Source organism: Lithobates pipiens, unplaced genomic scaffold, assembly GCF_037356315.1.
Source record: "Lithobates pipiens isolate NorthernLeopardFrog02 unplaced genomic scaffold, aLitPip1_a1.2 Scaffold_111, whole genome shotgun sequence".
Taxonomy (NCBI): Eukaryota; Metazoa; Chordata; class Amphibia; order Anura; family Ranidae; genus Lithobates; species Lithobates pipiens.
This window is the reverse complement of record NW_027507698.1, coordinates 235,953-524,310: the sequence shown is the minus strand read 5'-3', so window position 1 is coordinate 524,310 and position 288,358 is coordinate 235,953. Positions and strand designations below refer to the sequence as shown.

At 46.9% G+C, this 288,358-nt stretch overlaps 1 protein-coding gene across 1 annotated transcript; it reads left to right on the top strand.

Moving 5' to 3' along the window:
• The first annotated feature begins 54,295 nt into the window (after positions 1–54,295).
• On the top strand, positions 54,296–169,367 carry LOC143961338 (uncharacterized). The gene is made up of 6 exons (XM_077470603.1): positions 54,296–54,738; positions 124,329–124,402; positions 146,787–147,125; positions 161,365–161,616; positions 166,321–166,548; positions 169,075–169,367. The coding sequence occupies exons 2-6, from the start codon at positions 124,336–124,338 to the stop codon at positions 169,365–169,367; spliced, it is 1,179 nt and encodes a 392-aa protein (XP_077326729.1). The 5' UTR covers positions 54,296–54,738; positions 124,329–124,335.
• The last annotated feature ends 118,991 nt before the right edge of the window (positions 169,368–288,358 follow it).

Sequence of the window (288,358 nt, the reverse complement as noted above, 5' to 3'; positions counted from 1 at the left end):
ACTGACACCCCCAGATCAGTTCGCATATCGCAGTGCGATCTGCAAACTCGGATCGCATGGTGTGAACACCCATGCGATCCGATTCTGCTGCGGGCCAAAAAAAGGGTCCCGTGCGAATTTGCGGTGGGTGCGGCGGGTGTGGCGGGTGCGGCGAATGGCTGAACTCGAATCGCACAGAGATCGGATGTGATTTGCACTGCAGTGCGGTGCGAATCACATTCGTTCTCATAAACCGCTGCAATGTGAACCCAGCCTTAGTGACACTGGCGACGGGGGGTGATCACGGGGTTAAACCTTTATTGGGGGGGTTAGGGGGGTACATTAGAACTAAAGGGGGCTAACTCTAACTGCCCTAACAGTTATTACAGTCACAAATGACACCAATGCAAAAAAAAAAAAAAAAAAAAAAAAAATGACATTGGTGTCACTGTGACTGGGGGGCAGGGGTAATTGGGGGGGTGATCGGGGGGTAAAGGGGGGGTGTGAGTGTGCCTGGCATGTTCTACTGTGTGTGTAGAGTGTTGGTGCAACTCACCGATCCGCTCTCCTCCGTGTCGGAACGAAAAATACCGACACGGAGGAGAGAATACATCACTTCCTCTCCTGTGTTTACATTACAGGAGAGGAAGTGATGTCACGGGGGATTCCTATTCGTCGGGAGCGATCGCGAGGGGGTGGCCATGAATGAATGGCCGTCCCCTCGTCCGGGATCGCTCCCGCACGAATACCGACCGCCGCAGGCACCGGGCGGGGGCCCGATCGGGCCCCCGACCCGCGGGAGGCAAGGGACGTACATGTACGCCAATATGCCTGCCCGTGCCATGCTATCGACGTACATCGTCGTGCGGCGGTCGGCAACTGGTTAAATAACGTGCAGCATGAAGCCACCTATAGAGCCAAAAGTAAATAGATATAAGTAGAATCATGTAGTCTCATACTCACGGATTCTATGGCCAGGGGGGTTTTTGTTTCTATGTGAGACATTAATTGGAACAAACAATGGCTATCTGGATGTTTCCAGTCCACCTTCATGTGTGTGACAAGCTGAATTAGCATGTATATGACTTGCACCCAGGGTTGCCTTGTCCCATTCCCAGGAAATAAGCCCAAAAGGAAAACTGGAAGCTGTAGTCCAACCACAAATTACCTGTAAAGCAGATACGGTAATTCGTATTGTACCAAAATGCATAGATTTACCTCCTTGCATAAACTTAGCTAAAGGGAGTACTTACAAACGGCAAAGCAGTCCTCTATGTGCAGCGTATGGATGGCACGGAAATTTCCAGCAGCTGACCTGATTAAATATGGAGTGGTGATCCTCTAATTGGTTGATGTTTCACTTGCTAAATAGGGAGTGTGTGTGCAATTCTGATGAACCATCCCCCTGTGTGTATAGTGAAGCGATTGTCAGGTTTCACACTCTTACCTAGCTCAGCCAATCAGGGAGGATGTGGGCGTAGAGCCTCACGTGGCTGTAAACCTCCCCAACGAGCAATGTGTATGAGAAAAGTGCGTTGTTGCGGCGCGCACTCTCGGCATAAGCTGGAACGCAAGAGGTATTTCCGGAAACAACAACATCACTAACAAGGCGCCAGTGGGAGTTACCCACACACCCAGCGGAAGTGACGGCGTGTATAAGAAAAGTGCATCATTACGACGCATGCTCCCAGCATAGGCTGAAACGCACGTAGTCTTTCCGGAACTGACATCCCTCCCAGAGCGCCGGTGGAAATTGCCTGCGCACCCAACAGAAGTGGCGTCATATGATGTGTTGTTCTACCTGAGGATGGAACACGGCGGCGGCCAGTATTGGAACGCAGGCCATCAACGGAAGCCACACTAAGATGGTACAGAGGGAAAGACACAGAGTAATTTCCCAAACAAAAACCAAAAAAAAAACACAAGTGTAAATGTCAAAAACACCAAAGAAAGATGTGTACCCAATCAAAATTGGTGTGTGTTCCTGTTAAACATGTGTAAACATGGGGCTAATGCCCGTCACTGGACATTGGATAACATGCTAAATCGCACAAATAGTAAAATGACATACCATAAGTCCAAAGGGGGGGGAACTGAAGGGGAGGAAGGAGAAAGGGGGGAGGGTAGAAAGGGGGGAATGGTAAAAAAATAACAAAAATAAATAAATAAATAAATCATCAACATTTCCCTCAATCACATCAGTTGTCATTTACAGCCCCTAAATGGTCACACACATTAATCAAAAATGTTTTCTATTATTTATTATTTTCACCCTTCCTCAAAACATTTTTTGATTGCCCTATTGAATTACATGCCCTCCAGACCATCCCATGTCCCCAAAGTAAACCCCTCCAAAAATGGTTTTGAAACTAACACATTCATTGAGGCCCGGTGGGCTAGTGGCACAAAGATCCACTATCCATCTAGTTTCTCTCTATAACAGAGTTTTATCCCAGTCACCCCCTCTGGGGTTGGGATGAACCCGGTCTAGTACTGTAAACTTGATCTTTGGGAGGCTGCCACAGTGTGCGTCACGTGCATGGCGACCCAGTGTTAAGTCTGGGTTGCACGTGCGCACACTGAGTGCATGTCTGCCCATTCTTTTGCACAGCGCTTGTTTTGTCTTACCCTTCCAAAAGTGTATGATTATAATATATAGAAGGGGCTCTCTAACCCTTATTCTGCTCACCTTAAAAAATGTATGTATGCGGATATAGAAATATACATACAAATTGAATATCAGGTCACCCTAATTCACCCAATGGATATATGTGCAAAAAAAATATTTTTGTATCAAATCCAAATGTATATATATATATATATCCTTTCCTTTGAAATATTAGTGAGAAACACAGTACATTAACCACTTTCAGACCGGACCATTTTGCTGGTAAATGACCAGAGGTCTTTTTACACTTTGGCACTGCGCTGCTTTAACTGGTAATTGCGCGGTCATGCAATGTTGTACCCAAACAAAATTTGCGTCCTTTTCTTCCCACAAATAGAGCTTTCTTTTGATGGTATTTGATTGCCTCTGCGATTTTTATTTTTTGCGATATAAACGTAAAAAGACCGCAAATTTTGAAAAAAAATGATATTTTCTACTTTTTGTTATTAGAAAAATCCAATAAACTCAATTTTAGTCATACATTTAGGACAAAATGTATTCAGCCACATGTCTTTGGTAAAAAAAAAGTCAATAATTGTATATTTATTGGTTTGCGCAAAAGTTGTCACATCTACAAACTAAGGTACGTTTTCTGGAATTTACGCAGCTTTTAGTTTACGACTGCCTATCTCATTTCTTGAGGTGCTAAAATGACAGGGCAGTACAAAACCCCCCCAAATGACCCCATTTTGGAAAGTAGACCCCCTAAGGAAATTGATAAGAGGCATGTTGAGCCCATTGAATATTTTATTTTTTTGCCTCAAGCGATTGAATAATGACAAAAAAAAAATTTTTTTTTTTTTTTTACACAAAGTTGTCACTAAATGATATATTGCTCACACATGCTATGGGCGTATGTGAAATGACACCCCAAAATAAATTCTGCTGCTTCTCCTGAGTACGGGGATACCACATATGTGGGACTTTTTGGGAGCCTAGCCGCGTACAGGGCCCCGAAAACCAAGCACCGCCTTCAGGCTTTCTAAGGGCGTAAATTTTTGATTTCACGCCTCACTACCTATTACAGTTTTGAAGGCCATAAAATGCCAAGATGGCACAAAACCCCCACAAATGACCCCATTTTAGAAAGTAGACACCCCAAGCTATTTGCTGAGAGGCATGTTGAGTCCATGGAATATTTTATATTTTGCCACAAGTTGCGGGAAAATTACAAACTTTTTTTTTTTTTTTTTTTTTTTCACAAAGTTGTCACTAAATGATATATTGCTCATGCATGCCATGGGCATATGTGAAATGACACCCCAAAATAAATTCTGCTGTTTCTCCTGAGTACGGGGATACCACATATGTGGGACTTTTTGGGAGCCTAGCCGCGTACGGGGCCCCGAAAACCAAGCACCGCCTTCAGGCTTTCTAAGGGCGTAATTTTTTGAGTTCACTTCTCACTACCTATTACAGTTTTGAAGGCCATAAAATGCCAAGATGGCACAAAACCCCCACAAATGACCCCATTTTAGAAAGTAGACACCCCAAGCTATTTGCTGAGAGGCATGTTGAGTCCATGGAATATTTTATATTTTGCCACAAGTTGCGGGAAAATTACAAACTTTTTTTTTTTTCACAAAGTTGTCACTAAATGATATATTGCTCACGCATGCCATGGGCATATGTGAAATGACACCCCAAAATAAATTCTGCTGCTTCTCCTGAGTACGGGGATACCACATATGTGGGACTTTTTGGGAGCCTAGCCGCGTACGGGGCCCCAAAAACCAAGCACCGCCTTCAGGCTTTCTAAGGGCGTTACAGTTTTGAAGGCCATAAAATGCCAAGATGGCACAAACCCCCCCCCCCAAATGACCCCATTTTAGAAAGTAGACACCCCTAAATTTAGGGGTACACTAGTGAGACTAGGTAATAAATGGCGGGTGCCCTGAAACTATAAAAAAATAACTAACCAACCAGCGTCACCTGTAACAGTTATATGGTGATCACTGGTGAAAGGGTTAACTAGGGGGCAATCAGGGGGCTTTATGCGGTAGTATATGGGGGTCCCTGGCGCTATAAAAAGCTGCGGCGAACCTAAATACCTACCTGCCTAACTAGCGTCACCTGTGACACTAATACAGCGATCAGAAAAACGATCGCTTATTAGGCTGGGTTCACACTGGAGCGATGCGGGAACGCCACGAATGCGCGGCGGGTTCCCGCATCGCATGCCTCCCGGCGGCAGTTCACACTGCCCTATGCGAACTGCTGGGAGTGTCAGTGAAATGTTAATGACACCCCCAGATCAGTTCGCATATCGCAGTGCGATCTGCAAACTTGGATCGCATGGTGTGAACACCCATGCGATCCGATTCTGCTGCGGACCAAAAAAAGGGTCCCGTGCGAGTTTGCGGCGGGTGCGGCGGGTGCGACACGAATTCAGCCATACTATCTGTATAGCTGAACTCGAATCGCACAGAGATCGGATGTGATTTGCACTGCAGTGCGGTGCGAATCACATCCGTTCTCATAAACCGCTGCAATGTGAACCCAGCCTTAGTGACACTGGCGACGGGGGGTGATCACGGGGTTAAACCTTTATTGGGGGGGTTAGGGGGGTACCTTAGAACTAAAGGGGGCTAACCCTAACTGCCCTAACAGTTATTAGTCACAAATGACACCTGCCGGGTGATCAGGGGGTTAAACCTTTATTAGGTAATAAATGGCGGGTGCCCTGAAACTATAAAAAAATAACTAACCAACCAGCGTCACCTGTAACAGTTATATGGTGATCACTGGTGAAAGGGTTAACTAGGGGGCAATCAGGGGGCTTTATGCGGTAGTATATGGGGGTCCCTAGCGCTATAAAAAGCTGCGGCGAACCTAAATACCTACCTGCCTAACTAGCGTCACCTGTGACACTAATACGGCGATCAGAAAAATGATCGCTTATTAGGCTGGGTTCACACTGGAGCGATGCGGAAACGCCGCGAATCCGCGGCGGGTTCCCGCATCGCATGCCTCCCGGCGGCAGTTCACACTGCCCTATGCGAACTGCTGGGAGTGTCAGTGAAATGTTACTGACACCCCCAGATCAGTTCGCATATCGCAGTGCGATCTGCAAACTCGGATCGCATGGTGTGAACACCCATGCGATCCGATTCTGCTGCGGGCCAAAAAAAGGGTCCCGTGCGAATTTGCGGCGGGTGCGGCGGGTGTGGCGGGTGCGGCGGGTGCGGCGAATGGCTGAACTCGAATCGCACAGAGATCGGATGTGATTTGCACTGCAGTGCGGTGCGAATCACATTCGTTCTCATAAACCGCTGCAATGTGAACCCAGCCTTAGTGACACTGGCGACGGGGGGTGATCACGGGGTTAAACCTTTATTGGGGGGGTTAGGGGGGTACATTAGAACTAAAGGGGGCTAACCCTAACTGCCCTAACAGTTATTACAGTCACAAATGACACCAATGCAAAAAAAAAAAAAAAAAAAAAAAAAATGACATTGGTGTCACTGTGACTGGGGGGCAGGGGTAATTGGGGGGGTGATCGGGGGGTAAAGGGGGGGTGTGAGTGTGCCTGGCATGTTCTACTGTGTGTGGGATGTGTTGGTGCAACTCACTGATCCGCTCTCCTCCGTGTCGGAACGAAAAATACCGACACGGAGGAGAGAATACATCACTTCCTCTCCTGTGTTTACATTACAGGAGAGGAAGTGATGTCACCGGGGATTTCCATTCGTCGGGAGCGATCGCGAGGGGGTGGCCATGAATGAATGGCCGTCCCCTCGTCCGGGATCGCTCCCGAACGAAAACCGACCGCCGCAGGCACCGGGCGGGGGCCCGATCGGGCCCCCGACCCGCGGGAGGCAAATCACGTACATCTACGTGCTTATGCCTGCCCGTGCCATTCTGCCGACGTACATCGGCGTGAGGCGGTCGGCAAGTGGTTAAACACACAATGCAAATGTGTACACCACAACTTAATATGTGTTTTAAAATAAACTAAGAAAAACAAAAAAGCAAGTCCTCAATAGAAGTGTCCAAAAAAAGAACGACTAGTAGTGATATATAGAGGATCAGCAAATCCTTCTCCTGTGTGCTTGACCAGTGTAGTTCAGAGGTACCCAACTTGCCTCTTACTGCTATACCACTTGTACTCCACCATCCCCATTTCTTACCCTTCCAAAATGATGAGACCACACCTTCATTTTGGAGTATAAATGGCCATAGCAGCCTATTTATTATTCACACCATATAAATAACTCCAATATCAAATATATACCAAAACATCACCTCCGTAACAACTTGTTCAACTCCAGTCTGTTGGTCTTTGACGGCACCCCGGAACTCCAACACATATTCCACCAATACACTGCGGGACCTTTTTCCACAATATAGGCCTCCAGCGGATAATCAGCTCGGAGACAACCCCCTTCCCGCAGTGCAACCATTACAGTATTCCAGCTAACCTTTCGCTGGAATACACCGGAGGGGCACATACTACCGATGAGCCCCCCACCCCTTTCCATCACATATGTTTACTGCCACCGTCAAAGACCAACAAAACACCGCCAATCCACAGCTGCCATGACGACCATCTGCCATGCTCCTGAAAGAAAGAAAACACATAAACCAACAAACACAGACAACATATAGGGAGGGCAGGTGGGAAAAACTGCCTCCTCATTTCGTTCTCCACAACTTTCTGTTTCCCAGCCCAGCCCCGCCTCCTCCTTATATATTACCACTCCCCCTTGGACTTTTCTCACTGTCCCCTCCCCTCTAATCTCTTCATATTAACCCATGCATTGTCTCCCCTAAACACATGGTCATGCCCGGCCCTGCACTACTTTTTCTTTTCTGTCTTTTCAGTTCCGGGCCTCACTTTCTTATCAGTGTCCCCAAACGATGAAAATCCTTCACCACACCACCAGTGACCCCCTTTAGATGGAGCACTCACCAACTATAACGCCTGGCACTCTCGCACCAGGCTCAACAGGCGTTTTAAATCACTCAATTAAGGATCACAGATGTCCGGCACACAGCATTCAGAAAATATTATTTCCTCTTTTCAGATTCCAGTAAGGTTATCTCCCAAAGTTCCTCAAAGAGAAAAACAGAGGCTTCCCATAGTGTAATACTACGAAATATCTTTAATAGCACACTTTAAAAGCCACTCAGTAATGCACTCACATGTATAAAACTTGGAACAAGCACTTCAAAGTCACTGCAATCCTTCACAACAGCAAAACTTCACTCTAAGGCATTGGTGGTCACAGTGGATACTGGTCACAGTTAGCAGTGTCAATGATATCTCTCACCCCTCCTTCTGCTGTATGGTACCCTACAGCCAGGTTCCCAATGACACTCTCTCTCCAGTCCTGTTCCCCTGAGGAACTTTGGGAGATAACCTTACTGGAATCTGAAAAGAGGAAATAATATTTTCTGAATGCTGTGTGCCGGACATCCGTGATCCTTAATTGAGTGATTTAAAACGCCTGTTGAGCCTGGTGCGAGAGTGCCAGGCATTATAGTTGGTGAGTGCTCCATCTAAAGGGGGTCACTGTTGGTGTGGTGAAGGATTTTCATCGTTTGGGGACACTGATAAGAAAGCACACAGGAGAAGGATTTGCTGATCCTCTATATATCACTACTAGTCGTTCTTTTTTTTGGACACTTCTATTGAGGACTTGCTTTTTTGTTTTTCTTAGTTTATTTTAAAACACATATTAAGTTGTGGTGTACACATTTGCATTGTGTGTTTAATGTACTGTGTTTCTCACTAATATTTCAAAGGAAAGGATATATATACCGTATTTGCTGGCGTATAAGACGACTGGGCGCATAAGACGACCCCCTATTTTTCAAGTGAAAACATAGGTTTTGGGCAATACTTGCGGTATAAGACTACCCCCCTTCTGAGGCAACACCATTTAAAAAAAACATTAGAACCATTAAAAAACACAAAACAAGAATGCCAACTACTCATCCGCCATGCTGTGATATGTCATATAGTAAATCAAACAATAATAACACAAACAGAGATCTATTGAATGCCACAACTCTGGAAAGTAGAATTTTTCACTAACCAAACCTATACCACTTTTGGGTTACATTCTATGGGAATTGTCCACCAAAATGCATTTAATAACCCCCCTGTCATATGTCCCAGATTTACCTGTCCCTCTTGGGTGCCTGGGACCTCAAAGGCCAACAGCAGGATGTATAGTAGTAGGAGATCAGTGAATGGATTTACCCAGGGAAGTATGGTGAGCGGTGTATTCTTTTAATGAATACAACGCCTGCTTGGATTGGCAGAGGCTGTAGCATCATCAGCCCTTGCCTCTCTCTCTCTAAGCCAATCCGAGCAGGCTACTCTATGTAGCCTGCTCGGATTGGCAGAGGTTGTTACTCCAATCCAAGCAGGCTCTGTATTCATTAATAGAATACATCGCTCGCCAGGATTGAATGAATGAATGAATGAAATACTTGTATAGCGCACAATGCGAACTGAATCGCCTCTAGGCGCTGTGGCGAGCTTTGATCATCTGCTAAAAGAGGAAGGTCTTGAGTTTTTTGCTAAAAGCCAGGCTCAACGGCGTATACAGTTTGTAGCTGAAGCCACATACAGTATTAGCAGACATTTGGGGGCTGACATCCATCGGGCTGCATTGTATACCTGTATACCCAGCTTATAAGACGACCCCCGATTTTTGGGCATTTTTTTTAAGTGTAAAAGGTAGTCTTATACGCCAGCAAATACAGTATATATACATTTGGATTTAATACAAAAATATTTTTTTTGCACATATATCCATTGGGTGAATTAGGGTGACCTGATATTCAATTTGTATGTATATTTCTATATCCGCATACATACATTTTTTAAGGTGAGCAGAATAAGGGTTAGAGAACCCCTTATATATATTATAATCATACACTTTTGGAAGGGTATACAGGGGGATTTGTTATACCTACTTAGCGCCACAAGGTAATAGTGATTTGACAAAGTGAAGTCGTCAGGTTATATTTACTTTTTGATTTACTCAGTGACATATATACAAGTGGCAGCTGGGGGAGGTTGGGGGCTGGCGCAGTGTTGACACACGTAGGTGGCGGTATTTAAGGTGTGTATTGATTGTGGCAGGTTGTTTTGTCTTGCCCACATAGAAGGATCCACAATTACAAGTTAAGAGGTAAACTACCCCATAAGTCCGACAGTTTGCAAAATGTGAAGGTTTGAGGATCTTTCCATTGGGCAGCACCACTTTCTGCTCTGTATTTATGAACTGACACTGGGGGCAGCCCCCACATTTAAAAGTACCGTGTCTCTTACATGGGTCATCCCTAAATTCCCCCGTGTATTCACTTTTCACTAGACGATCCCTCAAGGATTTCGAACGCCTGTAAGTGATTGAAGGGTTTTTAGGAATAAATTGTCTGATCATTGGGTCAATAGATAAAATGTGCCAATGTCTCTTCATGATTTTTTGTATAGAAGTGTGTTGTGAAGTATACGTCATAACCAACCTGGTCGGTTCCAATTTGCTCTTAGTCTCCTTCCTACTTTTGCTGAGATTACCTCTTAATAACTTATGTCTCTCTTGTATACAGACTCTGTTGAATGCTTTCTTCAAGCATGTGTGGGAATATCCACGCTGTAACAAGCGTTCCTGTCATTTTTTTTAGACTCAAGCCTGAATGTGGATTCCTCCGTACAGTTTCTCCTAATGCGCAAATATTGGGAGTATGGGATTGATTTAATGAGGGGGGCTGGATGTGAGCTAGTCACATAGAGAATCGTATTGCCCGCGGTCTCTTTTCTATATAAGGAGCTGGTCAGTTGGCCACAAGAGTCCTTGGAAACAATCACATACAAGAAATTTACCCTAGAACTATTGTATGCTACAGTGAATTTCAAGTTGAAGGCATTGTCCTCCATGGGTTTCATGCAGCGAATCAAAGCATCCTGGGTACCGTTCCAGGCAAAAACAATGTCATCGATGTAGCGGTACCAAAAAAGTATCTGATCACAGGGCACATTGTCAAGTGACAAAAAAGAATTCTCCCATTCCCCCAGATATAGGTTGGCGTATGAGGGGGTACAACATGTCCCCATGGCCACCCCCTGTATCTGGAGGAAATAGGATCCATTAAAAGAGAATGTATTATTTGACAGAATAAATTCCAATCCCTTTAAAATAAATTGATGTAGTGGTTTGTCATCTCTATGGGATTGTGACAGAAAATGTTTTACAGCCTCTAGACCTTTTTCATGAGGGATAGAGCAATAGAGTGCCTCCACATCAATCGTGACCAAGAGGGCATCGTCAGGGATGTGGAGGCCTTCCAATTGTTGTAACAAGTGGGTAGTGTCCCTTATGTAGGAAGGTAAGTTGGTCACTAATGGGCGTAATTGCTCATCAATGTATCTGCTTAGGTTTTCCGAGATGCAACCCCTGCCAGACACTATAGGTCTTCCGGGAGGGTCCTTCAGGTCCTTGTGGACCTTCGGTAAACTGTAAAAAGTGGGAATTTTAGCGTGTTTAGTACGCAAAAATTCCCACGTATTCTGTGTAAGGATATTATCAAGATATGCTTGATCAATTAACCGGAAGAACTCATTATCCGATTTCTCGATTTGAATCTTCGTAGTTCGTCTGTACCATTCCTTGTTAGATAAAATCTTGTTACACGTGGCAGAATATTGCTCATTCTTCATAACTATAATATTGCCCCCTTTATCAGATGGTTTAATGGTGAGCTGATGTTGTTTCTGTAATGTAGTTAAAGCTAATCTTTCCGAGTCTGAGAGGTTGTCCACAGGTGTTCTATTTGACAACTTACGAATGTCCTTAGTTACCATCGTAACAAAAGCATTCAAGTTCATGTTTTTGGCCAAAGAAGGGAATTTGTTTGACTTTTTCTTTAAGCATGTTTTGTCTTGAATACCCACCGCAGTGTGGGTAATATTTGACATTAGTAAGCTATCAAGATCTATGGTGTCAATTAAGTCCCGTTGTTCCTGTTCCTCCAAAAGGGATACCAAGTCATTTACGGCTTGTTTCTCCTTCTCTTGGGATGTCATATCTAGTTTTGGTTTAGTATATAGATATTTTAAAATTAGTTTTCTTGCAAAAAGTTGTATGTCTTTTATAGCTTCGAAAGTGTCAATATTGGAGGAAGGGCAAAAGGTAAGGCCCTTACTGAGAAGGGACATTTCATCTGTTGACGGTTCGTAATTAGATAAATTAATGACATTGAGAGTCGTCTCTAAGTTTGGAACACCTGTTTTTTGTCATAGTGTCTCTATGTTATCACCTTTGTCATTTGTGTGTGAAAGCTCCGGTATTGGGGCGTCCTTGTGGGGGGGTCCGCTTCGTGTGTTCCCCGATCTTAGTGTGCGATCTGTCCCCCCTGATAGAGATGAAGATTGTGTGCTACTTAGAGTTTCTGCTATTTGTTTCTTATTTGCCGAGACCGATTCAGGTGAGTGCCATTTTTGTTTCTTAGTTGTTTTTTTCGAAGTTTGGGAACATGTAGATGACATGGAATTCAGGGATGAGTTGGAACCCAAATCTCTTTCTTTATTTTTGTATAAGTTTTTTTGCCGTTTGGGGATTTGTTTATTCCCCTTCTGATATTGGCGACCCTGCGGATTACGAGGGAGCCAGCGATATGCTTTTCCCTCATTGAAGGCTACCTTGTCCCTCCAGAATTTTCTTTCCCTTGCTGAGATAGCATCTTTCACCAAGAGGTCTATGTTAGTTTTGATATGTTCCTCCTGTTCCTTATAGGAAGATGCCTCCTTGAAGGAATCTAGTTGGTTATAGATCACCTCAATTTCCTTTTCCAATGTGCCTATTCGCCTCTGATATTCCTCTATGAGCAGGCGCATCATGACCTTAGTACATTGCTGTAAATTGTTTTCCCATTTCTTTTTGAAGGTGTTATCTAGGTTATCTAATGCTGGAAAAATCTGGATCCTCAAACCTAGGGGATTAATGTCATCCTGTATATAATGTTCAAAATTGTCCACCTGCCAATAGAGGGATACTTTGTTCTCTACTACAGTTTTAAGTTGAGAAAAGAGCAAATTCATTTCTGATTCTTTCGCTTCTTTTTGACCATGTTCTCTATATTGGCCCATAAGGGCCTCAAATTCTCTACCTTTAAACATGTTAGAGGGAAAGAAGAGAAAAAAAAAAACACCCACACACTTATTCCAGCCTAGTTTTCTAGCTTCATGATTACATCCAACGAGTAACACTAATCAAAATATATATGTACATCAGAATTAGTATATTCAAAAATGGAAATTGGTCCTAATAAAGCCCAATTCCTTGGCCCATTACCAGTTCCATATGCGGGGGTTGGGTATCTACTACCCTATATATATATAAATGAGAAAAGAACTGAAAATGGGTCAAATAACGGTGAAGTGGTCCAATCCCTATATACTTATCAAAAAAAAGGCTTCCCCCTGAATGGGTGGGATTTTAAATGACCATCAACTCCGGACACAAATGGACACAATAATATACAATTTTTATTCATAAATTACACAATGTACATAATATTACCAGGAAGTACAAATGGGCTAAACAATGTCCTCCTGGTGTATTAGCTTATGCTGAGAGTGCGCGCCGCAACAACGCACTTTTCTCATACACATTGCTCGTTGGGGAGGTTTACAGCCACGTGAGGCTCTACGCCCACATCCTCCCTGATTGGCTGAGCTAGGTAAGAGTGTGAAACCTGACAATCGCTTCACTATACACACAGGGGGATGGTTCATTAGAATTGCACACACCTTCCCTATTTAGCAAGTGAAACACCAACCAATTAGAGGATCACCACTCCATATTTAACCACTTCCCGACCAGCGCACGACGATATATGTCAACAGAATGGCACGGGCAGGCATATTGGCGTACAGGTATGTCCAATATTCGATGCCGCCCTGCCATCGGGAGTGTGCTGCCGGCGGCACGCTCCCGCGCTGGTCGGGACCCCCGTGAGTCCGGTCGCGGGACCCGCGGACTCGATCGCCGCGGGCATCCCCGCGATCGTCTCACGGAGCAGCCGAATAGAGGAAATGCCGTGTAAACAACATTTCTCTATTCTGCCTAGCAACTAGTGACGCTGATTTCTGCTCCATGTGATTGGAGCAGAGATCAGTGTTCACTAAATGAAAGCCCAACCCCCCCACAGTTAGTAACACACCCCTAGGAACACTTAACCCCTACACTGCCCCCTAGTGGTTAACCCTTTCACTGCCAGTGTCATTTACACAGGAATCACTGCATTTATATAGCAGTGATTGCTGTATAAATGACAGTGGTCCCAAAAATGTGTCAAAAATGTCCGATGTGTCTGCCATAATGTCGCAGTCACAATAAAAATCGCTGATCGCCGCCATTACTAGTAAAAAAAATAATAAAAAATAATAAAAAATAATAAAAAATTATTAATAAAAATGATATAAAACTATCCCTATTTTGTAAACGCTATAACTTTTGCGCAAACCAATCAATAATCGCTTATTGCAATTTTTTTTTTACCAAAAATATGTAGAAGAATACGTATCGGCCTAAACTGAGGGAAAAAAATGTTTTTTTATATATTTTTGGGGGATATTTATTATAACAAAAAAGTTAAAAATAATGCGTTTTTTTCAAAATTGTCGCTCTATTTTTGTTTATAGCACAAAAAATAAAAACCGCAGGGGTGATCAAATACCACCAAAAGAAATCTCTATTTGTGGGAAAAAAAGGACGTCAATTTTGTTTGGGAGCCACGTCGCACGACCGCGCAATTGTCAGTTAAAGCGACGCAGTGCCGAATCGAAAAAAGTGGTCTGGTCTTTGACCAGCAAAATGGTCCGGGGCTGAAAGTGGTTAAACAGGTCAGCTGCTGGAAATTTCAGTGCCATCCATACGCTGCACATAGAGGACTGCTTTGCCGTTTGTAAGTACTCCCTTTAGCTAAGTTTATGCAAGGAGGTAAATCTATGCATTTTGGTACAATACGAATTACCGTATCTGCTTTATAGGTAATTTGTGGTTGGACTACAGCTTCCAGTTTTCCTTTTGGGCTTATTTCCTGGGAATGGGACAAGGCAACCCTGGGTGCAAGTCATATACATGCTAATTCAGCTTGACACACACATGAAGGTGGACTGGAAACATCCAGATAGCCATTGTTTGTTCCAATTAATGTCTCACATAGAAACAAAAACCCCCCTGGCCATAGAATCCGTGAGTATGAGACTACATGATTCTACTTATATCTATTTACTTTTGGCTCTATAGGCTGCTTCATGCTGCACGTTATATAAATCAGGGCTTTCTATTCAAATGGCACTTGGGGGTTTCTCTTTGTTTCCACTTTTCTCTCTGGTTGTGAACTACATCCAAGGTTTGTATGGCAATTCTCCATATAGTGCAAAAAAATCTTTGCGCACATCTCTTTTCTATGAAATAGTTGCCTGCACATTCTTGGTCTCGCATGGTATATTCCTTTCTCTATAGGCATACATGTTTTCATTGGAAATTAATTTTAACAACTATTTGGCTGTACACATACTCTTCTGTGTTCACCATTTTAGGTCTAACTGACCTGGAAGTAATCTGCAGGACGTCCTGTACTTGGTTGACATCTCAATAGTATTTGAAGTACTCTTCAGACATACTTATATTCTTCTAAATGGCCGGCATTTTCATCCTCGAACTTACACCTCACTAGGTAACGATTGGCAGACATTTTATCTGTTTAGCTAATTTTGGTGTGTGTGTGCGCGTGTGCGCGTGTGCGCGTGTGCGCGTGTGCGCGTGTGCGCGTGTGCGCGTGTGTGCGTGCGTGTGTGTGTGCGTGCGTGCGTGCGTGTGCATGTGTGCGTGTGTGCATGTGCGTGTGTGTGTGTGTGTGTATGTGTGTGTGTGTGTGTGTGTGTATGTGTGTGTGTGTATGTGTGTGTATGTGTGTGTGTGTGTGTGTGTGTATGTGTGTGTGTGTGTGTGTGTGTGTATGTGTGTGTGTGTATGTGTGTGTATGTGTGTGTGTGTATATGTGTGTGTGTGTAGGGGAGGATATGGGAGTTGGGAATCCCCCTCTTCTTCCTTTTGTTTTTTTGCTTTTTATTTATTGAATTTTTTTTTTCCCCAGCCTGGTAAAAATATCTTATATGCTTTTAATTGAATTGTTTTATATTATAGATTGCTATATCATCAAGTTTGTTCACCCCTGATGAAGGTTCTGAATTATCAGCAACTGGAAACGCGTCGGGTGTGGGTGATATAGGACAAGCATTATTTTAATCATATTTTGTTCTGTATATATGTTTGTTTATTAATACACCAGGAGGACATTGTTTAGCTCATTTGTACTTCCTGGTAATATTATGTACATTGTGTAATTTATGAATAAAAATTGTATATTATTGTGTCCATTTGTGTCCGGAGTTGATGGTCATTTAAAATCCCACCCAATCAGGGGGAAGCCTTTTTTTTTATAAGTATATAGGGATTGGACCACTTCACCGTTATTTGACCCATTTTCAGTTCTTTTCTCAGCTATCCCATAGGAATGCATGTATGTCCGTATTTCATCCGCAAACGCATGGGGGAAATACGGACATACGGTCCGCACGTGTGAAAGAGAAGAATGAACATACAAGCATTGAGGTACAACCCAAAGGTCTGAAAAGATCTGGTCATGTTGAATAGAACCCAGTAATGAATTATATGAGGTTCAGTGGAGAGGAGTGAAGAGCAGAGGTGGGGGGAGGGGAGAAATCAGTACATAGAGAAGATCTGAAGCTGTATAGAGGAGGTCGCGGTGGTCTGGTGTATGATATCAGGGGGTGAATCATCCTGACATGTATAATGTATCCATGTAATATGATGTGTTGTTACTTCATTCCGAGAGGTGCGAGCTCTGCTTGTTTTCTGGGTTCTCTTATGTTTGGCGCTGTCCGCATTCATCTGACATCATTTATGTCATTCAATGGATTGGCTTTATTTTCTGGGGGAATATTTATCCCTGTAATGAGAAAAATGTGGTTATTTGTTTGTATGTAATGTTTAATACTAAAAATAAAAATATTTGATAAAAAAAAAATAAAAACAGTAAAATGGCCGCCTTCTTATGAGTTTTTGGTACTACACACCTCCACCTCTAAGGGTAATACAAGGCTGCCATCCTGTGGTGAGCTAGGGGTACTAAACACCTCCATCCATAAGAATAGTGCAAGGCTGCCATCCTGTGGTGAGCTAGTGGTACTACACACCCCCACCTCTAAGGGTGATACAAGGCTGCCATCTTGTGGTGAGCTAGGGGTACTAAACACCTCCATCGATAAGAATAGTGCAAGGCTGCCATCCTGTGGTGAGCTAGTGGTACTACACACCCCCACCTCTAAGGGTGATACAAGGCTGCCATCTTGTGGTGAGGTAGGGGTGCTACACACCTCCATCTCTAAGAACGATACAAGGCTGCCATCCTGTGGTGAGCTAGTGGCACTACACACCTCCATCTCTAAGAATAGTGCAAGGCTGCCATCCTGTGGTGAGCTAGGGGTGCTACACACCTCCACCTCTAAGGGTGATACAAGGCTGCCATCTTGTGGTGAGCTAGGGGTGCTACACACCTCCATCGAAAAGAATAGTGCAAAGCTGCCATCTTGTGGTGAGCTAGTGGTACTACAGACCTCCATCTCTAAGGTACTACACACCTCCATCACAAGGCTGCCATCCTGTGGTGAGCTAGGGGTGCTACACACCTCCATCTCTAAGAATAGTGCAAGGCTGCCATCCTATGGTGAGCTAGTGGTACTACACACCTCCATCTCTAAGAATAGTGCAAGGCTGCCATCCTATGGTGAGCTAGTGGTACTACACACCTCCATCGATAAGAATAGTGCAAGGCTGCCATCCTGTGGTGAGCTAGCGGTACTACACACCTCCATCGATAAGAATAGTGCAAGGCTGCCATCCTGTGGTGAGCTAGTGGTACTACACACCTCCACCTCTAAAGGAGATACAAGGCTGCCATCTTGTGGTGAGCTAGGGGTGCTACATACCTCCACCGATAAGAATAGTGCAAGGCTGCCATCCTATGGTGAGCTAGTGGTACTACACACCTCCATCGATAAGAATAGTTCAAGGCTGCCCTCCTGTGGTGACCTAGTGGTACTACACACCTCTACCTTTAAGGGTGATACAAGGCTGCCATCTTGTGGTGAGCTAGGGGTGCTACATACCTCCATCGATAAGAATAGTGCAAGGCTGCCATCCTGTGGTGTGCAGTAGTGGGATGTGTACATCGTACAGAGGAGTGGCTTCACAGGCAGGGTCTGCCCCCCCATGATCTGCCCCCTCCCCCATGGTCTGCCCCCCTCCCCCATAGTCTGCCCCCACTCCCCCCATGGTCTGCCCCCACTCCCCCCAGGAATTTCCCCCTCCCCCATGGTCTGCTCCCCTCCCCCCAGGGTCTGCCCCCTTCCCCATGGTCTACCCCCACTCCCCCCAGGATCTGTCCCCTCCCCCATGGTCTGCCCTCCCTCCCCCATGGTCTGCCCTCCCTCCCCCATGGTCTGCCCCCACTCCCCCCAGGGTCTGCCCCCTCCCCATGATCTGCCCCCTCCCCCATGGTCTGCCCCCCTTCCCCCAGGATCTGCCCCCCTCCCCCATAGTCTACCCCCACTCCCCCCAGGAATTCTCCCCTCCCCATGGTCTGCCCCCTTCCCCCCAGGGTCTGCACTCACTCCCCCCAGGGTCTGCCCCCACTCCCCCCAGGATCTGCCCCCTCCCCCATGGTCTACCCCCACTCCCCCCAGGGTCTGCCCCCTCCCCATGGTCTACCCCCACTCCCCCCAGGATCTGTCCCCTCCCCCATGGTCTGCCCCCACTCCCCCCCAGGGTCTGCCCCCTCCCCATGGTCTGCCCCCACTTCCCCCAGGATCTGTCCCCTCCCCCATGGTCTGCCCCCACTCCCCCCCAGGGTCTGCCCCCTCCCCATGGTCTACCCCCACTCCCCCCAGGATCTGTCCCCTCCCCCATGGTCTGCCCCCACTCCCCCCAGGATCTGTCCCCTCTCCCATGGTCTGCCCCCACTTCCCCCAGGATCTGCCCCCCTCCCCCCAGGGTCTGCCCCTTCCCCCCAGGGTCTGCCTCCCCTCAGACATGTTACTTAAAGGAATTGTGCATTTTAATCTTAATGCCCTAATTAAAAATGTCTGTCCCCCGCCAAATTGAATTTCTTAACTTTTTTTAGGTTTGGTTTTTGTCCCCAGCTCAATGCCCCCCTCCCCCCATGCCATTTGAGTGACAATCCCCATACATATTAGCCTAGAAAATGTTCAGAAAATTTTACCCCCATCCATGGAGTTCAGCAGGATTAACATAGGGGCTATTGGAGCTGCAGCTCCAGGCCCCTTTCTCAAGATAGGCCCATTTGCCCAAAAACATAAAAAAAAAAGAGATCGACTTCAAGGATTGTAGCTCGGCGACCAGGAATCACAGAGACCCCAAATTTGGGAGGTAAGTAGCTAAATACCCATTCCAACACTGGTTACAATATGGGGCTGCTATCATATATGGTTCCGGAGATACGGGGCTCCTTGCACAGCCTGTCAGAAGCTGCATACAGAGCGGCAGTATAAATACAGCTGGAACACTCTGCAGCAGACGGAGAGGATGACATCACAGTGCTGATAATAATTATTTGTATATTACTTATGATAATTAACCCCTCGCCACCCAGGCCCATTCTGAGACTTCTCTCCTACATGTAAAAATCATCATTTTTTTTATGCTAGAAAATGACTCAGAACCCTCAAGCATTATATATTGTTTTAGCAGAGACCCTGTGGAATAAAATGGTGGTCTTTGCAACTTTTTATGTTACATGATATTTGCGCAGCAATTTTTCAAACTTTTTTGGGAAAGAAACTGTTTCATTCATTAAAAAAACACTAAAGTTAGGATGATTTTTTGTTGTGTACTAAGCGATGCTTTACTTTTTTTTACAGGTTACATAGAGTTACAGAGGAGATCTAGTGCTAGTGCTAGTGCTAGAATTAGTGCTCTCGCTCTAACGATCATAGTGTATGTAACCTGTGTGTATCTGGCTCTGATACTAACCAGTGCCTACCCAGGGACTGACTAGTATCTCTCCCCAGCCTGTTCCCACACACCCTCTCACCCACTGACCTGTGAATGGGGCGATCACTCCCGCAGTGTTATTGTGTTCTGACAGTGAATATAATGATTAGTGCTGCTAACTATAGCTGGCAGCACTGATTGTTTTGGGGAAAACCTGACAGGCTGGTTGTACTCAAGTCGGTTAATAGGTTGACTTGTGTAAAACCAGCTAGCCTATACATAGATCGACTATGGCTGGTCTCTGCTTAATTGGTGGAATTCAATCCATGTCTGGCCCGCTTAACCACTACGCAGTCACTAAACATCCTTCCACAAACCTTTACATTTTTCCTTCCCAGATTACTTCATCCTCCTCTCCTCTACATAGTGCCCACTGTCATACTCTCCAAACTTCTCTCCTATACATAGTGCCCACTGTCATACTCTCCACACTTCTCTCCTATACATAGTGCCCACTGTCATACTCTCCACACTCCTCTCCTATACATAGTGCCCACTGTCATACTCTCCACACTTCTCTCCTATACATAGTGCCCACTGTCATACTCTCCACACTTCTCTCCTATACATAGTGCCCACTGTCATACTCTCCACACTCCTCTCCTATACATAGTGCCCACTGTCATACTCTCCACACTTCTCTCCTATACATAGTGCCCACTGTCATACCCTCCACACTCCTCTCCTATACATAGTGCCCACTGTCATACTCTCCACACTTCTCTCCTATACATAGTGCCCACTGTCATACCCTCCACACTTCTGTCCTATACATAGTGCCCACTGTCATACCTCCAACACTCCTCTCCTATACATAGTGCCCACTGTCATACTCTCCACACTTCTCTCCTATACATAGTGCCCACTGTCATACCCTCCACACTTCTCTCCTATACATAGTGCCCACTGTCATACCCTCCACACTCCTCTCCTGTACATAGTGCCTGCTTTCATACACTTCTCTCCTGTACATAGTGCCCACTGTCGTACCCTCCACACTCCTCTCCTATACATAGTGCCCACCATCATACCCTCCACACTTCTCTCCTCTACATACTACTCACTGTCATACCCTCCACACTCCTCTCCTATACATAGTGCCCACTGTCATACCTCCAACACTTCTCTCCTATACATAGTGCCCACTGTCATACTCTCCAAACTCCTCTCCTATACATAGTGCCCACTGTCATACCCTCCACACTCCTCTCCTGTACATACTACTCACTGTCATACCTCCAACATATTACTCACTGTCATACCCTCCACACTCCTCTCCTATACATAGTGCCCAATGTCATATCCTCTACACTCCTCTGCTGTGCATACCGCCCACTGTCATACCCCTCACACTCCTCTCCTGTACATACTACTCACTGTCATACCCTCCACACTCCTCTCCTATACATAGTGCCCAATGTCATACCCTCTACACTCCTCTGCTGTGCATACCGCCCACTGTCATACCCCTCACACTCCTCTCCTGTACATAGTGCCTTCTGCCATACCCTCCACACTCCTCTCCTGTACTTAGTGCCCACTGTTAGACCCTCCACCATCCTCTCCCTCACCTGCACATACTTCCCACTTTTATACCATCCACACTCCTCCCCTATGCCTCTTACCCACAAAAACTGTTCTTTAAAATTATTATGCTGAATATCCTCAATGTTACCAGCTCTAGAATGGGCACTTTTGTCAGTTCAACTAAAGGAAATCTCACAGTCCTCATATTTGTTCTTCCCCATTATTAGTACTTATTTCATTTTGTGATGACTATTGTGATATATAGAGGAACACGGGGGATGTCAGCTACTCTAAATATAGCACTTGTAGAAAAAAGTGTCCCGGAAATTATTTTTAAAATGTTGACAACTCTGCACTTAGGCACTGCCCAAGGGCCACAGAGTAAGTAGGGGCCCCATGAGAGGATCCTGTGATATTAAAGCGGTAGTAAACTTTTCTAAAATTACAACTTTTTACAGGCCCTGGGGTAGGTTATGCCATAATGTAAAATGTAAATTAAGCTTTGGCGCTAAAACCTTTTTGTGCACTGTGAATACTAAAATCATATATGAGTGTGAGATGATCTATTATCTCTGCTGGTGCTCTGGAGAATTTAAAACAAATTACGGTGGAAACCTCCTAAAAACCACTATATACGTGATGTTAAAATGCGTGAAAAAAGAAAAAAGGATGTATGTCTGTTGATTTACACCTCAAAAATGCACATATGTATTGGAAAAGTGGTGAATCAATCTCATAAAAACAATTAAAAATATTACTGTGCTCAATAAAAAAACCATACATAAACCAATATCTGAAAAATCATATGCAATATGTTCAAAGTGACAATCAAAAAGCGTTTTGTGAAAGTACCCAGAAAAAATAAATAATAATAGTAACAAAAAATCTTATAATGTCCAACAGAAATTTTTTTCAAAGTCGCATCAACTGGTTGCTGGAAAAACGCATGGAACTTTCATCAAATGAGGGAGGTAGAGTAAAGTGACTAGTGCAGAAGGGTTAAATGCATTCCTCTCCGGTGCGCCACTCTGTGTTAGGAAAAAGGTATATATATGTGCTCACCAGACAAAAAACCCTCAATGGGTTAATCGAGCAGCCACAGTATGAGCCACTGTGCAGCTTTCTTTGGGCTCTGCTTCTGCTATGCTGGGGAGATGCTTTACACTTTTCCTTCCACAGGTAGTCCGTTTAGCAATTATGCATGAAGGGAAACAGAAGTACAAACATAGTGCAATACTGTTGTTTGAACGTTTTTTGTTTATTAAGAAGTCAGGTTACTCACAATATCCAAAGAGAAAAAATCGCTTTAAAATTAGCCGCGCCGGCGTTGCTGCTTGTATACCAGTGTAAGGTGCACGTTCTAGGCCACGCCCTACGCGTTTCGTCAGAGCGACGTCATCTGGAGCGGCCATATTGGTGCACCCTCACGTTTATGTAGGGTGCAGTGCTCTTCTGCGCTTGCGCGAGTGTATTAGCGCCATCTTTACTGTGGGAATGCCCTATACGAGCCGCTATGTATCTATTACATACTGTGTGCTCTCTTGTGACAGCACAAACGTGGAAAAACTATTTCATTACTGTGGACACGGGATATGTTATGTTCTGCAGTGTGTTCACTTATGTCAATCCAAATGAAAACGTTTCTTTTTGCATATTATTGCGGACTCAGGGCATGACAAATTATTAAGCTATAGGGCACCGCAACCTACATATCACATTCCGGTATATTATAAGAAAATTATTAACAACTATACATGATTATAATTAATAAAATGTATATAAAGAAATTATCGTAAAAAGATTTTTTTATATAAAATAGAAAAAATAGAAAAAATAGAAGACATTTATTTATGTGTGCATAAAAACTATATTAATAAAAACAATGATTTTTTTCCTAACCAACTATGACTCTTGCCAACCTATCAGAATGCAGGGTTTTTATCTGTGTTTTTGAAATGTGGATCATGGTTGCAGTTGCTGGAAAACAAATTGCGTCAAACTGTATAATCACTTCCCTAGTAAATGAATATACTCCAGGGGGAAGAAAAATATAAAATAAAATAAAATAGAGGAAAAGAAGGAAGGGGAAAATGGGTAAATGGAACAAACGGGAATATGAGTGTATGTGTACATATGTATGCTTTTATGTCTGCACTTCCCTGTAATACAAATCAGGAGGGCAATTGCAGGTGAGATAAAAGGAGTATGTTGTGAGGAAGTCTGTTCATAAAATCATTTTTAAATCATTTTTAAAATCATTTTTAAAATCATTTTCTAAACATTATTTAAAACTATTTTCTAAAAACGACAATCAGGGTGGGAACATGTAGTAAAAAGAAGAAACTGACCGTAAGAATAAATGGGAAACGAAGGCCAATATGTGTGTATATATACTGTTCTCATTTGGGAACATATATGTATAACTTCAGATAGTGTGTATGGGCACTCTTGTGGGGGCCAGAGCTTTTTAAGTGGGTCTTTATATTATAATGCCACAGCTTATTGGGGGAACTTCCTTAGATACTGGTCGAATGTTATACTATGCTCTTTTAAGGTGTAGATGGTCCTGCCTTGAGTAGGTGATGTATATTTTAGAGTTGGGACTAGGCAAGTTTTAAAAATTAGTCAGAAAACAATTTAAATCCAACTCTACATTCATTCCCTGTGGTTGAAGGGTGTCCAAATTGTATATCCATTTGGTTTCGTTTATGGATATTTTGATGGTTTTGTCCTCACCTCTCCAGTGGGCCCTTATTTTATCAATACCGTAAAACACCATTTGTCCTGGGTCCCGATTGTGGTAATCCCTAAAATGTCTGGAAACACTGTGATTAGGGTACCCTTTTTTAATGTTTCTAATGTGTTCTCCAATTCTGGTTTGGAGTTCCCTTGTGGTTCGCCCCACATATTGTCTGGAACAGGGACACTCTATAATGTAGGTGACATGCGTGCTTTTGCATGTAATGAGCTCATTTATTCTAAATTCTTTTTTGTTTGAAGATGACTGGAAGGTAGTTCTCTTCTTTTCAGCTTTTTTGCTGTTTTTACAAGGGAGGCATTTGCCACACCTGAAAAAACCTTTTAGATTACCTGCTACTTTAATTTGTTTTGGGGGATCAATGGTATTTTTAACAAGTTTATTTCTCAGTGTAGGTGCCCTTCTGTAAATAAACAGTGTTTTTTTTGGTAGGACATCTTTAAGTGTGTGATCAGCTTTCAGGATGGGCCAGTGTTTTTTAATGATGGATTCAACATCCTTATGTTGTCTATTGTATCCTGTGAGGAAAGCAATTGGTAAATTGTTAATCTTATCTCGTTTTTTGTCTTCCAATAATTTGTTTCGTTCCATTTGTTTTATTTCGTTTTTCAGTTTGCGTAGGCCCTTTTCATCATACCCCTTATTTTTAAATCGTTCTATGATTATTTCCGCCTGTTGTTCATAATCAATATTTCTGCTGCAGTTTCTATATAGTCGCATCAGTTGGCCCTTTGGTATGTTCCCCAACCATTTGGCATGATGGCAGCTGTTTGTGGGGATGTAGCCATTGCGGTCGGTGGGTTTGAAAAAAGTGCGTGTGCCCAGCCTGTTTCCTTCTTTATATATTTGTAGGTCTAAATAGTCCACACTGCTGTTGTTATAATTACCGGTGAATTTTATATTGTAGATATTATTGTTGATCTCACTGAAAAATTCTTGTAATTGTTCTATTGTACCACCCCATACTATCACAATATCATCTATATACCGTCGGTACAGTTTGAGGTTCTCCCTATGAACGCCATAGATTTGCTCTTCCTCCCATCTACTAAGAAATAAATTCGCTACACTTGGGGCGTATTTAGCCCCCATGGCTACACCTTTGATCTGATTATAGTATGTTCCCTTGTACCAAAAATAATTGTGGTGCATTGCCATTTTTAGGCCTTCCATTAAGTATTTTATTTGCTCTTGTTTTAGGTCAGACATCTGTTGTAATGCCCACTCGACACTACTGAGCCCATCATCCTGTTTTATGTTGGTATATAACGATTCCACATCAATGGTGACCAATAAGTCTTTCTCTTCAATAGTCAGGTTTCTCAATTCTCCTATCAGTTGTTTGCTGTCACGTAAATAAGATTTTCCTTTGATTACCAACGGTTGTAGGAAACCATCAATATAGGCCCCTAATCTGGAGAACAAGGAATCGATCCCACTCACAATTGGTCGCCCTGGTGGGTTGTTTTGGTTTTTATGTATTTTGGGAACATAATATATGATTGGAGTTTTGGGTGCCTTCTGTACCAGATATTTAGATTCCTTTTTGTTTAAGATACTGAGGGTTTTCCCCTTTGCTACATATTTCTTTAGATTTTTTTCATACTCGACTTTAGGATTTTTCTTCAGTTTCTTGTAGGTGTTGGGGATGTTTAGTAACTTCTCCATTTCCTTCTCATAGTCTTGCTTATTTAAAATTACCAGACCCCCCCCTTTGTCCGCTGGTCTAATGACTATACCTTTCTGCTTCTCTATCCGCTTAATGGTTTCCCATATATTTTTTCCTTTAGTTCTTTTTACTTCCAAATTCTTCAGATCGTTCTCCACCATCTTCTTAAAGACTTTTATATTCTCATCCTGCGTTACCTTAGGGTTAAATGTGGAGTTGTTCCTTAATTGTGAGTGTTTATATAGAGTGTTGTCATTATCCCTTATGTTTGGCTTTGTTGGGCCAAAAAACTTTTTAATATTGAGTTTTCTCACAAATTTTTGAAGATCAATGTAGGTTTCGAATTTGTCCAGGCCTCTATCAGGGGCAAATTTCAACCCCATATCCAAAACTCTAAGTTCTTCCTCTGTAAATACGACCTGGCTGAGATTGTAAATACCATCTCCTATTGTTCTCTTCTTCTTTTTCTGGAGGCCTCCTCTCTTCCCCCTTGTGCGTTTTCTGTTTGCCAGTCCGATGGTCTGTACGGTTCTGCCCTCCTCTGTTGCCAGGGGCGTTCGTATCCTCCATGATTTCTCCATGGGTTGTCTTGTCTGGTCCATCTCGGATTCCAACCTCCATTTCTGTAATGGCCTCTTTGTTGGTTTCTTTCCGGGTATCGGAAGGGTCTTCCCTCTCTCCGTGGGTCGTGATATGTATCCGGTATTCTGGGTGGTCTTCGTTCCTGCCCCCTGTGAAAAAAATTCCTGTTATATCCCCTATTTCCATAGGGGGTATGTTGGGGGTATTCCCTCAGGGGCGAGTATCTATTGGAATGTCTTGGGATGTTTGGCGTGTAGGGAGTGCGGTTGTCCCAATATCTATTCTGAGTTTGTTCCATAGGATTTCTACCTTCTGACCTTCTATGAGCTGGTGTGGCAGGGGTATCCAGTCTGATGGTGTTACTTTGTGTCTGTATGCCCCTTTCCCAATGTTGCTCTTCTTCTTGTGTTTCATTTTCTCCTGATTCTTCCATCAGGGAAGTTTCATTTTCTACATCACTATAGTTGTTATCTGTCTGCCATTTGTAAACCTGTTGGTTCTTATAATCCAATACGTCCCTTTTAAACTTCTTTTGTTTTTTCTGTTGCACTTCTTTGTCGTACTTCTTTATGGTTTCCTGTAGTTCCTTTTCCTTGTTTATGTATTCTTCTGTTTCTTTAAATGGTGTTAATTGATCCCTAAGTTGTGTGATCTCCATTTCTATATTTCTTAATTTATGCTGTCGCCTCACAACTATTTTTTGTAACAATTCAATCTCACTTTGATTAAAGAACCTATACCATTCGTCCATCAGTTGTTTATCATTAACTGCATCATTTGGAGAAACATCCCAACGTAATCTTCTGGGAGTTATTTTCTCAGTTATGTACATCTCTAGTATGGCCACATCCCACCATACTCTCAATTGTTTTTCTAAGCAGTGTTTCAGGTGTTTGAATAAACTTTCTAAGTCCTGTCTGATAACCACATGTTCTTGATTGAACACCTCCATTAGGTTGACTTTTCTGCTGTTAACATATTTAAAGATGTCCATTGCTGCAACTTAGAGTGGAAACAATATGTTTCACAAAAAATAGCAAAAAATAGATAAGATTGCGCTATGGACAAATTCCACCCGTTCGCCACACAGGCAAGGGAAAAAAAAATATATATATAATGAAATAAAGATAAATTGAAAGAAAAATGAACTCAAGGGGTTAAAGCTGCCTGTGCTTGAAACCTGTCCCTAAAAATAGGAATAGGCTAGAAATCTAAAATATAAATTAAGCTTTGGCGCTAAAACCTTTTTGTGCACTGTGAATACTAAAATCATATATGAGTGTGAGATGATCTATTATCTCTGCTGGTGCTCTGGAGAATTTAAAACAAATTACGGTGGAAACCTCCTAAAAACCACTATATACGTGATGTTAAAATGCGTGAAAAAAGAAAAGAGGATGTATGTCTGTTGATTTACACCTCAAAAATGCACATATGTATTGGAAAAGTGGTGAATCAATCTCATAAAAACAATTAAAAATATTACTGTGCTCAATAAAAAAACCATACATAAACCAATATCTGAAAAATCATATGCAATATGTTCAAAGTGACAATCAAAAAGCGTTTTGTGAAAGTACCCAGAAAAAATAAATAATAATAGTAACAAAAAATCTTATAATGTCCAACAGAAATTTTTTTCAAAGTCGCATCAACTGGTTGCTGGAAAAACGCATGGAACTTTCATCAAATGAGGGAGGTAGAGTAAAGTGACTAGTGCAGAAGGGTTAAATGCATTCCTCTCCGGTGCGCCACTCTGTGTTAGGAAAAAGGTATATATATGTGCTCACCAGACAAAAAACCCTCAATGGGTTAATCGAGCAGCCACAGTATGAGCCACTGTGCAGCTTTCTTTGGGCTCTGCTTCTGCTATGCTGGGGAGATGCTTTACACTTTTCCTTCCACAGGTAGTCCGTTTAGCAATTATGCATGAAGGGAAACAGAAGTACAAACATAGTGCAATACTGTTGTTTGAACGTTTTTTGTTTATTAAGAAGTCAGGTTACTCACAATATCCAAAGAGACAAAATCGCTTTAAAATTAGCCGCGCCGGCGTTGCTGCTTGTATACCAGTGTAAGGTGCACGTTCTAGGCCACGCCCTACGCGTTTCGTCAGAGCGACGTCATCTGGAGCGGCCATATTGGTGCACCCTCACGTTTATGTAGGGTGCAGTGCTCTTCTGCGCTTGCGCGAGTGTATTAGCGCCATCTTTACTGTGGGAATGCCCTATACGAGCCGCTATGTATCTATTACATACTGTGTGCTCTCTTGTGACAGCACAAACGTGGAAAAACTATTTCATTACTGTGGACACGGGATATGTTATGTTCTGCAGTGTGTTCACTTATGTCAATCCAAATGAAAACGTTTCTTTTTGCATATTATTGCGGACTCAGGGCATGACAAATTATTAAGCTATAGGGCACCGCAACCTACATATCACATTCCGGTATATTATAAGAAAATTATTAACAACTATACATGATTATAATTAATAAAATGTATATAAAGAAATTATCGTAAAAAGATTTTTTTATATAAAATAGAAAAAATAGAAAAAATAGAAGACATTTATTTATGTGTGCATAAAAACTATATTAATAAAAACAATGATTTTTTTTCCAACCAACTATGACTCTTGCCAACCTATCAGAATGCAGGGTTTTTATCTGTGTTTTTGAAATGTGGATCATGGTTGCAGTTGCTGGAAAACAAATTGCGTCAAACTGTATAATCACTTCCCTAGTAAATGAATATACTCCAGGGGGAAGAAAAATATAAAATAAAATAAAATAGAGGAAAAGAAGGAAGGGGAAAATGGGTAAATGGAACAAACGGGAATATGAGTGTATGTGTACATATGTATGCTTTTATGTCTGCACTTCCCTGTAATACAAATCAGGAGGGCAATTGCAGGTGAGATAAAAGGAGTATGTTGTGAGGAAGTCTGTTCATAAAATCATTTTTAAATCATTTTTAAAATCATTTTTAAAATCATTTTCTAAACATTATTTAAAACTATTTTCTAAAAACGACAATCAGGGTGGGAACATGTAGTAAAAAGAAGAAACTGACCGTAAGAATAAATGGGAAACGAAGGCCAATATGTGTGTATATATACTGTTCTCATTTGGGAACATATATGTATAACTTCAGATAGTGTGTATGGGCACTCTTGTGGGGGCCAGAGCTTTTTAAGTGGGTCTTTATATTATAATGCCACAGCTTATTGGGGGAACTTCCTTAGATACTGGTCGAATGTTATACTATGCTCTTTTAAGGTGTAGATGGTCCTGCCTTGAGTAGGTGATGTATATTTTAGAGTTGGGACTAGGCAAGTTTTAAAAATTAGTCAGAAAACAATTTAAATCCAACTCTACATTCATTCCCTGTGGTTGAAGGGTGTCCAAATTGTATATCCATTTGGTTTCGTTTATGGATATTTTGATGGTTTTGTCCTCACCTCTCCAGTGGGCCCTTATTTTATCAATACCGTAAAACACCATTTGTCCTGGGTCCCGATTGTGGTAATCCCTAAAATGTCTGGAAACACTGTGATTAGGGTACCCTTTTTTAATGTTTCTAATGTGTTCTCCAATTCTGGTTTGGAGTTCCCTTGTGGTTCGCCCCACATATTGTCTGGAACAGGGACACTCTATAATGTAGGTGACATGCGTGCTTTTGCATGTAATGAGCTCATTTATTCTAAATTCTTTTTTGTTTGAAGATGCCATAATGTACAAGTGTGCCCAGCATATTAGCACATTGGGGTACACTTACCTGTCAGACTGAGCCCTCCAGTGCTGTGCTGTGATCAGTCCGGCGGGGCCCGGGCACTTCCACCTTCACCCGGACTTCCTTCTGGGTTCTGTGCTTTCCGTCACTTGCCTTGGCCAGGCTGCCCTGATGTCATTCCCACACATGCTCATGTGCGTCCTCTCTCTCCCATCCCCCCCCTTTCTCTCTCATCCTCCCTCCCTTACTCCTCACACCTCTTTCATCCCCTTTCTCTGTCTCTGTCTCTCTCTCTCTCTCATCCCCCTCTCTCTCTTTAATTGAATTTGTTATAACAAAAAATAGTTGCATTTTTATTTATTTATTGTTTATAAAAGGCCCCCCAAAATCCTCAGCACCAGGCCCATGATGTTCTTAATCTGGCCCTGATGGCACCCCAGTGTTCTGGGGGATTCGGCCCATCTCTGTCTCCAGTCTGGTCCTTAATAGACCTGTATGGATCCTTCCCGGGATTTAATATTAATTGGGACAAATCAGTAACGATCCCTCTGGATCCTGTGTATGTGGAGCTTCCCCCCATCAGATGGCGCTGGTGGTCACATCAATCGAATATCTGGGAGTGGTAATTACACCGAACATCACAGAATATACAGATAGGAATATTGGTAATATTGGTAATATTGGTAATATTGGTCTTATTGGTAAATTTAGAGAATTGAGTGGAACCCGGAAGTCAATTCCCGCTGTGGGTGGCGGGGGAGGGAATTTGGTGAAGAGGATGTGGATGAATCCGTTGGAAAAGCAGCTGACAGTATACTGCTGACCACCAGAGAAACATGAATAAAAAGGTGAAGCACCTAAAATAAATGATAAACAGTAAAGTCCATTAATAATAAAACGGAGAAGACGATGGAATCCGAGATCTTCATCCAGATCCGGATAAAGTAGACAGAAGAGCCACACCCAGCGCCCAAAACGACCGACCCTCCCCCGCCCGTGTGTCGGGAACACACAATACTAATATTAGAGTAATCAGGGCTTTTCTTCTCAAATAATAGGTGCCGGGACTCAACTGCGACCCCCCAAAACCCCTCCCCCCACAGACACCCTCCAAATCACATCAAATAGTGGGCGTGGTCAGTCAAATTTCACGAACAGTAGGAGGGTCTTAAAGGGGCGTTGTATATCGGGATTGCATTACACGCGGAGCGCAGAGCTGTCACTTGGAATCACAGGAACCCGACCTTTGTGTTTACAAGGTGGTGGGCAGAGACCTTCAGGATAACCTTTACTCTATTCTACTAACAATAGAGAATACGGGAAAAACAATATATAGTTTTTCTTGTTGGCAAAGAGACATGGAGGATGTGGATGAGAAGGACCGGACACGGACCCTGGAGACACTTCCCAGGACACCCCTCTTGCCATCCCAAAGGTTATCTCAGCTCTTTATCATACATAGGGATCATTATACCCCACAAATCTCCATGATTGGGGAAAACATACAACACCGTTATGCCCGCGATGATCCCTATTTAATGGAACTCCTGTCCACAGGCTCCGGTGATGTCCAAAGCTTCATCCTTCCTGGGAAAAATATTTATAACTTGGATTAGGGTTTAAGTGCTTTGCTTTCCCAGACTTGTTCATTTCTCAACTTAATTGGGGTAGGCGGAACACTTTGGTGGGGGTTGGTCAGCCACACCTCTTGATCAGTAACCTCTGCGGACCGCCTGCTGACCTTTGACCTTTGGAGGAGGTCCCTAACCTTGTTCTTCAAGAGAAACGCTAACCCCAACTCCAACCCTCACCCCAGACCTAACCACATCCCCAACCCTAACCCCAGCTCTAACCCTAACCCCAACCCCAACCCTCACCCCAACCCCAGCCCTAACCCCAGCTCTAACACTAACCCCAACCCCAACCCTAACCCCAGACCTAACCCCATCCCCAACCCCGAGCCCAACTCCAAGCCTAACCATAACCCCAACCCCAGCCCTAATCCAAACCCTAACCCCAACTCCAACCCCAACCCTAAACCTAACCCTAACCCCAACTCCAACCACAACCCTAAACCTAACCCCAACTCCAACCCCAACCATAACCCCAACCCTAACCATAACCCCAACCCTAACCCTAACCCCAACCCTATCCCCATCCCCAACCCTAACCCCAACCCTAAACCTAACAACAACCCTAACCCTAACACTAACCCTAACCCCAACCCTAACCCCAACACTAACCCCAGCCTTAACCCCAGCCCTAACCGTAACCCCAACCCCAACCCTAACCCCAGCCCTAACCCTAACCCCAACCCCAACGCAGCCCTAACCCTAACCCCAACCCTAACACAGCCCTAACTCCAGCTCTAACCCTAACCCCAAACCTAACACTAACCCCAACCCCAACCCTAACCCCAACCCCAGCCCTAATCCAAGCCCTAACCCTAACACCAACCCTAACACTAACCCTAACCCCAACTCCGACCCCAACCCTAACACTAACCCCACTCCAACCCTAAACCTAACCCCAACCCTAACCATAACCTTATCCCTAACCGTAACCTCAACCCTAACCCCAGCCCTAACCGTAACCCCAACCCCAGACCTAACCCTAACCCCAACCCTAACCATAACCCCAGCCCTAACCCTAACCCCAACCCTAACCCCAGCCCTAACTGTAACCCCAACCCCAGACCTAACCCCATCCCCAACCCTAACCCTAACTCTAATCCCAACCCTAACCATAACCCCAACCCCAACCCTAACCCCAGCCCTAACTGTAACCCCAACCCCAACTCCAACCCTAACCCCAACCCTAACACTAACCCCAACCCTAACCATAACCTCAACCCCAACACCAACCCCAACTCTAACCCCAACCCTAACCGTAACCCCAAACCCAAACCTAACCCCAACCCTAACACCATTCCCAGCTCTAACCCGAGCCCTAACCCCAACCCTAACCACAGCCCTAACTCCAGCTCTAACCCTAACCCCAGCCCTAACAGTAACCCCAACCCTAACCCAAACCTCATCCCTAACCCCAGCCCTAACACTAACCCCAACTCCAACCCCAACCCTAACTCCAGCCCTAACCGTAACCCCAACCCCAAACCTAACACCCACTTAACCACTACACAGCCCCTAAACATCCTTCCACAAACCTTTACATTTTTCCTTCCCAGATTACTTCATCCTTCTCTCCTATACATAGTGCTCACTGTCACACTCTCCACACTTCTCTCCTATACATAGTGCCCACTGTCATACCCTCCACACTCCTCTCCTATACATAGTGCCCACTGTCATACCTCCGACACTTCTCTCCTATACATAACGCCCGCTGTCATATCCTACACACTCCTCTCCTGTACATAGTGCCTGCTTTTTATACACTTCTCTCCTGTACATAGTGCCCACTGTCGTACCCTCCACACTCCTCTCCTATACATAGTGCCCACTGTCATACCTCTGACACTTCTCTCCTATACATAACGCCCGCTATCATATCCTACACACTCCTCTCCTGCACATAGTGCCTGCTTTCATACACTTCTCTCCTGTACATAGTGCCCACTGTCGTACCCTCCACACTCCTCTCCTGTACATAGTGACCACCATCATACCCTCCACACTTCTCTCCTGTACATACTACTCACTGTCATACCCTCCACACTCTTCTCCTATACATAGTGCCCACTGTCATACCTCCAACACTTCTCTCCTGTACATACTACTCACTGCCATACCCTCCACACTCCTCTCCTATACATAGTGCCTTCTGCCATACCCTCCACACTCCTCTCCTGTACATAGTGCCCACTGTTAGACCCTCCACATTCCTCTCCCTCACCTGCACATACTTCCCACTTTTATACCATCCATACTCCTCTCCTATGCCTCTTACCCACAAAAACTGTTCTTTAAAATTATTATGCTGAATATCCTCAATGTTACCAGCTCTAGAATGGGCACTTTTGTCAGTTCAACTAAAGGAAATCTCACAGTCCTCATATTTCTTCTTCCCCATTATTAGTACTTATTTCATTTTGTGATGACTATTGTGATATATAGAGGAACACGGGGGATGTCAGCTACTCTAAATATAGCACTTGTAGAAAAAAGTGTCCCGGAAATTATTTTTAAAATGTTGACAACTCTGCACTTAGGCACTGCCCAAGGGCGACAGGGTCAGTACGGGCCCCGTGAGAGGCTCCTGTGATATTAAAGCAGTAGTAAACTTTTCTAAAATTACAACTTGTTAGAGGCCCTGGGGGAGATTATGCCATAATGTACAAGTATGCCCAGCATATTAGCACATTAGGGTACACTTACCTGTCAGACTGAGCCCTCCAGTGCTGTGCTGTGATCAGTCCGGCGGGGCCCGGGCACTTCCATCTTCACCCGGACTTCCTTCTGGGTTCTGTGCCTTCCGTCACTTGTCTCTGTCTCCAGTCTGGTCCTTAATAGACCTGTATGGATCCTTCCCGGGATTTAATATTAATTGGGACAAATCAGTAATGATCCCTCTGGATCCTGTGTGTGTGGAGCTTCCACCCCATCAGATGGCGCTGGTGGTCACATCAATTGAATATCTGGGAGTGGTAATTACACCGAACATCACAGAATATACAGATAGGAATATTGGTAATATTGGTAATATTGGTAATATTGGTCTTATTGGTAAATTTAGAGAATTGAGTGGAGCCCGGAAGTCAATTCCCGCTGTGGGTGGCGGGGGAGGGAATTTGGTGAAGAGGATGTGGATGAATCCGTTGGAAAAGCAGCTGACAGTATACTGCTGACCACCAGAGAAACATGAATAAAAAGGTGAAGCACCTAAAATAAATGATAAACAGTAAAGTCCATCAATAATAAAACGGAGAAGACGATGGAATCCGAGATCTTCATCCAGATCCGGATAAAGTAGACAGAAGAGCCACACCCAGCGCCCAAAACGACCGACCCTCCCCCGCCCGTGTGTCGGGAACACACAATACTAATATTAGAGTAATCAGGGCTTTTCTTCTCAAATAATAGGTGCCGGGACTCAACTGAGACCCCCCAAAACCCCTCCCCCCCACAGACACCCTCCAAATCACATCAAATAGTGGGCGTGGTCAGTCAAATTTCACGAACAGTAGGAGGGTCTTAAAGGGGCGTTGTATATCGGGATTGCATTACACGCGGAGCGCAGAGCTGTCACTTGGAATCACAGGAACCCGACCTTTGTGTTTACAAGGTGGTGGGCAGAGACCTTCAGGATAACCTTTACTCTATTCTACTAACAATAGAGAATACGGGAAAAACAATATATAGTTTTTCTTGTTGGCAAAGAGACATGGAGGATGTGGATGAGAAGGACCGGACACGGACCCTGGAGACACTTCCCAGGACACCCCTCTCGCCCTCCCAAAGGTTATCTCAGCTCTTTATCATACATAGGGATCATTATACCCCACAAATCTCCATGATTGGGGAAAACATACAACACCGTTATGCCCGCGATGATCCCTATTTAACCACTTCCCGACCAGCGCACGACGATGTACGTCGACAGAATGGCACGGGCAGGCATATTGGCGTACATGTACAACACCGTTATGCCCGCGATGATCCCAATTTAATGGAACTCCTGTCCATAGGCTCCGGTGATGTCCAAAGCTTCATCCTTCCTGGGAAAAAATATTTATAACTTGGATTAGGGTTTAAGTGCTTTGCTTTCCCCGACTTGTTCATTTCTCAACTTAGTTGGGGTAGGCGGAACACTTTGGTGGGGGTTGGTCAGCCACACCTCTTGATCAATAACCTCTAGGGACCGCCTGCTGACCTTTGACCTGTGGAGGAGGTCCCTAACCTTGTTCTTCAAGGGAAACGCTAACCCCAACTCCAACCCTCACCCCAGACCTAACCACATCCCCAACCCTAACCCCAGCTCTAACCTTAACCCTAACCCCAACCCTCACCCCAACCCCAGCCCTAACCCCAGCTCTAACACTAACCTCAACCCCAACTCTAACCTCAACCCTAACCCGAGACCTAACCCCATCCCCAACCCCAAGCCCAACTCCAACCCTAACCATAACCCCAACCCCAGCCCTAATCCAAACCCTAATCCTAACCCCAACTCCAACCCCAACCCTAAACCTAACCCTAACCCTAACCCCAACCCCAACCCTAAACCTAACCCCAACTCCAACCCCAACCATAACCCCAACCCTAACCATAACCCCAACCCTAACCCTAACCCCAACCCTAACCCCATCCCCAACCCTAACCCCAACCCCAACCCTAAACCTAACAACAGCCCTAACCCTAACACTAACCATAACCCCAACCCCAGCTCTAACCCCAACCCTAACCCCAGCCCTAACCGTAACCCCAACCCCAACCCTAACACCATCCCCAGCCCTAACCCCAGCCCTAACCCCAACCCTAACATAGCCCTAACCCTAACCTTAACCCTAAAACAGCCCTAACTCCAGCTCTAACCCTAACCCCAACCCTAACCCTAACCCCAACCCCAGCCCTAATCCAAGCCCTAACCCTAACACCAACCCTAACCCCAACTCCGACCCCAACCCTAACACTAACCCCAACTCCAACCCCAACCCTAACCCCAACCCCAACCCTAACCATAATCCCAGCCCTAACCGTAACCCCAACCCTAACCCCAGCCCTAACCGTAACTCCAACCTCAGACCTAACCCCATCCCCAACCCTAACCCTAACTCTAATCCCAACCCTAACCGTAACCCCAACCCCAACCCTAACCCCAGCCCTAACTGTAACCCCAACCCCAATTCCAACCCCAACCTCAAACCTAACAACAACCCTAACCCCAACCCTAACACTAACCCCAACCCTAACCATAACCCCAACCCCAACACTAACCCCAACCCTAACCCCAGCCCTAACCGTAATCCCAACCCCAAACCTAACCCCAACCCTAACACAGCCCTAACTCCAGCTCTAACCCTAATCCCAACCCTAACAGTAACTCCAACCCTAACCCTAACCCCATCCTCATCCCTAACCCCAGCCATAACACTAACCCCAACTCCAACCCCAACCCTAAATCCAGCCCTAACCGTAACCCCAACCCCAAACCTAACACCATCCCCAGCCTTAACCCCAACCCTAACCCCAACCCCAACCCCAACCCCTAACACCAGCCCTAACCCCAGCCCCAACCCCTAACAACAACCCTAACCCCAGCACCAACCCCAACCCCAACCCTAACCCCAACTCTAACCCTAATTAGTGGAGCATAATTTGTTATGCTCCACCGGGATAAGAGGGACACCCAAACCCCAACCCCAACCCTAACTCCAACCCTAACTAGTGGAGCATAATTTGTTATGCTCCACTGAGATAAGAGGGACGCCCAAACTTGCACTATTGGGAATAATCGCTGATGGAGCGTTACCAGTAGAGATGCACACTATGTGGATAAGATCCTTATATTTAGCGTGTAAAGTTATTTTACAGAAATGGTCATCTGTTGATCCTCCAACCCATAAACAATGGGGTGAGAAAATGAACTATATACTTAAGGCCCCTTTCACAAGGGATGGATCCGTAATGATCCGCCCCGTGATGATCCGCTTGCTCAGTGGGGATCGCTCCGCTTGTCCTCGCTGAGCCGGCGGATGACACACTGTGCAGGGACCGCCCTGTCAGATCTCCGCTCTCCTCTATGGGGGATCCATAGAGGAGACCGTCTGTCCGTGTTCATCCGATCCGCTCTGCAGACGGATAGGAGAATAGGATTTTCCTCCGTCTGCAGAATAGGACCATAGCGGAGACGGACGATATCGGGTGTCTGCGGATGTTCATCCACTAACGCCCGCTATCCCATAGGAATGCATGTATGTCCGTATTTCATCCGCAAACACATGTGGGAAATACGGACATACGGTCCGCACGTGTGAAAGAGAAGAATGAACATACAAGCATTGAGGTACAACCCAAAGGTTTGAAAAGATCTGGTCATGTTGAATAGAACCCAGTAATGAATTATATGAGGTTCAGTGGAGAGGAGTGAAGAGAGAGGAGATAGGAGTGAAGAGCAGAGGTGGGGGGAGGGGAGAAATCAGTACATAAAAGAGAGAAGATCTGAAGCTGTATAGAGGAGGTCGCGGTGGTCTGGTGTATGATATCAGGGGGTGAATCATCCTGACATGTATAATGTATCCATGTAATATGATGTGTTGTTACTTCATTCCGAGAGGTGCGAGCTCTGCTTGTTTTCTGGGTTCTCTTATGTTTGGCGCTGTCCGCATTCATCTGACATCATTTATGTCATTGAATGGATTGGCTTTTTTTTCTGGGGGATTATTTATCCCTGTAATGAGATAAATGTGGTTATTTGTTTGTATGTAATGTTTAATACTAAAAACAAAAATATTTGATTAAAAAAAATAAAAACAGTAAAACGGCCGCCTTCTTATGAGTTTTTGGTACTACACACCTCCACCTCTAAGAACGATACAAGGCTGCCATCCTGTGGTGAGCTAGTGCTACTACACACCTCCATCTCTAAGAATAGTGCAAGGCTGCCATCCTGTGGTGAGCTAGGGGTACTACACACCTCCACCTCTAAGAACGATACAAGGCTGCCATCCTGTGGTGAGCTAGTGGTACTACACACCTCCATCTCTAAGGATGATACAAGGCTGCCATCCTGTGGTGAGCTAGTGGTACTACACTCCTCCATCTCTAAGAATAGTGCAAGGCTGCCATCCTGTGGTGAGCTAGGGGTACTACACACCTCCACCTCTAAGGGTGATACAAGGCTGCCATCTTGTGGTGAGCTAGGGGTGCTACACACCTCCATCTTTAAGAATAGTGCAAGGCTGCCATCCTGTGGTGAGCTAGTGGCACTACACACCTCCACCTTTAAGGGTGATACAAGGCTGCCATCTTGTGGTGAGCTAGGAGTGCTACATACCTCCATCGATAAGAATAGTGCAAGGCTGCCATCCTGTGGTGAGCTAGTGGTACTACACACCTCCATCTCTAAGAACGATACAAGGCTGCCATCCTGTGGTGAGCTAGTGGTACTACACACCTCCACCTCTAAGAATAGTGCAAGGCTGCCATCCTGTGGTGAGCTAGTGGTACTACACACCTCCACCTCTAAGAACGATACAAGGCTGCCATCCTGTGGTGAGCTAGTGGTACTACACACCTCCACCTCTAAGAATAGTGCAAGGCTACCATCCTGTGGTGAGCTAGGGGTACTACACACCTCCACCTCTAAGAACGATACAAGGCTGCCATCCTGTGGTGAGCTAGTGGTACTACACACCTCCACCTCTAAGGGTGATACAAGGCTGCCATCTTGTGGTGAGCTAGGGGTGCTACACACCTCCATCTCTAAGAATAGTGCAAGGCTGCCATCCTGTGGTGAGCTAGTGGTACTACACACCTCCACCTTTAAAGGTGATACAAGGCTGCCATCTTGTGGTGAGCTAGGGGTGCTACATACCTCCATCGATAAGAATAGTGCAAGGCTGTCATCCTGTGGTGAGCTAGTGGTACTACACACCTCCATCTCTAAGGGTGATACAAGGCTGCCATCCTGTGGTGAGCTAGGGGTGCTACACACCTCCATCTCTAAGAATAGTGCAAGGCTGCAATCCTATGGTGAGCTAGTGGTACTACACACCTCCATCGATAAGAATAGTGCAAGGCTGCCATCCTGTGGTGAGCTAGGGGTACTACACACCTCCACCTCTAAGGGTGATACAAGGCTGCCATCTTGTGGTGAGCTAGGGGTGCTACATACCTCCATCGATAAGAATATTGCAAGGCTGCCATCCTGTGGTGAGCTAGTGGTACTACACACCTCCATCTCTAAGAATAGTGCAAGGCTGCCATCCTGTGGTGAGCTAGGGGTACTACACACCTCCACCTCTAAGGGTGATACAAAGCTGCCATCTTGTGGTGAGTTAGGGGTGCTACACACCTCCATCTCTAAGAACAGTGCAAGGTTGCCATCCTGTGGTGAGCTAGTGGTACTACACACCTCCAACTTTAAGGTGATACAAGGCTGCCATCTTGTGGTGAGCTAGGGGTGCTACACACCTCCATCTCTAAGAACGATACAAGGCTGCCATCCTGTGGTGAGCTAGTGCTACTACACACCTCCATCTCTAAGAATAGTGCAAGGCTGCCATCCTGTGGTGAGCTAGGGGTACTACACACCTCCACCTCTAAGAACGATACAAGGCTGCCATCCTGTGGTGAGCTAGTGGTACTACACACCTCCATCTCTAAGGATGATACAAGGCTGCCATCCTGTGGTGAGCTAGTGGTACTACACTCCTCCATCTCTAAGAATAGTGCAAGGCTGCCATCCTGTGGTGAGCTAGGGGTACTACACACCTCCACCTCTAAGGGTGATACAAGGCTGCCATCTTGTGGTGAGCTAGGGGTGCTACACACCTCCATCTTTAAGAATAGTGCAAGGCTGCCATCCTGTGGTGAGCTAGTGGCACTACACACCTCCACCTTTAAGGGTGATACAAGGCTGCCATCTTGTGGTGAGCTAGGGGTGCTACATACCTCCATCGATAAGAATAGTGCAAGGCTGCCATCCTGTGGTGAGCTAGTGGTACTACACACCTCCATCTCTAAGAACGATACAAGGCTGCCATCCTGTGGTGAGCTAGTGGTACTACACACCTCCACCTCTAAGAATAGTGCAAGGCTGCCATCCTGTGGTGAGCTAGTGGTACTACACACCTCCACCTCTAAGAACGATACAAGGCTGCCATCCTGTGGTGAGCTAGTGGTACTACACACCTCCACCTCTAAGAATAGTGCAAGGCTACCATCCTGTGGTGAGCTAGGGGTACTACACACCTCCACCTCTAAGAACGATACAAGGCTGCCATCCTGTGGTGAGCTAGTGGTACTACACACCTCCACCTCTAAGGGTGATACAAGGCTGCCATCTTGTGGTGAGCTAGGGGTGCTACACACCTCCATCTCTAAGAATAGTGCAAGGCTGCCATCCTGTGGTGAGCTAGTGGTACTACACACCTCCACCTTTAAAGGTGATACAAGGCTGCCATCTTGTGGTGAGCTAGGGGTGCTACATACCTCCATCGATAAGAATAGTGCAAGGCTGTCATCCTGTGGTGAGCTAGTGGTACTACACACCTCCATCTCTAAGGGTGATACAAGGCTGCCATCCTGTGGTGAGCTAGGGGTGCTACACACCTCCATCTCTAAGAATAGTGCAAGGCTGCAATCCTATGGTGAGCTAGTGGTACTACACACCTCCATCGATAAGAATAGTGCAAGGCTGCCATCCTGTGGTGAGCTAGGGGTACTACACACCTCCACCTCTAAGGGTGATACAAGGCTGCCATCTTGTGGTGAGCTAGGGGTGCTACATACCTCCATCGATAAGAATATTGCAAGGCTGCCATCCTGTGGTGAGCTAGTGGTACTACACACCTCCATCTCTAAGAATAGTGCAAGGCTGCCATCCTGTGGTGAGCTAGGGGTACTACACACCTCCACCTCTAAGGGTGATACAAAGCTGCCATCTTGTGGTGAGTTAGGGGTGCTACACACCTCCATCTCTAAGAACAGTGCAAGGTTGCCATCCTGTGGTGAGCTAGTGGTACTACACACCTCCAACTTTAAGGTGATACAAGGCTGCCATCTTGTGGTGAGCTAGGGGTGCTACACACCTCCATCTCTAAGAATAGTGCAAGGCTGCCATTCTATGGTGAGCTAGTGGTACTACACACCTCCATTGATAAGAATAGTGCAAGGCTGCCATCCTGTGGTGAGCTAGCGGTACTACACACCTCCATCGATAAGAAAAGTGCAGGACTGCCATCCTGTGGTGAGCTAGTGGTACTACACACCTCCATCTCTAAGTGTGATACAAGGCTGCCATCCTGTGGTGAGCTAGGGGTGCTACACACCTCCATCTCTAAGAATAGTGCAAGGCTGCCATCCTGTGGTGAGCTAGGGGTACTACACACCTCCACCTCTAAGGGTGATACAAGGCTGCCATCTTGTGGTGAGCTAGGGGTGCTACACACCTCCATCTCTAAGAATAGTGCAAGGCTGCCATCCTGTGGTAAGCTACTGGTACTACACACCTCCATCTCTAAGGGTGATACAAGGCTGCCATCCTGTCGTGAGCTAGGGGTGCTACACTCCTCCATCTCTAAGAATAGTGCAAGGCTGCCATCCTATGGTGAGCTAGTGGTACTACACACCTCCATCTCTAAGAATAGTGCAAGGCTACCATCCTGTGGTGAGCTAGTGGTACTACACACCTCCATCGATAAGAATAGTGCAAGGCTGCCATCCTGTGGTGAGCTAGTGGTACTACACACCTCCACCTTTAAGGGTGATACAAGGCTGCCATCTTGTGGTGAGCTAGGGGTGCTACATACCTCCATCGATAAGAATAGTGCATGGCTGCCATCCTGTGGTGTGCAGTAGTGGGATGTGTACATCGTACAGAGGAGTGGCTTCACAGGCAGGGTCTGTCTCCCCATGATCTGCCCCCCTCCCCCAGGATCTGCCGCCCTCCCCCATGGTCTGCCCCCCTTCCCCCAGGATCTGCCCCCCTCCCCCATAGTCTGCCCCCACTCCCCCCATGGTCTGCCCCCACTCCCCCCAGGAATTTCCCCCTCCCCATGGTCTGCTCCCCTCCCCCCAGGGTCTGCCCTCACTCCCCCCAGGGTCTGCCCCCACTCCCCCCAGGATCTGCCCCCTCCCCCATGGTCTGCCCCCACTTCCCCCAGGGTCTGCCCCCTTCCCCATGGTCTACCCCCACTCCCCCCAGGATCTGTCCCCTCCCCCATGGTCTGTCCCCACTCCCCCCCGGGTCTGCCCCCTCCCCATGGTCTACCCCCACTCCCCCCAGGATCTGCCCCCCTTCCCCCAGGATCTGCCCCCCTCCCCCATAGTCTACCCCCACTCCCCCCATGGTCTGCCCCCACTCCCCCCAGGAATTTTCCCCTCCCCATGGTCTGCCCCCTTCCCCCCAGGGTCTGCACTCACTACCCCCAGGTTCTGCCCCCACTCCCCCCAGGATCTGCCCCCTCCCCCATGGTCTGCCCCCACTTCCCCCAGGGTCTGCCCCCTTCCCGATGGTCTACCCCCACTCCCCCCAGGATCTGTCCCCTCCCCCATGGTCTGCCCCCACTCCCCCCCAGGGTCTGCCCCCTTCCTATGGTCTACCCCCACTCCCTCCAGGATCTGTGCCCTCTCCCATGGTCTGCCCCCACTCCCCCCAAGGTCTTCCCCCTCCCCATGGTCTGCCCCCACTTCCCCCAGGATCTGCCCCCCTCCCCCATGGTCTGCCCCCCTCCCTCCAGAGTCTGCCCCTTCCCCCCAGTGTCTGCCTCCCCCCAGACATGTTACTTAAAGGAATTGTGCATTTTAATCTTAATGCCCTAATAAAAATGTCTGTCCCCCGCCAAATAGAATTTCTTAACTTTTTTTAGGTTTGGTTTTTGTCCCCAGCTCAATGCCCCCCTCCCCCCATGCAATTTGAGTGACAATCCTCATACATATTAGCCTAGAAAATGTTCAGAAAATTTGACCCCCATCCATGGAGTTCAGCAGGGCCAGATTAACATAGGGGCTATTGGAGCTGCAGCTCTAGGCCCCTTTCTCAAGATAGGCCCATTTGCCCAAAAAAAGAAAAAAAAAAGAAAAAAAAGATCGACTTCGAGGATTGTAGCTCGGCGACCAGGAGTCACAGAGACACCACATTTGGGGGGTAGGTAGCTAAATACCCACTCCAGCACTGGTTACAATATGGGGCTGCTATCATCTATGGTTCCGGAGATACGGGGCTCCTTGCACAGCCTGTCAGAAGCTACATACAGAGCGGCAGTATAAATACAGCTGGAACACTCTGCAGCAGACGGAGAGGATGACATCACAGTGCTGATAATAATTATTTGTATATTACTTATGATAATTAACCCCTCGCCACCCAGCCCCATTCTGAGACTTCTCTCCTACATGTAAAAATCATCATTTTTTTTATGCTAGAAAATGACTCAGAACCCTCAAGCATTATATATTGTTTTAGCAGAGACCCTGTGGAATAAAATGGTGGTCTTTGCAACTTTTTATGTTACATGATATTTGCGCAGCAATTTTTCAAACTTTTTTTTTGGAAAGAAACTGTTTCATTCATAAAAAAAACACTAAAGTTAGCACAATTTTTTGTTGTGTACTAAGTGATGCTTTACATTTTTTTACAGGTTACATGTTTAGAGTTACAGAGGAGGTCTAGTGCTAGAATTATTGCTCTCGCTCTAACGATCATAGTGTATGTAACCTGTGTGTATCTGGCTCTGATACTAACCAGTGCCTACCCAGGGACTGACTAGTATCTCTCCCCAGCCTGTCCCCACACACCCTCTCACCCGCTGACCTGTGAATGGGGCGATCACTCCCGCAGTGTTATTGTGTTCTGCCAGTCAATACAATGATCAGTGCTGCTAACTATAGCTGGCAGCACTGATTGTTTTGGGGAAAACCTGACAGGCTGGTTGTACTCAAGTCGGTTAATAGGTTGAGTTGTGTAAAACCAGCTAGCCCATACATAGATCGACTATGGCTGGTCTCTGCTTAATTGGTGTAATTTCAATCCCGCTTAACCACTACGCAGTCACTAAACATCCTTCCACAAACCTTTACATTTTTCCTTCCCAGATTACTTCATCCTCCTCTCCTATACATAGTGCCCACTGTCATACCCTCCACACTCCTCTCCTATACATAGTGCCCACTGTCATACCCTCCACACTTCTCTCCTATACATAGTGCCCACTGTCATACTCTCCACACTCCTCTCCTATACATAGTGCCCACTGTCATACTCTCCACACTCCTCTCCTATACATAGTGCCCACTGTCATACTCTCCACACTTCTCTCCTATACATAACGCCCGCTGTCATATCCTACACACTCCTCTCCTGTACATAGTGCCTGCTATCATACACTTCTCTCCTGTACATAGTGCCCACTGTCGTACCCTCTACACTCCTCTCCTATACATAGTGCCCACTGTCATACCTCCGACACTTCTCTCCTATACATAACGCCCGCTGTCATATCCTATACACTCCTCTCCTGTACATAGTGCCTGCTTTCATATACTTCTCTCCTGTACATAGTGCCCACTGTCGTACCCTCCACACTCCTCTCCTATACATAGTGCCCACCATCATACCCTCCACACTTCTCTCCTGTGCATACTACTCACTGTCATACCCTCCACACTCCTCTCTTATACATAGTGCCCACTGTCATACTCTCCACACTTCTCTCCTATACATAGTCCCCACTGTCATAACCTCCACACTCCTCTCCTGTACATACTACTCACTGTCATACCCTCCACACTCTTCTCCTATACATAGTGCCCATTGTCATACCTCCAACACTTCTCTCCTATACATAGTGCCCACTGTCATACCCTCCACACTCCTCTCCTGTACATACTACTCACTGTCATACTCTCCAAACTCCTCTCCTATACATAGTGCCCACTGTCATACCTCCAACACTTCTCTCCTATACATAGTGCCCATTGTCATACCTCCAACACTTCTCTCCTATACATAGTGCCCACTGTCATACCCTCCACACTCCTCTTCTGTACATACTACTCACTGTCATACCCTCCACACTCCTCTCCTATACATAGTGCCCAATGTCATACCCTCCACACTCCTCTCCTATACATAGTGCCCACTGTCATACCCTCTACACTCCTCTGCTGTGCATAACACCCACTGTCATACCCCTCACACTCCTCTCCTGTACATAGTGCCCACTGTTAGACCGTCCACATTCCTCTCCCTCACCTGCACATACTTCCCACTTTTATACCATCCATACTCCTCTCCTATGCCTCTTACCCACAAAAACTGTTCTTTAAAATTATTGTGCTGAATATCCTCAATGTTACCAGCTCTAGAATGGGCACTTTTGTCAGTTCAACTAAAGGAAATCTCACAGTCCTCATATTTGTTCTTCCCCATTATTAGTACTTATTTCATTTTGTGATGACTATTGTGATATATAGAGGAACACGGGGGATGTCAGCTACTCTAAATATAACACTTGTAGAAAAAAGTGTCCCTGAAATTATTTTTAAAATGTTGACAACTCTGCACTTAGGCACTGCCCAAGGGCCACAGAGTAAGTAGGGGCCCCATGAGAGGCTCCTGTGATATTAAAGCGCTAGTAAACTTTTCTAAAATTACAACTTTTTAGAGGCCCTGGGGTAGGTTATGCCATAATGTACAAGTGTGTCCAGCATATTAGCACATTGGGGTACACTTACCTGTCAGACTGAGCCCTCCAGTGCTGTGCTGTGATCAGTCCGGTGGGCCCGGGCACTTCCATCTTCACCCGGACTTCCTTCTGGGTTCTGTGCCTTCCGTCACTTGCCTTGGCCAGGCTGCCCTGATGTCATTCCCACACATCCTCATGTGCGTCCTCTCTCTCCCACCCCCCCTTTCTCTCTCATCCTCCCTCCCTTACCCCTCACACCTCTTTCATCCCCTTTCTCTGTCTCTCTCTCTCTCTCATCCTCCCCCTCTCTCTCTTTAATTGAATTTGTTATAACAAAAAATAGTTGTATTTTATTTATTTATTGTTTATAAAAGGCCCCCCCCAAAATCCTCAGCACCAGGCCCATGATGTTCTTAATCTGGCCCTGATGGCACTCCAGTGTTCTGGGGGATACGGCCCATCTCTGTCTCCAGTCTGGTCCTTAACAGACCTGTATGGATCCTTCCCGGGATTTAATATTAATTGGGACAAATCAGTAATGATCCCTCTGGATCCTGTGTGTGTGGAGCTTCCCCCCCATCAGATGGCGCTGGTGGTCACATCAATCAAATATCTGGGAGTGGTAATTACACCGAACATCACAGAATATACAGATAGGAATATTGGTAATATTGGTAATATTGGTCTTATTGGTAAATTTAGAGAATTGAGTGGAATCCGGAAGTCAATTCCCGCTGTGGGTGGCGGGGGAGGGAATTTGGTGAAGAGGATGTGGATGAATCCGTTGGAAAAGCAGCTGACAGTATACTGCTGACCACCAGAGAAACGTGAATAAAAAGGTGAAGCACCTAAAATAAATGATAAACAGTAAAGTCCATCAATAATAAAACGGAGAAGACGATGGAATCCGAGATCTTCATCCAGATGCGGATAAAGTAGACAGAAGAGCCACACCCAGCGCCCAAAACGACCGCCCCTCCCCCGCCCGTGTGTCGGGAACACACAATACTAATATTAGAGTAATCAGGGCTTTTCTTCTCAAATAATAGGTGCCGGGACTCAACTGCGACCCCCCAAAACCCCTCCCCCCCCACAGACACCCTCCAAATCACATCAAATAGTGGGTGTGGTCAGTCAAATTTCACGAACAGTAGGAGGGTCTTAAAGGGGCGTTGTATATCGGGATTGCATTACACGCGGAGCGCAGAGCTGTCTCTTGGAATCACAGGAACCCGACCTTTGTGTTTACAAGGTGGTGGGCAGAGACCTTCAGGATAACCTTTACTCCATTCTACTAACAATAGAGAATACGGGGAAAACAATATATAGTTTTTCTTGTTGGCAAAGAGACATGGAGGATGTGGATGAGAAGGACCGGACACAGACCCTGGAGACACTTCCCAGGACACCCCTCTCACCCTCCCAAAGGTTATCTCAGCTCTTTATCATACATAGGGCTCATTATACCCCACAAATCTCCATGATTGGGGAAAAAATATAACACCGTTATGCCCGCGATGATCCCAATTTAATGGAACTCGTGTCCACAGGCTCCGGTGATGTCCAAAGCTTCATCCTTCCTGGGAAAAAATATTTATAATTTGGATTAGGGTTTAAGTGCTTTGCTTTCCCCGCCTTGTTCATTTCTCAACTTAGTTGGGGTAGGCGGAACACTTTGGTGGGGGTTGGTCAGCCACACCTCTTGATCATTAACCTCTGGGGACCACCTGCTGACCTTTGACCTTTGGAGGAGGTCCCTAACCTTGTTCTTCAAGGGTAACGCTAACCCCAACTCCAACCCTCACCCCAGACCTAACCACATCCCCAACCCTCACCCCAGCTCTAACCCTAACCCCAACCCCAGCCCTCACCCCAACCCCAGCCCTAACCTTAGCTCTAACACTAACCCCAACCCCAACCCCAACCCCAACCCTCACCCCAACCCCAGACCTAACCCCAGCTCTAACACTAACCCCAACCCCAGCCCTAACCCTAACCCCAAACCCAACCCTCACCCCAACCCCAGCTCTAACAAAAACCCTAACCCCAACTCCAACCCCAACCCTAACCCCAGACCTAACCCCATCCCCAACCCCGAGCCCAACTCCAACCATAACCATAACCCCAGCCCTAATCCAAACCCTAACCCTAACCCCAACTCCAACCCCAACCCTAAACCTAACCCTAACCCCAACTCCAACCCCAACCCTAAACCAAACCCCAACTCCAACCCCAACCCTAACCCTAACCCCAACCCTAACCCCATCCCTAACCCTAACACTAACCCTAACCATAACCCCAACCCCAGCCCTAACCCCAGCCCTAACCCCAGCCCTAACCGTAACCCCAACCCCAACCCTAACCCCAGCCCTAACCCTAACCCCAACCCTAACACAGCCCTAACCCTAACCCAACCCTAACACAGCCCTACCCCTAACCCCAACCCTAACACAGCCCTAACTCCAGCTCTAACCCTAACCCCAACCCTAACACTAACCCCAACCCCAACCCTAACCCCAACCCCAGCCCTAATCCAAGCCCTAACCCTAACACCAACCCTAACACCAACCCTAACCCCGACCCCAACCCTAACACTAACTCCAACCCCAACCCTAAACCTAACCCCAACCCTAACCATAACCTCAACCCTAACCCCAGCCCTAACCGTAACCCCAACCCCAGACCTAACCCCAACCCTAACCATAACCCCAGCCCTAACCCTAACCCCAACCCTAACCCCAGCCCTAACCGCAACCCCAACCCCAGACTAAACCCCATCCCCAACCCTAACCCTAACTCTAATCCCAACCCTAACCGTAAACCCCAACCCCAACCCTAACCCCAGCCCTAACTGTAACCCCAACCCCAACTCCAACCCCAACCCCAAACCTAACAACAACCCTAACCCCAACCCTAACCCTAACACTAACCCCAACCCTAACCTTAACCTCAACTCCAACACTAACCCCAACTCTAACCCCAACCCTAACCGTAACCCCAAACCCAAACCTAACCCCAACCCTAACACCATCCCCAGCTCTAACCCGAGCCCTAACCCCAACCCTAACCACAGCCCTAACTCCAGCTCTAACCCTAACCCCAGCCCTAACAGTAACCCCAACCCTAACCCCAACCTCATCCCTAACCCCAGCCCTAACACTAACCCCAACTCCAACCCCAACCCTAACTCCAGCCCTAACCGTAACCCCAACTAAAGGAAATCTCACAGTCCTCATATTTGTGGGGATGAAAGAGGTGTGAGGAGTAAGGGAGGGAGGATGAGAGAGAAAGGGGGGGATGGGAGAGAGAGGACCCACATGGGCATGTGTGGGAATGGCATCAGGGCAGCCTGGCCAAGGCAAGTGACGGAAGGCACAGAACCCAAAAGGAAGTCCGGGTGAAGATGGAAGTGCCCGGGCCCCGCCGGACTGATCACAGCACAGCACAGCACTGGAGGGCTCAGTCTGACAGGTAAGTGTACCCTAATGTGCTAATATGCTGGGCATAGTTGTACATTATGGCATAACCTACCCCAGGGTCTCTAAAAAGTTGTAATTTTAGAAAAGTTTACTACAGCTTTAATATCACAGGAGCCTCTCATGGGGCCCCTACCTACTCTGTGGCCCTTGGGCAGTGCCTAAGTGAATAGTTGTCAACATTTCAAAAATAATTTCAGGGACACTTTTTTCTACAAGTGCTATATTTAGAGTAGCTGACATCCCCCGTGTTCCTCTATATATCACAATAGTCATTACAAAATGAAATAAGTACTAATAATGGGGAAGAACAAATATGAGAACTGTGAGATTTCCTTTAGTTGAACTGACAAAAGTGCCCATTCTAGAGCTGGTAACATTGAGGATATTCAGCATAATAATTTTAAAGAACAGTTTTTGTGGGTAAGAGGCATAGGAGAGGAGTATGGATGGTATAAAAGTAGAAAGTATGTGCAGGTGAGGGAGAGGAATGTGGAGGGTCTAACAGTGGGGCAATATGTATAGGAGGGGAGTGTGGAGGGTATGCCAGAAGGCACTATGTACAGGAGAGGAGTGTGAGGGGTATGACAGTGGGCGGTATGCACAGCAGAGGAGTGTAGAGGGTATGACATTGGGCACTATGTATAGGAGAGGAGTGTGGAGGGTATGACAATGAGTAGTATGTACAGGAGAGCAGTGTTGGAGGTATGACAGTGGGCACTATGTATAGGAGAGGAGTTTGGAGAGTATGACAGTGAGTAGTATGTACAGGAGAGGAGTGTGGAGGGTATGACAGTGGGCACTATGTATAGGAGAGAAGTGTTGGAGGTATGACAGTGGGCACTATGTATAGGAGAGGAGTGTGGAGGGTACGACAGTGGGCACTATGTACAGGAGAGAAGTGTATGAAAGCAGGCACTATGTACAGGAGAGGAGTGTGTAGGATATGACAGCGGGCGTTATGTATAGGAGAGAAGTGTTGGAGGTATGACAGTGGGCACTATGTATAGGAGAGGAGTGTGGAGGGTATGACAGTGGGCACTATGTATAGGAGAGAAGTGTGGAGGGTATGACAGTGGGCACTATGTATAGGAGAGAAGTGTGGAGAGTATGACAGTGGGCACTATGTATAGGAGAGGAGGATGAAGTAATCTGGGAAGGAAAAATGTAAAGGTTTGTGGAAGGATGTTTAGGGACTGCGTAGTGGTTAAGCGGGCCAGACATGGATTAAAATGACACCAATGAAGCAGAGACCAGCCATAGTCGATCTACGTATGGGCTAGCTGGTTTTACACAAGTCAACCTATTAACCGACTTGAGTACAACCAGCCTGTCAGGTTTTCCCCAAAACAATCAGTGCTGCCAGCTATAGTTAGCAGCACTAATCATTGTATTGACTGGCAGAACACAATAACACTGTGGGAGTGATCGCCCCATTCACAGGTCAGTGGGTGAGAGGGTGTGTGGGGACAGGCTGGGGAGAGATACTAGTCAGTCCCTGGGTAGGCACTGGTTAGTATCAGAGCCAGATACACACAGGTTACATACACTATGATCGTTAGAGCGAGAGCAATAATTCTAGCACTAGATCTCCTCTGTAACTCTAAACATGTAACCTGTAAAAAAATGTAAAGCATCGCTTAGTACACAACAAAAAATTGTGCTAACTTTAGTGTTTTTTTAATGAATGAAACAGTTTCTTTCCAAAAAAAAAGTTTGAAAAATTGCTGCGCAAATATCGTGTAACATAAAAAGTTGCAAAGGCCACAATTTTATTCCACAGGGTCTCTGCTAAAACCATATATAATGCTTGAGGGTTCTGAGTCATTTTCTAGCATAAAAAATGATGATTTCTCCATGTAGGAGAGAAGTCTCAGAATGGGCCTGGGTGGCGAGGGGTTAATTATCATAAGTAATATACAAATAATTATTATCAGCACTGTGATGTCATCCTCTCCGTCTGCTGCAGAGTGTTCCGGCTGTATTTATACTGCCACTCTGTATGCAGCTTCTGACAGGCTGTGCAAGGAGCCCCGTATCTCCGGAACCATAGATGATAGCAGCCCCATATTTTAACCAGTGTTGGACTGGGTATTTAGCTACCTACCTCCCAAATTTGGGGTCTCTGTGACTCCTGGTCACCGAGCTACAATCCTCGAAGTCGATCTTTTTTTTTTTTTCTTTTTTATGTTTTTGGGCAAATGGGCCTATCATGAGAAAGGGGCCTGGAGCTGCAGCTCCAATAGCCCCTATGTTAATCCGGCCCTGCATAGATCGACTATGGCTGGTCTCTGCTCAATTAGTGTAATTTTAATCCATGTCTGGCCCGCTTAACCACTACACAGCCCCTAAACATCCTTCCACAAACCTTTACATTTTTCCTTCCCAGATTACTTCATCCTCCTCTCCTATACATAGTGCCCACTGTCATACTCTCCACACTTCTCTCCTATACATAGTGCCCACTGTCATACCCTCCACACTCCTCTCCTATACATAGTGCCCACTGTCATACCTCCAACACTTCTCTCCTATACATAACGCCCGCTGTCATATCCTACACACTCCTCTCCTGTACATAGTGCCTGCTTTCATACACTTCTTTCCTGTACATAGTGCCCACTGTCGTACCCTCCACACTCCTCTCCTATACATAGTGCCCACCGTCATACCCTCCACACTTCTCTCCTGTACATACTACTCACTGTCATAACCTCCACACTCCTCTCCTATACATAGTGCCCACTGTCATACCTCCAACACTTCTCTCCTATACATAGTCCCCACTGTCATACCCTCCACACTCCTCTCCTGTACATACTACTAACTGTCATACCTTCCACACTCTTCTCCTATACATAGTGCCCACTGTCATACCTCCAACACTCCTCTCCTATACATAGTGCCCACTGTCATACCCTCCACACTCCTGTCCTGTACATACTACTCACTGTCATACTCTCCAAACTCCTCTCCTATACATAGTGCCCACTGTCATACCTCCAACACTGCTCCCTGTACATACTACTCACTGTCATACCCTCCACACTCCTCTCCTATACATAGTGCCCAATGTCATACCCTCTACACTCCTCTGCTCTGCATACCGCCCACTGTCATACCCATCACACTCCTCTCCTGTACATAGTGCCTTCTGCCATACCCTCCACACTCCTCTCCTATACATAGTGCCCAATGTCATACCCTCCACACTCCTCTCCTGTACATAGTGCCCACTGTTAGACCCTCCACATTCCTCTCCCTCACCTCACATACTTCCCACTTTTATACCATCCATACTCCTCTCCTATGCCTCTTACCCACAAAAACTGTTCTTTAAAATTATTATACTGAATATCCTCAATGTTACCAGCTCTAGAATGGGCACTTTTGTCAGTTCAACTAAAGGAAATCTCACAGTCCTCATATTTGTTCTTCCCCATTATTAGTACTTATTTCATTTTGTGATGACTATTGTGATATATAGAGGAACACGGGGGATGTCAGCTACTCTAAATATAGCACTTGTAGAAAAAAGTGTCCCGGAAATTATTTTTAAAATGTTGACAACTCTGCACTTAGGCACTGCCCAAGGGCCACAGAGTAAGTAGGGGCCCCATGAGAGGCTCCTGTGATATTAAAGCGCTAGTAAACTTTTCTAAAATTACAACTTGTTAGAGGCCCTGGGGTAGGTTATGCCATAATGTACAAGTATTCCCAGCATATTAGCACATTGGGGTACACTTACCTGTCAGACTGAGCCCTCCAGTGCTGTGCTGTGATCAGTCCGGCGGGGCCCGGGCACTTCCATCTTCACCCGGACTTCCTTCTGGGTTCTGTGCCTTCCGTCACTTGCCTTGGCCAGGCTGCCCTGATGTCATTCCCACACATGCCCATGTGCGTCCTCTCTCTCCCACCCCCCCTTTCTCTCTCATCCTCCCTCCCTTACCCCTCACACCTCTTTCATCCCCTTTCTCTGTCTCTCTCTCTCTCTCTCATCCTCCCTCTCTCTCTCTCTAATTGAATTTGTTATAACAAAAAATAGTTGCATTTTTATTTATTTATTGTTTATAAAAGGCCCCCCAAAATCCTCAGCACCAGGCCCATGAAGTTTCTGCAAAGTGGCTGCTGGAGATCAACAGCACCACAAGAAAAGATTTTAAAAAAGTGGAAACCAAACATTTTATTATACAAATGAGAATTGTTTATGATACACGGAGCACCCAGCACTTTGGGTTGGCGTTTACTTTAAGAAATATAAGAAAAAACACAAATTCTGTGGTCATTATACAGGCAGTTGAGCTGCTTATGAAGAGGACCTGTCATTATATTGTGTGGAGTGTGAATCGGAGGCGCTGCTCGGCGCTGTTCCTGTGAATTCCTCCCAATCTGCGGTCATTTTCACTCACCGCCCCATCCTCCATCAGAGACTTCCTCATCTCAACTTCTCCTTCTGGTTTCCTATAAGAGATACATTTCACCAAATGTGAGTTTATTTCATATTCCGAGCAGAAAGAGAAAGTGTCAGTCCTGGGAAAAAGTAACAACTTCCACCAAGATGAGGAAGGAGCATAACATTTTCTGAATAGAGGTGACGACTCGGCCAGAGGAGCACCTGAGATCCTGAGCAGAGGGGCCACTGGAAGAACCAAGAAGAGGGGCCACTGAGATCCTGAGCAGAGGGGCCACTGAGATCCTGAGCAGAGGGGCCACTGAGATCTTGATCAGAGGAGCCACTGACACTCTGAGTATTGGGACCACTGGAAAAACCAAGCAGATGGGTCATTGACATCCTGAGTAGAGGGGCCACTGATATCCTGAGCAGAGGGGCCACTGATACTACAAGCAAAGGGGCCGCTGACAAACCAAGCAGAGGAGCCATTGACAATACAAGCAAGACACAAAATCACCAATATTGTAAGTTGACAGATGCCTGTATTTATATATGTGTACATGTGTGTGTGTGTATGGTATATATACTATATATTAGGGTTGCACTGATACTAGTATCGGTATTGGTGAAGAGCATTTCCACAATTATTGGTACTCGTTCAAATGGCCCCGATACTTTCAGGCTCGGCTCTTTGATCTGCCGGCGGGTCTCCCCGGTGTTGAAGGAGTCCGGTAATTGCAGCTGTCAAGAAAAAAACAACAACAACAACATTGCTCAGCCCTGAAACACTGAAATAAAAAGAAACATTGTTTCTTTTTGTATATTTCTGTTTTTTCATCTGCAGATCAAAGGGATGAACAAATGTTCCTCTGCTTAACCCCTTAATCAGCCTTCATTTACTCCCCACTCTCCTCCATGGAATTATTATTTCCCTGCTTTTTCTTTTCTTTTGTTCACATTTATTTTATAAACGATAAACAATTCATTTTTTTTGTTTGCTTTGTTAGTGAAGATTTTTACACATATATATTAACATGTATTTACACATCTCACATGGAAAAAGAGCTAAATTCAAACAAAAGATATATTTATTTCTTTCATTTGTAAATAACTTTTCAATGCTTTGTACCATTGCTGAGAGCTGAAGTGAAAATAAAACATTTGCGGTAGGGATCGCTCATCCGTATCGGCGAGTACTAAAAAAAAAGTATCGGTACTTGTACTAATTATGGTATCGGCGCATCCCTACTATATATAGTGTCCGTATATCTCTATATCTATCTATCTACATCTATATCTATACACATCTATCTATCTATCTATCTCTCTCTCTATATCTATATCTATATCTATCTCTCTCTCTATATCTATCTCTCTCTATATCTATATCTATATCTATATCTATATCTATATCTATCTCTCTCTCTATATCTATCTCTCTCTATATCTATATCTATATCTATATCTATATCTATATCTATCTCTATCTCTATATCTATCTCTATCTCTATCTCTATATCTATCTCTATCTCTATCTCTATATCTATCTATCTCTATATCTATCTATCTATCTATCTATCTATCTATCTATCTATCTATCTATCTATCTATCTATCTATCTATCTATCTATCTATCTATCTCTCTATCTATCTATCTATCTATCTATCTATAGACACACAGTAGGTGTCCGTGTATTTCTATACTGTATATGTAGTGATGAGTGAACTGCCTTGGATTTGACGTGTCCTCCACAATGGGACAAGGTGCCATGGAAGGGGGTCTTCCTTGTAAGTCGCACTCCCAATGGTATGGGCATGTGGCCTGGTATGGTTTTCCATGGTAGAGACGCACCCTCATCACCCTCCACTTTCCTACATGCTTGGATAAGCGCCTGATATGGATTTTGAGGGGGTCCCATGCAAAAGAAGCAAAAAAAAAATTGGGGTCTCTCTCAAATTCCATACCAGGTCCTTATCCAGGCACACTGCTTGGCTGGCTAGGAAAGGATGGGGCGGCAAACATGTGGCCCCCTTCTTCCTGAACCATACCAAGCCAGAGGCCCTCAACACTGAGGGGGTGTCGTACAAGAAGTTGCCCGGTAAGGCACCTTGTCTCCATGTTGATTCAGCACACACCTGACCCAAGGGGTGAGGGGTTTGCAGGGAGACCTATTGCAATGTCTAAGCTCCTTTTAGAACATGGGGCCACCAGATATACACCTCCCCCCCCTACATGATTGAGAACTGGGTCACCAAAATAGTAAATAAAAACACACAGACCTTAGAATAAAGTATATACCGAGATATACATTCAATGTCAATACCGTCGTCCAGCAATGTAAACAATCAATCACCATAAGCAATGCCCACCAACGGTGACCCAAAGCAAGGAAGACCTGCCGCTCCTGACTATCTTCACTCCTGGGTGATGTCATTGACCAAGTATGGCCATGACCGGACCACCATCCAATATTACAAACAGAACCATGCGGGCAGGGAGGTCAGGAACCTTCCTCCAGGGGTATTAGAGGTACTGCCACTGAACGGTGGACTTCTGGCTGAGGCATGTCCACCAAAACAAGGTCCAGGAAGGAGAAACGGCCAAATCTGGGCATTTGGGTTCCCATTTTTTTTGCCAAATGGCACCCAGGCTCAGGTTGTGTTCAACTCATACTGGACCTGAAGCTGAAGCTCATAACTACAGTATATATAAATATATAGAGATGGTCCATAACCGTCACTAATGTGAGAAACACTGAATGAGAGAAAACATTTCACACCATCCCGAGGATAGGCAACCAGTGTGCACCCTCACCCCTCAAATCACCCCAATTCCTTCACCCCTCAGATCTCGCCAATTCCTGCACCTTCACCCCCAGATCACTCCAATTCCTTCATCCCTCAGATCATCCCGATTCCTGCACCTTCAACCCTCAGATCACCCCAATTCCTGCACCTTCACCCCTCAGGTCACCCCAATTCCTGCACCTTCACCCCTCAGGTCACCCCAATTCCTGCACCTTCACCCCTTGGGTCACCCCAATTCTTTCACCCCCTCAGATCAACCCAATTCCTTCACCCCTCAGATCACCCCAATTTCTACACCTTCACCCCTCAGGTCACCCCAATTCCTACACCTTCACCCCTCAGATCACCCCAATTCCTGCACCTTCACCCCTCAGGTCACCCCTATTCCTGCACCTTCACCCGTAATGTCACCCCAATTCCTGCACCTTCACCCTCAGGTCACCCCAATTCCTGCACATTCACCCCTAATGTCACCCCAATTCCTGCACCTTCACCCCTCAGATCTCAGCGATTTCTGCACCTTCCCCCCTCAGATCTCCCCGATTTCTGCACCTTCACCCCAATTCCTGCACCTTCACTTCTCAGATCTCCCCAATTCCTGCACCTTCACCTCTCAGATCACCCCAATTCCTGCACCTTCACCCGTCAGATCACCACAATTCCTGCACCTTCACCCCTCAGATCTCCCCAATTCCTGCACCTTCACCCCCAGATCACCTCAATTCCTGCACCTTCACCCCTCAGATCACCCCAATTCCTGCACCTTCACCCCTCAGATCTCAGCAATTTCTGCACCTTCCCCCCTCAGATCTCACAGATTTCTGCACCTTCACCCCTCAGTTCACCCCAAATCCTGCACCTTCACCCCTCAAATCACCACAATTCCTGCACCTTCACCCCTCAGATCTCCCCAATTCCTGCACCTTCACCCCTCAGTTCACCCCAATTCCTGCACCTTCACCCCTCAGATCACCCCAATTCCTGTACCCTCACCCCTCAGATCTCCCCAATTCCTTCACCCCTCAGATCACCCCAAATCCTGCACCTTCACCCCTCAGATCACCACAATTCCTGCACCTTCACCCCTCAGATCTCCCCAATTCCTGCACCTTCACCTCTTAGATTTCCCCAATTCCTGCACCTTCACCATTTAGGTCACCCCAATTCCTGCACCTTCACCCCTCAAATCACCCCAATTCCTTCACCCCTCAGATCTCGCCAATTCCTGCACCTTCACCCCCAGATCACTCCAATTCCTTCATCCCTCAGATCATCCCGATTCCTGCACCTTCAACCCTCAGATTACCTCAATTCCTGCACCTTCACCCCTCGGGTCACCCCAATTCCTACACCCCTCAGATCTCCCCAATTCCTTCACCCCTCAGATCATCCCAATTCCTGTACCCTCACCCCTCATATCTCCCCAATTCCTTCACCCCTCAGATCACCCCAATTCCTGTACCCTCACCCCTCATATCTCCCCAATTCCTTCAGCCCTCAGGTCACCCCAATTCCTGCACCTTCACCCCTCAGGTCACCCCAATTCATTCACCCCCTCAGATCAACCCAATTCCTTCACCCCTCAGATCACCCCAATTCCTGCACCTTCACCCCTCATATCTCCCCAATTCCTATACCTTCACCCCTCAGATCACCCCACTTCCTGCAACTTCACCCCTCAGGTCACCCCAATTCCTGCACCTTCACCCCTAAGATCACCCCAATTCCTTCATCCCTCAGATCTCCCCAATTCCTGCACCTTCACCCCTCAGATCTCCACAATTCCTGCACCTTCACCCCTCAGATCACCCCAATTCCTGCACCTTCACCCCTCAGATCTCCACAATTCCTGCACCTTCACCCCTCAGATCACCCCAATTCCTGCACCTTCACCCCTCAGATCTCCCCAATTCCTTCACCTTCACCCCCCAGATCTCCCCAATTCCTGCAACTTCACCCCTCAGATCTCCACAATTCCTGCAACTTCACCCCTCAGATCACCCCGATTCCTGCACCTGCACCCCTCAGAATACCCTGATTCCTGCACTTCACCCCTCAGATCTCCCCAATTCCTGCACCTTCACCCCTCAGATCACACCAATTCCTGCACCTTCACCCCTCAGATCACCCCCAATTCCTGCACCTTCACCCCTCATATCACCCCAATTCCTGCACCTGCACCCCTCAGAATACCCTGATTCCTGCACCTTCACCCCTCAGATCTCCCCAATTCCTGCACCTTCACCCCTCAGATCACACCAATTCCTGCACCTTCACCCCTCAGATCACCCCCAATTCCTGCACCTTCACCCCTCATATCACCCCAATTCCTGCACCTTCACCCCTCAGATCTCTCCGATTTCTGCACCTTCACCCCTCAGATCACACCAATTCCTGCACCTTCACCCCTCAGATCACCCCAATTTCTGCACCTTCACCCCTCAGATTTCCCCAATTCCTGCACCTTCACCCCTCAGATCACCCCAATTCCTGTACCCTCACCCCTCAGATCACCCCAATTCCTGCACCTTCACCCCTCAGGTCACCCCAATTCCTGCACCTTCACCCCCAGATCACTCCAATTCCTTCATCCCTCAGATCATCCCGATTCCTGCACCTTCAACCCTCAGATCACCCCAATTCCTGCAACTTCACCCCTCGGGTCACCCCAATTCCTACACCCTCAGATCTCCCCAATTCCTTCACCCCTCAGATCAACCCAATTCCTGTACCCTCAAACCTCAGATCTCCCCAATTCCTTCACCCCTCAGATCACCCAAAATCCTGCACCTTCACCCCTCAGGTCACCCCAATTCCTGCACCTTCACCCCTCAGGTCACCCCAATTCCTGCACCTTCACCCCTCGGGTCACCCCAATTCTTTCATCCCCTCAGATCAACCCAATTCATTCACCCCTCAGATCACCCCAATTTCTACACCTTCACCCCTCAGATCTCAGCGATTTCTGCACCTTCCCCCCTCAGATCTCACAGATTTCTGCACCTTCACCCCTCAGATCACTCCAATTCCTATACCCCTCAGATCACCCCAATTCCTTCACCCCTCAGATCACCCCAATTCCTGCACCATCACCCCTCAGATCTCTCCGATTTCTGCACCTTCACCCCTCAGATCACACCAATTCCTGCACCTTCACCCCTCAGATCTCCCCAATTCCTGCACCATCACCCCTCAGATCACCCCAATTCCTGCACCTTCACCCCTCAGGTCACCCCAATTCCTGCACCTTCACCCCCAGATCACTCCAATTCCTTCATCCCTCAGATCATCCCGATTCCTGCACCTTCAACCCTCAGATCACCCCAATTCCTGCAACTTCACCCCTCGGGTCACCCCAATTCCTACACCCTCAGATCTCCCCAATTCCTTCACCCCTCAGATCAACCCAATTCCTGTACCCTCAAACCTCAGATCTCCCCAATTCCTTCACCCCTCAGATCACCCAAAATCCTGCACCTTCACCCCTCAGGTCACCCCAATTCCTGCACCTTCACCCCTCAGGTCACCCCAATTCCTGCACCTTCACCCCTCGGGTCACCCCAATTCTTTCATCCCCTCAGATCAACCCAATTCATTCACCCCTCAGATCACCCCAATTTCTACACCTTCACCCCTCAGATCTCAGCGATTTCTGCACCTTCCCCCCTCAGATCTCACAGATTTCTGCACCTTCACCCCTCAGATCACTCCAATTCCTATACCCCTCAGATCACCCCAATTCCTTCACCCCTCAGATCACCCCAATTCCTGCACCATCACCCCTCAGATCTCTCTGATTTCTGCACCTTCACCCCTCAGATCACACCAATTCCTGCACCTTCACCCCTCAGATCTCCCCAATTCCTGCACCATCACCCCTCAGATCTCTCCAATTTCTGCACCTTCACCCCTCAGTTCACCCCAATTCCTGTACCCTCACCCCTCAGATCACCCCAATTCCTGCACCTTCACCCCTCAGGTCACCCCAATTCCTGCACCTTCACCCCTCAAATCACCCCAATTCCTTCACCCCTCAGATCTCGCCAATTCCTGCACCTTCACCCCCAGATCACCCCGATTCCTGCACCTTCAACCCTCAGATCACCCCAATTCCTGCACCTTCACCCCTCGGGACACCCCAATTCCTACACCCCTCAGATCTCCCCAATTCCTTCACCCCTCAGATCACCCCAATTCCTGTACCCTCACCCCTCAGATCTCCCCAATTCCTTCACCCCTCAGATCACCCCAATTCCTGTACCCTCACCCCTCAGATCTCCCCAATTCCTTCACCCCTCAGATCACCCCAAATCCTGCACCTTCACCCCTCAGGTCACCCCAATTCCTGCACCTTCGCCCCTCATGTCACCCCAATTCCTGCACCTTCACCCCTCAGGTCACCCTAATTCTTTCACCCCCTCAGATCAACCCATTTCCTTCACCCCTCAGATCACCCCAATTCTTACACCTTCACCCCTCAGGTCACCCCAATTCCTACACCTTCACCCCTCAGGTCACCCCAATTCTTTCACCCCCTCAGATCAACCCAATTCTTTCACCCCTCAGATCACCCCAATTCCTGCACCTTCACCCCTCAGATCACACCAATTCCTGCACCTTCACCCCTCAGATCTCCCCAATTCCTGCACCTTCACCCCTCAGATCTCCCCAATTCCTGCACCTTCACCCCTCAGATTACCCCAATTGCTTCACCTTCACACCTCAGATCACCCCAATTCCTGCACCTTCACCACTCAGATCACCCCGATTCCTGCACCTTCACCCCTCAGATCTCCTTGATTCCTGCACTTTCTCCCCTCAGATCACCCCGATTCCTGCACCTTCACCCCTCAGATCTCCCCAATTCCTGCACCTTCACCCCTCACATCACCCCAATTCCTGCACCTTCACCCCCAGAACACCCCAATTCCTTCATCCGTCAGATCACCCCAATTCCTGCACCTTCACACCTCAGATCACCACAAATACTGAACCTTCACCCCTCAGATCACCCCAATTCCTGCACCTTCACCCCTCAGATCACCCCAATTCCTGCACCTTCACCCCCAGATCACCCCAATTCCTGCACCTTCACCCCTCATATCTCCCCAATTCCTGCACCTTCACCCCTCAGATCACCCCAATTCCTACACCTTCACCCCTCAGGTCACCCCAATTCCTATACCTTCACCCCTCAGATCACCCCAATTCCTGCACCTTCACCCCTCAAATCACCCCAATTCCTTCACCCCTCAGATCTTGCCAATTCCTGCACCTTCACCCCCAGATCACTCCAATTCCTTCATCCCTCAGATCATCCCGATTCCTGCACCTTCAACCCTCAGATCACCCCAATTCCTGCACCTTCACCCCTCGGGTCACCCCAATTCCTACACCCCTCAGATCTCCCCAATTCCTTCACCCCTCAGATCACCCCAATTCCTGTACCCTCACCCCTCAGATCTCCCCAATTCCTTCACCCCTCAGATCACCCCAATTCCTGTACCCTCACCCCTCAGATCTCCCCAATTCCTTCACCCCTCAGATCACCCCAATTCCTGTACCCTCACCCCTCAGATCTCCCCAATTCCTGCACCTTCACTTCTCAGATCTCCCCAATTCCTGCACCTTCACCTCTCAGATCATCCCAATTCCTGCACATTCACCCATCAGATCACCACAATTCCTGCACCTTCACCCCTCAGATCTCCCCAATTCCTGCACCTTCACCCCTCAGATCACCCCAAATCCTGCACCTTCACCCCTCAGATCTCAGCGATTTCTGCACCTTCCCCCCTCAGATCTCCCCAATTCCTGCACCTTCACCTCTCAGATCACCCCAATTCCTGCACCTTCCCCCCTCAGATCTCCCCAATTCCTGCACCTTCACTTCTCAGATCACCCCAATTCCTGCACATTCACCCATCAGATCACCACAATTCCTGCACCTTCACCCCTCAGATCTCCCCAATTCCTGCACCTTCACTTCTCAGATCTCCCCAATTCCTGCACCTTCACCCCTCAGATCACCACAATTCCTGCACCTTCACCCCTCAGATCTCCCCAATTCCTGCACCTTCACCCCTCAGATCACCCCAATTCCTGCACCTTCACCCCTCAGATCTCAGCGATTTCTGCACCTTCCCCCCTCAGATCTCCCCGATTTCTGCACCTTCACCCCAATTCCTGCACCTTCACCCCTCAGATCACCCCAATTCCTGCACCTTCACCCCTCAGATCACCCTAATTCCTGCACCTTCACCCCTCAGATCTCAGCGATTTCTGCACCTTCCCCCCTCAGATCTCCCAGATTTCTGCACCTTCACCCCTCAGATCACCCCAATTCCTGCACCTTCACCCCTCAGATCACCCCAATTCCTTCATCTTCACACCCCAGATCTCCCCAATTCCTGCACCCTCACCCCTCAGTTCAACCCGATTCCTGCACTTTTTCCCCTCAGATGACCCCGATTCCTGCACCTTCACCCCTCAGATCTCCCCAATTCCTGCACCTTCACCCCTCACATCACCCCAATTCCTGCACCTTCACCCCCAGAACACCCCAATTCCTTCATCCGTCAGATCACCCCAATTCCTGCACCTTCACACCTCAGATCACCCCAAATCCTGAACCTTCACCCCTCAGATCTCTCCGATTTCTGCACCTTCACCCCTCAGGTCACCCCAATTCCTGCACCTTCACCCCTCAAATCACCCCAATTCCTTCACCCCTCAGATCTCGCCAATTCCTGCACCTTCACCCCCAGATCACTCCAATTCCTTCATCCCTCAGATCATCCCGATTCCTGCACCTTCAACCCTCAGATTACCTCAATTCCTGCACCTTCACGCCTCGGGTCACCCCAATTCCTACACCCCTCAGATCTCCCCAATTCCTTCACCCCTCAGATCACCCCAATTCCTGTACCCTCACCCCTCAGATCTCCCCAATTCCTTCACCCCTCAGATCACCCCAAATCCTGCACCTTCACCCCTCAGATCACCACAATTCCTGCACCTTCACCCCTCAGATCTCCCCAATTCCTGCACCTTCACCTCTTAGATCTCCCCAATTCCTGCACCTTCACCCCTCAGGTCACCCCAATTCCTGCACCTTCACCCCTCAAATCACCCCAATTCCTTCACCCCTCAGATCTCGCCAATTCCTGCACCTTCACCCCCAGATCACTCCAATTCCTTCATCCCTCAGATCATCCCGATTCCTGCACCTTCAACCCTCAGATCACCCCAATTCCTGCACCTTCACCCCTCAGGTCACCCCAATTCCTGCACCTTCACCCCTCAGGTCACCCCAATTCCTGCACCTTCACCCCTTGGGTCACCCCAATTCTTTCACCCCCTCAGATCAACCCAATTCCTTCACCCCTCAGATCACCCCAATTTCTACACCTTCACCCCTCAGGTCACCCCAATTCCTACACCTTCACCCCTCAGATCACCCCAATTCCTGCACCTTCACCCCTCAGGTCACCCCTATTCCTGCACCTTCACCCGTAATGTCACCCCAATTCCTGCACCTTCACCCTCAGGTCACCCCAATTCCTGCACATTCACCCCTAATGTCACCCCAATTCCTGCACCTTCACCCCTCAGATCTCAGCGATTTCTGCACCTTCCCCCCTCAGATCTCCCCGATTTCTGCACCTTCACCCCAATTCCTGCACCTTCACTTCTCAGATCTCCCCAATTCCTGCACCTTCACCTCTCAGATCACCCCAATTCCTGCACCTTCACCCGTCAGATCACCACAATTCCTGCACCTTCACCCCTCAGATCTCCCCAATTCCTGAACCTTCACCCCTCAGATCTCCCCAATTCCTGCACCTTCACCCCCAGATCACCTCAATTCCTGCACCTTCACCCCTCAGATCACCCCAATTCCTGCACCTTCACCCCTCAGATCTCAGCAATTTCTGCACCTTCCCCCCTCAGATCTCACAGATTTCTGCACCTTCACCCCTCAGTTCACCCCAAATCCTGCACCTTCACCCCTCAAATCACCACAATTCCTGCACCTTCACCCCTCAGATCTCCCCAATTCCTGCACCTTCACCCCTCAGTTCACCCCAATTCCTGCACCTTCACCCCTCAGATCACCCCAATTCCTGTACCCTCACCCCTCAGATCTCCCCAATTCCTTCACCCCTCAGATCACCCCAAATCCTGCACCTTCACCCCTCAGATCACCACAATTCCTGCACCTTCACCCCTCAGATCTCCCCAATTCCTGCACCTTCACCTCTTAGATTTCCCCAATTCCTGCACCTTCACCATTTAGGTCACCCCAATTCCTGCACCTTCACCCCTCAAATCACCCCAATTCCTTCACCCCTCAGATCTCGCCAATTCCTGCACCTTCACCCCCAGATCACTCCAATTCCTTCATCCCTCAGATCATCCCGATTCCTGCACCTTCAACCCTCAGATTACCTCAATTCCTGCACCTTCACCCCTCGGGTCACCCCAATTCCTACACCCCTCAGATCTCCCCAATTCCTTCACCCCTCAGATCATCCCAATTCCTGTACCCTCACCCCTCATATCTCCCCAATTCCTTCACCCCTCAGATCACCCCAATTCCTGTACCCTCACCCCTCATATCTCCCCAATTCCTTCACCCCTCAGGTCACCCCAATTCCTGCACCTTCACCCCTCAGGTCACCCCAATTCATTCACCCCCTCAGATCAACCCAATTCCTTCACCCCTCAGATCACCCCAATTCCTGCACCTTCACCCCTCATATCTCCCCAATTCCTATACCTTCACCCCTCAGATCACCCCACTTCCTGCAACTTCACCCCTCAGGTCACCCCAATTCCTGCACCTTCACCCCTAAGATCACCCCAATTCCTTCATCCCTCAGATCTCCCCAATTCCTGCACCTTCACCCCTCAGATCTCCACAATTCCTGCACCTTCACCCCTCAGATCACCCCAATTCCTGCACCTTCACCCCTCAGATCTCCACAATTCCTGCACCTTCACCCCTCAGATCACCCCAATTCCTGCACCTTCACCCCTCAGATCTCCCCAATTCCTTCACCTTCACCCCCCAGATCTCCCCAATTCCTGCAACTTCACCCCTCAGATCTCCACAATTCCTGCAACTTCACCCCTCAGATCACCCCGATTCCTGCACCTGCACCCCTCAGAATACCCTGATTCCTGCACCTTCACCCCTCAGATCTCCCCAATTCCTGCACCTTCACCCCTCAGATCACACCAATTCCTGCACCTTCACCCCTCAGATCACCCCCAATTCCTGCACCTTCACCCCTCATATCACCCCAATTCCTGCACCTGCACCCCTCAGAATACCCTGATTCCTGCACCTTCACCCCTCAGATCTCCCCAATTCCTGCACCTTCACCCCTCAGATCACACCAATTCCTGCACCTTCACCCCTCAGATCACCCCCAATTCCTGCACCTTCACCCCTCATATCACCCCAATTCCTGCACCTTCACCCCTCAGATCTCTCCGATTTCTGCACCTTCACCCCTCAGATCACACCAATTCCTGCACCTTCACCCCTCAGATCTCCCCAATTCCTGCACCATCACCCCTCAGATCTCTCCGATTTCTGCACCTTCACCCCTCATATCACCCCAATTCCTGCACCTTCACCCCTCAGATCTCTCCGATTTCTGCACCTTCACCCCTCAGATCACACCAATTCCTGCACCTTCACCCCTCAGGTCACCCCAATTCCTGCACCTTCACCCGTAATGTCACCCCAATTCCTGCACCTTCACCCTCAGGTCACCCCAATTCCTGCACCTTCACCCCTCAGATCTCCCCGATTCCTGTACCTTCACCCCTCAGATCTCAGCGATTTCTGCACCTTCACCCCTCACAACACCCCAATTCCTGCACCTTCACCCCTCAGATCACCCCAATTCCTGCACCTTCACCCCTCAGATCTCCCCGATTCCTGCACCTTCACCACTCGGATCTCAGCGATTTCTGCACCTTCCCCCCCTCAGATCTCCCCGATTTCTGCACCTTCACCCCTCAGATCTCCTCAATTCCTGCACCTTCACCACTCAGATCACCCCAATTCCTGCACCTTCACCCCCCAGATCACCCCAATTCCTGCACCTTCATCCCTCAGATCACCCCAATTCCTTCATCCCTCAGATCTCCCCAATTCCTGCAACTTCACCCCTCAGATCTCCACAATTCCTGCACCTTCACCCCTCAGATCACCCCAATTCCTGCACCTTCACCCCTCAGATCTCCCCAAATCCCTGCACCTCCACCCCTCAGATCTCCCCAATTCCTTCATCTTCACACCTCAGATCTCCCCAATTCCTGGACCTTCACCCCTCAGATCTCCCCAATTCCTGCACCTTCACCCCTCAGATTACCCCAATTGCTTCACATTCACCCCTCAGATCACCCCGATTCCTGCACCTTCACCCCTCAGATCACCCCAATTCCTGCACCTTCACCCCTCAGATCTCCCCAATTCCTGCACCTTCACCCCTCAGATCACCCCAATTCCGGCACCTTCACCCCTCAGATCTCCCTAATTCCTGCACCTTCACCCCTCAGATCACACCAATTCCTGCACCTTCACCCCTCAGATCACACCAATTCCTGCACCTTCACCCCTCAGATCTCCCCAATTCCTGCACCATCACCCCTCAGATCTCTCCGATTTCTGCACCTTCACCCCTCAGATCACACCAATTCCTGCACCTTCACCCCTCAGATCACCCCAATTTCTGCACCTTCACCCCTCAGATCCCCCCAATTCCTGCACCTTCACCCCTCAGATCACCCCAATTCCTGTACCCTCACCCCTCAGATCACCCCAATTCCTGCACCTTCACCCCTCAGATCACCCCAATTCCTGTACCCTCACCCCTCAGATCACCCCAATTCCTGCACCTTCACCGCTCAGGTCACCGCAATTCCTGCACCTTCACCCCTCAAATCACCCCAATTCCTTCACCCCTCAGATCTCGCCAATTCCTGCACCTTCACCCCCAGATCACTCCAATTCCTTCATCCCTCAGATCATCCTGATTCCTGCACCTTCAACCCTCAGATCACCCCAATTCCTGCAACTTCACCCCAATTCCTACACCCTCAGATCTCCCCAATTCCTTCACCCCTCAGATCAACCCAATTCCTGTACCCTCACCCCTCAGATCTCCCCAATTCCTTCACCCCTCAGATCACCCAAAATCCTGCACCTTCACCCCTCAGGTCACCCCAATTCCTGCACCTTCACCCCTCGGGTCACCCCAATTCCTGCACCTTCACCCCTCGGGTCACCCCAATTCCTGCACCTTCACCCCTCAGATCTCCCCAATTCCTGCACCTTCACCCCTCAGATCTCCCCAATTCCTGCACCTTCACCCTCCAGATCACCCCAATTCCTGCACCTTCACCCCTCAGATCACATAATACCTGCACCTTCACCCCTCAGATCTCCCCAATTGCTTCACCTTCACCCCTCAGATCTCCCCAATTCCTGAACCTTCACCCTTCAGATCACCCCGATTCCTGCACCTTCACCCCTCAGATCACCCTGATTCCTGCACCTTCACCCCTCAGATCTCCCCAATTCCTTCACCTTCACCCCTCAGATCTCCCCAATTCCTGCACCTCCACCCCTCAGATCTCCCCAATTCCTGCACCTTCACCCTCCAGATCACCCCAATTCCTGCACCTTCACCCCTCAGATCACATAATACCTGCACCTTCACCCCTCAGATCTCCCCAATTACTTCACCTTCACCCCTCAGATCTCCCCAATTCCTGCACCTCCACCCCTCAGATCTCCCCAATTCCTGCACCTTCACCCCCCAGATCACCCAATACCTGCACCTTCACCCCTCAGATCACCCCAATTCCTGCACCTCCACCCCTCAGATCTCCCCAATTCCTGCACCTTCACCCCTCAGATCTCCCCAATTCCTGCACCTTCACCCCCCAGATCACCCCAATTCCTGCACCTTCACCACCCAGATCACCCCAATTCCTGCACCTTCACCCCTCAGATCACCCTAATTCCTGCACCTTCACCCCTCAGATCTCCCCAATTCCTTCACCCCTCAGATCACCCAAAATTCTGCACCTTCACCCCTCAGGTCACCCCAATTCCTGCACCTTCACCCCTCGGGTCACCCCAATTCCTGCACCTTCACCCCTCAGGTCACCCCAATCCCTGCACCTTCACCCCTCAGATCACCCCAATTCCTGCACCTTCACCCCTCAGGTCACCCCAATTCCTGCACCTTCACCCGTAATGTCACCCCAATTCCTGCACCTTCACCCTCAGGTCACCCCAATTCCTGCACCTTCACCCCTCAGATCTCCCCGATTCCTGTACCTTCACCCCTCAGATCTCAGCGATTTCTGCACCTTCCCCCCCTCAGATCTCCCCGATTTCTGCACCTTCACCCCTCACAACACCCCAATTCCTGCACCTTCACCCCTCAGATCACCCCAATTCCTGCACCTTCACCCCTCAGATCTCAGCGATTTCTGCACCTTCACCCCTCAGATCACTCCAATTCCTATACCCCTCAGATCACCCCAATTCCTTCACCCCTCAGATCACCCTAAATCCTGCACCATCACCCCTCAGGTCATCCCAATTCCTGCACCTTCACCCTTTAATGTCACCCCAATTCCTGCACCATCACCCCTCAGATCTCCCTAATTCCTGCACCTTCACCCCTCAGATCACACCAATTCCTGGACCATCACCCCTCAGATCTCTCCGATTTCTGCACCTTCACCCCTCAGATCACACCAATTCCTGCACCTTCACCCCTCAGATCACCCCAATTCCTGCACCTTCACCCCTCAGATCTCCCCAATTCCTGCACCTTCACCCCTCAGATCTCCCCAATTCCTGCACCTTCACCCTCCAGATCACCCCAATTCCTGCACCTTCACCCCTCAGATCACATAATACCTGCACCTTCACCCCTCAGATCTCCCCAATTACTTCACCTTCACCCCTCAGATCTCCCCAATTCCTGAACCTTCACCCCTCAGATCACCCCGATTCCTGCACCTTCACCCCTCAGATCACCCTGATTCCTGCACCTTCACCCCTCAGATCTCCCCAATTCCTTCACCTTCACCCCTCAGATCTCCCCAATTCCTGCACCTTCACCCCTCAGATCTCCCCAATTCCTGCACCTTCACCCTCCAGATCACTCCAATTCCTGCACCTTCACCCCTCAGATCACATAATACCTGCACCTTCACTCCTCAGATCTCCCCAATTACTTCACCTTCACCCCTCAGATCACCCCAATTCCTGCACCTCCACCCCTCAGATCTCCCCAATTCCTGCACCATCACCCATCAGATCTCCCTAATTCCTGCACCTTCACCCCTCAGATCACACCAATTCCTGCACCATCACCCCTCAGATCTCTCCGATTTCTGCACCTTCACCCCTCAGATCACACCAATTCCTGCACCTTCACCCCTCAGATCACCCCAATTCCTGCACCTTCACCCCTCAGGTCACCCCAATTCCTGCACCTTCACCCGTAATGTCACCCCAATTCCTGCACCTTCACCCTCAGGTCACCCCAATTCCTGCACCTTCACCCCTCAGATCTCCCCGATTCCTGTACCTTCACCCCTCAGATCTCAGCGATTTCTGCACCTTCACCCCTCACAACACCCCAATTCCTGCACCTTCACCCCTCAGATCACCCCAATTCCTGCACCTTCACCCCTCAGATCTCCCCGATTCCTGCACCTTCACCACTCGGATCTCAGCGATTTCTGCACCTTCCCCCCCTCAGATCTCCCCGATTTCTGCACCTTCACCCCTCAGATCTCCTCAATTCCTGCACCTTCACCACTCAGATCACCCCAATTCCTGCACCTTCACCCCCCAGATCACCCCAATTCCTGCACCTTCACCCCTCAGATCACCCCAATTCCTTCATCCCTCAGATCTCCCCAATTCCTGCAACTTCACCCCTCAGATCTCCACAATTCCTGCACCTTCACCCCTCAGATCACCCCAATTCCTGCACCTTCACCCCTCAGATCTCCCCAAATCCCTGCACCTCCACCCCTCAGATCTCCCCAATTCCTTCATCTTCACACCTCAGATCTCCCCAATTCCTGGACCTTCACCCCTCAGATCTCCCCAATTCCTGCACCTTCACCCCTCAGATTACCCCAATTGCTTCACATTCACCCCTCAGATCACCCCGATTCCTGCACCTTCACCCCTCAGATCACCCCAATTCCTGCACCTTCACCCCTCAGATCTCCCCAATTCCTGCACCTTCACCCCTCAGATCACCCCAATTCCGGCACCTTCACCCCTCAGATCACACCAATTCCTGCACCTTCACCCCTCAGATCACACCAATTCCTGCACCTTCACCCCTCAGATCTCCCCAATTCCTGCACCATCACCCCTCAGATCTCTCCGATTTCTGCACCTTCACCCCTCAGATCACACCAATTCCTGCACCTTCACCCCTCAGATCACCCCAATTTCTGCACCTTCACCCCTCAGATCTCCCCAATTCCTGCACCTTCACCCCTCAGATCACCCCAATTCCTGTACCCTCACCCCTCAGATCACCCCAATTCCTGCACCTTCACCGCTCAGGTCACCGCAATTCCTGCACCTTCACCCCTCAAATCACCCCAATTCCTTCACCCCTCAGATCTCGCCAATTCCTGCACCTTCACCCCCAGATCACTCCAATTCCTTCATCCCTCAGATCATCCTGATTCCTGCACCTTCAACCCTCAGATCAACCCAATTCCTGCAACTTCACCCCAATTCCTACACCCTCAGATCTCCCCAATTCCTTCACCCCTCAGATCAACCCAATTCCTGTACCCTCACCCCTCAGATCTCCCCAATTCCTTCACCCCTCAGATCACCCAAAATCCTGCACCTTCACCCCTCAGGTCACCCCAATTCCTGCACCTTCACCCCTCGGGTCACCCCAATTCCTGCACCTTCACCCCTCGGGTCACCCCAATTCCTGCACCTTCACCCCTCAGATCTCCCCAATTCCTGCACCTTCACCCCTCAGATCTCCCCAATTCCTGCACCTTCACCCTCCAGATCACCCCAATTCCTGCACCTTCACCCCTCAGATCACATAATACCTGCACCTTCACCCCTCAGATCTCCCCAATTGCTTCACCTTCACCCCTCAGATCTCCCCAATTCCTGAACCTTCACCCCTCAGATCACCCCGATTCCTGCACCTTCACCCCTCAGATCACCCTGATTCCTGCACCTTCACCCCTCAGATCTCCCCAATTCCTTCACCTTCACCCCTCAGATCTCCCCAATTCCTGCACCTCCACCCCTCAGATCTCCCCAATTCCTGCACCTTCACCCTCCAGATCACCCCAATTCCTGCACCTTCACCCCTCAGATCACATAATACCTGCACCTTCACCCCTCAGATCTCCCCAATTACTTCACCTTCACCCCTCAGATCTCCCCAATTCCTGCACCTCCACCCCTCAGATCTCCCCAATTCCTGCACCTTCACCCCCCAGATCACCCAATACCTGCACCTTCACCCCTCAGATCACCCCAATTCCTGCACCTACACCCCTCAGATCTCCCCAATTCCTGCACCTTCACCCCTCAGATCTCCCCAATTCCTGCACCTTCACCCCCCAGATCACCCCAATTCCTGCACCTTCACCACCCAGATCACCCCAATTCCTGCACCTTCACCACCCAGATCACCCCAATTCCTGCACCTTCACCCCTCAGATCACCCTAATTCCTGCACCTTCACCCCTCAGATCTCCCCAATTCCTTCACCCCTCAGATCACCCAAAATTCTGCACCTTCACCCCTCAGGTCACCCCAATTCCTGCACCTTCACCCATCGGGTCACCCCAATTCCTGCACCTTCACCCCTCAGGTCACCCCAATCCCTGCACCTTCACCCCTCGGGTCACCCCAATTCTTTCACCCCCTCAGATCAACCCAATTCATTCACCCCTCAGATCACCCCAATTTCTACACCTTCACCCCTCAGGTCACCCCAATTCCTACACCTTCACCCCTCAGATCACCCCAATTCCTGCACCTTCACCCCTCAGGTCACCCCAATTCCTGCACCTTCACCCGTAATGTCACCCCAATTCCTGCACCTTCACCCTCAGGTCACCCCAATTCCTGCACCTTCACCCCTCAGATCTCCCCGATTCCTGTACCTTCACCCCTCAGATCTCAGCGATTTCTGCACCTTCCCCCCCTCAGATCTCCCCGATTTCTGCACCTTCACCCCTCACAACACCCCAATTCCTGCACCTTCACCCCTCAGATCACCCCAATTCCTGCACCTTCACCCCTCAGATCTCAGCGATTTCTGCACCTTCACCCCTCAGATCACTCCAATTCCTATACCCCTCAGATCACCCCAATTCCTTCACCCCTCAGATCACCCTAAATCCTGCACCATCACCCCTCAGGTCACCCCAATTCCTGCACCTTCACCCTTTAATGTCACCCCAATTCCTGCACCATCACCCCTCAGATCTCCCTAATTCCTGCACCTTCACCCCTCAGATCACACCAATTCCTGGACCATCACCCCTCAGATCTCTCCGATTTCTGCACCTTCACCCCTCAGATCACACCAATTCCTGCACCTTCACCCCTCAGATCACCCCAATTCCTGCACCTTCACCCCTCAGATCTCCCCAATTCCTGCACCTTCACCCCTCAGATCTCCCCAATTCCTGCACCTTCACCCTCCAGATCACCCCAATTCCTGCACCTTCACCCCTCAGATCACATAATACCTGCACCTTCACCCCTCAGATCTCCCCAATTACTTCACCTTCACCCCTCAGATCTCCCCAATTCCTGAACCTTCACCCCTCAGATCACCCCGATTCCTGCACCTTCACCCCTCAGATCACCCTGATTCCTGCACCTTCACCCCTCAGATCTCCCCAATTCCTTCACCTTCACCCCTCAGATCTCCCCAATTCCTGCACCTTCACCCCTCAGATCTCCCCAATTCCTGCACCTTCACCCTCCAGATCACTCCAATTCCTGCACCTTCACCCCTCAGATCACATAATACCTGCACCTTCACCCCTCAGATCTCCCCAATTACTTCACCTTCACCCCTCAGATCACCCCAATTCCTGCACCTCCACCCCTCAGATCTCCCCAATTCCTGCACCATCACCCATCAGATCTCCCTAATTCCTGCACCTTCACCCCTCAGATCACACCAATTCCTGCACCATCACCCCTCAGATCTCTCCGATTTCTGCACCTTCACCCCTCAGATCACACCAATTCCTGCACCTTCACCCCTCAGATCACCCCAATTCCTGCACCTTCACCCCTCAGGTCACCCCAATTCCTGCACCTTCACCCGTAATGTCACCCCAATTCCTGCACCTTCACCCTCAGGTCACCCCAATTCCTGCACCTTCACCCCTCAGATCTCCCCGATTCCTGTACCTTCACCCCTCAGATCTCAGCGATTTCTGAACCTTCACCCCTCACAACACCCCAATTCCTGCACCTTCACCCCTCAGATCACCCCAATTCCTGCACCTTCACCCCTCAGATCTCCCCGATTCCTGCACCTTCACCACTCGGATCTCAGCGATTTCTGCACCTTCCCCCCCTCAGATCTCCCCGATTTCTGCACCTTCACCCCTCAGATCTCCTCAATTCCTGCACCTTCACCACTCAGATCACCCCAATTCCTGCACCTTCACCCCCCAGATCACCCCAATTCCTGCACCTTCACCCCTCAGATCACCCCAATTCCTTCATCCCTCAGATCTCCCCAATTCCTGCAACTTCACCCCTCAGATCTCCACAATTCCTGCACCTTCACCCCTCAGATCACCCCAATTCCTGCACCTTCACCCCTCAGATCTCCCCAAATCCCTGCACCTCCACCCCTCAGATCTCCCCAATTCCTTCATCTTCACACCTCAGATCTCCCCAATTCCTGGACCTTCACCCCTCAGATCTCCCCAATTCCTGCACCTTCACCCCTCAGATTACCCCAATTGCTTCACATTCACCCCTCAGATCACCCCGATTCCTGCACCTTCACCCCTCAGATCACCCCAATTCCTGCACCTTCACCCCTCAGATCTCCCCAATTCCTGCACCTTCACCCCTCAGATCACCCCAATTCCGGCACCTTCACCCCTCAGATCTCCCTAATTCCTGCACCTTCACCCCTCAGATCACACCAATTCCTGCACCTTCACCCCTCAGATCACACCAATTCCTGCACCTTCACCCCTCAGATCTCCCCAATTCCTGCACCATCACCCCTCAGATCTCTCCGATTTCTGCACCTTCACCCCTCAGATCACACCAATTCCTGCACCTTCACCCCTCAGATCACCCCAATTTCTGCACCTTCACCCCTCAGATCTCCCCAATTCCTGCACCTTCACCCCTCAGATCACCCCAATTCCTGTACCCTCACCCCTCAGATCACCCCAATTCCTGCACCTTCACCGCTCAGGTCACCGCAATTCCTGCACCTTCACCCCTCAAATCACCCCAATTCCTTCACCCCTCAGATCTCGCCAATTCCTGCACCTTCACCCCCAGATCACTCCAATTCCTTCATCCCTCAGATCATCCTGATTCCTGCACCTTCAACCCTCAGATCACCCCAATTCCTGCAACTTCACCCCAATTCCTACACCCTCAGATCTCCCCAATTCCTTCACCCCTCAGATCAACCCAATTCCTGTACCCTCACCCCTCAGATCTCCCCAATTCCTTCACCCCTCAGATCACCCAAAATCCTGCACCTTCACCCCTCAGGTCACCCCAATTCCTGCACCTTCACCCCTCGGGTCACCCCAATTCCTGCACCTTCACCCCTAGGGTCACCCCAATTCCTGCACCTTCACCCCTCAGATCTCCCCAATTCCTGCACCTCCACCCCTCAGATCTCCCCAATTCCTGCACCTTCACCCCTCAGATCTCCCCAATTCCTGCACCTTCACCCCCCAGATCACCCCAATTCCTGCACCTTCACCACCCAGATCACCCCAATTCCTGCACCTTCACCCCTCAGATCACCCTAATTCCTGCACCTTCACCCCTCAGATCTCCCCAATTCCTTCACCCCTCAGATCACCCAAAATTCTGCACCTTCACCCCTCAGGTCACCCCAATTCCTGCACCTTCACCCATCGGGTCACCCCAATTCCTGCACCTTCACCCCTCAGGTCACCCCAATCCCTGCACCTTCACCCCTCGGGTCACCCCAATTCTTTCACCCCCTCAGATCAACCCAATTCATTCACCCCTCAGATCACCCCAATTTCTACACCTTCACCCCTCAGGTCACCCCAATTCCTACACCTTCACCCCTCAGATCACCCCAATTCCTGCACCTTCACCCCTCAGGTCACCCCAATTCCTGCACCTTCACCCGTAATGTCACCCCAATTCCTGCACCTTCACCCTCAGGTCACCCCAATTCCTGCACCTTCACCCCTCAGATCTCCCCGATTCCTGTACCTTCACCCCTCAGATCTCAGCGATTTCTGCACCTTCCCCCCCTCAGATCTCCCCGATTTCTGCACCTTCACCCCTCACAACACCCCAATTCCTGCACCTTCACCCCTCAGATCACCCCAATTCCTGCACCTTCACCCCTCAGATCTCAGCGATTTCTGCACCTTCACCCCTCAGATCACTCCAATTCCTATACCCCTCAGATCACCCCAATTCCTTCACCCCTCAGATCACCCTAAATCCTGCACCATCACCCCTCAGGTCACCCCAATTCCTGCACCTTCACCCTTTAATGTCACCCCAATTCCTGCACCATCACCCCTCAGATCTCCCTAATTCCTGCACCTTCACCCCTCAGATCACACCAATTCCTGGACCATCACCCCTCAGATCTCTCCGATTTCTGCACCTTCACCCCTCAGATCACACCAATTCCTGCACCTTCACCCCTCAGATCACCCCAATTCCTGCACCTTCACCCCTCAGATCTCCCCAATTCCTGCACCTTCACCCCTCAGATCTCCCCAATTCCTGCACCTTCACCCTCCAGATCACCCCAATTCCTGCACCTTCACCCCTCAGATCACATAATACCTGCACCTTCACCCCTCAGATCTCCCCAATTACTTCACCTTCACCCCTCAGATCTCCCCAATTCCTGAACCTTCACCCCTCAGATCACCCCGATTCCTGCACCTTCACCCCTCAGATCACCCTGATTCCTGCACCTTCACCCCTCAGATCTCCCCAATTCCTTCACCTTCACCCCTCAGATCTCCCCAATTCCTGCACCTTCACCCCTCAGATCTCCCCAATTCCTGCACCTTCACCCTCCAGATCACTCCAATTCCTGCACCTTCACCCCTCAGATCACATAATACCTGCACCTTCACCCCTCAGATCTCCCCAATTACTTCACCTTCACCCCTCAGATCACCCCAATTCCTGCACCTCCACCCCTCAGATCTCCCCAATTCCTGCACCATCACCCATCAGATCTCCCTAATTCCTGCACCTTCACCCCTCAGATCACACCAATTCCTGCACCATCACCCCTCAGATCTCTCCGATTTCTGCACCTTCACCCCTCAGATCACACCAATTCCTGCACCTTCACCCCTCAGATCACCCCAATTCCTGCACCTTCACCCCTCAGGTCACCCCAATTCCTGCACCTTCACCCGTAATGTCACCCCAATTCCTGCACCTTCACCCTCAGGTCACCCCAATTCCTGCACCTTCACCCCTCAGATCTCCCCGATTCCTGTACCTTCACCCCTCAGATCTCAGCGATTTCTGCACCTTCACCCCTCACAACACCCCAATTCCTGCACCTTCACCCCTCAGATCACCCCAATTCCTGCACCTTCACCCCTCAGATCTCCCCGATTCCTGCACCTTCACCACTCGGATCTCAGCGATTTCTGCACCTTCCCCCCCTCAGATCTCCCCGATTTCTGCACCTTCACCCCTCAGATCTCCTCAATTCCTGCACCTTCACCACTCAGATCACCCCAATTCCTGCACCTTCACCCCCCAGATCACCCCAATTCCTGCACCTTCACCCCCAGATCACTCCAATTCCTTCATCCCTCAGATCATCCTGATTCCTGCACCTTCAACCCTCAGATCACCCCAATTCCTGCAACTTCACCCCAATTCCTACACCCTCAGATCTCCCCAATTCCTTCACCCCTCAGATCAACCCAATTCCTGTACCCTCACCCCTCAGATCTCCCCAATTCCTTCACCCCTCAGATCACCCAAAATCCTGCACCTTCACCCCTCAGGTCACCCCAATTCCTGCACCTTCACCCCTCGGGTCACCCCAATTCCTGCACCTTCACCCCTAGGGTCACCCCAATTCCTGCACCTTCCCCCCTCAGATCTCCCCAATTCCTGCACCTTCACCCCTCAGATCTCCCCAATTCCTGCACCTTCACCCTCCAGATCACCCCAATTCCTGCACCTTCACCCCTCAGATCACATAATACCTGCACCTTCACCCCTCAGATCTCCCCAATTGCTTCACCTTCACCCCTCAGATCTCCCCAATTCCTGAACCTTCACCCCTCAGATCACCCCGATTCCTGCACCTTCACCCCTCAGATCACCCTGATTCCTGCACCTTCACCCCTCAGATCTCCCCAATTCCTTCACCTTCACCCCTCAGATCTCCCCAATTCCTGCACCTTCACCCCTCAGATCTCCCCAATTCCTGCACCTTCACCCTCCAGATCACCCCAATTCCTGCACCTTCACCCCTCAGATCACATAATACCTGCACCTTCACCCCTCAGATCTCCCCAATTACTTCACCTTCACCCCTCAGATCTCCCCAATTCCTGCACCTCCACCCCTCAGATCTCCCCAATTCCTGCACCTTCACCCCCCAGATCACCCAATACCTGCACCTTCACCCCTCAGATCACCCCAATTCCTGCACCTCCACCCCTCAGATCTCCCCAATTCCTGCACCTTCACCCCTCAGATCTCCCCAATTCCTGCACCTTCACCCCTCAGATCTCCCCAATTCCTTCAACTTCACCCCTCAGATCTCCCCAATTCCTGCACCTTCACCCCTCAGATCTCCCCAATTCCTGCACTTCCACCCCTCAGATCACCCCGATTCCTGCACCTTCACCTCTCAGATCTCCCAGATTCCTACACCTTCACCCCTCATATCTCCCCGATTCCTGCACCTTCACCCCTCAGATCACCCCAATTCCTGCACCTTCACTCCTCAGATCACCCCAATTCCTTCACCTTCACCCCTCAGTTCACCCCGATTCCTGCACCTTCACCCCTCAGATCTCCCCGATTCCTGCACCTCCACCCCTCAGATCTCCCCAATTCCTTCAACTTCACCCCTCAGATCTCCCCAATTCCTGCACCTTCACCCCTCAGATCACCCCAATTCCTGCACCTTTACCCCTCAGATCACCCCAATTCCTGCACCTTCACTCCTCAGATCACCCCAATTCCTGCACCTTCACCCCTCAGTTCACCCCGATTCCTGCACCTTCACCCCTCAGATCTCCCCGATTCCTGCACCTCCACCCCTCAGATCTCCCCAATTCCTTCAACTTCACCCCTCAGATCTCCCCAATTCCTGCACCTTCACCCCTCAGATCACCCCAATTCCTGCACCTTTACCCCTCAGATCACCCCAATTCCTGCACCTTCACCCCTCAGATCTCTCCAATTCCTGCACCTTCACCCCTCAGATCACCCCAATTCCTTCACCCCTCAGATCACCCCAATTCCTGCACCTTCACCTCATCAGATCTCCCCAATTCCTGCACCTTCACCCCACAGATCACCCCAATTCCTGCACCTTCACCCCTCAGATCTCCCCAATTCCTGCACCTTCACCCCTCAGATCACCCCAATTCCTTCACCTTCACACCTCAGATCACCCCAATTCCTGCACCTTCACCCCTCAGATCTCCCCAATTCCTGCACCTTCACCCCTCAGATCACCTCCATTCCTGCACCTTCACCCCTCAGATCACCCCAATACCTGCACTTTCACCCCTCAGATCTCCCCAATTCCTGCACCTTCACCCCTCAGATCACCCCAATTCCTTCACACCTCAGATCACCCCAATTCCTGCACCTTCACCCCTCAGATCTCCCCGATTCCTACACCTTCACCCCTCAGATCACCCCGATTCCTGCACCTTCACCCTTCAGATCTCCCCAATTCCTGCACCTTCACCCCTCAGATCACCCCATTTCCTGCACTTTCATCCCTCAGATCACCCTGATTCCTGCACCTTCACCCCTCAGATCACCCCAATTCCTTCACCTTCACCCCTCAGATCACCCCAATACCTGCACCTTCATCCCTCAGATCACCCCAATTCCTGCACCTTCACCCCTCAGATCCCCCCAATTCCTGCACCTTCACCCCTCAGATCACCCAAATTCCTGCACCTTAACCCCCCCAGATCACCCCAATTCCTGCACCTTCACCCCTTAGATCTCCCCTATTCCTGCGCCTTCACCCCATAGATCTCCCCAATTTCTGCAACTTTATACCTCAGATCTGCAGGAAAAAAATAGTGTGTGCAGAATGTGAACTATTGGGTGGTACTACGGGTACATACATAACATACACATACACATGTGTGGATTTATTCTCGGTTGTTCATTGGTGGTAGGCTATTGTAGTAGCAGGAAATATATTCAGCTACATTAAAAAAAATATATACCGTATTTCCCGGTGTATAAGGCGACCCATAATTTTAAATTTTTTTAAAGAGTTTTTGTCTTTACTTACCGTATAAAACGACCCCCCCCCTTCCGAGGCTTCCGATGCGTCATATTTCTTCCTTCTTGCTGGAGCCAATCACAGCGAGTGATGTATTCTATTAAATGATTAATGACGTCGTCTGGGGTTGTCATCCACCCCAGACAACGTCACTGTATGATGAAATGTGCGTCGGGTGGTCCAGATGTGCTGGCGCAATTGCGTTGACCTTCTGAATGGGCTTTTCGCATGCCGGCCGGCATTTCATGCTTTTTTTTACTGCTATGTTTGTGAGTATATTTTGTTTATTTAAATAAAAATATCCTGCCTGGTTTACACTATGGGAGGCTTTCTTTGTGTTTTCCGAAGTTACTAAACCATTGCCTACTTATGTGGAATTCTCCATGGTCCATTCGAAAGTGTTTCCGCAATAGGAGTCAGGATTGGTGCAGTTCGGGTGACAAATTCAATGAGCATTTTACATACCGCCTTCTGGTAAGCGCGCATTCCCACTGATGACGCACGGGTTTCTGGCTTGGTGAAGGCGGATCGCATGGCTGACTGGCACCCTCTAAAAGAGATATCTCCTCCATTATAAAGACTTTTTGTTTGGACTTTTTCTCATTGGTTGTGGTTCACCTTCTTTATGAATATATTTTTTTTTAGAAATTTGTCACTGGGTTTTTATCTTATTTAATTATAATTAATAATCACTATATTTATTTATAATTATTTATTGATTATGATTATTTTAAATTAGTTTACTTATAGTCAATAATTAATGAATTAATTTTTTTATAATTATTTATTCACTTTTCGAATATAATCAACTGTTATTATTCACTATATTAATTTAATTATATTATATTTTTGAGCATTTATCACTTAATTTTGATTGTATATGAATTGTTCTAACTGATTTCACTTAATCTATTGGAATTATCTGATTAATTTTCATTTCCTTGCACAATCAGTGATAGCCTCAGTGGGGGGGGGGGGGGGGGGGGTAGGTAGTGCAGCCAATCAAAGCGAGTGATGTATTCTATTAATGAATACAAAGCCTGCTTGGATTGGCAGAGGCTATAACATCATCAGCCCCCGCCTCTCTGTAGCCTGCTCAGATTGGCAGAGGTTGTTACTCCAATCCCAGTAGGCTCTGTATTCATTTGAATACATCGCTCAACGGGATTGGCTCAGCGGTATATACTGTGTGTAGTCGAAGCTACATCCAGCAGACATGTGCGGGGCTGACCCTGCTTTTTGCCCAGTTTTTTTGAAGGGCAAAAAGTCGTCTTATACACCGGAAAAAATACGACATTTTTTAATTTTTGGAGTCAGTTTTCCTTTGATAATAAAAAAATCCGGATGTATCCATTACCATTTACCACCGGATGAAAGCCCAATTTTTCCTGAAAAAAAAAAATGTGGTATAATCTACCCGGAGGCACAAAGTAGTTGTGATGATTTGTATAGTTTTACCAACATATATCAAAGTCGCAAAATTGTGCTTAGGCATTAACATCTGTTTTACCCTTAGGCAACTCCTATCCTCATGTTGATTAGTGCTTCCAAAATGAATAATAACTACTACAGTGGGGAACAGACACAAAAGATACGCTCCGCACGAAGGATGATCCAAACATTCCCCGGTTCGGTTTGCACCAGAACCTGTGAACAGACCTAAACTTCGTGTGAACTTTAGAACCCTATTAAAGTCTATGGGACTCGAACGTTCACAATCTAAAGTGCTAATTTTAAAGGGTAATATGCAGGTTACTGTCCTAAAAAGTGTTTGGGGACCCGGGTCCTGCCCCAGGGGACATGGATCAATGCAAAAAAAAGTTTTAAAAACTGCAGTTTTTTTCAGGAGCAGTGATTTTAATAATGATTAAAGTGAAACAATAAAAGTGTAATATTCCTTTAAATTTCGTACCTGGGGGGTGTCTATAGTATGCCTGTGAAGCAGCACATGTGTACCATGCTTAGAACTGTCCCTGCACAAAGTGTCACTTCTGCAGGAAAAAAAGTCATTTAAAATCACTCGTGGCTATAATGAATTGTCGGCTCCCCGTAATACAGAGAAGTCATTGATAAAAAAAAAAAAGAGAAAAAAGTGTGGGGTTCCCCCAAATTCAATTACCAGGCCCTTCAGGTTTGGTATGGATTTTAAGGGGATCTCCATGCCAAATTTTTTAAAAAAATGGCTTGTAGTTCCCCCTAAAAATCCATACCAGACCCTTTATCCGAGCATGCAACCTGGCAGGCCACAGGAAAGGAGGGGGGGACGAGAGAGTGCCCCCCCTCCTGAACCGTACCAGGCCACATGCCCTCAACATTGGGAGGATGCTTTGGGGGTCTGTGACCCTTCAAATCACCATGTCCCCATGTTGATGTGGACAAGAGCCTCATGCCCACAGCCCTGGCCGGTGGTTGTGGGGGTCCGCGGGTGGGGGCTTATCAGAATCTGGAAGCCCCCTTTAACAAGGGGACCCCAGATCCTGCTCCCCTTATTTGAAATGGTAAGGGGCTACAAAAGTACCCCTACCATTTCACAAATAAAGTGTAAAATAATGTTAAAAAAGACAAACACACTTTTGAAAAATTCCTTTATTAAAAATTTAAAAAATAAAAAAAAATTCCAGCGGTGGTAATCCATTCTTGCTATCCAGCGACGGATGATCATCTCTCTGAGGTCCAGCAATGGCTGATCTGATCAAACGACGGGTGATCTCTCCCTCCAGCGCAGTCCATCCATCCTCTGTCTCCACTGGCGGAGACACTGTTGGATCCTGGCAGCCTGACATTTCTTATATGAGGAGGGCGGGGCCACCCATCACCTGACCCCACCCCCCGTGACGCAAGAGGGAAAGCCTGGCTTCCCCAATGACGTGTGGGTGACCCCGCCAACTCTGATGTAACGGAAACCTGCATCATTGCCAGGCTTCCCACTTGCGTCACAGGGGGGCGGGGTCAGGTGACGGGTTGCCCCGCCCTCCTCATATAAGAAATGTCAGTCTGCCGGGATCCCGCAGTGTCTCCCCCGGTGGAGACAGAGGAAGGATTGATGGATTTGCTGTGCTGGACTGGAAATCACGCATCGCTGGATCAGATCAGCCATTGCTGGACCCCGGAGAGATGATCATCCGTCGCTGGATAGCAAGAGTGGATTATCACCGCTGGAATCTTTTTTTTATTTTAAAAATTTTTAATAAAGGAATTTTTCGACAGTGTGTTTGTCTTTTTTAACAATTTTTTACACTTTCTTTGTGAAATGGTAGGGGCACTTTTGTACCCCCTTACCATTTCAAACAGGGGGGGCCGGGATCTGGGGGTCCCCTTGTTAAAGGGGGCTTCCAGATTCTGATAAGCCCCCCGCCAGCAGACCCCCACAACCACCTGCCAGGATTGTGGGGATGAGGCCCTTGTCCTCATCAACATGGGGACATGGTGCTTTGAGGGGTCACAGACCCCCAAAGCATCCTCACAATGTTGTGGGCATGTGGCCTGATACGGTTCAGGAGGGGGGAGGGGCGCTCTCTCGTCCCCCCCTCTTTTCCTGCAGCCTGCCAGGTTGTGTGCTCGGATAAAGGGTCTGGTATGGATATTTGGGGGGAGCCCCACGTAATTTTTTTTTTTTAATTTGAAGGGCCTGGTGATTGAATTTGGGGGAACCCCACACTTTTTTTTTATCAATAACTTTCAATGACTGTTCTCTGTATTATGGGGAGCCGACAATTCATTATAGCCACGAGTGATTTTAAATTACTTTTTTTCCTGCAGAAATGACACTTTGTGCAGGGACAGTTTTAAGCACAGGAAACATGCGCCCCTTCACAGGCATACTATAGACACCCCCAGGTACAAAATTTAAAGGAATATTACACTTTTATTGTTTCACTTTAATCATTATTAAAATCACTGCTCCCGAAAAAACTGCAATTTTTAAAACTTTTTTTTGCATTGATCCATGTCCCCTGGAGCAAATCCCCAACCAAATCCCCCAACCGCAACCAAATCCCAGACCAAATCCCCCAACCACAACTAAATCCCCAACCAAATCCCAAACCAAATCCCAAACCACAACCAAATCCCCCCAACCACAACCAAATCCCCCAACCAAATCCCCCACCAAATCCCAAACCAAATCCCCCAACCACAACCAAATGCCAGACCAAATCCCCCAACCAAATCCACAACCAAGTCCCCCAACCAAAACCAAATCCCAGACCAAATCCCCCAACCAAATCCCAGAGGGAGAGAGCCCGACATCACCTTAGGGGGTGATAAAATATAAGAAAACATTCAGGGAAAGGTTTTCTAGTTTCTTACTCTACTTTGTCCGCTACATTGTAGACAGCAGGGGGTGTAAAAATAAAATGTTTAGTAATGACTCTCCTATAAAACGGATTTCCTCTGTTACTCTCTGTGGATTCTGCACTCTGAACTTACAAACTACTTCTCATTACACTTTTTACTGTGGCCTTTGCAGTAGCATTTATCACTGGACTTTAGAAAACACGTCCATACAGACACAATACATACTTGTCAGTAGGGATGAGCTGAACACCCCCCCCCCCCCCCTGGTTTGGGTCTCACCAGAGCCTTGGAACTAACTGAAAATTCATACGAACTTTAGAACCCTATTGAAGTCTATGGGACTCAAACGTTCAAAATCAAAAGTGCTAATTTTAAAGGCTAATATGCAAGTTATGCAAACAGACAACACCAGCAATAAAGGGTAGATAAAGGTGTATACTGCGCTGGAGGCACACAACACCCAATTTATCTCCTACAGATGCCTGTATTATAGAACACCAGCAATAAAGGGTAGATACAGGTGTATACTGTGCTGGAGGCACACAACACCCACTAACTCCTGCAGATGCCTTTATTATAGAACACCAGCAATAAAGGGTAGATACTGGTGTATACTGTGCTGGAGGCACACAACACCCACTAACTCCTGCAGATGCCTGAGAAAAGAACACACTGTCCCTGCCTATCTTGCTCTTTCACTGCACGCCGGAGCACACTACACAAGGCCACTGCGCTGGCGTCCTTATATAGTGTGGGGCGTGTACTAAACCCCCTGAGCTATAATTGGCCACAGGCATCCTGCCTGTGGCCAATCATGGCTCTCCTCGCTGCCGGCGCTGTGATTGGCCAAGCAAGTGGGGTCACAGTGCATGCTTGGCCAATCATGAGCCAGCAATGCACTGCGATGGCGTAGTGCATTGTGGGCCGTTCGTGCCACACGAATTTGGTGCGAACGGCCCACAAAGTTCTAAATTCGCTGAACAGACGAACGGCCGATGTTCCAGTCAAACACCGAGCTCATCCCTACTCGTAAGATCCTGACTTGGGCATCTGGATGTATCTTTTTGTTATCTCTGGAAGGGATGTTCAGATTTTGGTAACAGGCAGTGGCATAGCGTGGTTTGTCAGTGCCCCCGGGGCAAGACAAATAATTTGCGCCCCCCTCCAACCTGTGGACTTACCTATTTTCAGCTAGCTCCAGTCTGGTCACATGATGCCCTGTGTGAGCCAGTGGCAGCTGCAGGGGAGAGGAGAGTGTGCTTGACAATGACTGGGAAAGCCTGGAGTGGTGACATCACCTATAGGTTTCCGATGCCCCATCTGTTGATGGTGCTCCCTCCGCTCCCCTGCATACACCACTGGCTCACACTGGGGATCACATGATTGACAGCCTGATAATTGGTGTTTACATCTTCTCTACACAGGCTAGCCATCACAGGAGGGGGATTTATAATATTTCACTTAATGGGAGCTACATATGTCATATTCACACTATAATACTTGTTGCAGCACCGTGCCCACTTGGGATCAATACCCAGTAAGGTTTTATATTTAACCTTTTTGAAAATTTTCTATATATATATATATATATATATATATATATATATATATATATATATATATATATATATATATGTGTATAAAAATTCAAAAAGGTTAAATATAAAATCCTACTGGGTATTGATCCCAAGTGGGATCGGTGCTGCAACAAGTATTATAGTGTGAATATGACATATGTAGCTCCCATTAAGTGAAATATTATAAATGAACCCTACTGGGTAGTGAGTCCCAATGAGCGGTGCTGCAAGAACACACAATTGTGCAAATACATAAATAAATACACAAACTAATTTCATATAACAATCAATAAAAAGCATCCAGAAAACATGGCGTTGGGATGGGAGAGGCGTTGGGATCGGAGAGGCGTTGGGATCGGGGAGGCGTTGGGATCGGGGAGGCGTTGGGATCGGGGAGACGTTGGGATCGGAGAGACGTTGGGATCGGAGAGACGTTGGGATCGGAGAGACGTTGGGATCGGAGAGGCATTGGGATCGGAGAGGCGTTGGGATCAGAGAGACGCTGGGATCAGAGAGACGCTGGGATCGGAGAGGCGTTGGGATCGGAGAGGAATTGGGATCAGAGAGACGCTGGGGTCGGAGAGGCGTTGGGATCGGAGAGGCGTTGGGATCAGAGAGACGCTGGGATCGGAGAGGCGTTGGGATCGGAGAGGCGTTGGGATCGGAGAGGCATTGGGATCAGTGAGACGCTGGGGTCGGAGAGACGTTGGAGCTGAGGGAAAGGACAGGGGGCTGAGAGACTGGTAGCCCTACCTTCCATGTGTGTCTCTTTTGATCCTTCCAGTGGCGCGCTGGTAGCGTGCACCTCCTCGCCCGCCTGTTCTCTGGGTCCCCGGTCAGCCTGTTCTCCAGGCCTCATGTTAGTGCAGAGAGGAAGTTGGAGCAATCCATGCTCTGGAGGCACGGGAGATGCTGTGCCCGCCGCTTCTCACATCTTGGGGGGGGCGGGGTCAGGGGGGGCGAGGTCAAGGAGGATGCGGCCCCGGTGGAGCTATTCTCCTGACTGCCGGGCGCTCAGGGCCCCCTGCTGCTCGCCCGAACCCAAAGAACGGCCGCTGTAGCAGGACAACGTGGACTCATCGTAAGTTTAACAAGGGGGCTTTTTATACCGGTCCACATTTGTGACTGCTCCCCTCTAAATTTTGCACCCGGGGCGGTGGCCCCCCTGCACCCCCCCACACTACGCCACTGGTAACAGGTAAAACAGGAAGTGGCATGTTATAAAGACAACGGTGGAGAACCTGGCTCTACCCCACGCTCATTTACTAAGGCGGCCATAACTGCTTGTGACTGATGTCACGCTCCATGTGTCCAGCTGGAGGGAAAAGAGTGGCGGGCATAAATGATCACCTTTTTCCAAAGTCTTGTTTCATAAGAAGTTGCCCCCCTGTGGACCACTTGTTCTTCTCCTTCTGGGGTCTTTAACCACCCCAATACCGGGGGGGGGGGGGGTGCTTACATCCCCTTTCCTGCCCAGGCCAATTCTCAGCTTTCAGAGCTTTCACACTTTGAATGACAATTGCGCGGTCATGTGACACTGTTACCATGTGACATTGTTATCATTTTCTTCCCACAAATAGAGATTTCTTGTGGCGGTGTTTAATCGCTGCTGGGATTTTTCATTTTTTCCTAAAAAAAAAATAAAAAAATAAAAGACAAAAAATTTTTTTCTTAGTTTCCGTCAGTAAATTTTGTAAATAAGTAATGTTTCTCCTTCACTGTTGGGCGCTGATGAGGTGGCACTGATGAGGCGGCACTGATGGGCTCTGATAGGCTGCACTGATGAGGTGGCACTTATGGGGACTGAGTATGTGGCACAAATATGCAGCACTTATGGGCACTGATAGGTGGCACTGATATGTGGCACTGATGAGCACTGATAGGCACCACTGATGGGTGGCACTGGTGGGCACTGGGCACAGATAGGTGGCATTAATGGGCACATATAGGCGGCACTGTTTGGCACTGATAGGTGGCACGGATAGGCGGCACTGATTATTATTATTATACATGATTTATGATGTGCCTACAGTTTACGCAGTGCTTTACAATGTATAGGGGGGACAACACAATTACAGTACAATACAAAAAGGTACAGGAGGGCCCGGCCCGTAGAGCTTACATTCTAAAGGGAGGGGGTGGTAGAAAAGGAAATAGCTGCAGAGAATGATTTGATGGGGGTGGCTTGGGTAGGCAGCACTGATGGGTGGCATTGGTGGGCAGCACTGACTGGCATCACTATTGGCCACTGATTGCTGGCACTTGTGGGCGCAGATTGGTGGCAATTGTGGGCACTGGTTGCCAGAAGTCGTGGGCACTCAATTGTAATCAGTGCCCTGATTACATGCCTAGATGTCCTCTGTGAGGAGATGCTGCCGATTGGCTCTCCTCTCCTCCCTCTCTGCCAATGTGAGGCGAGGAGAGCCGGTTACCGACCTCTCCGTGTTTACATGTGACCGACTGCGATTGGACAGAACCGATCACATGGTTAAAGAGGCGCGGGCGCGGCTCTTTACACAGATCGGCGGCACGCCGCATCCTAGCAACATGGCTGGGCTTCCCGGGGGCGGGGTGGGCGAGTGGCGGCCGTTCATATGATGTCCACCCAGAACGAGAGCCGCCCGCTCTGCCGTCATATGATGGCAAGTTGTATATAGAAAAGATCCCATGAGCCGCCTCTGATTATAAATTGCCTAAATGGCACCGCGACACGGCTGCAAGCCCTAAACACGCCTTATAAAAACATGCAGATAAAAGCAGAAATAAATATATATACGCTGCCCCTTCAAATATCCGCCTCACATTATATATATATATATATATGTGTGTGAGAACCAAAGTGCAAATATGTGTGTGAATCACACCGGGATACGCCCAGGAACCAGCGACTGTGAGAAGTGACAACAGAGCAACAAATAGTTATGAATAATTAAAAATTAACAATCTAAATGAAAAGAAAGAATCGCACGAAGGGTAGCGCCCATCCCTATGGCGATTGGTTGTAGCAAAATTATTGCTCATAAAATCATATAGTGGACTAAATTTACGGAGATCAGGACCGTCTTTAACCACTTTCAGCCCCGGACCATTTTGCTGGCCAAAGACCAGACCACTTTTTTGCGATTCGGCACTGCGTCGCTTTAACTGACAATTGTGCGGTCGTGCGACGTGGCTCCCGAACAAAATTGACGTCCTTTTTTTCCCCCACAAATAGAGCTTTCTTTTGGTGGTATTTGATCACCTCTGCGGTTTCTATTTTTTGCGCTATAAACAAAAATAGAGCGACGATTTTGAAAAAAAAACACATTATTTTTTACTTTTTGTTATAATAAATATCCCCAAAAATATATAAAAAACATTTTTTCCCTCAGTTTAGGCCGATACGTATTCTTCTACATATTTTTGGTAAAAAAAAAAATTGCAATAAGCGATTATTGATTGGTTTGCGCAAAAGTTATAGCGTTTACAAAATAGGGGATAGTTTTATGGCATTTTCATTAATTTTTTTTTATTAGTAATGGCGGTGATCAGCGATTTTTATTGTGACTGCGACATTATGGTGGACACATCGGACATTTTCGACACATTTTTGGGACCATTGTCATTTATACAGCAATCACTGCTATATAAATGCACTGATTCCTGTGTAAATGACACTGGCAGTGAAGGGGTTAACCAGTGGGTGGCAGTGTAGGGGTTAAGTGTGTCCTAGCGGTGTGTTACTAACTGTGGGGGGCTGGGCTTTCATTTAGTGAACACTGATCTCTGCTCCAATCACATGGAGCAGAGATCAGCGTCACTAGTTGCTAGGCAGAACGGGGAGATGCTGTTTACAACGGCATCTCCCAGTTCAGCCGCCCCGTGAGATGATCGCGGGTATGCCTGCGGCAATCGAGTCCACGGGACCCGCGACCGAACTCACGGGGGTCCCGGCCGGCACGCAAGCGTGCCGCCGGCAGGGCGCGCTCGCGATAGCAGGGCGGCATTTAAGATTGCACATACCTGTATGCCAATATGTCTGCCCGTGCCATTCTGCCAACGTACATTGCCGTGCGCTGCTCGGGAAGTGGTTAAAGCGGGGCAAAAAGGGCAGCTACCCTGGGCCCTATCATTGCTGTGGGGCCCAAAGCAGCTGCCTCATACTTGTCTGGTTTAAATTCACTTGTCTCTTGAAGTTTTAGTGGCGTGATGTGTTCCAATATCTCAGTGTGAAGCATTGCTAGTAATGCTGCCTAGCTCTGCCCTATTGCCTATCGCCTGCAGACCCGGTGTGTACATGTAAGTAACTGCCATTGATATGTATATAGCGACAGCATCCATATGTAAGTAGAGGTGGAATTTATATGTATATCTTCTCATTACATTGGGGCTTGGTGTAAAATCCTTTTATTCCCACTAGTGGCCAGTGTGAATGTCCCCCTTACATTAGTGGTCAGTGTAAATCCCTCCTCCCATTGGTGGTCAGTGTAAATCCCTCCTTACATTGGTGGTCAGTGTAAATCCCTATATTATTGGTGGTCAGTGTAAATCCCTCCTTTCATTGGTGGTCAGTGTAAATCCGTCCTCCCATTGGTGGTCAGTGTAAATCCCTCCTCCCATTGGTGGTCAGTGTAAATCCCTCCTCCCATTGGTGGTCAGTGTAAATCCCTCCTTACATTAGTGGTCAGTGTAAATCCCTCCTTACATTGGTGGTCAGTGTAAATCCCTCCTCTCATTGGTGGTCAGTGTAAATCCCTCCTTACATTAGTGGTCAGTGTAAATCCCTCCTTACATTGGTGGTCAGTGTAAATCCCTATATTATTGGTGGTCAGTGTTGAAAATCCTCTTTATATTGGTAGTCGGTAAAAAAATCTGTATTGCCATTGATCACACCCTCCCCTCCCCCCCAGCACTGCCACTGATCCCAGGGGTTCTAGGATCCCTAGGAGTTTTCTGTCTATTGATGGGTCCCCTCACCGGGTTCGGGGCTGTAATGCGGCATCCTTAGTCGCCTGGTCTGCTTCCATGTGTGAGTTGTTATGTTAGTACGGATACCACAGCAAGAAGCTGGAAGGATGAAGACAGCCAATCAAATTACCTTGGCGTGCTCGATTGGTTTACCCGCCGAAGTAAAAACAAACGTCTGGCCCTTCAAATGGAACCAAAAGCTCTCTATATCTCTACTATCTATAGAAATATATACCATATTTATCGGCGTATAACACGCACTTTTTCGTGGGTGCGTGTTATACGCCGATCCCCCACCGAGTGTGAGCTTCTCGCCGGCCTTCAGCCGTTCTCTGCAGCTTTCGGCTATTTTCGGTGGTTTTCGGACGCTCTCAGCGAATGGCTGAGTGCGGCCCAAAAGCCGCTGAAAATACCAGAAAGCCACAGAGAGCGGCCAAGAGCTACCGAGCACCACCAAGATACACAGGACATCCGCTCTGTGGTGCCACTTTTAAACAGCAAGCCTGCAATGACACTGACAAGCCTGCAACGACACTGACAAGCCTGCAATGACACTGACAAGCCTGCAACAACACTGACAAGCCTGCAACGACACTGACAAGGCTGCAACGACACTGACAAGCCTGCAACAACACTGACAAGGCTGCAACGATACTGACAAGCCTGCAATGACACTGAGAAGAACGATACTGACAAGCCTGCAATGACACTGAGAAGAACGACACTGACAAGGCTGCAACGACACTGACAAGGCTGCAACGATACTGACCAGGCTGCACAACACTGGCAAGGCTGCAACAACACTGACAAGGCTGCAACAACACTGACAAGGCTGCAACGACACTGATAAGCCTGCAATGACACTGAGAAGAATGACACTGACAAGGCTGCAACGACACTGACAAGGCTGCAGCAATACTGACCAGGCTGCACAACACTGACAAGGCTGCAACGACACTGACAAGGCTGCAACAACACTGACAAGGCTGCAACGACACTGACAAGCCTGCAATGACACTGAGAAGAACGACACTGACAAGGCTGCAACGACACTGACAAGGCCGCAACGACACTGACAAGGCCGCAACGACACTGACAAGGCCGCAACGACAATGACAAGCCTGCAATGACACTGAGAAGAACGACACTGACAAGGCTGCAATGACACTGACAAGGCCGCAACGACACTGACAAGCCTGCAATGACACTGACAAGGCTGCAACGATACTGAGCAGGCTGCACAACACTGACAAGGCTGCAACGACACTGACCAGGCTGCACAACACTGAGAAGCCTGCAACGCCACTGACAAGGCTGCAACGCCACTGACAAGGCTGCAACGACACTGACAAGGCTGCAATGACACTGACAAGGCTGCAACAACACTGACAAGCCTGCAACGACACTGACAAGCCTGCAACAACACTGACAAGCCTGCAACGAAACTGACAAGCCTGCAACGAAACTGACAAGCCTGCAATGACACTGAGAAGAATGACACTGACAAGGCTGCAACGACACTGACAAGGCTGCAACGATACTGACAAGGCTGCAATGACACGGAGAAGAACGACACTGACAAGGCTGCAACGACACTGACAAGCCTGCAATTACACTGAGAAGAACGACACTGACAAGGCTGCAAAGACACTGACAAGCCTGCAACGACACTGACAAGGCTGCAATGATACTGACATGCCTGCAATGACACTGAGAAGAACGATACTGACAAGCCTGCAATGACACTGAGAAGAACGACACTGAGAAGAATGACACTGACAAGGCTGCAACGACACTGAAAAGGCTGCAACGATACTGACAAGGCTGCACAACACTGACAAGGCTACAACGACACTGACAAGGCTGCAACAACACTGACAAGGCTGCAACAACACTGACAAGGCTGCAACGACAATGACAAGCCTGCAATGACACTGAGAAGAACGACACTGACAAGGCTGCAACGACACTGACAAGGCTGCAACAATACTGACCAGGCTGCACAACACTGACAAGGCTGCAACGACACTGACAAGGCTGCAACAACACTGACAAGGCTGCAACGACACTGAGAAGAACGACACTGACAAGGCTGCAACGACACTGACAAGGCCGCAACGACAATGACAAGCCTGCAATGACAGTGAGAAGAACGACACTGACAAGGCTGCAACGACACTGACAAGGCCGCAACGACACTGACAAGCCTGCAATGACACTGACAAGGCTGCAACGATACTGAGCAGGCTGCACAACACTGACAAGGCTGCAACGACGCTGACCAGGCTGCACAACACTGAGAAGCCTGCAATGCCACTGACAAGGCTGCAACGCCACTGACAAGGCTGAAACGACACTGACAAGGCTGAAACGACACTGACAAGGCTGCAATGACACTGAGAAGCCTGCAATGCCACTGACAAGGCTGCAACGACACTGACAAGGCTGCAACGACACTGACAAGCCTGCAACAACACTGACAAGCCTGCAACAAAACTGACAAGCCTGCAATGACACTGAGAAGAATGACACTGACAAGGCTGCAATGACACTGACCAGGCTGCACAACACTGAGAAGCCTGCAACGCCACTGACAAGGCTGCAACGCCACTGACAATCCTGCAACAACACTGACAAGCCTGCAACGAAACTGACAAGCCTGCAACGAAACTGACAAGCCTGCAATGACACTGAGAAGAATGACACTGACAAGGCTGCAACGACACTGACAAGGCTGCAACGATACTGACAAGGCTGCAATGACACTGAGAAGAACGACACTGACAAGGCTGCAACGATACTGACAAGCCTGCAATTACACTGAGAAGAACGACACTGACAAGGCTGCAACGACACTGACAAGCCTGCAACGACACTGACAAGGCTTCAACGATACTGACAAGCCTGCAATGACACTGAGAAGAACAATACTGACAAGCCTGCAATGACACTGAGAAGAACAACACTGACAAGGCTGCAACGACACTGACAAGGCTGCAACGATACTGACAAGGCTGCACAACACTGACAAGGCTACAACGACACTGACAAGGCTGCAACAACACTGACAAGGCTGCAACAACACTGACAAGGCTGCAACGACAATGACAAGCCTGCAATGACACTGAGAAGAACGACACTGACAAGGCTGCAACGACACTGACAAGGCTGCAACAATACTGACCAGGCTGCACAACACTGACAAGGCTGCAACAACACTGACAAGGCTACAACAACACTGACAAGGCTGCAACAACACTGACAAGGCTGCAACGACACTGAGAAGAACGACACTGACAAGGCTGCAACGACACTGACAAGGCCGCAACGACAATGACAAGCCTGCAATGACAGTGAGAAGAACGACACTGACAAGGCTGCAACGACACTGACAAGGCCGCAACGACACTGACAAGCCTGCAATGACACTGACAAGGCTGCAACGATACTGAGCAGGCTGCACAACACTGACAAGGCTGCAACGACGCTGACCAGGCTGCACAACACTGAGAAGCCTGCAATGCCACTGACAAGGCTGCAACGCCACTGACAAGCCTGCAACAACACTGACAAGCCTGCAATGAAACTGACAAGCCTGCAACGAAACTGACAAGCCTGCAACGAAACTGACAAGCCTGCAATGACACTGAGAAGAATGACACTGACAAGGCTGCAACGACACTGACAAGGCTGCAACGATACTGACAAGGCTGCAATGACACTGAGAAGAACGACACTGACAAGGCTGCAACGATACTGACAAGCCTTCAATTACACTGAGAAGAACGACACTGACAAGGCTGCAACGACACTGACAAGCCTGCAACGACACTGACAAGGCTGCAACGATACTGACAAGCCTGCAATGACACTGAGAAGAACAATACTGACAAGCCTGCAATGACACTGAGAAGAATGACACTGACAAGGCTGCAACGACACTGACAAGGCTGCAACGATACTGAAAAGGCTGCACAACACTGACAAGGCTACAACGACACTGACAAGGCTGCAACAACACTGACAAGGCTGCAACAACACTGACAAGGCTGCAACGACAGTGACAAGCCTGCAATGACACTGAGAAGAACGACACTGACAAGGCTGCAACGACACTGACAAGGCTGCAACAATACTGACCAGGCTGCACAACACTGACAAGGCTGCAACGACACTGACAAGGCTGCAACAACACTGACAAGGCTGCAACAACACTGACAAGGCTGCAACGACACTGAGAAGAACGACACTGACAAGGCTGCAACGACACTGACAAGGCCGCAACGACAATGACAAGCCTGCAATGACAGTGAGAAGAACGACACTGACAAGGCTGCAACGACACTGACAAGGCCGCAACGACACTGACAAGCCTGCAATGACACTGACAAGGCTGCAACGATACTGAGCAGGCTGCACAACACTGACAAGGCTGCAACGACGCTGACCAGGCTGCACAACACTGAGAAGCCTGCAATGCCACTGACAAGGCTGCAACGCCACTGACAAGGCTGCAACGCCACTGACAAGGCTGAAACGACACTGACAAGGCTAAAACGACACTGACAAGGCTGCAACGACACTGACAAGGCTGCAACGACACTGACAAGGCTGCAACGACACTGACAAGCCTGCAACAACACTGACAAGCCTGCAACGAAACTGACAAGCCTGCAATGACACTGAGAAGAATGACACTGACAAGGCTGCAACGACACTGACAAAGCTGCAACGATACTGACAAGCCTGCAATGACACTGAGAAGAATGACACTGACAAGGCTGCAACGACACTGACAAGGCTGCAACGATACTGAAAAGGCTGCACAACACTGACAAGGCTACAACGACACTGACAAGGCTGCAACAACACTGACAAGGCTGCAACAACACTGACAAGGCTGCAACGACAATGACAAGCCTGCAATGACACTGAGAAGAACGACACTGACAAGGCTGCAACGACACTGACAAGGCTGCAACAATACTGACCAGGCTGCACAACACTGACAAGGCTGCAACGACACTGACAAGGCTGCAACAACACTGACAAGGCTGCAACGACACTGAGAAGAACGACACTGACAAGGCTGCAACGACACTGACAAGGCCGCAACGACAATGACAAGCCTGCAATGACAGTGAGAAGAACGACACTGACAAGGCTGCAACGACACTGACAAGGCCGCAACGACACTGACAAGCCTGCAATGACACTGACAAGGCTGCAACGATACTGAGCAGGCTGCACAACACTGACAAGGCTGCAACGACGCTGACCAGGCTGCACAACACTGAGAAGCCTGCAATGCCACTGACAAGGCTGCAACGCCACTGACAAGGCTGAAACGACACTGACAAGGCTGAAACGACACTGACAAGCCTGCAACAACACTGACAAGCCTGCAACGAAACTGACAAGCCTGCAATGACACTGAGAAGAATGACACTGACAAGGCTGCAACGACACTGACAAGGCTGCAACGATACTGACAAGCCTGCAATGACACTGAGAAGAACGACACTGACAAGGCTGCAACAACACTGACAAGGCTGCAACGATACTGACCAGGCTGCACAACACTGACAAGGCTGCAACGACACTGACAAGGCTGCAACGACACTGACAAGCCTGCAATGACACTGAGAAGAACGACACTGACAAGGCTGCAACGGCACTGACAAGGCTGCAATGATACTGACAAGGCTGCAATGACACTGAGAAGAACGACACCGACAAGGCTGCAATGACACTGACAAGGCTGCAACGATACTGACCAGGCTGCACAGCACTGACAAGGCTGCAATGACACTGACAAGGCTGCAACGATACTGACAAGGCTGCAACGACACTGACAAGCCTGCAATGACACTGAGAAGAACGACACTGACAAGGCTGCAACAACACTGACAAGGCTGCAACGACACTGAGAAGAACAACACTGACAAGGCTGCAACGACACTGACAAGGCCGCAACGACAATGACAAGCCTGCAATGACAGTGAGAAGAACGACACTGACCAGGCTGCAACGACACTGACAAGGCCGCAACGACACTGACAAGCCTGCAATGACCCTGACAAGGCTGCAACGATACTGAGCAGGCTGCACAACACTGACAAGGCTGCAACGACGCTGACCAGGCTGCACAACACTGAGAAGCCTGCAATGCCACTGACAAGTCTGCAACGCCACTGACAAGGCTGAAACGACACTGACAAGGCTGAAACGACACTGACAAGGCTGCAACGACACTGACAAGGCTGCAACGACACTGACAAGCCTGCAACAACACTGACAAGCCTGCAACGAAACTGACAAGCCTGCAATGACACTGAGAAGAATGACACTGACAAGGCTGCAACGACACTGACAAGGCTGCAACGATACTGACAAGCCTGCAATGACACTGAGAAGAACGACACTGACAAGGCTGCAACAACACTGACAAGGCTGCAACGACACTGAGAAGAACGACACTGACAAGGCTGCAACAACACTGACAAGGCCGCAACGACAATGACAAGCCTGCAATGACAGTGAGAAGAACGACACTGACAAGGCTGCAACGACACTGACAAGGCCGCAACGACACTGACAAGCCTGCAATGACACTGACAAGGCTGCAACGATACTGAGCAGGCTGCACAACACTGACAAGGCTGCAACGACGCTGACCAGGCTGCACAACACTGAGAAGCCTGCAATGCCACTGACAAGGCTGCAACGCCACTGACAAGGCTGAAACGACACTGACAAGGCTGAAACGACACTGACAAGGCTGCAACGACACTGACAAGCCTGCAACAAAACTGACAAGCCTGCAATGACACTGAGAAGAATGACACTGACAAGGCTGCAACGACACTGACAAGGCTGCAATGATACTGACAAGCCTGCAATGACACTGAGAAGAACGACACTGACAAGGCTGCAACGATACTGACCAGGCTGCACAACACTGACAAGGCTGCAACGATACTGACCAGGCTGCACAACACTGACAAGGCTGCAACGACACTGACAAGGCTGCAACGACACTGACAAGCCTGCAATGACACTGAGAAGAACGACACTGACAAGGCTGCAACGGCACTGACAAGGCTGCAATGATACTGACAAGGCTGCAATGACACTGAGAAGAACGACACCGACAAGGCTGCAATGACACTGACAAGGCTGCAACGATACTGACCAGGCTGCACAGCACTGACAAGGCTGCAATGACACTGACAAGGCTGCAACGATACTGACAAGGCTGCAACGACACTGAGAATAACGACACCGACAAGGCTGCAACGACACTGACAAGGCTGCAACGATACTGACCAGGCTGCACAACACTGACAAGGCTGCAATGACACTGACAAGGCTGCAACGACACTGACAAGGCTGCAACGACACTGACAAGCCTGCAATGACACTGAGAAGAACGACACTGACAAGGCTGCAACGACACTGACAAGGCCGCAACGACACTGACAAGGCCGCAACGACACTAACAAGGCCGCAACGACACTGACAAGCCTGCAATGACACTGACCAGGCTGCAATGATGGGCATTTAAATGTAAGTTTTCTTCTTATGCCGCGTACACACAATCGGAATTCCGGCCAGAGTTTTTCATCGGAAAATGCGACCGTGTGTACGCTCCATCGGAATTTAGCTGTCCGAATTTCCGCCAGCCAAAATTTGAGAGCATGTTCCGATCGTGTGTATGCAATTCCGACACGCCAAAACTCACGCATGTTCAGATTAATCTACGAGACGGAAGCTATTGGCTACTGGATATTGAACTTCCTTTTTCTAGTCTCGTCGTACGTGTTGTACGTCACCGCGTTCTAAACAATCGGAATTTGGTGTGACCGTGTGTAGGCAAGACAGCTTGAGCCGAATTCCGTTGGGAAAACCATCAGAGCTTCTTCCAACAAGAATTCCGATGGTGTGTACGCGGCATTAAACTTCCCTCCTAAACTTGGGGTTTTCCTTAAAATTCCCTCCTAAACTTGGGGTGCGTGTTATACATCGGCGCTTGTTATAATATATATAATATTATATTATAAATACGGTACTCTTCTTAGCTCACAGGCTTTCCTAAAACATGGAGCTCTGCTCCTGGAGCTGGGAAATGATCCAATGACTCTGAATACAGAGAATCCTTCTGGATGATAAACTGCATCCTCAGAATAAAACCGGGAATAACCCTACAAAACATGAAATATCCATGCCAACCGACCTTATTTTGTACAGTAAACATTTATGGGGAACTGCTTTTGTGAAATGCTTTTGCAAAATCCAGATACACCACGTCTACAGCCTTCCTTTATCTAGATACACCACGTCTACGTTCCTTCCTTTATTTACAGTGCCTTGTGAAAGTATTCGGCCCCCTTGAACTTTTCAACCTTTTGCCACATTTCAGGCTTCAAACATAAAGATATAAAATTTTAATTTTTTGTGAAGAATCACCAACAAGTGGGACACAATTGTGAAGTGGAACGAAATCTATCGGATATTTTAAACTTTTTTTAGCAAATAAAAAACTGAAAAGTGGGGCGTGCAAAATTATTCGGCCCCTTTACTTTCAGTGCAGCAAACTCACTCCAGAAGTTCAGCGAGGATCTCTGAATGATCCAATGTTGTCCTAAATGACTGATGGTGATAAATAGAATCCACCTGTGTGTAATCAAGTCTCTGTATAAATGCACCTGCTCTGTGATAGTCTTAGGGTTCTGTTGAAAGCGCAGAGAGCATCATGAAGACCAAGGAACACACCAGGCAGGTCCATAATACTCTTGTGGAGAAGGTTAAAGCCGCATTTGGATACAAAAAGATTTCCCAAGCTTTAAACATCCCAAGGAGCACTGTGCAAGCGGTCATTTTGAAATGGAAGGAGTATCAGACCACTGCAAATCTACCAAGACCTGGCTGCCCCTCTAAACTTTCAGCTCAGACAAGCAGAAGACTGATCAGAGATGCAGCCAAGAGGCCCATGATCACTCTGGATGAACTGCAGAGAACTACAGCTGAGGTGGGAGAGTCTGTCCATAGGACAACAATCAGTCGTACACTGCACAAATCTGCCCTTTATGGAAGAGTGGCAAGAAGAAAGCCATTTCTCAAAGATATCCATAAAAAGTCTCGTCTAAAGTTTGCCACAAGCCACCTGGGAGACACACCAAACATGTGGAAGAAGGTGCTCTGCTCACATGAAACCAAAATCCAACTTTTTGCCCACAATGCAAAACCATATGCAACACAGCTCATCACCCTCAACACACCATCCCCACTGTCACACATGGTGGTGGCAGCATCATGGTTTGGGCCTGCTTTTCTTCAGCAGGGACAGGGAAGATGGTTAAAATTGAGGGGAAGATGGATGCAGCCAAATACAGGACCATTCTGGATGAAAACCTGTTGGAGTCTGCAAAAGACCTGAAACCGGGACGGAGATTTACCGTATATACTCGAGTATAAGCCGAGATTTTCAGCCTCTTTTTTGAGGCTGAAAGTGCCCCCCTCGGCTTATACTCGAGTCATCGCCGTCTGACTGCTCGATCAGCGTATCGAGCAGACAGACGGCGGACATACTACAATTCGAAAGCCGCGCCTCCGCCTCCGCCTCCGCCTCCGCCTGTGATAGGCGGAACACTCAATTTCCCAGCAGTCAGTGTTCCGCCTATCACGGACATCCGCTCATCCTCGTACTACGGACGAGGATGAGAGGATGTCCGTGATAGGCGGAACACAGGCTGCTGGGAAATTGAGTGTTCCGCCTATCACAGGCGGAGGCGGAGGCGCCGGTTTTGAATTGTAGAATGGCCGCCGAGAAGAGTGGCGATCCTGGAGCGGCGATCCATCGGCACGGCACGGGACGGAGGAGGCACGGGACGACGGAGGCTCGGGACGACGGCTCGGGACGGAGGAGGCTCGGGACGACGGCGGCTCGGGACGGAGGCTCGGGACACAGGTAGGCTGGACACACACACAAGGCTGCACGGACACACACACAGGGATGGATGGATGGACACACACACACACACACAGGGATGGATGGATGGATACACACACAGGGATGGATGGACGGACACACACACAGGGATGGATGGATGGATGGACACACACACAGGGATGGATGGACGGACACACACACAGGGATGGACGGACACACAGGGATGGACAGCCATGTCTCACCCTCGGCTTATACACGAGTCAATAAGTTTTCCAGTTTTTTGGGGGTAAATTGGGGGCCTCGGCTTATATTCGGGTCGGCCTATACTCGAGTATATACGGTATCTTCCAACAAGACAATGATCCCAAACATACAGCAAAATCTACAAAGGAATGGTTCACAAATAAACGTATCCAGGTGTTAGAATGGCCAAGTCAAAGTCCAGACCTGAATCCAATCGAGAATCTGTGGAAAGAGCTGAAAACTGCTGTTCACAAACGCTCTCCATCCAACCTCACTGAGCTCCAGCTGCTTTGCAAGGAAGAATGGGCAAGAATTTCAGTCTCTCGATGTGCAAAACTGATAGAGACATACCCCAAGCGACTTGCATTCTATCTTAGCCATCCTGATTGCATCCTTACATTTCTTGTTCCATTCTTTCTAAAGTTGGAATGCTGATGATGATCCCCCAGCCTTGTATTTTTTGAAGGCCTTCTTCTTTGCTTTTATATACATTTTTACATTGGAGTTAAGCCATCCAGGACTTTGCATTGGCTAAAGCCCTTATTTAATATGCTCTTAAGCAAACCCATCTCTTTTCCGTATTCTTTGTTCTTAAGATTTTATCCCATTTAGTATTGTGACAAACCCCTGTCCTCAACAGGACTATGTTCGCCAAAAATGCTTCCTTTGTCCAGAACAGCACTAACCGAGACCCTTTAGCCCACTCAGTCACCAGCCGTAACTCAGTGTAGGGCAAACAACAACATCAAAACTCCTTTATTCCAGCACATTGCCACAGATGTACAACTCAGAGACACTCCCCCACCCTTGGATTCAGGGTGGAGTAAACTATCCAATCACAATAGACACACAGGTCAGGTGTATTCAAATTTCTCATCAGTAAACAGTCTTATCAACAGGGAGAGCTGTTGGAGGAATCCCCCCTCCTCCACATCCATCCCATAATATCCCAGGCAGACAGATACAATAGAACATTGGAATACAACCCCACCCCAAACAATCACAACACAACAGTCCACAACAGCATGAGACACCACACAATATATACACATATACCACATTCCAGTGTGGCTGTACAGTGTGTCTAAATAGAACAGATCATAGTGGGGTTATCAGTCACCCTGTACCCCTAATGGACGCAGGGTGATTTACACATAAGAGGGGCCAGGGGAGCTGGATATGGAGTCTCCAGAGCTCTCCAAGGTAAACTGAATTCCACAAACCTCCCCCCACCCAAAGTGACTCCTGTCACAAGTATCTTCTAGGAAGGTTCGTAGTTTAGGGAAGTTGGCTCTTTTGAAATTCAGTGTCTTTGTATTCCCCTCATGTTTCCTATTCGTGTGATTTATACTGAAGCCAATTGACCTGTGATCGCTGTTTCCTAAATTGGCCCGTATTTCCACGTCAGTGATCAGGTCTGTATTGTTGGTAATCATTAGGTCATTAAGGGGGCAAATCCTTCCGGGGCTGAAGTGGTTAAAGGTATTTTTCATTTTTATTGTTTCACGTTAAGCATCCTTAAAATCACTTCGCCTGAAAAAAACAATCTGTTTTAAAAATGTTTGTATTGATACATGTCCCCTGGGGCAGTACCCGGACCCCCATACCCTTTTCATAGCCAATAACTTGCAGGGATGAACCAAACACCCCCCGTTCGGTTCACACCAGAACATGCGAATAGACAAAAATTTCTTCAAACACACGAACAGCGTTAAAGTCTACGGGACACGGACGTGAAAAATCGAGAAAGGGCTAATTTTAAAGGCTTATATGCAAGTTATTGTCATAAAAGGAGTTTGGGGACCCGGGCAGGGGCGTAACTAGAAATCACAGGGCCCCATAGCAAAATGTTGTATGGGCCCCCCCCACCAAAAAAAAAAAAAAATGAACTAATGCCATTGAACAACAGACTACCACACCCATGTGGCACAGTACCCAGGCAACAGCTTATATTAATTTTGAACAACAAAGTATGCACTATACTGTATGCAGCCCCTGAAGGGAACACATTGCAGACCTCCAGGCCTTCTAACCAATTTCTGTTCTGTTATACAAAATGAAATAGTTCAACTCACCATAATGCAAAATCAGTGGGATCCCTGAGCGTGTCACTTGCCATCATCGCCTGCCACCAGATGCAGATTGTAACTTGTCACAGGTTGCGGAATGTCACCTACCACATGTTGCAGATTGTCCACTTGCCACATCCCAGATTGTCACTTGCCAAGTCACCTGCCACACATTATGGATTGTCACTTGCCACGTCCTGGATTGTCACTTGCCACGTCACTTGCTAAACATTATGGATTGTCACTTGCCACGTCCTGGATTGTCACTTGCCACATCACTTGCCACACATTATGGATTGTCACTTGCCACGTCCTGGATTGTCACTTGCCACATCACTTGCCACACATTATGGATTGTCACTTGCCACGTCCTGGATTGTCACTTGCCACACATTAAGGATTGTCACTTGTCACATCACCTGCTACATGTTGCGGATTGTCCACTTGCCACATCGCCTGCCATCAGATGCAGATTGTCACTTGTCACACGTTGCAGAATGTCACCTGCCACATGTTGTGGATTGTCCACTTGCCACATCCCGGATTGTCACTTGCCACGTTACCTGCCACACATTACGGATTGTCACTTGCCACGTCCTAGATTGTCACTTGCCACGTCCCGGGTTGTCACTTGCCACGTCACCTGCCACACATTACGGATTGTCACTTGCCACATCACCTGCCACACATTACGGAATGTCACTTGCCACGTCACGGATTTTCACTTGCTACGTCCCCTGCCACATGTTACGGATTGTCACTTGCCACATCCAGGTTTTCACTTGCCACGTCACCTGCCACACATTACGGATTGTCACTTGCCACGTCATTACAGATTGTCACTTGCCACATCCTAGATTGTCACTTGCCATACATTATGGATTGTCACTTGCACGTCCCGTGTTGTCACGTGCCACGTCACCTGCCACACATTACGGATTTACACTTGTCACGTCACGGATTTTCACTTGCCACGTCACCTGCCACATGTTATGGATTGTCACTTGCCACATCCAGGTTGTCACTTGCCATGTCACCTGCCACACGTTATGGATTGTCACTTGCCACGTCCCGGGTTGTCACTTGCCACGTCACCTGCCACACATTACGGATTGTCACTTGCCACATCCAGGTTGTCACTTGCCATGTCACCTGCCACACGTTATGGATTGTCACTTGCCACGTCCCGGGTTGTCACTTGCCAAGTCGCCTGCCACACATTATGGATTGTCATTTTCCACGTCATGGATTTTCACTTGCCACGTCACCTGCCACACGTTACGGATTGTCACTTGCCACGTCGCCTGCCACACATTATGGATTGTCACTTGCTCTGCCACTTTCCTGCTGTGTCACAGAGTCAGGCAGCAGATTATCAGTCAGGCAGCAGAGAGATAATGTCATCTCTCTGCTTCCTGGCTGCCTGCACAGTGAGGGGGGAACTGCACTGCAGGGATGCAGGGCGGCCAGAGATGATGTCATCTCTATGCTCCCCGCCTGTCAGCTCCCTGATTGGCCAGCCCACTCTCTCACCAGCGAACTGGCCACTCTCATCCGCCTCCCACTATCACCCGCGGATCCTCTGACCGCCCGCTCTCACTCACTGAGCCGCCTGTGGACCACCCGCGGAGCCGCGGACCGCCCGCGGAGCCACCCGCGGACCACCCGCGGAGCCGCGGACTACCCGCGGACCGCCCACTCTCGCCCGCGGACCACCCGCGGAGCCGCGGACTACCCGTGGAGCCGCGGACTACCCGCGGACCTCCCGTGGAGCCGCCGGCTATCTCCCGCGGAGCCGCGGCACCTGTCCTCACCGGGCCCCACTTGACTGCGGGCCCCATAGCGCCCGCATGTGTTGCTATGGCGGTAGTTCCGCCACTGGACCCGGGTCCTGCCCCAGGGGACATGTATCAATGCAAAAAAAGTTTTTTTGCATTGATACTGATGGGCCTGGTATGGAATTTGGGGGATCCAGTGACAGTTCAATGACTTCTTTTATCTGTATTGCTGGGACCAACAATTCATTATAGCCGCGAGTACTTTTAACCGCTTGAGATCCGTGCTATAGCCGAATGACGGCTACAGCACGGACCTGCTTTGCCGGGACTACGTCTATTGACGTCGTCCCGTGCACGAGCGGCCTGTGTGCCCCCTGGGGGCGCGCGCGGCGCGCTCTGTGATCAGCGAGTCTATGAGACTCGCCTGATCACGGATCGGAGCAAGGGGTCGAACCCGACCCCTTACCACATGATCAGCTGTCAGCCAATGACAGCTGATCATGTGACACAACAGATCCGGTAATCGGCTATTTTTCCTACTCGCGCTAACAGCGGCCCGATCAAGGCCAGCTTATCCGCGTTCACCTGCCCCCTGCCAGTGCCACCCAAATAATAAAAAAGTGCCCCCCATCAGTGCCACCCATCAGTGCCCACAGTGTCACCCATCAGTACCCACAGTTCCACCTATCAGTGCCCACAGTGCCACCTATCAGTGCCCACAATCTGCCTCAACAACAGTGCTGCACCCCAGTGCCACATATCCGTGCCCATCAGTGTCATCTACCAGTGGCCATCAGTGCCCATCAGTGCCGCCCATCAGTGCCCAGCAGTACCACCTATCAGAGCCACCTATGAGTGTCACCTATCAGTGCCCATCAGTCCCATCTATCAGTGGTACCTATCAGTGCCCCTTTGTGCAAACCATCCGTGCCACCCGTGCCACCCATCAGTGCCATCTTATCTGTGCCCATATTTGCCCATCAGTGCCGCCTTATCTGTGCCCATCAGTACTGCCTTATCTGTGCCTATCGGTGCCACCTTATCTGTGCCTATTAGTGCCGTCTTAACTGCCTATCAGTGCCCACCAGTGCAGCCTATCAGTGCCCACCAGTGCAGCCCATCAGTGCCCACCAGTGCAGCCTATCAGTGCCCACCAGTGCCGCCTCATCAGCGCATTTCAATGAAGGAGAAAAATGACCTGTTTGCAAAATTTTATAACAAACTATTAAACATGATTTTTTTTTTTGCATTTTTTTTTGTTTAGCAAAAAATAAAACACCCAACTGTAATTAAATACCACCAAAAGAAAGCTCTATTTGTGGGAAAAAAATGATAAAAATTTCATTTGGGTACAGTGTTCTATGGCTGCGCAATTGTCATTCAAAGTGCATCAGCGCTGAAAGCTGAAAATTGGTCTGGGCAGGAGGGGGGTTTAAATGCCCAGTAAGCAAGTGGTTAAATGACTTTTTTTCCATTAGAAATGTCATTGCTGTCAGACTGTTCTAAACACGAGAAACATGCGCTACTTTACAGGCGTACTATAGACACCCCCAGGTACAAAATTTAAAGGAATATTTCACTTTTATTGTTTCACTTTAAGCATCATTAAAATCACTGCTCCCGAAAAAACGTCAGTTTTTATAACTTTTTTTTTTGCATTGATACATGTCCCCTGGGGCAGGACCCGGGTCCCCAAACCCTTTTTATGACAATACCATGCATATAAGCCTTTAAAATGATCACTTTTGATTTCTTCCATAGACTTTTAAAGGCTGTTCCGCGGCTTTCGAATTTTCTGCGAACACCCCAAATTGTTTGCGATTCGGCTTGAACATCAGGCTCATCCTTAATAACTTGCATATAAGTGTTAAAAATGGGCACTTCTGATTTTTCATGTTCAGGTCCCATATACTTTAATAGGGTCCGGGGACACTTCCGGTTCAGGCGCCACATGAAGTAGCTGCTCCTCTCCTTGGCTCCTGCATTACGGACCAAATTGGCCTTAAAAAACAGCTTGAGCCACCCAAATAACCCACAGCCCCCTCCCGGTGACATCCGCCTGACCATGGATCAGTTTGTAGAGAAAACCGGCTCCCACACACAAACGGCCCAAATGGCGCCGCCGGCCCAGCCGCAAATCAAGGCCCCAGTCTCGGCCTACTCGGAGCTACACACAGACGGTGGAGATGGAGGTAAGCGGCTGCTCGGCCTCACACACATCTCTGTATAACTCCTCTGCACTAATTCAATCTCCATAGGCCTCCTCTCCACAAGCCTCCTCCTCACAAGCCTTTTCCCCACATGCCTCCAGTCAACAGCATACTGGGGACAACAACACGGAGCGCATAGTGCAGGCTGTGGCAGCTCTCCTGTCCCCTATGATATCTGCTTCAGTGGAAAGAGCAGTAAATGCAGGGATGAAGCAAAGCTAGGAGAACACACCACTAGGCTGAATGAATTAGAACACCTTTTATCTAGTGTGGAAGAGGAGATGTACCAGACACAGGCCATGGAACAAGCCTAGGACAAGACAAATCAATATATCATCCAAAAACTGGACGATTTAGAAAATAGGTCCAGAAGGAGCAACCTGCAATTCGTGGGTATCCCAGAATCCCTACAAGCACCTGGTCTATCTGAATTCTGCGCCAGGCGCATTACGGAAGCACTAGGCCTTCCAGGCTCCTACACAGTGGAGCGTGCCCAACGTATGGGGTCTTACAACATAGAACGCAAAAAACCTCAACCAATAAACGCTAAATATCTGAACTATCATCACAAGGCACTTATCCTACAAAAGTTCAGACAAACCCACTCCCACCAAATTGACGGAATAAGGGTCCTGATATTTGTTGACTACTCAATTGAGGTCTCAAAGAAATGGAAAGCGTTTCAGCAGGTCTGCACAGAACTCTATAAACAGCAAATCAAATTTACACTGGCTTTCCCGGCCACCCTCCGTCTCAAGACCCCAAGTGGCGATCAGCTATCTTTTCAAGACCCCTCTGAAGCGGAAGCCTTCTTGCGGTCTCTGCATCCAGACCCACACCCACACACCCCGTGCAAAGCTGCTCCAGTCAATCGCTCCCTGGACTAAAGGAGCCTGCGAAAAGACTCTCCTAAATGCTTCAGGCCCTCAGCCCCGGAACGGCATCACATCATCCCTCGCTGAAAGGGGAGTCGCAGTCCATGTTCTTGGATAACCATTCCCTGAAGATAGCTCACACTGTACCACCTCAGGGTTTGACTCTGTCTGTTGCTCATAAACTTCAATGACTCTCGCTTTTTTTTGCTCTCCTTTTTTCTTTTCCTTAGCCCACCATCTATACCTGCTAAAAAACACAATTTTTTATGGGTGTCAGTATATTCACCAATATGTTCTATGTTACATTGTTAAGCTAGCAATAGCCTTTCTTTTATAAATTACTCTAATGTACTTTACAATCCCTCCTGGCCTCACTGTGTACGGCTTTACTCATCCTCCCCCCATGTATGGCAGCCTCGCAAGAACCCTCTCTCCAGACATGGGCTCTATTAGGTCATACCAATAGGGTCCTGTTCTGGGAGTTGACCTACACAGTGACTCCATGTGGAAAAAAAAGAAGTTCACATGCTTGAAAGTTTTGTTTTATTTTCAAGTCCCCCCCCTGACATCTCCCCCCTCCCCTCTCCTTTTGCTCCGGGGCTCATGCAAAACACCGCGCTCCCCTCCACCACATTCTCAACGTGAGAATAATATCTTACCTCCTGATATAGCTATAACCTTTCATTACCACCTACACAGTGACAAAGCTCTTACATCGGCCCAAAACCCTCCCACAACCCCCCCCCCAATATGAAAATCATTTCCTGGAACGTAAAAAGTCTCAGATCCCCCAACAAGAGAATGAAAATCCTCCGACATCTCAAAAGAATCAAAACTGACATAGCCCTACTCCAGGAATCTCACTTACTAACCCCTGATTTTTGTCGCATGAAGAAGCTTTGGGTAGGCACAGTCTTAGGCTCAGATGCTGTTGGGCGTAAAGCAGGAGTCCCCCTGCTGATATAGAAAAACCTCCCCTGCATTGTCTTATCTGACAACCAGGGACGTTTTATCACAACACGTGTCCAAATAGGCTCCAAGGAGCTAGTGATATCAAATATCTACGCTCCCAATAACCCCAGCAAACAGTTCTACACTGAACTATATACTTGGTTACTTAGAAACACTCACCCCCTCACTTAATTGGAGGAGACTTCAACTACATCCTTCATGGGACAGATAACAGATCATCCTCCAAGTGTCCCAGGCCTAGCACTGGTCCCCCCATCCCCACACACATTGCAACCACCATGGAAGCCACCCACCTCCAAGACCTCTGGCGCCTCTCACACCCAGCTGACAGGGAATTCACCTTCTAATCCAACCCACATAATGTCCTCACAAGGATAGACTATTTCTTTGGCTCTGATAACCTCCTTCCCATACTCGGCAGTGCAGACATTCACAACATTGCCATATCCGACCATGCCCCCATACAGATGGCACTCGACAATCTCGACTTACCTCCCCACCCTAAAATGTGGCGCTTTCCTTCCTACCTACACAATAACACTGACTTCCAGCAGTTCATGGAAAAATCATGGTCTGAATACTCCACGGCCAACGCTCCTCACACAGATGATCCGAACCTCTTCTGGGATTCCGTCAAAGCATACCTCAGGGGTCAGATCATCTCCTATGCCACCTCTTTTAAAGGGAACACTCTAGACAGCAGAAATGAATGGCAGGCAGCAAAAAGGGACTTTGAGACCTGGGCATACACCCTTGAATTAACCAAAAAAAAAATTAGACGCCACCCTCCACAAGTTTGAAAATAAAGCTGGCAAATTATTAGCCATGCTCTGTAAGGGACCACTCCGCCCGACCCATATTACATCCCTACGAGACACCAAAGGAAACATTCACTCCACACCACAGTCAATTAACAAAATCATGCTTCAATTCTACTCAGCATTATACAGCCCAGATCCCAAACAAACAGCATGCTCCTTTCCAGAGAAAGTAGACATGCCTAAAATCACTCCATCACACCTAGAAGCCCTCAATGCTCACATCTCTCTCTCTGAAATATTAACCACCATCCCCTACCTAACCCCCTCCAAGGCCCCGGGTCCCAACGGATTCACTAATGAATTTCACAAAACCCTACAAAACATCACAGAACCCACTCTCCACCAGGTCTACAATGGTATTTGGTCAGGCGGCACATATCTACAGTCGGGAACCAGGCCATTATTAAATTACTATCTAAAAAGGGCAAAGACCTCCAGGACCCAGGTTCATATAGACCCATCTCGCTTCTGAACCTGGATGTCAAAATCCTGTCCAAGATTATAGCTACTAGGCTTGCGGTCATCATCCTCTCACTGATACACCCCACCCAATCTGGCTTTGTAAAGGGGAGAACTGCCACCCTGAACATACGCAAGGTCATGCTAGCCTTGGAGCATGCTAAACAGAACCCAGGCAGAACTCATCACATTAGATGCAGAGAAAGCCTTCGATAATGTCAGTTTCCAATGGCTCTCCATGGTCATGTCAACAATGGGATTCACTGTCCCCTTCCATCATCTCATTTATACCATGCAGTGGCGTAACTAGAACCTTCAGGATCCCGATGCAAGAAACCATGAAGGCCTCCCCCTGAACCCCAGCCAGGGCCCTTTCCTCCAAGTACGGCGGTGGAACTCCAGGGTGTGGTCACAGGTATGACCTTTGTGAGCCCTGTAGTTCCACCACTGGTATCAGTAGTTTTTATTTATTTATTTTTTTACATGTTTAGGTGCCCCATTGGGGGACTGTCCCTAGGCAGGATTGGGTCCCCGTCCCCAGAAGAGATGAGGTCCTTTTCTCCAGGGCAGATGAAGTTACTGCCCCCAGGTGAGAAGGGGTCCCTGGTCCGAGGGGAGGTGGGGGTCCCTGTCCCCATGTGAGAAGGGGTCCCTGTCCCCAGGGGGATATGGAGGGTGTATGTAATAGTGTGTGCTAGCTGCTTATGCTGCTGCCGGCCATATGTAGAGGGGGCTGCATGGGCCCCCTGCATCACAGGGCCCAATTGTGGTCGCGACTGCTGCACCCCCTATAGTTACGCCCCTGATACCATGTACATGGCTCCGGCAGCCAGACTGGTGGCAGCAGGCCTACTCTTGGATAAATTCCACCTCCACAAGGGTACACATCAAGGATGCCCCATGTCCCCACTATAACTTAACATGTTTATTGAGAACTGGTCTGGACTTGATAACACAATCTTCCCGCTATTCTAACTATACCATGGAATCTGAAATGGCCCACCCATATTCTTTAGTGGCCCTTCTCCACTGAAAATGGACGACAGCCCCCTCCCTCTACCCTACCAACACAACCTCCTGCTGAGAGACACAGCAATAGCATGGAGAGAAGCCAGGAAAAACCTCAAGTTATCCCCTTTTATGTCTAGCCACCTACCAATACAAGGGAAACCTAGTTCCCCCCTGGATTGGAACACAAACCCTTCACCGTCTGGCGAGAAAAGGGCCTAATAAAATGTTCCTCTTTATGCGATGCAGCAACAGGGCTACCATTACCCTTTGCCTTCCACTATGGTCAATGCATCAGCTTCTTAAAGGGCGCATGTAAAGAGGACAGCAAAAGATTTCAACCAAACATCACAGACCAAATGCTCCTGGATGGCTCCTATAAAATCTCCAACATCTACAAACCTCTTCTACATAAGACCACCCCACCTCTCTCATCCTCTTCATTCGACAACTGGCGAAAAGACTTCCCTGACCCGAACCTTGTGGACAAAATTCTACAAGGCCTCAACACAGTACAAAGATTGACTCCCAACAAAATTTGGAGAGAAACGCAACTGAAGATCATCCATCGAGCCCACATACCTTTCTTATCCTCCAAAACAGATCAGAGCAAGGCCTCCTGTCCTCTCTGCCACCAACCGAAGCCGCCTCTGACCCATCGCTTCTGGAATTGATCCTACATCTCTACCTTCTGGGATCAGGTACTACCCTACATTTTTGAAGTAACCGTAAAACTACCTAAAGACCCGCTACTCCTCATCTTTGGTCACTGGGACCCCAAACTGCTGCCATGGTCCCAAATTACAAATACAAAAACCCCTCCCACAAAGGCTGGTCTTTTATTTGTCTTCTAATCGCACGGAGAACCATTTTGAAAAACTGGACTTCCTCACACTGCCCCAATACCACCCAAATCAAACGAGCGATCCTACTTCTTCTATTCAAGGACCGACTAAACACCGACTTCAAACAGGAAAACATGAAAGCCCGCTTTTACTCCAAGTGGCACTCCTTCATGCTCTCAGCACTCTCTACATAAGAACTAGCCAATTTCGGCCAATACTCCTTCTCATACTACAGAACTCCCCCTTCAAACCGTAGGCACCCCCCCTCCAAAGGATAACCCACAACCAGTGGATTTTAGCCCTACCCACCAGTTCTGCCCTTATTATTATTATTATCTACCAACATCGTGAAGAAAACGACCACATAATGTCTCTTCTTCAGTCATGATGCCCCCCCACCACGCCCTACTCCACCACCCTCCCCCTTCTGTTTTGTTCTTCTTGCAATCCTAGGTATTTTCTATAAACAGATCCATCCAGGTATCTCCTCTTAAAAGATAGCTATTGGAATGTTGTGTTCTGTTCAATAAAAACTTTTTGAAAAAATAAAATAAAATAGGTTCCGAAATGTTTTCCCTGTTTGCAGGGGCATTGCTAGGTCTGCAAAAGATCTGGGGCCAGAGCCCATGGCAGCGGTCACCAACCTTTTTGCAGGCATGGTGGGCATGGGGGTGGTAAGCCATTTTCACGGGCAATTTGTCGGGGAAGTGGCTGGTTTTGGCGCTTCAGTCATCAAGGCAGCATGGTTGATATGGTGTCAGGGTGATTAAAGCGCATTAATTCTATTGTTACATTCTAATATATAATGAAGTGGTTCCACAGCGCAGTCCAGTTCTTAGAGGGTGTTTTTTGACGTCCTCCCAAAACCGCGCTCCCTGCGGTGCACACTTAGCTCACTCTGTGGTCGCTGTGTCCTTATGACACAGCTGATCACAGATTGGGGTAAAGAGCCAATCACAGCAGCTCTTTACCACCTGATCAGCTGTGTTCAATCACCAGGGCAGGACTTAGGGTGGTGGGGGCCCCTGGGCTTGAGTCACTTTTCAGGCCCTACCTTCTATACATTATTGGATTTATTGGCGTATAACACGCACCCCGAAGTTTAGGATGAGATTTTAAGGAAAAAACTTTTAGGAGGGAAGTTTAAGGAAAAAAAAAACTTACATTTATATGCCCATCAATGCACCCTTATCAGTGTCCATCGGCAGCCTTGCCCATCCATCTGCAGCCTTGTCCAGTGTCATTGCAGCCTTGTCAGTGTAGCCTTGTCATTTGCAGCCTTGCCCCAGTGTCATTTGCAACCTTGTCATTTGTAGCCTTGTTATTGCAGTATTGAAGTTTAAAAATGGCACATCTAGGTGGCTCTTGGGTCCTGTCGCAGTCCCCGAATGGAGCAGAGAGTATCCAAGTGTACTGGACTTGGCTTATGTTCACGCCCAGTCCCTGTGTTATGTCCATCATAGGGCAGGACTGGGCATGACTGTGAGTGGAGCGGAGCCGAGTACACTCGGCTATGTATCTCGGCGGGGCCCCCTATTTGGTGAGGCCCATGGGCTTGAGCCCAGTCAAGCCCAATGGTAAGTCCTGCCCTGCCAATCACAACTGATCATAATGTAAACTAATGTAAACTCACTTACCGGTTATCGGCGTTCCTTTCCTCACACTGTCACAGAGCGAGGAGAGGAGAGGAGAGAGCCAGAAACCAGCTTGTGTGAAAGGGGACATCTGCACTGATCATCAGTGTCCTGATCAATGCCACCTCATCAGCGCACATCCGTGAAGGTGAAAAATACACATTTGCAGATAAAAATGTCATATGGTACAGCGCTGCATGACCGCGCAATTGTCATTGAAAGTGTGACAGCGCTGAAAGCTGAACATTGGCCTGGGCAGGAAGGGGGTGAAAGTGCCCGGCAGGCAAGCAATTAAACCTGCAGGGGGTCCAGCTTTTTCATTAAAAAAAAGACTTTACTAACGCTTTAGGCCTGGGTCACATCCATGCGGATTTGCCTCTGTGTGCGGGAATTGCTGCGATTCCTGCACATGCTGATGTGTAAAAAACACGCAGAGCTGCCATTCATTTCTAATGGCACCCCCAGGTATCTAAAAATGCAGTGTATTTGTGGGTGCGAAACCTGCAGGCTCTCACCACCACTGCCGGCTGCTTCTCATTACCACTCCGATCCCAGCTCCAAAACCTCTGTCTCTCACCAACACTTTCGGCTGCCGCTCCCTCCCACTCCGATCCCAGCTCCAAAGTCTCTGGCTCTCACCAACACTGCCGGCTGCCGCTCCCTCCCACACCGATCCCAGCTCCAAAACCTCTGGCTCTCACCAACACTGCCGGCTGCCGTTCCCTCCCACACCGATCCCAGCTCCATAGCCTGTGACTCTCACACCACTTCCAGCTGCCGCTCCTTCCCACTCCGATCCCAGCTCCAAAACCTCTGGCTCTCACCACCACTGTCGGCTGCCGCTCTCTCCCACTCCGATCCCAGCTCCAAAACCTCTGGCTCTCACCAACACTGCCGGCTGCCGCTCCCTCCCACTCCGATCCCAGCTCCAAAGCCTCTGGCTCTCACCACCACTTCTGGCTGCCTCTCCCTCCCACTCCAATCCCAGCTCCAAAACCTCTGGCTCTCACCAACACTGCCGGCTGCCGCTCCCTCCCACTCCGATCCCAGCTCCAAAGCCTCTGGCTCTCACCACCACTGCCGGCTGCCGTTCCCTCCCACTCCGATCCCAGCTCCAAAGCCTCTGGCTCTCACCACCACTGCCGGCTGCTACTCCCTCCCATTCCAACCTCAGCTCCTATCCTGTGGCCTCCAGAATCCCGAATATGCTTTCTAAATGGGGTGGGGTCAGAGCATCAGTGGAGCTCCTGGCCCTGCCCGCTCCCTGCGAGCTGGGGAATAATACAGAGCAGCGCTGCCTGTCTCCCGCCATATACCCAGTCACTTTGCAGGGTGGAAGAGCAGTGATGCGGGGCAGGCAGGCAAAGAGAGATGATGTCATCTCTGCTCGCCCCCGCACGTTCGCTTGTTTCTTTCATCCACCTGCTCGGCTCCCGCATGAAGCCTAGATGCTGCACTCGCGGCCTGGTGGGTAGGCAGGGACCCTTATGGTAAGAGACTCGGGGCTCCCCCTAGCGACGCCACTGCCTGTTCGGGAGTTCTGGTGCGAACTGATTTCTACACACGTGTGGGACATCATTTCTTACAACCGGACCACACTATGGAAGACCTGAATGGTTTAGTTTTAGTTAATCACCTCAATACCAGACACTTTTCTCCCCCTGCCAATTACTCGGTCATGCAGCACCGTACCCATATGATGTTTCTATCATTCTGTAGGTCCAGTTATTTTTCAGGATTTGTTTTGTATAGCCCTTATACTGAACGCATTTGAAAAATTTCCAAATTCTATTTTCTATCTTCATTCATTGTAAATAGTAGCTAGTTGGTTACTCTTACTGGATCCCTTAAAGCATCTTGGGACCAAAATGCCAGCGGCACCAGGTCAGACAAGCATGGGTACTGCAATCGATGATTCGATCAGGATGTTCACAAGGATCATCAGCTGTCTTCAGAGGCCGAAGAACTAAAATGCAGGGGGGAGTGGAGAGTACAGGGGTGGGGAGTGGAGAGTGCTGGGGGGAGCCAAAAAGAACAGGAGTGGAGAGCACGGGGGGGTAGAGAGCATGGGGGGGGGGCTGGAGAGTGATGGATGGAGCTTGAGAGCCCTAGGGGGCCAGAAAGAACAGGGGTGGGGAGAATGGAGGGCTGGTGAGCACTGGGGTGGGGGCTCTAGAGTGATGGAGAGAGCTGGAGAGCACTGGGGGGGGGGGGGGCGAGAAAGAACAGTAGGGAGAGCACTGGGGGAAAATAACAGGGGGGAGAGCACTGGGGGGAGTGGAGAGCACTGGGGGGGAAGGAACAAGGGTGGAGTGAAGAGCACTGGAGGGGGAAAGAACAAGGGGGGAGGGCACTGGGGGGAGTGGAGAGCACTGGGGGGGAAAGAACAGGGGGGAGTACTGGGGGGAGCGTAAAGCACTGGGGGGAAGAACAGGGGGGTAAGAACGGGGGAGAGCACTGGGGGGAGTGGGGAGCACTTGGGGGGAGAACAGGGAGAGCACTGGGGGAGTGGAGCGCACTGGGGGACTGGAGAGCACTGGGGGGAAAGAACAGGGGGGAGTACTGGGGGGTGTGGAGAGCACTGGGGGGAAGAACGGGGGAAGAGCACTGGGGGGAGTGGGGAGCACTGGGGGGGAGAACAGGGAGAGCACTGGGGGGAGTGGAGTGCACTGGGGGGAGAACAGGGGGGAGCACTGGGGGGAGTGGAGCGCACTGGGGAACAGAGAACGGGGGAGAGCACTGGTGGGAAGAACAGGGGGGAGCACTGGGGGGAGTGGAGCGCACTGGGGGGAGAACAGAGGGGAGAACAGGGGGGAGACCACTGGGGGGAGTGGAGCACACTAAGGGGGGGAGAAAAGGGGGGAGAGCACTGGGGGGAGTGGAGCGCACTGAGGGGGGGAGAAAAGAAGGGAGAGCACTGAGGGGAGTGGAGTGCACTGCAGGGGGAGGGGAGCACTGGGGGGAGTGGAGCGCACTGAGAGGGGGGAGAACAGGGGAGAGAGCACTGGGGGGAGTGGAGCGCACGGGGGAAGAACAGGGGGAAGAGCATGGGGGGTGGAGAGCACTGGGGGGAGGGGAGCGCACTGATGGGGGAGAACAAGGGAGAGAGCACTGGGGGGAGTGGAGCGCACTGCGGGGGGAGGGGAGCACTGGGGGGAGTGGAGTGCACTGAGGGGGGGAGAACAGGGGAGAGAGCACTGGGGGGTGAAGAGCACTGGGGAGAGCACTGGGGGCGTGAAGAGCACTGGGGGGTGAAGAGCACTGAGGGGTGAAGAGCACTGGGGGGGAGTGGATAGCACTGGGATGGTGGCTAGAGAAGGATGGGGAGAAATGAAGAGCAGATTGGGGGGGGCAGAAAGAACAGGGGTGGAGAGAACTGTGGGGGGGGGCAGGGAGCACAAGGTGAATTGGGGGGGGGGGGCGGTAAAATAAGTTGTATAGGAGGATCAGCAGGGGGGCTGCATATAGAGGAAATAAGCTTTCTATATTCCTCCATGCAGCTGCTCAATACTTGATTCTCCTCCTCTCCCTAGAAAGCTAATTTCCTCTATATGCAGCCCCCCCCCCCCCCCCCCCCCGCTGATCCTCCTATCCAGGCACACGGGGTGGGCTGTATGGGCTGTATGTCAACTTCTTGATCACAGAGCTGGCTGTCTCTGTGTTCGCTCGGCGGCCGCTCTGTAACACGGCCCCACCCCCCCAGACCGACAGGCGGAGCGTTGATTCTCTCTACTATCACACGAGCAGGTCTGGGGGGGCGGGGCCGTGTTACAGAGCGGTTGCCGAACACAGACCCAGCCAGCGCTGTGTGATCCATAGGAGCCAGCACAAATGCAGCTGCAACTAAAAGCGGCCCCAGGGCAGGCGGCCTACTGGGAAATATCCCGGTATCCTGGTAGGCCAGTCCAGCCCTGGTGGTGATCAGAGACACTGTAACTGGTGGATGTATCCAAATCTCAGAAAATGCCCCAAAAACTATATTAAAACAAAACAGATTGTACACTCCTACTGCCTCTCTCATATCTTGAGGACCTAAAACACCAGGACGGTACAAGTAACCCCAAATTATCAATTTTTGGAAAGTAGACAGTCCAAGGTATTTAGTAAGAGGCATGGCAAATTTTTGAAGTTGTAATTTTTTTTTTCACAATTTAAAAAAAAACGATTTTTTTTCTCACAAAGTTGCCATTTTAACACATTCTTTTTCATGCACGGCATAGGCATACTCATAATTACACCCCAAAACACATTCTGCTATGCCTACTGAATATCAGGATACCACATATGTGAGAATTTTTCACAGCCTGGCCACATAGAGGGACCCAAAATCCAAGGAGCACCTTCACCCGTTCTGAGGCATAAATGACACATCAAATTCTCTGACCACCTATCACATTTTTGGAGGCTCTGGAGCACCAGGACAGTGGAAACACCCACAAAATTACCACATTTTGGAGATTAAACACCCGAAGGTATATTTAAAGAGACATGGTGAGGCCTTTGAAAACTTCATATTATTGCCACAAGATTTAAAAAATGCAGAAAGTAAATGAAAATGTATTTTTACATAAAGTTGTCAATTTAATAGAATATTTCTCACACATAGCATGGACATACGAATGATCACACCACAAAACACATTCTGCTACACCTCCCGAGTATAGAGATACCACGTGTGAGAATTTTTCAGTGTCTGGGTGGATTATATACCGGACATTGTATCTTGTGTATCAAACATATGAAACAAATGTGTCAAAACCAATGTATGGAAATAGTCGCCTCTTTACAAGTGGTCAGGCAATATAACTTAGTATAGCGCCACCTATAGAAGTCCCGGTTCCTATAAGCCAAGCAAGTCTAGCCTACTAGTATGTGGCTGCCCCCGGAAGTGTTGGAGACACTGTAACTGGAATGGCGGTGATCATGGACAATATGATCGGTGTGGCGGAGATCAGAGACACTATAACTGGTGTGGTGTAATCAGGGACGCTATAACTGGTGTGGTGAGGATCAGGGACACTATAACTGGTGTGGTGATGATTAGGGACCCTGTAACTGGTGTGGGGCTGATCAGAGACATTATAACTAGTGTGGCAGTGATCAGGGACACTGTTACTGGTGTGGCGGTGATCAGGGACACTGTTACTGGTGTGGCGGGGATCAGGGACACTGTTACTGGTGTGGCGGTGATCAGGGACACTGTTACTGGTGTTGCGGTGATCAGGGACACTGTTACTGGTGTTGCGGTGATCAGGGACACTGTTACTGGTGTTGCGGTGATCAGGGACACTGTTACTGGTATGGCGGTGATCGGGGTCACTGTTACCGGTGTGGCGGTGATCAGGGACACTGTTACTGGTATGGCGGTGATCAGGGACACTGTTACTTGTGTGGCGGTGATCAGGGACACTGTTACTGGTGTGGCGGTGATCAGGGAGAATATGACTGGTATGGCGGTGATCAGGGACACTGTTACTGGTGTTGCGGTGATCAGGGAGCATATGACTGGTATGGCGGTGATCAGGGAGAATATGACTGGTGTGGCGGTGATCAGGGACACTATTACTGGTGTTGCGGTGATCAGGGAGCATATGACTGGTGTGACGGTGATCAGGGACACTGTTACTGGTGTGGCGGTGATCAGGGACACTGTTACTGGTGTGGCGGTGTTTAGGGACACTGTTACTGGTGTGGTGGTGATCAGGGACACTGTTACTGGTGTGGTGGTGATCAGGGACACTGTTACTGGTGTGGCGGTGATCAGGGACACGGTTACTGGTGTGGTGGTGATCAGGGACACTGTTACTGGTGTGGCGGTGATCAGGGACACTGTTACTGGTGTGGTGGTGATCAGGGACACTGTTACTGGTGTGGCGGTGATCAGGGACACTGTTACTGGTATGGCGGTGATCAGGGAGAATATGACTGGTGTGGCGGTGATCAGGGAGAATATGACTGGTATGGCGGTGATCAGGGACACTGTTACTGGTGTTGCGGTGATCAGGGAGCATATGACTGGTATGGCGGTGATCAGGGAGAATATGACTGGTGTGGCGGTGATCAGGGACACTATTACTGGTGTTGCGGTGATCAGGGAGCATATGACTGGTGTGACGGTGATCAGGGACACTGTTACTGGTGTGGCGGTGATCAGGGACACTGTTACTGGTGTGGCGGTGTTTAGGGACACTGTTACTGGTGTGGTGGTGATCAGGGACACTGTTACTGGTGTGGTGGTGATCAGGGACACTGTTACTGGTGTGGCGGTGATCAGGGACACGGTTACTGGTGTGGTGGTGATCAGGGACACTGTTACTGGTGTGGCGGTGATCAGGGACACTGTTACTGGTGTGGTGGTGATCAGGGACACTGTTACTGGTGTGGCGTGATCAGGGACACTGTTACTGGTATGGCGGTGATCAGGGAGAATATGACTGGTGTGGCGGTGATTAGGGACACTGAGTGGTGCAGCAGTGATTAGAGATACTGACTGACAACACTGGTCTGGTGACATTGTACTGGTGTGGCGGTGATCATGGACAATTTGATGGGTGTGGCAGTGATCAGGGACACTGTTACTGGTGTGGCGGTGATCAGGGAGCATATGACTGGTGTGGCAGTGATTAGGGATACTGACTGACAACACTGGTCTGGTGACATTGTACTGGTGTGGCGGTGATCATGGACAATTTGATGGGTGTGGCAGTTATCAGGGACACTGTTACTGGTGTGGCGGTGATCAGGGACACTGTTACTGGTGTGGCGGTGATCAGAGATAGTGAGTAGTGGTACTGCAATGCCTGGCAGTATAGCCAACGGGCTGCAAAACAGTGAATGTTCAAGAGTACACCTCTTTCTTAAACCTACACTGTGTAACCCTAACTAGGGAGTGATCTTATAGGTGTTTACCCCAGTAATCAGTAGTACACTGCTCCAAATCTTCTGCTGGCCAGCTTATTAGGGCCCAAAACTTGTGTTGGAGTGCTCAGAGAAGAATCTCTTTAAAAGCTTATGCTCACTTCTATGGCCTGAGCTGAATGGACTTGTGTCTTTTTTTCAATCAGGCTAATTATGTAACATGCAGCGACACCGTGTTCCTAGTCAGCAACTCTGTCCCTCTTTTGTGAATTTACAGTCTAAGGTAGCCAATGGCCTCTCGCCAGTTCTATTTAGGCAGAGGATGCCCTTCTATCCACTAATCAATCAATCTAGCTCTCTTTGCCATGCTTAGGCTCCTCAGTGTCCCGTTATTTAATTGAACAGCAGGCTTCTTGAAGTCCAGGTCTCACCCCAGTGCTCTGGTATAGCATCTGCTAATCACCTCCACTGCTTCTAGGTAGTAATTGCCCCTCTCTTCTTCCCAGGCACAGAAGGTCTGTAGCAGTCTCGGCCTCCCTGCATAAACAGGGACCTTCCTTTCTATTAACCTGGGAAAAAGTCAATCCATCCTACTCACTCTCTGCCTGGGAATTGTAGTTCTGAGCAAACCTGTAATAATGGCCGAGTCTCTTTAGTGAACTCCACTCTCCAGATTCCTCCATGTTTCCTCTCAAAACATCTCCAATAGTTCACATCTTCACTTGCCCCTCCTAGTGGATGGAGGACATTTAACTGCTTGAGATCCGCGCTATAGCCGAATGACGGCTACAGCGCGGACCTGCTTTGCCGGGTCTATGTCTATTGACGTTGTCTCGTGCACGAGCGGCCTGCGCCCCCCGAGGGGCACACGCGGCGCGCTCTATGATCAGTGAGTCTATGAGACTCGTCTGATCACAGATCGGAGCAAGGGGTCGATCCCGACCCCTTACCACATGATCAGCTGTCAGCCAATGACAGCTAATCATGTGATCACAACAGAGCCAGTAATCTGCGATTTTTCCTCCTCACGCTGACAGCGCAAGGAGAAAAAAAAAAGGTGATCACCGGCGGCCATGAGAGGGACTTCAGGACCGATCACGGCCAAATCATCAGTGCCCACCTGCCCCCTGCCAGTGCCACCTAAATAAATACCATCCCTTAGTGCCCATAGTGCCAATAGTCCCACCCATCAATGCTCATAGTGCCACCCATCAGTGCCCACAGTGCCACCTATCAGTGCCCACAATCTGCTTCAACAACAGTGCTGCACCTCATATGCCACATATCCATGCACATCAGTGTCATCTACCAGTGCCCATCAGTGCCATCAGTGCCGCCCATCAGTGCCCAGCAGTGCCACCTATCAGAGCCACCTATCACTGCCCATCAGTCCCATCTATCAGTGGTACCTATCCGTGCCCATCCGTGCCACCCATCTGTGCCCATCTTATCTGTGCCCATCTTTGCCCATCAGTGCCGCCTTATCTGTGCCCATCAGTGCTGCCTTATCTGTGCCTATCAGTGCCACCTTAACTGTGCCTATCAGTGCCCACCAGTGCAGCCTATCAGTGCCCACCAGTGCCGCCTCATCAGAGCATTTCAATGAAGGAGAAAAATGACCTGTTTGCTAAATTTTATAACAAACTATTAAACATGATTTTTTATTTATTTTTTTTGCATCTTTTTTTGTTTGTTTAGCAAAAAATAAAACTCCGAGCTGGAATTAAATACCACCAAAAGAAAGATCTATTTGTGGGGAAAAAATGATAAAAAATGTCATGTGGGTACAGTGTTGTATGACCGCGCAATTGTCATTCAAAGTGCGTCAGCGCTGAAAGCTGAAAATCGGTCTGGGCAGGAGGGGGGGGGGGGTTTAAGTGCCCAGTAAGCAAGTGGTTAAACACCAGCCTCTGTGCATTATGTGATATCAGTCTCTCCTACAGCAGTGGTGGAGTGAGTAACTCGTGGGGCAGCATACTCACAAAGACCCTTTTTCTTCTACTGCAGCTGCAGACCGGGGTACACAAAATGTTGCATAGGTGTCCACAACGTTGACCACTATAGTACATGCCTTGTAGCAAGCGACTTACATGGGACAAAGTGGATTCAGACCATTTCCTGTTTTCTATGGTGTTTTTAGTGCCGTCACATCAGCTTTCTGTGCAAAATGTTGAAGGTGGTCCTCATCTCCTCCATGTCTCTCCTCTGCGGTGGTCTTGGTCTCCATCTCAGAGAAGGTGGGTTTCTCCATTGCATAATATGTATGGTCCAGCTTTTTGGTTGAAGGTATTTTTTCTCTTTTGGTTTTTGTGTTAGTTGAGTGTGGTTGGTGTGGGATCCCAACTGAGGTCTGTAAAGTACAGCGTCTATCGGGTAGATAGATCTCCTCTTAGCTGAGAGGTTATTCATGATGGTGAAGATCAGGCATTGTGTGCAGATGCTTCTTTAGCACTGAGATAGTTTTGGCTGGCAGTTGTCTGCGGGTATGCTGGATATGAGTGGCGTATCCTTTCCTCGAGAGTGGAGAGGACGGAATTATCCTGCTTTGGGGGAATTGTCTTCTCTGTCAGATCTCTATTCCATAGATCCCAAGACTGTTCCACTCCACATGGGAATGTGGATGCTTCTGCCTACCTTGGGGTAGTTCCACTTCTCATCTTGTATTATCTCAAATACAACATAAAATATTCCAGCAAGAATGTTCAACACTCCTTTTGATGGGCATATCAGGTGTGAGGAAACTCAGCACAGAGATCTCAGCGATAATGTCCCGAGAGATAGAAAGGATAGTCTGATGGTTTACCTCTCTTCAAAATACTGAATGATCAGTTCTGGGTGCAGCAAATGTTTAATGGACATTGATGGCGAGTTCCCATACAGTCTATAATTATGTGAAATGAGAAAATGCCAAGTCATCTTCCTTAATTTCTCTGTAATTTCTCTTTTCTCACACAGACCCAATATGATGACCACAGCAATGTGCCCCCTCCGTGTCCTCCTCCTGTGGGCTCTTCTATGTCCAGGCAGAGGTATGTAAGAACATTATATAGAGGTGATAATACAGTATTATTATCAGAGTACATATCTTAGGTACCCTGACTACAGCAATGTGTCCCCTCCGTGTTCTCCTCCAGTGGGCTCTTCTCTGTTCAGGCAGAGGTACAGTGCCCTGAAAAAGTATTCATACCCCTTGATATTTCCCACATGTTGTCATGTTCCAACCAAAAGGTGTAAATGCATTTTATTGGGATTTTATGTGATAGACCAACACAAAGTGACACATAATTGTAAACTGGAAGGAAAATGATACAAATAAATATGTGAAAAGTGTGGGGGAGGGGCATATGTATGGCGCCCCCCGGATTCAATACTTTGTAGAACCCTCTTTCTCTACAAGTCTTTTTGGGGGTGTCTCTACCAGCTTTGCACATCTAGAGAGGAACATTTCTGCCCATTCTTCTTCTTTTTGGTAAAATATCTCAAGCTCTGTCAGTGAGAATGCTGTTCTGTTACTTTGCTTCAGTTACTCACTGGGGTCCCTAAAGGTAAAGGTGATTGGTCCCTTTGTGGCGACAGCTCTCCTTCTACCTCTGACTAGACATGTGCATTCGTTTTCGTCCGAATGCATTTTCGTCCGAATTTCAGGTATTTTCGTTTTCGTTTTGACAAACGATAACGAAAGCACAAAATCCGAAAAATGAAAGATCCGACATAAATAAATGCTTTATTTTCGTTTTCATTGTTACAACAGTTCGATATAGAATAGGAGATTCGACATGACTCTGACAATAACAATCTGTCTATAGAACCTGTGGTCGAATGTGCCTAACCTTACCTCTATTAGTCCAAGATTATATAGAGAAAATATTCGACAGAGAGAAAAGATTTGACAGAGAGAAAAGATTCTGCAAGTTACTGTCCTAAAAAGAATTTGGGGACCCGGGTCCTGCCCCAGGGGACATGTATCAATGCAAAAAAAAGTTTTAAAAGTTTTTCGGGAGCAGTGATTTTAATAATGATTAAAGTGAAACAGTAAAAGTGTAATATTCCTTTAAATTTTGTAGGGGGGGGTGTCTATAGTATGCCTGTGAAGGGGCACATGTTTCCCGTGCTTAGAACTGTCCCTGCACAAAGTGTCATTTATGCAGGAAAAAAAGTCCTTTAAAATCACTCGCAGCTATTATGAATTGTCAGCTCCGTAATACAGAGAACACTCATTGAAAGTCATTGATAAAAAATAAATAAATAAATAAATAAAAAAGCGTGGGGGTCCCCCAAATTCAATTACCAGGCCCTTCAGGTCTGGTATGGATATTAAGGGGAACCCTGCCTCAAATTTAAGAAAAAAATTGACGTGGGGTTCCCCCTAAATATCCATAACCAGACCCTTCAGGTCTGGTATGGATATTAAGGGGAACCCCGCGTCAAATGTAAAAAAAAATTGACGTGGGGGTCCCCCTAAAAATCCATACCAGACCCTTTATCCGAGCACGCAACCTGGCAGGCCGCAGGAAAGAGGGGGGGACGAGAGAGCGGCCCCCCTCCCTCCTGAACCGTACCAGGCCACATGCCCTCAACATTGGGAGATTGCTTTGGGGGTCTGTGACCCCTCAAAGCACCTTGTCCCCATGTTGATGAGGACAAGGGCCTCATCCTCACAACCCTGGCCGGTGGTTGTGAGGGTCTGCGGGCGGGGGGCTTATCAGAATCTGGAAGCCCCCTTTAACAAGAGGACCCCCAGATCCCGGCCCCCCCCGTTTGAAATGGTAAGGGGGTACAAAAGTACCCCTACCATTTCACAAAGAAAGTGTAAAAAATAGTTAAATAAGACAAACACACTTTTGAAAAATTCCTTTATTAAAAATAAAAAAAATAAAAAAAGATTTCCAGCGGCGGTAATCCACTCTTGCTATCCAGCGACGGACGGTCATCTCTCCAGCGATGGCTCATCTCATCCAGTGCAGCGTATCCATCCTTCTTCTGTCTCCATGGTGGAGACACTGCAAGGATTCCGACGGCCTGACGTTTCTTATATATGGAGGGCGGGGCCACCCGTCCCCTGACCCCGCCGCCCTCTGACGCAAGGGAAACCCGGGGTTCCCTGTGAAGTATGGGTGACCCCGCACCCCTCTGATGTAACACAGGCAGGTTTCCGTTACATCAGAGGGGGCGGGGTCACTCATACGTCACGGAAAAACCCCGGGTTTCCCCTTGCATCAGAGGGGGCGGGGTCAGGTGACGGGTGGCCCCACCCTCCGTATATAAGAAACGTCAGGCCACCGGAATTCCTGCAGTGTCTCCTCCATGGAGACAGAAGAAGGATGGATTCTCTGCGCTGATTCAGATGAGCCATCACTGGAAAGATGATCGTCCGTCGCTGGATAGCAAGAGTGGATTACCGCCGCCGGAATCTTTTTTTTATTTTTTTTTTATTTTTAATAAAGGAATTTTTCAAAAGTGTGTTTGTTTTATTTAACTATTTTTTACACTTTCTTTGTTAAATGGTAAGGGTACTTTTGTACCCCCTTACCATTTAAAACAGGGGGGGCCGGGATCTGGGGGTCCCCTTGTTAAAGGGGGCTTCCAGATTCTGATAAGCCCCCCGCCCGCAGACCCTCACAACCACCGGCCAGGGTTGTGAGGATGAGGCCCTTGTCCTCATCAACATGGGGACAAGGTGCTTTGAGGGGTCACAGACCCCCAAAGCATCCTCCCAATGTTGAGGGCATGTGGCCTGGTACGGTTCAGGAGGGAGGGGGGGCTGCTCTCTCGCCCCCCCCGCTTTTCCTGCGGCCTGCCAGGTTGCGTGCTCGGATAAAGGGTCTGGTATGGATTTTTAGGGGGACCCCCACGTCAATTTTTTTTTTACATTTGACGCGGGGTTCCCCTTAATATCCATACCAGACCTGAAGGGTCTGGTTATGGATATTTAGGGGGAACCCCACGTCAATTTTTTTCTTAAATTTGAGGCAGGGTTCCTCTTAATATCCATACCAGTCCTGAAGGGGCTGGTAATTGAATTTGGGGGACCCAAACGCTTTTATTTATTTATTTATTTATTTTTTTATCAATGACTTTCAATGAGTGTTCTCTGTATTACGGAGCTGACAATTCATAATAGCTGCGAGTGATTTTAAAGGACTTTTTTTCCTGCATAAATGACACTTTGTGCAGGGACAGTTCTAAGCACAGGAAACATGCGCCCCTTCACAGGCATACTATAGACAACCCCCCCTACAAAATTTAAAGGAATATTACACTTTTACTGTTTCACTTTAATAAATAAATAAAAACGAATTTCGGGAGTAACTAAATAAATTACGTTTTCGGACGAAAACGAAATTTCGAAACAAAATATTTTACTCTGCACATGTCTATCTCTGACCATGACAGGCAGGGGCGGACTGACCATTGGGCCACTCGGGCACTGCACGAGAGCCCCGACCCAATAGGGGGCCCCATCAGGGTTGCCAGCCTCAGTAAAACCAGGGACAGTATGGGAAATACTGTGTTTATTTTACATCTGTCTCTGAAATGTCCCTCACCGACATCCTTTTGGTCTAAAAATCCTGAGATGATAGCTTCCCCACCTCTCCAGTGCCTTCTCAGCCAATAGAAACATATCTGTGTATACTGTGTGTACATGTATATGTATACTGTGTGATTGTATACTGTGTGTGTATACTGTGTGGCCCCATAATCTCGGATTGCCTGGGGGCCCCATAATCTCCTATTGCTCGGGGGCCCCATGAGTTGTCAGTCCACCCCTGATGACAGGTTCTCCGGCCGGCAGAACCGTCACTTCTGGTTGGACTGCAAGCCGCAGTCCCAACCCTGCGCTGCTCTCTTGCTCCTGGATAGGCCCTCACATAGCCTAGCAACCAGACGCCCCCCAGGATAGGCCCAATCTCCAGCCTAGCAGCCCAGGGCATATGACACACGTCCACCCTGACAGCAGTCTGGGTGGCACAGAACATAGATCACTGGACTCCACCCAAATATATAGGTTCTCCCAGCAGGCCAAGGGATTCAAGAAAACCCCTGCCCATTGGCTGAGATACCCCATATACCCATAACCTGACCTTGAGTTGTCCTTCTCAGATCTAGTACCACCAAGTGCCCAGCCACCTAGTGGTAGGAGAGAGAAATACAACCAGGCCAAACTTAGAGAGAAATCAATGGATTCCTAACAATTAAATACAGTAGCTACTCCTGACAAGGAATTTAGTGAGGAGCTCCCCGACCAAAACCCTCAGGGAGCTACACGTGCTTTTCAAAAACTCACTATACACTTTCAAGGATTGACTTGGCCCCAGGTAGAGAAGATATGTTAAGCTATATCAAGAATATTAAATATATGCCCAGAGGGTTTTCAGACCACTCGCTAGTGGTGTTAACAATATACAGTGCCTTGTGAAAGTATTCGGCCCCCTTGAACTTTTCAACCTTTTGTCACATTTCAGGCTTCAAACATAAAGATATAAAATTGTTATTTTTTGTGAAGAATCACCAACAAGTGGGACACAATTGTGAAGTGGAACGAAATCTATTGGATTTTTGAAACTTTTTTCTTTTCAAAGGTTTTATTGGTAACAAGTACAGTACAGAAGAAAAAAGTACAGTATAGGTGTAGCTTAATGCGGTGTGCATAAACAATTTAGCTCAACAGTAACGCAAGTACTTTGTGCATTTCTCTGAATCGTGTAACATTGTGAGTTACAACCAATACGAGGCTAAAGCCTCAACCGAAGTAAACCGTATAAAACAGGGTTCCAATGTATGGTTGAGAGGATCAAGAGAGCTAAACCTTAGGGGTGAACGTACATGTCAACCGGAAATGTAGCGAAGGGGGGGGGGGGGGGGGCAATAGGGAGGAGAAAAAGGAAGAAAAAGAAAGGAGGAATACATAAGCCCCGTACACACGAGCGGACTTTTCGACATCCAAAGTCCGACGGGCTGAGTCCGTCAGACTATCCGATCGTGTGTGGGCTGCAACGGACTTTAGCTCCGCTAAAGTCTGACGGACTTTAGAAATGAAGCATGCTTCAAATTTTCCCGACGGAACTCCGCCGGACCCGGTCCCTTCGAAAAATTCGCTCGTGTGTGTGCTACTCCGGCGGACTAAATCCGACGCTAGGGCAGCTATTGGCTACTGTCTATGAACTTCCTACGTCGAATCCAGTCGTACGTCATCACGTTCGACTCCGTCGGAGTTTGGTGTGATGGTGTGTGGCCAAGTCCGTTCGGTCGAAAAGTCCGCCAGAACTCCGGCGGAACTCCGGCGGAACTCCTTTGGAGGTCTGTCAGACTTAATCCCTCTCGTGTGTACGGGGCATAAGTTGGGTAAGTAAGGCTTGGGAAAAGGACAGGAGGGAGAGAGAAATAAAGTGGCCGGGCCGCCCATGCGGACCCACATTGATATGCTTGTTAGATTTTTGGTATAATAATGCAAATCACGGTATCAGTAGATGGTCATCAAAATTTGGGGGTAGGAAATGATCAATCCAGGGTTGCCATATTCTAACATGACGAGGGATCTTATCCATTATAGTGGCTTCGATCTTACTATGGATCATTGCCCGGGTGACCCTATTCTTAACCTCGGCTATATGTAAAGTAGGGCTTTTCCGCGCCTTAGCGATAGTCTGTTTGGCCGCTGTGGTAACTTGTAAAAACAGTTGTTGTTGTGCTTTAGTGAGGTCTGTAGGGATGTTATTGAGGAGGGCCAACAATGGGTCGGGATTAAAAATTTCTCGAAACAATTTTGAGATCATTTGGAACACTGTCGCCCAGAAGTCATGCACGATGGGACAGGTCCACCAGATATGCAGGTGGGTGCCCCGCTCTCCACAGTTCCAGAAACAGTTTGGGGAGTGTGATGGTAAGAATTTGGCAATCCGGACTGGCACTAAGTACCAGCGCATAAGAACTTTATAGTTTGCTTTGAGGGCGACAATGTTCTGAGAGGATATCCTAGTATTGTCCCAAATTCTGGCCCAGTCTTCATGGTCCAGCTCTATCGAGAGGTCAGTGGTCCATTGGCATGTATAGTGTGGGTAGCAGACGGGAGGGAGGTGAGGTGAGAATAGAGGCGGGATATGATACCTGGGGCGTGGGGGTCTGAGTCGCATATTTCCTCAAAACACGGATCTGGAGCCCAGATCAGAGCCAGGGCTTATGATTGAGTGTAAAAAGTGGGAGATTTGTAAATATCGGAAGCACTCTCTAGGAGGTAGTTGTGTCCGGGCTTGAAGCAAAGAAAATTACATAACAGAGTTACCTTCTATCAAATCACAAATACGACTCAGTCCCGCACGGGCCCATGCTTGAAATGACAGAGGCTCCGAGTAGGCGGGATAGAAATGGGGGTGACCTAAGAAAGATAGGAGTGGAAAGTGCAAAGAACATAATTTGAATGGGGTCCTCAATCTGTCCCAGAGTCTAAGCGTATGTAGGGTTATAGGGTTAGTCATAGAGCGTCATGTGAGGCTGGGAGCCATAACAGGTTAGATATACCTATGGGGTGAACCTCAACCGATTCTAAACTTACCTAGATGGGTATTTCTTCTTTAGTGTGATATAAGGCCATTTGGGCCAGCTGGGCTGCTTGGTAGTATCTCACAAAATTGGGTACTCCCAGACCACCCGTTGCTTTACTACGGAGCAGAACAGCTTTGGGGACTCTAGGCCTTGTGGTACCCCATATGTATTTAAACACTCTGCTCTGAATGACGCGGTGGAAATAGGGGGGAATTGCTATTGGTAAGACTCTGTATAAATAGAGAAGTTTCGGAAGCAGGGTCATCTTGACAGCCGCGATGCGTCCGAGCCAGGAGATACACAGGGGGGCGCCAGTCATGAAGAAGAGAGGATAGATGTGTTAGCATGGGGAGGTAGTTGGCTCGGAAAAGCTCTGAGGGTGTGCTAGTAAGTTTTATACCTAGATTGGATAGAGAAAAAGTAGACCACTGGAAGGGAAAATTATGTTGGAGCTGGGTGAGTACCTCAGATGGCAGGGACACATTGAGGGCCCTCAATTTGGCTTGATTGACCTCAAGGCCTGTGACCAAGGCAAATTTGTCTAGAAGCTGGATGAGATTTGGAAGCGTGGTGTGAGGAGACGTAACAAACAAAAGGGCGTCGTCGGCGAACAAACAAATTTTATGTGTCGTCGACGCCAATTCCAAGCCCCAGATATCAGGGTTTGCCCGGACGAGTGCCGCTAAGGGCTCAATCGCCAGGGCAAACAGCAATGGGGACAAGGGGCAACCTTGTCTAGTTCCTCTCTGGATCGGAAAGCACTCAGAGCGAAACCCCGAGTACCTCACAAAGGCCAGAGGGTTGGTGTATAAGGCTTTGATCCACTGGAGAAAGTGGGGGCCAAAACCCCAACTTTCTAGTATAAAGTGTAGATACAACCAGGAAACAGTGTTGAACGCTTTCCTAATGTCCAACGACAATAGGTGCATAGGTACTTTGCGCGTTCTGGCAATATGTTGAAGCAGGATGACCCTGCGTATATTATCACTGGCTTGGTGCTTGGGGATGAACCCCACTTGGTCCTTGTGGATCAGCTTACCGATAATGGGGTTGAGTCGTAATGCTAAAATTTTGGCTAGGATTTTTACGTCTACATTAAGTAGCGAGATGGGTCTGAAATTGGACCAAAGGGTATCATCTGTGTTAGGTTTAGGTATCATAGAAATCATGGCTGTCAATGTGTCCCTGCCAAAAGTTTGCTGGCGTAAGAGAGCGTTAAAGGTGTTAGTAAGAAGTGGGGCCAAAACATCTGCAAATTTCTTATAATAGGTACTAGGCAGGCCATCTGGACCGGGGCGTTTGTTTGGTTTAAGGGTTTTTATGGCCCCCAGAACCTCCTCAACCGTGATCGGACTCTCCAAGGAGGTCCTGTTCGATAAAGACAACTTAGGTAGCGACAGATCGTGGAACAGAGACTCTGCATGGTGCGGTTGAAAATGAGGCTTCGATTTGTATAGGGTCGCAAGCCTTTTGCGGAATTCCAGGAGCACCCTCTCAGGGTTACTCGTGTGGGTGCCGCAAGCCATTTTAAGTCTGATGGGTTTATGGAAACGTTCCAGGCGGAGGCGTAGGGCCATAAATGTGTCAAGTTTGTTAGCTTTAGTGTAGATAGTGTGGTTAGATCGGCGTAATGTTTTCTCGGCAGATTCAGCCAATAAGAGGTCCAGTTCCAATTTAGTCTTTTCAAGAGTCGTCCTATTAGAATCAGTGGGGGAGGTTTGGAACTGGAGGAATTGGAGACGATAGTCCGCTTCCAGGGAGTTTAACTTCTGTTGCTTATCTCTCTTAAGATGATTGGCTACTGAGATACATTTGCCCCTGATAACAGGCTTGTGCGCCTCCCAGAGGAGGATTGGGGAAACATCAGGGGATGAGTTAAAATGTAAGTACTCTTTAAGGGCCTGTTGGATATCAAAGCAATAGGATTGATTAGTCAAGTGGGACTCGTTCATGCACCAGACTCTATCCTTGGGCTGGGGGATTAGTGAAGAGATTGTCATGATTACTGCACAGTGATCCGACCAGGTGATCGGACAGATCACGGACTGGAGCACAATTGGGAAGGAGGCCACTGGAGTAAAGATATGGTCAATCCTTTTTGAAAAGGAATTATGTGGGTATGAATAAAACGTAAAGTTTTTCTTAACTGGGTTACATTCTCTCCAGGTGTCAATAAGGGAGGCTTTTTGGAGTTGTTTGCGAAATTGTGTCGATAGGCTTTGATGTTCAGCTGAGTAGGGAGATTTATCTAAGTGGGGAAGGAGTGTCAGGTTAGAATCACCACACATAAAGAGTGTACCTTTGCAATGCAATTTAACAACTTGTAGGAGGTGAGAGAAGAAAGGGTTCGGATTGGTGTTGGGGGCATAATAGGACACAAGTGTGACGTCAACATCTTGTAATTGGCCTACTAGGACTAGATATCGGCCCTCCGGGTCTCTTAATTCAACTGTGGGGGTAAAGGAAAGCGTGTGGTGAAAAGCCAAAAGGACTCCCCTATGCTTAAAGGCCGCCGAGGCAGTAAAAACCTGGGGATAGCGTGAACTAAAGTATTTAGGGATGTGCTTAAGCGAAAAATGTGTTTCCTGGAGGGCAATAATACCAGCTTTTAATGAGGCAAAATTTTGGACAGCCTTAACCCTTTTATTTGGGGAGTTTAGTCCTTTGACATTGAGGGAGAGTATATTTATGGGGCCCATACAGGAAAGGGGTTAGGGAGGTTATAGAAAAACGTGTGGGCCACATGGGCAGACCAGCCAAGAAAAAAAGGGCAAAGATTGGAGAAGAGAAGAAAGCAAGGTGAGAGACTGGGCGGGGAGTGGGGTGTACAGTATGTTAGGCAAGACATGAACACGGGTATCATGGGAGGGTAGGACAAAACGCCCAACAAGTAGGTGCACAGACTCCGCGGTCTTAATAGATTGAGGAGTGGGTGCACAGTAAGGGGGGAGCAGTGACTGCTCCCCGACGCCAACGGGAGAGGCAGTTAAAAACATAGTAACAAACTCAAGAAACTGTCAATAACACATAAGAAAAAAAATATACAGAATTCCTATAAAGCAACATAAAGATCCATAGTTATCAGTATTGTAAAACCAATAGGAATAGGGGGGGGGGAAGGGAAGGAGAGATAAAAAAAAGGGGGGAAGGGGGGGGAGGGGAAGATGGGAGTATCATCTTCTTATGTAGTCATACCAGATAACTTTACCAAATTGTCTCTAAAGCATAGATGCTGCCCTGTTGAGGGGAGACAACAGGGTTGACAGAGAGAGATTGTGTGCTGTTCGGGTCAGTAATTGCAATAAGGGGAACAAAAATCCAAGTAGGGTAATACAGTACATACCAAATTCTGGTCCCCCAAGGCACGGTCTAAGGTGGAAACAGGATAGAGGAGACCGGGCTCTTCAAGGTATATGAAACCGTATTCGCCGGGAAGGGGGACCCAAGAACTGGAGAAAAACCTGCGGTAGCAAGATATAGAAGTTCAACGAGGAGGACGAGTTTTTGGAGTGGAGAGATGGTCACCCTACAGTCTTGCTGGGGTCCCTTTCCGGATAGAAGAAGGCCCTGATCTGGAGCGATTCGGAGTAGCTGAGTACGGGTGTGCGGCAGTACGGGCAGGGGTACAAGGGAGTGTGGTGTCCGAACGGTGATCTGGAGTTGCAAGATGTAGGGTCTCCAATAGGCGCTGCAGTGATTCCAGGGTAGAGCAGGAATGCATGTGGCCTTGATATGAAAATTGCAAGGCGAACGGAAAACGCCAGGTGTATTTAATCTGGTGATGGAGGAGAACTTGCAGTTGCGGTTTCATAGCTCTGGTGAGAGGAGCCAGATCAGAGAAAAGTTGACATGAGTGCCCCTGGAACACTAAACCTTCCTTGTTGCGGGCAGCTGCAAGAAGCTGTTCTTTAGTACGAAAGAAGTGCAGCTTTACTATAATATCCCGCGGTGGCCCATCGGTCTGACAGCGTGTAAGGGCTCTGTGAATGCGATCGAACTCCAAGCGTTCTATGGGTATCGAGGGGGACAACTCCTGAAATAATGCAGTGGTGAATGATTGGACGTCATCAACCACTTCAAGGATTCCCCGGAGCCTGAGATTCGACCTGCGGGAGCGGTTCTCGGCGTCTTCCAGGCGTGAGAGCAAAGAGGCGTTCTCCTCCCGGTGTGCGGCGTGTTCTTGTGCATGATCCTGCAGGGTGAGCTCAATGTCATCTACTCTGGCCTCCAGGTCGGTGGTACGCTGGCCTATTTCACGGATTTCCCGTGATAGCCTGCTAGTGATTTGGTCAGAGGTTGTTTTCAGGGCTTTTTGGAGCATGAGTTCCATGTGATGCAGAAAAGCTGTTTGATCCATACCTGAAAGTGGAATCGCAGGGGGGCTGCCGACACGAAAATCTGTGTCCTCGTCTTCCTCATCATGCAGCTGATCCATTGCTGCGGGACATGCTGCCAGTTCTTTAGATAGGGCCTTCGCCGCCATCTTAGAGGAGGCGCGGGCTAAAGCTTCCTTGAACGGTTTAGCTTTGTGCTTGCCCCGGCGACCCGTCAGCACCATCCCGGTGGGAGCTGGAGCTCTTGTGGAGATAGTGCGTGCGAGTGCTGGTCTCAGTAGTGGCCCGTACAGCTATTCGGAGCCCGAATTGGCGGCGGGGAGTGCGGAGCTCTAGCAGGGAACGTCCACCATGTTAGGCTTCGCGCATGCGCCCCCTTTTGAAACTTTTTTAACTAATAAAAAAATGAAAAGGGTGGGGCAGTGTCTCTGAGTTGTAAATCTGTGGCAACGTGCTGGAATAAAGGAGTTTTGATGTTGTTGTTTTCCCTACACTGAGTTACGGCTGGTGACTGAGTGGGCTAATGGGTCTCGGTTAGTGCTGTTCTGGACAAAGGAAGCATTTATGGCAAACATAGTCCTGTTGAGGACAGGGGTTTGTCACAATACTAAATGGGATAAAATCTTAAGAACAAAGAATACGGAGAAGAGATGGGTTTGCTTAAGAGCATATTAAATAAGGGCTTTAGCCAATGCAAAGTCCTGGATGGCTTAACTCCAATGTAAAAATGTATATAAAAGCAAAGAAGAAGGCCTTCAAAAAATACAAGGCTGGGGGATCATCATCAGCATTCCAACTTTAGAAAGAATGGAACAAGAAATATAAGGATGCAATCAGAATGGCTAAGATAGAATGCAAGTCGCTTGGGGTATGTCTCTATCAGTTTTGCACATCGAGAGACTGAAATTCTTGCCCATTCTTCCTTGCAAAGCAGCTGGAGCTCAGTGAGGTTGGATGGAGAGCGTTTGTGAACAGCAGTTTTCAGCTCTTTCCACAGATTCTCGATTGGATTCAGGTCTGGACTTTGACTTGGCCATTCTAACACCTGGATACGTTTATTTGTGAACCATTCCTTTGTAGATTTTGCTGTATGTTTGGGATCATTGTCTTGTTGGAAGATAAATCTCTGTCCCAGTTTCAGGTCTTTTGCAGACTCCAACAGGTTTTCATCCAGAATGGTCCTGTATTTGGCTGCATCCATCTTCCCCTCAATTTTAACCATCTTCCCTGTCCCTTCTGAAGAAAAGCAGGCCCAAACCATGATGCTGCCACCACCATGTGTGACAGTGGGGATGGTGTGTTGAGGGTGATGAGCTGTGTTGCTTTTACTGCAAACATATAGTTTTGCTTTGTGGGCAAAAAGTTGGATTTTGGTTTCATCTGACCAGAGCACCTTCTTCCACATGTTTGGTGTGTCTCCCAGGTGGCTTGTGGCAAACTTTAGACGAGACTTTTTATGGATATCTTTGAGAAATGGCTTTCTTCTTGCCACTCTTCCATAAAGGGCAGATTTGTGCAGTGTACGACTGATTGTTGTCCTATGGACAGACTCTCCCACCTCAGCTGTAGTTCTCTGCAGTTCATCCAGAGTGATCATGGGCCTCTTGGCTGCATCTCTGATCAGTCTTCTCCTTGTCTGAGCTGAAAGTTTAGAGGGACGGCCAGGTCTTGGTAGATTTGCAGTGGTCTGATACTCCTTCCATTTCAAAATGATTGCTTGCACAGTGCTCCTTGGGATGTTTAAAGCTTGGGAAATCTTTTTGTATCCAAATCCGGCTTTAAACTTCTCCACAACAGTATTACGAACCTGCCTGGTATGTTCCTTGGTCTTCATGATGCTCTCTGCGCTTTCAACAGAACCCTGAGACTATCACAGAGCAGGTGCATTTATACAGAGACTTGATTACACACAGGTGGATTCTATTTATCACCATCAGTCATTTAGGACAACATTGGATCATTCAGAGATCCTCGCTGAACTTCTGGAGTGAGTTTGCTGCACTGAAAGTAAAGCGGCCGAATAATTTTGCACGCACCACTTTTCAGTTTTTTATTTGCTAAAAAAGTTTAAATTATCCAATAGATTTCATTCCACTTCACAATTGTGTCCCACTTGTTGGCGATTCTTCACAAAAAATAAAAATTTTATATCTTTATGTTTGAAGTCTGAAATGTGGCAAAAGGTTGAAAAGTTCAAGGGGGTCGAATACTTTCGCAAGGCACTTTATTTATTGGACCTACAGGTAAGCCTTAATCTAGGCTTACCTGTAGGTCAAAGTGGTTTGTAAGGGCTTACAACCACTTTAACAATATATCAAGGAGAAGAACATTATAAAGGGGAGTGGAATTTTTTTGAAGAAGGAGAGAGTGTAGGACATTTAGTGGAATTATTGGTAGAAAACATATAAATCTACCATGGTTATTCCAGAAATTAGGACAAGAGAAGGAAGGGTTACCGCAAATATACACCTGAAATTATAGACAAATTCAAAGAATATTACAGAACTTTGTATAGTACTTAGTCTCAAGCAGTAGATGGGGAGATGTGGAGTTTCTTTCAGGGTTTGGAGATTCCACACCTCACCGATGAGGACAGGGAGATGTTGGATGCCCTCCTAGTTTTGGTACAACAGATAGTTGTAGCACTGGCGAACCACAAGGCTTCAGGGCCAGACATTTATATAGATAGGTATATAAAAAATATGGAGAAGTATTGCTGTCCGAACTGGTGGAGGTATTTAATGGAGCAATGGAAGAGGGTAGGTTGCCACCATCAATGATGGAATCTAAAATTATAGTCAAACCAAACGAGGGGAAGGACCCGCTAGACCCTTCTTCCTACAGGGCCAATGTCCTTGGCTGGGTACTGATATGAAAATCCTAGCAGGGATACCGGCCTCTGGGTTAAAGAAGATAATCTCAAAATGTGTACAATACATCCTGATCAGTCGGGATTTGTTCCGAATAGGGCAGCTAGTATAAACATAAGGCGGGTATACTTACATTTGCAAGCTCCGACGATTGACACAGGATCAAGGGCCATATTATCATTGGGTGCAGCCAGGGCTTTTGATAGCTTGGAGCGGCACTATCTATGGCAGGTTCTGGCAGCTTTTGGGCCAGGGTTTGTTAAATGGGTAAAACAAACCCAAAGCTAAAGTTAAAATAAACAATGAGTGTTCAGAAGGTATTTCCATTAACCCGGGGGGGGGGGGGGGGAGACAGGGGTGTCCTCTATCGCCCCTGCTCTTCTCCCTGGCGATGGAACCACTGGCTATAACTATTCGATCATCGGTAAATATCAAAGGGTTTAAGAGAACATCAGGAGAGAAACGATTGGCACTGTATGCAGATGACATACTCTTATTTATGGGGGACACTCAATCCCCCCTAATTGCAGCATTGGATACGATCAAAGATTTTGGACAGATTTCCGGTCTAAAGATAAATTGGGATAATATCAATACTCCTACCAGTAGATCCTATTGAGACCTCGTCACCTGTTGGGGTTCCACAAATGGAAAAAGTTAATAAAATGTAATATTTGGGAGTATATATAACTGCAAACCCTAAACAGTATATTAATAATAATCTAGTTCTCTTAAAGGAAAGATTTAAATGTAAGGGAGGGATGTGGTGCCGTTTACCTTTGTCATTAGCAGGAAGATGTACTCTGATAAAGGTGATCTGGGTGCCGCAACTCCTATATATATATTACACAACTCGCCACTTAGGATACCAAAACAATGGTTTCAAAATGATAGATGTAATCTTTAGGGAACTAATATGGAAAAAGAAACAACCTAGGATAAAACTACAGGGTATTACAACTGGCGAAGGAAAAAAGGGGTGTCGCGGTTCCACGTTCCTGGAGCTATTTTTTGGTATCACAATTACAACATCTGAGGGGATGTAACCTTCTGGAAGGAGAGGGGCCAATAGGAAAGTGGCCAGGCATGTACTGGCCATCGGGACTACCGGGAGTTTCCCGTGGGCCGATGGCTCAGTGGGCCACTCTGATGTAAGGGGGTGCTGATGGGACACTCTGATGTAAGGGGGCTGGTGATGGGACACTCTGATGTAAGGGGGCTGGTGATGGGACACTCTGATGTAAGGGGGCTGGTGATGGGACACTCTGATGTAAGGGGTGCTGATGGGACACTTTGATGTAAGGGGGCTGGTGATGGGACACTGATGTAAGGGGGTGCCGATGGGACACTGATGTAAGGGGGTGCCGATTGGACACTCTGATGTAAGGGGGTGCCGATGGGACACTCTGATGTAAGGGGGTGCCGATGGGACACTCTGATGTAAGGGGGTGCCGATGGGACACTCTGATGTAAGGGGGTGCCGATGGGACACTCTGATGTAAGGGGGTGCCGATGGGACACTCTGATGTAAGGGGGTGCCGATGGGACACTCTGATGTAAGGGGGTGCCGATGGGACACTCTGATGTAAGGGGGCTGGTGATGGGACACTCTGATGTAAGGGGGCTGGTGATGGGACACTCTGATGTAAGGGGGCTGGTGATGGGACACTCTGATGTAAGGGGGCTGGTGATGGGACACTCTGATGTAAGGGGTGCTGATGGGACACTTTGATGTAAGGGGGCTGGTGATGGGACACTCTGATGTAAGGGGGCTGGTGATGGGACACTGATGTAAGGGGGTGCCGATGGGACACTCTGATGTAAGGGGGTGCCGATGGGACACTCTGATGTAAGGTGGATGCTCATGGGACCCTCTAATGTAAGGGGGTGCTGATGGGACACTCTGATGTAAGGGGGTGCTGATGGGACACTCTGATGTAAGGGGGTGTTGATGGGACACTCTGATGTAAGGGGGTGCTAATGGGACGTTCTGATGTAAGGGGGTGCTAATGGGACACTCTGATGTAAAGGGGGTGCTAATGGGACACTCTGATGTAAGGGGGTGCTGATGGGACACTCTGATGTAAGGGGGCTGGTAATGGGACACTCTGATGTAAGGGGGTGCTGATGGGACACTCAAAATGTAAGTGGGCCGGTCTGGATGAAGTCCAGGGCCAAATTTCTGTCCCAGTCCAGCCCTGAAAATGGCTAGCAGACACTGACCTACCTGACACTCACTGACCTACCTACCTGACATACACTGACATACCTGGCACGTAGTGACCTACCTACCTGACATGTACTGACCTACCTGACACGTACTGACCTACCTACATGACATATACTGACCTACCTGACACAGACTGACCTAACTACCTGACATACACTGACCTACCTGGCACGTACTGACCTACCTACTTGACATACACTGACCTACCTGACACATTCTGACCTAATGACACATACACTGACCTACCTGACACACACTGACCTACCTACCTACTTGATGCACTGACCTACCTACCTACCTGAGGCAATGACCTATCTGCCTCAGTGGCGGCTGGTGAAGTTTTAGGATGGGGGGGCACCAGACCCCACCCTTCCTTTTGGACCCCTCCCACTTGGTGAAAATGGGCATGGTTTCAGCGAAATAGTGGGCGTGGCTCTAAGGTGGTGTAGTTAATGTCTGAGATGAACGAGGGATGGAGGGAGAGGGAGAGAGGGATGGAGGGACAGCAGGCCCAGATCCTACACAACAATAGAAATATGTGTATTCTAAAAAGTTTGACAATCAGCAGATAAAGATACTCCAAACACCTGGTGTTAGCACTTCAATCATCCTGGCACCATGGTTGTTATGGTGTCAGGATGATTGATGCGTGTTATTTCTATTATAACATTGTAACATAAAATGGAAATCATTCAACTCACCATAATGCAGAATCAGTGGGAGCCCTGAGCGTGTCACTAGCCACGACACCTGCCATCAGGTGTCCCCAGCGGAGTCTGTCCTTACAGCAGGTGTCCCCAGCAGAGTCCCTCCTTACATCAGGTGTCCCCAGCGCAGTCCCTCCTTACATCAGGTGTCCCCAGCAGAGTCCCTCCTTACATCAGGTGTCCCCAGCGGAGTCCCTCCTTACATCAGGTGTCCCCAGGGGAGTCCCTCCTTACATGCAGCATGTGTCACCACCAAATGCAGCCTGTGTCACCATCAATTGCAGCAGCATGTGTCACCATCAAATTGCAGCAGCATGTGTCACCATCAAATTGCAGCAGCATGTGTCACCATCAATTGCAGCAGCCTGTGTCACCACCAAATTGCAGCAGCATGTGTCCCACAAAATTGCAGCAGCATGTGTCACCACCAAATTGCAGCAGCATGTGTCACCACCAAATTGCAGCAGCATGTGTCACCAAGTTGCAGCAGAAATTACATCTCCTGCTCACAACTGCTGCAAGCATTGAGAACATTATTCATAAAAAAAAAAACCTGGCTGCTGGATATATTCTAAATAAAAAATAAAACATGGATCATATTGCTCAAGTCAAAGTGTGAGTAAAGGGGTGCATTTTAGTAATTTTCAATTGCTTAAAAATATTTATGTATGCCCTCGCCTTACTGCAGCTCCGCTCAGGCTGAGGAACGGAGCCGCCTACGTCACATTTCCGGCTTTCGTCTGCTTCACGAAACCTGAAAGTGACCTCGGGGGTTTAAACAACAATGCTCCCGCCCGTAGAATCACAGTGATTTTACGGGCAGAAGCTGCTCGGCGTTCTGTATTGCGCCACAAGGCGGGTTAAATACCAGCAAATGAAGCACCATGTATGCAATCTTATTATGTGGCGCTACCTTACTTCTACTATTTGGAAAATACAATATTCAATAAAGAACAATAATAACATTCAATATTCCATAACTTATATAATAAAGTGCAAGTAGTGATATAAAGTGCAAAACAGCTGAAATATCCGTGCACACACACAATGATTGTTGTGCAAATAAATATCAATAAAGTGCAAATATGCTGAAAAATAATCAATATTGACAAAAAAGTGTAGAATTTGATCTTAATTGTTTTATATTTAATTATTAAGTTTATATTTTTTCTCTCATGGCTTAATGTAGTGGTCTTCCTAGAGCTGATATTTTATTTTATTTTTAAATTTTAAATGTTAATTTGACATTCATTTTTTTATAATGCTAATATATTCCAATGATATTTACTATCAAATAGATTTTTGGTCCTAATATTGATAGAGCAATAGAAAATCACCTAAGACAAATTAAAGTTGTTTTACTATAAGCCCACTAGATGGCATTGCTGAGAGTCGAATGAATTGATGTTGATATAGTGACTTGTCCAACAAGATACACATATACTATAATATATGTCCACTAGATGGCAATAATGATGGATGCTAAATAAATCACATTAAAGAAAAGATGCAATAATTTCTTTCACCACTAGATGTCTCTTTAGTCTCTCTAGTATATAATGGATGATTCCTTTAGTTATATATTATCTAGAGATGTTATCTTAATTGTTTGTTTTCTTTAAAATGGCTGCTGGCGGAGACATTGTCTCCGCCAGCCGCAGACCTCTAGCGGCCGGCGGCGAAAATCCGTGAAAAAACTAATTTCCCGGGACAAAATTAAATCGGGACAAGGGTCCTAATCCCAGGAATGTCTGATCCCGAAAGCCGCTGAGCAGGGACCGATCTGATCCCGAGAGCAGCCGCGTGGGGACCAATCAGATCCCAAGCACCACCAAGCAGGGACCGATCAGATCCCAAGCACCACCAAGCAGGGACCGATCAGATCCCAAGCACCGCCGAGCGGGGACAGATCAGATCCCGAGCACCACCGAGCGGGGACCGATCAGATCCCGAGCACCACCGAGCGGGGACCGATCAGATCCCGAGCGCCGCTGAGCTGGGACCGGTCTGATCCTGAGCACCACTGAGCGGGGACTGGGGACCGTTCTGATCCCGAGCGCCACAGAGTGGGGACCGTTCTGATCCCGAGCGCCGCAGAGCGGGGACCGATCTGATCCTGAGCACTACCGAGTGGGGACCGATCTGATCCCGAGCACCACCGAGCGGGGACCGATCTGATCCCGAGCACCACCGAGCGGGGACCGATCTGATCCCGAGCACCACCGAGCGGAGACCGATCTGATCCCGAGCACCACCGAGCGGGGACCGATCTGATCCCGAGCACCACCGAGCGGAGACCGATCTGATCCCGAACACCACCGAGCGGGGACCGATCTGATCCCGAGCACCACCAAGCGGGGACTGATCAGAACCCGAGCACCACCGAGCGGGGACTGATCAGATCCCAAGCGCTGCCGAGCTGGGACCGGTCTGATCCTGAGCACCACCGAGCGGTGACCGATCAGATCCCAAGCGCAGCCGAGCAGGGACCGATCAGATCCCGAGCACTGCCGAGCTGGTACCAGTCTGATCCCGAGCGCCACTGTGCGGGGACTGTTCTGACCTCGAGCATCGCAGAGTGGGACCGTTCTGATCCCGAGCGCCACAGAGCAGGGACCGTTCTGGTTACGAGCGCCGCAGAGTGGGGACTGTTCTGATCCCAAGCGTCACAGAGCGGGGAGCGCTCTGATCCCGAGCGCCACCGAGCGGGGACCGTTCTGATCCCCAGCGCCACCAAGTATGGCCGAGTCACATAGCAGGTCCCACCTTTTTGAGTCAGGCATGCACAATTTTAATGTTAGCCACGAGCGCCGCCGAGCGGGGACCGTTCTGATCCCGAGCACCACCGAGCGGGGACCGATCTGATCCCGAGCACCACCGAGCGGAGACCGATCTGATCCCGAGCACCACCGAGCGGGGACCGATCTGATCCCGAGCACCACCAAGCGGGGACTGATCAGAACCCGAGCACCACCGAGCGGGGACTGATCAGATCCCAAGCGCTGCCGAGCTGGGACCGGTCTGATCCTGAGCACCACCGAGCGGTGACCGATCAGATCCCAAGCGCAGCCGAGCAGGGACCGATCAGATCCCGAGCACTGCCGAGCTGGGACCAGTCTGATCCCGAGCGCCACTGTGCGGGGACTGTTCTGACCTCGAGCATCGCAGAGTGGGACCGTTCTGATCCCGAGCGCCACAGAGCAGGGACCGTTCTGGTTACGAGCGCCGCAGAGTGGGGACTGTTCTGATCCCAAGCGTCACAGAGCGGGGAGCGCTCTGATCCCGAGCGCCACCGAGCGGGGACCGTTCTGATCCCCAGCGCCACCAAGTATGGCCGAGTCACATAGCAGGTCCCACCTTTTTGAGTCAGGCATGCACAATTTTAATGTTAGCCACGAGCGCCGCCGAGCGGGGACCGTTCTGATCCCGAGCACCACCGAGCGGGGACCGATCTGATCCCGAGCACCACCGAGCGGAGACCGATCTGATCCCGAGCACCACCGAGCGGGGACCGATCTGATCCCGAGCACCACCAAGCGGGGACTGATCAGAACCCGAGCACCACCGAGCGGGGACTGATCAGATCCCAAGCGCTGCCGAGCTGGGACCGGTCTGATCCTGAGCACCACCGAGCGGTGACCGATCAGATCCCAAGCGCAGCCGAGCAGGGACCGATCAGATCCCGAGCACTGCCGAGCTGGGACCAGTCTGATCCCGAGCGCCACTGTGCGGGGACTGTTCTGACCTCGAGCATCGCAGAGTGGGACCGTTCTGATCCCGAGCGCCACAGAGCAGGGACCGTTCTGGTTACGAGCGCCGCAGAGTGGGGACTGTTCTGATCCCAAGCGTCACAGAGCGGGGAGCGCTCTGATCCCGAGCGCCACCGAGCGGGGACCGTTCTGATCCCCAGCGCCACCAAGTATGGCCGAGTCACATAGCAGGTCCCACCTTTTTGAGTCAGGCATGCACAATTTTAATGTTAGCCACGAGCGCCGCCGAGCGGGGACCGTTCTGATCCCGAGCACCACCGAGCAGGGACCGATCTGATCCCGAGCACCACCGAGCGGGGACCGATCTGATCCCGAGCACCACCAAGCGGGGACCGATCTGATCCAAAGCACCACCGAGCGGGGACCGATCTGATCCCGAGCACCACCGAGCGGGGACCGATCAGATCCCAAGTGCAGCCGAGCAGAGACCGATCAGATCCCGAGCGCTGCCGAGCTGGGACCGATCAGATCCCGAGCGCCGCTGAGCAGGGACCGATCAGATCCCGAGCACTGCCGAGCTGGGACCAATCTGATCCTGAGCACCACTGAGCGGGGACCGATCTGATCCCGAGCACCACCGAGCAGGGACCGATCAGATCCCAAGTGCAGCCGAGCAGGGACCGATCAGATCCCGAGCGCTGCCGAGCTGGGACCAATCAGATCCCGAGCGCTGCCGAGCTGGGACCAATCTGATCCTGAGCACCACTGAGCGGGGACTGATCTGATCCCGAGCACCACCGAGCAGGGACCGATCAGATCCCAAGCGCAGCCGAGCAGGGACCGATCAGATCCCGAGCGCTGCCGAGCTGGGACCGGTCTGTTCCCGAGCGCCACTGAGTGGGGACCGATCTGATCCCGAGCGCCGCAGAGCGGGGACCATTCTGATTACGAGCGCCGCAAAGTGGGACCATTCTGATCCCGAGCGCCGCAGAGCAGGGACCGTTCTGATCCCCAGCGCCACCAAGTATGGCCGAGTCACATAGCAGGTTCCACCTTTTGGAGTCAGGCATGCACAATTTTAATGTTAGCCACGAGCGCAGCAGAGCGGGAACTGTTCTGATTCCGAGCGCAGCTGAGTGGGGACCGATCTGATCCTGAGTGGCGCCGAGCGGGGACTGATCAGATCCCGAGCATGCCTGACAACCAGGGCTTTTTGGGGACCCATTCGGGGCTCCAGCCCCCCCTCCCCCGACACCACTGTCTACAATGTATATGCATCTCTCAGGTAGTAAGAAACATCTGGAACAGGTACTTGTTGTACCCCCACCTGCCCACCTCCGACCGCACTGACCGTCTTTGTCCATGTACGGATGGACGCTCACCATCATCTACTGAGAGCTCACATATTATCTCACCTGGCTTCATTCTGTCTCTAATACATTCCCTATTTATCACCCGTTCATAAATACTTCTTACAGCCAACAAACCCCACACTGGGGATGATGGGGGTCCGCCATGTATCAGTAATGATTGTCTATTCATTGATGATTTATTGGTAGAATAATGGAGAGTATAGGGGAGTCAGAGGAGATTCCTCAATGATCTTTATGGAGATGAGCTCAGGGGTGTTCAGATACAAGTCCCAACCCACCCGAGATCATCGCCACTGCAGACCACCAATCACCAGCAGCTGAAGATTTCCCTACAGCCTCACATAAATACACCACCTGTATACATGCAGATACAGGGCAGGCAATGCCTTCATGGCTTATGATTGGTGGTCTGCAGTGCCACCTCCTGGTGGGATAGCTCAGTTGGGTTTGGACCAATACCTGAACACACCTGAGCTCAGTCCTAGATCTCAGATGCTGTGGCAACATTTGGTGAAGCCCAGGAAGACCCCGGAGGTCTCGGAGGAATCTAATCTGAACATTACTGGTTCCCTATAGAGCAATATGAATTATATGAGGGGGGAGGGGAGTACACTGTGACCTGACTGGGATCTGTATTCTGTCTGTGCAGGAAATGTTCAGGAGGAAATATTCACCCGGCCGGGATCTGACCTTCTCATCCCCATCAGAATCCATCTCACCCTCAACCATACAGATACAAGGAGATGTGACGGGATTGAATGGAGATATAAACCCCCAACCAGAGATGAGAGCAGCAGAATATTTCAACACAGGGGATGTACACTAAGAAAACCTGAGAACACAACCCTCCCCAATATAAGATTATCAGAGAATGGAAGTCTCATCATATCCAATGTGACTCCGGAGAATGACGGGATGTACAGTGTGGAAATACACAACTCTACAGGACACCGTATACAGACTGATTATTACACCGTCCATGTAGAAGGTAAGTCCACCCAACCCCCACCCCCAGTCCTAGCAGTGTCCTCCCCGCTCCGTGTCTTTATATACACCGTCCATGTAGAAGGCAAGTCCACCCAACCCCCACCCCCAGTCCTAGCAGTGTCCTCCCCGCTCCGTGTCTTTATATACACCGTCCATGTAGAAGGTAAGTCCATCCAACCCCCACCCCCAGTCCTAGCAGTGTCCTCCCCGCTCCGTGTCTTTATATACACCGTCCATGTAGAAGGCAAGTCCACCCAACCCCCACCCCCAGTCCTAGCAGTGTCCTCCCCACTCCGTGTCTTTATATACACCGTCCATGTAGAAGGTAAGTCCACCCAACCCTCACCCCCAGTCCTAGCAGTGTCCTCCCCGCTCCATGTCTTTATATACACCGTCCATGTAGAAGGTAAGTCCACCCAACCCCCACCCCCAGTCCTAGCAATGTCCTCCCCGCTCCGTGTCTTTATATACACCGTCCATGTAGAAGGTAAGTCCACCCAACCCCCACCCCCAGTCCTAGCAGTGTCCTCCCCGTTCCGTGTCTTTATATACACCGTCCATATAGAAGGTAAGTCCATCCAACCCCCACCCCCAGTCCTAGCAGTGTCCTCCCCGCTCCGTGTCTTTATATACAAATCTTACCACTAATGCTTTTTTGTTTGAATATAAAATGAAAATCCCAAAGATAAACGAGGCGTCTGTTGCTGAGGGCAGAACCGTCTTTGAAAAATCCCTGCAGTTTTCTTCCTGTTGACGTCATCTGCCCAATGGCAGACTGAATGGAATCTTGAAGCTTTATTAACAAAAGAGGGTGGGGGTGGGGTGAAACTATTAAACTTGTGCAATTAGTTTAGTTCCAAATTCGTTTTTTAACAAATTTTGACAAATTCATTAATTCTGACATTTCCAAATTTTTGAATTTCTGAATTTTCACATTTAAGAATTTCCAAATTTCAAATTTAAGAATTTTCTAATTTTGGAATTTCAAAATTTGGAAATTTGAAATTTCAGAAACTGGAAAATTCGAAATTCCGTAAATTTGACAATTCTAAAATGAGCAAATTTGAAAATCCAAGAATAAGAGAGAGATTCTGAAAGTTCAAAAGACTGAAGATCAGAAAATTTTGAAAAACCCAAATTCTCCACCAGCTTCACTTTGTTGTCGGAAACGTCCGATCGCGTGTACACGAGTCCGTCGCACAAAAGCTCACGACGCGTGCTCGGAATGAAGCAGAAGGAGCCGCACTGGCTGTTGAACTTCCTTTTTCTCGGGTCGTCGTACGTCTTGTACGTCCCGCGTTCCCACCTTCGGGTTTTTGGCCCAACATTTGTGTGAGCGTGTGTATGGAAGACAAGTTTGAGCCAACATCCTTCGGAAAAAAATCCACGGTTTTGTGGGAAAGTCCGATCGTGTGTACGCAACATCAGTGTTTTTTTATGTACTCTTTACTTTTTTTGTTGTTGTAAACGAGTAGAGGTACGATGTATCCCATACTCATTGACATAGGTGGAAGACAGTACCCGGGTACCCCACTATTGTTAAAGATGCTTTCCCCCGGCAGACATCCACAACCACTGGGCCAAGGTGTCCTCATCAACATGGGGATATGGTTCTATGCCGGGGGGGTTCTCCTTGGCAAGATATGCCCTTAGAAAATAAAAGAATAGAAAATAATAGAATACAATAGCAAAAATTTTTATTGAACAGAAGAAAATAGAATAGAAGTAAATAGAAAGCATATAGCCATCATCCAAAATTTTCATTTTGAGTTTCAAATTTCAAAATTAGAATTTCGAATACAATAAAATAGAAAGGATATGCCTGTCTTCCGAAATTCAAACGTAGAATATAATAAAATACAATAAAATAGAGAGTATAGTCATCTTCTGAAATTCTAATTTTGAATAGAATAGAATCAAATCGAAAGAATATAGCCGTCTTCCGAAATTTTAATAAAATAATATAAAACAGAAAGAATATAGCTGTCTTCCGAAATTCAAACTTAGAATAGAATAGAATAATATAAAATAGAAAGAATATCTTCCAAAATTTGATTTTGAGTTTCAAAATTCAAAATTAATATTTCAAATACGATACAATAGAATATGAATATACCTGTCTTCCGAAATTCAAACGTAGAATTTAATAAAATAGAAAGAATATAGTAATCTTCTGAAATTCAAATTTTGAATAGAATAGAATCAAATCGAAAGAATATAGCTGTCTTCCAAAATTTGAATAAAATAATCTAAAATAGAAAGAATATAGCTGTCTTCTGAAATTCAAACTTAGAATAAAATAATATAAAATAGAAAGAATATAGGCATCTTCAAAAATTTGATTTTGAGTTTCAAAATTCGAAATTAGAATTTTGAATACGATAAAATAGAAAGAATATAGTCGTCTTCTGAAATTCAAATTGTGAGTAGAATAGAATAAAATAAAATACAGTATAGCCATCTTCCAAAATCAGATTTAAAAAAATTCTAATTTTGAATGGAATAGAAAAAAATAGAAAGAATACAGCCCTCATCCAAAATTCTAATTTTAAATAGAATGAAACAGAAAGCATATAGCCGTCTTCTGAAGTTTGAATTTTGAAATTCTAATTTTGTATAGACTAAAATAAAATAGAAAGAATATAGCTGTCTTATGAAATTCTGGTTTAGAATAGAAAAGAATATTCAAATTCCAAACATACAATATCGAATAGAATATAATAAAATATAAAAAATATAGCTGTCTTCTAATATACAAATTCCAAAAAGAATAAAATAGAAAATAAAGGAATACACTAGAATAGAAAATAAATTATTAGAATAGAATAAAATAGAATATAGTCGTCTTCCAAAATTTGAATTTTGAATTTCAAAATTCAAATTTCGAATTTTGAATAGAATAAAATAGAAAGAATATTGCTGTCTTTTGAAATTCAAATTTCAAATAGAATAGCATTAAATAGAAAGAATATAGCTGTCTCCCAAAATTCTGGTTTAGAATAGAAAAGAATATTCAAATTTCAAACATAAAATATTGAATAGAATAGACATGTGCAGAGTGAAATATTTTGTTTCGGGATTTCGTTTTCGTCCGAAAAATACATTTATTTAGTTACTCCCTAAATTAGTTTTTATTTATTTTGTTTTTCGTTCAAAAATTGCATTCGTCCGAAAATCCACATGAATTACGGTCGAATCTGTCTTTGAAGGCTTATGGTGTCTGTCGAATATATAAAGAAGATTCGATGGAGCTGCTAAACTCTATATAGCATACTTCTTAGAACCCTATTAAAGTCTATGGGACTCGAACGTTCAAAATCTAAAGTGCTCATTTTAAAGGCTAATATGCAAGTTATTGTCCTAAAAAGTGTTTGGGGACCCGGGTCCTGCCCCAGGGGACATGGATCAATGCAAAAAAAAGTTTTAAAAACTGCAGTTTTTTCGGGAGCAGTTATGATTAAAGTGAAACAATAAAAGTGTAATATTCCTTTAAATTTCGTACCTGGGGGGTGTCTATAGTATGCCTGTGAAGGGGCGCATGTTTCCCGTGCTTAGAACTGTCCCTGCACAAAGTATCATTTCTGCAGGAAAAAAAAGTCATTTTAAAATCACTCGCAGCTATTATGAATTGTCGGCTCCGTAATACAGAGAACACTCATTGAAAGTCTTGATAAAAAAAAAAAAAAGCGTGGGGTTCCCCCAAATTCAATTACCAGGCCCTTCAGGTGTGGTATGGATATTAAGGGGAACTCCACGTCAAATTTAAAACAAAAAATTTACGTGGGTGTCCCCTTAAAAATCCATACCAGACCCTTTATCCAAGCACACAACCTGGCAGGCCGCAGGAAAAGAGGGGGGGAGGAGAGAGAGCCCCCCCCCCTCCTGAACCGTACCAGGCTACATGCCCTCAACATTGGGAGGATGCTTTGGGGTCCCCTCCAAAGCACCATGTCCCCATGTTGATGGGGACAAGGGCCTCATCCCCACAACCCTGACCGGTGGTTGTGGGGGTCTGCGGGCGGGGAGCTTATCAGAATCTGGAAGCCCCCTTTAACAAGGGGACCCCCAGATCCCAGCCCCCCCCCGTTTGAAATGGTAAGGGCCTACCATTTCACAAAGAAAGTGTAAAAAATAGTTAAATAAGACAAAGACACTTTTGAAAAATTCCTTTATTAAAAATAATAGTGTTCTCTGTATTACGGAGCCGACAATTCATTATAGCCGCAAGTGATTTCAAATGACTTTTTTTCCTACAGAAATAACACTTTGTGCAGGGACAGTTCTAAGCACGGGAAACATGCGCCCCTTCACAGGCATACTATAGACACCCACCAGGTATGAAATTTAAAGGAATATTACACTTTTATTTTTTCACTTTAATCATTATTAAAATCACTGCTCCCGAAAAAACGGCCATTTTTAAAACTATTTTTTGCATTGATCCATGTCCCCTGGGGCAGGACCCGGGTCCCCAAACACTTTTTAGGACAGTAACTTGCATATTAGCCTTTAAAATTAGCACTTTAGAATCTTTTCTCTCTGTCAATTTTTTTCTCTATATAATCTTGGACTAATAGAGGTAAGGTTAGGCACTCTTACCGGGCTCTTACCCTCTGGAGAGCCGCCTCTTATCCTCTGGAGACCAGAGCTCTTACCCTCTGGAGACCGGAGCTCTTACCCTCTGGAGACCGGAGCTCTTACCCTCTGGAGACCGGAGCTCTTACCCTCTGGAGACCGGAGCTCTTAAACTCTGGAGACCAGACTCTTACCCTTTGGAGACCGGGCTCCTACCCTCTAAAGACCGGGCTCTTACCCTCTGAAGACTGGGCTCTTACACCCTGGAGACCGGAGCTCTTACACTCTGGAGACCGGGCTCTTACACTCTGGAGACCGGGCTCTTACACTCTGGAGACCGGGCTCTTACACTCTGGAGACCGGGCTCTTACCCTCTGGAGACCGGGCTCTTACCCTCTGGAGACCGGGCTCTTATCCTCTGAAAACCTGGCTCTTACCCTCTGGAGAGTCGGCTCTTACCCTCAGCAGAGCACGTGTGATCATGATTCAGTTCAAAAAGTGGATGGAGTTGGGAGTTCACTCACTGTGAATTTGAGCTCCCAGTCCGTGGTGTGGAATACGGGATCATGGAGGTAATGTCATTGACCAGGTATGGTCATGTCTATATGTGGGCAATGATGTCAGCCAGATTACCCTGCCCCTTTGTATGCATTCCACAGTGAGGACCAGCAGCAATCATTTGTGGTCAGGATTGGACATGTTGGAGTGTTTTTTTTTCCAGCAGATCATTGAGTGTTATTTATTGTGAATGATGAGAATAGGCTTCACTGGAAGACTTGATTGGCCATGGGGTTTACATTGGGGGACTGTTTATTTTGTTTTGGGAGACTTGAGAGTTTTCGGGAACAGGTGGTGCACTGGGCGGGGTGCAAGGTCCTTTTAGGTCATATGGGCACTTACAAGGCATGGTGTAGGGACCCGTTTGAGGTACGGCTCCCTGTTGGTGTATGGGCACCTGCTAGTTGTCCCTGAGTTGGTGGTTTGGTGACTGGAGGACTGGTGACTAGCAGGTACGGTTCCGGTTTTTATGCCTATTGGGACCTTGGGCTTACTATCAAACAGATTTTTTGGTCCTAATAACTTTTTAAAGTGGATGAAAGTTAATTATTGCACTTTATATGGAAAATTCGATAGAGCAATAGAAAATCACCTGAGACAAATTAAAGTTGGTTTACTATAAGCCCACTAGATGGCATTGCTGAGAGTCGATAAATGAATTGATGTTGATATAGTGCAGTGATTCTCAACCAGGGTTCCTCCAGAGGTTGTAGGGGTTCCTTCAGAATTGGGCAATTTCTGCCTCTCAGTTAAGTTCTCACCGACACCATTGATCTTTTTAACTATCTGTAACTAGGTAATTCTTCCCAATGACCACAAGTGTAAGGACCATTCTTCCCACCAACCATCACACTAATGTATTATGAGTTGTAGATTTCTAATTTTTAGCAGAGGTTCCCCCGAGACTGGAGAACTATTTCAAGGGTTCCTCTGTGTTGAAAAGGTTGAGAAAGGCTGATATGGTGACTTGTCTAACAAGATACACATATACTATAATATATGTCCACTAGATGGCAATAATGATGGATGCTAAAAAAATCACATTAAAGAAAAGATGCAATAATTTCTTTCACCACTAGATGTCTCTTTAGCCCCTCTAGCATATAATGGATGATTCCTTTAGTTATATATTATGCACTATGTTAAATGCCTTTTTATTTTAATGTCTTAACCAGTTCCCACCCGGCCAATGCATATGTACGGCCGGGTCGGAGCCGTCTACTTCTGATAGGACGTTCAGGAACGTCCACCAGAAGGAGCGGGATTGCGCGTGCCCGCGCAGCGGCGCGATCCCGATGTGCGCGTGTCACCCGGACACGGCACATCTCAGATCGGCAGGGGGGCTCTGTGATTAGCCCTCCTGATCACATGACGGCCGTGTCCAATCACAGCCGTCATGTGATGTAAACAAACAGCCGGTTGCTAGGCAATCGGCTCCTCCTCTCCTCACACGGAAGTCATCGCTGAGGAGAGGAGAGCAGATCGCTGCAGCCGGCTGGTGATCAGTGAGTATGAGATGTTTTTTTATAGCTTTTTACTAACTGATCACCAGTCTAGTGTAATACACACAACACACCACACAGTATAAACACAGTCCCCACATATGTCTCCAAAACACACATGTCCCCAAAACATACATGTCCCCAAAACACACATGTCCCCAAAACACACATGTCCCCAAAACACACATGTCCCCAAAACATACATGTCCCCAAAACACACATGTCCCCAAAACACACATGTCCCCAAAACATACATGTCCCCAAATAATAAATACACATGTCCCTAATAATAAAACCATGTCCCCCACATATGTCCCACTAAAATCACATGTCCCAATGATTATCTGCACACATATGTCCTGATCACACAAACCAATTATTACACACTTAACGGAATTTTTTTTACCAAAATCATGTAGCAGAATATATTTTGGCTTAAATTTATGACAAAATTTGATTTTATTGGATTTCTTTTAAAATAGAAAAAAGAAAATATTGTTTTTTTTTCAAAATTTCCACTTTTTTTTGCGCTTATATCGCAAAAAATAAAAAACGGAGTTGTGAATAAATAACACCAAAATAAAGCTCTATTTATGCAAACAAAATGATAAAAATTTCATTCGGGTACAGTGTAGCACGACCGCGTAATTGTCACTGAAAGTGCGAGAAAGATGAAAGCTGAAAATTGGGCTGGGAAGGAAGGGGGCGAAAGTGCCCTGTATTGTAGTGGTTAAGGGGCAGTTTTAAAAATGTTTTTTATTTTTTTGGTGACTACAGGGGGGGGGGGGGGCGGCGCCCGGGTGCCCACTATGGACGGGCCGCCACTGATCTAACTGAAATTCACTGACCTACCTACCTGACATGCACTGACCTACCTGACCCGCACTGACCTACCTGACATACACTGATCTACCTGACCCGCACTGACCTACCTGACATACACTGATCTACCTGACCCGCATTAACCTACCTGACACACACTGACCTACCTACCTGACATGCACTGACCTACCTGACACACACTGACCTACCTACCTGACACACACTGACCTACCTACCCAACATACACTGACCTACACTGACTTACCTACCTAACATACACTGAGCTACCTATCTGATATACACTGACCTACCTGACACGCACTGAAATGCACTGACCCTACCTGACACGCACTGACCTACCTGACACACACTGACCTACCTACCTGACATGCACTGACCTACCTGACACACACTGACCTACCTACCCAACATACACTGACCTACCTACCCAACATACACTGACCTACACTGACTTACCTACCTAACATACACTGAAATACCTATCTGATATACACTGACCTACCTGACACGCACTGAAATGCACTGACCCTACCTGACATGCACTGACCTACCTGACACACACTGACCTACCTACCTGACATGCACTGACCTACCTGACACACACTGACCTACCTACCCAACATACACTGACCTACCTACCCAACATACACTGACCTACACTGACTTACCTACCTAACATACACTGAAATACCTATCTGATATACACTGACCTACCTGACACGCACTGAAATGCACTGACCCTACCTGACACGCACTGACCTACCTACCTGACATACACACACTGTTGTGTGTGTCCTGCAGCTCAGCTCAGCCGTGGTGTGCAAGGCAGCCAGAGGAGAGGGGGAGAGCCGCACGCCCGAGCGGGGATCGATGTGGTGCGGAGGCCTCATTCTAATTCCCACCTTCTGGAGCCGGCAGCACCTATGATGGACGTCACACATCCCACGGTGGATCACTGGGATGTCCATCATTGGCACTGCAGACTCCAAAAGGCAGGACCTGCTATGTGACTCGGCCTCACTTGGTGGCGCTCGAGATCAGATCGGTCCCCGCTCAGCAACACTTGGGATCAGATCGGTCCCCGCTCAGCAGCACTTGGGATCAGATCGGTCCCCGCTTGGGATCAGATCGGTCCCCGCTCAGCAACACTTGGGATCAGATCGGTCCCCGCTCAGCAGCACTTGGGATCAGATCGGTCCCCGCTCAGCAGCACTTGGGATCAGATCGGTCCACGCTCAGCAGCACTTGGGATCAGATCGGTCCCCGCTCAGCAGCACTTGGGATCAGATCGGTCCCCGCTCAGCAGCACTTGGGATCAGATCGGTCCCCGCTCAGCAGCACTTGGGATCAGATCGGTCCCCGCTCAGCAGCACTTGGGATCAGATCGGTCCCCGCTCAGCAGCACTTGGGATCAGATCGGTCCCCGCTCAGCAGCACTTGGGATCAGATCGGTCCCCGCTTGGGATCAGATCGGTCCCCGCTCAGCAACACTTGGTATCAGACCGGTCCCCGCTCAGCAGCACTTGGGATCAGATCGGTCCCCGCTCAGCAGCACTTGGTATCAGACCGGTCCCCGCTCAGCAGCACTTGGGATCAGATCGGTCCCCGCTCAGCAGCACTTGGGATCAGATTGGTCCCCGCTCAGCAGCACTTGAGATCAGATCGGTCTCCGCTCAGCAACACTTGGGATCAGATCGGTCCCCGCTCAGCAGCACTTGGGATCAGATCGGTCCCCGCTCAGCAGCACTTGGGATCAGATCGGTCTCCGCTCGGCGGCTCTTGGGATCAGAATGGTCCCCGCTCAGCAGCACTTGGGATCAGATCGGTCCCCGCTCAGCAGCACTTGGTATCAGATCGGTCCCCGCTCAGCAGCACTTGGGATCAGATCGGTCCCCGCTCAGCAGCACTTGGGATCAGATCGGTCCCCGCTCAGCAGCACTTGGTATCAGATCGGTCCCCGCTCAGCAGCACTTGGGATCAGATCGGTCCCCGCTCAGCAGCACTTGGGATCAGATCGGTCCCCGCTCAGCAGCACTTGGGATCAGATCGGTCCCCGCTCAGCAGCACTTGGGATCAGATCGGTCCCCGCTCGGCGGCTCTTGGGATCAGAATGGTCCCCGCTCTGCGGCACTCGTGGCTAACGTTAAAATTGTGCATGCCTGACACCCAGGGCTTTTCGGGGACCCAATCGGGACTCCAGCCCCCCCTCCCCCGACACCACTGTCTACAATGTATATGCATCTCTTAGACCAGGTAGTAAGAAACATCTGGAACAGGTACTCGTTTTACCCCCACCTGCCCACCTCCGACCGCACTGACCGTCTTTGTCCATGTATGGATGGACGCTCACCATCATCTACTGAGAGCTCACATATTATCTCACCTGGCTTCATTCTGTCTCTAATACATTCCCTATTTATCACCCGTTCATAAATACTTCTTACAGCCAACAAACCCCACACTGGGGATGATGGGGGTCCGCCATGTATCAGTAATGATTGTCTATTCATTGATAGTTTTATTATATAATAATGGAGAGTATAGGGGAGTCAGAGGAGATTCCTCAATGATCTGAGTGGAGATGAGCTCAGATGTGTTCAGATACAAGTCCCAACCCACCCGAGATCATCGTCACTGCAGACCACCAATCACCAGCAGCTGAAGATTTCCCTACAGCCTCACATAAATACACCCCCTGTATACATGCAGATACAGGGCAGGCAATGCCTTCATGGCTTATGATCGGCGGTCTGCAGTGCCACCTCCTGGTGGGATAGCTCAGTTGGGTTTGGACCAATATCTGAACACACCTGAGCTCAGTCCTAGATCTCAGATGCTGTGGCAACACTTGGTGAAGCCCAGGAAGACCCCGGAGATCTCGGAGGAATCTAATCTGAACATTACTGGTTCCCTATAGAGCAATATGAATTATATGAGGGGGGAGGGGAGTACACTGTGACCTGACTGGGATCTGTATTCTGTCTGTACAGGAAATGTTCTGGGTGTTCAGAAGGAAATAGTCACCCGGCCGGGATCTGACCTTCTCATCCCCATCAGAATCCATCTCACCCTCAACCATCCAGATAGATGGAGATGTGACCAGATTGAATGGAAATATAAACCCCCAACCAGAAAAGAGAGCAGAATATTTCAACACAAGGGATGTACACTAAGAAAATCTGAGAACACAACCCTCCCCAATATAAAGATATCAGAGAATGGAAGTCTCATCATATCCAATGTGACTCCGGAGGATGACGGGATGTACAGTGTGGATATACACATCTCTACAGGACGATTTATACAGAGAGATGATTACACCGTCCATGTAGAAGGTAAGTCCATCCAACCCCCACCCCTAGTCCTAGCAGTGTCCTCCCCGCTCCGTGTCTTTATATACACCCACCATGTAGAAGGTAAGTCCACCCAACCCCCACCCCCAGTCCTAGCAGTGTCCTCCCCGCTCCGTGTCTTTATATACACCGTCCATGTAGAAGGTAAGTCCACCCAACCCCCACCCCCAGTCCTAGCAGTGTCCTCCCCGCTCCGTGTCTTTATATACACTGTCCATGTAGAAGGTAAGTCCATCCAACCCCCACCCCCAGTCCTAGCAGTGTCCTCCCCGCTCCGTGTCTTTATATACACTGTCCATGTAGAAGGTAAGTCCATCCAACCCCCACCCCCAGTCCTAGCAGTGTCCTCCCCGCTCCGTGTCTTTATATACACTGTCCATGTAGAAGGTAAGTCCATCCAACCCCCACCCCCAGTCCTAGCAGTGTCCCCCCCGCTCCATGTCTTTATATACACCGTCCATGTAGAAGGTAAGTCCATCCAACCCCCACCCCCAGTCCTAGCAGTGTCCTCCCCGCTCCGTGTCTTTATATACACCGTCCATGTAGAAGGTAAGTCCATCCATCCCCCACCCCCAGTCCTAGCAGTGTCCTCCCCGCTCCGTGTCTTTATATACACCATCCATGTAGAAGGTAAGTCCACCCAACCCCCACCCCAGTCCTAGCAGTGTCCTCCCCGCTCCGTGTCTTTATATACACCATCCATGTAGAAGGTAAGTCCACCCAACCCCCACCCCAGTCCTAGCAGTGTCCTCCCCGCTCCGTGTCTTTATATACACTGTCCATGTAGAAGGTAAGTCCATCCAACCCCCACCCCCAGTCCTAGCAGTGTCCTCCCCGCGTCTTTATATACACCGTCCATGTAGAAGGTAAGTCCACCTAACCCCCACCCTCAGTCCTAGCAGTGTCCTCCCCGCTCCGTGTCTTTATATACACCGTCCATGTAGAAGGTAAGTCCACCCAACCCCCTCCCCCAGTCCTAGCAGTGTCCTCCCCGCTCCGTGTCTTTATATACACCGTCCATGTAGAAGGTAAGTCCACCCAACCCCCACCCCAGTCCTAGCAGTGTCCTCCCCGCTCCGTGTCTTTATATACACCATCCATGTAGAAGGTAAGTCCACCCAACCCCCACCCCAGTCCTAGCAGTGTCCTCCCCGCTCCGTGTCTTTATATACACTGTCCATGTAGAAGGTAAGTCCACCCAACCCCCACCCCCAGTCCTAGCAGTGTCCTCCCCGCGTCTTTATATACACCGTCCATGTAGAAGGTAAGTCCACCCAACCCCCACCCTCAGTCCTAGCAGTGTCCTCCCCGCTCCGTGTCTTTATATACACCGTCCATGTAGAAGGTAAGTCCACCCAACCCCCTCCCCCAGTCCTAGCAGTGTCCTCCCCGCTCCGTGTCTTTATATACACCGTCCATGTAGAAGGTAAGTCCATCCAACCCCCACCCCCAGTCCTAGCAGTGTCCTCCCCACTCCGTGTCTTTATATACACCGTCCATGTAGAAGGTAAGTCCATCCAACCCCCACCCCCAGTCCTAGCAGTGTCCTCCCCGCTCCGTGTCTTTATATACACCGTCCATGTAGAAGGTAAGTCCATCCAACCCCCATCCCCAGTCCTAGCAGTGTCCTCCCCGCTCCGTGTCTTTATATACACCGTCCATGTAGAAGGTAAGTCCATCCAACCCCCACCCCCAGTCCTAGCAGTGTCCTCCCCGCTCCGTGTCTTTATATACACCGTCCATGTAGAAGGTAAGTCCACCCAACCCCCACCCCCAGTCCTAGCAGTGTCCTCCCCGCTCCGTGTCTTTATATACAAATCTTACCACTAATGCTTTTTTGTTTGAATATAAAACGAAAATCCCAAAGATAAACGAGGCGTCTGTTGCTGAGGGCAGAACCTTCTTTGAAAATCCCTGCAGTTTTCTTCCTGTTGGCGTCATCTGCCCAATGGCAGACTGAATGGAATCTTGAAGCTTTATTAACAAAAGAGTGTGGGGGTGGGGTGAAACTATTACACATGTGCAATTCGTTTAATTCCTAATTAGTTCTTTAACAAATTTTGAAAAATTCATTAATTCTGACAATTTTTTTTCAATTTCTGAAATTTCTAATTTACGAATTTCAAATTTCAAATTTATGAATACTCAAATTTTGGAATTTCAAAATTTGGAGATTCCAAATTTCAGAAACTGGAAAATTCAAAATTTCAGAAATTCGAAAATTCCGTAAATTTGACAATTCTAAAATGAGCAAATTTGAAAATTCAAGAATAAGAGTGAAATTCTGAAAGTTCAAAAGACTGAAGATCTGAAAAATTTTGGAAAAACCCAAATTCTCTGCCAGCTTCACTTTGTTGTCGGAAACGTCCGATCACGTGTACACGAGTCCGTCGCACAAAAGCTCACGACGCGTGCTCGGAATGAAGCAGAAGGAGCCGCACTGGCTGTTGAACTTCCTTTTTCTCGGGTGGTCGTACGTCTTGTACGTCCCGCGTTCCCACCTTCGGAATTTTGGCCCAACATTTCTGTGACCTTGTGTATGGAATACAAGTTTGAGCCAACATCCTTCGGAAAAAAATCCACGGTTTTGTTGGAAAGTCTGATCATGTGTACGCGACATTAGTGTTTTTTTTATGTACTCTTTACTTTTTTGCTGTTGTAAACGAGTAGGGGTACGATGTATCTCATACTCATTGACATAGGTGGAAGACAGTACCCGGGTACCCCACTATTGTTAAAGAAGGCTTTCCCCGGCAGACCTCCACAACCACTGGGCCAAGGTGTCCTCATCAATATGGGGATATGGTTCTTTGCCGGGGGGGGGTTCTCCTTGGCAAGCTATGCCCTTATAAGGAGGGCATGTGGCCTGGTATGGTTCATGAGAAAGAGGGGTACACACTTGCCCCCCCCCCTTTCCTGACTAGCTAGGCTGCATGTTCAGATTGATGGTCAGGTGTAGATATATGGGAGACCCCACACACTTTTTTCTTGACTTCTGCATTGGGTTCCCCATGAAATTCCACACCAGACCTGAAGGGTACAGCATCCTGTTGGGGGTCTCCCCTTAACACATACACAAGACACTCATATAGATGAAAGGAATCCCTGGTTTGTTGACTTCCATGGGGTTTGAATTCGGCACCCGGGTGTGTTCAGCTCATCCCTTTACAATGTACGGAATATCTCTCACACAGCAGTAGCCATGTACAATGTTCTTAGAGCCGATCATCCAGATGAGATTGTACAGCGCTGTGTATGGGGGTCACATGACTGAAGAAAATAGGTGGAATGTTAGGGGGGAGATTTAATGTTTGGGGGAGGGGTGCACACCTGATTATAGGTATGGATGGGGGAGGGGCATGCTGTGTATGTATTGGTCTTGATCAGTGGAAATGATTGTCTCTCTCAGTTCCAGTATCGGGTCCGGATCTGAATGTCTCATGTCTCCAGAATGGCATCGCTGAGATCTCCTGCAGGGTGGAGGAGGGGACTAAGCCGAATATCAGTCTATCTGTGATTGGAGGATCCCAGGAGAGATATTCCACATCTGCCAATAACATTACAGCCATTGTGGGGTCCCCGGGGCCCTGGAACATCACCTGTACTGTGGAGAATGGGGTCAGCCGGTCGGAGGAGAGCAGAGCCGGGGTCACCTGTCCAGGTGAGTGGAGAGCAAAGGACACCTACAGAGCCATTTAAAGAGAGCAGGCAGAAGGGACAAGGGGTGGAGTCACTGATCTGGAAGGGTAGGAGGGTAGGGCAAAACAGATTAGCACAGAGCTCCACCTACTGACTGAAATAGAGAATATGAATATGAACCCACCTAAGATTGAGTAGGTTCCCCTGTTTCTGCCAAAACAGCACCGGCCAGTCCAGGCATGGACTCCACTAGACCTCTGAAGGTACGCTGTGGTATCTGCCACCAAGCCATCAGTAGCAGATCTTTTATGTCCTGTAAGCTGAGAGGTGGGTCCTCCATGGATTGGACTTTGGAGGCCAGGTCTACAAGTGGAACTCATTGTGTTCCTCAAACCATGCTTAAACCATTTTTTTTAAGGGTGGCAGGGAGCATTTTCCAGCTGAAAGAAGCCACTGCCATCAGGGAATACAATTTCCATGAAGGGTTGTACTTGGTCACCAACAATGTTTAGATAGATGGTTATGTATAAAGTAACATCCACATGAATGGCAGGAGCAAAGGTTTCCCAGCAGAACATTGTCCAAAGCATCACTGTCTCTGCTGGCTTATCTTCTTCCCATACTGTATCCTGATGCCGTTTCTTCCCTAGGTAAGTGATTACCCCGGCCATCCACATGATGTAAAAGAAAATACCATTCATCAGACCAGGCCACCTTCTTCCATTGCTCCATCCTCCAGTTCTGCTGCTCACATGCCCCTTGTAGGTGCTTTAAGCTGTGGATACGGGTCATCATGGCACCAGGTTGGGACTGGCCATAGGGCACACTAGGGACGCAAAAAAAGAGCTGCAAGGGTCCCCAACCACTGGGCCACAGACCGGTACCAGTCCGTGGCCTGTTAATGACCAGGCCACACAGCAGGAGGTAAGCTGTGACTGTGGTCTGGACAGGGCTAAGGCGGACCACGGTCACCGCTCACCTCCCGCTGTGTGCCAATGCCTGTACCTCCTCTCCTGGCTTTCCCGTCTCGTCAATGACGTCATCCTATCAGCAAAACAGGGGTGGGAGGAGCTGGAGATCTGCGCTGAGAGTGGGAGTCTTTTCATAATAAATAGCCATCCGCTTGTGTTAATATGATCCAGATCTTCAGCTCCTCCCACCTCCTGCTGATAGGAGGACATCGTGTGCGGGGTGGGAGACCCTGAAGAGGACACACAGAGGCGGAATCCTGCCTCTGCCGAGCTGAAGGTAGGACTGTGCAAGGGAGGCAGAGAGTGAAAGGGGGCATGACTGCAAGGGGCACTGTAAAGGGGCACTGCAATCATTACCATGCCCTTTTAGAGTGCATCCCCCTTTATATCGCAGTGCGGAGGACTGACTCCATGAATATCCCCTCACCAACCCCCCCGTCCCTGGAAAAATTGGCTTCTCAGCCCAAAATGCCCCTGCCTATTTATTGTCCCAATCTGGGCCTGATGGATACCCTGACTGGTCTGCGGCTACACAGCCCCATACACAACCCATTTTGCGATGCCATTGTAGCCAAATAATCAACGTTATTCAAATTTGGTCATTAGGATGGAGCTGCGTTAACATTGGCGTTGTGATGAACAAATTACCACATATAAATATATATCTGATAATTACTCCACACACCAAAAAGTGAAAAAGATGTAAAAATTAGTCCATAAGATGCAAAAAATAGGTGAATTCTTCAACTGACTTCAAACACCACCATAAATCCGTGCACCTCCACCATATAAAGTGCGTGCTTACCGGGAGGCAAACTGTTATAGGCCAATACCCAGCCGGGGCCTTTATCCAGGGAGTATAAAACAACAACTAAGGTATTCTTGATTGATGAGGTGAAAGTATGCAGCAAATGACCAGGGAGACTCGATCATTCAGTGGTCATAGATATAGACCAGGCATCACCCAGAACAGAAAGGAGCTCAGCATAGTGTAAATCGTATCATACAAAAATGCATTAAAGCTTAAAAAGTTGCCCTTACAAGAAGTAGGAAATAAAATATCAAGGTTTTAAAAGCCGGCCGGCTTGCGAACACCCGTCCACTCAGATAAACAACGCGATGGCACTCCCCCCGACGCACGTTTCGTCACACACTGACGTCGTCAGCGATCAGAATGTTTCGGCTGATTGGTGAACACACAGTTTTAATAGATTGATCTTAGGTTTTATTTTTCTACTCATGACAATAATAACATAACACTTCACATGTCCTTGAAGGCTTTTATTGTCAGTAAATGAATTGAACTCCTTCCTGTTCCTATGTAGAGCGCTGTCTAGAGTTTAGACTTTTTGAAGAACTTACATTCCCGTTCCAGCCTCTCCTTCTGTGATTTAATGTTCCCCATCAGTGCCGGAACCCTGGGATCATTTATGATGTGATCTCTGCTAGATTGACACACCGCTGGCTCCATCACCTGGTATGGACTTAAAGGGAAAGCCCTACGCCGAAAAAAACAGCTTGGGTGTCCACCCTAGGTCCATGTCAGACCCTTATTCGAGCACGCTACCTGGCCGGTCAGGAAAGGGGATGGGGACGAGCGAGCGCCCCCCCTCCTGAGCCATACCAGGCCGCGTGCCCTCAACATGGGGGGGTGCTTTGGGGAAGGGGGACCGCACCCCAAAGCACCTTGTCCCCATGTTGATAAGGACAAGGGCCTCTTCCTGACAACCCTGGCCGTTGGTTGTTGGGTCTGTGGGAGGGGGGCTTATCAGAAACCGGGAGCCCCTTTTTATAAGGGGACCAACAGATCCCGCCCCCCCATGTGAATGAGTACAATGTACCGCTACACATTCACTTGTGAAAAAGATGTAAGTAAAACACAACACACAAGGGTTTAAAATTTATTGCACAGCTCCGGGAATCTTTTTCCGTCTTGGGGGGTCTTCTCGCCGGACTCCTCCACTATCTTCTGCTCTTTTACTAGCTCTTTTACTAGCGGAGGAGCCCGGCTTTCTTCTTCGTCGCCGCCGCCCGGGGGTCTTCTTCCGACTTCGGGGGTCTTGTCCCCCTCTTTGGTTATTCTTGCCAGGCCTCCGCGCCTTCTTCCAGCTCTTTTACAAGCAGTGGCCCGGTCTTCTATCACCTCTGCCTTCTCTTCTTCTTGTTCTTTGTGTTCTTCTTCCTTGAGATGTTGACTGGACGCGCTCTCTGGCCGCAATGACAGGGACGCAGTGTGCGGCGACTTATATAGGGACATTGCCGGGTGATGTCCCCGCCCATTATGATGTCACAGTCCCCGAGGATGCTGGGACTGTGACATCATAATGGGCGGGGACATCACCTGTTACCCCGCCCATTGTCCCTATATAAGTCGCCGCGCAACACGTTCCTGTCATTATGGGCAGAGACAGCATCTCAAGGAAGAAGAGAAGAACAGAAGGCGGCAACAGAAGACCAGGCCACCGTCAGTAAAAGAGCTGGAATAAGGAGCGAAGGCCCAGCAAGAAGAACAGAAGAGGGGGACAAGACCCCCGAAGAGGGGGAGAAGACCCCTGAAGTCGTAAGACCCCCGGGCGGCGGTGACAAAGAAGAAAGCCTGGCTCCTCCGCTAGTAAAAGAGCAGAAGATAGCGGAGGAGTCCTGCGAGAAGACCCCCGGAGCTGTGCAATAAATTATTTTCAACCCTTGTGTGTTGTGTTTTATTTCCATTTTTTTCACAGGTGAATGGGTAGGGGTACATGGTACCCCAAAACGTATTCACATAGGGTGGGGGGCCGGTATCCGGGGGCCCCCTTATTAAAGGGGGTTTCCGGATTCTGATAAGTCCCCCGCCCGCAGATCCCGACGGCCAGGGTTGTCAGGAAGAGGCCCTTGTCCTCATCAACATGGGGACAAGGTGCTTTGGGGTGGGGGGCCGCGCAGCCCCTCTTCCCCAAAGCACTGCCCATGTTGAGGGCACGTGGCCTGGTACTGCTTAGGAGGGGGGGAGCGCTCGCTCGTCCCCACCCCTTTCCTGACCGGCCGGGCTGCGTGTTCGGATAAGGGTCTTATATGGACCTTGGGGGGACCCCCACGCCGTTTTTTCGGCGTAGGGCTTCCCCTTTAAGTCCATACTAGGTGACGGGGCCAGCGATGTGTCAATCTCGCCGCCGAAGGCGGCAACATTGACTTCCTTCGCTAGTCTCGGCTGCCTGGAGCCACGTTCAAAATGGACGGACTTTCCTCCGTGTGTGGGCAAGTCCATTCATTTCAAAAGTACGGCGGACTCCCGCCATAGTCCGGCGGACCTAGTCCTCTGGAAAAATCTGGTGTGTGGGCAGGTCCGCTCGTTCTGAAATTTGGCGGACTTTCCGGCGGTTTGTCCGCCGGATAGTCTGATCATGTGTACGCAACATAAGAGTATGAGTATGGAGTAATGACCAGTATTGGTGAAGGTTAGGAATTTAGGGCGGTTTCCACCGCTGCTCATGAAAATGCTACTTTTTTGTCTGTCTGAGATTTCTGTGTAGATAGCGAGTCTCTGATTCAGAACAAGCATGCGTCAAGTGAAGTCAGGGCAAAGTCAGAGCTCCCAAGCACTATACTGTATTCATTTCAGTGGGTCTTGTATTTAGAGGATCATCATGGCACCCAGGTATCTGGTCCATTCACGAGGAGAGGACAGCCCTCCATATCCCTAGAGGATCATTGTGATAAGTCTCAGTCTCTATGTCATTACTCTGACCAATCATATCCTGGCATTCTCTTCCCCCCAGTCCCCCTCTCTGACATCACTGTGAACCACACCTGTTTCCCGGATGGGAGCGCAGAGGCCGAATGTTCGGTGAAAGGATCAGATCCGCGTTATTCCTGGAGTTTGGATGGAAGATCCGTCTCCTCACACCGCCGGGTAACTCTTCATCCTCCGGTCTCCGGAACCCTCCACTGTGATGTCATCAATACCATCAATAATCTAAGTAGATCCATCAACATCTTCTGTGCAGGTGAGTGAGAGACCGAGACTAGACCGGGCAATTCATTTTGTTACCAATCAAAATCCTGACAACATTTTCCATATTCAGAGAATTTAATGTATCCAAAATTTCAAATCACAACACCGCAGTAATGAATTTCAACTGATCCAAAATAAATTATAATGAAGGAATTTGAAATGGAAACATATTACATTAAATACAGTAAGACATAAAAGTGAAACAAGATGATGATTCCTATGTAGGCGGCGTCATAGACTAGAATAACATAGAATAGAAAATAAAGGAATATAACAGAATACAAAAGAATAGAAAATAATAGAATAGAGAATAAATGAATACAATAGCAAAAACTTTTATTGAACACAAGAAAATAGAATAGAAGAAAATAGAAAGCATATAGCCATCTTCCAAAATTTTCATTTTGAGTTTCAAAATTCAAAATTAGAATTTCGAATACAATAAAATAGTAAGAATATACCTGTCTTCCGAAATTCAAACATAGAATATAATAAAATACAATAAAATAGAAAGAGTATAATCGTCTTATGAAATTCAAATTTTGAATAGAATAGAATCAAATTGAAAGAATATAGCCGTCTTTCGAAATTTTAATAAAATAATATAAAATAGAAAGAATATAGCTGTCTTCCGAAATTCAAACTTAGAATAGAATAATATAAAATAGAAAGAATATAGGCATCTTCCAAAATTTGATTTTGAGTTTCAAAATTCAAAATTAGAATTTTGAATACGATAAAATAGAAAGAATATAGTCGTCTTCTGAAATTCAAATTGTGGGTAGAATAGAATAAAATAGAATACAGTATAGCCATCTTCCAAAATCAGATTTTCAAAATTCTAATTTTGAATGGAATAGAATAAAATAGAAAGAATATAGCCGTCATCTGAAATTCTAATTTCAAATAGAATAGAATAAAATAAAATATAGTCATCTTCTGAAATTCTAATTTCAAATAGAATGAAATAGAAAGCACATAGCCGTCTTCTGAAGTTTGAATTTTGAAATTCTAATTTTGTATAGACTAAAATAAAATAGAAAGAATATAGCTGTCTTATGAAATTCTGGTTTAGAATAGAAAAGAATATTCAATTTCAAACATACAATATCCAATAGAATATAATAAAATATAAAAAATATAGCTGTCTTCCAATATACAAATTTAAAAAAGAATAAAATAGAAAATAAAGGAATACACTAGAATAGAAAATAAAGTAATAGAACAGAATAAAATAGAATATAGCTGTCTTGCAAAATTCAAATTTGAGTAAAATATTATAAAATAGAAAGAATATAGCTGTCTTTCGAAATCCTGGTTTAGATTAGAAGAGAATATTTAAATATCAATGCAAAAAAAACGTTTAAAAATGGCAGTTTTTTTCGGGAGCAGTGATTTTAATAATGATTAAAGTGAAACAGTAAAAGTGTAATATTCCTTTAAATTTCGTACCTGGGGGGTATCTATAGTATGCCTGTGAAGGGGCGCATGTTTCCTGTGCTTAGAACTGTCCCTGCACAAAGTGTCATTTCTGCAGGAAAAAAAGTGTATTTAAAATCACTCGCAGCTATTATGAATTGTCGGCTCCCGTAATACAGAGAACACTCATTGAAAGTCATTGATATAAAAAAAAAGCGTGGGGTTCCTCCAAATTCAATTACCAGGCCCTTCAGGTCTGGTATGGATATTAAGGGGAACCCCACGTCAAATTTAAAACAAAAAATTTACATGGGTGTCCCCCTAAAAATCCATACCAGACGCTTTATCCAAGCACACAACCTGGCAGGCCGCAGGAAAAGAGGGGGGGAGGAGAGAGCGCCCCCTCCTGAACCGTACCAGGCCACATGCCCTCAACATTGGGAGGATGCTTTGGGGTCCCCTCCAAAGCACCATGTCCTTATGTTGATGGGGACAAGGGCCTCATCCCCACAACCCTGACCGGTGGTTGTGGGGGTCTGCGGGCGGGGAGCTTATCAGAATCTGGAAGCCCCCTTTAACAAGGGGACCCCCATATCCCAGCCCCCCCGTTTGAAATGGTAAGGGCCTACCATTTCACAAAGAAAGTGTAAAAAATAGTTAAATAAGACAAAGACACTTTTGAAAAATTCCTTTATTAAAAATAATAGTGTTCTCTGTATTACGGAGCCGACAATTCATTAAAGCCGCAAGTGATTTCAAATGACTTTTTTTCCTACAGAAATGACACTTTGTGCAGGGACAGTTCTAAGCACGGGAAACATGCGCCCCTTCACAGGCATACTATAGACACCCCCCAGCTACGAAATTTAAAGGAATATTACACTTTTATTGTTTCACTTTAATCATTATTAAAATCACTGCTCCAGAAAAAACGGCCGTTTTTAAAACTATTTTTTGCATTGATCCATGTCCCCTGGGGCAGGACCCGGGTCCCCAAACACTTTTTTGGACAGTAACCTGCATATTAGCCTTTAAAATTAGCACTTTAGAATCTTTTCTCTCTGTCAATTTTTTTCTCTATATAATCTTGGACTAATAGAGGTAAGGTTAGGCACTCTTACCGGGCTCTTACCCTCTGGAGACCAGAGCTCTTACCCTCTGGAGACCGGAGCTCTTACCCTCTGGAGACCGGAGCTCTTACCCTCTGGAGACCGGGCTCTTACCCTCTGGAGACCGGGCTCTTACCCTCTGGAGACCGGGCTCTTACCCTCTGGAGACCGGAGCTCTTACCCTCTGAAGACCGGGCTCTTAAACTCTGGAGACCAGACTCTTACCCTTTGGAGACCGGGCTCCTACCCTCTAAAGACCGGGCTCTTACCCTCTGAAGACTGAGCTCTTACACTCTGGAGACCGGAGCTCTTACACTCTGGAGACCGGACTCTTACCCTTTGGAGACCGGGCTCCTACCCTCTAAAGACCGGGCCTCTTACCCTCTGGAGACCGGGCTCTCACCCTCTGGAGACCGGGCTCTTATCCTCTGAAAACCTGGCTCTTACCCTCTGGAGAGTCGGCTCTTACCCTCAGGAGAGCACGTGTGATCATGATTCAGTTCAAAAAGTGGATGGAGTTGGGAGTTCACTCACTGTGAATTTGAGCTCCCAGTCCGTGGTGTGGAATACGGGATCATGGAGGTAATGTCATTGACCAGGTATGGTCATGTCTATATGTGGGCAATGATGTCAGTCAGGTTACCCTGCCCCTTTGTATGCATTCCACAGTGAGGACCAGCAGCAATCATTTGTGGTCAGGATTGGACATGTTGGAGTGTTTTTTTTTTCCAGCAGATCATTGAGTGTTATTTATTGTGAATGATGAGAATATGCTTCACTGGAAGACTTGATTGGCCATGGGGTTTACATTGGGGGACTGTTTATTTTTTTTTGGGAGACTTGAGAGTTTTCGGGAACAGGTGGTGCACTGGGCGGGGTGCAAGGTCCTTTTAGGTCATATGGGCACTTACAAGGCATGGTGTAGGGACCCGTCTGAGGTACGGCTCCCTGTTGGTGTATGGGCACCTGCTAGTTGTCCCTGAGTCGGTGGTTTGGTGACTGGAGGACTGGTGACTAGCGGGTACGGTTCCGGTTTTTATGCCTATTGGGACCTTGGGCTTACTATAAAATAGATTTTTTGGTCATAATAACTTTTTAAAGTGGATGAAAGTTAATTATTGCACTTTATATGGAAAATTTGATAGAGCAATAGAAAATCACCTGAGACAAATTAAAGTTGGTTTACTATACGCCCACTAGATGGCATTGCTGAAAGTCGATAAATGAATTGATGTTGATATAGGGCAGTGATTCTCAACCAGGGTTCCCCCAGAGGTTGTAGGGGTTCCTTCAGAATTGGGCAATTTCTGCCTCTCAGTTAAGTTCCCTCTCACACCATTGATCCTTTTAGCTCTCTGTAAGGAGGTAATTATTTCCAATGATCACAAGTGTAAGGACCATTCTTCCCACCAACCATCACACTAATGTATCATGAGTTGTAGATTTCTAATTTTTAGCAGGGGGTTCCCCGAGACTGGAGAACTATTTCAAGGGTTCCTCTGTGGTGAAAAGGTTGAGAAAGGCTGATATAGTGACTTGTCTAACAAGATACACATATACTATAATATATGTCCACTAGATGGCAATAACGATGGATGCTAAAAAAATCACATTAAATAAAAGATGCAATAATTTCTTTCACCACTAGATGTCTCTTTAGCCCCTCTAGTACAGTGATGGCGAACCTATGGCACGTAGAGCCATCTCTGTGGGCACGTGAGAGGGTCCTGGTTCACGGTGGGCAGAACATGGCAGCAAACAGCGGCGAGGTGCAGGAAATTAACTGCACGGGTGAGCGGGTGGGTGGCTCCGCAGCCTCCGCGCGGAAGGCTACAGACCTGAGAGCGAGCGAGGAAGAGAAGCAAGCAGCGGCGAGGTGCAGGAAACTGTCTGCACGAGTGAGTGGGTGGCCCCACATTCTCCGCGTGGTAGGCTACAGGCCTGACAGCACGCACGGGAGGGAGAGAAGAGCTTCACTGCTTCATTGTATGGCTGAAGAGGGGGGCAGTATACTTGGCACCTTCCGGAGCTTGGACTCCTCAAATCTCCTTCAACAGTGAGGCCCGGAGAACAGACTGACCGTGGGCCTAGAAGACAAGGACAGGCGAGAGGCGCAGGCTGTGAGGGAGCCGCTGGATGGAACAGGGATGGAGACAGGTACCGGGCACAATTATACACTGAATACCTGCAGACAAAGACTGGGGCAGGGAGGCAGAGCAGGGATTGCAGATAAGGACAGAGCTAAAGGTCTCCCTTTCTCTCAGCTCTCCTCTTTTTCAGCCCCGTGTCCCCCTCTTTCTGCTCCCCCTCTCTGTACCCCCCTCTCTCTGTGCCCCCCTCTCTCTGTGTCACCCCTCTCTCTGTGTCCCCCCTCTCTCTGTGTCCCCTCTCTCTCTCTGTGTCCCTCTCTCTCTCTGTGTCCCTCTCTCTCTCTGTGTCCCTCTCTTTCTCTTTCCCCCTCTTTCTCTTTCCCCCCTCTTTCTGTCCCCCCTCTCTCTCTCTCTCTGTCCTCCCCCCTCTCTCTGTGTCCCCTCTCTCTGTGTCCCCTCTCTCTGTGTCCCCCCTCTCTCTGTGTCCCCCCTCTCTCTGTCCCCCCCTCTCTCTCTGTCACCCCTCTCTCTCTCTGTCCCCCATGTCTCTCTGTGCCCCCTCTCTCTCTCTGTCCCCTCTCTCTCTCTTTCTCTGTGCCCTCCCCTCTCTCTCTGTCCCCTCTCTCTCTTTGTGCCCTCCCCTTTATCTCTGTCCCATGTCTCTCTCTGCCCCCTCTATCTCTCACACTCCTCCCCCTCTATGTTCGCCCCATCTCTCTGTCCCCCCTCTCTCTCTGCCCCCGTGTGTCCCCCCTCTCTGTGTGTTCCCTATCTCTATCTATCTGCCCCCCTCACTCTCTCTCTGTCACTGTGCCCACACACACTGACCTACCTACCTGACACACACTGACTGACCTACACTGACTTACCTACCTAACATACACTGAGCTACCTATCTGATATACACTGACCTACCTGACACGAACTGACCTACCTGACACGCACTGAAATGCACTGACCCTACCTGACACGCACTGACCTACCTACCTACCTGACACGCACTGACCTACCTACCTGACATACACACACTGTTGTGTGTGTCCTGCAGCTCAGCTCAGCTCAGCCGTGGTGTGCAAGGCAGCCAGAGGAGAGGGGGAGAGCCGCATGCCCGAGCGGGGATCGATGTGGTGCGGAGGCCTCATTCTAATTCCCACCTTCTGGAGCCGGCAGCACCTATGATGGACGTCACACATCCCACGGTGGATCCCTGGGATGTCCATCATTGGCACTGCAGACTCCAAAAGGCGGGACCTGCTATGTGACTCGGCCTCACTTGGTGGCGCTCGAGATCAGATCGGTCCCCGCTCAGCAGCACTTGGGATCAGATCGGTCCCCGCTCAGCAACACTTGGGATCAGATCGGTCCCCGCTCAGCAACACTTGGTATCAGATCGGTCCCCGCTCAGCAACACTTGAGATCAGATCAGTCCCTGCTCAGCAGCACTTGGTATCAGATCGGTCCCCGCTCAGCAACACTTGGGATCAGATCGGTCCCTGCTCAGCAACACTTGGGATCAGATCGGTCCCCGCTTAGGATCAGATCGGTCCCCGCTTAGGATCAGATCGGTCCCCGCTCAGCAGCACTTGGGATCAGATCGGTCCCCGCTCAGCAGCACTTGGGATCAGATCGGTCCCCGCTCGGCGGCTCTTGGGATCAGAATGGTCCCCGCTCAGCGGCACTCGTGGCTAACGTTAAAATTGTGCATGCCTGACACCCAGGGCTTTTCGGGGACCCATTCGGGACTCCAGCCCCCCCTCCCCCGACACCACTGTCTACAATGTATATGCATCTCTTAGACCAGGTAGTAAGAAACATCTGGAACAGGTAATCGTTGTACCCCCACCTGCCCACCTCCGACCGCACTGACCGTCTTTGTCCATGTATGGATGGACGCTCACCATCATCTACTGAGAGCTCACATATTATCTCACCTGGCTTCATTCTGTCTCTAATACATTCCCTATTTATCACCCGTTCATAAATACTTCTTACAGCCAACAAACCCCACACTGGGGATGATGGGGGTCCGCCATGTATCAGTAATGATTGTCTCTTCATTGATCATTTATTATATAATAATGGAGAGTATAGGGGTGTCAGAGGAGATTCCTCAATGATCTTTATGGAGATGAGCTCAGGGGTGTTCAGATACAAGTCCCAACCCACCCGAGATCATCGTCACTGCAGACCACCAATCACCAGCAGCTGAAGATTTCCCTACAGCCTCACATAAATACACCACCTGTATACATGCAGATACAGGGCAGGCAATGCCTTCATGGCTTATGATCGGCGGTCTGCAGTGCCACCTCCTGGTGGGATAGCTCAGTTGGGTTTGGACCAATACCTGAACACACCTGAGCTCAGTCCTAGATCTCAGATGCTGTGGCAACACTTGGTGAAGCCCAGGAAGACCCCGGAGGTCTCGGAGGAATCTAATCTGAACATTACTGGTTCCCTATAGAGCAATATGAATTATATGAGGGGGGAGGGGCGTACACTGTGACCTGACTGGGATCTGTATTCTGTCTGTGCAGGAAAAGTCCAGGAAATATTCACCAGGCCGGGATCTGACCTTCTCATCCCCATCAGAATCCATCTCACCCTCAACCATACAGATAAAGGTGGATGTGACCAGATTGAATGGAAATATAAACCCCCAACCAGAAATGAGAGCAGAATATTTGAACACAGGGGATGTACACTAAGAAAACCTGAGAACACAACCCTCCCCAATATAAAGATATCAGAGAATGGAAGTCTCATCATATCCAATGTGACTCTGGAGAATGACGGGATGTACAGTGTGGATATACACAACTCTACAGGACACCATATACAGACTGATAATTACACCATCCATGTAGAAGGTAAGTCCACCCAACCCCCACCCCCAGTCCTAGCAGTGTCCTCCCCACTCAGTGTCTTTATATACACCGTCCATGTAGAAGGTAAGTCCACCCAACCCCCACCCCCAGTCCTAGCAGTGTCCTCCCTGCTCCGTGTCTTTATATACACCGTCCATGTAGAAGGTAAGTCCATCCAACCCCCACCCCCAGTCCTAGCAGTGTCCTCCCCGCTCCGTGTCTTTATATACACCATCCATGTAGAAGGTAAGTCCATCCAACCCCCACCCCCAGTCCTAGCAGTGTCCTCCCCGCTCCGTGTCTTTATATACAAATCTTACCACTAATGCTTTTTTGTTTGAATATAAAATGAAAATCCCAAAGATAAACGAGGCGTCTGTTGCTGAGGGCAGAACCGTCTTTATAAAATCCCTGCAGTTTTCTTCCTGTTGACGTCATCTGCCCAATGGCAGACTGAATGGAATCTTGAAGCTTTATTAACAAAAGAGGGTGGGGGTGGGGTGAAACTATTAAACATGTGCAATTCGTTTAGTTCCAAATTAGTTTTTTAACAAATTTTGACAAATTCATTAATTCTGACATTTCCAAATTTTTCAATTTCTGAATTTTCACATTTAAGAATTTCCAAATTTCAAATTTAAGAACTTTCAAATTTTGGAATTTCAAAATTTGAAATTTGAAATTTCAGAAACTGGAAAATTTGAAATTCCGTAAATTTGACAATTCTAAAATGAGCAAGTTTGAAAATCCAAAAATAAGAGAGAAATTCTGAAAGTTCAAAAGACTGAAGATCTGAAAATTTTGAAAAACCCAAATTCTCCGCCAGCTTCACTTTGTTGTCGGAAATGTTCGATCGCGTGTACACAAGTCCGATGCACAAAAGCTCACACATGCTTGGAATGAAGCCGAAGGAGCCGCACTGGCTGTTGAACTTCCTTTTTCTCGGGTCGTCGTACGTCTTGTACGTCCCCGCGTTCCCACCTTCGGGATTTTGGCCCAACATTTGTGTGACCTTGTGTATGGAAGACAAGTTTGAGCCAACATCCTTCGGAAAAAAATCCATGGTTTTGTGGAAAAGTCCGATCGTGTGTACGCGACATCAGTGTTTTTTTTATGTACTCTTTACTTTTTTTGTTGTTGTAAACGAGTAGGGGTACGATGTATCCCATACTCATTGACATAGGTGGAAGACAGTACCCGGGTACCCCACTATTGTTAAAGAAGGCTTTCCCCTGGCAGACATCCACAACCACTGGGCCAAGGTGTCCTCATCAACATGGGGATATGGTTCTATGCCGGGGGGTTCTCCTTGGCAAGATATGCCCTTAGAAAATAAAAGAATAGAAAATAATAGAATACAATAGCAAAAAATTTTATTGAACAGAAGAAAATAGAATAGAAGAAAATAAAAAGCATATAGCCATCTTCCAAAATTTTAATTTTGAGTTTCAAAATTCAAAATTAGAATTTCTAATACAATAAAATAGAAAGGATATGCCTGTCTTCCGAAATTCAAACAGAGAATATAATAAAATACAATAAAATAGAGAGTATAGTCATCTTCTGAAATTCTAATTTTGAATAGAATAGAATCAAATCGAAAGAATATAGCCGTCTTCCGAAATTTTAATAAAATAATATAAAAACAGAAAGAATATAGCTGTCTTCCGAAATTCAAACTTAGAATAGAATAGAATAGAATTATATAAAATAGAAAGAATATCTTCCAAAATTTGATTTTGAGTTTCAAAATTCAAAATTAATATTTCGAATACGATAAAATAGAATATGAATATACCTGTCTTCCAAAATTCAAACGTAGAATTTAATAAAATAGAAAGAATATAGTAATCTTCTGAAATTCAAATTTTGAATAGAATAGAATCAAATCCAAAGAATATAGCTGTCTTCCAAAATTTGAATAAAATAATCTAAAATAGAAAGAATATAGGCATCTTCAAAAATTTGATTTTGAGTTTCAAAATTCAAAATTAGAATTTCGAATACAATAAAATAGAAAGAATATAGTCGTCTTCTGAAATTCAAATTGTGAGTAGAATAGAATAAAATAAAATACAGTATAGCCATCTTCCAAAATCAGATTTTAAAAAATTCTAATTTTGAATGGAATAGAAAAAAATAGAAAGAATATAGCCCTCATCCAAAATTCTAATTTTAAAAAGAATGAAATAGAAATCATATAGCCGTCTTCTGAAGTTTGAATTTTGAAATTCTAATTTTGTATAGACTAAAATAAAATAGAAAGAATATAGCTGTCTTATGAAATTCTGGTTTAGAATAGAAAAGAATATTCAAATTTCAAACATACAATATCGAATAGAATATAATAAAATATAAAAAATATAGCTGTCTTCTAATATACAAATTTCAAAAAGAATAAAATAGAAAATAAAGGAATACACTAGACATGTGCAGAGTAAAATATTTCGTTTCGGAATTTCGTTTTCGTCCGAAAACTTAATTTATTTAGTTACTCCCGAAATTCGTTTTTATTTATTTAGTTTTTCGTCCGAAAATCCACATGAATTACGGTCGAATCTGTCTTTGAAGGCTTATGGTGTCTGTCAAATGTATAAAGAAGATTCGACAGAGCTAGTATATAGCATACTTTAGAACCCTATTAAAGTCTATGGGACTCCAACGTTCAAAATCTAAAGTGCTAATTTTAAAGGCTAATTTGCAAGTTACTGTCCTAAAAAGTGTTTGGGGACCCGGGTCCTGCCCCAGGGGACATGTATCAATGCAAAAAAAGTTTTAAAAATGGCCGTTTTTTCGGGAGCAGTGATTTTAATAATGATTAAAGTGAAACAATAAAAGTGTAATATTCCTTTAAATTTCGTAGGGGGGGGGTGTCTATAGTATTCCTGTGAACGGGCGCATGTTTCTGGTGCTTAGAACTGTCCCTGCACAAAGTGTCATTTATGCAGGAAAAAAAGTCCTTTAAAATCACTCGCAGCTATTATGAATTGTCGGCTCCGTAATACAGAGAACACTCATTGAAAGTCATTGATAGAAAATTAAATAAAAAAATTTAAAAAAAAGTGTGGGGGTCCCCCAAATTCAATTACCAGGCCCTTCAGGTCTGGTATGGATATTAAGGGGAACCCCGCGTCAAATTGAAAAAAAAATTGACGTGGGGTTCCCCCTAAAAATCCATACCAAACCCTTTATCCGAGCACGCAACCTAGCAGGCCACAGGAAAAGAGGGGGGGACGAGAGAGCGCCCCCCCTCCCTCCTGAACCGTACCAGGCCACATGCCCTCAACATTGGGAGGATGCTTTGGGGGTCTGTGACCCCTCAAAGCACCTTGTCCCCATGTTGATGAGGACAAGGGCCTCATCCCCACAACCCTGGCCGGTGGTTGTGGAGGTCTGCGGGCGGGGGGCTTATCAGAATCTGGAAGCCCCCTTTAACAAGGGGACCCCCAGATCCTGCCCCCCCCCCTGTTTGAAATGGTAAGGGGGTACAAAAGTACCCCTACCATGTCACAAAGAAAGTGTAAAAAATGGTTAAATAAAACAAACACACTTTTGAAAAATTCCTTTATTAAAAATAGAAAAATAAAAAAAAGATTCCAGCGGCGGTAATCCACTCTTGCTATCCAGCGACGGACGGTCATCTCTCCAGCGATGGCTGATCTCATCCAGCGCAACGAATCCATCCTTCTTCTGTCTCCGTGGAGGAGACACTGCAGGCATTCCGGCGGCCTGACGTTTCTTATATACGTCAGCCGCCGGAATGCCTGCAGTGTCTCCTCCACGGAGACAGAAGAAGGATGTGTTCGCTGCGCTGGATGAGATGAGCCATCGCTGGAGAGATGACCGTCCGTCGCTGGATAGCAAGAGTGGATTACCGCCGCTGGAATCTTTTTTTTATTTTTTTATTTTTAATAAAGGAATTTTTCAAAAGTGTATTTGTTTTATTTAACCATTTTTTACACTTTCTTTGTGAAATGGTAGGGGTACTTTTGTACCCCCTTACCATTTCAAACAGGGGGGGGCCGGGATCTGGGGGTCCCCTTGTTAAAGGGGGCTTCCAGATTCTGATAAGCCCCCCACCCGCAGACCTCCACAACCACCGGCCAGGGTTGTGGGGATGAGGCCCTTGTCCTCATCAACATGGGGACAAGGTGCTTTGAGGGGTCACAGACCCCCAAAGCATCCTCCCAATGTTGAGGGCATGTGGCCTGGTACAGTTCAGGAGGGAGGGGGGGCCGCTCTCTCGTCCCCCCCTCTTTTCCTGCGGCCTGCCAGGTTGCGTGCTCGGATAAAGGGTCTGGTATGGATTTTTAGGGGGAACCCCACGTCAATTTTTTTTTAAATTTAACGCGGGGTTCCCCTTAATATCCATACCAGACCTGAAGGGTCTGGTTATGGATATTTAGGGGGAACCCCACGTCAAAATTTTTCTTAAATTTGAGGCAGGGTTCCCCTTAATATCCATACCAGACCTGAAGGGCCTGGTAATTGAATTTGGGGGACCCCCACGCTTTTTTTTTAATTTTTTTTTATTTTTTTATCAATGACTTTCAATGAGTGTTCTCTGTATTACGGAGCCGACAATTCATAATAGCTGCGAGTGATTTTAAAGGACTTTTTTTCCTGCATAAATGACACTTTGTGCAGGGACAGTTCTAAGCACGGGAAACATGCGCCCCTTCACAGGCATACTATAGACAACCCCCCCTACGAAATTTAAAGGAATATTACACTTTTATTGTTTCACTTTAATCATTATTAAAATCACTGCTCCCGAAAAAACGGCCGTTTTTAAAACTTTTTTTGCATTGATACATGTCCCCTGGGGCAGGACCCAGGTCCCCAAACATAAATTAGGACAGTAACTTGCAAAATCTTCTCTCTGTCAAATCTTTTTTCTCTGTCGAATATTTTCTCTATATAATCTTGGACTAATAGAGGTAAGGTTAGGCACATTCGACCACAGGTTCTATAGACACAGATTGTTGTCAGAGTCATGTCTAATCTCCTATTCTATATCCAACTGTTGTAACAATGAAAACGAAAATAAAGCATTTATTTATGTCGGATCTTTCGTTTTTTGGATTCTGTGCTTTCGTTATCGTTTGTCAAAACTAAAACGAAAATACCTGAAATCCGGACGAAAATGCATTCGGACGAAAACGAATGCACATGTCTAGTAGCAGGTACAAAGCTCCCTGGGATGAGCAGTTTCTCAGGCACAGATACCAAATCCAGTGATGAAGTGACAAACAGTGCTGTGTGTATTTGTGTTATATACAAGTCCAAATACAGGTGCTGTACAGTGTTCCAGAAAGCAAATAAAGGACAAACAATAGCAAAACCCAAATCCTAGCCGTGTCTCGGCTCTAACTATACCATATGCAGCCCTCACTATCGGGATGAACAAGCCTACTGCTTGTCAGTCTCTACAAAAACTGCTTAACAGCTTTTACCGACCTTACTCTCTTCACAGACCGACTTTGTATGTCCCAGGCAGAGAGAAAGGCTGTCTGCTCAGGTGAGCTTAAATTAGCCTGGGGAAGAGGACCAAGACCCCAACTGGATCATGGATCAGAGATTTCTGAATGTGTACGAGAGGAGCCTGGGAGACGTATGAACCCCGAACAGGACTTTTCCTGGCTCTCTCTGGGAATATATATATATATAATTTCATTTCTAGATGTGATATGCCTGCTTCAACTCCTCAGAAACTGCAACCTGTCCAAGAATGTTTGGATTCTGTGGTGCAAATGTGTACATTTCTTCCATCTTCAGTCTCTGAAAAAATGTTGTATTTCCGGGTGCAATCTGCTTTCTCCTTCAGATATTGCAGCCTATTCAATCAATGTTTCAGTCATACTGCAAATCTCTACATTTTTTTTTCTCTTTTCAACTTAATATAAAATAAACAAACTCAACAATTTTTTTTCAAGTTGCTATCTGTCCACTCACTTTAAAACTGCAGCCGGTCTTAAAAGGCTTAATAGTTGTGGTTCAAATGTGTGAATTTTTACATTTTCAGAAAAAAAGGAACTGTTTTTAGATACAATCTTATTGCTCTCTGCCTCGGAAATTGCAGCCTGTCCTAAAAGGTTTAGTATCTATGTTGCAAATGTGTTTTTTTTTTTTATCTTCAGTCTCAAGACTAGACAATTATTTTTAACTTCCAGATGCAATATGACTGTGCAATTGCTCAGAAAGTGCTTCCTTTCTAAAAAAAAAAAAAAAAAAGAACAGTAAACAAATATCTGTGGTACAAATGTGTGATTTTTTTTTATGCTTCCAATTTCATACAATAAAATGCAATTTTTTCATTCCCATGAATATGTCTCAATCACTCTCAGTTCAATCACTCTGAAATTGTGACCAAATAATTTGTTCATAATAATATATAAAAAAAAAGGTCTTAATTCAAAGTTTACATGTGATGGTATTCTGGTTTCCATTTGAAAAACAAAACAAAAAAAAAATGAAAAAATACAAACTGAAACCAAATTAATATCTGCAATATGTTCTTAAACAAAATGTTTTGCTAATTTGGAAGGTTTATCCTATTTCTGATTCTTCTAGACGTCCTACCGTCATTTTATATTCCACATGCTTTACACATCATAAGATAAACAATATTTCTTGTTTTACATATTCTATACTGTACAGCCAAATTTCCAATTTTTTGCCCTGAGGCATTAACCAATTGCCTACTGGGCACTTACACCCCCCTACTGCCCAGACCAATTTTCAGCTTTCGGCGCTCTCAAACTTTGAATGACAATTACTCAGTCATGAAACACTGTACCCAAATGAATTTTTTGTCCCTTTTTCCCACAAATAGAGCTTTCTTTTGGTGGTATTTGATCACCTCTGGGGTTTTTATCTTTTGTGCTATAAATGAAAAAAGACCGAAAATTTTGAAAAAAAAAACAACACATTTTTCTTTGTTTCTGTGATAAAATGATGCAAATTATGAATTTTTCTTCATACATTTTGGCCACAATTTATATTGCTACATACCTTTGGTAAAAATAACCCAAATTAGTGGATATTATTTGGTCTTTGTGAAAGTTAGAGAATCTACAAGCTGTGGTGCGAATCATAAAAAAATTGATCACATCTGATGTACTGGTGGCCGATCTCATTTCTTGTGACCCAAACAAGCCAGGAAAGTATAAATACCCCCAAATGACCCCTTTTTGAAAGTAGACATTCCAAGGTATTTAGTAAGAGGCATGGTGAGGTTTTTGATGTTGTAATTTTTTTCCACAAAATTGTCAGTGTAATAGTTTATTTCTCTCACACGGCATGAGTATACCACAAATGACACCCCAAAATAAATTCGGCTACTCCTCCTGAGTATTACAATACCACATGTGTGGGACTTTTTCACAGCCTGGCCACTCAGAGAGGCCCAACATGCAGGGAGCGCCGTCACGTGTTCGAGGAGCTCTGGTTTCGGTTCCAACTCAGGTCAAGAGGTCCCTTTGGTGGGGGAAATTTGCCGTAAGGTCTAGAGTGGGTTTTACCAGTATCCAGGGTGGTTACAACCAATGCAAGCGGCTCAGGCTGGGGTGCGCACCTATACTCCTGTTTGGTACAAGGTACCTGGGAGAGGAGGGACTCAAAGAGGTCCTCGAAATTGGTGGGAGTGGAGAGCAGTAGATCTGGCACTCAGGGCCTTTCAGAGGGAACTCCGGGGACATTATATGAGTGTCCGGTCGGACAACTCCTCGGTAGTGGCTTACATCAACAGGCAGGGGGGCACCAGGAGCGGATCCTTATGGGCCCTAGCAAAAGCCATCCTCAGGTGGGCCGAAGCAAATATCCTATCCCTTTCGGCGATAGATTTGAAGGGGGAGCAAAATCAGGTAGCAGATTTCCTCAGCAGGAGAACACAGAGAATGCAACTGGGTTATCAAGCAAGAGGTTTTCAAAATGGTCACCCAAAGGTGGGGGTTCCTTTGATAGACCTCTTTGCCTCGAGGGAAAATGCAAAGGTAGCCATCTTCTTTTCCATAAACAGGGGGGATGGGGCGTTGGGGGTGGATGCACTAGCACAGAGTTGGAGATTCTCCAGATGCTATGCTTTCCCCCTCCCGTTCTGATCCCTGCAGTGTTAAGGAAGTTTCAGGCGGAGAACACTACTCTTATTCTAATCACGCCACACTGACCCAGGAGGCCGTGGTTCATCATTCTGAAGGGCCTGTCTGTGGAACCCCCCTGGATTCTCCCAGTCCAGGAGGATCTTCTTTCTCAGGGTCCAATCTGCTGTCCTCAGGTGGAGAGGTGGAACCTTGCAGCTTGGCTACTGAGGAGGAATTGCTGAGGGGCAAAGGGTTCTCAGATCGTTTAGTAGCCACTCTCCTAAGTTGCAGGAAAAAGGAAGTGCAGACCATTTACTTGAAGGTATGGAGGCGGTTCAGTAGCTGGTGCTCAGAGAACTCCTTTGATGTGCACAGCTCGGTAGCCGTTCTAGAGTTCCTGCAGGCAGGGGCAGATAAATGTTTAGCCCTTGGAACCTTGAAGGGTCACATATCCGCTTTAAGCATATTTCTGGAAAGGCATCTAGGGACAGACCCTTGGATAGTGAGGTTGTTTAGAGCTTTAAGTAGGCAGAGACCCGTTACAAATTCCTCCTTCCCAGTTTGGGATCTTTCATTAGTTTTACAGGTTCTCACAGGAGAACCTTTTGAGCCATTGGAATCTTGCCCGTTAAGATTGATTACTCTCAAAACAGTGTTTTTGGTGGTGATCACTACGGCAAGGAGAGTGAGTGAACTCAAAGCCCTTTCTATTAGGGCACCTTTTTTTCAGGTTTTTCCGGACCATTTGATTTTTAAGACGGATCCGGCCTTTTTACCTAAGGTAGCCTCTAGTTTTCATAGAGTCCAGGAGATTGTGCTGCCTACTTTCTGTTCAAATCCGGTGAGAGAACAGGAAAACATTTTTCATAGATTGGATGTTAGAAGACCTGTCCTTCATTATTTAGATTGCACAAGTCAGTTCAGGAAGTCTGATTCACGTTTTGTGTTATTTTCAGGGGCCAGGAAGGGTCCCAGAGCCTCTAAATGTACAATAGCCAGATGGTTAAGGTCAGCCATTGGGCAGGCTTACATGACGGGGGTTAGAACCCCCAGTTGGGATCAGGGCACACTCAACCAGGGCAGTGGCAACTTCTCAGGCAGAGTGGGCTGGTGCTTCTCCTGAACAGATCTGTAGAGCTGCAATGTGGTCCAGTTTTTCTACGTTCGTGAAGCACTATAGATTGGATCTTCTGTCAGCCAAAGACCAAGCCTTTGATCATAAAGTGCTGCAAGCAGTAGTCCCACCCTAAGGTAAGGTGCTTGCTTATCCTCTCTACGGTGGCTGTTCTGAAAGATGGATTTGGGAAAAATGGAGTTACTTACCGGTAACATCCTTTTGCAGGAGTCTTTCAGGACAGCACCGGTTCCCACCCAGGTTTTTGGATATCTTTGGGAACTCATCACATGAGACCGTCAGGTAAGATTAAAAGTTGGTTTGTTTAACATGTTCTTGTGTCTCTCCAGTTGGCCGGAGGTACTCTGGAAGAACTGAGGGGACGGAGGGAGGATGAGACTTAAATTGTGAAATTGAAGGTGGTGTTTCCTAAAAGGGGAGGAGCCAGGGTCTCTCTATGGTGGCTGTCCTGAAAGACTCCCGGAAATGGATGTTACCGGTAAGTAACTCAGTTTTTTTGCTAGAAAATTACTTAGAACCCCCAAACAGTATATACATTTTTTTAGCAGAGACCCATGAGAATAAAATGGCGATCATTGCAATATTTTATGTCCCACTGTATTGGCTCAGCGGTCTTTCAAATGCAATTATTTAGGAAAAAATACGCTTTCATGAAATAAAAAAAAACTATATGGTAAAGTTAGCCTGATTTTTTTTTTTTTTTTAATGATAAAGATGATGTTACACCGAGTAAACAGATACCCAACATGTCATGCTCTGAAATTGCGCACATTCGTGGAATTGTCGAAAAACGATGGTACCTAAAAATCTCCATTGGCGGTGCTTTTAAAAAAAAAATAACATTTACCAGGTTAGAGTTACAGAGGAGGTCTAGTGCCAGAATTATTGCACTCGCTCTGACGATCACGGTAATACCTCACATGTGTGATTTGAACACCATTTACATATGCGGGCGCGACTTACGTATGTGTTTTCTTTGCTGCGTGAGCTCGCGGGGACGAGGGGCGCTTTAAAAATAACTTTTTTTCTTCTTATTTTTTTTTACATTGTCACTTAAAAAAAAATAATGTGATGATTTTCTTTGCTGTCACAAGGAATGTAAACATCCCTTGTGACAGTAGTAAGTGGTGACAGGTAATCTTTATGGAGGGATCAGGGGTCTAAAAGACTCCAAATCCCTCCTTTTAACTTTAAAGTATTCAGATGACCATGCTTCTGCCTACTGATTCTGTTTATGCCTCTGCCTGATCTGGAACTGACCCTGCACTGTTATTCGACCATGCTTCTGCCTACTGATTCTGTTTATGCCTCTGCCTGATCTGGAACTGACCCTGCACTGTTATTCGACCACGCTTCTGCCTACTGATTCTGTACATACCTCTGCCTGATCTGGAACTGACCCTGGACTGTTTGACCATGCCTTTTGCCTGCCTCTTGGACTGATCTTGTACCCTCTCAGTGGACTAGTGGGATTCATAACAGGGGTCTCACATATGTGAGGGGCTCCAGAATAGTTTTTTTGGATGAAGAAGACAATTTCCTTTGTTCTCTCATTCCTAGATTAGGGTCTGGAGACTCAGAGGCTTCAAAGAGATTTGGGTGGGAGAAGCCTCTACCCCTATCCTCATTCTGTCCTGAACAAGGCCCTACTTCTGTCTGCTGCCTGTAGGACCTATACCATCATGCCTCTGCCTGTCGCATGAACTGACCACACCACATGGATGGACCATGTTCCTGCCTACTACCAGGACCAATATTTTGGCATCTCTGCCTGCACTGACCTTGGACTGTATATGGACAGTATCCCTGCCTGCTGCCTATATTGACTATGGACAGTATACCTGCCTGTTGCCTGGAAAATTGTGTTCACTTTTGCTGACCAAGTCCCTGCCTGCTGCCTGGACCAGTGCTATCATCCTGTGGACAACTGTGCTGCTAAAACCACAGGTAATCTTTTGTTTACTCTTTTCTCAGCACAATGTATTTTGGGGTGTAATTCTTGGTATGTGCATGCTATGTGTCCCTGGAACACCTGATGGTGTTCCTTGCATGTTGGGCCTCTGTATGTGGCCAGGCTGTGTAAAAGTCTCACACATTTGGTATTGCCGTACTCAGGAGGAGTAGCAGAACATATTTTGGGGTGTCATTTTTGCTATGTACATGCTATGTGTTGGAAATATCTTATAAATTGACAACTTTGCGTAAAAAAAAAATGCGTTTTCATTTTTTTCCACATTTTCCCGAAACTTCTGGAAAAAAATAAACCATTCAAAAGACTTAATATGCCTCATAGATTATACATTGGGGTGTTAGCTTTCCAAAATGGGGTCACTTTGTGGGCATTTACATTGTCCTGGTGCTCCAGGGCCTTCAAAAGTGTAATAGGTGGTTGAGAAATGAAATGTGTAATTTATGCTCCTAGAATGCCTGATGGTGCTATTTCAATATTGGGCCTCTGTATGTGGCCAGGCTGTGTAAAAGTCTCACACATTTGGTATTTTAATACTCAGAAGGAGTAGCAGAACGTATTTTGGGGTGTCATTTGTGGTATACACATGCCATGTGAGAGAAAAAAAAAATCTTAATTTTGCAAAGAATTGTGGGAAAAATATGACAACATCAAAAACCTCACCATGCATCTTAGTAAATACCTTGGAATGTCTACTTTCAAAAAAAGGGGTCATTTGGGGGGTATTTGTACTTTCCTGGCTTGTTCTGGTCGCAAGAAATGAGATCGGTCACCAGTACATCAGATGTGATCAATTTTTTATGATTCGCACCACAGCTTGTGGACTCTCTAGCTTTCACAAAGACCAAATAATATCCACTAATTTGGGTTATTTTTACCAAAGATATGTAGCAGTATAAATTATGGCCAAAATGTATGAAAAAAAAATTATAATTTGAAAATTTTTATCACAGAAACAAAGAAATATGCGTTTTTTTTTCAAAATTTTCGGTCTTTTTTCATTTATAGCGCAAAAAATAAAAACCCCAGAGGTGATCAAATACCACCAAAAGAAAGCTCTATTTGTGGGAAAAAAAGGACACAAAATTCATTTGGGTACAGTGTTGCATGACTGAGTAATTGTCATTCAAAGTGTGAGAGCACCAAAAGCTGAAAATTGGTCTGGGCAGGAAGGGTGTTTAAGTGCCCAGTAAGCAAGTGGTTAATGCCTGTGCTCGGCTGGCTGAGCTCCAAAAGGAGTTGAACCTGCCCAAGAACCGTCTTATATGTGACATGCCCACCAGGTGGAACTCAACATTGGCCATGCTGCAGCGGCTGCACACGCAGCAGAGGGCCATCAATGAGTACCTGTGCGACTACGGCACCAGGACAGGGTCAGGGGAGCTTGGTTTTTTCTCACCACGCCAGTGGGGCATGATCAGGGATGCATGCACTGTCCTGTCACCATTTGAGGAGGCCACAAGGATGGTGAGCAGTGACAGTGCATGCATCAGTGACACTATACCTCTTGTCCACCTCTTGGAGCATACGCTGCGTGGAATAATGGACAAAGCACTTGAGGCAGAACAGAGGCAGGAAGAGGAGGACTTCCTTGCCTCTCAAGGCCCCCTTTATCCAGACAGTGTTCCTGCTGTCCCACCCATCACACAGGAAGAGGATGAGGAGGAGGAGGAGGAGGAAGAGGAGGATGATGATTGTGTCAGCATGGAGGTGGAGGCTGGCACTCAGCATCAGCAGCAGCAGCAGTCTTGTAGGGATGATTTACAGTCCCAAGAAACCCGTGGACTTTTACGTGGCTGGGAGGAGGTAGCTGCGGATCATGTTGTCCTTAGTGACCCAGAGGACTCCGGACCGAATTCCTCAGCTAACCTACGCTGCATGGCCTCCGTGATCCTGCAAAGCCTGTGGAAGGATCCTCGTATTCTTCGGATCAAGGAGAGGGACCAGTACATTATATATTATATATATATATATATATATATATATATATATATATAATTTCATTTCTAGATGTGATATGCCTGCTTCAACTCCTCAGAAACTGCAACCTGTCCAAGAATGTTTGGATTCTGTGGTACAAATGTGTACATTTCTTCCATCTTCAGTCTCTGAAAAAATGTTGTATTTCCGGGTGCAATCTGCTTTCTCCTTCACATATTGCAGCCTATTCAATCAATGTTTCAAAGGCCGCGTACACACGCGCGGACTGTTGGCCCAACTTTGTCCGTCCAACAGTTTGAGCGAACAGTCCGCTCAAACTTAGCATGGACGGACATGGCCACACACGACGGACGAACAGTTTGCTGAAACCGTGCGCGATGACGTGAACGGCACGTACGACGGGACGAAAAATACGACGTCCTATACACTGCAATGCAACCTTCCGACGTGGAAATCCTTTCTGAGCATGCGCGAGACTTAGTTGGCCGAACAAGCCTACACACGAGCGAACAGTCCGCTGAAACCTTGTTTCAGCGGACAGTTTTTCGGAATTTCCGTAAGACCTTGTTCGGCCAACTGTCCGCTGAAACTGTCCGCTGAAGCCCCACACACGAGCGGACTGTCCGCCCAAACACTGTTCAGCGGACAAGGTTGGGCGAACAGTCCGCGCGTGTGTACGCGGCCAAAGTCATACTGCAAATCTCTACATTTTTTTCTCTTTTCAACTTAATATAAAATAAACAAACTCAACAATTTTTTTTTCAAGTTGATATCTGTCCACTCACTTTAAAACTGCAGCCTGTCTTAAAAGGCTTAATAGCTGTGGTTCAAATGTGTGAATTTTTACATTTTCAGAAAAAAAGGAACTGTTTTTATATACAATCTTATTGCTCTCTGCCGCGGAAATTGCAGCCTATCCTAAAAGGTTTAGTATCTTGGTTGAAATGTGTTTTTTTTTTTTATCTTCAGTCTCAAGACTAGACAATTATTTTTAACTTCCAGATGCAATATGCTTCCTTTCTAAAAAAAAAAAAAAAAACAGTAAACAAATATCTGTGGTACAAATGTGTGATTTTTTTTATGCTTCCAATTTCATACAATAAAATGCAATTTTTTCATTCCCATGAATGTGTCTCAATCACTCTCAGTTCAATCACTCTGAAATTGTGACCAGATAATTTGCTCATAATAATATATAAAAAAGGTCTTAATTCAAAGTTTACATGTGATGGTATTCTGGTTTCCATTTGAAAAAACAAAAACAAAAAAAAACTGAAAAAATACAAACTGAATCCAAATTAATATCTACAATATGTTCTTAAACAAAATGTTTTGCTAAATTGGAAGGTTTATCCTATTTCTGATTCTTCTAGATGTCCTACCGACATTTTATATTCCACATGCTTTACACATCATAAGATAAACAATATTTCTTGTTTTACATATTCTATACTGTACAGCCAAATTTCCAATTTTTTGTCCTGAGGCATTAACCAATTGCCTACTGGGCACTTACACCCCCCTACTGCCCAGACCAATTTTCAGCTTTCGGCGCTCTCACATTTTGAATGACAATTACTCAGTCATGAAACACTGTACCCAAATGAATTTTTTGTCCCTTTTTCCCACAAATAGAGCTTTCTTTTGGTGGTATTTGATCACCTCTGGGGTTTTTATTTTTTGTGCTATAAATGAAAAAAGACCGAAAATGTTGAAAAATTGTGATAAAATGATGCAAATTATTAATTTTTCTTCATACATTTTGGCCACAATTTATATTGCTACATATCTTTGGTAAAAATAACCCAAATTAATGGATATTATTTGGTCTTTGTGAAAGTTAGAGAATCTACAAGCTGTGGTGCGAATCATACAAAATTGATCACATCTGATGTACTGGTGGCTGATCTAATTTCTTGTGACCCAAACAAGCCAGGAAAGTACAAATACCCCCTAAATGACCTTTTTTGAAAGTAGACATTCCAAGGTATTTAGTAAGAGGCATGGGGAGGTTTTTGATGTTGTCATTTTTTTCCCAAAATTCTTTTCAAAATGAAGATTTTTTATTTTTTTTCATTTTTTTTTCCACAAAATTGTCAGTGTAATAGTTTATTTCTCTCACATGGCATGAGTATACCACAAATGACACCCCAAAATAAATTCTGCTACTCCTCCTGAGTATTACAATACCACATGTGTGGGACTTTTTCACAGCCTGGCCACTCAGAGAGGCCCAACATGCAGGGAGCGCCGTCACGTGTTCGAAGAGTTCTGGTTTCGGTTCCAACTCAGGTCAAGAGGTCCCTTTGGTGGTGGAGAAAGGGGGAAATTTGCCGTAAGGTCTAGAGTGAGTTTTACCAGTATCCAGGGTGGTTACAAACGATGCGAGCGTCTCAGGCTGGGGTGCGCACCTAGACTCCCGTTTGGTACAAGGTACCTGGGAGAGGAGGGACTCAAAGAGGTCCTCGAATTGGAGGGAGCTGAGAGCAGTAGATCTGGAACTCAGGGCCTTTCAGAGTGAACTCCGGGGACATCATATAAGAGTCCAGTCGGACAACTCCTCGGTAGTGGCTTACATCAACAGGCAGGGGGGCACCAGGAGCGGATCCTTATGGGCCCTAGCAAAAGCCATCCTCAGGTGGGCCGAAGCAAATGTCCTATCCCTTTCGGCGATACATTTGAAGGGGGAGAAAAATCAGGTAGCAGATTTCCTCAGCAGGAGAACACTGAGAGAATGCAACTGGGTTATCAAGCAAGAGGTTTTCGAAATGGTCACCCAAAGGTGGGGGGTTCCTTTGATAGACCTCTTTGCCTCGAGGGAAAATGCAAAGGTAGCCATCTTCTTTTCCATAAACAGGGGAGATGGGGCATTGGGGGTGGATGCACTAGCACAAAGTTGGAGATTCTCCAGATGCTATACTTCCCCCCCCTGTTCTGATCCCTGCAGTGTTAAGGAAGTTTCAGGCAGAGAACACTACTCTTATTCTAATCACGCCACACTGACCCAGGAGGCCGTGGTTCTCCATTCTGAAGGGCCTGTCTGTGGAACCCCCCTGGATTCTCCCAGTCCAGGAGGATCTTCTTTCTCAGGTTCCATTCTGCTGTCCTCAGGTGGAGCGGTGGAACCTTGCAGCTTGGCTACTGAGGAGGAATTGCTGAGGGGCAAAGGGTTCTCAGATCTTTTAGTAGCCACTCTCCTAAGTTGCAGGAAAAAGGAAGCGCAGACCATTTACTTGAAGGTATGGAGGCAGTTCAGTAGCTGGTGCTCAGAAAACTCCTTTGATGTGCACAGCTCAGTAGCCGTTCTAGAGTTCCTGCAGGCAGGGGCAGATAAAGGTTTAGCCCTTGGAACCTTGAAGGGTCACATATCCGCTTTAAGCGTATTTCTGGAAAGGCATCTAGTGACAGACCCTTGGATAGTGAGGTTCTTTAGAGCCTTAAGTAGGCAGAGACCCATTACAAATTCCTCCTTCCCAGTTTGGGATCTTTCATTAGTTTTACAGGTTCTCACAGGAGAACCTTTTGAGCCATTGGAATCTTGCTCGTTAAGATTGATTACTCTCAAAACTGTGTTTTTGGTGGCGATCACTACGGCAAGGAGAGTGAGTGAACTCAAAGCCCTTTCTATTAGGGCACCTTTTTTTCAGGTTTTTCCGGACCGTTTGATTTTTAAGATGGATCCGGCCTTTTTACCTAAGGTAGCCTCTAGTTTTCATAGAGTCCAGGAGATTGTGCTGCCTACTTTCTGTTCAAATCCGGTGAGAGAACAGGAAAACATTTTTCATAGATTGGATGTTAGAAGATGTGTCCATTATTTAGATTGCACAAGTCTCTTCTGTCAGCCAAAAACCAAGCCTTTGATCATAAAGTGCTGCAAGCAGTAGTCCCACCCTAAGGTAAGGTGCTCACTTATCCTCTCAATGGTGGCTGTTCTGAAAGACGGACTTGGGAAAAATGGAGTTACTTACCGGTAACATCCTTTTCCGGGAGTCTTTCAGGACAGCACTCAGGTTTTTGGATATCTTTGAGAACTCATCGCATGAGACCGTCAGGTAAGATTAAAAGTTGGTTTGTTTGACGTGTTCTTGTGTCTCTCCAGTTGGCCGGAGCTACTCTGGAAGAACTGAGGGGACGGAGGGAGGATGAGACTTAAATTGTGAAGTTGAAGGTGGTGTTTCCTAAGAGGGGAGGAGCCAGGGTCTCTCTATGGTGGCTGTCCTGAAGGACTCCCGGAAATGGATGTTACCGGTAAGTAACTCAGTTTTTTGCTGGAAAATTACTTAGAACCCCCAAACAGTATATACATTTTTTTAGCAGAGACTCTAGAGAATAAAATGGAGATAATTACAATATTTTATGTCCCACTGTATTCGCGCAGCGGTCTTTCAAATGCAATTATTTAGGAAAAAATACGCTTTCATGAAATAATAAAAAAAAAAATATGGTAAAGTTAGCCCGATTTTTTTTTTAATGATAAAGATGATGTTACACCGAGTAAACAGATACCCAACATGTCATGCTCTGAAATTGCGCACATTCGTGGAATGGCGAAAAACTATGGTACCTAAAAATCTCCATTGGCGGTGCTTTAAAAAAAAAAAAAAAATACCAGTTACAGAGGAGGTCTAGTGACAGAATTATTGCACTCGCTCTGGCGATCACGGTAATACCTCACATGTGTGATTTGAACACCATTTACATATGCGGGCGCAGCTTACGTATGTGTTTTCTTTGCTGCGTGAGCTCGCGGGGACGGGGGGCGCTTTAAAAATAACTTTTTTTCTTCTTATTTATTTTTTTACATTGTCACTTAAAAAAAAATAATGTGATGATTTTCTTTGCTGTCACAAGGAATGTAAACATCCCTTGTGACAGTAGTAAGTGGTGACAGGTAATCTACTTTAAAGTATTCAGATGACCGAAAACGGTGATTCTAAATACTATCGTTTTTTTTTTTAAACTGCGCCATTGGCAGCCGAGTAAACTGGAAGTGACGTTGTGACGTTGCTCCCGTGTTTACAGAAAGAAGACTTTTCCGGCTTCCTTCCAGTCCTCCTCTAGCTGGCGGAGGTGCCAGATCATGTCTCAGGTCTCCCGGTGGGGGGGAGGCCCGGGAAGAGCGGCGGAAGGCGACGACAGTGGGGGTCGTTCCCTCTCGCTCCTCCGGGATAAGCCCTTGTACACACGGTCGGAGATTCCGACAACCAAATCCCGATGGATTAATTCCGGAAGTGATGTTGCATACACACGGTCGGACTAAGTTGTCGGAATTTCCGGTTGCCAAGAACGCGGTGACATAAGCCACGTAAGGCAGCACTAGAATAGGGAAGTTCAGCACCATGTCCGGCACCCTTTGAGCTCCTTCTGCTGATCTCTTGTTTATCGCGTGTTAGTAGAAGTTTGGTGAGAGACGATTCGCGCTTTTCAGACTTGTGCTTCAGTTCGGTACTGCTCTTCAGTTTCTGCTTGTCTTCGCGTATCTGATAATCAGTGCGTGTAGTCCATAAGCATTCATTTCTCATTGTGGACTATATCTTGGTATAGTACGCTTTGATTTGCATTGCTTATTGTCTGCTTGCTTCTGCTTTTCAGGTCGTTCTTTCAGGCCTTGCTGTTTATCGGTGCTTTCTGTTGTCCGTTCTGACCAGCCGACCGTTTTCAAACCATGTTTCGTGTACATACTCGTCGTAGAGTTTGTGCTGTGCAGGGGCTTCGTGTTGGGGTTGTTACTTTGACACAAGCCCGGTCCCGGTCGTGGGCGGCACAGTGGTGTAGTGGTTAGCACTCTCACCTAGCAGTAAGAAGGGTCGCTGGTTCAAATCCCAACCACGACACTACCTGCCTGGAGTTTGCATGTTCTCCCTGTGCCTGCATGGGTTTCCTCTGGGTACTCCGGTTTCCTCCCACAATCCAAAGACATGCAGGTAGGTTAATTGGCTTCTGTCCAAAATTGGCCCTTAGAATATGAATGGGGACCTTAGATTGTGGGCTCTTTGAGGGTAGGGACCGATGTGAATGTGCAATGTACAGGGGCAATTGTAGACACTCACTCAGGTTGAACTGGATGGACTGGTGTCTTTATTCAACCTTACTAACTATGAAACTATGAAACTATGAACAGGGAGGGGAGGAGTTTGTGGACCAAGAATTGGTTGCGCCAGCGTGACCAGTTCTCGCACATGCCTTTGCTCCGTGAAATCCGGGAGAATAATCCTGATGATTTCAGGAATTATCTCCAGAAGACGGACCCCGTTTTTCACCGTCTGATGGCTTTGCTGACCCCTTATATCAGCAGGCAGGATACCTGCATGCGGCAAGCCATCACTCCGGAGCAGAGGCTCATCGCCACGTTGCGCTACTTGGTGACAGGGAGAAGCCTTCAGGACCTCAAGTTCTCCACAGGCATCTCCCCCCAGGCTCTGGGGATCATTATTCCAGAGACCTGTTCTGCCATCATTCAGGTCCTGCAAAAGGACTATATTAAGGTAAGTTTTCTCCTTTAACATCACATTCATGTATTAAATTATTGCTAATGTATTGGATTTCTTTCCTCCTTCCCTAATTACCATGATTGCAATATGCTCTAATTGATATGCTGTGCCCCTTTGTCCTCATACATGCTGGAAGCTTTTCAAGTTCCTTTTTTGTCCTTCATTTATATTTGCCTTCACAAACTTCCCCACCATGCTCTTCTGGGCCCATAAACCTATAGTCTAGTCACTTAGCAATGTCTTTTGTCAGCTCCATAGGCTTTCCCCTAAACACCCCCTAAAATGTCTACAAATGTTATGTGTGTGCTTCAATTCATGCAGAGTGACATTTTTTTTTTTGGTTGGGCCAAACTCCTTAGGAACCCCCCTCCCCCCAACTGCTAGGTCAACTGATAGCAATCATCTATCTACTGACTTTACCAAACCCAATACACACTCTGCCTACCTTTTTGATGGTCACATTTATGGACGAGTTCACTAAAGCATGTAGTGCAAGGGCCTCCCTCAATACTTTCAAATGCTATATTTTTTATTTTTTATTTACCCTATTATTATCTTAATAGGTAATAGCAGAATGTCAAAATGTGCTTCCATTTTGTTTTAGTTTTGGTATTAGGACACTTCTTACCTGTCCGGTGGGCTGCCAATAGTGTAATTAAGGAAGGGCTGCCCAAAGTATCACACATTATTTAGGCATTCGGCTCTCAATCAAGTGGAGAGGGTTACCTGTCCAAAACACCCCCCCCCCCTCATTTTTTGCAAGGGCCCATCAGATGGGGGGAGGGATGGGGGTGATGACTCTGATAAGGGGACCTTATACTTTAGGCTTTAAATACTAATTTCCCAAAATGTTATACTGATCTTGGCCAAAAATGTTGTCTAATCTGCTTGCAAAATTACTAATTTTTTGTCTTGTTTCACTCCTCAGTTTCCTTCAACGCCACAGGAAAAGCAGACTGTGGCCTCCCACTTTGCCAGTCGTTGGGACTTTCCCAATTGTGGAGGTGCAATTGATGGGAAACACATCCGCATCATCCCACCCCTCAACTTGGGGTCATACTATTATAATTACAAGGGGTTTAATAGTATTGTGATGTTGGCGGTGGTGTCAGCGACCTATGACTTCATGTATGTGGACGTGGGGCAAAATGGCTGTATGTCGGATGGTGGAGTGTTCTCACGGAAGGAATTCTACTGGCGTCTACAAAGTGGCAGTCTGGGCTTGCCACCCCCAGAGGAGAATGTAGAAGGACTCCCGTTCGTCTTCATTGCGGATGAGGCATTTGCCCTGGCAAACCACCTGATTCGGCCTTTCCCGATGAGGACCCTCACCCTGGACCAGAGGATCTTTAATTTCCGGCTGGCCAGAGCCAGAAGAGTGGTGGAGAACACTTTTGGAATACTGTTCAGCTGGTCCCGCCTTTTTTTTATGCCTATCTACATGGCTGAATATAAGCTCAATCACATAGTGCTTGCCTGCTGCGTTCTGCATAATTTCTTGACAAGACATTCAGCAAACTATGTGGTCTCAGTTGGCCCAGATGCAGACTTGCCAGAAAATGAGAATCTCATGGCCCTTGAAGCTGCTCGTCCTGGCTTGCCCACCCAAAGCGCCTGTGAGGTCCGAACCCAATACATGGAGTACTTTGTGGGTAGGGGGGCCATTGATATGCCAGACAATGTCTGAGAGGCATTTTTGTAATACATTTTTCTTTGAAACTACAATAATCTTTGTTTTCATTTACCGCTTGGCTTGGTTTTAGGTATCTCCTAGGTAAATATTTGATTTTTGTTGTGCCTTTTTCTACAACAGTGCAAACCCAAGTTCTGAGCGAGATGAGGTGACAGTGTCTTCTTCAGATAATCTTATTATGTTGTGGGTCTGCTACACACACACCTTGTTTTTGTTAACTAATGTATGTAGTGCATTACTGACAAAAATCTTGCTAATTTTCCGCACCATGGCAGAAATATGTGGGGTCAGGAATTGGGGAAATTTACACATCACTGTGGGTGTTATTTACTAAAGGCACATCCACTATGCACTACAAGTGCACTGCAAATATACACCTGAAACTGCACTTGGAGTGCAAAGTGGAGTTGCCTTTAGTAAATAACACCCATTGTCACCAAAAATAACAATTTTACTCCAAATACTGCTTTTGTGCATTGAAAAAGGAAGCCACACATTTTTGATAATTTAACTTTTTGATCAAAGCACATTTACATGTGCGTTTAGAAAAGGGTTTTACAACAACCCAACATATTGGGTGTATCAAAAACATTACTTAAGGTATTTTTTTTGTAACTTGGCGTTTTTGTGTAAACAGGCAAAGTGTAACATACAGAACACAGGAACTTACAAAGTTCAACTTTGAAAAGTGAAGACAATATCAGACATGAGTATGTACAAACTGGGCTGATATTGCCTTCATCACATGGGGTGTCACCCCTGAAAAAGCCAAATTTGGAAGATGCACACAGTGTGTCAACATGTGCTATCTCCCATCATGGGGGATCAATGTACATGTTTTGGGGCTGCAACCCCTTCATCTCAGCCACTTTCCACAAAACACGTACTTTGATCCCCCATGGTGAGAGATAGGGCATGTTGACACACTGTGTCCATCTTCCAAATTTGGCTTTTTGTAAAATACTACATTTGTTGTTTCAAAACACAAAAATAAAACCCTAGCTAGTTTGGGGTGTTTCAGACTCTCCCCAAAACATCAATGATGTTCTTCATTTTATTTTGAACATCATTGATGTTTTGCTGTATATTTTCTAAATCCCGATTGCACCCCATTATCTCCCCAATCAGGATCTGGGCACTTTCACTGGTAAAATGTGATTCTTCTTCCACATCACCTACAAAAAAATGCAAAAAAACACACCATGTATTATAAATATAACAACATACATTGATTAGCTTACTGGAAGCTGTGGCCTCCGACACTGACCTGTTGTGGTGACAATTTGTCCAACTTCAACGATCTCTCCTTCCTCCTCCTCCTGCTCCTCTGCTTCTGGTGTTGGAATTTCGCCTTCTTTGGGAGGTGTGGGGTCCCTGGTGTCCTCAGACTTCCCGAGTCTTCTATCCCCTATGAGAATGTAAAAAAGGAATACTTAGCACACAGAGGGCAGAAATAGGAATATGAAACGTTGCTTGGAAGTGTGGTACAATTGTGTTTTTTTGCCGAGTTCAAAGGTGAGAACATTATTGTGGACACTTTGTTAAGCTGGAATACTTACCTGCAGTGTGAAGAAATGTAGTGAAGTGTAATTTGTGAAAACATTGTGTTGGGAGTGGGCTAACGAACAATATTTCTAACGAACGATTGAACCCATGAACATGAACGTGGCCATTTTAAACTGTACAACATGAAATCAAAGCACATGGAGCAGTATGCAAGCAAGAATAATCATATGAACACACAACAACTACTTACTTTTTTGAAGAACTCGCTTGATCCTTCTGTACTGATCGTGTTCCCTCAGTTTCAGGTCTGACCAGCGTTTTCTCAGTTGATCCTTGGATCGTCGTACCCCAAAATTCTTCTGAAGACTCTTCACAACTTTAGTCATGATCGTGGCCTTTCTGATATTTGGGTTTGGGTAAGGTCCATACTTCCCATCATAGTTGGCCCTCTTCAATATGTCCACCATCTATATCTCCAACATCTCTCCAAAAGACATATTTGAGGCCTTAAATCTTCTATAGAATCAGGACGTTTCAGGCTCCGGCCTTTCCTCGCCCTCCTCCTCGTTAGTGGAACTCTGATTGCGCACCTGTGTTGTATCCGCCATGTGCTCTCCCCACTGCGCCAAAAGAGAAGGGGCGGGGAATAGTCTAGAAAGAATGTCAGGGGCGGGCGAAGTTTCACGCATGCGCACTGTATATAAAACGCAACACGCGTGTCTTGTACGTACGATCTGTCAACAGAGTGAGGAGCTGACGTGACGATCGTGCAAATGGAGGTAAAATTTTGAACTTGGTACATCACTAGACTAGACTGCTTCTATCTAGGCCTATGTTGGGACAAGATTAGGAGGGTTTATCATGGCATTATTAGTATTTTAGGGTTTGTCTTGTGTTGTGTCTTGCAGACAAGATGGATCCCTTCCAAAACGCCAATTTTATGGGGCTATTCCTTGAACTGTTCAGGGAGCTGCCCTGCCTGTGGCAGATGAACAGCCCATTTTATCATAACCAAAGAAAGAGGAAGGCAGCGCTGGAGAAATGTCTTGCTTTGGTGATGATCATGGTCCCCATGGCAGACATGACCTATGTGAATTTTAAAATTGGGGCCATGAAGAGTACATAGCTCAGGGAGAGAAAGAAGCACCTGGAGTCCCTGAGATCAGGAGATCCAGATGTCATTTATCACCCCAGGATGGTGTACTTCGAGAGGCTGCATTTTCTGGTAGACCAGGGGTACCCAGGCCACCACTCTCCAGTCTTCCTTCAAGGCTTCCTTCACCCCCAGCTGAGGCTTCCGATGTCCAACCTGGGCCTTCCAGGCAGCAACATGTGGTGAGGCCCAGCTTGAGACAGGTATTGCAATGTTGAACATATTTCTTGTCGTACATTTAATGATGTTAACTAGATGTTATTATTGATCAGTAAGTTGTGATTTAACAAAGTGGTTTACATCTCAATAGACAGTAGTGACCAAAAATGATTGGAACAAGAATGAAAAATGCTGGGCTCAGAATGATAGTCTGTTCTATTTGGTAACATTCAATTTGCAACAGTCATGAGCTCAAAATGGTGAGATTGATGAGCAAAAAACTAAAACTATGTCCCATTTTCATACACAGGAAGACCTCAGCCGGGGGGAGGCTGTGGCAAGTGGCAGCCAGGAGGTCGACCATCGCCCTCCTCCTCCTCCTGCCACAACTACAGGAGCTCAGCCACAGCCTGGAAGGATGCCTGGCGGGAAGTGCCTAAGGAAGACTAGAGAGTGATGGCCTGGGTTGAGTCTGGTCTGACAGAAGATGCAGCCTCTTGAAGAACCACCTCCTGGGGACATAGATGGCATCTGCTCTTCCTGATCTCTCGGACTTCTGGACCAAACTTCTCTCCCTGAGATATGTACTCCTCAGGCCACCAATTTAGCATTTTTTAATTAGTTCATGTCTGCCCTGGGGGCCAAAGGCTTCGCCAAATTGACAAGTTTCTCCAGCGCTGCCTTCCTCTTTTTAGTTGTTTGACACCTAAATAACGTTTTTTTTTTGTTTGAAGAAATACTTGCGTATGTGTTTTACTTCAAAAAGGACAGTTTATTTGTGAGTAGGCATGTACATTTCAAAAATACAAAGTGAAATGAATAACAAGGGGCACCAACACTAAACAACCTCCTGTAGATTAAAAAAGAAAAACAAAATACAAAAAAGATAATAATGGTGTTGTGGTAAGTTGAAACCCAAAGCACACCCCAAAAAATGCAAAGATGAGCAAACTGACAAAAAAGGAGATGTTGATGAAAAAACCAACCACAAAATTCCAAAAAAAAAAAAAAAAAATTTGTGTAGATGCGACGATTTAAGATATTGTATTGCTGAAATTAGTAAAAAGACTCAAGAAATACGTTCGGGAGAAGTGTGTGTGACTATGAGCATCAAAAGAAGTTCATTCTTGCAGCATTGTAAAGAACAAGAGAATGTGCTTCATGAAAGAATTTTTAACATTGCAGCGTGACGAATGTGCTATATCGATTACGAGCAGTAGTTTTACCTGAGCGAGCGCTTCTGTGTCCAAATTTGATTGTGAGCATGCGTGGCACCTTATTCGTCGGAGTAGGCTACACATGATCAGACTATGTCCGATCGGAGCATATTGTCGGAAAATATTACCGGCAAGTTGGAAAAGGTGGTCCGATGCAGACCACACACAGTCGGAATATCCGACAAAATGATCCGATCGGAAACATTCCGTCGGAATCTCTGACCGTGTGTACAAGAGCTAACACATGAATATGCTTTGATGTAAACCATTCCATTGTAGCTCTGGCTGGATGTTTCGGGTCGTTGTCCTGCTGGAAGGTGAACCTCCGCCCCGGTCTCAAGTCTTTTGCAGATTCTAACTGATTTTCTTCTAAGATTGTCCTGCATTTGTCTCCATCTATCTTCCCATCAACTCTGACCAGCTTCCCTGTCCCTGCTGAAGAAAACCATCCCCACCACATGATGCTGCCACCACCATGTTTCACAGTGTGTTCAGGGGGATGGGCAGTGTTAGTTTTCCACCACACATAACGTTTTGCTTGATAAAAGTACCCCAGATGAAATCTTATACTTTTGCATTACGAACCTTTACCGCACACCTCCCCTCTTACTCCAACTAAAATGACCAAAAACCATGACACAAATGTTGGAGGAAATTTGGGCGTATCGGCCTCTTTATTAAACAATAACAAATATAACAAACATTCCTTAACCGGTTCCGGACCGGCGCACACCGATGTACATCAGCAGAATGGCACAGCTGGGCTTTAAATTTGCCGCCGTGCCATCCTGTGTGGGCCTGCCGGGACCTCCGAGAGTCGGGTCGCGGGCCCCATGGACTCGATCGCCACGTGGATACCCATGATCACCTCACGGAGAGGAAGACACTGCCTAGTCACAGTGTCACTGATCTCTGCTCCCTGTGATTGGAGCAGAGATCAGTGATGTGTCACACATAGCCACGCCCCCCACACAGTTATAAACACTCCTTAGGGTACACTTAACCCCTACACTGCCCCTAGTGGTTAACCTCTTCACTGCCAGTGTCATTTACACAGGAATCAGTGCATTTGTATAGCATTGATCGCTGTATAAATGACAATGGTCCCAAAAATGTGTCAAAAATGTCAGCACCTTTCCGGTACCAGTCCTTCCACCTCAGCATCACCTCCTCTTCCTACTCAGCCTGCTACCCAGCCTTCAGTGGTGATGCTCCCTCCTGAACTGAGAGTACCTGCTCCAGAAAGGTTCTCGGGAGACCGATCCAAGTTCTGGGCCTTTCGTAATGCCTGTCAGCTATACTTCGCCCTCCAACCCAGGACTTTTTCCCTTGAAGCTACCAAGGTGGGGTTTGTGATATCGCTACTACAGGGAGAACCCCAGATGTGGGCTCACTGTCTCCTGGAGGGTGACAGTGCTATTACCCATTCCCTCTCTTCATTCTCCGAGGCTATGGCACAGCTTTATGAAGATCCTCAGCGAACTGCCACAGCCAAATTCACTCTGTCTGCGCTCCAGCAGGGCCGCTGTGTGGCCGAGGACTATGTTACTGACTTTCGGCGCTGGAGCGCAGACACCCAATGGAATGACTCTGCTCTAAGACATCAGTTCCGAATGGGCCTCTCTGAGGGACTGAAAGATGAACTGGCCCGTGTCGGTATCCCGGACTCTTTGGAGGAGTTGATCACCTTGGCCATACAAACTGACCGTCGACTTCGGGAACAGCGGGCCGAGCGCTCAACTTAGCCCTATCGCTCGAATTGGATGACTGCAAGGGTTCCTATTCCCGCCTTCTGTCCTCAGCCTGCTCCTCAAGGGGACTCTGCCAGTCCTGCTCCTGACACTTCTGAGCCAATGCATCTGGGATTGATGCGTCCCACCTTGTCTCCAGAGGAACGTGCCCGTCGTTGCCAGTTGAACTTGTGTCTTTACTGTGAGGGGTTCGGACATTATGTTAACAACTGTCTTTCCTCTGTGTCTCCTGTTCCTGTTTCCCTGCCAGCCAGCACAACCCACCTTGCTCTCCCTCTCTCATTGCAGTTCCAGGGAAGGACGGTCTCTACCAGCATCATCGTTGATTCTGGGGCTTGCAGTTGTTTTGTCGATGCCACCTTTGCCAGTCTGCAAGCCTTGTCCCTTCAGAAGAAAACCCACAGACTGTCTGTGTTCTTGGCTGATGGGTCCCGCATCAAGTCGGGACAAGTAACTCAAGAGACGTTACCTCTGATGGCTTGTACCCCTTCTCAGCACAAGGAGCTCCTAACTCTTGATGTGATTTCTTCCCCTCTATTTCCTGTGATCCTGGGCATCCCCTGGCTTCAGGCCTATAATTCCTGCATCAACTGGGGCACAGGGGAGATCAAGTTCCAGTCCAGCTACTGCCAAGAGCACTGTCTTCGTGTGAACTTGCCCCCTACCCTTCTTTGCCTTGATTCTGATCAGGACTTATGCCAGCTGGTGCCTGAACCATACCATGAATTTTTAGATGTTTTCAGCAAGCGAGGAGCAGACACACTTCCACCTCACCGCCCCTATGACTGCCCCATTGAACTTCTTCCAGGAGCTGAGATCCCGTTTGGGCGTATCTTTCCCCTGTCTGAAAAGGAGCAGGAGGCTTTAAAGGTTTATATTACGGAAAATTTGGAGAAGGCGTTCATTCGTCATTCCACCTCCCCAGCAGGCACTGGAATATTTTTTGGGACCAAGAAAGACCAGTAGCTCTGGCCCTGCGTGGACTATCGTGAGCTTAACAAGATCACAGTCAAGAACCGTTACCCTCTTCCTCTGATGCTAGAGCTCTTTCAGAAACTAAGATTAGCCACGATTTTCTCTAAGTTGGACTTAAGGGGGGCTTACAACCTGGTTCGCATTGGGGCTAGAGACGAGTGGAAGACAGCATTCAGGACTCGTTTCGGGCATTACGAATACCTGGTCATGCCCTTTGGAATTTGTAATGCTCCTGCCACCTTCCAGCATCTCATTAATGACGTGTTTAAAGACTTCCTGGACATTTTTGTGATCATCTACTTGGACAACATTTAGATTTTTTCAGGGTCCCTCGAACGTCATCGGGGTCACGTGGGCAGGGTGTTACTCCAGCTCCGTCAACATGGACTGTATGCTAAGGCTGAGAAGTGTAGCTTTGAGCAAAGGAACATCCAATTCCTCGGGCTTGAGATCTCCTCGGCTGGCATCAAGATGGATCCTCAGAAGGTTTCCGCTGTTCTGGACTGGCCGGCACCTACGGATAAAAAGGGGGTACAACGTTTTGTGGGCTCTGCAAATTTTTACAAGTTTTACAATTTTTACAAGTCGGGCTCATCACCAGGTACCTAACAAAACCAATCAATAAACGCTTATTGCGATTTTTTTTTTTTTTACCAAAAATACGTAGAAGAATACGCATCGGTCTAAACTGAGGAAAAATAATATACATTTTTGGGGGATATTTATTATAGCAAAATGTAAAAAAATAATGTGTTTTTTTTTTAAATGTCGCTCCTTTTTTGTTTATAGCACAAACAATAAAATCCGCCGAGGTGATCAAATACCACCAAAAGAAAGCTCTATTTGTGGGGAAAAAAGGACGTCAATTTTGTTTGGGAGCCATGTTGCACAATCGCGCAGTTGTCAGTTAAAGCGACGCAGCGCCGAATCTCAAAAGGGGCTCTGGTCTTTGGCCAGCACAATGGTCCGGGGCTGAAGTGGTTAATAAAGGAAAATAAAATAACACAATAACCATTAAATGAAGGTTGTTGATCCCTGGAGGCACCAGATATAAAATGATCACTTCGTATCTGCGTACTACTACCACGGTCCACAGCCGCATCACACTGGCTCGGGGCGAACCCCATTCTGCAGATGGCATCATTGTAATTACCAGTTAATCCACCATAACTGGCATTTCACCAGGGACTCCATACTTTAGATGGGTCCCTAATAAAATCATCACAGCAGGTTATTTTAAAATGCCTCCAAAGACCCCAACCGCCACAGCGCAAAGTGTGAAGCCCTCACACCTTTGTGCCCTGCCCAAAAAAGCAATGCCCTCTGAATCCTGTCTTGTAATCCCAGAGACCACAGATCCATGCCCATCGCATTATGATGCACCCCATCGCTGTCTAGATACTGCCACGTATCCACCGCCAGCTTCCCAATGCCTAATCACAAAACCCCCGTTGTGCGCTACGAACCTGCCAACTTCCTTATTGATGTTAACCCTTGCCTTGTTCAATTCTTCCAACAGACCTGGCAAGACGTGCGGCCTGCAATGTCTGACCAAACTACCACTGTGTGAGGAAAATCCAACTGCAGCCACAGAACAGCAAACTTGATATCCCGAATGAGGTGTCGGATGGAACGAACACCCAGGTCATTGCCAACAGCGTGCAAGACCAGAATGTCTGGGAACCTTGACTTTGTAGGACTTAGGCCCAATGACCTAATGTCTTTTACCCCCTGACCACATACAACCCTCCAAAACCTGCTTCACAAAAGACCCGGCTAGGCTTTGGAGTAAATGGCCATCCGACTTTATTTTATTAACAAATATAAAATTTAATAAATAACATAATTTAACATTAACATCAACTTTCAACTTTTTTAAGCTGGTTCCTGGGTGGGGGACCCACTGGTCACTGCTACCACATATTTTAACTTCAACCTTATGCCTCCAGTCGGAATCCCCTGACTCGGAGGGGTTACCAAAACTAGCAGTGACCTATCCCTTTTAACCCTTTCAGGTACCCCCTGTAACCTGGAAGTAACATAAACCACTCCCATCACATGGATAGGTACAGCATGTTTTAAACATGTACCTTTCCGATCTCCTCTCCCAGAAACCCAAAGAGCTACCACAGCCCACAAGGGGTAAACCTCCACACCCTCAGGCCCCTCTGGATCCCCTCTTGCAATTCCAGGGCCCACAAATCCATACTGACCTCATTCAAGTGCACCCCATCACTCCACAAGTACCTCCACGTGTTCAACTCTAATTCCCTGTGTCGAACCACCAAACCCCCGTTCCTAATAAAGAACCTGCTCACTTCTTTGTTTACTTTTATTCTAGCCCTGTCAACTTTTTTGTCTGACCAAGCCCACCTCCAGGACATCTTGCCTATCATATCCGACCAGATGACCACCATTTGAGGATAAGCAGCTTTTATCCTCAAATGGTCACACTTTATGTCCCTAATCAAGTCGCGTATGGATCTAGCTCCCATGTCATTCCCCCCAACATGTAACACCAAAACATTGGGAGGGCGGTCTAGTCTGGAGAATCCAAAAACTTCCCCCAGCACTGTATTCCACCACACGCCCGGTACCCCGGTCCAACGGACCAGGACCTCCTGCCGGGGTATCCTCAATTGTCTGCCGTTCAGCCGAACGTCAGCCCTCTTACACATATGAGTGGCCAAGTATCCACACCAAGCCGACTTCCCAACCTGTAAAAAAAATAAAAATAACAGCAGGAACCTATACATTAGGGAAAAAACATAAGTGTACCATAACCTCCCCCGTGCAATCGCCTGCAGCGGCCAAACATTTGCGGAACACCGCAATAAACTGGAATTTTGAGAGGGACCCCATCCCCATGTATAAGGAAAGAACCCCCATGTCTCCAAAAAGGCTGTCACCGCTTGTACCGGGCAGAGACCAAACCGTGAAATCCTCCCAACCTCTATCTGTGCCCCTCGTCCCCTTTGATCCATCTTGGATCATCTGATCCAGATTCCTGAGAGAATCCTGGCCACATTCCACATCCCTCGCCAGAAGCCCTCCAGCAACTCCCTTGGAGGGGCTTGCCAGCTCGGTAACTCTCAATGCACCAAAGAAAGCAATTGCAAAAGCCGCCCGGAATAAAATTTGTTCATAGACCGAGCTACAAACCTGCTCGACCACTGAACCCAAAGTTTGTAGCATGTCAAATGATACCGGGCGCCACCCATCCCTCTTTCTATGAGCCTTCCTATAGCCCTTCACCACCTGCTTTACCAAGAAATCCTTGGTATAGTCCCTGTGCCCCTGCCACTTAAACAGGAACGCAAGACCCGCTAACTTACGGTCAATCGATGCTGGCGACAAGCCCTCATCCAAACCCAGGCCAACAAAATAGAGCACCACATGAGCCATACCTGGATCCTCCGGGGATACCCTGATGCTCGCTAAGCAGTCCGACCATTCCCTTCATACCTTAGAATAGGTGTTCCAGGTGGCCTTACTCACTGATGCTCTGATCCATTTGGCTGCAGTCCCAAAGCTACACTCCACAACCAATCGGGACAAGGCACCCCGTACTGTTCTGCCATTGGTGCCAGTTCCCGGAACCTGTCCCACTGGAAACAAGACAGGGTGTCAGCCAGAGTATTGTCAACCCCGGCAAATGCACAGCGTACAGTATATGAATGTATTAACCTGCAAGCAGCGCAGTACTAAACACCTCAACAGCCTAATCAGCGGCCCTGAATCCGCGGTCAACCTGTTGACCAACTGCACTACACCAAGATTGTCGCAATTGAAGCGGACTTTAAAATTGCAAAAGGATTCCCCCCAAATTTCCAGAGCAACCACTATAGGGAACAACTCCAACAAAACTAAATTCTTTAACACCCCCCGCTTCCTGCCACTCCACCGGCCATTTTGCCGCACACCACTGAAATTGAAATTGCTAATGGGGCCAGACATCCAGAGAGCTCGTCCATTGAACAACTCCAGGAACTCCTGCCACACCTGCAAGTCATCCCTATGCTCCCTGCTTAGGGTCACAAAATGCGTGGGAGAACTGTCCCCTGCAGACACTCCCCCCGCTGGCCGACCAATGACCTCCTTATACTTGCTTTGAACACTTATCATGCTACCCTGTGCTTATTATTTTCTTTTTTGCTGTGGGCTGTACTAAACAGCTGAAAAGAGCTGAAATGTGCGCTTATTAGGGCAAGAGAAATAGATTACGGATAGCATCAGTAAATCACTGCTCATTTACCACTTCCTGCCCAGCCTATAGCAGAATGACAGCCGGGCGGGAAGTGGTTAAATGAACAGTGATTTATTGATGCTTAAAGTGAAACAATAAAAAACGCAAAAATGACATAATAAACCATAAAAATGAGAAATAACAATATTTTTTCTTTTCTTTTTTTTTAAATGTAGTGTGTGTGTGTGTGTGGGGGGGGGGGGGGGTCCCCTTAGTCTACATGTAAAGTGGTGCATCTGAACTGTGTATAGAAGCTGCTGCAGAAAAAATGACATTTTCAAAGCCCAAAAGAATGACATTTTCCCTGCAAGCTTTCTTTATTTATAAACAACGGCTTGGAGAGCCGGTCTGTATGATGAGGCCACAATGTAGAGCACTTGGAACAAGATTAGAGATACATTCTGGTGTACTTTGGGTAGAAGTAACAGGTGCATAGAAATTGAGCATTAGATATTGGTGGTGCCTTCACACCGTAACCCTATAGAGCCGGGGTAGGCAACCTTAAAGAGATCTACCTGAACCACACGGAAGAAGTCAGAGATCTCCGGGCACACTGTCACCTCCTCACACCTGATTTAAACCTCTTGGTCTTGGTTTCGTTATCCTGACTGGGTGTCTTATGACATTCAGCAGGATAACATGCCAGTGTGCGCCCACCGGGGGGCGTGAAGCATGGTGATCGGTGGTGATCAGTGGTGCCGTGTGTCACTCTGACACACCGCATCTCTGATCCTGGTATGGACCAGGGTTGCCAACCTCCCGAAGCATTTTTTACTGACAAAACATAGAAAGTTTACTGACGAAGCACTTTTTTTACTGTCAGCCTGAGAAATGTCAAAACTCCTACTGAAAACTAACACAGAGAATATCTGAACAGTATAAACATGATATGGAAACACTGACTATACCGATAACAAAGTCATTTGCTTGAGTTACACTTAAAAAGTCAACACAGCATGAAATGATCAGCCCCTGATATTTACTGGTTTTACAAACTGTCAGTAAACTTACTGGCGATTGGCAACCCTGATAAGGAGCCTCTGACAGAGGCTTCTTACCACGTGATCAGCTGTGACCAATTACAGAGTGAACCAGGAAGTGCCGGTAAATGTCTTTCCTCGATTCACGCTGACAGGGAGAGCCAATCGGAAACTCTCCTTGTCAGGGGGGTCTGTGCTGATCATCAGCACATTGATTATCAGCACAGCCCCCATCAGATGTGCCACCACAATACCAATCAGTGCCCATCAGCAGCCAGTCAGTGCTCCATCAGGAACACCTGTCAGTACCTCATCAATGGTGCTGCCCATCAGTGCTGCCCATCAGTGCCGTCTATCAGTGGCCATCAATTCTATATAGCAGTGCCTCCTCATCAGTGCCCATCAGTGAAGGAGAAAACAAAATTTTATAACAGAAAAAGAAGAAAAACATTTTTTTTATATTTTGGTCTTTTTTAGTTTGTTTAGCAAAAAATAAAAACCTGCAGAGGTGATCAAATACCATCAAGAGAAATCTCTATTTGTGGGAAGAAAATTGTGACGGAACCGATCCCACACTCCGATTGAGTGCTTCCGTCTATATACCGCTTCCTAAGTCCTGGAACACAAGTTCAATGGATCTGGCTTTAGGAACCCCCAAGAGACTAGATGACACCAGTCTTAGGAGGACATCAGAAATTACCTTTATTTGAGATCTCACACAAAATATATACAGTGGGGTGACTAAAACCTAACCTAATTAGCATGAGCTAATTATTAGACATGTGCATTCGTTTTCGTCCGAATGCATTTTCGTCCGAATTTCAGCTATTTTCGTTTTTGTTTTGACAAACGATAATGAAAGCACAAAATCCGAAAAACAAAAGATCCGACATAAATAAATGCTTTATTTTCGTTTTCATTGTTACAACAGTTCGATATAGAATAGGAGATTCGACATGACTCTGACAATAACAATCTGTGTCTATAGAACCTTTGGTCGAATGTGCCTAACCTTACCTCTATTAGTCCAATATTATATAGAAAATATTCGACAGAGAAAAAAGATTTGACAGAGAGAAAAGATTCTGCAAGTTACTGTCCTAAAAAGTGTTTGGGGACCCGGGTCCTGCCCCAGGGGACATGGATCAATGCAAAAAAAAGTTTTAAAAACGGCCGTTTTTTCGGGAGCAGTGATTTTAATAATGATTAAAGTGAAATAATAAAAGTGTAATATTCCTTTAAATTTCGTAGGGGGGGTTGTCTATAGTATGCCTGTGAAGGGGCTCATGTTTCCCGTGCTTAGAACTGTCCCTGCACAAAGTGTCATTTATGCAGGAAAAAAAGTCCTTTAAAATCACTCGCAGCTATAATGAATTGTCGGCTCCGTAATACAGAGAACACTCATTGAAAGTCATTGATAAAAAAATAAATAAATTAATTTAAAAAAAAGCGTGGGGGTCCCCCAAATTCAATTACCAGGCCCTTCAGGTCTGGTATGGATATTAAGGGGAACCCTGCCTCAAATTTAAGAAAAAATTTGACATGGGGTTCCCCCTAAATATCCATAACCAGACCCTTCAGGTCTGGTATGGATATTAAGGGGAACCCCGCGTCAAATTTAAAAAAAATTTGACGTGGGGTTCCCCCTAAAATTCCATACCAGACCCTTTATCCGAGCACGCAACCTGGCAGGCCGCAGGAAAAGAGGGGGGACGAGAGAGCGGCCCCCCTCCCTCCTGAACCGTACCAGGCCACATGCCCTCAACATTGGGAGGATGCTTTGGGGGTCTGTGCCCCTCAAAGCACCTTGTCCCCATGTTGATGAGGACAAGGGCCTCATCCCCACAACCATGGCCGGTGGTTGTGGAGGTCTGCGGGCGGGGGGCTTATCAGAATCTGGAAGCCCCCTTTAACAAGGGGACCCCCAGATCCCGCCCCTCCCCCCTGTTTGAAATGGTAAGGGGGTACAAAAGTAACCCTACCATTTCACAAAGAAAGTGTAAAAAATGGTTAAATAAAACCAGCACACTTTTGAAAAATTCCTTTATTAAAAATAAAAAAATAAAAAAAAAGATTCCAGCGGCAGTAATCCACTCTTGCTATCCAGCGACGGACGGTCATCTCTCCAGCGATGGCTCATCTCATCCAGCGCAGCGAATCCTCTATCCTTCTTCTGTCTCCGTGGAGGAGACTCTGCAGGCATTCCGGTGGCTGACGTTTCTTATATACGGAGGGCGGGGCCACCCGTCACCTGACCCCGCCCCCCTCTGACGCAAGGGGAAACCCGGGGTTCCCTGTGACGTATGGGTGACCCCGCACCCCTCTGATGTAACACAGGCAGGTTTCCGTTACATCAGAGGGGTGCCGGGTCACCCATACATCACGGGGAACCCCGGGTTTCCCCTTGCGTCAGAGGGGGGCGGGGTCAGGTGACGGGTGGCCCCGCCCTCCGTATATAAGAAACGTCAGCCGCCGGAATGCCTGCAGAGTCTCCTCCACGGAGACAGAAGAAGGATGGAGGATTCGCTGCGCTGGATGAGATGAGCCATCGCTGGAGAGATGACCGTCTGTCGCTGGATAGCAAGAGTGGATTACCGCCGCTGGAATCTTTTTTTTATTTTTTTATTTTTAATAAAGGAATTTTTCAAAAGTGTGTTTGTTTTATTTAACCATTTTTTACACTTTCTTTGTGAAATGGTAGGGGTACTTTTGTACCCCCTTACCATTTCAAACAGGGGGGGGGGGCAGGATCTGGGGGTCCCCTTGTTAAAGGGGGCTTCCAGATTCTGATAAGCCCCCCACCCGCAGACCTCCACAACCACCGGCCAGGTTTGTGGGGATGAGGCCCTTGTCCTCATCAACATGGGGACAAGGTGCTTTGAGGGGTCACAGACCCCCAAAGCATCCTCCCAATGTTGAGGGCATGTGGCCTGGTACAGTTCAGGAGGGAGGGGGGCCGCTCTCTCGTCCCCCCCTCTTTTCCTGCGGCCTGCCAGGTTGCGTGCTCGGATAAAGGGTCTGGTATGGATTTTTAGGGGGAACCCCACGTCAATTTTTTTTTTAATTTGACGCGGGGTTCCCCTTAATATCCATACCAGACCTGAAGGGTCTGGTTATGGATATTTAGGGGGAACCCCACGTCAAATTTTTTCTTAAATTTGAGGCAGGGTTCCCCTTAATATTCATACCAGACCTGAAGGGCCTGGTAATTGAATTTGGGGAACCCCCACGCTTTTTATTTATTTATTTATTTATTTTTTTTATCAATGACTTTCAATGAGTCTTCTCTGTATTACGGAGCCGACAATTCATAATAGCTGCGAGTGATTTTAAAGGACTTTTTTTCCTGCATAAATGACACTTTGTGCAGGGACAGTTCTAAGCACCAGAAACATGAGCCCCTTCACAGGTATACTATAGACAACCCCCCCCCCCCTACGAAATTTAAAGGAATATTACACTTTTATTGTTTCACTTTAATCATTATTAAAATAACTGCTCCTGAAAAAACGTCAGTTTTTAAAACTTTTTTTTGCATTGATACATGTCCCCTGGGGCAGGACCCGGGTCCCCAAACACTTTTTAGGACAGTAACTTGCAAATTAGCCTTTAAAATTAGCACTTTAGATTTTGAATGTTGGAGTCCCATAGACTTTAATAGGGTTCTAAAGTATGCTATATACTAGCTCAGTCGAATCTTCTTTATACATTCGACAGACACCATAAGCCTTCAAAGACAGATTCGACCTTAATTCATGTGGATTTTCGGACGAATGCAATTTTTGAATGAAAAACTAAATAAATAAAAACGAATTTCGGGAGTAACTAAATAAATTAAGTTTTCGGACGAAAACGAAATTCCGAAATGAAATATTTTACTCTGCACATGTCTACTAATTATCTAAATCAACACTCAGACTAGTTGACTGGATAGGATAAGACTTTTCGGCTCCTAGCTCACTAAAAATTCAATTGCAGGTTAATTAGCACAGACAACAAAACAACAATAGGTGAAATAATCTTTAGAATCTGTGTCAAGCCAGACTAGACTCATTTACATTATACAAGGCAGTCAGATGGCTGGAGGTGATGATATTAGCATCTAAGAGTTTGTGTCCCAATAGTGCGATTTAGTCTATTGCTAACATGGCATTTACATATCCAAAGTCTGTGTGTCTTGGGGCGGGGGGGGGCCGGACCTGAATCCCAGTAACACCACCTCAGGGGTCCCCAGGCATACAGCTCACAAAGAGCACCGTTCCCCCAAATGTGAGGGCTCATAATCACAAGGCAAGAGGCTCGCATTCAGTCCCCTCCAAGAGCCTCAGTCCCAGCTAGGTCTGTCACAAAAATGATAAAAATGTGATATGTGTACAGGTCTGTCACATTTCTCCCCTTTCGGCAGGAGACTAACAGGAGGAGACCCCATACGGGTTGACTCCGAAGTTAGTCAGGGGTTCCAGTCCTCTAATGCTGGCAGCCACACAGTACCCCAAATAAAGTGTCCCAAACAGAGTATTCCTCACCCAGCCAACCTCTGCCTCTCTCAGAGAATTTGCCGGACGCTGGGGAGAGGTGTGGACTGGTCCTTCCCCCTGGAGTCCCTTTAGCCGCAGGAGAGAAGACAGGGTGGTTGGGCTCAGTCCGTCATGCTGTTGGGCATCTGGGCCTACTGCCCAGAATTCCTGGGCTATACAGGTGGAGACTGAAGTCCCATCCACCTTTACAGGAAATCTGTCCTCTGTTTGTTGTGGGCAGAGGCCAGCAGCGCTTTCTTCCATTGCCAGCAGTTCAGCTGGGCGTAGGAGCTTCCCTACATCATCTGCTCCAGCTAACTGTTGGGGAGAGAGCCTGAGTGCCCCAGCTCCCTGGAACTCCGCAGTTGTTGCCGGTGCTGGGCCGAGGTTGGTAGCACTCTGCCCGGTTGCTAGCACTTCTGCTGGTGTTCTGTTAGTGGAGACCACAAGCCCATCCCCCGACACCAGATCAAGCTGCAGTTGTGAGGTGGCGACTGCATTCTCTCCTTGGATCCTGATCTGCAGCTCATGATAGACTGCCACCTCCTCACCCTCGGCCTCCAGAATTGCTGCAGGTGTGGGGCAGAGGTCTTGGACCCTCTGTCCGGTTGCCAGCACTTCTGCTGGGGGTTTGCTAAGTGGTTCCTCCTCTACAGAAACGTCTATTAAATCCCCAGTCTCTGGAATTGCTAAAAGTGTGGGACAGAGGTCTTGGACCCTCTGTTCAGTTACCAGATCCTCAGCTGGAGAAGTTTGTTGTAACTCCATAGATGCTGCTGGCAGAAAATCACATGTCCCTGTCAGTGTTGTGGGAGAAAGGCCGACTACCTCTTCTCTCAAGAAGGCCGAAGCCACTGTTGGTGCTGGGCAGAAGTTATCAGAACTCTGCCCTGTTGTCAGAACTTCAGGTTTGGGGACAACAATCTCCGGAGTTTCCACTGCCGATTCTCTGGCAGGCTGCTGAACGTGTTCTAGCAGTTTCCTGTATGCCCTTTCCAGATGCTGTTCCTTCCTTAACAAATGGTCCAGATCAGATTTAAGCTCTGAGACCCCTGCAAGAGTGAGCATAGCCTCTCTATATTCTCACAGGTCCTCAGGGGTAGGTTCCCCTTCATCGCCAAACACAAAACAATCTGTAAGGCTCTCCAACAGCAATCCAGGGCCTCCAAAGTCATATCCCTCCGGAGAGCATTCTGCTGTCTCCCCTAAATATCCCTGCTCTGCGTGCCATTGCAGAGCCCGATAATGATTGTCCAGCTCTATCTCCTGCTGGACCAGCCTGTCCAACTCAGTCACCCATTGCTCCTGGGGACGTTCTCCCAGGAATGCCATCCGCAATGCCCGTTGGTCACTGGCCCGTTGCTCTTGGGTTGGAAAGCACTTGCCCTGTTTTATACCAGCAATCTGGAGGGCTCCAATCCAGAGCTCCACCCGAATCCGCTGCCTGAGCTCCAAGTATTCATCCGCAGACAAAGTCCTGGTGTATGCTGAAAGGACAATCCGCAGCAGCCCCGGGAACTCTGATGCCAGGTCCATATTTCCACTGGGGTGACTTAAGTCTGCAATCCTGATCTTGGATCCCAGTGGAGGTTTGGATGTCCCAGACTGCAGGAAGCAACCCACTGCTTACCACCAATGTAACGGAACCAATCCCACACTCTGATTGAGTGCTTCCATCTATATACTGCTTCCTAAGTCCTGGAACACAAGTCCAATGGATCTGGCTATAGGAAACCCCAAGAACTAGATGACACCAGTCTTAGAGGACATCAGGAATGACCTTTATTTGAGATCCCACACAAAATATATACAGCAGGGTGACTAAAACCTAACCTAATTAGCATGAGCTAATTATCTAAATCAATGCTCAGATTAGTTAACTGAGGGATAAGACTTTTCGGCTCCTAGTTCACTAACAATTCAATTGCAGGTTAATTAGCACAAATAACAAAACAACAATAGGTGAAATACTCTTTAGAATCTGTGTCAAGCCAGACTAGACTCATTTACATTATACAAGACAGTCAGATGGCTGGAGGTGATGATATTAGCATCTAAGAGTTTGTGTCCCAATAGTATGATTTAGTCTATTGCTAACATGGCATTTACATATACAGAGTCTGTGTGTCTTGGGGGGGCACGGACCTGAATCGCAGTAACACCACCTCAGGGGTCCCCAGGCATACAGCTCACAAAGAGCACCGTTCCCTCAAATGCCAGAGCCCATAATCACAAGGCAAGAGGCTCACATTCAGTCCCCTCCAAGAGCCTCGATCCCAGCTAGGTCTGTCACAAAAATGATAAAAATGTGATATGTGTACAGTGTTGTATGACCGCGTAATTGTCATTCAAAGTGTGACAGCACTGAAAGCTGAAAATTGTGCTGGGCAGGAAGGGGCAAAAGTGCCCCCGGTATTGAAGTGGTTAAAAATGATGTTTATTAACTTTTTTCCCATTGATACATCCCCCCTCCCCCAGGACACCACCCGGACCACCATAACCAATGTATTCCCAATAACTTGAATATAAGCCTTTTTTCTCAGTTCGGGTCCCATAGACTTCAATGGGGTTCATTGTTTGGCTCCAAAACTTTTGTGACTTTCTAAAGTTCTGCTGCAAACTGAACTGGGGGGGTGTTGGGCCCATCTTTACTGGGGATACACTGAGCACCACAGACTGGGAATGGGGTTACAATGGAACATAACTAATAGCATGCAAATTATAAATCTGCTGCCCCTGGAAGCAATCGTCATATGAAATCCATAAACCAGCAGGAATGGTGGGAGACCTGAAAACTCAGCACAGAGATCTCACCAATATAAGAAGATAGAAGAAGTCAGAGGATGTAACACTTCTACATCCACCCAACACTGAGATATTCATTACACCAAGTGTGACCCCCTATAAATTATAAATAATTCATGTGTGAAATGGAGAGGAAACACAAGTCTGCTGGGCAGAATCTTCTTCCTCTTTTATTATTTTACATACGTTGTATTTATATATTTTAATTCTCATTCTTTCCACACAGACCAGAGACCCCGACTGCAGCGATGTGTCCCCTCCGTGTCCTCCTCCCGTGTCCCCTCCGTGTCCTCCTCCCGTGTCCCCTCCGTGTCCTCCTCCTGTGGGCTCTTCTCTGTCCAGGCACAGGTATGTAAGAACATTATACAGTATTATCATTTTTTTATTGTTTTAATATTTAAACTTTTTTTTATTTTCTTTGTTTTTTTCTTTTATATGCTAATTTTTAAATACTACATAAAAAATGCACAAAGTTGTAAAAAACCTCCTTTATCTGATGTGTAAATAGCTTGTCCATGCTTTGTATTAGGAATGTAATGTGTCATTATAAAGCAGACATATTATAGAATAAAATGTGTACTTTGTATCTCCAGTCACATTCCTTCCATGAATGGTGAGATGTGAGGTGATTCCATGCTATGGTCAGATATTTATAGTGATAAGTAGGGATGACCCCCCCCCCCCCCCCCCCCCCGGTTCAGTTTGCTTCAGAACAGGCAAAAGATTTGGACGAACACCAATAAAGTCTATGGGACGCGAATGCGAAAAATAAAAAGTGCTAATTTTAATCGTTTATATTCAAGTTATTGCCAAAAAAGTGTTTGAGGACCCGGGTCCTGTCCCAGGGGACATGTATCAATGCAAAAAAAGTTTTAAAAATGCCTGATTTTCAGGAGTAGTGATTTAATAATGCTTAAAGTGAAACAATAAAAATGAAATATTCCATTAAATATTGTGCCTGGGGGTCCCCTTAGTATGACTGCATGACTGAAGTAGCGCATCTTTCCCATGTTTAGAACAATACCACAGAAAAATGACATTTCTAAAGAAAAAATAAATTTAAAACTGCTCCTGGCTGTAATGAGTTGCATGGCTTCCCCCAGTCCGTTACCCGAACCAAAATGTAAAAAAATGGCATAGGGGTGCCCCAAAATCCACACCAGGCCTCCAGGTCTGGTATGGATATTAAGGGGAACCCTGTGCCAATTTTTTTTAAAAAATGGTGTAGGGGTCCCCCCCAAAATCCACAGCAGACCCTTATCAGAGCACACAACCTGGCAGGCCACTGGGAAAGAGGGTGGGGGGATACCCCCTCCTAAACTGTACCAGGCCACATGCCCTCAACATGGGGAGGGTGCCCTCAAAACATCTTGTCCCCATCTGGATGGAGACAAGGGCCTCATCTCCACAATCCTTGCCGATGGTTGTGGGGGTCTGAAGGCGGGGAGCTTATCAGAATCTGGAAGCCCCCTTTAACAAGGAGACCCCACAGATCCCGGTCCCCCTATATAAATTGGTAATGGGTACATTGTACCCCTACCATTCACAAAAAAAGTGTCAAAAATAGTAGAACTGACAGGAGACACTTTGGGACAAGTCCTTTATTAACCACTTGACCACTGGGCACTTAAACACCCTTAATAACCAGACCAATTTTAAGCTTTCAGTGCTCTCACATTTTGAATGACAATTACTCAGTCATGCAACACTGTACCCATATGACATTTTCTTTTGGTGGTATTTAATCACCGCTCGTTTTTTTTTATTTTTTGTGCTATAAAAGAAAAAAGACCAAAAATTCTGTAAAAAAAGTGAATTTTTCTTAGTTTCTGTTATAAAATATAGCAGATTAGTAATTTTTCTTCATAAATTTTGGCCAAAATTTATACTACTACATATCTTGGGTAAAAATAAGTACAAATTGGTGGATATTATTTGGTCTTTGTGAAAGTTATAGAGTCCACAAGCTATGGTGCCAATATCTGAAAATTGATCACACCTGAAGTACTGACGGCCTATTTCAATTCTTGAGACCCTAACATGCCAGAAAAGTACAAATACCCCCCAAATGACCCTTTTTTGGAAATAAGACATTCCAAGGTATTTAGTAAGAGGCATGATGAGTTTTTTGAAGTTGTCATTTTTTCCTACAATTCTTTGAAAGTCAAGATTTTTTTCCTTTTTTTCACAAAATTGTCATATCAGTTTAATTCTCACACACAGCATATGCATACCACAAATTACACCCCAAAACATATTCTGCTATTACTCCCGAGTATGGCGATACCACATGTGTGAGGCTTTTACATAGCGTGGCCACATACAGAGGCCCAACATGCAGGGAGCACCATGAGGTGTTCTGGAGCACCCAGGACAATTCTGACATTTCTCTCCTACATGTAAAAATCATCATTTATTTGCTAGAAAATTACATAGAACCCCAAAATATTATATATGTTTTTTTTAGCAAAGACCCTAGAGAATACAATGGTGGTCGTTGCAACTTTATATCACACATGGTATTTGCGCAGAAATTTTTCGAACGCGTTTAAAAAAAAAACAGTTTTGTGCTAAAAACAAAACAAAACAGTAAAGTTAGCCCAATGTTTTTGCATAATGTGAAAGATGAAGTTACGCCGAGTAAATAGATACCTAACATGTCACTCTTCAAAATTGCAAACACTCGTGGAATGGCGCCAAACGTCGCTACTTAAAAATCCCCATTGGCGACACTTTACATTTTTTTACTGGTTACATGTTTTGAGTTAAAGAGTAGGTCTAGGGCCAAAATTATTGTTCTCGCTCTAACGTTTGCAGCGATACCTCACATGTGTGGTTTGAACACCGTTTTCATATTTGGGTGGGACTTATGTATGCGTTCACTTCTGCATGCGAGCACATGGGGACAGGAGAGCTTTATTTTTATTTTTTTATTGTTCATTTTACTTTATTTATTTTAATTTGACATTTTTCCCCAAAAATATTTTTTTGATCACTTTTATTCCTATTATAAGGAATGTACACATCCCTTGTAATAGTAAAAGGCATGACAGGTCCTCTTTAAAGTGAGATATGGGGTCAATAAGACCCCACATCTCACCTCTAGGCTGGGAAGCCTGAAATAAAAAAAGATGGCAGGGTATTGCAGAGAATTGGCGGGGTATTGCAGAGTATTGGTGGGTATTGCAGAGTATTGGCGGGGTATTGGCAGGGTATGGCAGAGTATTGGCAGGGTATTGCAGTGTATTGGCAGGGTATGGCAGAAAATTGCAGAGTATTGTCAGGGTAAGGCAGAGTATTGTCAGGGTATTGCAGAGTATTGGCAGGATATTGCAAAGTATTGTCAGGTATTGCAGAGTATTGGTAGGGTATTGCAGAGTATTGGCTGGGTATTGCAGAGTATTGGCAGAGTATCGGGTATTGCAGAGTATTGGCAGGGTATTGGCAGGGTATGGCAGAGTATTGGCAGGCTATTGGGTATTGCAGAGTATTGGCAGAGTATTGCAGAGTATTGGCAGGCTATTGGGTATTTCAGAGTCTTGGCAGGGTATTACAGAGTATTGGCAGGGTATTGGGTATTGCAGAGTATTGGCAGGATATTGCAGAGTATTGGCAGGACATGACAGAGTATTGCAGAGTATTGCAGAGTATTGGCAGGGTATGGCAGAGTTTTGCAGAGTATTGGCAGGGTATTGGGTATTGCAGAGTATTGGCGGGTATTGCAGAGTATTGGCAGGGTATTGGGTATTGCAGAGTATTGGCAGGGTATTGCAGAGTATTGGCGGGGTAATGGGTATTGCGGAGTATTGGCAGGGTATTGTCAGGATATGGCAGAGTATTGGGTATTGCAGAGTATTGACAGGGTATGACAGAGTATTGTAGAGTATTGGCAGGGTATGGAATGGTATGGCAGAGTATAGGCAGGGTATTGCAGTGTATTGGCAGGGTATGGCAGAGTATTGGCAGGGTATTGGGTGTTGCAGAGTATTGGCAGGGTATTGCAGAGTATTGGCAGGGAATTGCAGAGTATTGGCTGGGTATTGCAGAGTATTGCCAGGGTATTGGGTATTGCAGAGTATTGGCAGGCTATTGCAGATTATTGGCAGGGTATTGGGTATTGCAGAGTATTGGCAGGGTATTGCAGAGTATTGGCTGGGTATTGCAGAGTATTGGCAGGGTATTGGGTATTGCAGAGTATTGGCAGGCTATTGCAGAGTATTGGCAGGGTATTGGGTATTGCAGAGTATTGGCATGGTATTGCAGAGTATTGGCAGGCTAATGGGTATTGCAGAGTATTGGCAGAGTATTGCAGAGTATTGGCTGGCTATTGGGTATTTCAGAGTATTGGCAGGATATGACAGAATATTGCAGAGTACTGCAGAGTATTGGCAGGGTATGGTAGAATTTTGCAGAGTATTGGCAAGGTATTGGGTATTGCAGAGTATTGGCGGGTATTGCAGAGTATTGGCAGGGTATTGAGTATTGCAGAGTATTGGCAGGGTATTGCAGAGTATTGGCAGGATATGACAAAGTATTGCAGAGTATTGCAGAGTATTGGCAGGGTATGGCAGAGTTTTGCAGAGTATTGGCGGGTATTGCAGAGTATTGGCAGGGTATTGGGTATTGCAGAGTATTGGCTGGGTATTGCAGAGTATTGGCAGGGTATTTGGTATTGCAGACTATTGGCAGGCTATTGCAGAGTATTGGCAGGATATGACAGAGTATTGCAGAGTATTGCAGAGTATTGGCAGGGTATGGCAGAGTTTTGCAGAGTATTGGCAGGGTATTGGGTATTGCAGAGTATTGGCGGGTATTGCAGAGTATTGGCAGGGTATTGGGTATTGCAGAGTATTGGCAGGGAATTGCAGAGTATTGGCGGGGTAATGGGTATTGAAGAGTATTGGCAGGGTATTGTCAGGATATGGCAGAGTATTGGGTATTGCAGAGTATTGGCAGGGTATGACAGAGTATTGCAGAGTATTGGCAGGGTATGGAATGGTATGGCAGAGTATTGGCAGGGTATTGCACTGTATTGGCAGGGTATGGCAGAGTATTGGCAGGGTATTGGGTATTGCAGAGTATTGGCAGGGTATTGCAGAGTATTGGCAGGGTATTGCAGAGTATTGGCTGGGTATTGCAGAGTATTGGCAGGGTATTGGGTATTGCAGAGTAATGGCAGGCTATTGCAGAGTATTGGCAGGGTATTGGGTATTGCAGAGTATTGGCAGGGTATTGCAGAGTATTGGCAGGCTAATGGATATTGCAGAGTATTGGCAGAATATTGCAGAGTATTGGCTGGCTATTGGATATTTCAGAGTATTGGCAGGATATGACAGAGTATTGCAGAGTACTGCAGAGTATTGGCAGGGTATGGTAGAGTTTTGCAGAGTATTGGCAGGGTATGGGGTATTGCAGAGTATTGGCAGGGTATTGCAGAGTATTGGCAGGATATGACAGAGTATTGCAGAGTATTGGCAGGGTATGGCAGAGTTTTGCAGAGTATTGGTGGGTTTTGCAGAGTATTGGCAGGGTATTAAGTATTGCAGAGTATTGGCAGGGTATTGCAGAGTATTGGTAGGCTATTGGGTATTGCAGAGTATTGGCAGAGTATTTCAGAATATTGGCAGGCTATTGGGTATTTCAGAGTATTGTCAGGGTATTACAGAGTATTGGCAGGGTATTGGGTATTGCAGAGTATTGGCAGGCTATTGCAGAGTATTGGCAGGATATGACAGAGTATTGCAGAGTATTGCAGATTTTTGGCAGGGTATGGCAGAGTTTTGCAGAGTATTGGCAGGGTATTGGGTATTGCAGAGTATTGGCGGGTATTGCAGAGTATTGGCAGGGTATTGGGTATTGCAGAGTATTTGCAGGGTATTGCAGAGTATTGGCGGGGTAATGGGTATTGCAGAGTATTGGCAGGGTATGACAGAGTTTTGCAGAGTATTGGCAGGGTATGGAATGGTATGGCAGAGTATTGGCTGGGTATTGCAGTGTATTGGCAGGGTATGGCAGAGTATTGGCAGGGTATTGGGTATTGCAGAGTATTGGCAGGGTATTGCAGAGTATTGGCTAGGTATTGCAGAGTATTGGCAGGGTATTGGGTATTGCAGAGTATTGACAGGCTATTGCAGAGTATTGGCAGGGTATTGCAGAGTATTGGCAGGCTAATGGGTATTGCAGAGTATTGGCTGGCTATTGGGTATTTCAGAGTATTGGCAGGATATGACAGAGTATTGCAGAGTACTGCAGAGTATTGGCAGGGTATGGTAGAGTTTTGCAGAGTATTGGCAGGGTATTGGGTATTGCAGAGTATTGGAGGTATTGCAGAGTTTTGGCAAGGTATTGGGTATTGCAGAGTATTGGCAGGGTATTGCAGAGTATTGGCAGGCTAATGGGTATTGCAGAGTATTGGCAGAGTATTGCAGAGTATTGGCTGGCTATTGGGTATTTCAGAGTATTGGCAGGATATGAAAGAGTATTGTAGAATACTGCAGAGTATTGGCAGGGTATGGTAGAGTTTTGCATAGTTTTGGCAGGGTATTGGGTATTGCAGAGTATTGGCAATGTATTGGGTATTGCAGGGTATTGGCAGGGTATTGCAGAGTATTGGCAGGTATTGCAGAGTATTGGCAGGGTATTGCAGAGTATTGGCAGGGTATTGCAGAGTATTGGCAGGCTAATGGGTATTGCAGAGTATTGGCTGGCTATTGGGTATTTCAGAGTATTGGCAGGATATGACAGAGTATTGCAGAGTACTGCAGAGTATTGGCAGGGTATGGTAGAGTTTTGCAGAGTATTGGCAGGGTATTGGGTATTGCAGAGTATTGGCGGGTATTGCAGAGTTTTGGCAGGGTATGGGGTATTGCAGGGTATTGGCAGGGTATTGCAGAGTATTGGCAGGCTAATGGGTATTGCAGAGTATTGGCAGAGTATTGCAGAGTATTGGCTGGCTATTGGGTATTTCAGAGTATTGGCAGGATATGACAGAGTATTGTAGAGTACTGCAGAGTATTGGCAGGGTATGGTAGAGTTTTGCATAGTTTTGGCAGGGTATTGGGTATTGCACAGTATTGGCGGGTATTGCAGAGTATTGGCAATGTATTGGGTATTGCAGGGTATTGGCAGGGTATTGCAGAGTATTGGCAGGTATTGCAGAGTATTGGCAGGGTATTGCAGAGTATTGGCTGGGTATTGCAGAGTATTGGCAGGATATTGGGTATTGTAGAGTATTGGCGGGTATTGCAGAGTATTGGCAGGGTATTGCAGAGTATTGGCAGACTATTGGGTATTGCAGAGTATTGGCAGGGCATTGGCAGGGTATGGCAGAGTATTGGGTATTGCAGAGTATTGGCAGGCAATTGGAAATTGCAGAGTATTGGCAGAGTATTGCAGAGTATTGGCAGGCTATTGGGTATTTCAGAGTATTGGCAGGGTATTACAGAGTATTGGCAGGGTATTGGGTATTGCAGAGTATTGGCAGGCTATTGCAGAGTATTGGCAGGATATGACAGAGTATTGCAGAGGCATTGCAGAGTATTCAGAGGGTATGGCAGAGTTTTGCAGAGTATTGGCAGGGTATTGGCTGGGTATTGCAGAGTATTGGCGGGTATTGCAGAGTATTGGCAGGGTATTGGGTGTTGCAGAGTATTGACAAGGTATTGCAGAGTATTGGCAGGGTATTGGCAGGATATGGCAGAGTATTGGCCGGGTATTGCAGAGTATTGGCAGGGTTTTGGGTATTGCAGAGTATTGGCAGGGTATTGCAGTGTATTGGCAGGGTATTGGGTATTGTAGAGTATTGGCGGGTATTGCAGAGTATTGGCAGGGTATTGCAGAGTATTGGCAGACTATTGGGTATTGCAGAGTATTGGCAGGGCATTGGCAGGGTATGGCAGAGTATTGGGTATTGCAGAGTATTGGCAGGCAATTGGAAATTGCAGAGTATTGGCAGAGTATTGCAGAGTATTGGCAGGCTATTGGGTATTTCAGAGTATTGGCAGGGTATTACAGAGTATTGGCAGGGTATTGGGTATTGCAGAGTATTTGCAGGCTATTGCAGAGTATTGGCAGGATATGACAGAGTATTACACAGTATTGCAGAGTATTCACAGGGTATGGCAGAGTTTTGCAGAGTATTGGCAGGGTATTGGGTGTTACAGAGTATTGGCGGGTATTGCAGAGTATTGGCGGGGTAATGGGTATTGCAGAGTATTGGCAGGGTATTGGCAGGATATGGCAGAGTATTGGCCGGGTATTGCAGAGTATTGGCAAGGTATTGTGTATTGCAGAGTATTGGCAGGGTATGACAGAGTATTGCAGAGTATTGGCAGGGTATGAAATGGTATGGCAAAGTATTGGCAGGGTTTTGCAGTGTATTGGCAGTGAATGGCAGAGTATTGGTAGGGTATTGGGTATTGCAGAGTATTGGCAGGGTATTGCAGAGTATTGGCAGGCTATTGTGTATTGCAGAGTATTGGCAGGGTATTGGCAGGGTACGGCAAAGTATTGGCAGGGTATGGCAGAGTATTGGCAGGCTATTGGGTATTGCAGAGTATTGGCAGAGTATTGAAGAGTATTGGCAGGCTATTGGGTATTTCAGAGTATTGGCAGGGTATTACAGAATATTGGCAGGGTATTGGGTATTGCAGATTATTGGCAGGCTATTGCAGAGTATTGGCAGGATATGACAGAGTATTGCAGAGTATTGCAGAGTATTGGCAGGGTATGGCAGAGTTTTGCAGAGTATTGGCAGGGTATTGGGTATTGCAGAGTATTGGCGGGTATTGCAGAGTATTGGCAGGGTATTGGGTATTGCAGAGTATTGGCAGGGTATTGCAGAGTATTGGCGGGGTAATGGGTATTGCAGAGTATTGGCAGGGTATTGTCAGGATATGGCAGAGTATTGGGTATTGCAGAGTATTGGCAGGGTATGACAGAGTATTGTAGAGTATTGGCAGGGTATGGAATGGTATGGCAGAGTATTCCAGGGTATTGCAGTATATTGGCAGGATATGGCAGAGTATTGGCAGGGTATTGGGTGTTGAAGAGTATTGGCAGGGTATTGCACAGTATTGGCAGGGTATTGCAGAGTATTGGCAGGGTATTGCAGAGTATTGGCAGGCTAATGGGTATTGCAGAGTATTGGCTGGCTATTGGGTATTTCAGAGTATTGGCAGGATATGACAGAGTATTGTAGAGTACTGCAGAGTATTGGCAGGGTATGGTAGAATTTTGCATAGTTTTGGCAGGGTATTGGGTATTGCACAGTATTGGCGGGTATTGCAGAGTATTGGCAATGTATTGGGTATTGCAGGGTATTGGCAGGGTATTGCAGAGTATTGGCAGGTATTGCAGAGTATTGGCAGGGTATTGCAGAGTATTGGCTGGGTATTGCAGAGTATTGGCAGGATATTGGGTATTGTAGAGTATTGGCGGGTATTGCAGAGTATTGGCAGGGTATTGCAGAGTATTGGCAGACTATTGGGTATTGCAGAGTATTGGCAGGGCATTGGCAGGGTATGGCAGAGTATTGGGTATTGCAGAGTATTGGCAGGCAATTGGGTATTGCAGAGTATTGGCAGAGTATTGCAGAGTATTGGCAGGCTATTGGGTATTTCAGAGTATTGGCAGGGTATTACAGAGTATTGGCAGGGTATTGGGTATTGCAGAGTATTGGCAGGCTATTGCAGAGTATTGGCAGGATATGACAGAGTATTACACAGTATTGCAGAGTATTCGCAGGGTATGGCAGAGTTTTGCAGAGTATTGGCAGGGTATTGGGTGTTACAGAGTATTGGCGAGTATTGCAGAGTATTGGCGGGGTAATGGGTATTGCAGAGTATTGGCAGGGTATTGGCAGGATATGGCAGAGTATTGGCCGGGTATTGCAGAGTATTGGCAAGGTATTGTGTATTGCAGAGTATTGGCAGGGTATGAAATGGTATGGCAGAGTATTGGCAGGGTTTTGCAGTGTATTGGCAGGGAATGGCAGAGTATTGGTAGGGTATTGGGTATTGCAGAGTATTGACAGGGTATTGCAGAGTATTGGCAGGCTATTGTGTATTGCAGAGTATTGGCAGGGTATTGGCAGGGTACGGCAAAGTATTGGCAGGGTATGGCAGAGTATTGGCAGGCTATTGGGTATTGCAGAGTATTGGCAGAGTATTGAAGAGTATTGGCAGGCTATTGGGTATTTCAGAGTATTGGCAGGGTATTACAGAATATTGGCAGGGTATTGGGTATTGCAGATTATTGGCAGGCTATTGCAGAGTATTGGCAGGATATGACAGAGTATTGCAGAGTATTGCAGAGTATTGGCAGGGTATGGCAGAGTTTTGCAGAGTATTGGCAGGGTATTGGGTATTGCAGAGTGTTGGCGGGTATTGCAGAGTATTGGCAGGGTATTGGGTATTGCAGAGTATTGGCAGGGTATTGCAGAGTATTGGCGGGGTAATGGGTATTGCAGAGTATTGGCAGGATATTGTCAGGATATGGCAGAGTATTGGGTATTGCAGAGTATTGGCAGGGTATGACAGAGTATTGTAGAGTATTGGCAGGGTATTGCAGTGTATTGGCAGGATATGGCAGAGTATTGGCAGGGTATTGGGTGTTGAAGAGTATTGGCAGGGTATTGCAGAGTATTGGCAGGGAATTGCAGAGTATTGACAGGGTATGACAGAGTATTGTAGAGTATTGGCAGGGTATGGAATGGTATGGCAGAGTATTGGCAGGGTATTGCAGTGTATTGGCAGGGTATGGCAGAGTATTGGCAGGGTATTGGGTGTTGCAGAGTATTGGCAGGGTATTGCAGAGTATTGGCAGGGAATTGCAGAGTATTGGCTGGGTATTGCAGAGTATTGCCAGGGTATTGGGTATTGCAGAGTATTGGCAGGCTATTGCAGAGTATTGGCAGGGTATTGGGTATTGCAGACTATTGGCAGGGTATTGCAGAGTATTGGCAGGGTATTGCAGAGTATTGGCTGGGTATTGCAGAGTATTGGCAGGGTATTGGGTATTGCAGAGTATTGGCAGGCTATTGCAGAGTATTGGCAGGGTATTGGGTATTGCAGAGTATTGGCAGGGTATTGCAGAGTATTGGCAGGCTAATGGGTATTGCAGAGTATTGGCAGAGTATTGCAGAGTATTGGCTGGCTATTGGGTATTTCAGAGTATTGGCAGGATATGACAGAATATTGCAGAGTACTGCAGAGTATTGGCAGGGTATGGTAGAATTTTGCAGAGTATTGGCAGGGTATTGGGTATTGCAGAGTATTGGCGGGTATTGCACTGTATTGGCAGGGTATTGGGTATTACAGAGTATTGGCAGGGTACGGCAGAGTATTGACAGGGTATTTCAGAGTATTGGCAGGCTATTGGGTATTGCAGAGTATTGACAGAGTATTGGAGAGTATTGGCAGGCTATTGGGTATTTCAGAGTATTGGCAGGGTATTGGGTATTTCCGAGTACTGGCAGGCTATTGCAGAGTATTGGCAGGATATGACAGAATATTGCAGAGTATTGCAGAGTATTGGGAGGGTATGGCAGAGTTTTGCAGAGTATTGGCAGGGTATTGGGTGTTGCAGAGTATTGGCGGGTATTGCAGAGTATTGGAAGGGTATTGCAGAGTATTGGCAGGGTATTGCAGAGAATTGGCAGGGTATTGCAGAGTTTTGGATGGGTATTGCAGAGTATTGGCAGGATATTGGGTATTGCAGAGTATTGGCGGTTATTGGAGAGTATTGGCAGGGTATTGCAGAGTATTGGCAGAGTATTGGGTATTGCAGAGTATTGGCAGGGTATGGCAGAGTATTGGCAGGGTATTGCAGAGTATTGGCAGGCAATTGGGTATTGCAGAGTATTGGCAGAGTATTGCTGAGTATTGGCCGGCTATTGGGTATTACAGAGTATTGGCAGGGTATTGAGTATTGCAGAGTATTGGCAGGCTATTGCAGAGTATTGGCAGGATATGACAGAGTATTGCACAGTATTGCAGAGTATTTGCAGGGTATGGCAGAGTTTTGCAGAGTATTGGCAGGGTGTTGGGTGTTGCAGAGTATTGGCGGGTATTGCAGAGTATTGGCGGGGTAATGGGTATTGCAAAGTATTGGCAGGGTATTGGCAGGATATGGCAGAGTATTGGCCGGGTATTGCAGAGTATTAGCAGGGTATTGGGTATTGCAGAGTATTGGCAGGGTATGACAGAGTATTGCAGAGTATTGGCAGGGTATGGAATGGTATGGCAGAGTATTGGCAGGGTTTTGCAGTGTATTGGCAGGGAATGGCAGAGTATTGGCAGGGTATTGGGTATTGCAGAGTATTGACAGGGTATTGCAGAGTATTGGCAGGGTATTGCAGAGTATTGGCAGGCTATTGTGTATTGCAGAGTATTGGCAGGGTATTGGCAGGGTACGGCAAAGTATTGGCAGGGTATGGCAGAGTATTGGCAGGCTATTGGGTATTGCAGAGTATTGGCAGAGTATTGAAGAGTATTGGCAGGCTATTGGGTATTTCAGAGTATTGGCAGGGTATTACAGAATATTGGCAGGGTATTGGGTATTGCAGATTATTGGCAGGCTATTGCAGAGTATTGGCAGGATATGACAGAGTATTGCAGAATATTGCAGAGTATTGGCAGGGTATGGCAGAGTTTTGCAGAGTATTGGCAGGGTATTGGGTATTGCAGAGTATTGGCGGGTATTGCAGAGTATTGGCAGGGTATGGGGTATTGCAGGGTATTGGCAGGGTTTTGCAGAGTATTGGCAGGCTATTGGGTATTGCAGAGTATTGGCAGGGTATTGCAGAGTATTGGCAGGCTATTGGGTATTTCAGAGTATTGGCAGGGTATTACAGAGTATTGGCAGGCAATTGGGTATTGCAGAGTATTGGCAGAGTATTGGCAGGCTATTGGGTATTTCAGAGTATTGGCAGGGTATTACAGAGTATTGGCGGGTATTGCAGAGTATTGGCAGGGTATTGGGTGTTGCAGAGTATTGACAAGGTATTGCAGAGTATTGGCAGGGTATTGGCAGGATATGGCAGAGTATTGGCCGGGTATTGCAGAGTATTGGCAGGGTTTTGGGTATTGCAGAGTATTGGCAGGGTATGGGATGGAATGGCAGAGTATTGGCAGGGTATTGCAGTGTATTGGCAGGGTATGGCAGAGTATTGGCAGGATTTTGGGTATTGCAGAGTATTGGCAGGGTATTGCAGAGTATTGGCAGGGTATTGCAGTGTATTGGCAGGCTATTGGGTATTGCAGAGTATTGGCAGGATATGGCAGAGTATTGGCAGGGTATTGCAGAGTATTGGCAGGATATTGGGTATTGCAGAGTATTAGCAGAGTATTGGCAGGCTATTGGGTATTTCAGAGTATTGGCTGGGTATTACAGAGTATTGGCAGGGTATTGGGTATTGCAGAGTATTGGCAGTCTATTGCAGAGTATTGGCAGAATATGACAGAGTATTGCAGAGTATTGCAAAGTATTGGCAGGGTATGGCAGAGTTTTGCAGAGTATTGGCAGGCTATTGGGTATTGCAGAGTATTGGTGGGTATTGCAGAGTATTGGCAGGGTATTGGCAGGATATGGCAGAGTATTGGCAGGGTATTGCAGAGTATTGGCAGGCTATTGGGTATTTCAGAGTATTGGCAGGGTATTACAGAGTATTGGCAGGCTATTGGGTATTTCAGAGTATTGGCAGTCTATTGCAGAGTATTGGCAGAATATGACAGAGTATTGCAGAGTATTGCAGAGTATTGGCAGGGTATGGCAGAGTTTTGCAGAGTATTGGCTGGGTATTGAGTATTGCAGAGTATTGGTGGGTATTGCAGAGTATTGGCAGGGTATTGGGTATTGCAGTGTATTGGCAGGGTATTGCAGAGTATTGGCAGGCTATTGGGTATTTCAGAGTATTGGCAGGATATGACATAGTATTGCATAGTACTGCAGAATATTGGCAGGGTATGGCAGAGTTTTGCAGGGTATTGGCAGGGTATTGGGTATTGCAGAGTATTGACAGGGTATTGGGTATTGCAGAGTATTGGCAGGGTATTTCAGAGTATTGGAAGGGTATTGGGTATTACAGAGTATTGGCGGGGTATGGAAGGGTATGGCAAAGTATTGGCAGGGTATTGCAGTGTATTGACAGGGTATGGCAGAGTATTACAGAGTATTGGCAGGGTATGGCAGAGTATTGGTAGGATATTGGGTATTGCATAGTATTGGCAGGGTATTGCAGAGTATTGGCAGGTATTGCAGAGTATTGGCTGGGTATTGCAGAGTATTGGCAGGATATTGGGTATTGCAGAGTATTGGCGGGTATTGCAGAGTATTGGCAGGGTATTGCAGAGTATTGGCAGAGTATTGGGTATTGCAGAGTATTGGCAGGGTATTGCCAGGGTATGGCAGAGTATTGGCAGGGTATTGCAGAGTATTGGCAGGCAATTGGGTATTGCAGAGTATTGGCAGAGTATTGGCAGGCTATTGGGTATTACAGAGTATTGGCAGGCTATTGCAGAGTATTGGCAGGATATGACAGAGTATTGCAGAGTATTGCAGAGTATTGGCAGGGTATGGCAGAGTTTTGCAGAGTATTAGCAGGGTATTGGGTATTGCAGAGTATTGGCGGGTATTGCACTGTATTGGCAGGGTATTGGGTATTACAGAGTATTGGCAGGGTATGGCAGAGTATTGGCGGGGTAATGGGTATTGCAGAGTATTAGCAGGGTATTGGCAGGATATGGCAGAGTATTGGCCGCGTATTGCAGAGTATTGGCAGGGTATTGGGCATTGCAGAGTATTGGCAGGGTATGACAGAGTATTGCAGAGTATTGGCAGGGTATGGAAGAGTATTTCAGAGTATTGGCAGGGTATTGGCAGGATATGGCAGTGTATTGGCCGGGTATTGCAGAGTATTGGCAGGGTATTGGGTATTGCAGAGTATCGGTGGGGTATTGCAAAGTATTGGCAGGGTATTGGGTATTGTATAGTATTGACAGGGTATTGCAGAGTATTGGCAGGGAGTGACAGAGTATTGCAGAGTATTGCAGAGTATTGGCATTGTATGGAAGAGTATTTCAGAGTATTGGCAGGGTATGGCAGTGGATTGGCAAGGTATTGGTATTGCAGAGTATTGGCAGGGTATTGCAGAGTGTTGGGGGTATTGCAGAGTATTGGCTGGGTATTGCAGAGTATTGACAGGGTATTGGGTATTGCGGAGTATTGGCGTTTATTGCAGAGTATTGGCAGGGTATTGGGTATTGCAGTGTATTGACAAGGTATTGCATAGTATTGGCAGGGTATTGGGTATTGCAGAGTATTGGCAGGGTATTGCAGAGTATTTGCAGAGTATTGCAGAGTATTGGCAGGGTATTGCAGAGTATTGGCAGGGTATTGTAGAGTATTAGCGGGTATTGCAGAGTATTGGCTGGGTATTGGGTATTGCAGAGTATTGGTGGGTATTGCAGAGTATTGGCAGGGTATTGGGTATTGCAGTGTATTGGCAGGGTATTGCAGAGTATTGGCAGGCTATTGCGTATTTCAGAGTATTGGCAGGATATGACAGAGTATTGCATAGTACTGCAGAGTATTGGCAGGGTATGGCAGAGTTTTGCAGGGTATTGGCAGGGTATTGGGTATTGCAGAGTATTGGCAGGGTATTTCAGAGTATTGGAAGGGTATTGGGTATTACAGAGTATTGACGGGGTATGGAAGGGTATGGCAAAGTATTGGCAGGGTATTGCAGTGTATTGACAGGGTATGGCAGAGTATTACAGAGTATTGGCAGGGTATGGCAGAGTATTGGTAGGATATTGGGTATTGCATAGTATTGGCAGGGTATTGCAGAGTATTGGCAGGTATTGCAGAGTATTGGCAGGGTATTGCAGAGTATTGACAGGGTATTGCAGAGTATTGGCAGGATATTGGGTATTGCAGAGTATTGGCGGGTATTGCAGAGTATTGGCAGGGTATTGCAGAGTATTGGCAGGGTATTGCAGAGTATTGACAGGGTATTGCAGAGTATTGGCAGGGTATTGCAGAGTATTGACAGGGTATTGCAGAGTATTGGCAGGATATTGGGTATTGCAGAGTAATGGCGCGTATTGCAGAGTATTGGCAGGGTATTGCAGAGTATTGGCAGAGTATTGGGTATTGCAGAGTATTGGCAGGCTATTGCCAGGGTATGGCAGAGTATTGGCAGGCAATTGGGTATTGCAGAGTATTGGCAGAGTATTGCAGAGTATTGGCAGGCTATTGGGTATTGCAGAGTATTGGTAGGCTATTGCAGAGTATTGGCAGGATATGACAGAGTATTGCAGAGTATTGCAGAGTATTGGCAGGGTATGGCAGAGTTTTGGCGGGGTAATGGGTATTGCAGAGTATTGGCAGGGTATTGGCAGGATATGGCAGAGTATTGGCCACGTATTGCAGAGTATTGGCAGGGTATTGGGCATTGCAGAGTAATGGCAGGGTATGACAGAGTATTGCAGAGTATTGCAGAGTATTGGCAGGGTATGGAATAGTATTTCAGAGTATTGGCAGGGTATTGGCAGGATATGGCAGTGTATCGGCCGGGTATTGCAGAGTATTGGCAGGGTATTGGGTATTGCAGAGTATCGGTAGGGTATTGCAAAGTATTGGCAGGGTATTGGGTATTGTAGAGTATTGGCAGGGTATTGCAGAGTATTGGCAGGGTATGACAGAGTATTGCAGAGTATTGCAGAGTATTGGCATTGTATGGAAGAGTATTTCAGGGTATTGGCAGGGTATGGCAGTGGATTGGCAAGGTATTGGGTATTGCAGAGTATTGGCAGGGTATTGCAGAGTGTTGGGGGGTATTGCAGAATATTGGCTGGGTATTGCAGAGTATTGGCTGGGTATTGCAGAGTATTGACAGGGTATTGGGTATTGCGGAGTATTGGCGTTTATTGCAGAGTATTGGCAGGGTATTGGGTATTGCAGAGTATTGGCAGGGTATTGCAGAGTATTGGCGGGTATTGCAGAGTATTGGCAGGGTATTGCAGAGTATTGGCAGGGTATTGCAGATTATTGGCAGGGTATTGCAGAGTGTTGGCTGGAAATTGCAGAGTATTGGCAGGATATGACAGAGTATTGCACAGTATTGCAGAGTATTTGCAGGGTATGGCAGAGTTTTGCAGAGTATTGGCAGGGTGTTGGGTGTTGCAGAGTATTGGCGGGTATTGCAGAGTATTGGCGGGGTAATGGGTATTGCAAAGTATTGGCAGGGTATTGGCAGGATATGGCAGAGTATTGGCCGGGTATTGCAGAGTATTAGCAGGGTATTGGGTATTGCAGAGTATTGGCAGGGTATGACAGAGTATTGCAGAGTATTGGCAGGGTATGGAATGGTATGGCAGAGTATTGGCAGGGTTTTGCAGTGTATTGGCAGGGAATGGCAGAGTATTGGCAGGGTATTGGGTATTGCAGAGTATTGACAGGGTATTGCAGAGTATTGGCAGGGTATTGCAGAGTATTGGCAGGCTATTGTGTATTGCAGAGTATTGGCAGGGTATTGGCAGGGTACGGCAAAGTATTGGCAGGGTATGGCAGAGTATTGGCAGGCTATTGGGTATTGCAGAGTATTGGCAGAGTATTGAAGAGTATTGGCAGGCTATTGGGTATTTCAGAGTATTGGCAGGGTATTACAGAATATTGGCAGGGTATTGGGTATTGCAGATTATTGGCAGGCTATTGCAGAGTATTGGCAGGATATGACAGAGTATTGCAGAATATTGCAGAGTATTGGCAGGGTATGGCAGAGTTTTGCAGAGTATTGGCAGGGTATTGGGTATTGCAGAGTATTGGCGGGTATTGCAGAGTATTGGCAGGGTATGGGGTATTGCAGGGTATTGGCAGGGTTTTGCAGAGTATTGGCAGGCTATTGGGTATTGCAGAGTATTGGCAGGGTATTGCAGAGTATTGGCAGGCTATTGGGTATTTCAGAGTATTGGCAGGGTATTACAGAGTATTGGCAGGCAATTGGGTATTGCAGAGTATTGGCAGAGTATTGGCAGGCTATTGGGTATTTCAGAGTATTGGCAGGGTATTACAGAGTATTGGCGGGTATTGCAGAGTATTGGCAGGGTATTGGGTGTTGCAGAGTATTGACAAGGTATTGCAGAGTATTGGCAGGGTATTGGCAGGATATGGCAGAGTATTGGCCGGGTATTGCAGAGTATTGGCAGGGTTTTGGGTATTGCAGAGTATTGGCAGGGTATGGGATGGAATGGCAGAGTATTGGCAGGGTATTGCAGTGTATTGGCAGGGTATGGCAGAGTATTGGCAGGATTTTGGGTATTGCAGAGTATTGGCAGGGTATTGCAGAGTATTGGCAGGGTATTGCAGTGTATTGGCAGGCTATTGGGTATTGCAGAGTATTGGCAGGATATGGCAGAGTATTGGCAGGGTATTGCAGAGTATTGGCAGGATATTGGGTATTGCAGAGTATTAGCAGAGTATTGGCAGGCTATTGGGTATTTCAGAGTATTGGCTGGGTATTACAGAGTATTGGCAGGGTATTGGGTATTGCAGAGTATTGGCAGTCTATTGCAGAGTATTGGCAGAATATGACAGAGTATTGCAGAGTATTGCAAAGTATTGGCAGGGTATGGCAGAGTTTTGCAGAGTATTGGCAGGCTATTGGGTATTGCAGAGTATTGGTGGGTATTGCAGAGTATTGGCAGGGTATTGGCAGGATATGGCAGAGTATTGGCAGGGTATTGCAGAGTATTGGCAGGCTATTGGGTATTTCAGAGTATTGGCAGGGTATTACAGAGTATTGGCAGGCTATTGGGTATTTCAGAGTATTGGCAGTCTATTGCAGAGTATTGGCAGAATATGACAGAGTATTGCAGAGTATTGCAGAGTATTGGCAGGGTATGGCAGAGTTTTGCAGAGTATTGGCTGGGTATTGAGTATTGCAGAGTATTGGTGGGTATTGCAGAGTATTGGCAGGGTATTGGGTATTGCAGTGTATTGGCAGGGTATTGCAGAGTATTGGCAGGCTATTGGGTATTTCAGAGTATTGGCAGGATATGACATAGTATTGCATAGTACTGCAGAATATTGGCAGGGTATGGCAGAGTTTTGCAGGGTATTGGCAGGGTATTGGGTATTGCAGAGTATTGACAGGGTATTGGGTATTGCAGAGTATTGGCAGGGTATTTCAGAGTATTGGAAGGGTATTGGGTATTACAGAGTATTGGCGGGGTATGGAAGGGTATGGCAAAGTATTGGCAGGGTATTGCAGTGTATTGACAGGGTATGGCAGAGTATTACAGAGTATTGGCAGGGTATGGCAGAGTATTGGTAGGATATTGGGTATTGCATAGTATTGGCAGGGTATTGCAGAGTATTGGCAGGTATTGCAGAGTATTGGCTGGGTATTGCAGAGTATTGGCAGGATATTGGGTATTGCAGAGTATTGGCGGGTATTGCAGAGTATTGGCAGGGTATTGCAGAGTATTGGCAGAGTATTGGGTATTGCAGAGTATTGGCAGGGTATTGCCAGGGTATGGCAGAGTATTGGCAGGGTATTGCAGAGTATTGGCAGGCAATTGGGTATTGCAGAGTATTGGCAGAGTATTGGCAGGCTATTGGGTATTACAGAGTATTGGCAGGCTATTGCAGAGTATTGGCAGGATATGACAGAGTATTGCAGAGTATTGCAGAGTATTGGCAGGGTATGGCAGAGTTTTGCAGAGTATTAGCAGGGTATTGGGTATTGCAGAGTATTGGCGGGTATTGCACTGTATTGGCAGGGTATTGGGTATTACAGAGTATTGGCAGGGTATGGCAGAGTATTGGCGGGGTAATGGGTATTGCAGAGTATTAGCAGGGTATTGGCAGGATATGGCAGAGTATTGGCCGCGTATTGCAGAGTATTGGCAGGGTATTGGGCATTGCAGAGTATTGGCAGGGTATGACAGAGTATTGCAGAGTATTGGCAGGGTATGGAAGAGTATTTCAGAGTATTGGCAGGGTATTGGCAGGATATGGCAGTGTATTGGCCGGGTATTGCAGAGTATTGGCAGGGTATTGGGTATTGCAGAGTATCGGTGGGGTATTGCAAAGTATTGACAGGGTATTGGGTATTGTATAGTATTGACAGGGTATTGCAGAGTATTGGCAGGGAGTGACAGAGTATTGCAGAGTATTGCAGAGTATTGGCATTGTATGGAAGAGTATTTCAGAGTATTGGCAGGGTATGGCAGTGGATTGGCAAGGTATTGGTATTGCAGAGTATTGGCAGGGTATTGCAGAGTGTTGGGGGTATTGCAGAGTATTGGCTGGGTATTGCAGAGTATTGACAGGGTATTGGGTATTGCGGAGTATTGGCGTTTATTGCAGAGTATTGGCAGGGTATTGGGTATTGCAGTGTATTGACAAGGTATTGCATAGTATTGGCAGGGTATTGGGTATTGCAGAGTATTGGCAGGGTATTGCAGAGTATTTGCAGAGTATTGCAGAGTATTGGCAGGGTATTGCAGAGTATTGGCAGGGTATTGTAGAGTATTAGCGGGTATTGCAGAGTATTGGCTGGGTATTGGGTATTGCAGAGTATTGGTGGGTATTGCAGAGTATTGGCAGGGTATTGGGTATTGCAGTGTATTGGCAGGGTATTGCAGAGTATTGGCAGGCTATTGCGTATTTCAGAGTATTGGCAGGATATGACAGAGTATTGCATAGTACTGCAGAGTATTGGCAGGGTATGGCAGAGTTTTGCAGGGTATTGGCAGGGTATTGGGTATTGCAGAGTATTGGCAGGGTATTTCAGAGTATTGGAAGGGTATTGGGTATTACAGAGTATTGACGGGGTATGGAAGGGTATGGCAAAGTATTGGCAGGGTATTGCAGTGTATTGACAGGGTATGGCAGAGTATTACAGAGTATTGGCAGGGTATGGCAGAGTATTGGTAGGATATTGGGTATTGCATAGTATTGGCAGGGTATTGCAGAGTATTGGCAGGTATTGCAGAGTATTGGCAGGGTATTGCAGAGTATTGACAGGGTATTGCAGAGTATTGGCAGGATATTGGGTATTGCAGAGTATTGGCGGGTATTGCAGAGTATTGGCAGGGTATTGCAGAGTATTGGCAGGGTATTGCAGAGTATTGACAGGGTATTGCAGAGTATTGGCAGGGTATTGCAGAGTATTGACAGGGTATTGCAGAGTATTGGCAGGATATTGGGTATTGCAGAGTAATGGCGCGTATTGCAGAGTATTGGCAGGGTATTGCAGAGTATTGGCAGAGTATTGGGTATTGCAGAGTATTGGCAGGCTATTGCCAGGGTATGGCAGAGTATTGGCAGGCAATTGGGTATTGCAGAGTATTGGCAGAGTATTGCAGAGTATTGGCAGGCTATTGGGTATTGCAGAGTATTGGTAGGCTATTGCAGAGTATTGGCAGGATATGACAGAGTATTGCAGAGTATTGCAGAGTATTGGCAGGGTATGGCAGAGTTTTGGCGGGGTAATGGGTATTGCAGAGTATTGGCAGGGTATTGGCAGGATATGGCAGAGTATTGGCCACGTATTGCAGAGTATTGGCAGGGTATTGGGCATTGCAGAGTAATGGCAGGGTATGACAGAGTATTGCAGAGTATTGCAGAGTATTGGCAGGGTATGGAATAGTATTTCAGAGTATTGGAAGGGTATTGGCAGGATATGGCAGTGTATCGGCCGGGTATTGCAGAGTATTGGCAGGGTATTGGGTATTGCAGAGTATCGGTAGGGTATTGCAAAGTATTGGCAGGGTATTGGGTATTGTAGAGTATTGGCAGGGTATTGCAGAGTATTGGCAGGGTATGACAGAGTATTGCAGAGTATTGCAGAGTATTGGCATTGTATGGAAGAGTATTTCAGAGTATTGGCAGGGTATGGCAGTGGATTGGCAAGGTATTGGGTATTGCAGAGTATTGGCAGGGTATTGCAGAGTGTTGGGGGGTATTGCAGAATATTGGCTGGGTATTGCAGAGTATTGGCTGGGTATTGCAGAGTATTGACAGGGTATTGGGTATTGCGGAGTATTGGCGTTTATTGCAGAGTATTGGCAGGGTATTGGGTATTGCAGAGTATTGGCAGGGTATTGCAGAGTATTGGCGGGTATTGCAGAGTATTGGCAGGGTATTGCAGAGTATTGGCAGGGTATTGCAGATTATTGGCAGGGTATTGCAGAGTGTTGGCTGGAAATTGCAGAGTATTGGCAGGATATGACAGAGTATTGCAGAGTATTGCAGAGTATTGGCAGGGTATGGCAGAGTTTTGCAGAGTATTAGCAGGGTATTGGGTATTGCAGAGTATTGGCGGGTATTGCACTGTATTGGCAGGGTATTGGGTATTACAGAGTATTGGCAGGGTATGGCAGAGTATTGGCGGGGTAATGGGTATTGCAGAGTATTGGCAGGGTATTGGCAGGATATGGCAGAGTATTGGCCGCGTATTGCAGAGTATTGGATGGGTATTGGGCATTGCAGAGTATTGGCAGGGTATGACAGAGTATTGCAGAGTATTGCAGAGTATTGGCAGGGTATGGAAGAGTATTTCAGAGTATTGGCAGGGTATTGGCAGGATATGGCAGTGTATTGGCTGGGTATTTCAGAGTATTGGCAGGGTATTGGGTATTGCAGAGTATCGGTAGGGTATTGCAAAGTATTGGCAGGGTATTGGGTATTGTAGAGTATTGGCAGGGTATGACAGAGTATTGCAGAGTATTGCAGAGTATTGACATTGTATGGAAGAGTATTTCAGAGTATTGGCAGGGTATGGCAGTGGATTGGCAAGGTATTGGGTATTGCAGAGTGTTGGCAGGGTATTGCAGAGTGTTGGGGGGTATTGCAGAGTATTGACAGGGTATTAGGTATTGCAGAGTATTGGCAGGGTATTGCAGAGTATTGGCGGGTATTGCAGAGAATGGGCAGTTTATTGCAGAGTATTGGATAGGTATTGCAGAGTATTGGCGAGTATTGAAGAGTATTGGCAGGGTATTGGGTATTGAAGAGTATTGGCAGGGTATGGCAGAGTATTGGCAGGGTATTGGGTATTGCAGAGTATCGGCAGGGTATTGCAAAGTACTGGCAGTGTATTGGGTATGGTAGAGTATTGGCAGGGTATTGCACAGTATTGGCAGGGTATTGGCTATTGTAAGGTATTGGCATTGTATTGCAGAGTATTGGAAGGGTATGACAGAGTATTGCAGAGTATTGTAGAGTATTGCAGAGTATTGCCAGGGTATTGCAGAGGATTGGCTGGGTATTGCTGAGTGTTGGCTGGGTATTGCGGAGTATTGACAGGGTATTGCAGAGTATTGGCGGGTATTGCAGAGTATTTACAGAGTATTGCAGAGTATTGGCAGGGTATTGCAGAGAATTGGCTGGGTATTGCAGAGTATGGGCAGGATATTGGGTATTGCAGAGTATTGGCAGGTATTGCAGAGTATTGGCAGGGTATTTCAGAGTATTAGCAGGGTATTGGCAGGGTATTTCAGAGTATTGGCAGGGTATTGGGCAATGCAGAGTATTGGCAGGGTATGGCAGAATATTGCAGAGTATTGGCAGGGTATGGCAGAGTAATGCAGAGTATTGACAGGGTATGACAGAATATTGTCAGGGTATTGGGCATTGCAGAGTATTGGCAGGGTATTGCAGAGTATTGGCTGGGTATTGCAGAGTATTGGTGGGGATTGCAGAGTATTGGCAGGGTAGAGGGTATTGCAGAGTATTGGCAGAGTATAACAGGGTATTGCAGAGTATTGGCAGGGTATGGCAGAGTATTGGCAGGGTATTGGGTATTTCAGAGTATTGGCAGGGTATTGCAGAATATTGGCGGTTATTGCAGAGTATTGGTGGGTATTGTAGAGTATTCGCAAGGTATTGAGTATTGAAGAGTATTGGCAGGTATTGCAGAGTATTGGCTGGGTATTGCAGAGTATTGGCCGGGATTACAGAGTATTGGCAGGGTATTGGGTATTGCAGAGTATTGGCAGGGTATTGGGCATTGCAGAGTATTGGCAGGGTATGGCAGAGTACTGGCAGGGTATGGCAGAGTAATGGCAGGGTATCGCAGAATATTGGCAGGATATTGGGTATTTCAGAGTATTGGCAGGGTATTGGGTATTGCAGAGTATTGGCAGGGTATTTCAGAGTATTGGCAGGGTATTGGGTAATGCAGAATAGTGGCAGGGTATGGCAGAGTATTGCAGAGTATTGGCAGGGTATTGGCGGGGTATAGCAGAGTAATAGCAGTATATTGCAGAGTATTGGCAGGGGATTGGGTATTGCAGTGTATTGGCAGGGTATTGCAGAGTATTGGCAGGCTATTGGGTATTTCAGAGTATTGGCAGGATATGACAGAGTATTGCATAGTACTGCAGAGTATTGGCAGGGTATGGCAGAGTTTTGCAGAGTATTGGCAGGCTATTGGGTATTGCAGAGTATTGGCAGGGTATTTCAGAGTATTGGATGGGTATTGTGTATTACAGAGTATTGGCGGGGTATGGAAGGGTAGGGCAAAGTATTGACAGGGTATTGCAGTGTATTGACAGGGTATGGCAGAGTATTACAGAGTATTGGCAGGGTATGGCAGAGTATTGGTAGGATATTGGGTATTGCAGAGTATTGGCAAGGTATTGCAGAGTATTGGCAGGGTATTGCAGAGTATTGGCGGGTATTGCAGAGTATTTACAGAGCATTGCAGAGTATTGGCAGGGTATTGCAGATAATTGGCTGGGTATTGCAGAGTATGGGCAGGATATTGGGTATTGCAGAGTATTGGCAGGTATTGCAGAGTATTGGCAGGGTATTTCAGAGTATTAGCAGGGTATTGGCAGGGTATTTCAGAGTATTGGCAGGGTATTGGGCAATGCAGAGTATTGGCAGGGTATGGCAGAGTATTGCAGAGTATTGGCAGGGTATGGCAGAGTAATGCAGAGTATTGACAGGGTATGACAGAATATTGTCAGGGTATTGGGCATTGCAGAGTATTGGCAGGGTATTGCAGAGTATTGGCTGGGTATTGCAGAGTATTGGTGGGGATTGCAGAGTATTGGCAGGGTAGAGGGTATTGCAGAGTATTGGCAGAGAATAACAGGGTATTGCAGAGTATTGGCAGGGTATGGCAGAGTATTGGCAGGGTATTGGGTATTTCAGAGTATTGGCAGGGTATTGCAGAATATTGGCGGTTATTGCAGAGTATTGGTGGGTATTGTAGAGTATTCGCAAGGTATTGAGTATTGAAGAGTATTGGCAGGTATTGCAGAGTATTGGCTGGGTATTGCAGAGTATTGGCCGGGATTACAGAGTATTGGCAGGGTATTGGGTATTGCAGAGTATTGGCAGGGTATTGGGCATTGCAGAGTATTGGCAGGGTATGGCAGAGTACTGGCAGGGTATGGCAGAGTAATGGCAGGGTATCGCAGAATATTGGCAGGGTATTGGGTATTTCAGAGTATTGGCAGGGTATTGGGTATTGCAGAGTATTGGCAGGGTATTTCAGAGTATTGGCAGGGTATTGGGTAATGCAGAATAGTGGCAGGGTATGGCAGAGTATCGCAGAGTATTGGCAGGGTATTGGCGGGGTATAGCAGAGTAATAGCAGTATATTGCAGAGTATTGGCAGGGGATTGGGTATTGCAGTGTTTTGGCAGGGTATTGCAGAGTATTGGCAGGCTATTGGGTATTTCAGAGTATTGGCAGGATATGACAGAGTATTGCATAGTACTGCAGAGTATTGGCAGGGTATGGCAGAGTTTTGCAGAGTATTGGCAGGCTATTGGGTATTGCAGAGTATTGGCAGGGTATTTCAGAGTATTGGATGGGTATTGTGTATTACAGAGTATTGGCGGGGTATGGAAGGGTAGGGCAAAGTATTGACAGGGTATTGCAGTGTATTGACAGGGTATGGCAGAGTATTACAGAGTATTGGCAGGGTATGGCAGAGTATTGGTAGGATATTGGGTATTGCAGAGTATTGGCAAGGTATTGCAGAGTATTGGCAGAGTATTGGGTATTGCAGAGTATTGGTAGGGTATTGCCAGAGTATGGCAGAGTATTGGCAGGGTATTGCAGAGTATTGGCAGGCAATTGGGTATTGCAGAGTATTGGCAGAGTATTGCAGAGTATTGGCAGGCTATTGGGTATTGCAGAGTATTGGCAGGCTATTGCAGAGTATTGGCAGGATATGACAGAGTATTGCAGAGTATTGGCAGGGTATGGCAGAGTTTTGCAGAGTATTAGCAGGGTATTGGGTATTGCAGAGTATTGGCGGGTATTGCACTGTATTGGCAGGGTATTGGGTATTACAGAGTATTGGCAGTGTATGGCAGAGTATTGGTGGGGTAATGGGTATTGCAGAGTATTAGCAGGATATGGCAGAGTATTGGCCGCGTATTGCAGAGTATTGGCAGGGTATTGGGCATTGCAGAGTATTGGCAGGGTATGACAGAGTATTGCAGAGTATTGCAGAGTATTGCAGAGTATTGGCAGGGTATGGAAGAGTATTTCAGAGTATTGGCAGGGTATTGGCAGGATATGGCAGTGTATTGGCCGGGTATTGCAGAGTATTGGCAGGGTATTGCAGATTATCGGTAGGGTATTGCAAAGTATTGGCAGGGTATTGGGTATTGTAGAGTATTGGCATGGTATTGCAGAGTATTGGCAGGGTATTGGGTATGACAGAGTATTGCAGAGTATTGCAGAGTATTGGCATTGTATGGAAGAGTATTTCAGAGTATAGGCAGGGTATGGCAGTGGATTGGCAAGGTATTGGGTATTGCAGAGTATTGGCAGGGTATTGCAGAGTGTTGGGGGGTATTGCAGAGTATTGGCTGGGTATTGCAGAGTATTGGCAGGGTATTGGGTATTGCAGAGTATTGGCAGGCTATTGCAGAGTATTGGCAGGATATGACAGAGTATTGCAGAGTATTGGCAGGGTATGGCAGAGTTTTGCAGAGTATTAGCAGGGTATTGGGTATTGCAGAGTATTGGCGGGTATTGCACTGTATTGGCAGGGTATTGGGTATTACAGAGTATTGGCAGTGTATGGCAGAGTATTGGCAGGGTAATGGGTATTGCAGAGTATTGGCAGGGTATTGGCAGGATATGGCAGAGTATTGGCCGCGTATTGCAGAGTATTGGCAGGGTATTGGGCATTGCAGAGTATTGGCAGGGTATGACAGAGTATTGCAGAGTATTGCAGAGTATTGGCAGGGTATGGAAGAGTATTTCAGAGTATTGGCAGGGTATTGGCAGGAAATGGCAGTGTATTGGCCGGGTATTGCAGAGTATTGGCAGGGTATTGGGTATTGTAGAGTATTGGCAGGGTATTGCAGAGTATTGGCAGGGTATTGGGTATGACAGAGTATTGCAGAGTATTGCAGAGTATTGGCATTGTATGGAAGAGTATTTCAGAGTATAGGCAGGGTATGGCAGTGGATTGGCAAGGTATTGGGTATTGCAGAGTATTGGCAGGGTATTGCAGAGTGTTGGGGGGTATTGCAGAGTATTGGCGGGTATTACAGAGTATTGGCAGGATATTGCAGAGTATTGGCTGGGTATTGCAGAGTATTGGCTGGGTATTGCAGAGTATTGGCAGGGTATTGGGTATTGCAGAGTATTGGCAGGCTATTGCAGAGTATTGGCAGGATATGACAGAGTATTGCAGAGTATTGGCAGGGTATGGCAGAGTTTTGCAGAGTATTAGCAGGGTATTGGGTATTGCAGAGTATTGGCGGGTATTGCACTGTATTGGCAGGGTATTGGGTATTACAGAGTATTGGCAGTGTATGGCAGAGTATTGGCAGGGTAATGGGTATTGCAGAGTATTGGCAGGGTATTGGCAGGATATGGCAGAGTATTGGCCGCGTATTGCAGAGTATTGGCAGGGTATTGGGCATTGCAGAGTATTGGCAGGGTATGACAGAGTATTGCAGAGTATTGCAGAGTATTGGCAGGGTATGGAAGAGTATTTCAGAGTATTGGCAGGGTATTGGCAGGAAATGGCAGTGTATTGGCCGGGTATTGCAGAGTATTGGCAGGGTATTGGGTATTGTAGAGTATTGGCAGGGTATTGCAGAGTATTGGCAGGGTATTGGGTATGACAGAGTATTGCAGAGTATTGCAGAGTATTGGCATTGTATGGAAGAGTATTTCAGAGTATAGGCAGGGTATGGCAGTGGATTGGCAAGGTATTGGGTATTGCAGAGTATTGGCAGGGTATTGCAGAGTGTTGGGGGGTATTGCAGAGTATTGGCGGGTATTACAGAGTATTGGCAGGATATTGCAGAGTATTGGCTGGGTATTGCAGAGTATTGGCTGGGTATTGCAGAGTATTGGCAGGGTATTGGGTATTGCGGAGTATTTGCGGGTATTGCAGAGTATTGGCAGGGTATTGGGTTTTGCAGAGTATTGGCAGGCTATTGCAGAGTATTGGCAGGATATGACAGAGTATTGAAGAGTATTGGCAGGGTATGGCAGAGTTTTGCAGAGTATTAGCAGGGTATTGGGTATTGCAGAGTATTGGCGGGTATTGCACTGTATTGGCAGGGTATTGGGTATTACAGAGTATTGGCAGTGTATGGCAGAGTATTGGCGGGGTAATGGGTATTGCAGAGTATTGGCAGGGTATTGTCAGGATATGGCAGAGTATTGGGTATTGCAGAGTATTGGCAGGGTATGACAGAGTATTGTAGAGTATTGGCAGGGTATGGAATGGTATGGCAGAGTATTGGCAGGGTATTGCAGTGTATTGGCAGGGTATTGGGTGTTGCAGAGTATTGGCACGGTATTGCAGAGTATCGGCAGGGAATTGCAGAGTATTGGCTGGGTATTGCAGAGTATTGCCAGGGTATTGGGTATTGCAGAGTATTGGCAGGCTATTGCAGAGTATTGGCAGGGTATTGGGTATTGCAGAGTATTGGCAGGGTATTGCAGAGTATTGGCAGGGTATTGCAGAGTATTGGCTGGGTATTGCAGAGTATTGGCAGGGTATTGGGTATTGCAGAGTATTGGCAGGCTATTGCAGAGTATTGGCAGGGTATTGGGTATTGCAGAGTATTGGCAGGGTATTGCAGAGTATTGGCAGGCTAATGGGTATTGCAGAGTATTGGCAGAGTATTGCAGAGTATTGGCTGGCTATTGGGTATTTCAGAGTATTGGCAGGATATGACAGAATATTGCAGAGTACTGCAGAGTATTGGCAGGGTATGGTAGAATTTTGCAGAGTATTGGCAAGGTATTGGGTATTGCAGAGTATTGGCGGGTATTGCAGAGTATTGGCAGGGTATTGAGTATTGCAGAGTATTGGCAGGGTATTGCAGAGTATTGGCAGGATATGACAAAGTATTGGCAGGGTATTGCAGAGTATTGGCAGGGTATGGCAGAGTTTTGCAGAGTATTGGCGGGTATTGCAGAGTATTGGCAGGGTATTGGGTATTGCAGAGTATTGGCTGGGTATTGCAGAGTATTGGCAGGGTATTGGGTATTGCAGAGTATTGGCAGGCTATTGCAGAGTATTGGCAGGATATGACAGAGTATTGCAGAGTATTGGCAGGGTATGGCAGAGTTTTGCAGAGTATTGGCAGGGTATTGGGTATTGCAGAGTATTGGCGGGTATTGCAGAGTATTGGCAGGGTATTGAGTATTGCAGAGTATTGGCAGGGAATTGCAGAGTATTGGCGGGGTAATGGGTATTGAAGAGTATTGGCAGGGTATTGTCAGGATATGGCAGAGTATTGGGTATTGCAGAGTATTGGCAGGGTATGACAGAGTATTGCAGAGTATTGGCAGGGTATGGAATGGTATGGCAGAGTATTGGCAGGGTATTGCACTGTATTGGCAGGGTATGGCAGAGTATTGGCAGGGTATTGGGTATTGCAGAGTATTGGCTGGGTATTGCAGAGTATTGGCAGGGTATTGGGTATTGCAGAGTAATGGCAGGCTATTGCAGAGTATTGGCAGGGTATTGGGTATTGCAGAGTATTGGCAGGGTATTGCAGAGTATTGGCAGGCTAATGGATATTGCAGAGTATTGGCAGAGTATTGCAGAGTATTGGCTGGCTATTGGATATTTCAGAGTATTGGCAGGATATGACAGAGTATTGCAGAGTACTGCAGAGTATTGGCAGGGTATGGTAGAGTTTTGCAGAGTATTGGCAGGGTATGGGGTATTGCAGAGTATTGGCAGGGTATTGCAGAGTATTGGCAGGATATGACAGAGTATTGCAGAGTATTGGCAGGGTATGGCAGAGTTTTGCAGAGTATTGGTGGGTTTTGCAGAGTATTGGCAGGGTATTTAGTATTGCAGAGTATTGGCAGGGTATTGCAGAGTATTGGCAGGCTATTGGGTATTGCAGAGTATTGGCAGAGTATTTCAGAATATTGGCAGGCTATTGGGTATTTCAGAGTATTGTCAGGGTATTACAGAGTATTGGCAGGGTATTGGGTATTGCAGAGTATTGGCAGGCTATTGCAGAGTATTGGCAGGATATGACAGAGTATTGCAGAGTATTGCAGATTATTGGCAGGGTATGGCAGAGTTTTGCAGAGTATTGGCAGGGTATTGGGTATTGCAGAGTATTGGCGGGTATTGCAGAGTATTGGCAGGGTATTGGGTATTGCAGAGTATTTGCAGGGTATTGCAGAGTATTGGCGGGGTAATGGGTATTGCAGAGTATTGGCAGGGTATGACAGAGTTTTGCAGAGTATTGGCAGGGTATGGAATGGTATGGCAGAGTATTGGCTGGGTATTGCAGTGTATTGGCAGGGTATGGCAGAGTATTGGCAGGGTATTGGGTATTGCAGAGTATTGGCAGGGTATTGCAGAGTATTGGCTAGGTATTGCAGAGTATTGACAGGGTATTGGGTATTGCAGAGTATTGGCAGGCTATTGCAGAGTATTGGCAGGGTATTGCAGAGTATTGGCAGGCTAATGGGTATTGCAGAGTATTGGCTGGCTATTGGGTATTTCAGAGTATTGGCAGGATATGACAGAGTATTGCAGAGTACTGCAGAGTATTGGCAGGGTATGGTAGAGTTTTGCAGAGTATTGGCAGGGTATTGGGTATTGCAGAGTATTGGCGGGTATTGCAGAGTTTTGGCAAGGTATTGGGTATTGCAGAGTATTGGCAGGGTATTGCAGAGTATTGGCAGGCTAATGGGTATTGCAGAGTATTGGCAGAGTATTGCAGAGTATTGGCTGGCTATTGGGTATTTCAGAGTATTGGCAGGATATGACAGAGTATTGTAGAATACTGCAGAGTATTGGCAGGGTATGGTAGAGTTTTGCATAGTTTTGGCAGGGTATTGGGTATTGCAGAGTATTGGCAATGTATTGGGTATTGCAGGGTATTGGCAGGGTATTGCAGAGTATTGGCAGGTATTGCAGAGAATTGGCAGGGTATTGCAGAGTATTGGCAGGGTATTGCAGAGTATTGGCAGGCTAATGGGTATTGCAGAGTATTGGCTGGCTATTAGGTATTTCAGAGTATTGGCAGGATATGACAGAGTATTGCAGAGTACTGCAGAGTATTGGCAGGGTATGGTAGAGTTTTGCAGAGTATTGGCAGGGTATTGGGTATTGCAGAGTATTGGCGGGTATTGCAGAGTTTTGGCAGGGTATTGGGTATTGCAGGGTATTGGCAGGGTATTGCAGAGTATTGGCAGGCTAATGGGTATTGCAGAGTATTGGCAGAGTATTGGCTGGCTATTGGGTATTTCAGAGTATTGGCAGGATATGACAGAGTATTGTAGAGTACTGCAGAGTATTGGCAGGGTATGGTAGAGTTTTGCATAGTTTTGGCAGGGTATTGGGTATTGCACAGTATTGGCGGGTATTGCAGAGTATTGGCAATGTATTGGGTAGTGCAGGGTATTGGCAGGGTATTGCAGAGTATTGGCAGGTATTGCAGAGTATTGGCAGGGTATTGCAGAGTATTGGCTGGGTATTGCAGAGTATTGGCAGGATATTGGGTATTGTAGAGTATTGGCGGGTATTGCAGAGTATTGGCAGGGTATTGCAGAGTATTGGCAGACTATTGGGTATTGCAGAGTATTGGCAGGGCATTGGCAGGGTATGGCAGAGTATTGGGTATTGCAGAGTATTGGCAGGCAATTGGAAATTGCAGAGTATTGGCAGAGTATTGCAGAGTATTGGCAGGCTATTGGGTATTTCAGAGTATTGGCAGGGTATTACAGAGTATTGGCAGGGTATTGGGTATTGCAGAGTATTGGCAGGCTATTGCAGAGTATTGGCAGGATATGACAGAGTATTGCAGAGGATTGCAGAGTATTCAGAGGGTATGGCAGAGTTTTGCAGAGTATTGGCAGGGTATTGGCTGGGTATTGCAGAGTATTGGCGGGTATTGCAGAGTATTGGCAGGGTATTGGGTGTTGCAGAGTATTGACAAGGTATTGCAGAGTATTGGCAGGGTATTGGCAGGATATGGCAGAGTATTGGCCGGGTATTGCAGAGTATTGGCAGGGTTTTGGGTATTGCAGAGTATTGGCAGGGTATGGAATGGTATGGCAGAGTATTGGCAGGGTATTGCAGTGTATTGGCAGGATATTGGGTATTGTAGAGTATTGGCGGGTATTGCAGAGTATTGGCAGGGTATTGCAGAGTATTGGCAGACTATTGGGTATTGCAGAGTATTGGCAGGGCATTGGCAGGGTATGGCAGAGTATTGGGTATTGCAGAGTATTGGCAGGCAATTGGAAATTGCAGAGTATTGGCAGAGTATTGCAGAGTATTGGCAGGCTATTGGGTATTTCAGAGTATTGGCAGGGTATTATAGAGTATTGGCAGGGTATTGGGTATTGCAGAGTATTGGCAGGCTATTGCAGAGTATTGGCAGGATATGACAGAGTATTACACAGTATTGCAGAGTATTCGCAGGGTATGGCAGAGTTTTGCAGAGTATTGGCAGGGTATTGGGTGTTACAGAGTATTGGCGCTGTAATGGGTATTGCAGAGTATTGGCAGGGTATTGGCAGGATATGGCAGAGTATTGGCCGGGTATTGCAGAGTATTGGCAAGGTATTGTGTATTGCAGAGTATTGGCAGGGTATGACAGAGTATTGCAGAGTATTGGCAGGGTATGAAATGGTATGGCAAAGTATTGGCAGGGTTTTGCAGTGTATTGGCAGTGAATGGCAGAGTATTGGTAGGGTATTGGGTATTGCAGAGTATTGACAGGGTATTGCAGAGTATTGGCAGGGTATTGCAGAGTATTGGCAGGCTATTGTGTATTGCCGAGTATTGGCAGGGTATTGGCAGGGTACGGCAAAGTATTGGCAGGGTATGGCAGAGTATTGGCAGGCTATTGGGTATTGCAGAGTATTGGCAGAGTATTGAAGAGTATTGGCAGGCTATTGGGTATTTCAGAGTATTGGCAGGGTATTACAGAATATTGGCAGGGTATTGGGTATTGCAGATTATTGGCAGGCTATTGCAGAGTATTGGCAGGATATGACAGAGTATTGCAGAGTATTGCAGAGTATTTTCAGGGTATGGCAGAGTTTTGCAGAGTATTGGCAGGGTATTGGGTATTGCAGAGTATTGGCGGGTATTGCAGAGTATTGGTAGGGTATTGGGTATTGCAGAGTATTGGCAGGGTATTGCAGAGTATTGGCGGGGTAATGGGTATTGCAGAGTATTGGCAGGGTATTGTCAGGATATGGCAGAGTATTGGGTATTGCAGAGTATTGGCAGGGTATGACAGAGTATTGTAGAGTATTGGCAGGGTATGGAATGGTATGGCAGAGTATTGGCAGGGTATTGCAGTGTATTGGCAGGATATGGCAGAGTATTGGCAGGGTATTGGGTGTTGAAGAGTATTGGCAGGGTATTGCAGAGTATTGGCAGGGTATTGCACAGTATTGGCAGGGTATTGCAGAGTATTGGCAGGGTATTGCAGAGTATTGGCAGGCTAATGGGTATTGCAGAGTATTGGCTGGCTATTGGGTATTTCAGAGTATTGGCAGGATATGACAGAGTATTGCAGAGTACTGCAGAGTATTGGCAGGGTATGGTAGAGTTTTGCAGAGTATTGGCAGGGTATTGGGTATTGCAGAGTATTGGCGGGTATTGCAGAGTTTTGGCAGGGTATTGCAGGGTATTGGCAGGGTATTGCAGAGTATTGGCAGGCTAATGGGTATTGCAGAGTATTGGCAGAGTATTGCAGAGTATTGGCTGGCTATTGGGTATTTCAGAGTATTGGCAGGATATGACAAAGTATTGTAGAGTACTGCAGAGTATTGGCAGGGTATGGTAGAATTTTGCATAGTTTTGGCAGGGTATTGGGTATTGCACAGTATTGGCGGGTATTGCAGAGTATTGGCAATGTATTGGGTATTGCAGGGTATTGGCAGGGTATTGCAGATTATTGGCAGGTATTGCAGAGTATTGGCAGGGTATTGCAGAGTATTGGCTGGGTATTGCAGAGTATTGGCAGGATATTGGGTATTGTAGAGTATTGGCGGGTATTGCAGAGTATTGCCAGGGTATTGCAGAGTATTGGCAGACTATTGGGTATTGCAGAGTATTGGCAGGGCATTGGCAGGGTATGGCAGAGTATTGGGTATTGCAGAGTATTGGCAGGCAATTGGGTATTGCAGAGTATTGGCAGAGTATTGCAGAGTATTGGCAGGCTATTGGGTATTTCAGAGTATTGGCAGGGTATTACAGAGTATTGGCAGGGTATTGGGTATTGCAGAGTATTGGCAGGCTATTGCAGAGTATTGGCAGGATATGACAGAGTATTACACAGTATTGCAGAGTATTCGCAGGGTATGGCAGAGTTTTGCAGAGTATTGGCAGGGTATTGGGTGTTACAGAGTATTGGCGAGTATTGCAGAGTATTGGCGGGGTAATGGGTATTGCAGAGTATTGGCAGGGTATTGGCAGGATATGGCAGAGTATTGGCCGGGTATTGCAGAGTATTGGCAAGGTATTGTGTATTGCAGAGTATTGGCAGGGTATGAAATGGTATGGCAGAGTATTGGCAGGGTTTTGCAGTGTATTGGCAGGGAATGGCAGAGTATTGGTAGGCTATTGGGTATTGCAGAGTATTGACAGGGTATTGCAGAGTATTGGCAGGCTATTGTGTATTGCAGAGTATTGGCAGGGTATTGGCAGGGTACGGCAAAGTATTGGCAGGGTATGGCAGAGTATTGGCAGGCTATTGGGTATTGCAGAGTATTGGCAGAGTATTGAAGAGTATTGGCAGGCTATTGGGTATTTCAGAGTATTGGCAGGGTATTACAGAATATTGGCAGGGTATTGGGTATTGCAGATTATTGGCAGGCTATTGCAGAGTATTGGCAGGATATGACAGAGTATTGCAGAGTATTGCAGAGTATTGGCAGGGTATGGCAGAGTTTTGCAGAGTATTGGCAGGGTATTGGGTATTGCAGAGTGTTGGCGGGTATTGCAGAGTATTGGCAGGGTATTGGGTATTGCAGAGTATTGGCAGGGTATTGCAGAGTATTGGCGGGGTAATGGGTATTGCAGAGTATTGGCAGGATATTGTCAGGATATGGCAGAGTATTGGGTATTGCAGAGTATTGGCAGGGTATGACAGAGTATTGTAGAGTATTGGCAGGGTATTGCAGTGTATTGGCAGGATATGGCAGAGTATTGGCAGGGTATTGGGTGTTGAAGAGTATTGGCAGGGTATTGCAGAGTATTGGCAGGGAATTGCAGAGTATTGACAGGGTATGACAGAGTATTGTAGAGTATTGGCAGGGTATGGAATGGTATGGCAGAGTATTGGCAGGGTATTGCAGTGTATTGGCAGGGTATGGCAGAGTATTGGCAGGGTATTGGGTGTTGCAGAGTATTGGCAGGCTATTGCAGAGTATTGGCAGGGAATTGCAGAGTATTGGCTGGGTATTGCAGAGTATTGCCAGGGTATTGGGTATTGCAGAGTATTGGCAGGCTATTGCAGAGTATTGGCAGGGTATTGGGTATTGCAGACTATTGGCAGGGTATTGCAGAGTATTGGCAGGGTATTGCAGAGTATTGGCTGGGTATTGCAGAGTATTGGCAGGGTATTGGGTATTGCAGAGTATTGGCAGGCTATTGCAGAGTATTGGCAGGGTATTGGGTATTGCAGAGTATTGGCAGGGTATTGCAGAGTATTGGCAGGCTAATGGGTATTGCAGAGTATTGGCAGAGTATTGCAGAGTATTGGCTGGCTATTGGGTATTTCAGAGTATTGGCAGGATATGACAGAATATTGCAGAGTACTGCAGAGTATTGGCAGGGTATGGTAGAATTTTGCAGAGTATTGGCAGGGTATTGGGTATTGCAGAGTATTGGCGGGTATTGCAGAGTATTGGCAGGGTATTGAGTATTGCAGAGTATTGGCAGGGTATTGCAAAGTATTGGCAGGATATGACAAAGTATTGCAGAGTATTGCAGAGTATTGGCAGGGTATGGAAGAGTTTTGCAGAGTATTGGCGGGTATTGCAGAGTATTGGCAGGGTATTGGGTATTGCAGAGTATTGGCTGGGTATTGCAGAGTATTGGCAGGCTATTGCAGAGTATTGGCAGGGTATTGGGTATTGCAGAGTATTGGCGGGTATTGCAGAGAATTGGCAGGCTATTGGGTATTGCAGAGTATTGGTAGGGTATTGGCAGGGTACGGCAGAGTATTGACAGGGTATTTCAGAGTATTGGCAGGCTATTGGGTATTGCAGAGTATTGACAGAGTATTGGAGAGTATTGGCAGGCTATTGGGTATTTCAGAGTATTGGCAGGGTATTGGGTATTTCCGAGTACTGGCAGGCTATTGCAGAGTATTGGCAGGATATGACAGAATATTGCAGAGTATTGCAGAGTATTGGGAGGGTATGGCAGAGTTTTGCAGAGTATTAGCAGGGTATTGGGTTTTGCAGAGTATTGGCGGGTATTGCAGAGTATTGGAAGGGTATTACAGAGTATTGGCAGGGTATTGCAGAGAATTGGCAGGGTATTGCAGAGTATTGGATGGGTATTGCAGAGTATTGGCAGGATATTGGGTATTGCAGAGTATTGGCGGTTATTGGAGAGTATTGGCAGGGTATTGCAGAGTATTGGCAGAGTATTGGGTATTGCAGAGTATTGGCAGGGTATGGCAGAGTATTGGCAGGGTATTGCAGAGTATTGGCAGACAATTGGGTATTGCAGAGTATTGGCAGAGTATTGCTGAGTATTGGCCGGCTATTGGGTATTACAGAGTATTGGCAGGGTATTGAGTATTGCAGAGTATTGGCAGGCTATTGCAGAGTATTGGCAGGATATGACAGAGTATTGCACAGTATTGCAGAGTATTCGCAGGGTATGGCAGAGTTTTGCAGAGTATTGGCAGGGTATTGGGTGTTGCAGAGTATTGGCGGGTATTGCAGAGTATTGGCGGGGTAATGGGTATTGCAAAGTATTGGCAGGGTATTGGCAGGATATGGCAGAGTATTGGCGGGTATTGCAGAGTATTGGCAGGGTATGGGGTATTGCAGGGTATTGGCAGGGTTTTGCAGAGTATTGGCAGGCTATTGGGTATTGCAGAGTATTGGCAGGGTATTGCAGAGTATTGGCAGGCTATTGGGTATTTCAGAGTATTGGCAGGGTATTACAGAGTATTGGCAGGCAATTGGGTATTGCAGAGTATTGGCAGGCAATTGGGTATTGCAGAGTATTGGCAGAGTATTGCAGAGTATTGGCAGGCTATTGGGTATTTCAGAGTATTGGCAGGGTATTACAGAGTATTGGCAGGGTATTGGGTATTGCAGAGTATTGGTAGGCTATTGCAGAGTATTGGCAGGATATGACAGAGTATTGCAGAGGATTGCAGAGTATTCAGAGGGTATGGCAGAGTTTTGCAGAGTATTTGCAGGGTATTGGCTAGGTATTGCAGAGTATTGGCGGGTATTGCAGAGTATTGGCAGGGTATTGGGTGTTGCAGAGTATTGACAAGGTATTGCAGAGTATTGGCAGGGTATTGGCAGGATATGGCAGAGTATTGGCCGGGTATTGCAGAGTATTGGCAGGGTTTTGGGTATTGCAGAGTATTGGCAGGGTATGGAATGGTATGGAAAAGTATTGGCAGGGTATTGCAGTGTATTGGCAGGGTATGGCAGAGTATTGGCAGGATTTTGGGTATTGCAGAGTATTGGCAGGGTATTGCAGAGTATTGGCAGGGTATTGCAGTGTATTGGCAGGCTATTGGGTATTGCAGAGTATTGGCAGGATATGGCAGAGTATTGGCAGGGTATTGCAGAGTATTGGCAGGATATTGGGTATTGCAGAGTATTAGCAGAGTATTGGCAGGCTATTGGGTATTTCAGAGTATTGGCTGGGTTTTACAGAGTATTGGCAGGGTATTGGGTATTGCAGAGTATTGGCAGTCTATTGCAGAGTATTGGCAGAATATGACAGAGTATTGCAGAGTATTGCAAAGTATTGGCAGGGTATGGCAGAGTTTTGCAGAGTATTGGCAGGCTATTGGGTATTGCAGAGTATTGGCAGGGTATTGGCAGGATATGGCAGAGTATTGGCAGGGTATTGCAGAGTATTGGCAGGCTATTGGGTATTTCAGAGTATTGGCAGGGTATTACAGAGTATTGGCAGGGTATTGGGTATTTCAGAGTATTGGCAGTCTATTGCAGAGTATTGGCAGAATATGACAGAGTATTGCAGAGTATTGCAGAGTATTGGCAGGGTATGGCAGAGTTTTGCAGAGTATTGGCTGGGTATTGAGTATTGCAGAGTATTGGTGGGTATTGCAGAGTATTGGCAGGGTATTGGGTATTGCAGTGTATTGGCAGGGTATTGCAGAGTATTGGCAGGCTATTGGGTATTTCAGAGTATTGGCAGGATATGACATAGTATTGCATAGTACTGCAGAGTATTGGCAGGGTATGGCAGAGTTTTGCAGGGTATTGGCAGGGTATTGGGTATTGCAGAGTATTGACAGGGTATTGGGTATTGCAGAGTATTGGCAGGGTATTTCAGAGTATTGGAAGGGTATTGGGTATTACAGAGTATTGGCGGGGTATGGAAGGGTATGGCAAAGTATTGGCAGGGTATTGCAGTGTATTGACAGGGTATGGCAGAGTATTACAGAGTATTGGCAGGGTATGGCAGAGTATTGGTAGGATATTGGGTATTGCATAGTATTGGCAGGTTATTGCAGAGTATTGGCAGGTATTGCAGAGTATTGGCTGGGTATTGCAGAGTATTGGCAGGATATTGGGTATTGCAGAGTATTGGCGGGTATTGCAGAGTATTGGCAGGGTATTGCAGAGTATTGGCAGAGTATTGGGTATTGCAGAGTATTGGCAGGGTATTGCCAGGGTATGGCAGAGTATTGGCAGGGTATTGCAGAGTATTGGCAGGCAATTGGGTATTGCAGAGTATTGACAGAGTATTGGCAGGCTATTGGGTATTGCAGAGTATTGGCAGGCTATTGCAGAGTATTGGCAGGATATGACAGAGTATTGCAGAGTATTGCAGAGTATTGGCAGGGTATGGCAGAGTTTTGCAGAGTATTAGCAGGGTATTGGGTATTGCAGAGTATTGGCGGGTATTGCACTGTATTGGCAGGGTATTGGGTATTACAGAGTATTGGCAGGGTATGGCAGAGTATTGGCGGGGTAATGGGTATTGCAGAGTATTAGCAGGGTATTGGCAGGATATGGCAGAGTATTGGCCGCGTATTGCAGAGTATTGGCAGGGTATTGGGCATTGCAGAGTATTGGCAGGGTATGACAGAGTATTGCAGAGTATTGGCAGGGTATGGAAGAGTATTTCAGAGTATTGGCAGGGTATTGGCAGGATATGGCAGTGTATTGGCCGGGTATTGCAGAGTATTGGCAGGGTATTGGGTATTGCAGAGTATCGGTGGGGTATTGCAAAGTATTGGCAGGGTATTGGGTATTGTATAGTATTGACAGGGTATTGCAGAGTATTGGCAGGGAGTGACAGAGTATTGCAGAGTATTGCAGAGTATTGGCATTGTATGGAAGAGTATTTCAGAGTATTGGCAGGGTATGGCAGTGGATTGGCAAGGTATTGGTATTGCAGAGTATTGGCAGGGTATTGCAGAGTGTTGGGGGGTATTGCAGAGTATTGGCTGGGTATTGCAGAGTATTGACAGGGTATTGGGTATTGCGGAGTATTGGCGTTTATTGCAGAGTATTGGCAGGGTATTGGGTATTGCAGTGTATTGACAAGGTATTGCATAGTATTGGCAGGGTATTGCAGAGTATTTGCAGAGTATTGCAGAGTATTGGCAGGGTATTGCAGAGTATTGGCAGGGTATTGCAGAGTATTAGCGGGAATTGCAGAGTATTGGCTGGGTATTGGGTATTGCAGAGTATTGGTGGGTATTGCAGAGTATTGGCAGGGTATTGGGTATTGCAGTGTATTGGCAGGGTATTGCAGAGTATTGGCAGGCTATTGCGTATTTTAGAGTATTGGCAGGATATGACAGAGTATTGCATAGTACTGCAGAGTATTGGCAGGGTATGGCAGAGTTTTGCAGGGTATTGGCAGGGTATTGGGTATTGCAGAGTATTGGCAGGGTATTTCAGAGTATTGGAAGGGTATTGGGTATTACAGAGTATTGACGGGGTATGGAAGGGTATGGCAAAGTATTGGCAGGGTATTGCAGTGTATTGACAGGGTATGGCAGAGTATTACAGAGTATTGGCAGGGTATGGCAGAGTATTGGTAGGATATTGGGTATTGCATAGTATTGGCAGGGTATTGCAGAGTATTGGCAGGTATTGCAGAGTATTGACAGGGTATTGCAGAGTATTGGCAGGATATTGGGTATTGCAGAGTATTGGCGGGTATTGCAGAGTATTGGCAGGGTATTGCAGAGTATTGGCAGGGTATTGCAGAGTATTGACAGGGTATTGCAGAGTATTGGCAGGGTATTGCAGAGTATTGACAGGGTATTGCAGAGTATTGGCAGGATATTGGGTATTGCAGAGTAATGGCGCGTATTGCAGAGTATTGGCAGGGTATTGCAGAGTATTGGCAGAGTATTGGGTATTGCAGAGTATTGGCAGGATATTGCCAGGGTATGGCAGAGTATTGGCAGGCAATTGGGTATTGCAGAGTATTGGCAGAGTATTGCAGAGTATTGGCAGGCTATTGGGTATTGCAGAGTATTGGTAGGCTATTGCAGAGTATTGGCAGGATATGACAGAGTATTGCAGAGTATTGCAGAGTATTGGCAGGGTATGGCAGAGTTTTGCAGAGTATTAGCAGGGTATTGGGTATTGCAGAGTATTGGCAGGGTATGGCAGAGTATTGGCGGGGTAATGGGTATTGCAGAGTATTGGCAGGGTATTGGCAGGATATGGCAGAGTATTGGCCACGTATTGCAGAGTATTGGCAGGGTATTGGGCATTGCAGAGTAATGGCAGGGTATGACAGAGTATTGCAGAGTATTGCAGAGTATTGCAGAGTATTGGCAGGGTATGGAAGAGTATTTCAGAGTATTGGCAGGGTATTGGCAGGATATGGCAGTGTATCGGCCGGGTATTGCAGAGTATTGGCAGGGTATTGGGTATTGCAGAGTATCGGTAGGGTATTGCAAAGTATTGGCAGGGTATTGGGTATTGTAGAGTATTGGCAGGGTATGACAGAGTATTGCAGAGTATTGCATAGTATTGGCATTGTATGGAAGAGTATTTCAGAGTATTGGCAGGGTATGGCAGTGGATTGGCAAGGTATTGGGTATTGCAGAGTATTGGCAGGGTATTGCAGAGTGTTGGGGGGTATTGCAGAATATTGGCTGGGTATTGCAGAGTATTGGCTGGGTATTGCAGAGTATTGACAGGGTATTGGGTATTGCGGAGTATTGGCGTTTATTGCAGAGTATTGGCAGGGTATTGGGTATTGCAGAGTATTGGCAGGGTATTGCAGAGTATTGGCGGGTATTGCAGAGTATTGGCAGGGTATTGCAGAGTATTGGCTGGATATTGCAGATTATTGGCAGGGTATTGCAGAGTATTGGCTGGAAATTGCAGAGTATTGGCAGGATATGACAGAGTATTGCAGAGTATTGCAGAGTATTGGCAGGGTATGGCAGAGTTTTGCAGAGTATTAGCAGGGTATTGGGTATTGCAGAGTATTGGCGGGTATTGCACTGTATTGGCAGGGTATTGGGTATTACAGAGTATTGGCAGGGTATGGCAGAGTATTGGCGGGGTAATGGGTATTGCAGAGTATTGGCAGGGTATTGGCAGGATATGGCAGAGTATTGGCCGCGTATTGCAGAGTATTGGATGGGTATTGGGCATTGCAGAGTATTGGCAGGGTATGACAGAGTATTGCAGAGTATTGCAGAGTATTGGCAGGGTATGGAAGAGTATTTCAGAGTATTGGCAGGGTATTGGCAGGATATGGCAGTGTATTGGCTGGGTATTGCAGAGTATTGGCAGGGTATTGGGTATTGCAGAGTATCGGTAGGGTATTGCAAAGTATTGGCAGGGTATTGGGTATTGTAGAGTATTGGCAGGGTATGACAGAGTATTGCAGAGTATTGCAGAGTATTGACATTGTATGGAAGAGTATTTCAGAGTATTGGCAGGGTATGGCAGTGGATTGGCAAGGTATTGGGTATTGCAGAGTGTTGGCAGGGTATTGCAGAGTGTTGGGGGGTATTGCAGAGTATTGACAGGGTATTGGGTATTGCAGAGTATTGGCAGGGTATTGCAGAGTATTGGCGGGTATTGCAGAGAATGGGCAGTTTATTGCAGAGTATTGGATAGGTATTGCAGAGTATTGGCGAGTATTGAAGAGTATTGGCAGGGTATTGGGTATTGAAGAGTATTGGCAGGGTATGGCAGAGTATTGGCAGGGTATTGGGTATTGCAGAGTATCGGCAGGGTATTGCAAAGTACTGGCAGTGTATTGGGTATGGTAGAGTATTGGCGGGTATTGCAGAGAATGGGCAGTTTATTGCAGAGTATTGGTTGGGTATTGCAGAGTATTGGCGAGTATTGAAGAGTATTGGCAGGGTATTGGCTATTGTAAGGTATTGGCATTGTATTGCAGAGTATTGGAAGGGTATGACAGAGTATTGCAGAGTATTGTAGAGTATTGCAGAGTATTGCCAGGGTATTGCAGAGGATTGGCTGGGTATTGCTGAGTGTTGGCTGGGTATTGCGGAGTATTGAAAGGGTATTGCAGAGTATTGGCGGGTATTGCAGAGTATTTACAGAGTATTGCAGAGTATTGGCAGGGTATTGCAGAGAATTGGCTGGGTATTGCAGAGTATGGGCAGGATATTGGGTATTGCAGAGTATTGGCAGGTATTGCAGAGTATTGGCAGGGTATTTCAGAGTATTAGCAGGGTATTGGCAGGGTATTTCAGAGTATTGGCAGGGTATTGGGCAATGCAGAGTATTGGCAGGGTATGGCAGAGTATTGCAGAGTATTGGCAGGGTATGGCAGAGTAATGCAGAGTATTGACAGGGTATGACAGAATATTGTCAGGGTATTGGGCATTGCAGAGTATTGGCAGGGTATTGCAGAGTATTGGCTGGGTATTGCAGAGTATTGGTGGGGATTGCAGAGTATTGGCAGGGTAGAGGGTATTGCAGAGTATTGGCAGAGTATAACAGGGTATTGCAGAGTATTGGCAGGGTATGGCAGAGTATTGGCAGGGTATTGGGTATTTCAGAGTATTGGCAGGGTATTGCAGAATATTGGCGGTTATTGCAGAGTATTGGTGGGTATTGTAGAGTATTCGCAAGGTATTGAGTATTGAAGAGTATTGGCAGGTATTGCAGAGTATTGGCTGGGTATTGCAGAGTATTGGCCGGGATTACAGAGTATTGGCAGGGTATTGGGTATTGCAGAGTATTGGCAGGGTATTGGGCATTGCAGAGTATTGGCAGGGTATGGCAGAGTAATGGCAGGGTATCGCAGAATATTGGCAGGGTATTGGGTATTTCAGAGTATTGGCAGGGTATTGGGTATTGCAGAGTATTGGCAGGGTATTTCAGAGTATTGGCAGGGTTTTGGGTAATGCAGAATAGTGGCAGGGTATGGCAGAGTATTGCAGAGTATTGGCAGGGTATTGGCGGGGTATAGCAGAGTAATAGCAGTATATTGCAGAGTATTGGCAGGGGATTGGGTATTGCAGTGTATTGGCAGGGTATTGCAGAGTATTGGCAGGCTATTGGGTATTTCAGAGTATTGGCAGGATATGACAGAGTATTGCATAGTACTGCAGAGTATTGGCAGGGTATGGCAGAGTTTTGCAGAGTATTGGCAGGCTATTGGGTATTGCAGAGTATTGGCAGGGTATTTCAGAGTATTGGATGGGTATTGGGTATTACAGAGTATTGGCGGGGTATGGAAGGGTAGGGCAAAGTATTGACAGGGTATTGCAGTGTATTGACAGGGTATGGCAGAGTATTACAGAGTATTGGCAGGGTATGGCAGAGTATTGGTAGGATATTGGGTATTGCAGAGTATTGGCAAGGTATTGCAGAGTATTGGCAGAGTATTGGGTATTGCAGAGTATTGGTAGGGTATTGCCAGAGTATGGCAGAGTATTGGCAGGGTATTGCAGAGTATTGGCAGGCAATTGGGTATTGCAGAGTATTGGCAGAGTATTGCAGAGTATTGGCAGGCTATTGGGTATTGCAGAGTATTGGCAGGCTATTGCAGAGTATTGGCAGGATATGACAGAGTATTGCAGAGTATTGGCAAGGTATGGCAGAGTTTTGCAGAGTATTAGCAGGGTATTGGGTATTGCAGAGTATTGGCGGGTATTGCACTGTATTGGCAGGGTATTGGGTATTACAGAGTATTGGCAGTGTATGGCAGAGTATTGGCGGGGTAATGGGTATTGCAGAGTATTGGCAGGGTATTGGCAGGATATGGCAGAGTATTGGCCGCGTATTGCAGAGTATTGGCAGGGTATTGGGCATTGCAGAGTATTGGCAGGGTATGACAGAGTATTGCAGAGTATTGCAGAGTATTGGCAGGGTATGACAGAGTATTGCAGAGTATTGGCAGGGTATTGGCAGGATATGGCAGTGTATTGGCCGGGTATTGCAGAGTATTGGCAGGGTATTGGGTATTGCAGATTATCGGTAGGGTATTGAAAAGTATTGGCAGGGTATTGGGTATTGTAGAGTATTGGCAGGGTATTGCAGAGTATTGGCAGGGTATTGGGTATGACAGAGTATTGCAGAGTATTGCAGAGTATTGGCATTGTATGGAAGAGTATTTCAGAGTCTAGGCAGGGTATGGCAGTGGATTGGCAAGGTATTGGGTATTGCAGAGTATTGGCAGGGTATTGCAGAGTGTTGGGGGGTATTGCAGAGTATTGGCGGGTATTACAGAGTATTGGCAGGATATTGCAGAGTATTGGCTGGGTATTGCAGAGTATTGGCTGGGTATTGCAGAGTATTGGCAGGGTATTGGGTATTGCGGAGTATTTGCGGGTATTGCAGAGTATTGGCAGGGTATTGGGTATTGCAGAGTATTGGCAGGCTATTGCAGAGTATTGGCAGGATATGACAGAGTATTGAAGAGTATTGGCAAGGTATGGCAGAGTTTTGCAGAGTATTAGCAGGGTATTGGGTATTGCAGAGTATTGGCGGGTATTGCACTGTATTGGCAGGGTATTGGGTATTACAGAGTATTGGCAGTGTATGGCAGAGTATTGGCGGGGTAATGGGTATTGCAGAGTATTGGCAGGGTATTGGCAGGATATGGCAGAGTATTGGCCGCGTATTGCAGAGTATTGGCAGGGTATTGGGCATTGCAGAGTATTGGCAGGGTATGACAGAGTATTGCAGAGTATTGCAGAGTATTGGCAGGGTATGGAAGAGTATTTCAGAGTATTGGCAGGGTATTGGCAGGATATGGGAGTGTATTGGCCGGGTATTGCAGAGTATTGGCAGGGTATTGGGTATTGCAGATTATCGGTTGGGTATTGCAAAGTATTGGCAGGGTTTTGGGTATTGTAGAGTATTGGCAGGGTATTGCAGAGTATTGGCAGGGTATTGGGTATGACAGAGTATTGCAGAGTATTGCAGAGTATTGGCATTGTATGGAAGAGTATTTCAGAGTATAGGCAGGGTATGGCAGTGGATTGGCAAGGTATTGGGTATTGCAGAGTATTGGCAGGGTATTGCAGAGTGTTGGGGGGTATTGCAGAGTATTGGCGGGTATTACAGAGTATTGGCAGGATATTGCAGAGTATTGGCTGGGTATTGCAGAGTATTGGCTGGGTATTGCAGAGTATTGGCAGGGTATTGGGTATTGTGGAGTATTTGCGGGTATTGCAGAGTATTCGCAGGGTATTGGGTATTGCAGAGTATTGGCAGGCTATTGCAGAGTATTGGCAGGATATGACAGAGTATTGCAGAGTATTGGCAGGGTATGGCAGAGTTTTGCAGAGTATTAGCAGGGTATTGGGTATTGCAGAGTATTGGCGGGTATTGCACTGTATTGGCAGGGTATTGGGTATTACAGAGTATTGGCAGTGTATGGCAGAGTATTGGCGGGGTAATGGGTATTGCAGAGTATTGGCAGGGTATTGGCAGGATATGGCAGAGTATTGGCCGCGTATTGCAGAGTATTGGCAGGGTATTGGGCATTGCAGAGTATTGGCAGGGTATGACAGAGTATTGCAGAGTATTGCAGAGTATTGGCAGGGTATGGAAGAGTATTTCAGAGTATTGGCAGGGTATTGGCAGGATATGGCAGTGTATTGGCCGGGTATTGCAGAGTATTGGCAGGGTATTGGGTATTGCAGATTATCGGTAGGGTATTGCAAAGTATTGGCAGGGTATTGGGTATTGTAGAGTATTGGCAGGGTATTGCAGAGTATTGGCAGGGTATTGGGTATGACAGAGTATTGCAGAGTATTGCAGAGTATTGGCATTGTATGGAAGAGTATTTCAGAGTATAGGCAGGGTATGGCAGTGGATTGGCAAGGTATTGGGTATTGCAGAGTATTGGCAGGGTATTGCAGAGTGTTGGGGGGTAATGCAGAGTATTGGCGGGTATTACAGAGTATTGGCAGGATATTGCAGGGTATTGGCTGGGTATTGCAGTGTATTGGCTGGGTATTGCAGAGTATTGGCAGGGTATTGGGTATTGCAGAGTATTTGCGGGTATTGCAGAGTATTGGCAGGGTATTGGGTATTGCAGTGTATTGACAAGGTATTGCATAGAATTGGCAGGGTATTGGGCATTGCAGAGTATTGGCAGGGTATTGCAGAGTATTGGCAGGGTATGGCAGAGTATTGCAGAGTATTGCAGAGTATTGGCAGGGTATTGCAGAATATTGGCGGGTATTGCAGAGTATTGGCAGGGTATTGCAGAGTATTGGCTGGATATTGCAGATTATTGGCAGGGTATTGCAGAGTATTGGCTGGAAATTGCAGAGTATTGGCAGGGTATTGGGTATTGCAGAGTATTGGTGGTTATTGCTGAGTATTGGCAGGGCATTGGGTATTGCAGAGTATTGGCAAGGTATTGCAGAGTATTGGCAGGGTATGGCAGAGTATTGCAATGTATTGGCGGGGTAATGGGTATTGCAGAGTATTGGCAGGGTATTGGCATGATATGGCAGAGTATTGGCAGGGTATGACAGAGTATTGCAGAATATTGCAGAGTATTGGCAGGGTATGGAAGAGTATTTCAGAGTATTGGCAGGGTATTGGCAGGATATGGCAGAGTATTGGCCGGGTATTGCAGACTATTGGCAGGGTATTGGGTATTGCAGAGTATTGGCAGGGTATTGCAGAGTATTGGCAGGGTATTGGGTATTGCAGAGTATTGGCAGGGTATTGCAGAGTATTGGCAGGGTATGACAGAGTTTTGCAGAGTATTGCAGAGTATTGGCAGTGTATGGAAGAGTATTTCAGAGTATTGGCAGGGTATAGCAGTGTATTGGCAAGGTATTGGGTATTGCAGAGTATTGGCATGGTATTGCAGAGCGTTGGGGGGTATTGCAGAGTATTGGCGGGTATTGCAGAGTATTGGCAGGGTATTGCAGAGTATTGGCTGGGTATTGAAGAGTATTGGCTGAGTATTGCAGAGCATTGACAGGGTATTGGGTATTGCGGAGTATTGGTGGATATTGCAGAGTATTGGCAGGGTATTGGGTATTGCAGAGTATTGATAAGGTATTGCATAGTATTGGAAGGGTATTGGGTATTGCAGAGTATTGGCAAGGTATTGCAGAGTATTGAGTATTGCAGAGTATTGGCAGGGTATGGCAGAGTATTGGCAGGGTTATGGCAGAGTATTGTCAGGGTATTGCAGAGTATTGGCTGGGTATTGGCAGGGGAAAGAAGAGTATTGCAGAGTATTGGCTGGGTATGGCAGAGTATTGCAGAGTATTGGAAGGGTATTGACAGGGAAAAGAAGAGTATTGTAGAGTATTGTCAGGGTATGGCAGAGTATTGCAGAGTATTGGGAGGGTATGGCAGAGTATTGCAGAGTATTGGCAGGGTATGGCAGAGGATTGGCAGGGTATTGGGTATTACAAAGTATTGGCAGGTTATTGCAGAGTATTGGCAGGGTATTGCAGAGTATTGACAGGGTATTGGGTATTGCAGAGTATTGGCAGGGTATTACAGAGTATTGGCGGGTATTGCAGAGAATGGGCAGTTTATTGCAGAGTATTGGATAGGTATTGCAGAGTATTGGCGAGTATTGAAGAGTATTGGCAGGGTATTGGGTATTGCGGAGTATTTGCGGGTATTGCAGAGTATTGGCAGGGTATTGGGTATTGCAGTGTATTGACAAGGTATTGCATAGAATTGGCAGGGTATTGGGCATTGCAGAGTATTGGCAGGGTATTGCAGAGTATTGGCAGGGTATGGCAGAGTATTGCAGAGTATTGCAGAGTATTGGCAGGGTATTGCAGAGTATTGGCTGGATATTGCAGATTATTGGCAGGGTATTGCAGAGTATTGGCTGGAAATTGCAGAGTATTGGCAGGGTATTGGGTATTGCAGAGTATTGGCAGTTATTGCTGAGTATTGGCAGGGCATTGGGTATTGCAGAGTATTGGCAAGGTATTGCAGAGTATTGGCAGGGTATGGCAAAGTATTGCAGTGTATTGGCGGGGTAATGGGTATTGCAGAGTATTGGCAGGGTATTGGCATGATATGGCAGAGTATTGGCAGGGTATGACAGAGTATTGCAGAATATTGCAGAATATTGGCAGGGTATGAAAGAGTATTTCAGAGTATTGGCAGGGTATTGGCAGGATATGGCAGAGTATTTGCCGGGTATAGCAGACTATTGGCAGGGTATCGGGTATTGCAGAGTATTGGCAGGGTATTGCAGAGTATTGGCAGGGTATTGGGTATTGCAGAGTATTGGCAGGGTATTGCAGAGTATTGGCAGGGTATGACAGAGTTTTGCAGAGTATTGCAGAGTATTGGCAGTGTATGGAAGAGTATTTCAGAGTATTGGCAGGGTATAGCAGTGTATTGGCAAGGTATTGGGTATTGCAGGGTATTGGCATGGTATTGCAGAGCGTTGGGGGGTATTGCAGAGTATTGGCGGGTATTGCAGAGTATTGGCAGGGTATTGCAGAGTATTGGCGGGTATTGCAGAGTATTGGCAGGGTATTGCAGAGTATTGGCTGGGTATTGAAGAGTATTGGCTGAGTATTGCAGAGTATTGACAGGGTATTGGGTATTGCTGAGTATTGGTGGATATTGCAGAGTATTGGCAGGGTATTGGGTATTGCAGAGTATTGACAAGGTATTGCATAGTATTGGAAGGGTATTGGGTATTGCAGAGTATTGGGTATTGCAGAGTATTGTCAGGGTATTGCAGAGTATTGGCTGGGTATTGGCAGGGGAAAGAAGAGTATTGCAGAGTATTGGCAGGGTATGGCAGAGTATTGCAGAGTATTGGCTGGGTATGGCAGAGTATTGCAGAGTATTGGAAGGGTATTGACAGGGAAAAGAAGAGTATTGTAGAGTATTGGCAGGGTATGGCAGAGTATTGCAGAGTATTGGGAGGGTATGGCAGAGTATTGCAGAGTATTGTCAGGGTATGGCAGAGGATTGGCAGGGTATTGGGTATTACAAAGTATTGGCAGGTTATTGCAGAGTATTGGCAGGGTATTGCAGAGTATTGACAGGGTATTGGGTATTGCAGAGTATTGGCAGGGTATTGCAGAGTATTGGCGGGTATTGCAGAGAATGGGCAGTTTATTGCAGAGTATTGGATAGGTATTGCAGAGTATTGGCGAGTATTGAAGAGTATTGGCAGGGTATTGAGTATTGCGGAGTATTTGCGGGTATTGCAGAGTATTGGCAGGGTATTGGGTATTGCAGTGTATTGACAAGGTATTGCATAGAATTGGCAGGGTATTGGGCATTGCAGAGTATTGGCAGGGTATTGCAGAGTATTGGCAGGGTATGGCAGAGTATTGCAGAGTATTGCAGAGTATTGGCAGGGTATTGCAGAATAATGGCGGGTATTGCAGAGTATTTGCAGGGTATTGCAGAGTATTGGCTGGATATTGCAGATTATTGGCAGGGTATTGCAGTGTATTGGCTGGAAATTGCAGAGTATTGGCAGGGTATTGGGTATTGCAGAGTATTGGCGGTTATTTCTGAGTATTGGCAGGGCATTGGGTATTGCAGAGTATTGGCAAGGTATTGCAGAGTATTGGCAGGGTATGGCAGAGTATTGCAGTGTATTGGCGGGGTAATGGGTATTGCAGAGTATTGGCAGGGTATTGGCATGATATGGCAGAGTATTGGCAGGGTATGACAGAGTATTGCAGAATATTGCAGAGTATTGGCAGGGCATGGAAGAGTATTTCAGAGTATTGGCAGGGTATTGGCAGGATATGGCAGAGTATTGGCCGGGTGTTGCAGACTATTGGCAGGGTATTGGGTATTGCAGAGTATTGGCAGGGTATTGGGTATTGCAGAGTATTGGCAGGGTATTGCAGAGTATTGGCAGGGTATGACAGAGTTTTGCAGAGTATTGCAGAGTATTGGCAGTGTATGGAAGAGTATTTCAGAGTATTGGCAGGGTATAGCAGTGTATTGGCAAGGTATTGGGTATTGCAGAGTATTGGCAGAGTATTGCAGAGCGTTGGGGGGTATTGCAGAGTATTGGCGGGTATTGCAGAGTATTGGCGGGTATTGCAGAGTATTGGCAGGGTATTGCAGAGTATTGGCTGGGTATTGAAGAGTATTGGCTGAGTATTGCAGAGTATTGACAGGGTATTGGGTATTGCGGAGTATTGGTGGATATTGCAGAGTATTGGCAGGGTATTGGGTATTGCAGAGTATTGACAAGGTATTGCATAGTATTGGCAGGGTATTGGGTATTGCAGAGTATTGGCAAGGTATTGCAGAGTATTGGGTATTGCAGAGTATTGGCAGGGTATGGCAGAGTATTGGCAGGGTTATGGCAGAGTATTGTCAGGGTATTGCAGAGTATTGGCTGGGTATTGGCAGGGGAAAGAAGAGTATTGCAGAGTATTGGCAGGGTATGGCAGAGTATTGCAGAGTATTGGCAGGGTATGGCAGAGTATTGCAGAGTATTGGGAGGGTATGGCAGAGTATTGCAGAGTATTGGCAGTGTATGGCAGAGGATTGGCAGGGTATTGGGTATTACAAAGTATTGGCAGGTTATTGCAGAGTATTGGCAGGGTATTGCAGAGTATTGACAGGGTATTGGGTATTGCAGAGTATTGGCAGGGTATTGCAGAGTATTGGTGGGTATTGCAGAGAATGGGCAGTTTATTGCAGAGCATTGGATAGGTATTGGCGAGTATTGGCGAGTATTGAAGAGTATTGGCAGGGTATTGGGTATTGCGGAGTATTTGCGGGTATTGCAGAGTATTGGCAGGGTATTGGGTATTGCAGTGTATTGACAAGGTATTGCATAGAATTGGCAGGGTACTGGGCATTGCAGAGTATTGGCAGGGTATTGCAGAGTATTGGCAGGGTATGGCAGAGTATTGCAGAGTAATGCAGAGTATTGGCAGGGTATTGCAGAATATTGGCGGGTATTGCAGAGTATTGGCAGGGTATTTCAGAGTATTGGCTGGATATTGCAGATTATTGGCAGGGTATTGCAGAGTATTGGCTGGAAATTGCAGAGTATTGGCAGGGTATTGGGTATTGCAGAGTATTGGCGGTTATTGCTGAGTATTGGCAGGGCATTGGGTATTGCAGAGTATTGGCAAGGTATTGCAGAGTATTGGCAGGGTATGGCAGAGTATTGCAGTGTATTGGCGGGGTAATGGGTATTGCAGAGTATTGGCAGGGTATTGGCATGATATGGCAGAGTATTGGCAGGGTATGACAGAGTATTGCAGAATATTGCAGAGTATTGGCAGGGTATGGAAGTGTATTTCAGAGTATTGGCAGGGTATTGGCAGGATATGGCAGAGTATTGGCTGGGTATTGCAGACTATTGGCAGGGTATTGGGTATTGCAGAGTATTGGCAGGGTATTGCAGAGTATTGGCAGGGTATTGGGTATTGCAGAGTATTGGCAGGGTATTGCAGAGTATTGGCAGGGTATGACAGAGTTTTGCAGAGTATTGCAGAGTATTGCAGAGTATTGGCAGTGTATGGAAGAGTATTTCAGAGTATTGGCAGGGTATAGCAGTGTATTGGCAAGGTATTGGGTATTGCAGAGTATTGGCAGGGTATTGCAGAGCGTTGGGGGGTATTGCAGAGTATTGGCGGGTATTGCAGAGTATTGGCAGGGTATGACAGAGTTTTGCAGAGTATTGCAGAGTATTGGCAGTGTATGGAAGAGTATTTCAGAGTATTGGCAGGGTATAGCAGTGTATTGGCAAGGTATTGGGTATTGCAGAGTATTGGCAGGGTATTGCAGAGCGTTGGGGGGTATTGCAGAGTATTGGCAGGGTATTGCAGAGTATTGGCAGGGTATGACAGAGTTTTGCAGAGTATTGCAGAGTATTGCAGAGTATTGGCAGTGTATGGAAGAGTATTTCAGAGTATTGGCAGGGTATAGCAGTGTATTGGCAAGGTATTGGGTATTGCAGAGTATTGGCAGGGTATTGCAGAGCGTTGGGGGGTATTGCAGAGTATTGGCGGGTATTGCAGAGTATTGGCGGGTATTGCAGAGTATTGGCAGGGTATTGCAGAGTATTGGCTGGGTATTGAAGAGTTTTGGCTGAGTATTGCAGAGTATTGACAGGGTATAGGGTATTGCGGAGTATTGGTGGATATTGCAGAGTATTGGCAGGGTATTGGGTATTGCAGAGTATTGACAAGGTATTGCATAGTATTGACAGGGTATTGGGTATTGCAGAGTATTGGCAAGGTATTGCAGAGTATTAGATATTGCAGAGTATTGGCAGGGTATGGCAGAGTATTGGCAGGGTTTTGGCAGAGTATTGTCAGGGTATTGCAGAGTATTGGCTGGGTATTGGCAGGGGAAAGAAGAGTATTGCAGAGTATTGGCAGGGTATGGCAGAGTATTGCAGAGTATTGGCAGGGTATGGCAGAGTATTGCAGAGTATTGGAAGGGTATTGACAGGGAAAAGAAGAGTATTGCAGAGTATTGGCAGGGTATGGCAGAGTATTGCAGAGTATTGGGAGGGTATTGGGTATTGCAGAGTATTGGCGGTTATTGCTGAGTATTGGCAGGGCATTGGGTATTGCAGAGTATTGGCAAGGTATTGCAGAGTATTGGCAGGGTATGGCAGAGTATTGCAGTGTATTGGCGGGGTAATGGGTATTGCAGAGTATTGTCAGGGTATTGGCATGATAATGCAGAGTATTGGCAGGGTATGACAGAGTATTGCAGAATATTGCAGAGTATTGGCAGGGTATGGAAGAGTATTTCAGAGTATTGGCAGGGTATTGGCAGGATACGGCAGAGTATTGGCAGGGTATTGCAGACTATTGGCAGGGTATTGCAGAGTATTGGCAGGGTATGACAGAGTTTTGCAGAGTATTGCAGAGTATTGGCAGTGTATGGAAGAGTATTTCAGAGTATTGGCAGGGTATAGCAGTGTATTGGCAAGGTATTGGGTATTGCAGAGTATTGGCAGGGTATTGCAGAGCGTTGGGGGTATTGCAGAGTATTGGCGGGTATTGCAGAGTATTGGCAGGGTATTGCAGAGTATTGGCTGGGTATTGAAGAGTTTTGGCTGAGTATTGCAGAGTATTGACAGGGTATTGGGTATTGCGGAGTATTGGTGGATATTGCAGAGTATTGGCAGGGTATTGGGTATTGCAGAGTATTGACAAGGTATTGCATAGTATTGGCAGGGTATTGGGTATTGCAGAGTATTGGCAAGGTATTGCAGAGTATTGGATATTGCAGAGTATTGGCAGGGTATGGCAGAGTATTGGCAGGGTTATGGCAGAGTATTGTCAGGGTATTGCAGAGTATTGGCTGGGTATTGGCAGGGGAAAGAAGAGTATTGCAGAGTATTGGCAGGGTATGGCAGAGTATTGCAGAGTATTGGCAGGGTATGTCAGAGTATTGCAGAGTATTGGAAGGGTATTGACAGGGAAAAGAAGAGTATTGCAGAGTATTGGCAGGGTATGGCAGAGTATTGCAGAGTATTGGGAGGGTATGGCAGAGTATTGCAGAGTATTGGCAGGGTATGGCAGAGGATTGGCAGGGTATTGGGTATTACAAAGTATTGGCAGGTTATTGCAGAGTATTGGCAGGGTATTGCAGAGTATTGACAGGGTATTGGGTATTGCAGAGTATTGGCAGGGTATTGCAGAGTATTGGCGGGTATTGCAGAGAATGGGCAGTTTATTGCAGAGTATTGGATAGGTATTGCAGAGTATTGGCGAGTATTGAAGAGTATTGGCAGGGTTTTGGGTATTGAAGAGTATTGGCAGGGTATGGCAGAGTATTGGCAGGGTATTGGGTATTGCAGAGTTTCGGCAGGGTATTGCAGAGTATTGGCAGGGTATGACAGAGTTTTGCAGAGTATTGCAGAGTATTGGCAGTGTATGGAAGAGTATTTCAGAGTATTGGCAGGGTTTAGCAGTGTATTGGCAAGGTATTGGGTATTGCAGAGTATTGGCATGGTATTGCAGAGCGTTGGGGGGTATTGCAGAGTATTGGCGGGTATTGCAGAGTATTGGCAGGGTATTGCAGAGTATTGGCTGGGTATTGAAGAGTATTGGCTGAGTATTGCAGAGTATTGACAGGGTATTGGGTATTGCGGAGTATTGGTGGATATTGCAGAGTATTGGCAGGGTATTGGGTATTGCAGAGTATTGACAAGGTATTGCATAGTATTGGAAGGGTATTGGGTATTGCAGAGTATTGGCAAGGTATTGCAGAGTATTGGGTATTGCAGAGTATTGGCAGGGTATGGCAGAGTATTGGCAGGGTTATGGCAGAGTATTGTCAGGGTATTGCAGAGTATTGGCTGGGTATTGGCAGGGGAAAGAAGAGTATTGCAGAGTATTGGCAGGGTATGGCAGAGTATTGCAGAGTATTGGCTGGGTATGGCAGAGTATTGCAGAGTATTGGAAGGGTATTGACAGGGAAAAGAAGAGTATTGTAGAGTATTGGCAGGGTATGGCAGAGTATTTCAGAGTATTGGGAGGGTATGGCAGAGTATTGCAGAGTATTGGCAGGGTATGGCAGAGGATTGGCAGGGTATTGGGTATTACAAAGTATTGGCAGGTTATTGCAGAGTATTGGCAGGGTATTGCAGAGTATTGACAGGGTATTGGGTATTGCAGAGTATTGGCAGGGTATTGCAGAGTATTGGCGGGTATTGCAGAGAATGGGCAGTTTATTGCAGAGTATTGGATAGGTATTGCAGAGTATTGGCGAGTATTGAAGAGTATTGGCAGGGTATTGGGTATTGCGGAGTATTTGCGGGTATTGCAGAGTATTGGCAGGGTATTGGGTATTGCAGTGTATTGACAAGGTATTGCATAGAATTGGCAGGGTATTGGGCATTGCAGAGTATTGGCAGGGTATTGCAGAGTATTGGCAGGGTATGGCAGAGTATTGCAGAGTATTGCAGAGTATTGCAGAGTATTGCAGAGTATTGGCAGGGTATTGCAGAATATTGGCGGGTATTGCAGAGTATTGGCAGGGTATTGCAGAGTATTGGCTGGATATTGCAGATTATAGGAAGGGTATTGCAGAGTATTGGCTGGAAATTGCAGAGTATTGGCAGGGTATTGGGTATTGCAGAGTATTGGCGGTTATTGCTGAGTATTGGCAGGGCATTGGGTATTGCAGAGTATTGGCAAGGTATTGCAGAGTATTGGCAGGGTATGGCAGAGTATTGCAGTGTATTGGCGGAGTAATGGGTATTGCAGAGTATTGGCAGGGTATTGGCATGATATGGCAGAGTATTGGCAGGGTATGACAGAGTATTGCAGAATATTGCAGAATATTGGCAGGGTATGGAAGAGTATTTCAGAGTATTGGCAGGGTATTGGCAGGATATGGCAGAGTATTTGCCGGGTATTGCAGACTATTGGCAGGGTATTGGGTATTGCAGAGTATTGGCAGGGTATTGCAGAGTATTGGCAGGGTATTGGGTATTGCAGAGTATTGGCAGGGTAGTGCAGAGTATTGGCAGGGTATGACAGAGTTTTGCAGAGTATTGCAGAGTATTGGCAGTGTATGGAAGAGTATTTCAGAGTATTGGCAGGGTATAGCAGTGTATTGGCAAGGTATTGGGTATTGCAGAGTATTGGCATGGTATTGCAGAGCGTTGGGGGGTATTGCAGAGTATTGGCGGGTATTGCAGAGTATTGGCAGGGTATTGCAGAGTATTGGCTGGGTATTGAAGAGTATTGGCTGAGTATTGCAGAGTATTGACAGGGTATTGGGTATTGCTGAGTATTGGTGGATATTGCAGAGTATTGGCAGGGTATTGGGTATTGCAGAGTATTGACAAGGTATTGCATAGTATTGGAAGGGTATTGGGTATTGCAGAGTATTGGCAAGGTATTGCAGAGTATTGGGTATTGCAGAGTATTGGCAGGGTATGGCAGAGTATTGGCAGGGTTATGGCAGAGTATTGTCAGGGTATTGCAGAGTATTGGCTGGGTATTGGCAGGGGAAAGAAGAGTATTGCAGAGTATTGGCAGGGTATGGCAGAGTATTGCAGAGTATTGGCTGGGTATGGCAGAGTATTGCAGAGTATTGGAAGGGTATTGACAGGGAAAAGAAGAGCATTGTAGAGTATTGGCAGGGTATGGCAGAGTATTGCAGAGTATTGGGAGGGTATGGCAGAGTATTGCAGAGTATTGGCAGGGTATGGCAGAGGATTGGCAGGGTATTGGGTATTACAAAGTATTGGCAGGTTATTGCAGAGTATTGGCAGGGTATTGCAGAGTATTGACAGGGTATTGGGTATTGCAGAGTATTGGCAGGGTATTGCAGAGTATTGGCGGGTATTGCAGAGAATGGGCAGTTTATTGCAGAGTATTGGATAGGTATTGCAGAGTATTGGCGAGTATTGAAGAGTATTGGCAGGGTATTGAGTATTGCGGAGTATTTGCGGGTATTGCAGAGTATTGGCAGGGTATTGGGTATTGCAGTGTATTGGCAGGGTATTGCAGAGTATTGGCAGGGTATGGCAGAGTATTGCAGAGTATTGCAGAGTATTGGCAGGGTATTGCAGAATAATGGCGGGTATTGCAGAGTATTGGCAGGGTATTGCAGAGTATTGGCTGGATATTGCAGATTATTGGCAGGGTATTGCAGTGTATTGGCTGGAAATTGCAGAGTATTGTCAGGGTATTGGGTATTGCAGAGTATTGGCGGTTATTGCTGAGTATTGGCAGGGCATTTGGTATTGCAGAGTATTGGCAAGGTATTGCAGAGTATTGGCAGGGTATGGCAGAGTATTGCAGTGTATTGGCGGGGTAATGGGTATTGCAGAGTATTGGCAGGGTATTGGCATGATATGGCAGAGTATTGGCAGGGTATGACAGAGTATTGCAGAATATTGCAGAGTATTGGCAGGGCATAGAAGAGTATTTCAGAGTATTGGCAGGGTATTGGCAGGATATGGCAGAGTATTGGCCGGGTATTGCAGACTATTGGCAGGGTATTGGGTATTGCAGAGTATTGGCAGGGTATTGGGTATTGCAGAGTATTGGCAGGGTATTGCAGAGTATTGGCAGGGTATGACAGAGTTTTGCAGAGTATTGCAGAGTATTGGCAGTGTATGGAAGAGTATTTCAGAGTATTGGCAGGGTATAGCAGTGTATTGGCAAGGTATTGGGTATTGCAGAGTATTGGCAGAGTATTGCAGAGCGTTGGGGGGTATTGCAGATTATTGGCGGGTATTGCAGAGTATTGGCGGGTATTGCAGAGTATTGGCAGGGTATTGCAGAGTATTGGCTGGGTATTGAAGAGTATTGGCTGAGTATTGCAGAGTATTGACAGGGTATTGGGTATTGCGGAGTATTGGTCAATATTGCAGAGTATTGGCAGGGTATTGGGTATTGCAGAGTATTGACAAGGTATTGCATAGTATTGACAGGGTATTGGGTATTGCAGAGTATTGGCAAGGTATTGCAGAGTATTGGGTATTGCAGAGTATTGTCAGGGTATTGCAGAGTATTGGCTGGGTATTGGCAGGGGAAAGAAGAGTATTGCAGAGTATTGGCAGGGTATGGCAGAGTATTGCAGAGTATTGGCAGGGTATGGCAGAGTATTGCAGAGTATTGGGAGGGTATGGCAGAGTATTGCAGAGTATTGGCAGGGTATGGCAGAGGATTGGCAGGGTATTGGGTATTACAAAGTATTGGCAGGTTATTGCAGAGTATTGGCAGGGTATTGCAGAGTATTGACAGGGTATTGGGTATTGCAGAGTATAGGCAGGGTATTGCAGAGTATTGGTGGGTATTGCAGAGAATGGGCAGTTTATTGCAGAGTATTGGATAGGTATTGGCGAGTATTGGCGAGTATTGAAGAGTATTGGCAGGGTATTGGGTATTGCGGAGTATTTGCGGGTATTGCAGAGTATTGGCAGGGTATTGGGTATTGCAGTGTATTGACAAGGTATTGCATAGAATTGGCAGGGTATTGGGCATTGCAGAGTATTGGCAGGGTATTGCAGAGTATTGGCAGGGTATGGCAGAGTATTGCAGAGTAATGCAGAGTATTGGCAGGGTATTGCAAAATATTGGCGGGTATTGCAGAGTATTGGAAGGGTATTTCAGAGTATTGGCTGGATATTGCAGATTATTGGCAGGGTATTGCAGAGTATTGGCTGGAAATTGCAGAGTATTGGCAGGGTATTGGGTATTGCAGAGTATTGGCGGTTATTGCTGAGTATTGGCAGGGCATTGGGTATTGCAGAGTATTGGCAAGGTATTGCAGAGTATTGGCAGGGTATGGCAGAGTATTGCAGTGTATTGGCGGGGTAATGGGTATTGCAGAGTATTGGCAGGGTATTGGCATGATATGGCAGAGTATTGGCAGGGTATGACAGAGTATTGCAGAATATTGCAGAGTATTGGCAGGGTATGGAAGAGTATTTTAGAGTATTGGCAGGGTATTGGCAGGATATGGCAGAGCATTGGCCGGGTATTGCAGACTATTGGCAGGGTATTGGGTATTGCAGAGTATTGGCAGGGTATTGCAGAGTATTGGCAGGGTATTGCAGAGTATTGGCAGGGTATTGGGTATTGCAGAGTATTGGCAGGGTATTGCAGAGTATTGGCAGGGTATGACAGAGTTTTGCAGAGTATTGCAGAGTATTGGCAGTGTATGGAAGAGTATTTCAGAGTATTGGCAGGGTATAGCAGTGTATTGGCAAGGTATTGGGTATTGCAGAGTATTGGCAGGGTATTGCAGAGTATTGGGTATTGCAGAGTATTGGCAGGGTATGGCAGAGTATTGGCAGGGTATTGCAGAGTATTGGCTGGGTATTGAAGAGTATTGGCTGAGTATTGCAGAGTATTGACAGGGTATTGGGTATTGCTGAGTATTGGTGGATATTGCAGAGTCTTGGTAGGGTATGACAGAGTTTTGCAGAGTATTGCAGAGTATTGGCAGTGTATGGAAGAGTATTTCAGAGTATTGGCAGGGTATAGCAGTGTATTGGCAAGGTATTGGGTATTGCAGAGTATTGGCAGGGTATTGCAGAGTGTTGGGGGGTATTGCAGAGTATTGGCGGGTATTACAGAGTATTGGCAGGATATTGCAGAGTATTGGCTGGGTATTGCAGAGTATTGGCTGGGTATTGCAGAGTATTGGCAGGGTATTGGGTATTGTGGAGTATTTGCGGGTATTGCAGAGTATTCGCAGGGTATTGGGTATTGCAGAGTATTGGCAGGCTATTGCAGAGTATTGGCAGGATATGACAGAGTATTGCAGAGTATTGGCAGGGTATGGCAGAGTTTTGCAGAGTATTAGCAGGGTATTGGGTATTGCAGAGTATTGGCGGGTATTGCACTGTATTGGCAGGGTATTGGGTATTACAGAGTATTGGCAGTGTATGGCAGAGTATTGGCGGGGTAATGGGTATTGCAGAGTATTGGCAGGGTATTGGCAGGATATGGCAGAGTATTGGCCGCGTATTGCAGAGTATTGGCAGGGTATTGGGCATTGCAGAGTATTGGCAGGGTATGACAGAGTATTGCAGAGTATTGCAGAGTATTGGCAGGGTATGGAAGAGTATTTCAGAGTATTGGCAGGGTATTGGCAGGATATGGCAGTGTATTGGCCGGGTATTGCAGAGTATTGGCAGGGTATTGGGTATTGCAGATTATCGGTAGGGTATTTCAAAGTATTGGCAGGGTATTGGGTATTGTAGAGTATTGGCAGGGTATTGCAGAGTATTGGCAGGGTATTGGGTATGACAGAGTATTGCAGAGTATTGCAGAGTATTGGCATTGTATGGAAGAGTATTTCAGAGTATAGGCAGGGTATGGCAGTGGATTGGCAAGGTATTGGGTATTGCAGAGTATTGGCAGGGTATTGCAGAGTGTTGGGGGGTAATGCAGAGTATTGGCGGGTATTACAGAGTATTGGCAGGATATTGCAGGGTATTGGCTGGGTATTGCAGAGTATTGGCTGGGTATTGCAGAGTATTGGCAGGGTATTGGGTATTGCAGAGTATTTGCGGGTATTGCAGAGTATTGGCAGGGTATTGGGTATTGCAGTGTATTGACAAGGTATTGCATAGAATTGGCAGGGTATTGGGCATTGCAGAGTATTGGCAGGGTATTGCAGAGTATTGGCAGGGTATGGCAGAGTATTGCAGAGTATTGCAGAGTATTGGCAGGGTATTGCAGAATATTGGCGGGTATTGCAGAGTATTGGCAGGGTATTGCAGAGTATTGGCTGGATATTGCAGATTATTGGCAGGGTATTGCAGAGTATTGGCTGGAAATTGCAGAGTATTGGCAGGGTATTGGGTATTGCAGAGTATTGGCGGTTATTGCTGAGTATTGGCAGGGCATTGGGTATTGCAGAGTATTGGCAAGGTATTGCAGAGTATTGGCAGGGTATGGCAGAGTATTGCAATGTATTGGCGGGGTAATGGGTATTGCAGAGTATTGGCAGGGTATTGGCATGATATGGCAGAGTATTGGCAGGGTATGACAGAGTATTGCAGAATATTGCAGAGTATTGGCAGGGTATGGAAGAGTATTTCAGAGTATTGGCAGGGTATTGGCAGGATATGGCAGAGTATTGGCCGGGTATTGCAGACTATTGGCAGGGTATTGGGTATTGCAGAGTATTGGCAGGGTATTGCAGAGTATTGGCAGGGTATTGGGTATTGCAGAGTATTGGCAGGGTATTGCAGAGTATTGGCAGGGTATGACAGAGTTTTGCAGAGTATTGCAGAGTATTGGCAGTGTATGGAAGAGTATTTCAGAGTATTGGCAGGGTATAGCAGTGTATTGGCAAGGTATTGGGTATTGCAGAGTATTGGCATGGTATTGCAGAGCGTTGGGGGGTATTGCAGAGTATTGGCGGGTATTGCAGAGTATTGGCAGGGTATTGCAGAGTATTGGCTGGGTATTGAAGAGTATTGGCTGAGTATTGCAGAGTATTGACAGGGTATTGGGTATTGCGGAGTATTGGTGGATATTGCAGAGTATTGGCAGGGTATTGGGTATTGCAGAGTATTGACAAGGTATTGCATAGTATTGGAAGGGTATTGTGTATTGCAGAGTATTGGCAAGGTATTGCAGAGTATTGAGTATTGCAGAGTATTGGCAGGGTATGGCAGAGTATTGGCAGGGTTATGGCAGAGTATTGTCAGGGTATTTCAGAGTATTGGCTGGGTATTGGCAGGGGAAAGAAGAGTATTGCAGAGTATTGGCTGGGTATGGCAGAGTATTGCAGAGTATTGGAAGGGTATTGACAGGGAAAAGAAGAGTATTGTAGAGTATTGGCAGGGTATGGCAGAGTATTGCAGAGTATTGGGAGGGTATGGCAGAGTATTGCAGAGTATTGGCAGGGTATGGCAGAGGATTGGCAGGGTATTGGGTATTACAAAGTATTGGCAGGTTATTGCAGAGTATTGGCAGGGTATTGCAGAGTATTGACAGGGTATTGGGTATTGCAGAGTATTGGCAGGGTATTACAGAGTATTGGCGGGTATTGCAGAGAATGGGCAGTTTATTGCAGAGTATTGGATAGGTATTGCAGAGTATTGGCGAGTATTGAAGAGTATTGGCAGGGTATTGGGTATTGCGGAGTATTTGCGGGTATTGCAGAGTATTGGCAGGGTATTGGGTATTGCAGTGTATTGACAAGGTATTGCATAGAATTGGCAGGGTATTGGGCATTGCAGAGTATTGGCAGGGTATTGCAGAGTATTGGCAGTGTATGGCAGAGTATTGCAGAGTATTGCAGAGTATTGGCAGGGTATTGCAGAGTATTGGCTGGATATTGCAGATTATTGGCAGGGTATTGCAGAGTATTGGCTGGAAATTGCAGAGTATTGGCAGGGTATTGGGTATTGCAGAGTATTGGCGGTTATTGCTGAGTATTGGCAGGGCATTGGGTATTGCAGAGTATTGGCAAGGTATTGCAGAGTATTGGCAGGGTATGGCAAAGTATTGCAGTGTATTGGCGGGGTAATGGGTATTGCAGAGTATTGGCAGGGTATTGGCATGATATGGCAGAGTATTGGCAGGGTATGACAGAGTATTGCAGAATATTGCAGAATATTGGCAGGGTATGAAAGAGTATTTCAGAGTATTGGCAGGGTATTGGCAGGATATGGCAGAGTATTTGCCGGGTATTGCAGACTATTGGCAGGGTATTGGGTATTGCAGAGTATTGGCAGGGTATTGCAGAGTATTGGCAGGGTATTGGGTATTGCAGAGTATTGGCAGGGTATTGCAGAGTATTGGCAGGGTATGACAGAGTTTTGCAGAGTATTGCAGAGTATTGGCAGTGTATGGAAGAGTATTTCAGAGTATTGGCAGGGTATAGCAGTGTATTGGCAAGGTATTGGGTATTGCAGAGTATTGGCAGAGTATTGCAGAGCGTTGGGGGGTATTGCAGAGTATTGGCGGGTATTGCAGAGTATTGGCGGGTATTGCAGAGTATTGGCAGGGTATTGCAGAGTATTGGCTGGGTATTGAAGAGTATTGGCTGAGTATTGCAGAGTATTGACAGGGTATTGGGTATTGCGGAGTATTGGTGGATATTGCAGAGTATTGGCAGGGTATTGGGTATTGCAGAGTATTGACAAGGTATTGCAGAGTATTGGCAGGGTATGGCAGAGTATTATCAGGGTTATGGCAGAGTATTGTCAGGGTATTGCAGAGTATTGGCTGGGTATTGGCAGGGGAAAGAAGAGTATTGCAGAGTATTGGCAGGGTATGGCAGAGTATTGCAGAGTATTGGGAGGGTATGGCAGAGTATTGCAGAGTATTGGCAGTGTATGGCAGAGGATTGGCAGGGTATTGGGTATTACAAAGTATTGGCAGGTTATTGCAGAGTATTGGCAGGGTATTGCAGAGTATTGACAGGGTATTGGGTATTGCAGAGTATTGGCAGGGTATTGCAGAGTATTGGTGGGTATTGCAGAGAATGGGCAGTTTATTGCAGAGTATTGGATAGGTATTGGCGAGTATTGGCGAGTATTGAAGAGTATTGGCAGGGTATTGGGTATTGCAGAGTATTTGCGGGTATTGCAGAGTATTGGCAGGGTATTGGGTATTGCAGTGTATTGACAAGGTATTGCATAGAATTGGCAGGGTACTGGGCATTGCAGAGTATTGGCAGGGTATTGCAGAGTATTGGCAGGGTATGGCAGAGTATTGCAGAGTAATGCAGAGTATTGGCAGGGTATTGCAGAATATTGGCGGGTATTGCAGAGTATTGGCAGGGTATTTCAGAGTATTGGCTGGATATTGCAGATTATTGGCAGGGTATTGCAGAGTATTGGCTGGAAATTGCAGAGTATTGGCAGGGTATTGGGTATTGCAGAGTATTGGCGGTTATTGCTGAGTATTGGCAGGGCATTGGGTATTGCAGAGTATTGGCAAGGTATTGCAGAGTATTGGCAGGGTATGGCAGAGTATTGCAGTGTATTGGCGGGGTAATGGGTATTGCAGAGTATTGGCAGGGTATTGGCATGATATGGCAGAGTATTGGCAGGGTATGACAGAGTATTGCAGAATATTGCAGAGTATTGGCAGGGTATGGAAGTGTATTTCAGAGTATTGGCAGGGTATTGGCAGGATATGGCAGAGTATTGGCTGGGTATTGCAGACTATTGGCAGGGTATTGGGTATTGCAGAGTATTGGCAGGGTATTGCAGAGTATTGGCAGGGTATTGGGTATTGCAGAGTATTGGCAGGGTATTGCAGAGTATTGGCAGGGTATGACAGAGTTTTGCAGAGTATTGCAGAGTATTGCAGAGTATTGGCAGTGTATGGAAGAGTATTTCAGAGTATTGGCAGGGTATAGCAGTGTATTGGCAAGGTATTGGGTATTGCAGAGTATTGGCAGGGTATTGCAGAGCGTTGGGGGGTATTGCAGAGTATTGGCGGGTATTGCAGAGTATTGGCGGGTATTGCAGAGTATTGGCAGGGTATTGCAGAGTATTGGCTGGGTATTGAAGAGTTTTGGCTGAGTATTGCAGAGTATTGACAGGGTATTGGGTATTGCGGAGTATTGGTGGATATTGCAGAGTATTGGCAGGGTATTGGGTATTGCAGAGTATTGACAAGGTATTGCATAGTATTGACAGGGTATTGGGTATTGCAGAGTATTGGCAAGGTATTGCAGAGTATTAGATATTGCAGAGTATTGGCAGGGTATGGCAGAGTATTGGCAGGGTTTTGGCAGAGTATTGTCAGGGTATTGCAGAGTATTGGCTGGGTATTGGCAGGGGAAAGAAGAGTATTGCAGAGTATTGGCAGGGTATGGCAGAGTATTGCAGAGTATTGGCAGGGTATGGCAGAGTATTGCAGAGTATTGGAAGGGTATTGACAGGGAAAAGAAGAGTATTGCAGAGTATTGGCAGGGTATGGCAGAGTATTGCAGAGTATTGGGAGGGTATTGGGTATTGCAGAGTATTGGCGGTTATTGCTGAGTATTGGCAGGGCATTGGGTATTGCAGAGTATTGGCAAGGTATTGCAGAGTATTGGCAGGGTATGGCAGAGTATTGCAGTGTATTGGCGGGGTAATGGGTATTGCAGAGTATTGTCAGGGTATTGGCATGATAATGCAGAGTATTGGCAGGGTATGACAGAGTATTGCAGAATATTGCAGAGTATTGGCAGGGTATGGAAGAGTATTTCAGAGTATTGGCAGGGTATTGGCAGGATACGGCAGAGTATTGGCAGGGTATTGCAGACTATTGGCAGGGTATTGCAGAGTATTGGCAGGGTATGACAGAGTTTTGCAGAGTATTGCAGAGTATTGGCAGTGTATGGAAGAGTATTTCAGAGTATTGGCAGGGTATAGCAGTGTATTGGCAAGGTATTGGGTATTGCAGAGTATTGGCAGGGTATTGCAGAGCGTTGGGGGTATTGCAGAGTATTGGCGGGTATTGCAGAGTATTGGCAGGGTATTGCAGAGTATTGGCTGGGTATTGAAGAGTTTTGGCTGAGTATTGCAGAGTATTGACAGGGTATTGGGTATTGCGGAGTATTGGTGGATATTGCAGAGTATTGGCAGGGTATTGGGTATTGCAGAGTATTGACAAGGTATTGCATAGTATTGGCAGGGTATTGGGTATTGCAGAGTATTGGCAAGGTATTGCAGAGTATTGGATATTGCAGAGTATTGGCAGGGTATGGCAGAGTATTGGCAGGGTTATGGCAGAGTATTGTCAGGGTATTGCAGAGTATTGGCTGGGTATTGGCAGGGGAAAGAAGAGTATTGCAGAGTATTGGCAGGGTATGGCAGAGTATTGCAGAGTATTGGCAGGGTATGTCAGAGTATTGCAGAGTATTGGAAGGGTATTGACAGGGAAAAGAAGAGTATTGCAGAGTATTGGCAGGGTATGGCAGAGTATTGCAGAGTATTGGGAGGGTATGGCAGAGTATTGCAGAGTATTGGCAGGGTATGGCAGAGGATTGGCAGGGTATTGGGTATTACAAAGTATTGGCAGGTTATTGCAGAGTATTGGCAGGGTATTGCAGAGTATTGACAGGGTATTGGGTATTGCAGAGTATTGGCAGGGTATTGCAGAGTATTGGCGGGTATTGCAGAGAATGGGCAGTTTATTGCAGAGTATTGGATAGGTATTGCAGAGTATTGGCGAGTATTGAAGAGTATTGGCAGGGTTTTGGGTATTGAAGAGTATTGGCAGGGTATGGCAGAGTATTGGCAGGGTATTGGGTATTGCAGAGTTTCGGCAGGGTATTGCAGAGTATTGGCAGGGTATGACAGAGTTTTGCAGAGTATTGCAGAGTATTGGCAGTGTATGGAAGAGTATTTCAGAGTATTGGCAGGGTATAGCAGTGTATTGGCAAGGTATTGGGTATTGCAGAGTATTGGCATGGTATTGCAGAGCGTTGGGGGGTATTGCAGAGTATTGGCGGGTATTGCAGAGTATTGGCAGGGTATTGCAGAGTATTGGCTGGGTATTGAAGAGTATTGGCTGAGTATTGCAGAGTATTGACAGGGTATTGGGTATTGCGGAGTATTGGTGGATATTGCAGAGTATTGGCAGGGTATTGGGTATTGCAGAGTATTGACAAGGTATTGCATAGTATTGGAAGGGTATTGGGTATTGCAGAGTATTGGCAAGGTATTGCAGAGTATTGGGTATTGCAGAGTATTGGCAGGGTATGGCAGAGTATTGGCAGGGTTATGGCAGAGTATTGTCAGGGTATTGCAGAGTATTGGCTGGGTATTGGCAGGGGAAAGAAGAGTATTGCAGAGTATTGGCAGGGTATGGCAGAGTATTGCAGAGTATTGACTGGGTATGGCAGAGTATTGCAGAGTATTGGAAGGGTATTGACAGGGAAAAGAAGAGTATTGTAGAGTATTGGCAGGGTATGGCAGAGTATTTCAGAGTATTGGGAGGGTATGGCAGAGTATTGCAGAGTATTGGCAGGGTATGGCAGAGGATTGGCAGGGTATTGGGTATTACAAAGTATTGGCAGGTTATTGCAGAGTATTGGCAGGGTATTGCAGAGTATTGACAGGGTATTGGGTATTGCAGAGTATTGGCAGGGTATTGCAGAGTATTGGCGGGTATTGCAGAGAATGGGCAGTTTATTGCAGAGTATTGGATAGGTATTGCAGAGTATTGGCGAGTATTGAAGAGTATTGGCAGGGTATTGGGTATTGCGGAGTATTTGCGGGTATTGCAGAGTATTGGCAGGGTATTGGGTATTGCAGTGTATTGACAAGGTATTGCATAGAATTGGCAGGGTATTGGGCATTGCAGAGTATTGGCAGGGTATTGCAGAGTATTGGCAGGGTATGGCAGAGTATTGCAGAGTATTGCAGAGTATTGGCAGGGTATTGCAGAATATTGGCGGGTATTGCAGAGTATTGGCAGGGTATTGCAGAGTATTGGCTGGATATTGCAGATTATAGGAAGGGTATTGCAGAGTATTGGCTGGAAATTGCAGAGTATTGGCAGGGTATTGGGTATTGCAGAGTATTGGCGGTTATTGCTGAGTATTGGCAGGGCATTGGGTATTGCAGAGTATTGGCAAGGTATTGCAGAGTATTGGCAGGGTATGGCAGAGTATTGCAGTGTATTGGCGGGGTAATGGGTATTGCAGAGTATTGGCAGGGTATTGGCATGATATGGCAGAGTATTGGCAGGGTATGACAGAGTATTGCAGAATATTGCAGAATATTGGCAGGGTATGGAAGAGTATTTCAGAGTATTGGCAGGGTATTGGCAGGATATGGCAGAGTATTTGCCGGGTATTGCAGACTATTGGCAGGGTATTGGGTATTGCAGAGTATTGGCAGGGTATTGCAGAGTATTGGCAGGGTATTGGGTATTGCAGAGTATTGGCAGGGTATTGCAGAGTATTGGCAGGGTATGACAGAGTTTTGCAGAGTATTGCAGAGTATTGGCAGTGTATGGAAGAGTATTTCAGAGTATTGGCAGGGTATAGCAGTGTATTGGCAAGGTATTGGGTATTGCAGAGTATTGGCATGGTATTGCAGAGCGTTGGGGGGTATTGCAGAGTATTGGCGGGTATTGCAGAGTATTGGCAGGGTATTGCAGAGTATTGGCTGGGTATTGAAGAGTATTGGCTGAGTATTGCAGAGTATTGACAGGGTATTGGGTATTGCTGAGTATTGGTGGATATTGCAGAGTATTGGCAGGGTATTGGGTATTGCAGAGTATTGACAAGGTATTGCATAGTATTGGAAGGGTATTGGGTATTGCAGAGTATTGGCAAGGTATTGCAGAGTATTGGGTATTGCAGAGTATTGGCAGGGTATGGCAGAGTATTGGCAGGGTTATGGCAGAGTATTGTCAGGGTATTGCAGAGTATTGGCTGGGTATTGGCAGGGGAAAGAAGAGTATTGCAGAGTATTGGCAGGGTATGGCAGAGTATTGCAGAGTATTGACTGGGTATGGCAGAGTATTGCAGAGTATTGGAAGGGTATTGACAGGGAAAAGAAGAGTATTGCAGAGTATTGGCAGGGTATGGCAGAGTATTGCAGAGTATTGGGAGGGTATGGCAGAGTATTGCAGAGTATTGGCAGGGTATGGCAGAGGATTGGCAGGGTATTGGGTATTACAAAGTATTGGCAGGTTATTGCAGAGTATTGGCAGGGTATTGCAGAGTATTGACAGGGTATTGGGTATTGCAGAGTATTGGCAGGGTATTGCAGAGTATTGGCGGGTATTGCAGAGAATGGGCAGTTTATTGCAGAGTATTGGATAGGTATTGCAGAGTATTGGCGAGTATTGAAGAGTATTGGCAGGGTATTGAGTATTGCGGAGTATTTGCGGGTATTGCAGAGTATTGGCAGGGTATTGGGTATTGCAGTGTATTGGCAGGGTATTGCAGAGTATTGGCAGGGTATGGCAGAGTATTGCAGAGTATTGCAGAGTATTGGCAGGGTATTGCAGAATAATGGCGGGTATTGCAGAGTATTGGCAGGGTATTGCAGAGTATTGGCTGGATATTGCAGATTATTGGCAGGGTATTGCAGTGTATTGGCTGGAAATTGCAGAGTATTGTCAGGGTATTGGGTATTGCAGAGTATTGGCGGTTATTGCTGAGTATTGGCAGGGCATTTGGTATTGCAGAGTATTGGCAAGGTATTGCAGAGTATTGGCAGGGTATGGCAGAGTATTGCAGTGTATTGGCGGGGTAATGGGTATTGCAGAGTATTGGCAGGGTATTGGCATGATATGGCAGAGTATTGGCAGGGTATGACAGAGTATTGCAGAATATTGCAGAGTATTGGCAGGGCATAGAAGAGTATTTCAGAGTATTGGCAGGGTATTGGCAGGATATGGCAGAGTATTGGCCGGGTATTGCAGACTATTGGCAGGGTATTGGGTATTGCAGAGTATTGGCAGGGTATTGGGTATTGCAGAGTATTGGCAGGGTATTGCAGAGTATTGGCAGGGTATGACAGAGTTTTGCAGAGTATTGCAGAGTATTGGCAGTGTATGGAAGAGTATTTCAGAGTATTGGCAGGGTATAGCAGTGTATTGGCAAGGTATTGGGTATTGCAGAGTATTGGCAGAGTATTGCAGAGCGTTGGGGGGTATTGCAGATTATTGGCAGGTATTGCAGAGTATTGGCGGGTATTGCAGAGTATTGGCAGGGTATTGCAGAGTATTGGCTGGGTATTGAAGAGTATTGGCTGAGTATTGCAGAGTATTGACAGGGTATTGGGTATTGCGGAGTATTGGTCAATATTGCAGAGTATTGGCAGGGTATTGGGTATTGCAGAGTATTGACAAGGTATTGCATAGTATTGACAGGGTATTGGGTATTGCAGAGTATTGGCAAGGTATTGCAGAGTATTGGGTATTGCAGAGTATTGTCAGGGTATTGCAGAGTATTGGCTGGGTATTGGCAGGGGAAAGAAGAGTATTGCAGAGTATTGGCAGGGTATGGCAGAGTATTGCAGAGTATTGGCAGGGTATGGCAGAGTATTGCAGAGTATTGGGAGGGTATGGCAGAGTATTGCAGAGTATTGGCAGGGTATGGCAGAGGATTGGCAGGGTATTGGGTATTACAAAGTATTGGCAGGTTATTGCAGAGTATTGGCAGGGTATTGCAGAGTATTGACAGGGTATTGGGTATTGCAGAGTATAGGCAGGGTATTGCAGAGTATTGGTGGGTATTGCAGAGAATGGGCAGTTTATTGCAGAGTATTGGATAGGTATTGGCGAGTATTGGCGAGTATTGAAGAGTATTGGCAGGGTATTGGGTATTGCGGAGTATTTGCGGGTATTGCAGAGTATTGGCAGGGTATTGGGTATTGCAGTGTATTGACAAGGTATTGCATAGAATTGGCAGGGTATTGGGCATTGCAGAGTATTGGCAGGGTATTGCAGAGTATTGGCAGGGTATGGCAGAGTATTGCAGAGTAATGCAGAGTATTGGCAGGGTATTGCAAAATATTGGCGGGTATTGCAGAGTATTGGAAGGGTATTTCAGAGTATTGGCTGGATATTGCAGATTATTGGCAGGGTATTGCAGAGTATTGGCTGGAAATTGCAGAGTATTGGCAGGGTATTGGGTATTGCAGAGTATTGGCGGTTATTGCTGAGTATTGGCAGGGCATTGGGTATTGCAGAGTATTGGCAAGGTATTGCAGAGTATTGGCAGGGTATGGCAGAGTATTGCAGTGTATTGGCGGGGTAATGGGTATTGCAGAGTATTGGCAGGGTATTGGCATGATATGGCAGAGTATTGGCAGGGTATGACAGAGTATTGCAGAATATTGCAGAGTATTGGCAGGGTATGGAAGAGTATTTTAGAGTATTGGCAGGGTATTGGCAGGATATGGCAGAGCATTGGCCGGGTATTGCAGACTATTGGCAGGGTATTGGGTATTGCAGAGTATTGGCAGGGTATTGCAGAGTATTGGCAGGGTATTGCAGAGTATTGGCAGGGTATTGGGTATTGCAGAGTATTGGCAGGGTATTGCAGAGTATTGGCAGGGTATGACAGAGTTTTGCAGAGTATTGCAGAGTATTGGCAGTGTATGGAAGAGTATTTCAGAGTATTGGCAGGGTATAGCAGTGTATTGGCAAGGTATTGGGTATTGCAGAGTATTGGGTATTGCAGAGTATTGGCAGGGTATGGCAGAGTATTGGCAGGGTATTGCAGAGTATTGGCTGGGTATTGGCAGGGGAAAGAAGAGTATTGCAGAGTATTGGCAGGGTATGGCAGAGTATTGCAGAGTATTGGCAGGGTATGGCAGAGTATTGCAGAGTATTGGGAGGGTATGGCAGAGTATTGCAGAGTATTGGCAGGGTATGGCAGAGGATTGGCAGGGTATTGGGTATTACAAAGTATTGGCAGGTTATTGCAGAGTATTGGCAGGGTATTGCAGAGTATTGACAGGGTATTGGGTATTGCAGAGTATAGGCAGGGTATTGCAGAGTATTGGTGGGTATTGCAGAGAATGGGCAGTTTATTGCAGAGTATTGGATAGGTATTGGCGAGTATTGGCGAGTATTGAAGAGTATTGGCAGGGTATTGGGTATTGCGGAGTATTTGCGGGTATTGCAGAGTATTGGCAGGGTATTGGGTATTGCAGTGTATTGACAAGGTATTGCATAGAATTGGCAGGGTATTGGGCATTGCAGAGTATTGGCAGGGTATTGCAGAGTATTGGCAGGGTATGGCAGAGTATTGCAGAGTAATGCAGAGTATTGGCAGGGTATTGCAAAATATTGGCGGGTATTGCAGAGTATTGGAAGGGTATTTCAGAGTATTGGCTGGATATTGCAGATTATTGGCAGGGTATTGCAGAGTATTGGCTGGAAATTGCAGAGTATTGGCAGGGTATTGGGTATTGCAGAGTATTGGCGGTTATTGCTGAGTATTGGCAGGGCATTGGGTATTGCAGAGTATTGGCAAGGTATTGCAGAGTATTGGCAGGGTATGGCAGAGTATTGCAGTGTATTGGCGGGGTAATGGGTATTGCAGAGTATTGGCAGGGTATTGGCATGATATGGCAGAGTATTGGCAGGGTATGACAGAGTATTGCAGAATATTGCAGAGTATTGGCAGGGTATGGAAGAGTATTTTAGAGTATTGGCAGGGTATTGGCAGGATATGGCAGAGCATTGGCCGGGTATTGCAGACTATTGGCAGGGTATTGGGTATTGCAGAGTATTGGCAGGGTATTGCAGAGTATTGGCAGGGTATTGCAGAGTATTGGCAGGGTATTGGGTATTGCAGAGTATTGGCAGGGTATTGCAGAGTATTGGCAGGGTATGACAGAGTTTTGCAGAGTATTGCAGAGTATTGGCAGTGTATGGAAGAGTATTTCAGAGTATTGGCAGGGTATAGCAGTGTATTGGCAAGGTATTGGGTATTGCAGAGTATTGGGTATTGCAGAGTATTGGCAGGGTATGGCAGAGTATTGGCAGGGTATTGCAGAGTATTGGCTGGGTATTGAAGAGTATTGGCTGAGTATTGCAGAGTATTGACAGGGTATTGGGTATTGCTGAGTATTGGTGGATATTGCAGAGTCTTGGTAGGGTATGACAGAGTTTTGCAGAGTATTGCAGAGTATTGGCAGTGTATGGAAGAGTATTTCAGAGTATTGGCAGGGTATAGCAGTGTATTGGCAAGGTATTGGGTATTGCAGAGTATTGGCAGGGTATTGCAGAGTGTTGGGGGGTATTGCAGAGTATTGGCGGGTATTACAGAGTATTGGCAGGATATTGCAGAGTATTGGCTGGGTATTGCAGAGTATTGGCTGGGTATTGCAGAGTATTGGCAGGGTATTGGGTATTGTGGAGTATTTGCGGGTATTGCAGAGTATTCGCAGGGTATTGGGTATTGCAGAGTATTGGCAGGCTATTGCAGAGTATTGGCAGGATATGACAGAGTATTGCAGAGTATTGGCAGGGTATGGCAGAGTTTTGCAGAGTATTAGCAGGGTATTGGGTATTGCAGAGTATTGGCGGGTATTGCACTGTATTGGCAGGGTATTGGGTATTACAGAGTATTGGCAGTGTATGGCAGAGTATTGGCGGGGTAATGGGTATTGCAGAGTATTGGCAGGGTATTGGCAGGATATGGCAGAGTATTGGCCGCGTATTGCAGAGTATTGGCAGGGTATTGGGC

Coding starts and splice junctions, on each gene's coding strand:
- LOC143961338 (XM_077470603.1), top strand. CDS start 124,336: ATGATGACCACAGCAATGTGCCCCCTCCGTGTCCTCCTCCTGTGGGCT. Junction 124,403..146,786: donor TCTTCTATGTCCAGGCAGAG/GTATGTAAGAAC, acceptor CTGTCTGTGCAG/GAAATGTTCAGGAGGAAATA. Junction 161,617..166,320: donor AGCCGGGGTCACCTGTCCAG/GTGAGTGGAGAG, acceptor TCTTCCCCCCAG/TCCCCCTCTCTGACATCACT.